Consider the following 288,358-nt stretch of genomic DNA (forward strand, 5'->3'; position numbering starts at 1 on the left):
AGGCGGAGCCCTGTGCATCCCCCAGCCGCTCACCAGCGTCACCCTCCTTCCTGCAGCCTCTGCTGGCGCCACAGCCCACAGGTGTCGCCTTGACCACAGAGGAAGAAGCACTTTGCTGCCCATCTGTCTCTGAGGCGGCGAGTTAACGTTGGATCCAGCCTCCAAAGTGGCCACTGGCTGCTTTATAGGACATCAGCGCCTTGAGTATAGTGTCCCAAATTTCATTAAAAAAAAAAAAAAAAGTGTCACTCGGTTCTGGCTCCTCCCCTAAGTGGGTCAGGGTAAATTTAGATAAGATCTTTAGTGGCTCTGAGAATTCAATTCAATTTGAACTTGACCTTTGAGGACACAGTGTTCTCAGCGGGAAGATGTTCCTGCCTTGTTATTTTGGGGTTTTGCTTTTAACCAGCGCGGCCTGGGAATGGCTTCCTTCAGAATGGAGGTGTAGCCAACAAGGCAAGAGGTGACTGGAGAGATCCCCTTTTGTGGTGGAGACAAAGGTGGCTTTTCATACCCAGAAATCCTTTCCGCTTTCTCAGGGCAACAGAATTGCCAGGACAAATGGCCCTACAGCCCTGCAGCCCCATAGCCCATAGGGGGGAATTCTGCTTTCGCAAAACTGTAGAGAAGCGACTTTGGGGCTTCGTTCGAGCAGAATGGGACTAGGTAGATTCTTGAAACTGTTTTCCTGCCGCACAGCAATGAAAAGTCAAGTGTTCGTATCTAAATAAAGGGGCATGGGGATAATAGAGATGAGAGGAGGTGGGCTAAACACCCCTATCTCCCCCTCCCAGGCACACCCCCCAACCACCCTGGTGCTGACCTGACCCAAGTCATGGTTTTGGCTCTTGCTCCCACGGCAGGTGTGAGGTGGGAGGGCACGTGGGGCAGTGCACTGGTCCCTCCCTAGGGATGAACACATTTTAAGTAAACAAAGTAAACCCGTGGTCATATCTGAGGGTCCTGGGTGCCCCGTCTGGTTCGCGGTTCTATACTTTCCCTTCAAAGTATTACATTCCAAGATGTGGAATTGCCCTGGGCAATTTCCCTGCCTTCTCCATAATCCATGAAGCGAATATAATAACTAATGTGTCCTCAGTGCCCGAGTTCATCCTCCTGTGTAAGGAGTTATGTGAGGGTTTAACAGGCCATGATCCCTGTAGAAAGGGTACCATATTAATAAAAGAAACAGTGGTGAGTAACTAACCATTACTTTTTGTGATCACACTGAGAAAAAGATTCTGGCCAAATGGGTCAACTGAGGCTCTGTTGCAATCTTTTTAAATTTTATTTTACCTGTTCACTTTTAAAGTTTTATTTGAGAGAGACAGAGATAGTGCCAGTGGAGGAGGGGCAGAGAGAGGGAGGGAGAGACTCCCAAGCAGGCTCTGAGCTGCCAGAGCAGCTACAGAGCAGAATGTGGGGCTCGAATTCACGAAACCATGAGATCATGACCTGAGCCGAAACCAAGAGTTGGACGCTCAACTGACTGAGCCTCCAGGCGCCCCTGTGTTACAATCTTGAAAAGAGATGAAGTCAATGAAATTCAAGATATGATTTAGTCTCTTAAGCTCCAGGGCAGAAGCAGGTGAGCTGGGCCCAGGTCCGCTGGACAACCTAAGTGTGTTGCATAGCAGGGCCGCTTCAACATGGCAGCCTGCCAGGTGCTCGGCCAGGGCCGGGTGGTGAACGGAGTGGCCTGAGGCAGCTGCGAGCAGCTGGACACTAAAGCCTTGGGGTGAGTCAGGCTTTGCCAATTATTACTGTGTGATCTTGAGGCAACCAGTGACTTTCTGATCCTTGGTGTCCTTCAGCTATCAGATTAGGACGATAACCTGACTTACAGGATTATCGAGAGAATTAAATGAGACAATACTCACTTGCACTCCTCAAGCAGGTACTGTAGGACAGACACAGTGCCAACTCACTGTCTCGATCCTCACAGTCACTTTATGAGGTAACTGTGGTTATTCCCGCTTTACCGAATGGAAACACGGGACTCCAGAGAGGGTAAGGATCATGCCCCATAGCTGCACGGTGGGGTAGAGACAGGACTTATGCCACATCTGGCTGACTACACCTCAGACTCTTAAATTTGGTTAATACCGTGGCTCCCAAACTGTGCAGTAAAATAGAATTAATTCTGATGGGGATTAATGCTTTAAAATCCTAGACTACGTCAGAAAGTAATCAGAAAGTCTCGGGTGAGAAGGCGGTGTTGTTTTGCTTTTTGTTTGTTTTTAAGCCCCAGAGGATTCTAGTGTGCAATAACTTTTGGGAGCCACTAGGTTAAGAAATTCTCTACTGGTCGTTCTCAATCCTGGCTGCACAGAACCACGAGGGAAATATCTAAAATACTGACGGACACACCCACGGGAGTCTGATTTATTTGGTCTGGACAAGGGCTGTAAGTTACTCTGGGTGATTCTCAAAGGCAGCTGGGTAGAGATTGTATGCTAAGGTATAGGGAAAGCACCCTCAGAAAATGGTTGCGTTCTTCAATGATCACGTGAAGGTTTCCTAAGGATGCTCTTAAGTTCTCTTCCAACCTGTACTTGTAATTCCCTAGGAAAATCACTATTCACCTCTGTCTCAGCCTGCTGGCTCAAGGGACGAACTCCAACTCTACTTCTCCAACAGCAAGTCCAGCGAGGAAGGAGCCAAGGAGCAGGAAAAGGCATCACTGGACTATTTAGCCCTTCATACATGTACTCAATTCACTCAGTAATAAGCACAGTTCTGCCTTTATCTACCCTCTCAGCTAAAGGCACGGGACATAGCTTTCATTCTCAAGTCCAAGAATTCAAGAAGAAAAACAATAACTGTCGGGGCGCCTGGGTGGCTCAGTCGGTTAAGCGTCTGACGTCGGCTCGGGTCATGATCTTACAGTTCGTGCGTTCGCGCCCCGCGTCGGGCTCTGTGCTCGCAGCTCAGAGCCTGGAGCCTGCTTTGGATTCTGTGTCTCCCTCTCTCTCTGTCCCTCCCCTGCGTGCACTCTCTCTCAAAAATAAATAAACATTAAAAAAGAAAAAGAACCGTTTCCATGACTTTAAATTCTCTTATGTCTTTCTTAACATGGAAGTAGCCCTTCTATACGCTGTGAAAATTTCATCTTCTGCTTGGATTGCTTCGTATTATTTGTACACGCATTTACGTTTTCTCGGACAGTTATTCCAGCCAGGAAGGGCTAAGGTATGCTGCATCAACGAACAACTCCCAAATCTCAGTGGCTTAACACCACGAGGACTTAGTTGTCCCTCATGCTACATATTAAAGGTGGGCCTGTGTGTGACTCAGGGGCCCAGATGGATGATCACGTGCTTTCGCAACTGCCAAGGACCAAAGTGAGTGGTGTACTGGCTCTTCAAACTCCCAGCAGGAAGTGACCCCTATTGCTTTTTATTCACAGTTCACTGGCAGAGACCACACCCAACTTTGACGGGGGTGGGAACAGTGATTTTTATTATGTGCTCAGGAGGACACGGAATATTCATGAAGAGCTCTCATGACTAACACAACCACACTCACATCTACCTCAGTTTTTATTAGCAATACCTTGTGGGCACTGCCTGGGCGTCTAGCTCACAAGTCGACAGGCACGGACCCAAGACAAGACAGAGTAGATGAGGCTGCTGCCATCGCTCGGATGCCCTGAGAGTCTTCTAGTGAACCGGAGTTAAAGTGACTCCTTCTACAAGACGCCATAGAAGATGGAAGGCTGGGGGAGCCCTTATTCTGAGAGCACCACATGGGGTGGACGGCCGTGTCCTGAGGGTCGGGATGGATGAATTCCTTTTCTCCCTTTGGTTTTCTTTCCAGTAAAGTTTAGCATGGTATCGCATTAGATAAAAACACCAGTTCAATACGCAAGAGTCATTGAAAATAATTTTGAATCTATCTTGGAAAACCCCAAAGGAACATGCACGCATAACCTGGACAGTACTTAAAGTTCTTCTCACTCTCTTCCCTTTCCTCACCTTTTCTACCTGGAGAAACCTTATGGATATTTGAAGACTCTTACTGAAGGGATGGGGAGGTGGTCCTCCTAGGCCATCCCCCCCCCCCCCCCACCAAACAGAATTAATTCCTTTTAGGTGCTCATTCTACACTTACACATGCTATTACAACCCTTATACTGTGTTAGAATGTGACGTTTATACAGTCATCTTATTTCACAAAACCTAGTGCCAGGCACTATTCTAAGTGCTGAACAAGCATTATCTTGTTTACTCCTCATAACTTACCTAGTAGGTGATTACTACTATTCTTTTTTTTTCTCATAGGAAAAAACAGGCTCAGAGGGCACAGGTAACTTTCCCGAGGGTGTCTGGTTAGAAGGTAACGGAGGAGGATTTGAGCCAAGGAAACTGGATGCCCTTGACCTGGTCATGATCCTCTTGGGAGTATGTATGTCACATTTATGCTTGTATTCCAGCAGGCCTAGCCCAGTCCTGGGTCATTAAGACTGTTGTTGTATTTTTTTAATGTTTACTTTATTTTTGAGAGAGTGTGCGAGCAGGCAGCAGAGAGATGGGGGGCAGAGGATCTGAAGCAGGCTCTGTGCTGACAGCAGCGAGCCTGATGCAGGGCTTGAACTCACCAACTGTGAGATCATGACCTGTGCCAAAATTGGATGCTAAACCGACTGAGCCCCCAGGCACCCCCCTTAAGACTGTTTTTTATTATTACTTTTTAACTTTTAAAAAATGTTTTTATTTTTGAGACAGAGAGAGACAGAGCATGAGTGGGAGAGGGGCAGAGAGAGAGGGAGACATTGAATCTGAAGCAGGCTCCAGGCTCTGAGCTGTCAGCACAGAGCCCAACGCGGGGCTCGACCTCACGGACCGTGAGATCATGACCTGAGCTGAAGTCGGATGCTTAACCGACTGAGCCACCCAAGCGCCCCAAGACTGTTTTTTTTTTTTTTTTAAATTTTTTTTTCAACATGTATTTATTTATTTTTTTTTTTGGGACAGAGAGAGACAGAGCATGAACGGGGGAGGGGCAGAGAGAGAGGGAGACACAGAATCGGAAACAGGCTCCAGGCTCTGAGCCATCAGCCCAGAGCCCGACGCGGGGTTCGAACTCACGGACCGCGAGATCGTGACCTGGCTGAAGTCGGACGCTTAACCGACTGCGCCACCCAGGGGCCCCCCCAAGACTGTTTTTTAAATGAACGAGCATAATATTCAAACTCGTTGATGGACCATAACTTATTAGCCTGTTTCCAAATTTCACTGTATAATTTGTGCTGCCATGAAATGTATTTTACAAATTACATTGATTTCATTGAGGTTATCTGGGGGGGTAAATGCACCGAGGTGAAATGACTCAGGAAGTATAAACAGTTTTATAGGTAATTGTTTATTGCTTAATCATTCTCCAGAAATTCGGAAACTAGAATTTATAATTCCACCAGCTGTTTTTAGGTGCGCCTATTTCATCGGCGTATCGGATGAAATCAGACCTTTGTTTTTATTTTAATCGTTTCAAAGTGTATTTATAGGGGACCAATGTGGGCCGTGGTTGATGAGTGATGAATTGTTCCAGGATTACCATAGGGATTATGAAGCTTGGACTCCTGGAGCCATGCTGAAGTGTATTAGCTCTCTGGGAAGTTACAGAAGCTTCTGTCATTGGAATGGAGTGGCTTCTTTCAATCTAATGGATGGAATATGGCCTAGGAAAAACAAAGTTGGCTCGCTTTGTGTTCCTATCCCATCCTTGTATTTTAGAAAGAGAGTGTGTAAGTAGGAGAGAGGGGTGGAGGGAGGGAGAGAGAGAATCTTAAGCAGGATCCATGCTCAGTGTAGAGCCCGAAGCAGGGCTCAATCCCACTGCCCTGGGATCATGACCTGAACCAAAATCCAAAGTCGGAGGCTCAACAGACTGAGCCACCCAGCCACCCTCTAGCCCATTCTCTTAGATTAGGTTGTTCAGCACCTGTAACTGCCTCCCCAGCCCTCCCCTCCCATCCCCATGTCTGGGGTCCTCAGTTGTCTCTCTACAGAGCCGAGCCACTTTTATTAATTGACAAATGATCGATAATAGCTCAGAAGTGCCAACTTCCTTCTGAAGGATCAGAACTTAAAAACAAAACGCAATGCAACCAAATGGGAATATGAACCTTGCTGTGTGATTCTGTGCCCTGAAGGGATGGGAACCAAGAGGGAAGACCGGTTCTTCTGGTTCTCCCTGGCCCAAGGCCATTGGCAGGCCTGCTGGCCCAGCCTGAGAGGCAGCAGAATACACATGGGCCTCCTTCGGTTTTTATCTGAACAACTGGGGTATATCCTGGAGTCTGGCAGTGGGGCCCTGCAGAATCCTCAGCAGCAGATTCTAAAGCCCAGTTCTTGACGAGCAGCATATGGTGGTGGAATCGCTAATAATAACAGAAGCAGAATAACTGGCCAAACCACTATCGAGGCTTCTCTGGGTCAACACAACTGCCTTTTACCAGGAAGCCTTCCAGCCTTGCCCTGTTTTTATCCTTATGTCACAGTAACCTTCTAAAAAGTAACTCTTCTGCTTTAATATCTTCCAATGGATTTTTCCCCCACCTAGTGGAAAATCTTAACCCTTTCCGGCGGACCACAGGGCCTCTCCCAGGCTCCCTGGTCTCTCCCTCTTGTTTTGGCCACAATGGCCGCCTTTCGCTTCCTGAAACACACCGGGTCCATGCCCACTCCTCATCCCCACTTTGCACCGGCCCCTCTGCCCGGCCGACAGCCCGACAGCTGCTTCTTGCTAGGGCCTCTGCTCAAACGGTATCACCCCAGAGAAGCCTTTCCATTACGTTCCATCACACTCACACCTGCGGGTTCACATCACTGGAACAGCAGCTCTGCACAAGGAGACACCTGTCTTCTTCTGCTCACATCTGGTGTTCGCAACTCCGAGCAGAATATCTTGCACACGGAGCACCTTGATCCTTATAGGCCTGGGAAGTAGGTATTATTGTTGCTCTTTTCCAAATGAGTCTTCGAGAGACGGCCCAAGGTTGCACTGCTTTAAGTGTTCAAACCAAAATTCAAATCCAGACTTTTTCCACTCCCGGGGCCATCCTGATTCTAGTGACCCAGGATGTAGCAAAGACTCAGTGCCCTCAGATTCACTCAAACAGCCAACCGGCTCGCTTATGACACTCAGCCTGACTTCTTGCTAAACTGGTTTCCAGTGCCCATGGCATTCAAGGAAAGACGTGGAAAGGACTGAATGCAAATGGAAGGAAAGCAAGATGAGCAGAATGTGTACTGGTGGCCTCGTGCAACAACTACGCTTGAAAGTTAAAGGCGCCCACGTGCCTCCATTAGGTAAGTTGACTGATTCGAGTCTTAATTATTCACGGACTCTGTCCTTTTGGCAACCGGGGAATGCTTCAGGTTGCTTCGAATGACCAAACCATTTCCTTTTAGAAATAGGCATGTTAGCATCAGCTGATAGGAGTGAATAAACAACATGTGGTCCATCCATACAATGTGCAATACAATGGAACAGTGTCCAAGTGTAAAATGAATGAAGGCCTGATAACACCCTACAGTGTGTATGCAGCTCAGGAACACTATGCGGAGTGAAAGGAGCAGGACAGAAAGGGCCACATGTTGCGTGACTCCATTTACATGAAAGATCCTCAACAGGCAAATCCAGAGAGACTGAGAACAGATTCGTGGGTGCCAAGGGCTGGGGGCCCTGCCTGCCAAATGCCTATTTCCTTTCTGGGGGGCTCCAAATGTTCTGGGATTAGACCATGCAGGTGGCTGCACAACACTGTGAATGTACTGAATGTCACCGAACCGTATGCTCCAGAACGGTTAAAATGGTAGATTTTGTGTTAGGTGTATTTTACAATTTAAAAATAATCCATGAGTTAGAAAGTGATAAGCTGTACTTCCCAACTACTTTTTGAGCAAAAGAAATATGCTGAACTCTGGCAAGTTTAATTCAAAAGAGGCCGAAACACAAACGTACTCAATAAAAATCAGAATTGTGGAAAGCACAGGTCTTCTTGTTAAAAGCCCAGGTCGAGGGCAACTTGATGAGAAGTAGCCAGGCTGGTCGTGACCCCGCGGGCAGGGCATGCTCAGTGTGTGAGGGCTGCTAGCTGGGCTCCAGGAATCTGCTTCTGGCTCTTTCCTCAGGACATAAAAGCAAATGGCACATTGAGGATGGCTCCTGGAGACATAAACGGACACTTCCTGCGGGCCGGCCCCTGATGCTGCCTGCTCTCCTTTCAGAGCCCAGCATTACCCACTTAGCTGCCTCCACGTTCATTTGGACAGGAGCATAGAACAGGGATTTCATCTGCTTACTGTCTCGCCCTCGCAGGAGCTGGCGTGGTTCCACAACAAACGGACTCAAGAATCCATACGCGCAACTATTAGAGAATCGGATGGTCGGAGAAGTTCCAAAGTGGCTTTCAAGGCACTGGCACCTCAAGGCTCTGGATTGTGACTGCACTTGACGCCTTGTTTATTCCGGGGTCGGCCTCCAGCCCCTTAAGCGTGTCATTGCCCTAGTCAGATGTAGTTATGACACCACTTCACAGCTCTGCTCCCACTGTTCTTCCACCCGGCAACCTCTCCTGCCTTCACGCTGAAATCCTGCCCTTCCTCGAGGTCCCACTCAAGCCCTACTTTATTTAGGATTTACACCATAGCATTTAAATTTTTTTCTTTTTTTATGTTTATTTATTTTTGGGAAAAAGAGAGAGAGAGAGTAAGGGAGGGGTAGAAAGAGAAGCGGATAGAGGATCTCAAGTGGGCTCTACACTGACAGCAGAGAGCCCGATGCGGATCTCGAACTCATGAACTGTGAGATCATGACTTGGGTCGAAGTCGGAAGCTCAACCAACTGAGCCACCCAGGCGCCCCTATACCACAACATTTTAGCATTTTGGTGCAATGCTTTGAAATTTTATCTCTTCCAACCAGATAGCACGTTCTGTGTGATGACCAGACCTCTCCTTTTAACTCCGGGCTGCCCCGCGGTCGTATACAACCTTCACTGTCTGCCAGGCACCTTCCCCTCTATCCTGCTAACCCCCTGGCTCTCCTTTGCTGGGTAAATGTGTCACCGATTGGCTTAGGGCAACATGTGTGAATTTCAGGAGACATAGATTTATCACTCCTGGGGCTTTTTGCTGGAGCTACCGGAAAGAGATCTTTCTCCAGGAGTTGGGAAACTCTTCCGGGGGAGTCGCCGGGGACCCTTGCAGCTGGCTCTTGGGGTAAAGCCGTACAGAGGGGAGCAGAGCCAGGAGACAGAGCAGACCCCTGATGGCACCGTTGGAGGCTCTGGCTTGTGACTGCACCCGATGCTAGCTAGCACTTTCCCAGTTATGAGTACCAACAACTCCCCCTCTTCCTGCTGGGTGGTTGCTTCCAACTGGAGAAAACGCTACTGCACCTTCCAGCATTTACTGTGGGCACACGGTAGGCACGAAAGTAATGTTTGTTTGCAGCGGAGTATTTTTTGCATTGAAATGGTTATTGTGGTAAAATACACATAACATTCGCCATTTTGATCCCTTGAAGTGTAGAGCTCAGTGGCACTAAGTACATTCATATTGTTGTGCAACCATCACCACGATCTGTTTCTGGAACTTCATCTTCCCAAACAGAAACTGTACCCATGAAACACTAAGTCCCTTTTCTTTCCTATCCCCAACCCCTGGTAACCTTTATTTTACTTTTGGTAATGTTACTATGTAATGTGATTACTCCAGGTATTTCGTATAAGGGGAGTCATACACTACTTATTACTTTTGTGACTGGCTTATTTCACTTCACGGCCTTGAGATTCGCGCATGTGGCAGGAGGCATGTGCCACAGTTTCCTTCCTTTCTAAGGCTGAACAGTAGCCCGGTGTATGTGCAGACCACATCTTGTTTACCATTCATTCACCGATTTGGCATCCCGGCTGTTTTCCACCGTTTGGCTTTGTGGATAATGCTGCTATGAACAGGGGAGGACAGATATCCGTTCAGGTCCCAGCTTTCAGTTCTTCTGGGCCTATGGCCACAACCGCGGGATCGTAGATCATCTTGCTGAACTTCAGGAACCGCCGTTTTCCACAGTGGCTGCGCCATTCTGTATCCCCAGCAAAACTGCACCAGGGTTCCAGCGTCCCCACGTCCTCATCGACAGTTGGTATTTTCCATTCGGGGGGAAAATATTTAGCTTAAAGATGGAATTTTGGTCACATGGGAACACAACTTACTCTGTTGGCCAGTCTAGAGAACAGCACTGTCGGGTCAACGGAATACCGAGGCCAGAAGCTTCGGCCTGACGTAGTTCTTACCCTCTTTGGGAGCATCACATCACCACCTTGCAGACCCCTAGTGGGTCGCACACTGACAGGCTGGGCTACATCTCATGAGGCAACAACATCCTGGTGATTCGCCACCCCCGCTTTCTCAAGTTGGGGAGAGGCAGAGAGGCCGGGCACCTTCCGGCTCGTGGGTAAGTTTCCTCACACCCGCCACCACATTTTCAATAAGAACGAAGGTGCCTTTCATCAACCTCAGGGCACTCTTACGGGGAACAGGGAAGATGCGGCGTATGACGCACGTGCCGTGTGTCCCCAGGGAGATGTGCTGGCCGCTGTTGCCTTTTTTACATGACCTCCCCTCCCCCTCCTTCCCCTGGCTCCGGAAAACCGTCAGCTTGAGCCCTTAGGAAGGGATGGAGGGCATGTGAAACACGAGGTCCCGGAACAGGCTGCCATCTTGTAAAGGCTTTATTTGCACTTCATCATGGTCTCACACAGACTCCGAGGCACGATCCTTTGATCCAGTTTGGTACCCTTTTCGTAGTGCTTTTCCTTAAACAAGAAAATTTGGGGCAAACACCGTATACTGCCAGTTCATCTTTAACAATAATTTAAAAATGCCACTGCCGTTGTGTCTCAATGCAAGAGGACAACGATAAAAGTACAGTACGAGGGATTCACAACGTGTTACGGTGGGACAGAGGACTCACACTTACGCGATGGTGGAGACCACACAGCAGTGTATGTACATGCACCCCAGTGCTTCGAACCCGAAGACGTGCAAGTCGAGTAGAGTATGTGGATTATACAGCGAATTCGGTAAGCCCAGCTGAGGACTCTGTACCTTTGCAAAAATGCTGACGTGTACCCCCTCCTGTAGAGAGGATATCTGTCTCGTCGACTGGCTTCATGGCTTTTTCACTACAAAAAGTTCACTGAATCACGCAGTCTGAAGCATTTCAAAAATTCTTAAAAAACAAGAACACTGACAAAACAATATTAACTTAAAACACTCGAATTCAACGTGGAAAGAAACCAAACCGAAATGTAACAGTGCAAATTTAACAGAGAGGCAGTCAGTATTGAGAGCAAGGGTGTTCAGAATCTCTTCAAATGTACACCTTTAAAACTTTTATTTTTTTAAATTTATTTATATCTCACCTAGCTTTGTTTGTTTGTTTAATATACTGTGTGTAAAAAAGATGCAGACAAAAATAGTTTTCTGAGCTATGAAAAAAATTAAGTTATTACAGGCACGTTTACGGTTTCGTTCTAGAAACATCTCAGGTTCACAGGTTGGACATTCAGCAGCTGTGTGCGTTTTAAGAAACATTCTTTGACCTTGGGAAAGCTGGATCTCTCCTTGTGGGCGGAGCTTGGTTGATGACGCCGGTGTGGTTACGCAAATCGCGGGGAATCGGTCCCCGATGACCCATGCAAACTGGCGCTCTTGTCACAGGTGTGTCTTCTCCCCGGGCGGCTCCTCTTCTCCGAGCTCCTCCAAGGAGGCTGGGTCTCCGGGTGACTGAGCCGCTGAGGCAGTGGGGGAATGTGAGGCCCAACGGGACGGAGGGCGACGGTTTGCTGGTCTCTCGGGCCTGGAGAAGCAGGCTTCTAGGGATGGAGCTAGTGCGGAACAAGGTAGTTCCTTCAAAGCCGAGAAAGAAAAAGACACCGTTACTCAGGCTGACAACGCCTTGCTGGGACGACTCTCCCCACACACTTCTCAACAGGCTCGGGTTAAATGCAACGGACCGGGGGTAACTTCAAAATGTTCTAGTGTGCCGGGAGAGAATAACTTTAAATGGCAAGTGACAAGTTCAACACGGATGATCAATGACACGGTAATGGGCGCATACCAAATTATGATCAAAATATGGCGACGCCATGAGATGGGTATGTTTACGCAGCATCTTCAGAATTGGGCTGGAGCCTCTGGATGGTGGGGAAAGCCACAGGCCACCTGGTCATAGCCTGACCCAGCTGACCCCACCCTTTTGGACCCCCCCCCCCCCCCCCCACCGAATGATCTATTAGCCACAGTGACCTGGCCCTAAGAGGCCAGCCTCCCTGTGCTTTGGTCTGTTGGAGGCCCATGAAGAGACAGATGATTTATCCAGCTATGTTAACAACGAGACTCACCTCGACGTGAACTCTGCTAGTGTTTATTCCCAATAGACTGGCAGTGGGTTCAACAAACCCCCATGGAAAAAAAGGCTGCGGGCAGAAATTTTAACTTCGGTCTGGTTTTCTCTAATGGCTGTTCCTTGCGGCAGCACTTAAAAAAGTGGCAGCAGGGCGTGCTTGTGCTTCTGTCACAGGCATCCTATGCCCTCGGAGAACAGTTCCCACAGGACACGCCCAACCATGGTGCGAACCCCCTATACCACTTCTTCTCCAGGACTGCTCTTCCTTTTCCGGTGTTAACGGACGTGGAGCTACTTGTCCCCAGTCTGCAGGACAGGAGACATGGGTGCCCAAACTTGGAACATGCTGGCGCACGGAAAGGCGGTGGCGGTGTGCAGAGACAGTGAGTCCCACAGGGCGGAACCCGTCCGCCCCCGTGACACTCACACAAGAAAAAGCTGAGATGGCAAACCACTGCGATGAAGAATGACAGAGAACACAGACTCTCAGAGCCGGTCAGGAAAGGCGTCGGAGGGGTGACAGAGATGCGACAAGCAAGGGCAGAGGCCAGGATGAGGAAGGTTAATCCGTGGAGCAGGGGAGTGACAGTGGGGAAGAGACTGGTGGGCAATGTGAATGGGCGACGTGAGGAGGAGGGGGAGCACCGGCCTGGTGCTCCTGCAAGAGCGATGGAGTGAGGTGGTCCCTGCCTCCCTGTGGGCTCTGCAGAAAATGGCGTTAACCTTGGCGACTACTCCTAGACGTTTCCTGCCTCTTTGTGACCGCGAGTGTTATAGGACAGGATGGGGAAGCCTTGATTAACAAAGCACTGTGCTGATGGGAGCCATGACAACCAGAAAGACCTCGCCCACGAAACGGCCTGAAATAGCTGAAATGCAAACTAGGCAGGGTGAGCTGTCCTCACCTCACCTCAGCCTTGTGCATGGGGGTGGGGTGGGGGGATGCATGGCTTGGGAGATCTGCCACTGATTTGTCTTTTGGTGTCTCTGCTCCCCACATTGTAAGAGTTGTGTGTGGGAGTGTGTGTTGCGTACTGTTTGCACTGTGTGTGTTGTTTAGCGTCTAAGTGTATTGGGTATGTATGCTGTATGTGCGGCATCGTGTTGTGTAGGCCTGTTGTGTTGTACTGCTGTATATGCGTGCACATTGTGTATGTGTGTGTGTTGTACGTGTATGGACGTATGCTGTGTATATGTGTGTCGTGTGGCATCTTGTATACAGGAGCGTCGTGTGCCGTGTATGGGTAGGAGTGTGTTGGGTGTGTTACACGTGGGGGCAGCGTTGGGTGTGTTACACGTGTTGAATCCTGGTGTGGCTGCTGCTATAGGGTTCTTCCAACACCCCTGCAGCCTGGAGGGCTTTTTATTAGACGGCGTGACACGACTTTTTCACTAGCATCTGGTTGCAAGCCCCTACAGGAAGAAACGTGTGACCATGAGTTCAGGGGAATGAACTTTGTCTTTTGTAACACGCCAGCACATGCAAGCAAACGATCCTGTCCTTCTCAGGGAGGCCCCTGCAACGGGCGATGTGACCTTTTATCTTTGGAGCATGCTTTTAGTCTTTGAGGGGGCCAGCTGCACTTTTGGATTTAGCAGTCCGAGCACTCGAGTGGCCCTGAAGGCAACTCTGTGAGACTGTTCTTTGGAGCAAGCGATGGCTTTGTTGTTGAGTCATCCGACAAATATTAATTGAGCGCTTGCTATGTCACCTACGGTGACCACCTGGAAGGACAAGATACGTTTGGATTTATTCCTTCTGAGGTGGTTGTAGAAAAACAGGGAAACGCCTCATCGCGTTATGGTCACCCCTCGTTTTGGCATCTGGTGGTATATGTGTTCCTGCAAAATACCAGCGAGCAGATGCAGGCCGAGTGGGAAAATACGTGGCTCACAGACCCCCGCAGGCTAGGCCTCTGTGACGGAGACAGTGCCCTCTCCAGCCAGGATCCCTGTACCCCTGGAAGCATACTGGCTGCAAACTGCACAGGACAGCGGAAATCTCAGCAGCACCCCTGTAACCGTCCTGCACAGTGAGCAGTCGGCACTCCGTGAGCAAAAGGGAAGGTCTACGCCTGCCAGTCTGTCCCTGAAGATGAGCGCCAGGCTGGCGCAGGCGGTGGGCTCTACGGACAGGGAAGATCTACCTGGCGTGATCTGGCCTTGCTTCTGAGTGTCAGATACCAACCCCGAGTTACACAAGTGACCTTTCCAGACGGTGTGCAGCGAAGGTAGAAAGCACTTACGGCGTGAGGCAGGCAGGGCTAGAGTCCCCAGGGGGCAGTTAGTAAGACAGTTTGGTTCTGGACGGAACAGACAGAGAAAAGAAAAGAAAAGGAAGTAGGTTGGAAAGTATTTTTAAAAAAAAGAAGAACAGCAAAGGTTTCAAGTCAACAAGCCCAGTGGCAGTTCCAGGGACGGCTACGAGGAGACACGGGAGGGCTGCGGAAGCGGACAGGTGCACGCCCGGTTACGCACGTCTCTCTCTGCGTGGGTCTAGTCGGTCCAGAGCGCAGAGGGACCCTCACCATGGGACAGCAACAGACCTCTCCCTCCTTTCTGCTCTTCCCTGATTTGCCCTTCAGCACTTCAGACACCCGTCGGTGTGCCGAGAGAGAGAAATCACACGACTGCTGTATTTGAAACAGAGCATTAACGGCTGTTTGTTTTAGTCACAATGATCACGTGACCACTGCTCACACTGAAGATTTCCTCTGGTATGTTCCACTAGACACGGGAGGGAAGAACAGCACTGCATTTCCAGATTATTCTTTTCCTTCACAGAGAATGCTTCTCTGCAAGGTAGAACTGGAGCCATGGCTTCAAGGGAAAGAGAGGACAAATAGAGGTGCCTGGGTGGCCCAGTCGGTTGGGCGTCCGACTTCGGCTCAGGTCATGATCTAACAGCTCTAACGTCAGACTCTGTGCTGACAGCTTAAAGCCTGGAGCCTGCTTTGGATTCTGCGTCTCCCTCTCTCTTTGCCCCTCCCCTGCTCACGCTCTGTCTGTCTCTCCTTCTCTCCCAAAAGATAAATCAACATTAAAAAAACTGTTTAAAAAATCAATAAAAAAAAAGAGGGAAAACGGAGACATGGGGTGGAAGCAAGAAAAGACAGGGAGATTTCCCATCATGCCTCCGGCCGGGGATGCCCACATCCTCCCCGTCCCTTGTGCAGGCGTCTGAGAGAACATTCAGGGAAGGGTCCACAGAGCGGGGCGCTCAGGGCAGGCTGGCAATCAGCATTAGTCCTGGTGATTTGGAAATGAACGCCCGGAACTACTTACTACATAAAGGGGTTTCCAATGGGCCGAATACAGTAAGTCAATTCAGACAAGGACTAATTCCACTGGAATCTAGAACACGCAAAATTCCAACCGAAAAGGGAAAAGAGCCTGCAAACATTTAATCTCTGCCAGTGAGTGTTCCCCACAGGTTCCGAATCCCCGAAAATGTGCTGGGCTCCCTACCAATTGGCCAATCACCTGTTTGCAGCAAGTTCAGCCAGGGAGAAGAAAATCTAAATGGGAACTTTAGACACGACCAGAGGGGCAAGGGGCGGGCATAGCTCTGTGCTGATAAAACCATTTTCATGCCTTAGAACTGTGATTTACCCATGAAGCAGTTGTCCTTCTATTATCATACACGGCTTGGAGCATTCACTGCAACTCAGAGCCCTTTTTGGTTCTTAAAAATTAATTTCTAGTTACTAATATTACTGGGCACTGCAGACATATCCAGTTAATACTCTGGGACAGAGCCTAATTTCAACTGATTCCTCCAGAGCCCTAAGAAGGTAGGACATTCCCACAAATAAACTCTCTGCAGTAGTGAGTCAGAGTCACTTACCTGAGGGCCCTGGAGGGATGGGGGTTAACAGAAGCCCAAAGCAGACACAATTTGTCACCCAAGAACACTCAACCATGGTATTTGTTCTTGTCAATACTATCAACTATCAATACAACAACTATCACAGAGCCTCCTATGTTTGAAACATGGCCGATATGCTAGCAATATTGAGTTGAATGAACGACATTGCCATTTCTGTAGGTCGCTGGCAATTTGACATGGTTTGACCTACCTCAGATTTAAACTCTGCGTTCTGGGTTGAATACTCCTTGGTGGGTTAGACTGGGAACCATCCTTCTCCCCCAGAGGGAAGTGGGGGGCTGTAAGTGATACAGGAGATACACCTGCCCCTTCTCCTCGCCTGGGAAGCCAGGGCTGCCTGGGCTGTGGCAGCAGAGCAGTGGGGTAGCCCAGGGAGCGTATTTCTCTCCCCTCGGACCCATGCCGTCTGCAGGGGCTGCCTTGCTTGGAGAATGGGTATGGGTATCTGGATTCCACGCCATGGAGTCCGTCCATCCGGGCTGGTGGTGAGTGAGCCTCACCCTCAAGTCTACACGTGGGCTCACTGGCCGAACAGTGTCTCACTGAGGGTGGAGAGCACGTGCTTCCTCACGGCATGAGGCTGGCACCCTCACCCTTCCAGTCCCAACATCACCGTCAGGTTTTGTTTTGTTTTGCTCATTCTTGAAGTGGAAACGAGGATTGTTTTTTTTTAACGTGGTTTGGTATGGACATACTATATGTGGACACGCATCGGAACCAAATTCAGGGGTGCCTGGGTGGCTCAGTAAGTGTCTGACTCTTGATTTTGGCTCAGGTCATGATCTCACAATTCAGGAGTTTGAGCCCCACATCGGGCTCTGCGCTGAGCGTGAAGCCTGCTTGGGATTCTCTCTCCCTCCGCCCCTCTCCCGCCGTCTCTCCCTACACACTTTGTCTCTCAAAATAAATAAAATAAACGTAAGTAAAAAAGAACAAAACTCAGGGGCATCTGGGTGGCTCAGTCGGATAAGTATTCAGCTTCAGCTCAGGTCATGATCTCGTGGTTTGTGGGTTCAAGCCCTGCGTCGGGCTCTGTGCCGACAGCGGAGTCTGGAGCCTACTTTGGATTCTGTGTCTCCCCCTCTCTCTGCCCCTCCCCTGCTTGTGCTCTGTCTCTGTCTCTCTCAAAAATAAATAAACATTAAAAAAATGTTTTAAAAAAGAACAAAATTTGGGGCGCCTGGGTGGCGCAGTCGGTTAAGCGTCCGACTTCAGCCAGGTCACGATCTCGCGGTCCGTGAGTTTGAGCCCCGCGTCGGGCTCTGGGCTGATGGCTCAGAGCCTGGAGCCTGTTTCCGATTCTGTGTCTCCCTCTCTCTCTGCCCCTCCCCCGTTCATGCTCTGTCTCTCTCTGTCCCAAAAATAAATAAACGTTGAAAAAAAAAAAATTAAAAAAAAAAAAAAAGAACAAAATTCAAGGTCGACTGATTGGTGAGTGTTAAGGGAGATGTAATAATAATCGCGTAATAGTAACAGCTGACAATATGTGTGGTCATATATAACATGATGATAATAAGTGAGGCAAAGGGGAATAGTAACAATCACATTGTCTGAAGACAGGATTTTGATCATATCTGTCTGTCTCACCTGGTTACTGCTAGGGAGATTCATGGTTGCAGAGGGTACGGAATTTGGGGGGGCACAGAGGACTGCTATTCTGTACTGAAGCCAGCACTGGAACCCAGACATTCTCATACGTTCCTGCTGAAGGACGTTCTAGCATCCACGCCACCACACCCTCTCTGGCACACCTCTTGTGTTACCGTGGCTAAAGATCTGGATGGAGCACACACTTTACACACACACATTTCTAGGACACAAATTCACAGAGAAAGAGGGAGAATTATAACCCCCCTGCTCCACCCTGTGAAAAGCCCAGATGGACAGATGAGCATCCATCACTTAGACCAGGCGAGAGAATCTGAATCAAACCCTGAGCTATGTCTTTAAGAGAAGTTCATTTTACTGTCCTCAGAAGATCGCTGAGGACAATAATACGAACTTTTCTTTAGAAGGGGCTCAGGGCCTGTGTTTCTGCCTATTCCAGTGTCCCATAAACTCTGCATCTTGCGAGCTCACAAGAGCCTGTTATGGACAAAGATTCTTGAAGTCAGATGACCTAGCACAATCCCCGGGTTACATGTGTTTTCCTGACATTTAAACAGAAGAGCTACTAGGGTGAGGGTTGGAATACTCAGCCTCATTACCTCGATGGACCCTGGTTCAGCTTTGACCGTGTCTCCCATGTGGCTGTCACTGTTAAGACCTGGGGGCCCGTGGGGGGCCTGTCTCCTCTCCTCCTTTAAGGCATGCTCCAACAGCTTCTTGTGGAGGATCCGGGCTACGTTCTCGGTGAGTGTGTAGCCAGGGGGAGCGGATAAGTCCTGCCTCAAGGGCGTGCCCTCTCCCCCGTCCTCCCTCCACGTCTCTGAGCCAGCCCCGATGGGGCTCGGGGACCGTCCCCGGGAATCGGGGCCGGTGTCCTGGCCTGGGCCCAGCTCTGGCCGAGGTTCTGCTGAGCGAGACCGACTGCCGGCCCGCGTCCCCTTCTGGAAGGGGTCCTGCACCACGGGGCTGTGGTCGATGATGTTGAAGAGGCTGGAGAGGCCATCGTTGATGGCGGTGTGCACGGGGCTCTCCCTTGTGGTGGTGGAGCGGGCCCAGGCTGACCCGCTGCACCCTTTCTGGGCCAGCCCCAGGGAGGTCCTGCTATTTGGCTGCTCAGCTTTGGGGAGGGGCTTCCTCTGCAGCTTGGGAGACCCGTACTTGGGGGAACAGCATGTGCGTTCGAACTTGGCCTGCACCTTCTCGATGGCGGGGGCCACCTGCCTGCTCCTAAGGGCGCGGGAAGGAGACGACGCGGGCGTGGCACCACCCCCCGCCTTTGGCGTGAGACACTTGTGGGGGCTGCTGGTGATGGCGCTGCCACGCAGGGCTTCGGTCTGCAGGCCGATGTTGATGGTCTGGACGGTCTGTGTCCCTGTCGTCCGGGACCCGTTGGTCTGGCAGGCCATGTCCTTGAGAGGAGGCTTGGGAGGACCAGAGCATATGGCGTTCCTGACGGAGAAGGCCACCTCCTTCATGTCATCACTCATGTTCTTGGACATCTGTAGGCCGTGCAGGGGGGACGCAAAACCCAGGGGGGCGCAGAGGGCACTCTCGAGGGGGCGCAGCCCTCCCTCCACGTAGTCTCGGGGGTGTCTGGAGGGGGCGCAAGGCCACCTGCTAAGCACATGTTCTGAGGGGCCCCCCTTTGAGTCTCCAGTGCCCCCCCTGGCTCTGCTTGTGGGAAACGGGCACTCGGGCTCCGAGTGGCCCTTGCCCTCGCCGCCTGCCACCGCGATGCTGTCCATCCTCCGGACCGCGGGTGGGCTATGCAGCACCCGCAGCCCGGCCTGCTCGGTGCACACGTGGCTCCTCAGAGGCTGCTTCCGGCAGTGCTCGGGGCTGGTCATGGTGTCCGTGGTCATGGTGACGCTTGTGGTGAGGTACCAGGAGGAGTCGGGGAAAGACTCGGCGCCGGCCTCGTCCCCTGCCCGCCCCCCCTCGGTCCTGTCTGCCCAGGGCTCCGGGGGCCTCTCGTCCCAGCTCTTGCTGTTGAACTCCTCGATGTACTTCAGGTCGTCAGGAGACAGGGGCGGGGTGACGTCCTCCTTGCTGCCAGCAGCCGGCAGGCCCTTCTCCGGCAGGAAGGGAGAGACGTCCATCAGACGCTGGAATTCGGACATGGAGGACACGGACACAGCCCTGGGAAAAGGGGGAGAGAAGAGGGCATCAGCTGACCCGCCACCCCCTGGCCCCGCGCGACAGGCGACCACACGCGCGTCCTGTCCACCAGACAGGTGCCTGTTGTGCGTCAGTCTCCAGCACCGAACGACTGGGACACCTTCTAGCTGCTCTCCTGAGCTGCCCCCTGCGGATGTTTAACGGACTCTTCGTGGCTCTGGAGTTGTTCCGGAAGCCTTGTGTTAGTCAGAATTTAATACAGGCGACCCTCAAATACTATGGGAACAAGTGGGAGGCTGGGCTCCAGGGAAGTCAGAGCTAAGCTCCAAACCCACTTTGGAATGGTTTCATTTTGGCCTGTGGATGCTCCACAGGAAGAGGGAAACCTGGCTGATGAGTGCCTTCAATTCCTAACCTACCAGGAGTTTCCAGAATTCTAGGCATTGTGGCAGGTGCTCGTGGTAGGACAGGAACACAGCCCCGTCCTGATCCCACACCAGCTAATGGCATACGGGCAGGGGGTGGACACCACAACATCAGAGCTATAATCCCAAGTCCTGCTCACCCACCGGCCTCATCCTCTACTGGATGTGCTTCTCGGGAAGCACGGGGGACCCTGCAACGACACGGAGGTTAGGGGATCCGGCCCTCACGCAGTCAACATCCCACATATAACTTTGGACTTTCCCCAAACCTAAGTACTGATAGCCTACTGTCGAACGGAAGCCTTCTCGGTAAACAGTCGATTAACACATATTTTGTGTATGTATTAAAGGCTGTATTCTTATAATAAAGGAAACTAGAGAAGGGAAGATGGTATTAAGAAAACCATGAGGGGGCGCCTGGGTGGCTCAGTCGGTTAAGCGTCTGACTTCAGCTCAGGTCACGATCTCGCCATCTGTGAGTTCAAGCCCGCATCGGGCTCTGTGCTGGCAGCTCGGAGCCTGGAGCTTCAGATTCTGTGTTTCCCTCTCTCTGCCCCACCCCCGCTCACGCCTCTGTCTCTTTCTCTTTCTCTCAAAAGTAAATAAACTTAAAAAAAAGAAAAGAAAACCATGAGGAAGAGAAAATACATTTACAGTAGTATACTATCTTTACTGGAAAAAATCCACAACTAAATGGAGCCGTGTAGTTCCATCCGTGTTGTTCAAGGCTCAACTGTACCAAGCGTAATCTGCAGAGGCCAAACGGAAGATGTGGAAGGAAGCAGGGAAGTGGAAGGTGGGATAGATGTGCACATAATTTGCAAATACCGCTTCAAACAGAAATCCCATCTGGTCCTGTCCAAATCCACCAACAGGGTTCAGTTGTCCCTTCCCTGTCTGCTCCCTCCGTTAGGGCCAAGTCCACTTTTTGTTCTTGCTCCCTCCTGTATTCCTGGACAAGAGGAAGACTCCCTCAGACACACAGACACACGCCAGGAGGGTAAAGACAGGTGAGTTAAAGGAACAGCCAGTTTGGGATAAGTGCGGCCTGATCGATGTGGATTTGGATGTAGATGCCTCAATATATCAGCGCTTTAATTCTGTATATTTCTATTCGGTATGAATTTACCGACCGCCACCTGTATGCCCGGGCAGGCCCTGTATGAGGTGCTGGGGATTCCAAAATGCTAAGACAGGAGGTTGCTAGAGTGCTCAGGCAGCTTGTCAACACCCCCCAGGGCAAAGAAGTGGTGGCCAGGAAGGAGGCTTGGGACTGGCTGTGCCTGCCAGCTCAGGCCTGGACCCCCTGGTCGGAAATCCCTCCTGATGGGGTAGAGGGGAGGGAAGAAGTCTGCAGACTCACTGCCTCTGCAGCTAGACCACTTTCTCATGGGACATACTCCTATCTGCACACCACGAACGGAAGTTTAAATCCCTGGGGTTCTAGACCAGCACAAGTGCTGCCCAACGGGTCCCAGGTGGAGAGTACGTGGGCCACCCCACTGCAAAATCCATGCATGATGGGGAGGCCAGAGTTGGGGTCTATGTACCACAAGGACTGGCCCACAGAACATGTAAAGCTCTGGGTGGCTTTGCCCTCACCCTGGGGTCACACGCTCTTGGGGTCGCCACCCTGGGGTAAAAGAGCAGGCTACAAATGATAGCAGTAGGTCTTCTACCTTGTTATTTCTCACTAGCCACAAAAGTGGGTGGTATTTTTTGTGTGTGTGAGAAATAATCTATAAACTCTCCCATGGCCCTGTGAATAACAGAAAGCTGGCTATAACTAGCATTGAAACTAAAAAGAAACAAGAGGGGATGGGTTGATTTATCACTAGGGGTATTAAGCTTTCCGGTAAGTGTGACTTCCCTCTTCTTGCCTCCGGTCAAGTCAAGGAGCTGCTGAATTAATAATGAGCTTTAGAACGCTTCTCACTGCCGGCCGGAAGTACTCTATAGGCACTGAGACCCCAATCCTTTCTGCGTTTCTCGGACACGGCTTGTCTAGCCCCCAATTTCTGCCCATAAAGGAACTACTCTCAGAGTTAAGTCAGTGGCATCTGTGTGGGGACTTTTTGCCTCAAGGGTTTGGATGGATATCGTGGAACAGAGGTGATGTGGCTGGAGAAAGGGGCCGCACCAGCCTCAGCAGGGGGCAAGGTGAAACAGATATAAAACGAGAACACATCTGGAATACACGCCAGTGTGTGAAGGCACACAGAACAAAGTATGGAGGGAAGACACGAAACCGCTAGAAGCAAGAGGGAAAAGGGGAGGATGGGGAGGACACATGGGCTTTCTTACCTCGGACATTTTGATGTGTAAGTTTTAATAATATCTCTGGTGTTGTGCTATTTAAGTTTTAATTTAAGGTTAACTTTTTCAAGTATGCATGACTTTTGAAATTAACAACAGCGGGGCGCCTGGGTGGCGCAGTCGGTTAAGCGTCCGACTTCAGCCAGGTCACGATCTCGCGGTCCGTGAGTTCGAGCCCCGCGTCGGGCTCTGGGCTGATGGCTCGGAGCCTGGAGCCTGTTTCCGATTCTGTGTCTCCCTCTCTCTCTGCCCCTCCCCCGTTCATGCTCTGTCTCTCTCTGTCCCAAAAATAAAAATAAACGTTGAAAAAAAAAAAAAAGAAATTAACAACAGCAATTAAGCTAAAAAAATAAGAGGGGAGCCTGGCTGGCTCAGTAGGAAGAGCATGCGACTCTTGATCTCGGGGTCACGAGTTCAAGCCCCCTGCTGGGTGTAGAGATGACTAAAAAAAAAATAAAGTTTTAGGGACACCTATGTGGCTCAGTCGGTTAAGCATCTGACTTCAGCTCGGGTCACGATCTCACGGTCTGTGAGTTCAAGCCCTGTGTCGGGCTCTGTGCTGACAGCTCGGAGCCTGGAGCCTGCTTGGGATTCCGTGTCTCCTTCTCTCTCTGCGCCCCGTCCCTACCCCCCCCCACATGCTCTCTCCCTCTCTGAAAAATGAATAAACCTTAAAAATTTTTTTAAAAAAACACTTAAAAAATAAGATAAAATCTAAGAGCTCCTGGGCAGGGAGGAGCTCTGTGAAGGTAGCTGAACTCTGTTGACTCTTAAGTCTGTGCCAGGCATTGCTTTCCGTGTAGTAACACATTTAAGCTGTAAAGAAATTGAAACACCTCCTGTTTACAGATGAGGAAACTGAGGCACAAGGCAGTTACCTAACGCACCCCAGGGCACAGAGCCAGTGAGAGGCAGGAGTGCATGTGAAACCAGGCTCTCACTCTCAAATGTGGCCCTGGACTGTCCGAGAATGGCCGGATGAGACAGAGCCTGAAGGACAGAAAGGCACCTCCGCGGTTTTGGATGGTTTGGGATAAACTGATACAGGGCAAAATGCGAAGGAGGCAGTAATTCATGGACTCGAAGTTTACAGGAAAATCAGGGATGAGGATATCTGGAAACTGCGAACTGCCCTGGGGAGAAGTTTCCTGTGGTGGAAATAGCATGTATTCATCTATAAAGAAAAAGCGTGTGTGTGGGGCTGGGGGCGGGGGCTGTGTACGGGAAATCTTTGTACTTTCCGCACAGTTGTGTATTTTAAATGTTTAAAAATAAACAAATTTTGCTTGGATGTGTTGTTTCAGATACATCCTATCACCTGTATGACCTAAAATATATCATAACTAACGTCACCAACATCACTTACTTTGTATTTACTTCAAAGTTCACTGTTGGGAAATCTCTTTTTTCTTTTTTTAAGTAGGCTCCACCCCCAGCAAAGAGCCCAATAATGAGGGGCTTGAACTCATGACCCTGAGATCAAGACCTGAGCTGAGATCAAGTGTCGGACACTTAACCAACTGAGCCACCCAGGCGCCCCAACGGCCAGGAAGTATCTTAATAAATCCTCCTGGGAGAGCTTTAAATGCACGGTATATAAAATATCTCACAGCACATCAAGAGGGAGTCTTTACAGACTAAATGAGAAGAGAGGGGTTTCTGTGGACTTTTCCGAACCCACTGAACATTCCTTTCCATACACAACGCACACCTGTAACCGTTCTCACCATGACACTAACGCCCACACAAGTACAGCATGTCTCTGGCTTTTCCGTGGTGAATGATAGAAAAGAACCATATTGATGAAATCAATAATAATAAAGCCACTACTTGTTCGGAAGTCTTACTTTAAGTCATTTTGAAGACCGTGTTATCACGACTGCAGTGACAAGAGAGAGTTTTAAGACCAAGAGGTTTTCATTCCAGTAGCCCAACTACTGTTTTCATCAAGCTTACTTACCTTTGAAGATTTCCCTTGTGATTTTCTTCTTCCTATAAAGAAGAAATAAGGTCGTCTGAATCAGTTAATACTGGCTGCCTAGGCACCTTCGATGTGCTAAATTTCGGTCAGGAGAGCTACTGCCCCCTAGCCCTTCGAGGTACGACAATAAAACCAGAACCCACAGGGTGATGAGGGATTGGAGCTCCTGCAGTTCAGGGAGGAGCCCGTGTGTGTGAGAAAAACTGGCTTTAAACTTCACCGTGAAGGAAGTGGCTCTTCCGCGCTTCCTCAAAGGACTTCTAACTACGTAAATTTCAAAGCTGGCTTTTGTAATGACCTGAATACATCTGAATGTGTGGTGTGTGTGTGTGTGTGAGAGAGAGAGAGAGAGAGAGAGAGAGAGAGAGAGAGAGAGGAGGAGGTGGGCGAAGGGAAGATCGGGCCCCAAGAGAGGAAGTTAGGAGACTGATGTCCCTTGGGCTAAGCCTCACTGTAGAAGTTGATGCAACCTCCTTAGGCGTGAGCACTTTCTTGATTGTGAGCGTGGCCATTCGGAATGAGAGGTGAACTTACAACAACTCCCACTTTGTACCCATCAATGTGGGGCCGCGGTCACTCTGGAGCTGGGACAGGGCAGACTCCCGACCCTGGTCTGCTTTCTCTCTGCTGTGTGGCTGCACTGTGGGGGTTGCTGATAGATCAAACAGGGTGGCATATTGGTGATGTCATGCCACCTGGCTACATACCGCTGAGAAGGTACTTGACCTCACAGACACCTGACTCAAGTGTAACTGACCCACATTTCAACACTACTTGACGAGAACTCTTTGAAGTCTGTTAAGTGTTTGGGACAGGTTCAATGACAGGTACAGCAACTCTTAAACTGACCCACGCGTACTAATTCCTAAAATGAAACCCGGTTTTAAAACCTAGGTTTTGAAAAGGGGTAACCAGAAAAACCTGATGCTGCACCAGGGAAATTTCAGCCCAGTGCTTACCTCATAGATTTGCTGATCTAATTGACGCATGGCTTCTAAGTGTTGGATTTTTCTTCCCCTTTGCACAGAGCAAGAATTTATAGTATGTCATTGTTTAGTGATACTCACTAGTTCCCAATGTGAGTGCTTTCTTTAGAACAGATTTTACTGTTACCAGCAAGTTTAGAATCAGAAGGCTGCTATGATTTAAAGAGAGGCTGAAGACCTTAGTTCCCAGATTGAACTGTCTCCTCCTGTGTTTCACTGGACCTGCTCACGTGGGACACCTTTCATTCACAGAGGACACAGTCCTGCACATTCAAACCCGAGACGCGGTGGCAGAGTGCACGTGACCACAGCACATGCTAGGAGCCTGGGGTCAGGATCACCAAGCCAAGCTCTCGGTATTGTGAACGTTTCCTGTGTACTCAACCCAGAGGCTGTGATGTGCAAAGCCCTGGAGCCTGCAGACCCCACGGCCAGGTTTCCTGACAACCCCGGGGTCCTGCAGCAGTTAACCGGACCCCAAATCCCAAGCCGACCTGGGGGAGGCAGTTCCTGAACTCCCGCTGGGGCCCGCGGGCCGGAGGCTCCTCTGGCTCGTCATCCAGGGACAAGGCGTCCAAGTAGAGATTTTCCCGTGCTGAACACCTGTCCGATTCCTTCAGCTTGGACAGCGGCCGGTCTTCAAATGGGGTAGAGTCTGTGTCTGCGCAGGGCCACATCCCCAAGGGGCGGGGCATACGGGGGCTTCCCGGGTGGGCAAAGGGGCGGATGTTGCCTTCTTTTGGATCACAGAGGAAGCTGCCACTTCTCCGGGGGCTGTTTTCTTTCTGCAACTTGAGCGTTTTAAAAATGAAAGCAGTTAGCCTCACCTTTCCCTCTGTTACTCTCCCTAAGACCACTGCTTCTCCCCAGTTTGGAATTACATTTGGGGCCTCTAGAAAGACTATGAGAAGTATATGTTCTTAAAGGTCTGACCTTAATTCCAAAAGTAACACGACATTACAGATGCTTTTATTTAAAACAAAAATCACAATTTTATCCGGACTGGAAAATCTGCATTAACTATACACACAAGCCAACTCCTTCTGACGAGAATATATATATTCCTATGTGTAACTTGGAGTACTGGATATAACTTGGCGAACTGCTCACAGGAAATTATACATTTATTTAAAAAATTGAACATTGTTAAGTGACATATTTAGAACTCCCTTTATACCTTCAGAACTTAAGGCACACTCAATGGAAAACCATCAGTGGCAGCAAATTTCTGAGGGTGAATTTGATTTTCCTAACCAGCAGGTTTCCTAATTATAATACTGTCATTTAGGATGGGTCCCCTATGTCACCTAAGTGATTGAACTGGGTTGTAACCACTGGGTGTCAAAAGCAACTTCCACTTTGCTTGAGAGGGTTAAAGCTTAGCTATAAAGTCGATTAAAGATCGGATCTGACTGAAAACAAGAAAAATATGTCACATACTTTAGAGCCATACTTTTTTTTTTTTTTGCCTGACTTGAGAAACTCGGGAACCCCTGGAGTTAGGGAGGTCTGAGTTGGAGCCATTGTCCTGTGCCTTGCTGGTTTCCTCAGCTCAGTGTCGTCATCTGTGAAATGGGGACAGCACGGCTTCCTGCTGTGGAGGGGCCACAAGAAAGGCGAGCCCACCAGGGGCCAGGCCCATTGGACAGCTCAATGCTTGTCAGCAAGATGACCACCACTGACCTCGCTCGGGCCTGGGCGCACTGATACACGTCTTGCCTGTTTACGGCATTAGAACGAACAACCGGGAGCCATTTAGGAAGGGTGTCAATGTGAATTCACAGCGACAGGCAGAGAAATGGTGTGCAGGGCAGAGGCTCACTCCCTGGAGAAGCCCTAACGGACGGCTCCCCCCTGGACTCTCTGGAGCTTTCCTCACCGCCTTCCTTCCAAAACAGGCGCAGAAAGCATAACTGAGGCCTGAGGATATTTCCACCCACGTGTCTCCACCGGGGTCTTTGCTGGGTGGCCTGCTCACACGTTGGCTGCTGTTCTGAACAAGAAAACTATCTGAAGGGTGAAAGTGACATTTGGATTTTCCAAAGAAGAAAGATTTCCAGTCCTCAAGTAGGGTGCCAGGAAGTTCCAAAACTCCCTTGGAAGCATTAATTTTTTTTTTTTTTAACAGCCCATTTCACCAGCTACACCTCTGGGTCCTCACTGAAGCCTTCATCCATGAGCAGGAGCTATGTGTGGCTTCTGCATCGTCAGGAACAAAGTCACGTGCGAGAATGGGGACAAGGGGACTCTTCCTCATTTTTAGTAATTTCTGAGGCGGTGGATTATGTTCAGTTTCTGAGAAAGATGGAGATGAAAGTAGCCAGAGCTTAAATGTCAAGAGTCTGAGGCCGGGTCACAGCTGAATTAGCGAACAAGCCAATCGCTCTGGGTTTCAGCTACGCCCCTGTGCTCTCAACCCCAAGACACAATTCTTCTCAGTTCTCTTAAAGATGCTAGCGTTTTCTTTAAAAACAAAAAACAAAAACAAAAAAACCCCAAAACCCAAAATAAAAAAAAAACAACCCCAAAACCAAAAAACAAACAAACAAACAAAACAACAAAAAAAGGAAAGCTTTTTTTTTATTCATCTAACGCATGTCAGCGCAATTGAGTTTCAACACGTGATCATCCCTAAGCTATTCTGGGTGAGAATTAAAACACAAGAATCACATTCGAAGCTGTAAATGTGCTCCGCGGGTGTGTGTGAAGGGGAGGAAAGAATGACTAAGGAGGAGAGCTCTGAACCAGCACATTCTAACTCAGCAAAGTGGGAATTCAAAAATAAACCCAGGCGGCCAGAAGCAATGTATACTAAAGCTGGGAAGTGTTAGGTTTCCTAAAAATGAACTGGAATGGGTTTAGCGGGAGGTATCTGCTGTAAGATGCCTCTGGGGTGTTGTAATAGAATAATGGGTCCTTAAAAGGATCGGGTTTCCTAGGAGAGTCATTTCAAACCAGCCATCAGCACCTACTGTACTTAGAATCCTGCAGCAGGACAGCTTTTAGTGCAAATAGAAAACGGAAAAGCTTTGCATTTCAAGTAATACAGGAAACAATAAACCTTCAAAGGTGTCACCTTACCCAAACGGTCAAAGGAAAAAAAGGTCACTTTGTGAGCAGGTTTTAAAAGAATGGCCTTTCAGGGTGTAGAAGCAGCTGATTTAAGGAAGTTACTGGAAGGAGAACGGAACGACACAGGGTCCTTCCTTTAGGTCTTTAGTACAGCGGCGGGTCCTATGTCATCTGCGTGTTAACTGGGAACTTAATTCTAAGGAGAAATGTAGTGTGACTCCATAAAAGTTAACTATCACCCAGTCAAATCTGGACTGGGACAAGAGACGTTGATAAGATAGACGATATGTGTTATATGACCTTAACCACATTCCCACAGTCATCCATCATATAAAATGCCTCATGTGGCACAGAAATTATGTCGGAATTTAATGACACCGGACGAGTATGAAGCATGTGTTCTGAAAGTGGAAAATGGATTTAGTGTCACTTCCTTCACCAACTGTGTTAGGGTGATCACAGTCAAGGTTACGTGGCTCACCAAGTAGTCAAATGTCAAGAGCATACGTTATGAAGAATGTTCACTTCTATTTCTTGTTTATCTATGGAATGCGGGGCTAAACATTCAATGAATGATAAACAAAACTTCCACACATACACACACCTCAGTCACTTTCCTCTTTTACGGAGAACGCCCATAACTGCTTTATCTAATTTTCAGGATTGGGCACCAAGGTATAAAATTGTCTTTTAAAATGCTGACTATTTGTGGGAAAAGGCCAGATTTATTTTTGAAAGCCACAACCGCATATCTGAAGCATCATTCACTGGCAACAAATCCTCTTCTAAAAACAGCAGTGAGATCATTGTACAAAGCCGGTGGGAGCCACCACACAGATTTCAGGAACAGATGACTGCCTGGAACCCATGTGTCTTGCATCCATTACGTTCAGAGACGTTAACCTTGAGGACTGAAGTTCTGAGGCTGTCGGCTTGGTAGGACTGCTGCGGTCCTCACACGGAATACGGACATGAGTCGGAAATGGGGTTCAGCAAGCACATGCCCGCTTTTATCTTTCAAAATACAGTTTCTTAAAATGGGGCACCTGCACTTCTCTGGTCACGAACTCTTCAAAAGCTCAATATCATCAGATGTCTTACTATATTTTCCCTCACTAGGAATTCTTCCTTCCCCCAAGTAAAACCCTAACAGCTTGTTTAAATGATAGCCAGGGTGTGACTTCTAAAAAGCAGCAATGCCAAGACCAAGGAGCCCATAGCTCACAGCCAAAGGGGACCCCAGAGGGGCCATGGCAGGGATCGTGACGGCCTTACTGTGGTACAGGTGGGACACAGTGAGTGCTCCTGGAGGGAAGGCCAAGAGGGAACCTCTCCGGTAACAAGGTGCCTGGAGTTACGGAGATCCTGGTTAGCTGAAGCTGGATGTGATAAATCAATGACCATTTTGCAAGAATACATGCTATTTTTGCTCTTGCCATTTCCACCTAACAGCTGATCCATTCAGCAGAGCACAGGCGCACAGGGGATTTAATGCAGAAGATTCTTCTCAAATGATGCATTTCTAGGCCAAACAGGAAGTGGTCACCTTTCCTTTGATAGAATTTGGGGAATTTTGAAAGGAGCCACATCAGATATCAGTATGGTGGCTCAGTTGTGTGCGTAATCAGATCTGGGAGGAACTGTTGCTCCTTTGTATCTGCACTGTGCTTTCTTCTAAACGCTTTTTTAAAATTTTTTAAAAAATATTTTTATTTATTTTTGAGATAGAGAGAGACAGAGTGCAAGCGGGGGAGGGACAGAGAGAGAGGGAGACACAGAATCCGTAGCAGGCTCCAGGCCCTGAGCTATCAGCACAGAGCCCGACGCGGGGGCTGAACCCACAAACCATGAGATAATGACCTGAGCCGAAGTCAGGTGCTCAACCGACTGAGCCACCAAGGTGCCCCTCTTCTCAACGCTTTCTGAGCCAAGGGCTCCTGGTTTGTTTGTTTTTTTTTTTTTTAGCTCGTTCACCTTCTCTCCCTCCCGGACAGTATACAGAAACTAACCCTGGCCATTACACCTGCATAACACAGGTACCACATCTCAGAATGATAGAGCACAGTTTTCAAAAGGCTGCCACATAAATGCCAGCAGTATGGGTATTTGTAATAGAGTAATGTTATTTTTCCTGAACTTGGTTTCCTATTGATTAATACGTTTCCTTGAGGCTTCATAAATTTATAAGTGTGCCTGGCTGGAATAAATAAAAAAATACACATATGCTATGTAAAACTCCATCCAGGGAAGAATTCCAAGCCTTCATCAGTTTAATGAGAAAATTTAATTTGTGCATCACTCAGGCATGACCCCAACTATGCAAACCGTCCTAAGTCTGACGCAATGTAGACTTATTTTCTATTATCTGGAAGGTAGAAAAACAACTCCCCATCCCCCGCTGAATTCATCTGGGTGTTGGAATCATTTGTTTAGCTGAAGGCAATGAACTACCAGCTCCCTCTCCGACTACGGTCCTACCTAATCACAGCTCAGCAAGATCCACAGCAGGTGCAAACAGCCTGATTTCCAACTTAATTCAGCAATTTCTTTCCTAATGGGCAGCAATTCCATTCAAGTTGGAGCAGTGACTGTGACCACATCTTTAGTGGCCAACTTCAAAGGTAGTTTGCATCTTGCAGGAATCACCTAATAAGACCTGAAATAACCTTATCTTTCAAGTTTAGTCTTTAACTTCTTTTAAAATGCCACCCCCTTCCCCCCAGCCCTGACCACAGACCTCCCACACGTATACACACAAGGAAGTTACCCACAAGCTTTGCAATGAGATCTGTGTACTAGCAGGGCCCAGTCTGGATCTCCCACACTAGAAACTCTGCTATTTTTTCCTCTTCCTTTGGAAGCCCGTGGAACATCCTGATGTAGTAAGGACCTCGCAATAGGCTGATCTATTTTTTTCCCCCAAGTGCTCCGATTTCCAGGTCAGTTTAGTTGTCTGTACCCTCTTCCCTGTTCGCGCTCCCTTACCTGTTCTATTCTCCACAAGAGCTCCTTCTTCTGCCGCTCCCACTCCTGCCGGTCTCGGTCTAGACGGTCGAGAAGCTCCACCTTCTCCCGGTTCCAGTTCTTCTCGCTGTGATGGATCTGCCAGCGCAGGTCCATAACCAGGCCGTGACTGTCGGCGAGGAGCTTCTGGTGCGTCTCCCTCTCCTTCTTGAAGGCCCCTTTGCTGTCGGCGGAAGAGCCTGGTTCTCCCAAGTTCTTCTCCGTCTTCTCTTCCAGCTGGGAAGGAGAAAAGACTTAGACCTTAGTCCCTGGCCAGTCTTGTATTAACAGGTGAAGAACATCTCAGCACGTTTGCATATTATCCTTGGAGACATGTTTCAGCCCAGATCTGACCAGTCTCATGGAAAAAACAATTTTCAGTTTTAAAGTCCTAGTTAGGAACATTTGACAGAGTCACACGGAATGTAAAGCAGTGAGTCCGCTTAGCTTCCTCTCATCTGCTTCTCAGCTCCACTTCCTGACTCGGTTACCACCCTATCTTGTCTTCCTTCTGCAGAGTTCCTGGAGGGCAGGTACGTGTCCCTAAGTCCTCAGCCCCTGTATGGACACTGGTGATGGAGTAGCAGTGGGACCTACCAGTTCACAATAAATATCTGTTAAACAGCCATGAGATTAAATACCAAAAACAAACAGTCAAAGAAACTTCCATCTAGGGGCGCCTGGGTGGCTCAGTCGGTTGAGCGTCCAGCTTCGGCTCAGGTCATGATCTCGCGGTTCGTGGGTTAGAGCCCCGCATCAGGCTCTGTGCTGACAGCTTGGAGCCTGGAGCCTGTTTTGGATTCTGTGTCTCTCTCCCTCTCTGCCCCTCCCCCTGCTCGCACTATCTCACTCCCTCAAAATAAATGAACATTAAAAACAAAAACAAAAAACAAAAAAAACAAACTTCCATCTAGACGTATCATATTCAGACTGCTCAACACCAAACAGGAAACCTTGGAGGCAGGCAGAAAAACATACCACACCCAGAGGTACACAGACACGAATGACAGCTGACCTCTCCTCTGAAACTATTTGAGTCAGAGGATGATGGAACAACATCTTTAAAGGACTGAAGGGGGAAAGGGTCAACCTCGACAGACTTCAATGCTCAGCAACAATATCTTTCAAAACTAAAGCAAAGATGATTTTTAAACAAATTAAAATAAAAAAAAATCATTGCCAGCAGACCTGTATTTCAAGAAATGATGGAGGAAGTTTTCAGGCAGAAGGATTACGATACTAAGAGACACTCTTACTTATACACACAAAAAATGAAGAACACTGGAAATGACAGAAGTACAAATAAAAACTCATGTTTCCCCTATTTAAAAACATTTTTAAATGTTTATTTTTGAGAGAGAGAGACAGAGAGAGAGAGAGAGAGCACGAGTGGAGGAGGGGCAGAAAGAGAGGGAGACAGAATCTGAAGCAGGCTCCATGCTGTCAGTGCAAAGCCCGCGAACCGTGAGATCATGACCCAAGCCGAAGTCGGATGCCCAACCGACTGAGCCGCCCAGGTGCTCCCAAACTCATGTTCCCCTTTTTAAAAATTTATTTATTTATTTATTTATTTATTTATTTATTTATTTATTTTTGAGAGACAGAGAGAGAGAGACAGAGCACAAGTGGGGTAGGGGCAGAGAGAGAATGAGACACAGAATTCCAAGCAGGCTCCAGGCTCCGAGCTGTCAGCACAGAGCCCGACGCGGGGCTCGAACTCACAAACTGTGAGATCATGACCTGAGCTGAAGTCGGACGCTTAACCGACTGAGCCACCCAGCTGAGTGCCTAAAGCAAAAACAGTTGCAACGTGATGTGTGTTTACAGACCGTGTAGAAGTAAACTGGGGCCACAACAGCAGAGGACAGGACGAAGGAACTGGAAGTTTACTGTTGCTGCAGAACATGATACATTTTAGCAAAAGATTAGTGAACATACAGATGCACGTTTTCCCCATTCCGGTTCGGCAGACCCCCGGATTTTATGGATGGAACCATGTTACTCTATTCAATTCTACTGGGCTTCTAATCCATCCTCCTCCTTGAAGTCAGGACAATCTTTGGCAGAGGTAAATCCAAAATGCTTTACTTCCGTGATACAGTCGGGATTTCTGTTTCAATCTTTTGCACATTCTTCCTCTCCCTCATAACCTGACTAGGTGCGGCTCCTCAGATGTACTATGCTCCTTTCTTCGTTGTGCCTTTTTTTGTCTGAAACATCCTTTCTCTCTTTTCCCATGTACCCACTCTTATTCATCTCCAGGACTCATGCTAAGCAGCAGCACTTTCATGAACACCCCCTCCCTGAAACCTCAGGCTGAGGTGTGGGCTCTGCATCCCCCTCCCCCCGCCCCCCACGGCAACACCGTGTATAGGCCTCGTGGGACACTTATCACACTATTACAAATTGCCGCCCTTGTCTGGGTCTCCCACTGCACTGACAGCCCCTTCAAGAAACATCTTATTTGATGGCATCTAGAACAAGGTCTGAGTTGGGAGTTAAGTGAAGCAATCACAGACTTGGGCATTGACACCACATGGCCTTCACGGAGATAAAATACTTAACTTCTGATAGAATTCACTTGTTTTGCTTTTAAGTAGAAGAGAGTAAAGACGGGGGGGGGGGCGGATTATAAGTGAACCATCCTCGGCCTGCATTCACTGCTTCCTGGGTTGCAATTGTGTCAGAAACTTCTTCAACGATTTGGGCGGAAGATGAATCTTTACCTAGTGCCACCTTGCTTCTAGGTTTGAAGTCCTATTTTTATTTCTCAGTGTTATTGACTTTTCCCGAGGCTTTATGTGTAGCACACGTGTGGGTGGATGCCAGGTTTCTCTAAAACAAAGATGAAATATTTTGAAATCGGCTCATCTCAAAGATTAGGCCTCCTTTCTTTAGCTACACCTACACTTACATCTTTGAAAATATTTAGCTTTCTCCCCCACAAACATATTTTAAAATAGGCTTAAAGAGCATCCTTACTCATTTTTCCTCCACTGTGGACGCTTCAGGCTGTGCACGAAGATAAACAGAGCATCTAGTAAGAATCTCCTACCGGGCAAGTAGACACGGTTCATAACTGGGTCAGCAGCTCCGCCAGCCTGGCCTGGTGCTTTGGTTTTGCTATGCTTTGCTGCTTCCTCTGCAGAGAAGGCTGTGTCTCTGCTCTACCTAGGGCTATGAACCTGATAGCGATGCTCCCTTGGGCCAGCTGGCAATGCAGTTGAACTTGTGGGTACCAGGGAAGCTGTTTGCTTTTGACATGACAGGCCCTTTCACCTCTTATCAAGGCCATTTGGAAGATGTCTCCATTCTGGGAAAATTTCTTTGTCTTTCATGACCTGGCCAATTCATATAAAATTTTAATTAGTTTAAGATCTGCCTCAAAACAGGGCCTAGAAAGTAGATTATCAACGATGCACAGATTTCCTCCCATGATGATCAAGGGGCTGGAAGAGATCTGGAGAAACAACCTGAGCGAGCAGACTCTGGGCAGGAGGTGACATTGCTTTTAAGGATTTCCAAGGAGGAAACACTTAAGAAAAGAACGTTTCTGGAGAAGTCTGACCTTAACAACCATGGCCCTGGTCTAAAATCTCCAAAGAGTCTCTGCTCTGTTGGGAGGGTGCAGGCAGGACCCTGTTCTCTCCACTCACGCACTGAAGGCTCCATGATCTGAGACCCACACTTCCTCTGGGCCTCCATTTCCTCCAGGGGAGATAAGGACACGGAAACTGATCAGACCTCCAGGGCACGTAGTGGAAGGTCTACAAGCTCTTTTCAGTATTTGGAGAAATCTAAAGGAATGCACATGTTTTCCTTTTCCAGAGATAACTAAGCCACAATCTGCATTTTCTTTGTTCCTGTCTGAACTGTGTCAGCGTGTTCTGATCACCACTTCACGCTGGGCCATCCTTCGATGGGGCTAAGTACCGCCTCGTTCAGTGCAGAATGGGAAAATAAATGCTACTGGCCAAAGGCGTTCAGTGGAGACTGTGTTTCCTTCTTGGTAGAGGGACTGGGAAGGGGGACGAAGGTGTCTCGGAAAGGCTGGGAATTAAAAAAAAATTTTTTTTTTATGTTTATTTTTTTTTTTAATTTTAAAAAAAAATTTTTTTTTTTCAACGTTTATTCATTTTGGGGACAGAGAGAGACAGAGCATGAACGGGGGAGGGGCAGAGAGAGAGGGAGACACAGAATCGGAAACAGGCTCCAGGCTCTGAGCCATCAGCCCAGAGCCCGACGCGGGGCTCAAACTCACGGACCACGAGATCGTGACCTGGCTGAAGTCGGACGCCTAACCGACTGCGCCACCCAGGCGCCCCTTTAATGTCTATTTTTGAGAGACAGAGAGAGACAGAGCGTGAATGGGGAAGGGCAGCGAGACGGGGAGACACAGAATCTGAAGCAGGCTCCAGGCTACCAGCTGTCAGCACAGAACCCACAAACTGCAAGACCATGACCTGAGTCGAAGTTGGACGCTTAACGGATTGAACCACCCAGGCGCCCCAAGGCTGGGAATTTTAAGGAGAGAGAGAGCGAAAAGAGCGAGCTGGCAGCTGTTCCAGGCTTTCACCTCGGAGTCGATGATCTCTTTGGACAAGGATCACCCTGGATCCGAGGTACTGTGCCTTCTCCCCACCGGGCCCAGACAACGGAGGCCCCAGAGTTGGGGCAGGGGAGACCCCGCGGGCAGGTACCTGTTCCAGGCGGCACTTGAGCGCCGCCCACTGCACGTCCCAGGCGGCCTTGTCGCTGGCGTACTGCTGCTGCAGCCGTCGCCGCGCATGCTCGTCCTCCCGCAGCTCCGCGTGCAGGTCCTCCAGCAGGGTCTTGAGCGCACCAAACAGCTGCTGGTTTTCCACCACCTGCAGGGGGGAACATGGAGTCGGGTCTGCCAGTTCGTGCCAAGGTTTTCTTTAGGTCCGAAGAGGAGGGGAGCCTAGCATCAACGGGGTGCCGGGCTGTGTCCAAGGGGCTGTTGCGGTGGGTGTATGTAGAGCAGGTGCGAAGTCTGCACGGTTAGTGGGACGCAGCCAGGGGGTCCCCCTGCTGCCGGCTGTCAGGCTCCTGGGGCTAAGACTCCTAAGGGCCTGTCGGAATAGGAGGGAGGCTGGCACTCAGGCTGGTCCTCCAGGCCCAGAAGCAGAAGGGAGGAAGCTGCAGGAGGCCACGGGGAACCCGGAAGCCGGGGCTGCGAGGACGCTACATGTGACTTCAGACGTCCAAAGCTGTGACTGGGGATGCAGATCTTGCAAGATCTGAACACTCACCGACATATTCTGTCATTTTAATACCAGCCACTGAACCAGAAGGGAATAAAAAATAGGCTCTGTGTCTCTTATAAGCACAGCGTGGTCATACTGTGTGGCTTGTATGGATCAGTATGGCCATGTGGGGAAGGGCATGCTGAGCTTTCATAAACAAAGCCAAAAGTGAACGCTTAACTTGTTCGTGAAGGCTTCCTCATGGTCCTCTGAGATAGAATCACTGTGCCCCTCCTTTCTGCTGCACCAACAGCATGAATAACCATGGCACCTACTTGTTTTCTCGTGCCGCCCCTGATCACTCCACCACCACGGTAAAGTACACGGGTGGCGGGCGGGAGACAAAACCTTACCCACTCCTGATTTCCAGTGTTTCACACAGTGCTCAGCCTGTGGGAAGTACGCAAACAGGTCTCATAAATGAAAATGGGATTTTTTATCCCTAATCTGCTTACACCTAACTTAGAGATTTTATATTTTCTAAAATCCACCCTGCCCTTTGAAGGCACATTTCAAAACCATGCTGGCTATCTTAGTACATTTTGGCACGGACACTATACCAGAAAGGTTTGTCTAAGTGCATTAAATCCTGAATCAATTATGGTACCTGGATGATAAAAGCCCCATGAGCTCATCTCTTCCAGTTGGGCAGAAAACACTTAGTGCATCATGAGCTTCCAGACTGTCTCCGGGCAATCTTGTTTGGTGCATTTATGAGGCAGGTAGAATTAAAGCTCTCTCAGTTCTGTCTGGATGCAGATCATCTCGACTTTGGGAACACAGGACCCCTTATTCTCAGAGCAAATCCCCCCCTGCTTGATAAACCTCTCATGCCAAGGGCAGCAGGACACTCACTACTCCCAGCTCTCCTGCATCACGTGGAGAGTCTGTCGTGATTCTAAAACTAGTTAATCCCCTAAACACATGTGCACATAGATAAAAATGGTCAGCCACATTTGGGAAGAATTTAAGATACTTTGGCTGTATGTTTGGATTTAAATGAAGTTGAGTTAGAAAAGAGAAACTCCTGGGGTTCCTGGGTGGCTCAGTCGGTTATGTCTCTGACTTGGGCTCAGGTCATGATCTCGCGGGTTGTGAGTTTGAGCCCCGCATCGGGCTCTGTGCTGACAGCTCAGAGCCTGGAGCCTTCTTTGGATTGTCTCCCTCTCTGCCCCTCCCCCCCCCTCTCTCTCTCTCAAAAATAAAATAAAAACATTTAAAAAAAAGGAAAGAGAAACTCCTTAACATTAGCAAATTTATTACTGAAAACTCCCCAGTTCTCCCTGTAAGTTGTCTGAAGTTATATGTGGTAGACTTTCAATTGGGTAGAAGGGCCTATTTGTTACCGTTTATTGCTCTTTGATTCTTCTCTCTTTGAACACCAGTTTTTACTTTAGTAGCCCTGAGACTGAAGCCATGAAGGGTACAGTTCAGTTAACATTTTCAGGATTCAGCAACTAGAGAACCTTCTAAAAATCCTACACATTCCTTCCAACCACCTGAATGTAAGAAAATTACCACTATACTCAGCGAGCTGCTCAGGATATATGTACAACTATAATAAATAACTATAATAAATCAACTTGACACCAAAAGTACTTAAAAATTATGTAAGCACAGGTGAGTGAGAAGAGGTATTGCAATTTTTTTTTCCCAGAAATACACATCCCTCTGAGTACAGAATTTGTTTGAAAAAATTTATTTATATTTTATGGTAGATTCGTTTGGGATTTTCATCTTTGGCATTTAAGTTTAAAAAATATATACATTACTACTTTTGGGCTCCTGGGTGGCTCAGTCAGTTGAGTGTCTGACTCTTGATTTTAGCTCAGGTCATGATTCCAGGGTCATGGGATGGAGCTCCACATGGAACTCCACACTCAGCGTGGAGCCTGCTTGGGATTCTCTCTCTGTCTCTTTCTCACTTTCCTTCTGCCCCTCTCCTCTACTCATGGCTTGCTCGCTCTCTCTCAAAAAAACCAACAATCACTACTTTTTAAGTCTAAGCATTTTAAGCATAAACTAATGGTAAGAGGTTTGATCCAGTCTGAGTAGTCATCTCATGCTCGTGGAAGAAAAAGCAGAAAACTACGTAATCAATTCTTGTATGTAATGGATAGCTCCCTACAAACCCCACTTTGTGAATGTAGCCAGCCTGTAGGGTTCTTAGCCCCGCACTAAATGCCTCTGACAACATTAGGACCGGAACTTTGTGGTCCTCGAAAGCAGGAGGTCACATTAATAGTCCTTTTGCAGACTGAAATTTTGGTTCCTCTAGAAATAAGTACTTGCTGCCATTAGCAAATATCAGATTAAATAAAATTAAGCCTTAATGTTTTCATGCACATTTGGGTCAGAGTGATCAACATAATGTGCTGTTATACCAGTATAATATTAATCATCATGGCAGGAGTTCAAAAACTGCTTTGGGATGAAGGTGGCCAAAGGGAGCAGGAGAGTCCACAGAATCACTGTCATTGATACTCGCTATTATAATCACCCAGGAGCAGCATGTGATATGGCAAGAAGCCAGACTAGCTCTCGGCCATTGGTACACAACACCAATGATTGATGTCCAAGAAAAAACTTCTGAAGACCCAGATGGGCCCGATGCTTATCAACTTTTCACAACAAAAACAAACAAACAAAAACCCCAAACCCCAAACCCAGTAATGAAGGGTAATTCTAATTGCTTCTAATGGGTCAGAGGGTGTGCTAAGATCAGGTATGCTGATCATTCACCTGCATGATGTTATTACCTGCTTCTTGCATCAGTGCTGGGTGCATACCGTCACGTTCCCTGTTACAGAGGAGGAACCAGAACACGCAGCTACTAAGGAACTGCCAGGCTCTCTCTGCTAGGAAGTGCAGAACACAGACTGCAATCCAGGTCTGTCCCACCCAAGGCTGGACAAACCGAGCCAAGATACTTAAATTCTGACATTATATTCTACCCAGGTTTTTGTTGTTGTTTTGTTTTGTTTTTTTGAAACGTTGCCTAAGAGAGCCACTTAATCTCTAGGAGCGATTTCCATCCTCCATATCAAAGGTAATAATATTAGTGAGCCATCCTGAAAGAATGCTTCAAAGTTACGTGTGTTACTTTTTCTCTCCGCGGTGGCCCTTGCTGGGCAATGTTTTGGGTAAAAAGATGATCCTAATCAGGTTAAGAATGGAATCAAGATTCTCTGGTCCGTTTAGAGGTCTTTGGGTGAAAGTCTTCCTGGATACAGACTTTTCGGAAACTTCTGTGCCAGGGGCCCAATTATGCAACCTTTTAGCTTATATATCTGTTAAGCATAGGCCAATTTCAATGAAAAAGGCCAATTTTTCAATCTCTTCAAGATCAGCTTGTTGGCTTTCTTACAAAAAAGCAGGAATAAAATGGCTCCACCATTTCCTTTTCCTTAGGCTAAGGGCATTTGAGCCCTTGCAAGTTCATCTCTTTTGGGCAAGCCTTACCACAATTCCAAAACTGGGATCAGGAGCTGGACTGTGCTATAAAGTGTTAAACTTTATACCAGGTTCAAGGTTGGGCTTCAGCTAATTAAGGCTGCCACCCAAATATACAATAAGCATTAATGGAAAGCAAAGAGGAAGTTTCTGAGAAAGGTAACACACCAAGATATTTGTGATGCAATGCCAGCTATTCGATAAAATCGTTCCTGCGTAAGATTTCTAAGGTATGTGTTTCATAATTCTGTGAAAGAGCTACGCTACCATCAACCACTTTGCCTGTATCAGAGCCATTAATGCTGGAGATGAGTGTAATCTAACACTGGAACAGATACATTGTTCTGTTCTGTTGACCTGCTGCTAAGGGCCCACCCACAGAATGCCAGATGGCCTCCACTTCCTATTCATTTAGGCTCGTAGACATAGGCAGGGAGTTCTAGAATGCTGTGGTAGCTGCCCTTGACCCCCAACACAGGGAGGCATAGGTCCTATTTCATAATTACAAAGAGGGACACCTCATACACTATTCAATAAAGTAACCCCTCTACCGGCAAGAGTCCCAAGACAAGTCCTGTGCCGTGCGATCAGACAGAAAGGATACATTTACACATCCAACAACATTTTACTATTAATAAGCCATTTGTCGTCCTTACTTCCATTGTTCCATTCGGATTATTTTTAAGATTCTTTTCTAAAACTACCATCCTCCCACAGATGAAAGAGAAGGCGTCACTGAAGACTGGCCACGAAAACATAATCTCTGGCGGAGGGTTACAGAGATGAGAAATTCACGTTTGTACAAAAAAGTCGTCTGTCCTTTGGCTGAGAATATGCAGGTGATCTGGGCCACGTGGGCTCTGTGCTGCAGGTGACTGTCATTTTCAGAGAGGTTCCCAAGAATAAACGTGGGTTTGTGAAGGAGTTGATGGACATGTATTCAGTAAGTTATAAACCCAGAGTTGTCAGCCAAAGGCTTCAAAGAAACCGGGGCAGGTCTGATGAACCTCAAGTGGCCAGATGGGAAGAAATCACTTCGTAGCGAGGTTTAGGGTTTGTTGCACACGTAGAAAAGTATGTCATAAACTGCTGACCATGGCTAACACTGGGGGGGGGGGGGGGATGGGGACTGAGAGAGTCCTTTCCTGAGTATCCTTCAGCATTTGTGGCTCTTCCCCTCCTGCATCTGTACTATTTGCACAGTAACAGAAACAAACAAAAACACACAGCAAACATGAATTATGTTTCATAATTATAAGCTCTGGTCTGGTTCTTTTTTTTTTTTTTTTTTTTTAATTTATTTACTCTTAGAGAGAGCAAGCAAGTAGGGGGAGGGGCAGAGAGAGAGGGGGACAGAGGATCCGAAGCAGGCCCTGCACAGACAGCAGAGAGCCCAACATGGGGCTCGAACCCACGAACCATGAGATCATGACCTGAGCTGAAGGCAGATGTTTAACTGACGGAGCCACCCAGGCGCCCCTAGTCTGGTTCTTTTTATAGAGTTGCTTATCTCCTAGGTGAGGTTATACAGTTGCAAAGTCCACAGAATAAACCATGGTACAACATACAAAACTGAAAGGTAAACGTGATTTAGGCTCAAGAGGAGAGCTTCCTTATTAAAAAAAAAAAAGGCGGGGGGGGGGGGGGGCGTCTGGGTGGCTCAATTGGTGTGTGTCCGACTTCGGCTCAGATCATGATCTTGCAGTTTGTGAGTTCAAGTCCCGCATTGGGCTCTGTGCTGACAGCTTGGAGCCTGGAGCCTGCTTCAGATTCTGTGTCTCCCTCTCTCTCTGCCCCTCCCCTGCTTGTGCTCTCTCTCTATATCTCAAAAATGAATAAATGTAAAAAAAAAAAAAAAAAAAAAAGAGCAGATCACAGTCTGACATACAGGCCCTGTCTGGCACAGGTGCTCTTTTGGGAAGTTTCTGCATCTTGGGCAAAACAGAAAAGTGGGGACCCAGGTGAGTCGAAGTCTGGGAGGCCCAGGGAGCCAAAGGCACTGACTTTTACTTAGGATGGCTCTTGAAGGCCCTAGGTTCCAAATGAGTCCTGGCCCAGTGAGTGACAAAGGTCCAGGGAAACAGATTCTACTTGGTCCTAAAGCTGGGTCCCAAGGGAGGCTCTTTAGTGACCAGCTGTCGTTGGAGACTAACATGAAACATAATTTCATCAGATCTTGCTCTGAGTTTTAAATCAGGTTCTCTATATTTATACTTAGATGTCTTTTTTTAAGTTTGTTTATTTTGAGAGAGAGAGAGAGAGAGACAGAGAGAGAGAGAGGCAAGGAAGGGCAGAGAGAGAGAATCCCAAGCAGGCTCTGCACTGTCAGCACATGAACTCGTGAACGGCAAGATCGTGACCCGAGCCGAAATCAAGAGTCGGATGCTCAACCAACTGAGCTACCCAGACGCCCCTATACTTAGATGTTTTAATAAAGAATATTATGCCACATCCCTGGAAGAAAAAGTGACTTCTCTTTGAATAAATTAATCCAATTCACAGGCGATTACCTATTAGAACCACATAATTCTGGCACTGTTAATCCCCTTGCATTAAAAATCTTGATTTTGGGAATTACTAGTAGATATACAACACATATGAAGCCTTAGGTCTCTAAAGCTTAACATAGTGGCAAGCTTCCTGGAACTAGGTGAGAGCTATCTAATAAGCTCTTGCATGGTTTCCAGTTCTTCCAGAAGGCCTGGCGAGCTAAAAGTGCTTTCTGTTCTCAAGGACAATCGGGTTCCTGCCACTAGATCACTAGTCGTGTGACTAAAGATCAGTTAACAGGGAACATTCACACAGCTGAGTATTTTCCAACATGATAATTAAAAACATTTTTTTTAACGTTTATTTATTTTATTTCTGAGAGACAGACACAGAGTGCGAGAGGGAGATGGGCACAGAGAGAGGGAGACACAGAATCTGAAGCAGGCTCCAGGCTCTAAGCTGTCAGCACAGAGCCTGACACGGGGCTCAAACTCATGAACACTGAGATCACGACCCGAGCTGAAGTCAGCCGCTTAACCGACTGAGCCACCCAGGCGCCCCAACCTGGTAATTTTTTATGAACTATTCTGAAAGTTGACTCGATACATTTTACCTCTTTGGACATGATGCATTTTGCCATTTACTGCGTGCAACTGTGAGAATGTTCACTACGACCCAGAGCGAAGACCGAGGCCTGGGAAATTGCCTTCCTTGGGAATATAGCCTTGGGAAAGGAGTCAGGCCACGTTCCCCGTTCTGATTATCACCTTGGCAGGATCTCAGGGTTTCTGCAAAGGGCGCGGCTCTCTGAGACACGTGTTCTTTTTCTTGCAGGCAGGCTGTCCAGCTAATACCCATGCCACGAAAGGGAGGCAGACCCGCTAACTGAGAATGTTCACTCCCAGGCAATCAGCTGTCGTACAGTAGAGCTCATTAATCTTCTGTCCTCGGATGGACGGCATCGTGCACTTAACTGCTATGGACAGACGGGTCCATTAAAGGCAGTCCTGTTTCTGCCCGTCGGCACCCTACCCCGCAGGCCCCCCGTGTGCTTCTAGCGCAAACTGTACAAAGTGATTAGTCTTGCAAGGGGAAGAGCTAGGAAATCAGCTTGGGAAGGACGAGGCAAAGTGGGATGACACTGGAGTACACTGAACGTGAGGTTCCAGCTGAGTGACTCTGCATTATTTTCCACCCAAGGGTAAAATTTTCCATGAGAATTGTTTCGAAAACCAGATGTGTTACATTTTTTTCCCTTTTCCTAAGCATTTGGATGCACGCGTGGGAAACACCCAACGCGAGATCTCAGATGCGGCAGGTTTATGGCTAAGTAGTAATCAACAGATGTATTTGGGCTAATCACAGATACTTTGTAGAACGGACTGACAACATCTCTTTTAAAAATAATACAAGTGGTAGGTTTTAAAGGATTATTCGCAAAGGAGTATTTTATTTTCTAACCAAATCAATTGCTGGAAAAACTCACTCCATGAGCTAAAATCTCTCCAGGGACACTGGCATAACGACAAACTTCCTAATAATTGTAATTAAACGTTCATCTGAAAGTATAATCTCTTTCTCGAGTCATAGTGTTCAGGGAAAATGAAGGACGGATGGGTGTGCATAGAAAACAGCTCTTCAGTTGTGAAAATCTGATTTGACTGTGGAGAGAAAGCCGACGCAGGGAAACACACATATCCCTCAGGACTGTGTTCAGACATCACTACTTTTCCTCATTTGGATTTGAGCCAAAGAGCTGATGCCAGCCCTCTCCCACTTGACCCCTCTGTGGCTCTGGGCTGAGGGAGGAGCCGCAGCTGTGGAGTCCAGTGCACAGGGAGTGCCCACAAATGTCAGCGGCTGAGTGGTGACAGCCACACCCGGGGTAACTGCTGTGCTCTGGGTCCACCCGTCCCTGCCCCTCACCCCAGAGCCAGGGGTCTAGGGCGTGGGGCTTTGGGTTCTGCCCTGCAGAACTGTCAAAGAAGCAACACGGGGTCAGAAAGGACTCAGTCCAGAGAGCCTGGGGGCGAAAAACCTTTAACGCTGGATGCCCTCTAGGGTCTCAACACTCTAAACCCAACACACGTGCTGTTTTGTACAGAAGCGTGAAAAATCTGGGTGGCAGGAACAGTACCTTTCGGTTTATTAAGCAGGGGCTATCTGCTTAATGATTAACAGACGTGGCATTTGGCAATATTTAATAATTATTTCACATTATACACTGAAATCCCACTTCACTTTAATGTGCTTTCATTTTTTTTTTAATTCATTTATTTATTTTGACAGAGAGAAAGAGAAAGCATGAGCAGGGGAGGGCAGAGAGAGAGGGAAAGAGAGAGAAAAAATCCCAAGCAGGCCCCCCATTGTCAGTGCAGAGCCTGATGCGGGGCTTTATCTCACAAACTGCGAGATCATGACCTGAGCTGAAATCAAGAGTCAGATGCTTCAACTACTGAGCCACCCAGGCGTCCGTCCCCATGCTTTCATTTTTTTAAGTCTCATCAAATATTTTTATTTCAAGTGGCCCAAAAGGAACTTAAAACACTTTATACATGTTTAGGAGTAAAAAAAAAAAAAAAAAACAACAACAAAACTTTCTCTTTCCTCCTTATGCATCATGTTGCCACGTGAGTGATGTTTCTGATGCCTATTCAGCTAAACCTCAACAAAAAAAGCCCTGTACCTTCTGGCCACGAGGAGGGCGCTGCACTCAGTACTGTCTCTTCCTGGGAAGAATGGTCAACCTCTGTAAAGCCACAGATCACTCTACACACAGCTCAACATTTCCCCCTTTCTCCTTCTCAGGGACGTTTGCTGACCTCTCCAACTGATCTGATCCTACTATGCTCCTTGTGTATGCATGTAAGCCTAACAAACGAATGGGCTGACCCTGAAATAAAAGACTTAATGATAAAATTTCTAGCACGAATGCAGCTACCAGGCAATCACAGGCAGCCAGAGGAGTTTCCTGCTCCCTGGAACACCAGCACATAAAAAAAGATGACACAGACATAGACTGGCAGTCTCCTCTCCCACGTGTGGGTAGAATGAGGGGCTGGGACCTCGGCACCCACCTGCTTGTGGAGCTGCCCCCCATGCGCAGGCTGCAGCCGCGATCCGTGGTCACCAATCTGCACAGGGGAGTGTGGAGAATGCTCTCCCATCGAAAAGCCGCAGCCTGGACCATTGTCATCCCGGTCTGGGCTGTCCCCCTTCGGGTCCCCCTGCTCTCCAAGCTCACCGAGCCTGGGGAGGGTCTCTGGATGCTCACTCTGAAAACAGCAGGAGACAATAATCACAGCTCCACCCAAATCCTTTGCTGTGCAGCCTGGTTTTTATTGTTTGAGGATAATTCTCCACTTTATGGCTTATCAAGTCTTGACTTCTTAGCCTTTTCCCAAATGTGCTCATTTAGCCCATTTCATGAACTCACTGGCCACCTTCTTCATTTATTTATTTATTTTTTAAATGTTTATGTATTTATTTTTGAGGGGGGGCGGGGCAGAGAGAGAGGGAGACAGAGAATCCCTAATGGGCTGTCAGCACAGAGCCGGATGCAGGGCTCAAACCCACAAACCATGAAATCATGACCTGGGCTGGATGCTCAACTGAGCCACCCGGGTGCCCCAACCCTCTTCCTTTGAACAGCACATAACGGGTGCCCAATTGGTCGGCAAAGATTGGAAATTTTACTGTAAGTTATTTTGGCAATGACAAATTCTATCATTTATAAATGATTATTCATTAAAGTTATGGTTTTACAAACTAGAGGAGGAACTCCAAAGGACTGATCAGAAGGAGACTTTACAACTACTTCTAGGTTTTGCTTAACGATGGTTTTCTCGGTCATGGCTCTTTGGAAGCAGGTTGAATTGATTTTGGAAGACTTTCTTCCCTCCTGGAGGAGAGAGAATCCAAGTATCTTCCCCTTCCTAGGATGACTGCAAGCTATATACACTGCTCACTAAAGTAAAAGCAGACAAAAAGTTCCTGGGAGTCTAAAGGAAACCGACACTTATGATGCCTTGAAGCCCCTGACACGGGAGTCATGGGTGCGCACGCTCAGAACCTCAGTGGTCCCAGCCCTGCACGCATCAGAAGGCAAGGCTGGAAGGAGCCTGCAGAGCTCGAGGTCACACTGGCTTAATCAATAAGATCAATCAGAAAGGAAGTGGCTCTGTCCTTGTCCTGGGATGAATCTGGGAATATGGAGGCACAGGAGGGAACAGGCACGTGCCCAGATTCTGAGGGCAGCAAAAATCTGGCCCATCTGGAGCTTATAAAATGGCATTGGCAGGACGGGCTCTAGCATTTAGGAACAAAAACCAAAATGGAAAGAAGAGAAAAAGATTTAGAGCTAGGTTGGACAAACCAGCAAGGCGGAACGAGAGATGGGAAGGGACTCCAGGTGACAATGTCCATGAATCCATAGATGAGTGGCAAAAGAAATGGCAGCAAAACCGTGCTGCACGATGGAGTCATAGACCAGGACTCTGAAAACAAGGTCAAGGGGCGCCTGGGTGGCTCACTTGGTTAAGCGTCCGACTTCCGCTCAGGTCATGATCTCACGGTTTGTGAGTTTGAGCCCCGCATCAGGCTTTATGCTGACAGCTCAGAGCCTGGAGCCGCCTTCGGATTCTGTGTCTCCCTCTCTCTGCCTTTCCCCACTCATGCTGTCTCTATTTTATTAAAAAAACAAAAAAAACAAAAACGAGGTCAAAGGACAGCACGGGATTCTTGGTCTAATGTATAACTCGACAACCTGTTGCATTTCCATGGCCTGCGTTGGACCTGATAAAATAACGTGAAATGGCAGAGTGTGGCTCTGTATGTAGAAGGCAGAGGGACAGCAGTGCCTGGGGGGCAAGAACAAAACGGACGCAAATAAAACGAACGCTCTGGGCAGAGGTACCTCTGTGAAATCCTCGCCTTCCTCCTCCATCTGTTTCCCTTGCCGCCAGAGCTTCAGCAGCCACCTGAGTCTGACGTAGAAAAGGAAAATGTTCTGCTTCAAGGAACGGAGCTCCTGCTGCATCAGATTTCTCTCATCACTCCAGGTTCGCTCATGGAGGGTGTTTTGCAAAGCCAGGCTGTGCATTTCTAGCTCTTTCCACCTCAAGGCGTAGAGGTGCTCCTCCTCCATCTTGAATGGAAAAAAGGAGAGAGTGTGACAGTGGCTCTTCCCACCTGCCACCCGAGCCAAACCAAAAGTCTTTGCAAACTGCCGTTCAATCCTTACCATGTTGCACCTGGGACGTGAAACACGGAAACTCCTTGAGACGTGTACTAGTTATAAAAACCTCAAGGGTTTTCCGATTCAGAAGCAAACCCTATTTCAAAGTAAGGGGTTATAATCAATTTTCATTGTCAAGTCTCTCGGGGTGTTTTTAGTGCTCTCTAAACTTCAGGAAAATGGTTTTTCGGATGTACTACCTGCAGCTGATTTCCATGCAGATTCCATGTGCGCTCTGGATGTGGGCTTGCACACAAAGGCACGCTGGGATTGTAAAGGGGGAGTAGGTGGAGATCCTTCCCCTTGGCTTCCTGAGCCTTCTGGCGTGCACACCCCCAGCAGAAGGTGGAGACCGCCAAGCTGACGGAAAGGCCCGCAGAGAGCAGGTGGGCGAGGCAGGTCGGGGAGCAGGGATTTCTCTAGATGTGAGGTCCTCTGCTGCATACAGTGGTGGGCAAACAAGAATCTGACAACCTGCTGCCACAGTTAGGACTTCACGTTCCTATCAGTTATGAGTGACCCTTAGGGAAAGAAAGCATTGCTGAAAAGGAAGTGTTTCCCTTTGCTATGCTAAGTTCCTGCTTTTCAGCATGGGTACAGGCACGTTACAAGCAATAAACCATCATTATGTCGATAATGACTAAGCCAAGGGGTGTTAAGCCAAGGGGTGTGAATAAAATCTTATTGCACAGATTGGGGCACAAGAATAATATCAATAGTAGCTAAAGTGACAGACGGGATGAAAGCTTTCTGTTCCACAGTCCGAAAAACAAGCGTTAGGATGCCAGCCTTGTTTTGAGCTGTCCTCTCCCGCTTTAACACGCCCCCTGGGCCAAAGATCAAGGCAGTGAGTTTTGTTTTGTCTCACTTTCCTAAAGTGCTAGATTCGTGCGCAGAAACCATGGGGATGCGACAATGGCTGCCTGAGGTCCACGCCTATGTGTCCCATGTGCTTAAAGCCACTGAAGAGAAGCAGCTCTGGGAAGGTCCTGGGTCTGCGCACAGACATGCGTGGCCAGTCGTTGTACCAGATCGTTTTTGCACTTCAAGCTGCGATAACACAAAATAGTGGTGATTTAATTCACCACCTTGGCAGCCTCAGAGTCCTCCCAAGGGTTCTCTGCCCCGTGGGCACAAGAGCAGGACAGAGAGGGGAAAGGGGCAGCCTCCCACACTGGACATTCACCGTTTGCAGTGTTATCTCACGCCATCGACCGACTGGGGAGGCTTCAGCACCCTGGGCCGCAAAGCGAAGCTAACTCGGGATGTGCAGAGCACCTAGCTCAGGGCAGGTACGCCAGAGGTTCTAGAGTGTTAGTCAATGGAGGCCGGGGAGGGCGGGGGGTGGGCGGCTGGGGGTGGGGCTGTTCTGTCCACTATTCTGCAGCCTCCTGCCAACGTTCCTTCCCAGACTCTGACTTCCCCAAACGTCCTGGCTGCCTCCACCTGTCCCATGACGCCAAGCACTTCTCAAGTCTCAGGGTCGGTCTTCTGCCCTCGGGACATGTTAGGGAAAACTGTCCCTTTCCCTCTGAACAAGCCTGGATGACCTCTCACCCCCTCCAAGCTGCAACACACTCCTCTACCCTGAATCCAAGTACGAGGCACACCCGGGGCCCTGCCATTTTGCTATTAGCATCTCCAGGATGGACTCACTTCTCAAACATGATTTTTGGTGCAGTTAAAAAAAAAAAGGGGAAAGTAAGTTATTTAGGAAATAAGTGCCCGTGTCTGCTAATCCTTTCTCTTAGCAACTCTGGTAACGGATTTAACAGATAAAGGATGATTAGCCAGGTTATTCTAAAATAGTTAGAAGAGTTAATGAGGCCGCAGCTCAATTAATGGCAGGTGTTTGAAGACAACCGTTTAGGGTGAGCTGCTGAAGTTACTACCAGAAAGCTTACCACATCGAGAAAGCTTACAAATCTGCGGGGCAACAAAAGTTATGGACACACTTTTCATGTCCAGATGCATGAAGGCCCTTATTTGATTTTCCTTTGCTGGCCGTGGCTGCAGGAAAAGGTAGATTCGATATTTGGAAGAACTTGCCGCAGACCACAGCGTAAATACAGTCAAAGCACGTTCTAGAAGAGAAAGGCAGACAGTTCTCTTTATGAGACGTCTGAGGGGCCGCTCAGTGGAGGATCCCCCAGCCCCGTGAGTCCAGGAGCCTGTGCATGACAGCTTTCTCTCAAATACATCCTGCCATCTGCCTCCAGGGGCTGCGCAGTCAGAGACCTGGTTGTGCTGAAATCGCGTTACATATTTACCTTACGAATCCTGTCTGTAAATTTCTCTGTCTCCTCTTGATGCAGTCTGGCCGCCTGTGCAAGCTGACCCTGCAGCTCTTCTAGCGATACACTCTGTTCAGGTAAAACAGGGGGGCCCCTGAGCTGATCGGTGGGATAAAGGAAGGGGTTTAGTGGACGCGAGGACTCTGCCTGACGTGAAGACGCAGGACAGACATCTGCACAAACCGGGGACACACACGGAGCGACACAGCACGTGCGGGCGCTGCAGCAGGGGAGTGAGTCTGGGGCAGCTCCCACAAGATCCTGCCCTGGGCTCTTGTGTCCTCTGTGACGGAAGCCGGGACGCCCTCATCTCTCTCCTGGGAGACAGGTGCGTCGCGGTGCCTGTGACCCGAACTTCGACCACCATGGTACCCACCAACCAGGCTGAGACCCAATTAGTCTCTGCTACCACAGCGGCTTTTCAAAATGCCGGGGCGGTCAGAGCTGGCAACTCTGATGAAGTCAAATGTGACCACCTCACATGAGTCGGTCTCTGAGATTCACGGCCCGGGTTCGTTCTAAGCTGCATAATTAATTTGCTCATACGCTTTCTTAGTAGAGATTTTCGTGCTCAGTCCAGAATGCCTTTTTCTTTCCTGGGCAGCGGTAGGCTGGATGCTCAGGATAACTGGGGTGGGGGTGCCCAGAAACACTGTCTCAGCCTTTTCAGTTGCACACAGTGCCTACAAGGAACTGCACAAAGTTCTGCTTATTACATTTTAGGTTAAAAATAGTCAAAGGAATCTTTTTTTTTTCATGCTTCTCATTGGTAATGTCTACCTACTGGTACAGCCTATCTTTTGTGTCCAAATGGCAACGATAGAGAAATCAAAGCTACTATTTTTGAAAGAAACTGTATTTTTTTTTTTTTTTTAGAGATGGAAACAGTTACATTAAAATCAGTGGGGGGGTTAGCTATGATCTTGTATTAACCTGGGTTGACCATGTGCCTCCAGATGGTGTGTGTGTGTGTGTGTGGAAGCCAGCAACAGAACATAAACTTTCCTTTCCTTGGGGATTCCTAGGCCACCGGGTGACAATCAGTTCAAAGCCTAATCTTGGTGAGGCTGGCTCTCATTATGGTTATGTGAGGGAGACTTCATGCTGGTCGATAAGCTTCCCTCTACCAGCAGGCAGATGTCTCTCCAATTGAGCCTTACACAATGTGCAGCCCTTTGGAGCCCTGGTTCATTGCTTTCTCTGCCTGTGTTGGACCCAAGGCCCTGTGTCCTGTCCCCATGCAGCTATTAAAACCCAAGGCTCTGGCTTACCAATCAATTCTGGCAACTATCCCCCTAACAAACTCACCCAAAAGCCAGAGACTGCTCTAATGTTCTCTTCTGAAATCAGTTCCACCCCTTGAAGATTTCCCCAAATTTCTTGGGAATTCAGCTACATACTTAAAACGGCATTTTATTCTTTATGCAGCACTTAAAAAAATTTTTTTTAATGTTTATTTAAAACTCTCTTGAGAGAGAAAGAGAGAGAGGCAGAGCACGAGTGAGTGAGAAGCAGAGAGAGAGGGAGACACGGAATCCGAGCAGGCTCCAGGCTCTGAGCTGTCAGCACAGAGCCTGACGTGGGGCTCAAACTCACAAACCGTGAGACCATGACCTGAGCCGAAGTTGGACGCTTAACTGACGGAGCCACCCAGGCGCCCCTACTTTATGCAGCACTTTATTCAACAAATATTTACTGAGCACCTATAGTTCTTGGCAGTGTACTGGGGATTTAGGAGTAAATAAAGCTGCCCCAAATCTCTGCCCTCATGGGGTATCCCTTCTGACAGTTTAGGTATTTTGCACAGGAGTGCTTTCAGGTGACCCAGGCTACTCTCCTCCCAGCTTTACTTTTCAGTTAGTCATTAGTCTATACATTTAAAATGTAAAAATCTTCCATGTTTTCATACATCTAATACTAGCCCGAAGCTCAATATTATTAGATGTTGAAATAGGCATCCTAATCAACCCTTTTAAGAAAATCAAGTATCTGTTAATTTAGTTTCTATGGTATTAAACCAAACTAGTTAGTTTGGTTGTAATCTTAATAAGTCATGTACAGGGGCGCCTGGGTGGCTCAGTTGGTTAAGCGTCCGACTTGAGCTCAAGTCATGATCTCACCATTCCCGAGTTTGAGCCCTGCGTTGGTCTCTGTGCTGAACGCTCAGAGACTGGAGCCTGTTTTGGATTCTGTGTCTCCCTCTCTGTCTCTGCCCCTCCCCACTCATGCTCTGTCTCTCTCTCTCTCAAAAATAAATAAACATTAAAAAAAATTTTAATAATGTACGTAAACCTTTTTTTGTTTATTTATTTATTTTTGAGAGAGAGAGAGGGAGTAGGGGAGGGGCAGAGAGAGAATCCCAAGCAAGTTCTACGCTGTCAGCACAGAGTCCGATGTGGGGTTCGAACTCATGAACTGTGCACTTATGACCTGAGCCGAAATCAAGAGTCAGACGCTTAACCAACTGAGCCACCCAGTTGCCCCTACACTGTTTTTATTTCAAACAAATATATGAGCCTCATACTTCAGCATCGTTTGATTAAAAATGTGTCCCTCTGTTGGAGCCACATCTTTGAAGCGTCACAGAAAAGGACGCGTGATATCCTATGACATTGTTTCTCTGGGGCATCTGACTTACCTACAGTGGCTCTGTGTCATCTGTGGGGTATGGTCAACAACGGAAACTCAGTCTTCTTTGTCTATTAGTTTTATTTTTCTTTACTGTCCGTTTTTGCTAATGGAATCTTAAAACTCCTACTGACAGCTAACTGTTCCTAGCTGGGATGCTGTCACTCCAAATTACAAAAAACAAAGTACAAACATGCTCTGGTCAAAGTTTCAGTCCAGAATTATTCTACCGTCACACGACTGCATCCAGCCACATGCATTTGGACGAAGTGTTCACATAACCCCTAGATCTCTAGAAAATAAATACTTCATCACCCAGTTCCCAAAGTGTTCATTCTAAAACCTATCCTTTGCCCACTTACCTAAGGTCCTGATTATACATCCACCAAATTTGTCTGGAGCTCTCTGTGAAGGCAGTCTTTGGAAACAAATACCATCCTCGCTTGGTGCCAAGGCTATGGAGACATATCAACCTTGACATCACAGCTACCTTCCCTGACAGTGTTCTGAAACCCACCGCCCACGCTTTCCCCCATATGGCTGAGTCCACACGAACGTATACTGCTCATCTCCTGGACGTCTTTAGAGAAAGTGGCTTATAAATCACTTTCCACACTTAAGAAGATACTTGCATTAGCTCGAAGCAAAAAAAATAAATAAATAAATAAAAAGTAGGAATGCTTCTCATTATAGAGACTTTAATACTAGCAATGCTACTTAAATATTAGGACTCTATTCCACCTCTACCACGAGGACTTCATTTTCTGGTGAGTTCCGTTTTGTTCTGGCCAGTTTTGTTACTGCTTCTTCCAAAAGCCATAGATGAAGTCAGCACATGTGTGCATATACTTGGCATAAGACCCCATGTCATTTTATCCATTGTGGCTGGTATTTCACAGCTGGGGCATAAGGGGTCACAAATGCTTCATGTGTATCGTTGACTAAGGGATCAAAGGAGGAGTTGGGGAAGAGAGCCCTTTGAGATTCCTGCTCTAGAAACTCAATCCTCTGGGCCACGGGCTTGGTTTCATTTATATCTGAAATGTGACCAGTGCCCATGCTCGGCCACTTCTCATTCAGAACTATTTTTAAGGCGCCCCACACATTCCGAGCTGCATATTCTATACGTTGTTCTCTCTTAACAAGTGGGACTCTCTCAGCAGGTTTGTCGGGAGCCACAGGGAGCAAAGTCAGGGGACAAATCTGGTGCGCAGTGGGAGAACCGAGCTAACATGTACTGAGATGAATAGGTACGAGGAATATCTGTCCTTCTGAGCTGTGAATTTTGGCGTGCCTGCATGAATGGGTTAGTGGGTATTAGTGGGTTCTGGCTTCAGCTTTCTCTGCCTGTGATCATTTTAAGAGTGCTGGGTGTGGATGTTCCCGTCCCCTCCTAAGATTAGAGTGTGCACCATCTGCGAGGCAGGCCTTCTATTTGTTGTCACCTAGTGACAGACTTGTCATGTCCCAAAATGCAACAGTGTGAGAATATAGCTTTTCTCTTTCTCCTCCTTGGGGTTACTGCTGCTGCCAGTGGTAGTTCTGGTAGTAGGTGGTTCAACCCGGCCCAAATACCCACATCTGCCAAAATAAGAATGCGTCTTCTCTTCTCTAACCCCAAATATGAAAATCTACAACGCAAATAACATGGAAGGCATTTCACAAATGGAGCTTGAGGGACGGATCCATTTTTTTAAAAACTTCAGCTTAAACACAGAAAGTTTCTGCCCCCCACCCCCTGCCTTTTTTAAGCTATTGATAGCAGGTATCCGATCAGCTCCCCACCCCCAAAGAGCTAAAGGAAATTCATGCAAGTATAGTAGTAATCGGCTTGCACAGACGGTAAGTTCAAAGACGACGTAAGAGGAAGTGAGACAACTCCTCGAGGCACGCCGGCCTCAGTCTTGGCCTCGTTCTAGACAGAAGTGTCTGGGTTCGCCTTTTCTGCACTTATGGGGGCACTGTGCACTGTCACACTGACGGCCTGCATGAGTCTTCACCGGGAGATGCTTCTGGGTGGGTCGGGCTGCCCTGCTCATGGACAGGAGCTCTGTGTACCGTTTCATGACAGCCTCACGGGAAAGAGGTTGCGGGCCACGGATTGGGGGATGTTTTCATTAGAAGGCTTTTAAGAGTTCTACGTCTAGCATTGTCCACTGTATAATTCTTTAGCCCAGTGTCATATTCGAAGACCAAACTAAGCAGTCTGTTAGGGTGACATCCACCCCAGGGACACAGCAGCTCTCTCAAGACCCCGACTCTATAGACAGTCTATGTTGGGTTCCTCTCATAAAAGGAAAAATGACAGAGCTATCAAAGTGGTCATAGAATAGGTTTTATCTTTTAAAAAAATACTTTAAAATATAATGTGTTTGCACATATATAACTGAATCTTCCGTCTGAAATGCCTTAGTGAATAGTTAGAACAAAGGATGCTCAAGTCCCGATTAATACTATTCCCCCTTGTAGGAAATGATGCTGCCTGGGCCTTGCCTTTCACGATGAGCTTTTTCATCAAAATTTATAAAATGAAAGGAAACTGAACAGATGTGTAAAGGAGGCAACATACCATGCATGGCAAGAGAACTAGGTGTGCCGTCACTCACCCCAGCGATCTGGGTTTCAGAACATCCTCCACAGGAGATGGAGCTCTTCTGAGCAGTGCCCCCCCCCCCCATGTCAGGGTGGGGAGAGGGCTGAACCAGGCCTGAGGAGTCCCTTCGGGACCCGCCCCGCCTTGAGCACCAAATACCCGGGGACTTCCTGGCAAGCCACCTCACTCTCAGACCTCGATTTTCTCACGCTCAGAATGAGGCCCTTAGCCTGAAGATCCGACATTCCCTCCTGAGCTCTATCGTGCAGGGATCCTAAGTCACCACGTGGCACCAGCTAACTCTGCTAATCTGTCTCTCACGGAGGTTTATTTTCGCACAACACTCAGTTTGATTCAACACAGTATTTTCCTCTCCCCGAAGTTGCTGGTTTCCAAAGCTACACAATGCCGTGTGTGTGTATGGCAGGCAATGGGGAAGCTTCTCGACGCCCCGGCATTAAGCAACATTTCCTCAGAGTTTAACTAAGCAAGGCAGCGCGTGACGTGCCTTGAATGTTAAACGAGGAGGAAGCTGCAGTTATCCTCAAACAGCGATCAGAGAGCGCGGGGCTGCCTTGTTCAGCCGGAGCTATGCTGGTGCAGCATCAGGAAGCAGCCAGTAAAAAATCTGCGCTCCGGGGGTGGGGGGGTGGGCTGAGGACACTGGAACCACAACTAGGGCAGCTGTGACACCCCTTCCCACCTGGCCATCTTCAGTGGCAGGGCATATTTCCCTCTTTATCCATAGCCACACTTTACATTTACAGAGCGTCCAGCGCTTTTCAGGGTACTTTCTCAATAGTTCATTGGCTCTGAGAATCTACGAGTAATCACGTGAGTCAGGGGGAACAGTATTTCTCCTCCCATTTCACAGATGAGAAAACAAGAGGCTGAGACTTGCTTGAGAAAGAGCTAGTAACGGACAAAGCTGGGCTTGAGCCCAGGGATCCTGATGCCCGTGCCAGACTGGATTCCAGCACAGCGTGACCTCCCTGCTAGAAAGAGCTAGTGGTACAGTATTAACTGCGGACTAGGAAATGTGTCTTCCTGAGGGTTCCATCCTGGAGAGGAATCATTCAGTTCTTTTGAAATGTACACAATTGTGAGGTTGCTACTGCCCAAGCAAAGCAGCATTCTCAGATAAAGACCCTGTGTGGGGCACAGGCCGATCAAAGGGGCTTACCGTGAAAGTTGCAGAGTTATAAGACACAACAATCACTAAATCTGTATTTGGGGAAACCCCCAAATAGGTGTTGTTTGCTTTCACTTTTGGTATAAAACCTAGGGACATCTTACCTGCATTTTGGAATGAAACACACTAGAAATGATATGCTGTGATATATGCCCAACTCCAGGCCCAAAGACAGTGTCCAGAAAACGTTTCCTAAATTACAGATGCTCGTTCTTCCAGCCGGGAAGGCCCGGGGGGGGGGGGGTACCTGTGATCGTCTGTGGAGGCTCCGCACAGCACACTGGGCTCCTGCTTGCTTTCTGGGAGCTTGGCCCTGACGTGTGCTCGGCCCTCAGCATGCGGGCTGCCTCCTTGTCACAGCTCTGTGTGACTCATAGTTACATTCTTCCCTCTGGGGCAAGGACCTGGATGCTACCTTCTCGGACAAGCTGGGCCTCTGCCAAATAATATAAGGATGGTGGGACTACACAGGATATTTCCGAAAACTGTTTTCGTTTTCATGGAAGCCTTTCAAGGGCAGTTTAAATGTGTTACCGTACGCCCAAATCAATGAGGGTAGGGATGTGACTTACTCTTACAGGACAGGGGAAAAGCCCAGACCAGAGATACGTGAGCTCAGCTCTGGGTAAGCCAGCAGCCCCGTGCGCCGACCTGTGATGTCAGGACCCGCAGCTACCCAAGGCGCTGGCTGCAAGCTGGGCTCAAGGGCACAGGTGCTGCTCTACCCCAAGTGCCTCTGTGAGCATCCCTTTGTAGTCAAATGCCTGACTCTTTTGCCGAGTGAGCTTCAGTGTGCTTCCAGGAGTGAGTCCCCTGTCTTTGTCACCTCTGCTGTTTGGGAGCCACCGGGATGTCTTAGAGCTGAGCAGTAACATCCCTGCTGGGGCTGGGAAATGAAGCCTCTTCAGCTAGACCTTTCCTAACGTGGAGCAGGATGCTCTATTCCTGCAATCACCCACCCTGACCAGCAGTACCGGAGCCAGCCGAGTCATTCCTCGGGGACACCTGTCTCTCTGTCCTGGGTGGAATTACTTGGCAGGAAGAGCTTTCACCAACAGGACGGCTGACAACTGTTTCGCGCGATGGAGCATCTAGGGTGTCTGGGAGCTTTGTTGACAAGAGGTTACCATGGCAACAGAGGCTGCTGAAGAGCCCCCAGGCCGGGAGCACACTCCCTGCTTCTGCTCACCGGCTGGAGCACTGTCACCAGAAACTACAGGACAGGCCACATGAGACACAGGGAAGGACAGTTTCCTCCACACCAGCAAACACAGTGCTTGGTTTTCATGCCTGCTTTTTCTACTGTTTGACACAAAGCTACGGAACACTCACCAATCAGTCTCCTATGTTTTGCTAAAGCTCCCGGCACCCGTGGGCGGGACGATGGCCATCGGACCCGGGTGCTGGCAGTCCGCTGGCATTCACCCTGTGCAGACCCTTGTCTTCCATTTGCATGCAATGGTTTGAGTACCCGGGAGTCCTGCCTCGTTCCATCTCAGCCCACCACATCCCCTAAGGGCCTTGGACCCAGGGAGGAAACATCACACAGCCAGCCACACAGCAAAAGGAGGGGCGGGAGGGCAGGGTGTGCTGACCTCTAGACTGAAGTAGCTCTGGCCTGCCTGCTGGCAGCTCCCAGCGTCCCCATCAGCCCGGCGGTGCAGCTGTTCCGGCTCTTCCCCGCGTTCCTGACCCGGCTGCCACTCCGGCTGACCTCTCAGTTTGGACTGTTAGGTGCATGGGAGGGATTTGGTTTGCTTTGGTTTGGTTTTGAATTTTAAATAAACAACAAAGGGGAAGGGTGTGGTGGTGGGGGGGCAGGGAGTGGGGCTCGAGAAAACAAAAGTGGGCAAGGCAGACAACTGAAACCACCACCAGACGAGGAAAAGCATGAACAGACACAGCGCCGTACAAGAGTGACGAGGACAGAGCCAAAATGGGGATGCGCAAGACGATGGGCGAGAGATCTGGAAAGCAAAAAGAGAAACAGAGGGGGGAAGAAGGCAGAACACTGGTTATGAGGCGCATGCAATGGGGATGCGTGAATCAGACTGAACTGCAAGCACACACCCACGAAGGATACGGAAACAAGGCTCCTCCTTCCTCGCTTGTGGTCGAGCAGCAAAAGCCATAATCCAGGAGGCAGCTGGGTCATGCACCCAAGGGCGATGCATAGGAAAGCAGTCCTTGGAAGGCCACTCCACTCCGCCATACCCTCGGCTCACGGAGGGCAGCGACTTTCTCCATCAGAGCCATCCTTCTCCCGGGGGCCGGCTCCTCTCCCCACTCTGGCTCATCTTCCAGCAGGAGCCGCTGGGCCTGGCTGCCTAGGGCTTTGCAGAACTGTACTGTGTCCCTCCAGCAATCAACCCAAGCAGGGATGCAAACGCTCCTGAGCGAGTCTGCTAAGTATCCTGACTGTGAAATGAGTTTGTACTTTGTTTTTAAACTCCTCTGCTTCTTCATCGGGACAGCCGGTCGTTTGAGACACCAAAAAAAAGGAGAAAGGACGGACTGCGTCGATCCCTATCGCTTCCATTGGGGTGAGCCTTGTGTCATGAGGGAGGGCCTCTAAGCCAAGAGCAGCGGCGCAGTTTAAAAAAGAAAAAAAAAAAAAAAAAGAGCGGAAAAAGGAAAAAAAAACAAGGAAATCAAAGAAAACTCAAAAAAAAAAAAAAAAAAAAAAAAAAAAAAAAAAAAAGAAAAGAAACCCAGCCAATAGAAAGGATTTGGTTGACACTTGAGGCTTTAGTACAATGCAGGTTTGAAATCATAACCAAGCAGCCGTGAGCAGAATGAGTTCAAGTGCAGCAATGCCAGCGAGAAGGAGGAAGAGCAAAACGGAGCAGGGAGGCAGAGCCAGGAGCCCCCTTACCTGCAGGTCCGGGACCAGCTCCTTGCCCAGGTTCCCGACGGGGGAGTCCCGGGATACAGAGGTCACAGTGGAGAGAAAGCTGGAAGACTCCGTGAGGTGGGGCAGGGGGGACAGGCCCTCCAGGCGCTCCCTCAGGCCGTCCCCGATCCGGTTCACCTGCTCCAGGAAGGCCTGCAGCTCCTTCCTGAAAGCCTTCATCCTCGAGTTGATGGTCCCCAGCAGCGGGGGCTCCTTCTTGCCCCCCTCGCCCGTCTCCCCTGCCCCCTGGACGCCAGACCCCGGCGAGGCCTCGCCACCGCCCTGCGGCCCCACGTCGTCCCCGAAGCTGGCGGTGTCTGTGATGAGGCGCTCCACGGTCCGCTCGAGGCGCTCGGCCTCGTGCTTTATGCTCGCCAGGCACTCGGTGTCCTCCCTGGCCCTCAGGAGCTCGGCTGGACACGGATCGCTCGCCTCCGACGGCTTCCCGCTGCCAAAGCCCGACGTCTTCTCGCACATGTCCTCTGAGTCGCTCTCGCCGCCGATAGGGCCTTCCCGTTTGGGCTGGGGCTGGCGGCCTTCCTCCCCATCGCTCTCCTTCTTGCCCTGGTCGCTGTCCGCGTCACTGTCCCGGGGGCTTGGGGCACGCAGGCCCAGGTGGGCGGCCAGGTCGTAGCGCTGCACGTTGGACAGGAGCACCCGGTTCTCATACTGCAGTTTCAGCACCTTCCCGCTCAGCTCGTTGATCTGCAGCCGGGCTGACTTCAGCTCCTCCTGCAGAGGTGCCCCGCTGCCCACGCCCTTGCCCGCGCCGTCCGCCAGCCACCCGGGCTCCGGCCGGGGCTCAAACTTGACCTTGCTCAGCTCATGGGTCAGCTGCCGGTTGTGGTCTTCGATCTCGGATATGGACCTCCGGAGCAGCTCCGCTTCCTCCTGCACAAACTGCAGGTGCCTGCGGAGCTCCGTCGAGGACTCCAGGGAGTCGCCGAAGGGTGAGGTAGGAATGCTTGGGGCGTGGTCCCGGCCCGCACCCTCTCGCTCATACTGGACCCGCAGGTCCTCCATTTCTGCTTTGAGGCCTCGGTTCTCCACCTCCAGCTCCACGATCTTGCGGCCTAAGATGTTGGCTTCTTCCTCAACCAACTTGAGTCGCAGCTTCAGCTCGGCCTCCCTGGTGCTGGGCGGCCCGCCCGCTTCCCCCGTGGGGAGAGGGCTGTCCACGTCACCGTAGACGGCCTTGTACTTCTGGAGCTCCTGTTCCAGCTCGTCCTTCTCCCTCCCCAGCTTGGCCATCTTTTTACGCATCAGGGAGCCTTCCTCTTTGGCAAACTGAAGCTGGCACTTCAAATCGGCACTGTCATCCTGCCAGGAGAGAACAGCCCGAGAGAAGGGTTATTTGAAAATACCAAATGTTCGTGTTTTTGATGATTTCCCTTGCACCTCGCCCCCGACGCGCACACAAACACAAAACAACCATCTTTCTGTCAGTGCGTCGAGTTACAGGTAGAAGGAGCCGACAAAGCCGAGGTGAGCCCAGGCCTTCACGTAGGGGACACCGCAAAGGCCTTCGGTCTGTTGCTTTCTCACAGAAACCAAAGAAACCAAACGATTCATTTGGGGGGAAACATGCACATGGAATCCATCACACAGGTGACGAGTGAAGAGGGCAGAAAATGGAATGAAACCCAGTGTCTGTTAGCAGCACAAAGGTTCGTCCTTATTTTGTGGGTCCAATCCGACTAATCGCGAGCACCGGTGAGAGAGGCCAGAACCCCTCACCAAGCCCGGTGTAGCAGACAGGCTTTGGTAGCTATTTCCACGTGTCGCCACTCACTTCCTCCACAGTGTGGACCTCCCTCATCTACAGTGGCCAGCAATCCACAGGTATTACCAGGACAGAGAGGTCCTAGTCAGAGCCCCGCATTCTATGGATTTGCTGAGACCCTGAGATGTGGCAATTCAGCTCTACTCCTGCCCTCGTCTCCCCACCCCCATCATATCACAAGGATGACAGAAGGATGACAACACAGGATGACAGGCAGGAGGCGGTTTTGGAAGTCGAGGTGTGGACCAAGTACCACGTGGTTAGGATGAACTGTGGTTGCAGACCTAACACCTGGGTTACTCACAACCTTTCACCAGGCAAGGGCAACGTCAGAACTTTTGTTCTGTTCCGCTCCCTTCACTTGCTGTAACACAGCAGGAAATTAAACTCAGAAACCCAGTGGAGTTAAGTGTTCCAAAACTGGAGAAGTGGTTCTCACTGGTAGAAGATTCTGGAGGGTCCCTGAAGCAGACTCTCTGCTGCTGAAAGCCCTCACTGTGTGGTTGAGGTCCAGAAGGCACGTTTTGAACCATTTGGAAAGTTGATTGTGCCTTCTCAGTGCAGATCTCAATGCCTCGGAACTACATGAGCTCTGATACAGGCCTGCACAAATGTTTTACTAGGCACGTCCAGCGAATGGGAAAAATGACCAGTTTCATGAATCATTCCCGTTTGGCTACCAGAAGTTTCAAAAGACTGCCGTGGGGGCAAAGACTTCAGCAAAGGCTTCCCCATCACCCTGAGAGTCTCAACAACATGGTCCATGGTAGCCGTATTCCATCCGCCCCAGGGGAGGGAGAGTCATCAAACCAATCTCTAGAATACGTCAACCCTCTTGGGGAGAATGAACTTTTAGATCATTGTTTTGTGCTTAAATCGTCTAGTGGAGTTAGATGCAACTTTCACACTCCTTCTCTGCCATGTTCTTGCCACACGTTCACCCTTGGGCAGTAAGATACACAAATAGCCACATTGGTGCCTCCTGTCTTCCTTTTACCCTGCCTAGATCCCTCCTCCTGCACCCCAAGATCATGGAAGGAAAAAAAAAAACCCTGATGCGACAGGGAAGACTCAGGAAAAGTCTAAGGCCAATCTGTGAGCCAGTGCCATATGGAGAGCAGGCCCTGGTGCTACCTGGGTGCCTTTGGAGGGACAGGCTCTCACTGCCACCCTTTGATCAAACGGTAAATCAGTCCTGCCAAAAGTGGGTTCCACTTCTGCCCCTTCTGTCCATGACACCGTGGGCTGATCACAGAGCCCTGGTGAATCTGTCTCCTTATGCCTAAAGCAAGATCCTCACTCAATGACAAGGTCATTGTGAAGGTCAAACGGGATAACGTACTGCACAAATTGTACATGGTAAATCTCCACAGTAGCACCCTGAAATTACCTTTCCTCTTTGTCTGAAGAGTAATTAATATTGGAAAAAGGGGTCAGTAACTCTGGCTTTTGTCTTCTTTGTGCATTAGGAGAATAATACAAATGTCACTGACAGGAGAGTATGGTATTTGTGCTCTAAGAACCCAATACACTAAGGATTTGGTTTGGTTTTGGTCAAGCAGACATAAAAAGGGTTTTTGTGACCAACTGGTAATAAAGCTGTCTGCCCACTCATACTGAGCAAAATGGATTATCATCACTGCTGGGGTAACAAGAGATCTATTTTAAAGGGCCTGCATAGAACACATAGGCTGTAAAAGACATTGTTTTTAATTCTAATACTAAGGATAAAAGCATGCTTATTTGTGGATTCATTCATTCTTTCAGTGAATATTGAGAATCTACTCTGCACCAGAAACGGGCATGTTACTTTTAAATGACCCCAGCTTCTTAAAACTTTTGAAAGCAGATCAAAAGCACCCTTTCAATTATTTGATAAACATAGATTTGCAAGAAATCTATGCATCCAAATACACAGAGAGGTCTCTGCTGTTCACATGAAGGAATGGAGTTTTAATACGCAAACACACATACCAGTGGAGACAGATGGTCAACGCTTTGTAAATGGTTTAGTTTGGGAGTGAAAGCCTAGGATAGGAAGGTATCGCAGTGCCCTCAGCCCCAGCATTAACTTGGTAGCCAGTGTGTGTCCTTTGTCCTTAAATGATCCCGTCTCCACCCTGAACCAGAGAAATTCACCTTTTGTGCCTGAAAACGGCAGCTGATATCATGGAAGAGAGTGTCACCAGCCTCAAGGGAACCCCACCATCTGCCCACCTTGAGCCTGGGCAGACCCAAGGAGGGGCAAGACCCCCTGCTGTGACCCATGCCCTGACACCACTTCCCTGGAAACCTACAGCTGGTGAGGCCTCGGTACGGTGGAGGCCAGGCCTGAAACGTGGGGATAAGGGGCAAGGTGACCTGCACAGCTCAGAAAGTTTTTGTCTCAGACCAAAATCTGAAAGTCTCACGTGATCTTCCATGAGGGTCTTCCCCCAAAAGTTGAACTGAGAAACTGAAGAAAAGGGTAGGATCTCTGAGAGGCGCACGCAACCCGGGTCTTCCCCAAGGGTTCGGAAATGCTCAACTCTAAATGCTTAGTGTAGAAAGTCCCAAAGAGCCTTCACATCACCTCGATTTCTGGAATCCTTAAACCTCACACCCCCTTTCCCCTGCCCACCATGACCCACAAATCTGACTGAAACCAAAACCATTCCCCTCCTTCTTCTTGAACCTAGACCCCAGTCAGTTAAAGAAGAAGATTCTATGACATACCCTAAGGAGGGTCTGATTGGTAGATTACCTGATTGATAAAGTATCCAAAAAAAATCTTCTTGTTCCTTAAAGACAGAAACTACACACACACACACACACACACACACACACACACACACAGACACACACACCCCAGGAATTCTAACACGATTAAAGCATGCTGCCATTTCTACCCAACGCCCATGCACTACCAGGCCTGCGACCGATGCCAAAGCAGTTTTCCAAAGAAAGACAATCTCTGAAGCCAAGGGAGTGTGTGTATTTAGCAAAAGGGTCAGACTTGCTCCCTCGGGTCCAGGCGGCTGGAGCTAGGCTCTGCGCCTGCTGGCTCCCATTGAGCGGGGGAGGGGAGAGCAGGGAGCCGGGCTTCACCTCTTCTGGGGGCACGGAGCCACTCCTTCTCATAAGATGGGGAATCACAGCCTCAGCTAGAGCAGCAGGAGGCTGGTCCCCCCATCTTATCTCGTAACCATACACTTTCTAAGACTCTGCCAGCATTCTGGGGGAGGGGTCTAGGCTGAATCCTAAGCTGAAGGATATCAAGCTCTGGTTTCAAGAGATCATCAGATAGCTCCAGGAACGCAGTATGAGAGCAGAAGGTCCAGTCACGCTTTCCACACGACACAGGTCCTGTGGCAGGCAGAGAAGGCAAGCACGGGACGGAGGGGAAGACACACACGGGACCACCACCACCACCAGCAGCAGCAGCAGCTGGAAAGGCCTTGTCAAGCAATAAAAATATATCGCTCTGGGTATATATTCTTTGGCTTGCAAGTCTGACGTCTAGCCAGCACCCCAAGCGCTGACTACTCACGTTCCTACCTTGCGCCGGGGTGCCGGTTTCCTTTGAGTTTTGGCTGCAGACCTGCAGTTTCCAAGGCGCTCGGTTCCACCGCTCTGCTGGACAGAAACTCCTTTCTCAATGGTACCGCGGGCGGAGGGGGAACGTAACGCATTCCCGGTGCCCGGAATATTTCTCAGACACTCCTGAGAGGCAGTGATGGCCGTTCACAGCCTGGGCTACCCACAGGTGAAGGCAGTGCTATGTTCCGTAGCAGGGAAGCTGTTACCCTTTGAAGGGAGATCTTCCCTGCTCAAGAGCCAGGGAGCTGAAGCACACTCAAGGCCCGGGACACTCCAAGCCCCCAGCACAGGGACTGCAGATTTTACTTTCCCTGTTACCAGTGGATGCCAAAGTGAGGTCAGGGGAGGAGAGAGGGCAGGAGAGAAAGGTTAATCTTTGGCATTCCTGCTGTTCACACGGCCCAGTCCTCTGTGAAGGGCATTCTGGGCATCAGTGAGTTTGGATAATGGCAAAACCAAAGGGGATCAAGAGTGGAGTTCACGGGGCAAGTCAACGGAGCTCTCAGTTACCCGGACTTCTTGAGTCTCTCTAATTACTACTTGCTTCGATCACTCGGGGAGCTGATGCCCCACGAATGCCTTTGTTCTCTCCAACACCTCATACTAGAGGCATTTCTTTTTTTTAAAAAAAGAAGGGAGGAATCCAGTAAAGCCTGTGTTGAGAAGCGCTCAGAAAATTCTGCAGGACACAAACCGTGTACAAAGAAAGGGCTACGTTTTTACCATCTTCTGGCGAGAACATCTCACTTTCAGTAAGGACAGTTTAAGATACTGTTCAGCTTACCCGTTAAACAACAACAACAAACAAAAAAGCCAATGTTCAAAACAATGCCTTATGAATGAACGAGCCAACACCTCACTAGCTGACCTATTTTACTGTGTGAATGACTGACGGCCAAAATACGTTTTACCAGTTGTGGATGCTGCCAGAGAGCCCTGAATTACACAAAATTATGTTTTGCACAGAGCCAGTCTGTTCTTGTCTTTCTTGAAGAAGTCACCAGCTTATCAGCGTGAGAAACAAAAAAGGAGGAGTTGGTGGTTTAGAAAGAACATTTTCACCCCATGGAGGCTTTGAGCAAGTCCAAATTTGTTGGCAGGTAACGTTTCTTTGAATATTTTAAAGGCAATGTTCTCACGCTTTTGAGACCATTCAAAATGAGGTGGCAGCCCCTCGAGGAGGTGTAACATTAGAATGATACTCCTGCTTACCTGGTTCAAGGTTTTCTTTTCTTTGTACGTTTCCCGGCTGCCTCTTCTTTTCAGGGAACTCTGAAATAGATCCAAGGGACATTCTGTTACGGGGAGGTCACGTGCAGGAGCTGGAGTAGGCACACGCCGTCCCCACTGGTAGGGGACACACACAATGGATGGAGGTCCTTCTTTTCCCACGGGAATCAAGGAACCACTCAGAGTCAATGTTTATTTACTTGTTTTTTAAATCTTTATTTATTTTTGAGAGAAAGAGTGCAAGCAGGGGAGGGGCAGAGAGAGAGGGAGACAGAATCCGAAGCAGGCTTCAGGCTTTATTTATTTCTGTAAATCTTTATTTTTGAGAGACAGAGAGAGAGAGAGAGAGAGAGAGTGCGAGGCAAGGAGAAAGTGCAAGCAGGGAAGGGGCAGAGAGCGAGGGAGACAGAATCCAAAGCAGGCTCCAGGCTCGGAGCTGACAGCACAGAGCCCTACGTGGGGCTGGAACTCACAGACAGTGAACTCAAGACCTGAGCCGAAGTCGGAGGCTTAACTGACGGATCCGCCCAGGCGCCCCTCAGCGTCACTGTTTAAATGCTGTAGAAGAAGCCTGGCAAGGTCTCTGAACCCTAATGATTGTGTTTGGAATATTCTTCAATTATTCAGTTTAATGAAAAGGAAGGGTGGTTTGGACGATTTGTAACAGTGGGAGGAAGAGAGGAGAGAGGTAGGTAGTTTGGGAAATAGACACATGGTATTTCTGGGGCTGCCCTGCCTTCCCAATTAGGCTTTGTTGGGGCTAATATCAAAGTTAAACGCTGTTTCCTGAGTGCCTAAGGGTAAATGGCCAGATAACAAAGTGGTAGGAAGGAAGAGAAGGGTGGTGCAGGTTTATGGAGAACACCTAATCTAGGATGCAACAGTCTTCAGGCACAGCTCCCTCCAATTCATGACTAACCCTACATCTTTAAGGTCTTGTAAGGCCATAACTTATTCATGTGAAGTGGCCTTGGCCGTGTCCTTCAGTGGGCTGGGTCCCTGCCTAGTTTCACATACAATGCAGTACACCTATGCCTGCTTTCGGCATGATATGTGTCTGAAATACTAAAATAAAGTATGCTAAAATAAAGTATGAATACCGCAAGGACTGGCGGGAAGAGCCAGAAACATCCTAGGGGGAGATAGAGGGATGTGAAACCTGAAAAGATTAATGGAATCCTGAGACAAGCCAGGAGAAGGCAGTTTGGAAAGCTAAAGACTTGGGGGCTTTCATTCAGACCCTGGTAAGCCTGCGACTGGGAAGGAGCCTCCCTGCCCTCCTTGAGGCGTGGACCTGGATGCTTGGATCATCTGGGAGTTCATCTCAAGGGTGCTCAGAGCCTCTTTGCTTCATTCCTTTGCTGCAACCCATCTGCCAAAATAGCCTAGGAAGGAGGCTCTCACACAAGTCACTTACATCACAGTCAGACCTACGGTAATGAACTCAGTTCTGTTTGCATTCAAAGTGCCCTCACTCACAGAAGGCCAGGCAGTGCCCTTCACTGGATGAAATTCATCAAACAATTAAAATTCCAGCCCCTTAGCCTCTTAGGAGGCCGGAGGCCAGAGGCCTAAAGGGGGAAAAAAAAAAGGTAATTGAGAGAGGGGTGAGAAAGTTACAGAATCAGCAGGGAGTGTGGGCACTCCCTGGTCAACCAAGGCGGATGTATGGAAGCTTATTTCTAAATCCCAGCTGCAGAAGCAGCTTTACTTCCTTTAGCCTTTTTGGTAAAGGCAGGGTCAAACTACAAAGAGAACCAGCTTTCTCCAACAGGTTATGTGAAGCCTGTCTTAGGAAGGGCTTGAGATTTACCACCCATAGTATGTAGGCTTTCCAAGATTCTTCATGCTGAAGTGAAGAGTTTCTTTGATTTGAATGAGCCGAGCGAGATGAACACTTCTGGCGATTTACTACAGAGAAGAGTTCCAATAAAGAAGCAGGGAGAGAAACCATTCCCAAGGCTTCAATTTCTGGGATCTAATTCCAGGACCGAGGTCAGCGCGGTGAGCCAGTGGCTCTTCGAGTCACCCTGTACCACATCACCTTCTCCCTATGAGTGCAAAGCACATTCTGCACACAATGAAAGAAAAGTATCTGTAGGTGAGATGAAAGCTAGAAGTGGAGACAGAATAATTATGGTGTTGCATTTCGGTGGGGGAAGAAGGAGCACCTTCTGTGTGAGCCCTCCCGCTGGGAGGCAGCCAGTGGGGAGTCTGGACACAGATTCCTCCCACCAGCCTGATGGGTCTTTCCCCTCGCTGAGCCCTGAGTACAACTACCGGAGTCCCGTGATCCTTCTAGAGAATCGTGGAACAGATGGGGGGCCATGGGATCCCCAACACAGATCCCAGTTAAAGGGAGAACTACAATGAAAAACAATGCAAAGATTAAAATTAACCAGAAATTGGCAGGACCTAGATGAAAGAACCATACAATTTTGGTGACAGATGTAAAAGAATGCTTGATGCTGATGAGAAGACCCTATTTTATAGAGAGGTCACATTTCTCCCACATCATTGTTTAGTACGATGGCAATTTAACCAAATTCCTCTCTTTCCATATATATACTGTAATGTGTATGAAAATATAATATACAAACATATATACACGAAAAGTATGTGTGCGTATATACACACACGCATATGTACACACACACATATTCACACACACAAACACTACTGTGTATACGTGAAGGAGGTAAGAGTGGGAAAAGACTTGACAAAATGACTCAAAAATTCATCCAGAACAGGGGTTGGCAATCTAAAGCCCTCGGGATAAATCAACCCACAGTGTGTTTTGTAAATGAGTTTCACTGGAGCACAGCCTTGCTTATTACCTCTTCTCCTGCTTTGCGCTACAAAAGCAGAGCTGAGTAGCAGTGACAAACCATATGGCCTGCAGAACCTGCAACATTTACTATCTGGCCCTTTTCAGAGAGTTTGCTGACCTCTGACCTAGAAAAATACATGGGTAAAAACAGCCAAGAACACTGAAAAGGAAGAATAACGACAGTAAGTTTGCACCCTCAGATGTAGAAATACAATATAACGGTTTGGAGCTGGTACCAAAAGTCAGATGAACAAAACAAAACAGCTCAGAGCAAAACAGCTCAGAAATAAAGTTGAGAGTATATGAGATTTTGGAAGTTGATACAAGTAGCATTTTATTAATGTTTATTTTATCTTTTGAGAGAGAGAGACAGGGCACAAGTGGGGGAGGAGCAGAGGGAGAGGGAGACACAGAACCTGAAGCAGGCTCCAGGCTGTGAGCTGTCAGCACAGAGCCCCACGCGGGCCTTGAACCCATGAACCGTGTGATCGTGACCTGAGCTAAAGTCAGATGCTCAACGGCTCAACCGACTGAGCCACCCAGGCGCCCAGATACGGGTAGCGTTTTAAAAGTGGGAGAAAGAACAGGCTATTTAGTATATGTTGGAGGAACAACTGGCTAACACAGGGGGAAAAATCAACACCATGTATCAAAAAAAAAAAAAATTCCAGATGAGTTAAATATCTAGATGTACGAATTCATAAAGGAACTAGGAAGAAAAGAGATGAATTTCTGTTTGTTTTGGGAGTATATCCTTTATACACAAAAGCCAAAACATCCAAGGGAAACACTGAGTGGATTGGTAAGATATAAAATGTTTATATATCAAAAAAAAACCATTTACAGTATTAAAAAGCAAGTGGCAAAATGGGGGGAAAAAGATGTTTCTAGCACAAGGCAGACAAAAGACAATATTTTGTAAGAATGGAAAACCACTTTAATTAAAAAATAAGTGGCCAACAAACACATGATTACTAGCAATTGAAATAAAGTACCATTTTTTTCCCGTAGAGGCTTACAGATCAAAAGACGTATGACCCCCCCAGTGTTAGCAAGGGTCCACAGAGAAAGGCACTTCATCCAGATCGGTGAGAGTGGGGACTCGCCAGCATGTCAGGTGGGCAACTCAGCCTGGTAAATGGACACACTGTGACCCAGGGATTCCACCTCTGAAAGTGACTAAGTGACGAAGTCCTGATGACTAAGTCCCTCACTCACCCAGCATGAATCCAGTATCTACTATGTTGCCTTGTCTGGGCAGCAGGGTAACAAGACTTTTTTTTTTTTTTTCCTTAAGTTTATTTATTTTGAGAGAGGGAGAGAGACAGGGAGAGAGCTCGAGGGAGGAGCAGAGAGTGAGAGAATCCCAAGCAGGCTCTGCACAAACAGTGCAGAGCCTGACGCAGGGCTTGAACCCACAAACCATGAGATCATGACCTGAGCCTAAATCAAGAGTTGGACGCTTAACCGACTGAGCCACCCAGGTGCCCCACAAGTGTTTGTTTTTAAGGAGCTTACATGAGAGTGTGAGGAGTCAGATGATAAGAAAGTAAACAAGAACAAAACAATTTCTAAGGAAATTGGTCTAAGGAAACATGCAGAGATACGTGGGAAGGTTTATGGGTAAGAATGCTTATCGCACTCCCTTTGAAAACAGCAAATGAATGCTGCGGAGGGTATTAAAATGATGTTTTTGAAGAAAAAGAGGAAACACGATACATTAAAAGAAAAAATGCAGGTTACAAACAGCATGTATTTTGTGATTTCAATTTACATCTAATAAAATATAAATATACGTATGTATTACATATGTATGTTAGAAAAGCAGACTGGAGAAGCATATATCTCATGTTAACAGCATTCATCGTCAGGTGACAGAATTCTGAGGGATACTAATTTTCTTTTCTTGTGGCTTTTTATAGTCTCCAAATTACTTATGGTGAGTATTATTTCCTTCATAATTAACAAGAAAAACCCAGGAAATTATTAAAGAGGTCAGAGAAAAGGGGCTGTCACCGATCTCCTATGTAGGATTACAGTGGTGCCTCATCAGAAGTCATTTGCCAGCTTCCTGGATCTCTCTTTGTATGCTGACATTTTTTTTTATTAGCCTGATGTTTCAGGTATAACATACACACACACACACACACACACACACACACACACACACACACGTGTGTATAACCTGTATGTACATTGGCTAAAAAGACCAGGAAACCTCCTGAGGAGTTAGGGAACTGGTCAGGCACCCCATTGCACTGCAGGTTACTGGCATATGGCTCCCTCACAAGCTGTCATGCAGTCACCAGGCCCCCGGCCTGGGGTACAGTGTCCTCCTGGGCTCACTGCTGTGAGTCTCAACCAGGGCTGAGAGCTAAGTGCTTTGTATATTGGCCAAGAGACCCTAGGTATAGAATGATATCTGTGGACATTATTCATGGCCAGTGCATTCCTCTAGATGACTCAGAGATCCAGTGGAGAATCTCTTCCAAGAAACCATAAGGAAAAGAGGAAAATGTTGCCCATCAAATAAACTGAGCCCAGAATGGGGGACTTGCCTGCTGATTCATTCTACTCTTTCTTTTTAGTCTGGTCAACTGCCAGCAAATCAACTCTCAATTCCTACTGAAAAGGAAAAAAATCTGAGTTTCTAACTCCAAATTGAAATCCATCTAAGCCTGATGCATTTGCTGAGTATTGAAAATGATTAAATAAAATATGAAGTTAGGCAACTGCTTAATGCTTCCTATTTTAAGTTAGCCAGTTTCTTCCAGGCAATTTTGGAAAAAAAGAACAAGCTCTCAATTGCTAAAATGTTTCAGAGACAGACTTTGGGCTTAAAATTTAGATTGGTAACAAAAGGAGACAAAAATTCGGATGCTGTGAATTTTGACCGAGGATGGGAAAGAGGGGACAGATGAAGGCAGCTGACTTTCAGAATTCTTACAGATCCTTCATTATTTAGAAAGTTGTCTGGGTTTTTTGGGCTGATTTACAGCACACATGGTTTTAAAATCAGAATAAGATGGGGCGTCTGGGTGGCTCAGTCGGTTGAGCGGCCGACTTCAGCTCAGGTCATGATCTCGTGGTCAGTGAGTTCGAGCCCCGCATCGGGCTCTGTGCTGACAGCTCAGAGCCTGGAGCCTGTTTCAGATTCTGTGTCTCCCTCTCTCTGACCCTCCCCCGTTCATGCTCTGTCTCTCTCTGTCTCAAAAATAAATAAACGTTAAAAAAATTTTTTTAAAAATCAGAATAAGAAAATGAAGATGCCTACACCTTATTTCTTTTCAGGAGGAAGTTACCAGGATTCTTTCACCCACATTAAAGTCCTCATTTAAGTGTTAGGAGATGGGAAAGATGAGTTACTAGCTTCTCCTTTGGCCAGAAGCACCAGGTCCGCACTGGTGGATACTTTTTTACTTCTCCTACTCCCCACTTGCCCCTTAGACGGCCCCCCACCCCGCGACTCCCACCTCAGGGAGACTGGCTCCTGTCACACCACGGAACCACGGTACTCAGCCAAAGTCTGTGGCACCACCCTTACACTGCAGGGCCCTGGAAACACAGCTCCCCTGCCTTCACACCCCCCTTGGCCACAACTGGAAGGAAACCCTTCCTCCTTGGCTCTCTTTGGAAGAATAATGGTGATATTAACAATTACCATTTGTTAGGCATACGCTCATGTCAAAGGCAATGCTAAACTCTTTCTTTCAGCATCTGATGTGAGCTCATCCTCACGAAAGCCTTGAGAGGATACACGGTTATCACTGATTAACAGATGAGAAAACACAGTCAGAAGTTAGGTGACGTTTCAAGGTCCCCCAAACTCAGAGATGGGGCTCCAACCTGGCCCTGAGTCCACCCCCCTCATTCACAGTCACAGCACTGAGACCCTAGGAGCTGCCTTCTGGGCCTCTGACAGCTCAATCTCCCAATTTGTGCTGCTTTCGTCTCTGTTTTCTTGAGATTTTTGAGCCCCAAACTGCTGACTCTTCTCGCACAAAGAGTCTCTCCCTTTTTAGCAAAAGAGCACAAAGAACTATTACCGGAATGGTTGCAAATTGCTATGCTCACGAGGTACTTCATGGCCATGAAATATGTGTTGGCACTGGTAATTTCTGAGGATCTGAGGCTGCAGACGGCACGGGTCCTTATATGGAAAAGGCAGAAACTATTATCAGAGGACAAAATACCACAAAGTAAATGAGGAGAAGAGGAAAATATATTGAGATGCTTTGGCCGAAGAGAAATCCAGCCATTAAAGTCAGAGCTGGTTGGGATCCCCGCACCCAAGGGGAAGAGGAGGAAGGCCAAGGGGACAACAGCCCAGCCACAGGCCACCCCGTCCAGGCTACGAGGCCCACCTGGGAGGGACAGAGACCGCCCGCACACCCAGGCTACCAAACGCACTTTCTCCTGGGAAGAGAATGTGGCAACACAAATGACAGGCTGCTGCTGTTGCACATTTGGGACACATGACACGCATTTGCTTTGCAAATACGATGCATTTTAAACCTTAGAGACATTTATCTTGAGTCCTGGTAATTGGAAAATGGTGGCTAAAACATACAACACAGTAGTCTCAGCCAAACACCACAAAATAAAAAGGGAAGAAGATAATGCAACAGTGTACATTATCATTAACATGTAAACTGAAAAATGGAAAATCACGGCCAGCATAAGACCAAGATTGACGCCTGCACAAGAAATAAAGTATCCTTCCCCCAAATTATAGGAATCCTGACTTACAGTGTGCACATACACCCAGGCACTCAGCAACAACCAAACAGGACATGAAATACCGAATTGGAGTCTACATTTCAGAAGCTTCTACCGACTCACTTAGTAGGTGACAAATAAATGGCTCTTGGGCACTCATAACAGTTGAAAATCTATAAAAATGTATGTTGTTTGCCAATCAGAACCGAAGATAAAGTTTGCGTCTTATAAATACTAATCTGTTCCTGGCTCCCACTGGTCTGGAAAAAATATACTTAGTCCACTGAGAGAGGCAAATTATTTCCCAGTTTAACAAAAGAATACAAAAAAGTGAGAAGTACTTTGAAAAACAAAACAAAGCCAGGGTGCCTGGCTGGTTTGGCCTGTAGAGCATGTGACTCTTGATCTTGGGGTCCTAAGTGTGAGCCCCACACTGAGGCTCATAAAGCTTTCATAGAGCTTACTTAATAAAAAAGGCCAAAAAATAAATACATATATACAAATAAATGATAATGTTACCCCTTTTTGGAGAAAATTAATCACTCACTTTTTTTCAGGAGCATGTAACATAAGAAAGTATTTAGGACTTTATCTTTCAAACAAAAGAGCACATGAATAAAGTTCTGAGTTACTTGTGATACTATTTCCTAATCATCAGCCATAAAACCCTTTGGATCTTCTAAATGGACTCTGAGTATTGTTCTAATAATAAAGTGTGCGATTATACTATTAAAATTTAGGCACACATTTGTCAAAACTCAGTGACTATATGGGGCGCCTGGGTGGCTCAGTCGGTTGAGCGTCCGACTTCGGCTCAGGTCACGATCTCGCAGTCCGTGAGTTCGAGCCCCGCGTCGGGCTCTGGGCTGATGGCTCAGAGCCTGGAGCCTGCTTCCGATTCTGTGCCTCCCTCTCTCTCTGCCCCTCCCCCGTTCATGTTCTGTCTCTCTCTGCCTCAAAAATAAATAAAACGTTAAAAAAAAAATTAAAAAAAAAAAAACTCAGTGACTATAAACTTAAGATCTGTGCATTTCAATACACATAAATTACTGCAAAGTATAAGTAAAAATTAAGTTCTAGTTAACAATGTACATTTAAGGAAAGTGAATTGGTGCCTCCATTTTCAAATATGTAAAGAAAAATAAGAGGGGTTAACAGATTAAATCGATGGGTAAACAGATATAGGATAAATCAAATATAGTAAAATGTTAATACAGAATTTACATGGTGAGTATACAGGCGTTCACTATAAAATTGTTGAAGCTTTACTGTATGTTTGAAAATTTTCATAGTGTTGGAAAGAAAAAAACATTCTGCGCATAAATTTCCAATTTCACTGAAAACAAGTTAATATGATATTGGCTAGCCATGAAAATTTATGGTCTCTAAAAATTTTTCATGATGTGAGAAATGTTTCATAAAATGCCAATTGAGCTGCAGGATAAAAAAAAACAAATTTAATATCTCACCACGATTACTTTTGTCTTTGACATATTTAGAAGCAAATACACTAAAATGCTAATAGGTCTTAGCAATGGGCAGCAGCATCATGGGTGACTTTGTGTTTTTCCTTACAGGTTTTTTTTATTTCCCTGTAACATTCAAAATTCATATATATTATGTTTTTCAAATCAGAAAAGTTATATTTTAAGCATAAGAGAACTGACCCATAATACAAACACAAATCGGAAAAGTTATATTTTAAGGATAAGAGAATTGACCCCTAATACAAACACACCCACTAAACCTGTGTTGATTTGGCTGGGCTCCCCCTTCGGATGTACCTTTGGCCCTCAAGTGAGAAAGAAAAGAAATTAAGCTAAGGGATTAGCTCCCAGGCAGGATTAGCTGTGTCCTGCTGGAGATCATCAAATAGATTTTCACACAGAGGACAAAGGAGGGCCTAATGGACATCTGGGGACAGCAAATGGATCTGAGATTCTAATCACCTTCCCCAGCTGAAGGCTTCCTCTTGGAGAGGCTCCCCGACCAGGCGGAGGCTGACCTGCTGACCCACGTCTGTCCTGGAGCCCTGTTATCTGAGGAGCTCGGCTCCATTAATCATCCGCCAAAGGCTCTGAAATCTCAAAAGCATCCCTGGGCTGGCATTCTGCACGAAGCCAATCCTGTCCCATTGGTTAAATCATCTGCAATTCTCATCTCCAAACCAGAGCAATTTGGATTTCCACCTCTAACACCAAGGCACGGTCTTGAGTGACTTAAGGGGAGAGTGGAGATGCCTGCCCCACAATTTCATGACTTCTATGGAGCCGAAGCTCTCTCCGTTCCCTGTTAGCCTGCACCACCATTCAGGGGACTGCAGAAGATTCAGTCAGGCGACAGTAAGTGAGCTGCAGGGTGGGGGCAGGATGCCACTTGCTTTTGCAGCAGGAGAAATCCCTAGGGCCCCAGGAGCTGTGGGGACACTGTTGGAAGGGGCAGGCCAGCCCTGCTTTCTGAGGTGGGCCAGCCAGTGAGCACACGGAAAGAAACACGCTTCCAACAGGATGTAATCTGGGAGGAACGTCACAGCAGGAATACTGGCCCTGGGCTAAGGACTGGCACAGAGCAGAGCAGAGGGCAGGCCCTGGGCAGCACAGCCCTGGGTTCAGGTGAGTCACGCTTTCATCATCTGTGGTGCTGTCATCTGTAAACACACGGGAAAGAAGCTTGCCGCCCAAACCATGGGTATTTCTGCTAGCATATCACGTGGATGAGACAGAACACCTGCAAAGGCCCCGCTTCAGTCCACCGGGCCCCAGGCTCTGACAGGGATGGTGGCCGTGTCACAGAGCCCGAGGACAGAAGTGTCCTTTATGTGGACTCGTAACAGCATTTTGTTCAGATGGCTCCTCCCGGGGCCATATATAAATCCATTTGCACAGTCAAGCCAGATCCTAATGGCTTCTGAGTCGACAGAGGACAAGAGGGTTACTCAGGAAGCACCGTCTGCCTGCAAGCTTGTCCTGCCTCCTGCTCTGATGCAGCTGCAGGGCCACTGCCCGCTGGGGACATCACTCGTCTCTGACAAGCCTGAGGGCCTGCTCCTGACCCCCGCCTGTCCTGGGATAAGAGCAGATCTCCCTGGTCTCTCCAACCTTCAGATCCTCTGATTTCTCCTGTTCAGCAAAATCACTCCCACCGACAGCAGCCTGGGCTGGGAAGAGCGTGGAGGAGGAAGGGACACCACATGTGCCCACAGCACATGCCCACAGCACATGCCCACCTTACTGCTCACACGCTCCAGGATGGACAGCAGGAATGGTGGTACCTCACTTCCCAGAGGAAAGTGATGCTGGCAAAGGCTACCTGATGCGCCCAAGGCCGTAGGGCAAGGAGGCTACGCCTCACTTTGGGGTGTTCTCTCTGAAGCGCACGGATGAGGCCACTGACGGCTCAGGGACTTGGGGCTTTGCCCAAAAGCCATCTGTTGAGATGTCTCTGGCCCTCTGGGGGCACCACAGCAAGTTCGTGCACTTGGTGTCGCAGCACCAAGTTTCCATCCACCTTACGCCTCCAAACCTTCTGCAGGTTTCCAGAAGGAAAGCCGCGGTGAAGCGCGGGCCCCTCTACTCCCGCCTTCTGTGCTCCTGCCTTGGCTCAGGGACACATGCTTGGCCAATGCTGCACATCTACCTGGGGCGCCACAGCGCTTCAGAAAACCAGCTGGCATCCACAGAAAGACCAAGTAGCCTGCAAATGGGAAAATGCTGGTGGAAAGGCCTTTTCTCATCCCAGCGGACGTCCGCTAACTTTTTCTGCGTGCCACACAGCTCACGCTTCTGCAGGGCTTTGGTCACACGTCTCTCTACTCCACCATTTCACCCTGACTCTCCTTGTAGAGATTTTATGTCTTCCTTTTATCGCCTGGAGTACTCGCACCTGAGAGATCTCAGAGTTGAGTGTGCAATTTCAATTGGTTTTAAAGAGCTTTCATAGTTTGGCTTTAAGAGACACTTCGAGGGGTGCCCGGGAAGCTCAGTCGGTTAAGCGACAGACTTTGGCTCAGGTCATGATCTCACAGCTTATGGGTTTGAGCCTCTCATCGGGTTCTGTGCTGGCAGCTCAGAGCCTGGAGCCTGCTTCAGATTCTGTGTCTCCCTCTCTCTCTGCCCCTCCCCTGCTTGGGTCTCTCTCTCTCTCTCTCTCTCAAAAATGAATAAACATTAAAACATTTAAAAAAAATAAGAGAAACTTTGAAAATTCGAATAATACTTTTGTGTTCCAAAACTGGTCCACACCTTCGTGAATTTTTAGATGTGAAAACACATATGTTATGTGTGTAAAAGGAAAGGTGAGTTAAGCATGGGCATTCATGGACAAATCTAGGTGCATCACTCATAGACTGTGACCCTATACTCGTTTCTTGAGCTCTTGGTACCTCAACTTCCCTACTGAAAAGCGGTAATAATATTAATACCTATTTTATATAAAGGTTTCTCGTAAGGACTACGTGAAACAACATGCTTAATAAGTGACAACCGTGAAAAACAAACATTAGCTAAACCCCTATGATTCTTTTCTTTTTTTTTTTTTTTTTTTTTTTTTAATTTTTTTTTTTTCAACGTTTTTATTTATTTTTGGGACAGAGAGAGACAGAGCATGAACGGGGGAGGGGCAGAGAGAGAGGGAGACACAGAATCGGAAACAGGCTCCAGGCTCTGAGCCATCAGCCCAGAGCCCGACGCGGGGCTCGAACTCACGGACCGCGAGATCGTGACCTGGCTGAAGTCGGACGCTTAACCGACTGCGCCACCCAGGCGCCCCCTATGATTCTTTTCTTGACCAATATTTTCAATTGCTAATCATCTTTTTTTTTCCCCCAGACTAGAGAGTAAAAGCCATTATTACTCACTCCAGCTTTCTTCTGTCTGCAGGAGCAAGCCAATGTTCGCAAAACCGTCTTTTTCACTTTACGTGAGAAATGTGCTTGAAGTGTGAACTTTTTCAACTGTGTGCTTTCTGTATATTCTTTTTTTGCATGTGTAATGGAAATTGGATATCTCAGAACTTTAAATTCTATCACAGGTCACATAAAATCTGTTGTGAAATATCTTGCTATTGTCTGTTACCAAGTCACAGAGGAAATTTTAACTGAAAAGGAAATTCTCTCTGGGGGCGCCTGGGTGGCTCAGGTGGTTCAGCATCCAACTCTTGATTTAGGCTCAGGTGATGATCCCAGGGGTGTGGGATCGAGCCCCATGTCAGGCTCCGTGCTGAACTGAGTATGGTGCCTGCTTAAGATTCTCTCTCTCTCTCTAAAGTAGAAGAAGGAGAAGAAGGAGAGGAAGAGGAAGAAGAAGAAGAAGGGAAGAAATTCTCTCTCCCACGGAGTGGACGTTACTTCTATCATTTCAGGGAGGTGAGTAGGTCAGATTTTCCACAATGCACTTACGCACACCAAGAGACACTGGCAAAGGTACATAGGATGAGTCAAACCACGAGGAGAAAAATGAGGACACCTGCTCTCCCTCACCGTCAGATCCTATCAGAGACTCCGTCTCAAAGGGAGGCCTCCTTTTTGTTGACTGACAAGGTTTTTCACTGACGTATTAACACAAAGTGAATAATAAGGTTGAGGGAGATCAGCTGAGCCGAGGGACAAGTGACAGCACGAAGCAGGGGACAGGGAAGTAAAGAGAAAAAGGATTATGAAAGCTCTACCACACGACAGCTTCTGTCTTTGGTTTCAGACGGAAACCGAGAAGCACCTAGAGTGTGAAATAATATGTTCTGGAAAGACCTCCTTGTTGGTCATGGCATCAGCCAGATAGATGCGCAAATACAGAAATCTCATCTGGATATAAACAGACATCCAGTTGGGAAAAAATGAGACGAGAGATTATGCACTTTCCAGGCCCTTAGGGCAGGTCGGACCCCCGTGTCCTGCTCTGGCCCCATGTGGGAGTCCTGCTGGCCTGCCGCCTGTCTGTGCTGTGAGGGGCCCTCCCCCTGCTGTGGTTCTTTTCTTGGACGCTGTCTCCCTCCTTCTTATTTCTAACCCCCCGATAATGTCTGGGTTTCGGTTCTCTGTTTTCTTCCACAAAACTGAAAACGGACACAAGGCCTGGTCACAAGATCTCCTTCACTCTGGGCAGATATTGTACATGTTGTTAAAAATTGGGACGTTTTGAATAGGCTTAATTGTGAACTCACATTCTAGGGTAGAGATGTTCTTCGTGCAGTTAGCAGGTTATTTCAGGCTACATAGAATGTAGAAGGCCCTAGCTACAAAAAAATAATTAAGAATAACACTGATAAGGAGGAGAAAGTATACACGGAGACTGAATTCTAAGGGAGCACAGGAGCAGTGACAGCGGTGACAGGCGGGCGTAGACACAGCCTGTAAAGCCCCGCGGTGGGACAGGCTTTCCGTGCACATCCCGCTTAACCTCCTGTGTCATCTGTTTTATGCACGGTCATCTCCACTTTTCACCTGTCTTGAGAGCCTCAGACCTTGTGTCTGTTACTCACGCATAAGTGGTGATACCAAGTGGTATCCTTCTCCCACACCCTATACCCCATCTGCTGATACCTTCTCATTCCTCCATCTTGGCTGCCAGTATTGCTCTAGTCTTCGTCCCTGCGGGGGGTTCGGGCAGCCCCCTTATCTGTCAAGAACAGAAGCCGCGCGTTTTCATCCACCCCTCTTCTCTCCTTACCCCACAACTGTAACATCCCATCCATTGCACGTAATCTCTGATATTTGTCCTTCTCTCCTGCAGCTAAGAGAAGACTAGATCACCTTGGCCATTCTGTAGGCAGTCTCCTTGGTGGTGATGCCCCCCTCTCAAGCCATGCTCAACTAGTTAGAAATGTTTTCTTGGGCTGGGGGGGCACGGCAGTATTTCCATCTTGTTTACACTTGTGCATTTGCCAGGTGGCTGCCTCGGGGGAGGGGACCACATGCTTTGTGTCTGCAGCCGCCACAGGCACGAGGGCAGATCTAACTACCAACATTACACAACACAGCACCAGAGATGCTGTTCAGGCAGCAAATGGGCGTCATTCACTGATGTGGCCTTACCCTTTCTCTTTGAACATCTCAGCCTACAGACAGGTACCTTTTAAAAACACTAATTATCACAGATGCAAACGGATGTTTGCACAGTAATGTTTACTGCATCATTATTCCTAAAGGCCAAGAGATGCAAACGATCCAGGAGCTGAATGGATAAACAAAATATGCTATGATTCCACCATGGAATATTAATCAGCCACAAAAAGGAAGGACATTTGTGTGATACATGGATGAGTCTTGGAAACAGGGTCGGTGAAATAAGCCAGATGAAAGAAAAAGGAAAAATATTGCGTGAATGATTCCACTTATATGGGATCCCTAGATTATAGGCAAATTCGTAGACAGAAAGTAGAATAAAGGTTACCAGGGGCTCGGTGAGGAGGGAACGAGGAGTTACGGCTTAATGGATGCAGAGTTTCCGTTTGGGATGATGGAAAGTTCTGGAAATAATGGTGACAGTTGTATAACCTTGTGAATGTCTCTAATGGCACAATTATACATTTAATAAGAATAAAAATGATAAATTTTACATTATGTACATTTCAGCACAGTAAACATACATGTATCTGTACCTAATATGGTCTAAGAGCCATTAACAAAGCACTCCAAATAAACCTCTATGGATTGTTATAGCTTATACTTCGGATGTCACTATAAGATCCCATGATTTATCTCACTTTCCATGTGTACAATACTATAGATTCTCCCTCTCCTTTTATGGCCAAGAAGCTAAGATTCACTAGTACTGTGTTTAATCTGTAAAATACACATTCAGATGGATTCAAACTGTTTATAAATGTTTTGAAGGCAGCTTTTAAACAGTGACCAAAGCTTTAGCAAGTTGTTTTCTCAAGAGGCCTTGCTTTTTTTTTTTTTTTTTAGCAATGGCACATTTAAAAACTTTATTATATCACCAAAGGTAATTTTTCCTCTATTGGCATTTTAAGTCCATACGTTTCAACCAACTACTACATGAATGTTCACTTCATAAGAAATACAGGACTTAATTTCTCTGCAATCACAACTTATTTGTGGGGGAAAAAATCTAAAATTTACCAGAATATTTGGATTTTTTTTTTTCATAGAGATAGAAAATCTTAAAACTTGTTGGAAGCGATGCAGGAGTACCTTCCACAATACTTTATGTCTGTTTTCTGCATATACACTCAGAAAAACATTGCCTCTTGTGGAAACGTGGGAGGAAAAAGGAACGGAAGGAGAAAGCCGTTGGAAAGACTGGAGGTAAGACCGAGGGATGAGACCAGGGAAAAGGGCAAGCATTATGTTCTGTTCCTAGATAAGAGTTCTAGCTGAACGGTTTCCTCATCAGCCCCTGTGTCAACCGAGAGGTCAGGACCCTGACACTTGCTCTCTGGTGGGTCAGCAGGGCGACAAAACACCCCGCAAAGGATTGCCAACCACCGCGTCAGGTAGGTTAGCAGACATGCTGCTTGATTCTGTATCTAACAACTTGTTCCAAGATAGCCAAACACCTTATATTTGAGATCTGTCCTCCTCACAACACCTCAGTGGGGTCGGTGGTCTTATGTGCATTTTGTAGGTGAGGGAGAGAAAGTAATTCACCTGCCCCCACAGGTGGGACTTGAACCCAGTCTCTCCACAGAGCTGAGCTGCCTCTCTGCTGAGGGGGCTCGGGAGGGGAGGGGTCGGAGCCCCTGGCAGGCAGCTCCCCTCCCTGCTGACTGTGCTCACATTCCAGGTGGACTTGTGAGGTTGGCCCACGTCCCAGAAGAGAATGTGACAAAAAATAGTGCTGTGCCTGTGATAGTTTGGGGGCCCCAAAGGGGGCGAGGTGGGGACTAAGCACCCCTTGCCCCACCAGAGTCGCTTCATGTTTATCTGTTCTTCATCATGGGAGCCGAGCTGGCCTCTGAGGACTCAGGGCCCCTACAAGCTCAAGCCCTTCAGGGCCCCCTACAGAAGCTGGAACCCCAAAGACCTTCCTGTCAATCGGGACACCCACAGCTCCCCACTGTGTCTCCCACTGCGCCCTCCTCATGCCAGGGCACCCCGCAAGACCCGACTCTAGTGTTCTCTGGGTTACTGATGGGCACAGAAAACCTATTAGAATAACAGTTTGTCATTTATGGACACTACTCTCCTCTAGAAATTTATGCCAGTTACCAGCTTCTCTAAACACCCTGGGTTTGAGAGGACAGTCTTCTTTTAAGGATCTCACCACGGTGTTCTGCTTTTTAAACCTCCTGCCTTTCCAGGAAACCGCTTTCACATTGTGACAGATGAGAACCTCTCAAACTGCCCCCCCCCATCAGAAGGGTCGCAGAGGGTCCTGGGGGTGGGGGAAGCGGTCTCATATGCACTAAGGGCACAGAAAGAACCCATCCTCCTGTGCGTTCTTGGCTGCATGGAAGAAATCATAAGCGACTCGTGAACCTCAGGGAGTGTGTGTTCCAGCAATCCGTGGGGTCAACAGTATTCTTTCAGAATTCCTCCTCTGTGCCGCCAGAGACCAGAGAGGGCCTGTGGATGGGGACAAGTACCGAGCTCCAGGAAGAATCCTGAAAACATCACAATTTTTTTTCTGCCTGGAGGAGAAGCAGCATTGTCTTTTAGCCCTTTTACCACACAGATGAGCTTTACAGAGCGGGTGCTCAGCAGCCTGTCAGGAGGAGTTTAAAAGCACTCGATGTAATATGTGTGTGTGATCTACTTAAGTCTTTCCACTCAAAGGCAATTCTCCTCCCAGACGGATCACAAATGCAGAATTACAAAACAGTAACAGCGCCCCTTAATACACTCTCCAGACCTCGCGACCTTTTATTCTTCTGTTCCTCCGTTATTACTATCCTGGACTGGTATTCTGGAGGAGGCATTTCAACTGTATTTCACTGCCTGCAGTAAGTGGAGAAAAAGAGGAATCTACAATGTTGGTATATTCAGCCCTCTTCATCTCCGTTTTGAAAACCCTGCATCTGGTTCCCCGGGCTATCAGCACAATCTGCAATAATTGTTTTGTCTCTTTGCGTCACTTAAGATTGTCTACCTGTTATGTGATCACAAACACCTAATAACCAAGAATTTACAATTCATGCAGGTCCCTGGCTCCCGAGAGATGAAAGCGTGCCCAATACAAAATAGGCATCAACAATTTGCAGAAAAACTTCCACTGCGCAAAGTAACCCAATCGTACCTCAAGTAAGACCGGACTTCTACAGATTTAGCAAGTCTTAGGAGTTTAACTAGCATCTTAAGGCAGAGTGCCAAGCTCATCACAGATGAGATTAATCAACCTGAAAAACGTATCCACTGTCTTTAGCCCAAATCCTACAGATGAAGAAAAACCCAGGTGATGGGCACCGATGTAATCTACAGAAAAAAGAAAACGTCATGTGAAATTATCTTCACCTAGAAAATGTGAAGTGAGCCACGGTTAGGTAACTGGGAAAATCTCTCTGGTGTTTTCTGGCATCACTCTTGAGGGAAGGCTTAGCAGAGTGGGTGCCACCATGCAAATTATGAGTCACCATTGAAAAGACTTCCTTTTACCTTTCTTGGATGAAAAGCTGACGAACCAGTCTTTACACCCTTGTTTAGCCAATTCCATAGTTATAAAACCAGTTCAAAAAAGAACATCTCTATCAAATGAACAGGTGCATTTTATTAATAACACTAAAACCATAAAAGTAGAAAATGACAGTATTTAATACAACAAAAACACATTCCTTTTTTTTTTTTTTTTAATTTTTTTTTTAACGTTTATTTTATTTTTGGGACAGAGAGAGACAGAGCATGAACGGGGGAGGGGCAGAGAGAGAGGGAGACACAGAATCGGAAACAGGCTCCAGGCTCTGAGCCATCAGCCCAGAGCCCGACGCGGGGCTCGAACTCACGGACCGCGAGATCGTGACCTGGCTGAAGTCGGACGCTTAACCGACTGCGCCACCCAGGCGCCCCAAAAACACATTCCTTTTAAAGAACTATGGCACTTTATCAGACTGCCTGTATTAGAAGACAGTATTCCACTGAGCTATTGTGATATATAAGAAGTCTATATTTGATCTTCATTGGTATTTGGTCTTTCTTGGAATTTCCTAAACGATTAGAGCAATAAAGATGGTCTTGACATTCATAATAAACCCCTGTCAACCTGAGTTGGTGTTAATGAGGTGACTTTTGGAAAGCTCCTAGATCACCTAAGGATGGGGGCCGATCACTAGAAGAACCACCTAGATAATCGGAGAACTTTCGGTCCCATCCCCAGCCCTCCAAGAAGGAGAGAGGGCTGGAGACGGCCAGTGATGGAATCAACCATGCCTACATAATGAAGCCTCTGTAAAAACCCAAAAGGATGGGGTTTGGAAGGCTTCCACGTGGGTGAACATGCGGACAGAGCATGGATGCTCCTTGTCCCCCACCATGTACCTCGCCATTCATAAAGTATGTGTGATCTAGTAAGTAAGAGATTTCCCTGAGTTCTGTGAGCCGCTCTGGCAAACTAATCACACCTAAGGAGGTCGTCGGTGGAAGCTCTGCTCTATTGAGGGATGGTCACAAGCACAAGTGGCAACTTTGACTTGCAACTGGCATCTAAAGGGGGCAGAGGGCAGTCTCGTGGGACCGTAGGACTGGATGTGTTCTCCAGGTAGACAGTCGGAGCTGAGTCAGTTGCTTGGTGGTATGGGAAAAAAAAAACCTACATGTCCGAACTGGTATCAGAATCAGAGCCTCACAAACCGCTTCAAAAATGCCAACAACCTCTTTTTACTCGATGTGTGTCTCCAAACATACCTCTGTGTTCTGCAATGTTTCCTGGGTTGGAACCTGAAGGCCTAACTGTTTCCTGTCACACGCCCTCGGGACTTCCAAGATCCTCCATGGGCAGTACCGCACTTCACCTGTTCCCAGGTGTCCCTGTTCCCTGGCCTTCTCTAGGTTTGTTACTGACCTGGATTTCCTGTGAATCACTTGCTACAAAGTCTACTGGGGGTTTTACTGGTCACTGGGACACACATCTTTACTCTTACGGTGCCCGTTGGCTATTGGGGCATCCTCAGGGAGAGAGTCCTGGGGGCATGAAAGGTTTCCAGGGACATAAAACTTTCCCTGTAGAAGGGAAAACTTCAAACAATAAGTAAGTGGAGTTAACCATTATGGGTGATCATAGACTCCCGGAAGTTTGGAGTCTAGTAGGAGAGCATGGAGATGGCCCACAGGCCTCAGGAGTGGGAAAGCTAGCATTTCTAATTCACAGTTACTCTTTTAGAAAACATATCGTACTTGTCCTGCCTTCTTAAATGAAACTTACAGAATACAGGTCAACTTTGTCCTCCTATCTGGGGCTCCATTACCAACTTTTGTGGGGACCCCGCCGTGGGTTCTCTGGCTGACTATACCCTAAGGCCAACACCATCCCCTCAATTATTAGGGTGTCAGTGGAGCCTTTCCTTCACCCTGCTCCGGCCCGTCCCTGCGGGTGTCAAATCAGCTGGGGGCTGGGGTACTGACCTCGGCCATTACAAGCAGTGGGAAATCCAGCTAATATCAGGACGAAGGGCTCCAAGAGGAGAGCTTGCCCACTAAATGTATCCCTTGGCATTCCAACAGCTCCTCTGGGGCTTCAGGGCCTTTCCTTTTCTTTTTTTTTTTTAAAGCACTCTGGGATTTGTGACCATGTTCCAGATGTGTAAAGCTGACAGCATCTGAATTTCAGATAAAGAAATTCTCATCATTCACAGTTTATCTTTTCTCCCTCTCCTGTTGTCTCTGAATGTTTCTTTTCTCCAAAAAGTTTGCCTGTGTCCTTCTGTATTGCTGACACGCTACAGAATGAGAACCTCAATCTCTTGCCGTGGATATATACAATTCTTTTTCATGGCGAGTTACAGCTGAAATCTCAGTGTTCCCTAATGGAAGTGTGACAAGGGCCAGAAGTCACCAAACTGCCTTACGACCTCCCGAAAGCCTGGTGACCCTACAAAAGGGACCACAGCACTCAGGTGCTAAAGCCTGAGCATCCCACCCCTGGGACAGAGCTGTCTGCTCTCGCTCCTTGCCTGCTCATTTCTAATTCTGAATACAAGTCTAACAGAACAGATGAAAAGAGTCATATTTGTGTGAGGTTTTATGAGTTGCTGTATGACCTCTACCTCAAGCCCTGTTCCACGCACAACTCCCTGTGAGCGTACTTTCTGTGGACTTTAGAGGACTGTCTTCTCTGCAGAAGTGGTAGTGTGTCTTTCAAAGGTGTCTTAGGCATTAAAAATAGTCATGACCCATCACAAAATAGGTCAGGTCATCCTGGGGGCCCCAGAGAGATGTCCTGGAATTCTAAGCAGCCATGTTGGCGTCAGGAGGATTTTCTGGGACAGAGCTGGTCCCAGGAAAAGTGAGGAGAAGGGCAGGACGTGCCCATCAAACGTCCTTGGTGGAAACGAAGCCTTGCTCAGCTGCAACTCTTCCATCAAGGGTAACAATTGCACGCGCTGCAAACATCAGGGCTGCAGAAATTTCTTGGCCACCACCCACCGCTTCCTAAATTTGAGCTTGAGAAGCAAGGTAATCAAGGACTGTAGACCAGTTTTTCTGGCCCATGTGATACTTTTCATCTCAAATAAATCCTGGTTTACAAAACAACAATAAAAACCAAAGCCTCAGGAGCACTTGCAATCCTGGGTTGGGGTCAGAAGGGTCAGAGGCCTGAGTCCTGGACCTTGTTGTGTGACGTCAGGCAAGTCCCTTGGCATTCCCGAGCCACGCCCTCCCGCGGGTAGACCAGTTAGCTTTAAGACAGCACGAAGGTGAGTGAGGAGTGGCCTATGGTGTGGGAGCATCTAGTGTTGCTCAAATGTGCTGTATCCTTCTCCAGCAACCTCCACATAAAGCTACCTAGGGCCTCTAAAGTAATGCTTTCAGTGACTTTCAACTGAAGTGCTTCCCTCCCCAGTAGGAGCAAACGGTGAACTGGTTACTCAACGCCAAGGGAGGGAGATTTTTTGATACTGTCATGTGGAAAGGACCAAAGAGCTGGGGCAGAATTAGGGAGAGTTGGGTTTTTATTTTTCACATGAGCTCCCCCTGCAAGCTTTTTTCTTCCCACCAAAAAAGCCCGAAAAACGAAACCCCGTTTCCATAAATACTCCTACGCTTGGCACATCAGAGGGACGGAAGCAGGGAGAAGTGAAGAAAAAGAGAGCATGGAAGATATAGAGACCCGGCGGGGAGGGGGGGGCAATCTCCAGTAGCGGGCATCTTGCAGAACTACACGCACCTGTGTTATAGCAGTTGGCAAGGGTAGCGGCTGCGGCTACAGGAATACATACCAAGGAAGGAATATGTAACCATTCTCGATTAAAAATGTTACAAAATGATTTGGTTTACTTTTCCCTCTGACATCATTGGCATTTTATTATTGAGCACTTGAGAGATTTACTTCGATTGTTCCAGGTAAGCCTGTCTCATTATTCTAGTAGGTTGCGAAGCCAAGGGCAAGGCCTGAGTCATCTACTGCCTCCATATTCCCAACAGCACCTGGTGGAATGCTACACACGCAGGAGACATTTTATAGGTGACTGTTTAAAAATAAGAGAGAAAGGAAGTGGGGGAGACTTTTTTTTTTTTTCCAAATAGTTGCTTCTCGTGGTCTGTAGGAAAAGCAATAGAATTTTCAGACAGTTTGAAAGAAGAATTCCTGTATCTTTTAAGTTTTAAAAATATATAGGCAAATTAAAGGCTGTGAAATGGTTCTTTCTTAAACAGATGCAGATTTTAAAACTCCTCTCAGGGGCGCCTGGGTGGCGCAGTCGGTTAAGCGTCCGACTTCAGCCAGGTCACGATCTCGAGGTCCGTGAGTTCGAGCCCCGCGTCAGGCTCTGGGCTGATGGCTCGGGGCCTGGAGCCTGTTTCCGATTCTGTGTCTCCCTCTCTCTCTGCCCCTCCCCCGTTCATGCTCTGTCTCTCTCTGTCCCAAAAATGAATAAACGTTGAAAAAAAAATTTTTTTTTAAATTTAAAACTCCTCTCAGATTTCGCCTGTAACAAACATCGTGATGTTTAGGTGTTTATATCATTAGGAGACCGTCTCCACGGGTCTCTCGCATTTCCACACGTCTTGCTGGATGTACCAAGGACGCAAGGCTTGGACCAGTCCTTACCGGGACCGTTTCCCAGGAATGTGCTTGTAGGAAGCAACCTCGAAGGATGAAGTTGCATCTTTCTCTGCAACAAAGAGGTGTGCTTACCGCTGCTATGAAAGTGCCCCCCGCACCCCGCTCAGTGTTCCCCAGCTGCAACACAAGCCCACTGTGTGCACAGCATCTATCTGGGCCCTCTGGGTCCTGCCCCTTGCACTTGAGGGCAAGGGGGGGCCGTGCCGCTGATGCTGCCTGATGCAGCCTGACTAAGAAAGTCCTCTCTGACACAGGAGTCTCGTGTCTTCCATCAGTATCCCTGGAACAGGAACAGGCCAGCGTAGCTACTTGTAACTTTGGTAAAAGCAAAATGCAGATCTGTCAGTATCTTATTTCAAATAATGTTGGAGTGTCTCCAGTTGACTTTACAGTTGAATAAAGGAAAACTGGGTTAGAAGGCCACATGTTTATAACGATGGAATTTAGCATCTGATACATATACAGATATTTAGTATGTGATACATATACACATAGGTATTTTTTTTTTAATGTTTACTTATTTTTGAGAAAGAGAGAGAGAGAGAGAGAGAGAGAGAGAGCTTGAGTGGGGGGAGAGCATAAAGAGAGGGAGACACACAATCCGAGGCAGGCTCCAGGCTCTGAGCTGTTAGCACAGAGCCCGACACCGGGCTCGAACCCACGGACTGTGAGATCGTGACCCGAGCTGAAGTCAGGCGCTAAACGGACTGCGCCACCCAGGCGCCCCTAGTATCCTATATTTTTTAAAGTGATTTTAACATTTTGTAGAAACTGTCCGGCTTACCTTGGGTTCTGCTACATCCGGTTCTGTGTGTGCACAGAAACTCCTGTCTGGGACATGCACATCTACCCAGCGAGGCATCCTTGCCTGACCAGGTGCATCTGGCTTATCTGACTCGACTTTCATCTCTTCTTGAGCACCCCCCCGCCCCCGCCGCCCCCACGGCAATGCTGAAGGCAAACGGTTTTGTAGCCTAGGAGTCAACAGTAAAAACCGAAGTGCAACCAGCCTCTGCCTCTGGCCTGGGACCACCCTTCCTCCCCGTAGCAGTAGGTCAGGATGGCCATGTTGGGTATGGCGATGCTACATACCTTTGGCCGCTTGCCATCTGTGTTCTAAGACCTCCCACATCCTGGTCGTCTTATCTTATGGCCCAGCTTATCCCTCACTCACGGTTTACTGAGCACTGCACGAAGCCCAGCGCCTCCTCACCTCCTCCCTCTAGCGTCAGGGGCTGTGTGCTTCCTCAAATAGCCTACATGCCCAGCAAGAGGGTGCCTGCACCCCAGCAGCACTCTCACAACACTTGATCGGTGAGTGGATCAACTTGTCATCCTTTCTACATCTCTACATTGGCGACACTGTTCTTCAATATGCCGTTGGGTTTAAAAAGTGGGAAAGCAGCAAGTAAGATTTTTAAACAGCCCAAGAAACTCAGAAGTGCACTGTGTGTGTGACATAAAAACGACAGCACATCTGAGACTGGAAACATCCCCACTCTTTGCTCAATTTGCTATTCTGGGTGCTTTCCTCGGAGACAGAGAGCCAGATCTGAAAATTTCCTCCAAATCAAAGGTGGGAAAATAAGTACCAGTTGCTAAAGTAAGCCATAAAACTTAAAAACTGATTCTCTATTTCAAAGCTATCAACTATCAGCTCTCTTTCAGTTATTATGCAACTAGAACATGAAAGCTTAAATGTTAGAAAAGTTTAACCAACTCTACAAAGCTACCATTCAGTACTTCTCATATGCAAGTGATCTTTATGAAGCCATGATATTTACACATCTTGCTCAGAATAAAAGTACAGACAGTCCCCGACTTATGATGGCTTGACATAACGACTTTTCAACTTTATGATGGTGAGAAAGCGCTATGCCTTTGGTAGGAACTGTACTTTGAATTTGCAATGTGTGCCTTTTCCTGGGCTAGCGATGTGGGATGATCCTCTCCTGTGTGCTGGGCGGTGGCAGTAACACAGTGCTTGGTCAGCCACGCGGTCATGAGAGTGAATGGCCAGCACGCAGCCATTGTTGGTCACTTCCAGCATAGTATTCAATCAATTACATGGCATGCTCAATACTTGTTATAAAATTGGCTTTGTGTTAGATGATTTTGCCCAATGGTAGACTAGTATAAGTGTCCTGAGCCCATACAAGGTGGGCTGGGCTACATTGTGACATTTAGTAGGTTGGGTGTATTAAATGCATTCGCAATTTATGATATTTTCACCTTATGATGGGTTTATTAGGACACAGCACATCGTACGTGTAGAAAATACTGGAGGATGTTTAATTTTATCTCGCTCTCCAACTCAACCCTGACCTCGGCGTCTTTTCCCAAAGCAGCCCCCTCCTCTCTGTCGACAAGATGTCCCAGAGATTCAAAGCACTGGAATCCTCTCAAGCTCTCCCCTTCCCTTCCTTTTTGTCTTACAGGTTCATTCACAAGCCTCCTGTGAAGATACCTCCACTTTTATCATTCCTCCTCATCTTCAGCTTCACCACCCTCACAGCCAATGGACCCAGGTCAATGAAACGATTTTCCAAAGAGAATCCCACTGACTCCGTCTGTCCCAACTCAAAGCATTTCTAATCTAATACAGTCTCAATACAACAACGACCAAAAAAAAAAAAAAAAAAAAAAAAGGATATTTTTCATTGTGATGTCTCCCTCTTCTAAAAAAGCTGACGGCTCTCTTGAGCCAGCAGCCAACCTCACTTGTGCTGCGCCTCCCCTGTATCTCACCCCAACACCTACCCCAGCCTGCTGTGGATCTATGGGATTCAGAACAATGAGAAACTTTGTCCTTGACTGCTTAGGGGCATGTAGCAAAACCCCCAAGAACAAAAAGCAATTGTTTTTTACTGTTCATTTATCGGAAGGAAGCATCAAAAACAGCATCGCGGTGAGAAAACATGATGCAAAATTTAAGCTACCTCGCTACAAACCAACATCAACCTATTCTGGAAGGACTGGGATGGCCAACTTTTGAGACAGCCCAGAACAGCAGCAACAGCATTACCAGTATCCCCAGAAGCACAGATAAAATATCACGTGACACTCTTGGGTGGCCACTGAAAGAGGCATGTTTAACGTCTCTGCACACAAAACTCAAAACAGAGAAGCAAGCAGCTGGTAGAACACCCCTCTGGAGCCTCCTTTTGACAAAACACACACAAGCTACGGCCAAACATGTCAAAAATTCCTTACAAACATTCAAGTCCAAGTGCAGAGTCAGCAGCAGCTTGAGCCTTACAACCTTTTTGTTGCACAAATATGTTCTTCTCCAGAGAATCCAGACACACACAACCCATGAGCTGAGAAACATGCACTTGGAGCATGAAAACACTCAATCACAAGTCCACACCCACTTGACCTGCTCTGGGTCTGATGCATGGAGCATCCGCATAGCCAGCCCTCCCAGAGCCCGGAGGGACGGCGTGGGGACCCTCAGGGCAGACCTGGTCAAGGGGCCCGCTGTGTAGTGATGTGGCACCCCCGTCCCCCCCCCCACCCCAACAGCTGTTTCCCACGACTTTCTCCCGCTCCACGTCTCATATGTCAACATACAAAGAGAAGGTTGCAGGCCTCAACCCCAGCAAAGCCACAGGTGACTACCTTGTGGCTCCCCAAAATAAGTGAAGTTTTACAGGCAAGTCGCTTCACTGTAATGAAGATAAAGTACTTTAATTAGCCAAGAACCTCTCAAGTCAGACGGGTAATCTGATTATAGCTGCAATGCATTCCGAAGGCATGTTAATAATATCTTACCGACTCCTCCCACGCCTAGAAAAAATATTCTCAAACCTTTCGCAGAGCAGTGTCCTCTGGATTCATTCATTTGGGGTCCAAGTTCGTAACCCCATGGAAGAGCTGGTGGCACTGTAGAGCTCCCCCCTGTCCTCCATGTGATTAGAGGACAGACACTCCCCTCCTCACCCAGCCAGCCAGCTGGAAGATGAGTACATGCAGCCCCCGGCACTGGGTGCCCAGCCCCTCGCCAGGGCCACAAAGAGCGGCAGGTGGGACCCTGCCTGGGAGGAGGGCATGCTCTAGGTCTGGGCTCGCTCCAGGCCGGTCTGGCTTTGGCAGTCAGATGCACAGCCAAACAGCTGACAACAGCTTTAATATTCCCTATAGATTACCAGAAACAGATTCAAAATATATTTTTGTGTCAGCAAATCTTTACTTCAAACATCAGAACAGGCTGAAGAGGTAGGGACCATTGTGTCTATTTTATAGCTGCCAACGCTGAATTTCAAACAGTCAAGTCAAGCAACCTGCCCAAGTCACATAGTTATGAAGTGACGGAGGAGGATCCGATGTCTGAATGGCGCTCGACTCGGGCTCCACAGCACCACATGCTGAGTTCTAGCGGAAGACATCGTTCCCATGGGTATTTAGCAGGTGGCAAAAGCCTTTACTGGCTCACAGACCTGTCGCCATGGCACCTGCCTTGGCCCAGGCTGCTCTGCCCATTTAGATCACTGCAAACAGTGTCCGGACCACCCTCTCTCTTCCTGTGTCACTCCGCTGCCAGTTATCTTCCAAAGATATGGTTCTGATAGTATCACGCCCCTTAGGAAGTCCTCCTGTGGCGCCCCACTGCCTTCAGAATAACATCCTACAGTCTGAGCCCAGACAATAGATTCATGTGGTCTGTCCTTGGCCAGCTTGTCCTGTCCAGTCTCACCTCTGGCCACTCTGTATGCCACACCCCTTGTGGTCTCACATGGTCTGACTCTCCACTTCTCCTTCCAGTGCTTCCTTACTGTGATGTGACTTAATTACTGGTAGGGGCTGCAGCCTGGACCACTGCATTTGGCACATCAGCTATTTGTGCTATGGCACATCAGCTATCTTCTCATGGCTCTTCAATGCCTTTATGAAACAAGTTTGGAGATGCTGCACGGGAAAGAATGTCCCAGAAATGGAAAACGCCGCTGGATGATCAAAAGCTCCACCTTTTGCTGCTGCCAAATAAATAAGGTAAGTGGCCAAATATCTCAGAAGGTCATCTGAGGCAAGTCCAGGGTCGCCATTTATAACAGGACTAAAAGTAGAGATGAAGCATGACATTGTGAGGGTGGCATCACATGCTACTGGGGCTAACAGAGGACACTTTGCTTGTCCTTGCGCGTGAGAAAGTGCTTTGAAAGAACTAAACAGCCCCTGAGAAGGAGCTATGATCACCTATGACGTCTGGCGGTAAGATGCAAGGATCTATGTCGATCCCAGTTTACGAACCATTTGGCTTCCCTCGTCACCAAAAGTCTTGCAATGAGTACAGTGATTCCATCCCAAAGACAGAAGTGACTGACCCTGAACTGATGTAAAAAGAATAAAATTCTGGAGGTTCCTGGGGGGCTCAGTCAGTTAAGCGTCCGACTCTTGGTTTCAGCTGATCGTGATCTCATGGTTCAGGGAATCAAGCCCCACATCAGGCTCCATGCTGACAGTGTGGAGCCTGCTTGGGATTCTCTGTCTCCCTCTCCCTGTGCCCAACCCCTCCTCGTGCTCTCTCTCAAAATAAATTAAAAAAAAATTTTTTTTAAATCTGAAGAATCTATACCAGTATATCAGTAAACTTCCCTAGTTTTAACAGAAATATATGTTATATATATTATATATTTTTATATATCTTATATGTTTATCAAAACACATGTATGAAAGGCATAGATCTCATGCGTTAGCATCTGAAAATGTAAACTAGCTCTATCGTTCTGTAGCTCTGAATTTTTATTCATCCTCAGTTATAAAATAAGTTTCCATCAGCGATCTTCGTCTTCTTTCTCTTGCTTATGTTTGGTTTCATCAAGCTTGTTAAGATTTTTGCTTAATATTTTCTCCATTTGGGGGTTTAGTTTATTCATTATACGTATTGTACCCAAGTCATAAAATATGTCACTAATTGTCAATAAAAAGCAACCGGAAACCATGGGGAATCTTAAGGGACTTGAGTAGAAATGTTTATAGTTCCAAAAAAATTATGTTCTATCAACTTACTGTGTCTGAGCCAACAGCTAATCTGCTGGTGATGCCAAGAAGGTCCTGCGCTCTCAGCTGGGAGGAAGAGGAGCTGTGACCTGCCTGCTTGGGGGTGCCATGCCAAGGGACCTCGCCCTCCACAGGTCCTCACCCTCGACTGGCTGGTCTCGGCCGCTCTGCTTTCATTTGCACGCAGCTAGGAATTCATGCATGCGTGCACAGCAAATACTCATTAGAGTTTCACTATGTGTTAAATAACACCCAGTGTGATAGAGGCAAAAATGAATAAGACAGCACCTGCCTTCAAGGAGCTTAGGGTCCAGCAGAGATGTTGAGACCAATGCCCAAAGAAGAACAAAACAGGGCAGAATGTGATGAGTGCTCACGTTCTGAGAGTACTCGCTTCCAGCTGGGATCCAGGAGCCTCCTCCGGTAGGGACTGGAGGGGAGAAGGCCCCACAGAGGTAGCCAAATACACAAGCTGCAGTCCTGGAGGAGACGCGTGCAGGGGGTGTGTGACACATGTGATGGAGTGTGGTCACAAGGGCTCTTGGGAAGAGGGTGGGAGACAAGGGTGGAAAAATCTTGGGCCAAGGGGGCCTAATGCCAGGCTAAGAAGTTTACTTCACTTGCCAGAAAGCAAGTCCTCAGTGACTTGGGAGCTTGGAGGTGACTACTGTGGGAACCGTTTAGGAAGACCCACACAGCAGCTTTGTGCAGAGCTGAGTAGAGGGGTGGGAGGAAGGCAGGGCCCATCACGGGACAATTTAACAGTTTGGGCGTGAGGTTCAGACAATGGAGCAAAAGGGGCAGAACCAGGGATTCTGGGGTTCTGAGGGTTTTGCTTTGGGAACTGTAGACCAGGGGTACCACCGGCACGATATGGAAGTGAGGAAGGGGGGCTGGCGTGTGGATGATGTCCAACCGGCTCTCCCGGCAACCTGAGGGAGGCCCCTCTCTCTCTCTCAGCAGAACCTTGGGAGAGGAACATGAGGGAGAGGCGGTGAGGAGCAGAGGCCCAGGACAGTGCTGCTCTCTCCAGGAGCAATTTATGGGAAAAACACAATAAAATGAATTATTAAAAAAAAAAGAAACAGAAAATGCAAGCCCTGTGGTTCCGTGCCTAGATGTCATGGCAGTGTGGAATTCCTACAAGGATTTCTAAGGGCTTGCTCTCAATTTCTGTGCCTGTTCCAGTGTTGTGAATTGAATGGTGTCTCCCAAGAAGATATGTTGAAGCCCTAATCCCTACTGCTGGTGAGTGTGTCCTTATTTAGAAATAGGGTCTTTATAGGTACCATCAAGCTAAGATGTATTCATCTGGAATAGGGTGGGCCTTAGTACAACACTGCTGTCCTCGTCAGAAGGAAGAGACAGAGACAGACGCACAGAGGGAAGGGGCCCTGGTAATGTCAGAGGCAGAGATGGCGGTGTGGTAGCCGTAAGCCCAGAAATGCCCAGGAACACGAGAAGTGAAGAGGGAGAGAGGGAATGGATTCTCCTCTAGAGCCTGAAGAGAGAGTGTGGTCCTGCCACCACCTTGATGTAATGCTTCTAGACTCCAGGTCTGTGAGAGAATCCATTTCTGGTTTTGAAGCTGTCCAATTTATGGCGCTTGGTGATGGCAGCCCAGGGAAACCCGGAAGTACCTGGGTGGACTGGCCAGCACCGGAGACCTGCTGGGGAAGGTGTGGGGCTCTGGACCTCGTCACTCCAGAAGGCTGGCCGTCCTTCCAGACTCCCACTGGAAAGAGCCAGGCCATTATGGATGCTAGGGAACAATGGGCTTCGTGATTGCAAATGCGCCCCGAGTCACAAGGCCCAGTGTTAGTGGAAAGAAAGAAACAAGCAAGTCCACATCCCAAAGCTAAATCTTAAACAGCCTCCCCTGTTCATTCAGCTTTTGTCTCCTTTCTCTGAAAGCAGAAAAATATCCTTGTTTGCATTTACAGTAAGTCTCATTAGGACAGACTTTTCCCATGGGAAGCCCAAAGAAGTCAGCCCAATTAAAAAAAAAAAAAAATCCCATTGAAGGTACACTGCATTCTCAGGTCTTTATTCATTACTATTGGATACAATGAGATAATTATCTATGTACTCATCCCACGGCAATAACCTGCACTTATCACTTCAGGGGCTCTGGGTTTGGCCACAGGGAAGATTCCACTCTTCGGCGAGTGAGCAAGTTCAGGGAACCTTCCCACTGGGTCTGTAGATCCCTAAGGTGTGGACACCTTGAGAAAAAGCTTCTTTCGTGAGAAGGAAAACCAACGAATTTATTCCCAACCTTATTTTCCCTCCAATCAGGACAAGGAATCGTGTGGGAAGGCACCTGCTTTAACATGTCCAGGTTTTTCTGGATTGAAATTGCGTGTGATCCCCCTTCCCGCCCCCCACCCCCGAATAACAACTCCGTGTATATATCCAAGGCAGTCCACACATGTCACCTCTAGTCCTCACCATAACCTGGCTAGGTAGGCGTGAATGACCCCAATTAGAGAAGAAAATGTCAACCTCCCAGAAAAACATCATCTCCACTGGGGACATGGGGAGGAAGAGGTCAAGAAAACACCTGCCAATGCGTGAAATAGATAAAAGGGAGAGTAGACCGATCATGAAGAGTATTGAGTAACGTGTAGAAATGCTGAATCACTATATTGTACATTCGGAACTAATAAAATACCCTATGTTAATTACACCTCAATTTAAAAGAAAAAAAACACCTGTCAGGCGGGAAAACCAATGCTGTGACCCCCTAAGTTCCACACAGTGTGTTGTTCCATTACTTGTGACACACTTGCTGACCCCCTGTCTTTATTTCTTCAGAACACAGACACGTAGAAGTATTTAATACAAGACAGTGCTGCCAGATCTGATCCTGAGAGGGCTACCGGTTTCCTCCAGACAGAACTCTTCTGACTAACAGGGCCATCGGGGACACTAGTCTTTTGCAACCTGTAAATGTGTGAAATGCGCCCCCCACCATGGCAGCGGTTCTCAGGGAGGAGCAGAAAAGTCCGAGCCTGCCGAACTGTTTGTTCACAAGCATCCACACGCATCCACACCTGTTCAGGATTCATTGATCAGAATGGGAATGTGTGCAGTTTGCTAAACTCCCTGATGATTCTGGGACACGTCCCACTCTAAGTTGAGACTGACTACCCTAAGAAACAACCCAACAAAAGATGCTGGAACAACGTGTTACCCATGAGGGGTAAGGGGCGGCGGGGCGGGGGGTGTGTGGGGAGGACGAAAAAGGCTCCCTCATTCACACCCTACCATACAAGATAAATCCCATTTGGGTCAAGAGCTTAACTGCGAACGTTGGCAAACCTATAAAATCATACGAAAATATGTTCATGACCATGACCTACCCGGTACCATGAACAAAAAGGCTGATAAGTTTAGCCACATTAAAATGTAAACGTCTGTTCAAGAGACATTAACTACACCATGTGGTGAGCATTGTGTAATGTATAGAATTGTTGAATTGACAAGTTGTATGCCTAAAACGAATATAATGTTGTATAATGTAGCTATATATACTTCAATTTAAAAAAAAGATGAAAAAAAAATTGAAAAAGATACACCACAAACCAGAAGAAGACATCTTGCAGCATCTGCAAACTAAAGCCCCAAGAATTTATCACCTCATTCAGAAGACTGACAAAAATTTTAAGTCTGACCATAAAAGAGTTGGCACGGATATAGAACAAACAAAATTCTCGTAAGCTGCTAGTTACACATAAGTTGTTACAATCACTTTGCTAAACCATCTGGCATAACCTGGTAAAACTCAACTCAGGCAGAGGACCTGAACAGACATTTGTCCCAAGAAGAGATGCAAATGGCCAAAAGGCACATGGGAAGATGCTCAACATCACCCGCCACTAGGGAAATGCAAGTCAAAACCACAAGGAGACACCTCTTCACACCCGTTAGGATGGACACTATACAAAAATTACACAATAAGAAGTGTTGGTAAGGATGCCTAGAAATTGGAACTCTTGTGCATTGCTGATGGGTAAAATGGTGCAGCCACTGTGGAGAAAAGAACAGTAGATCCTCAAAACATTAAAAATAGAATTGCCATGTGATCCAGAAATCCACAGAAGTGAAAGTGGGCCTTGAATAGACACCTGTACACCCATGGTCACAGCATTATTCACAACAGCCAAGAAGTGGAAGCAATCCGAGTGTCTGATGGATGAACGGATAAACAGAATGCAATATACACATACAGTGGGATGTTTTTCAGCCTTAACAAGGAATAAAATTCTGATACATGATAGAACATGGATGAACCTTGAGGACATCATGCTAAGTGAAATAAGCCAGGTATGAAAGGACAAATTCCGTATGATCCCACATGTATGAGAGACCTAGAGTAGTCAAATTCATAAAGATAGACAGAAGAATGGTGGTTACCAGGGGCTGGGGGGAGGCAAAATGGGGAGTCACCGTTTGACGGACACAGAGTTTCAGTTTCGCAAGGTGAAAAATGTTTTGAAGACGGATGGTGGTGATGGCTGTGCAATGTGAGTGAATTTAATGTCACTGAACTGTACACCTAAAAACAGTTTCAGTGATAAATTTTGTGTATATGTTACCAAAAGTTTTAAAAATGAAAAAATCAAATTGGGGGCGCCTGGGTAGCTCAGTCAGTTAAGCGCAGACTTCGGCTCAGGTCATGATCTCGCCGTTCACGAGTTCGAGCCCGGAGTCAGGCTCTGTGCTGACAGCTCGGAGCCTGGATCCTGCTTCAGATTCTGTATCTCTTTCTCTCTGCCCCTCCCCGCTCACGCTCTGTCTCTCTCTGTCTCTCAAAAACCAATAAATGTTAAAAAATTAAAAAACAGCAAATTGAACATGTGCACACCTTATAGCCCAGCACACCTACTCCTAAGAATACTTAGTAGAGAAGTTACAGTGTGTGGGAACCAGGGCACAGAGAGGCATGTGCACAGAAACATGGCTTTGTAATAAAAACAACCTGGAAGCAACCAAACAACCAAAAAGGCAAAGAGAAGAGATCCTTACAATGGAATGACGGAAAGCAGTAACAATGCGTGCACTCCAGCTACACACATGAGCACAGCTGACTATCAAAAGAGTATGTCAAGTGACATCGTATGTCACAGAAGAAGACCTACGGGGCTACTTCACTCCTTTGCTTATTCAAAATAAGCAAAATTACATGACACACATGTTTGGGACACATACACAGTCGGCAAAATACAAAAAGCAAGGAAAAAATCAACACAATTCATGATGATGTTGAGGCGACGGTGGGAGATAGTTATACGTGGATTTTCAAACCCACTGGTAATGTTCTATTGCCTAAGATGGGCATTCTGCTTGCCATTCTGCTTCAAATTGGACATATGTTTCAAATGTACATATAAAAATGTTAGAACGTATAAATACACGTATGTACATATCCATAAAAATACATTGTGTTTATATATAATGTACATGCTTCAAATACGTTATGTTTATATATAACGTAGTTCATAATTGTTTCAAAAATCATCTAAAAAATTAAGATCAATGTTTATAACCGAGAGGCTCCAAGTCTCAAACCCTCTCAAATATTAGGAGGCAGGAAGGAGTCATTCCTCTTATCCTTCCTGTGCAGCCCGGGCTGGTGCCCACGGGTCACAATATCAGCAGAGACCCCCAGAGACAACTGCTGGGCAATCTCAGTGCCTCCAGACTTCCCATGCACGGGCTTCTCATTGCCATCAGAACAAGAAATCATGGGGCTGGGCTGGGGGATGAGGAACTCTTACCGATGGATCCTCGCAACAGATGGAAGGAACAGAAAACAACACGGGGGTGCCCCGGCCTTTAACAAAGGGGGCCTGGAGCTATTCACAAAACCTGACAGATATCACGCCATGGTTCAAATGGGACATAGACATATTAGAATTCATACACTCCAACCAAAGTATCCAGACTTGTTAAAGGAAAAAATAAAACAGAAAAAAGGAATGTGTCAAAGACTAAAAGATACAGAAATATGGGATTCAGCCCGAAGCAGCGAGCGGCAGGAGCCAGAACAAGGAATGGAAACCAGGAGAACTATTTATCTCAGAATTTCCACATAAATCTTCTGGTGTGTTTGAACTGGGTTAATTCGCAATAAAAATCAGGCTCTAAGAGGATGAAAAAATATATATGTGTAGTGTCCCTGAGAGAAGGAAATCAGGAGCTACCAAAGTTAAAAGGGCTTGCAAATACCAACGATACTTCAATCAAAAAGGAACTTCTGGAAAAAGTATTATTGCTTGTGTCACTGGAGGAAAATGTGAGCTAGCAGAATGGTATAATGGAAAAAGAATCCCAGACAGGAAACCGGAGATCTGATAGGCAACTACCCACACCCAGCACATGGCAGAAAAAGTACTAATCTAACAACTCTGGGTATGAGTCCCAGCTCTGCCACTTGCTAGCTATGTGGTGTAGGGCAGGTCTGGTAGCCACTCTGAGCTTCAGTTTTCTTATTATAGTGGGAACACAAAAATGCCCACTTCAATGCCTATGTCATCTAAGATTAGACAAGAACTTGGGAGCACTTAATACCCAGGGGTACAGAATAAATGCTATGCCCCAGGCCTCAGTTTCCCAAGTATGCAACTACAAGAAGGAATAAATGAGCTCTAATGTCATCGGCTCTGTAATTTTGTTTCTCTACTGTGGTAGGCAGAATAATTCTCCTCCTCCCCCCCAAACGTCCACTTCCTTACTCCAGGGGATCTGTGACTGTCTGATGCCATTTGGCAGAAGGTAATTAAGGTTGCTAATCAGCTGACTTTAAAATAGGAAGATTATCCTGAATTATCCAGGTAGGCCCAGTGTAATCAGAGGGACCTTAAAAATGGAAAAGGGAGGGGCGCCTGGGTGGCGCAGTCGGTTAAGCGTCCGACTTCAGCCAGGTCACGATCTCGCGGTCTGTGAGTTCGAGCCCCGCGTCGGGCTCTGGGCTGATGGCTCAGAGCCTGGAGCCTGTTTCCGATTCTGTGTCTCCCTCTCTCTCTGCCCCTCCCCCGTTCATGCTCTGTCTCTCTCTGTCCCAAAAATAAAATGAACGTTGAAAAAAAAAATAAAAAAAAAAAAAATGGAAAAGGGAGGCAGGAGAGAGAATCAGAGATGATCTCATCCCGCCATTGCTGGATTTGAAGATGGAAGACGAGGGTTTAGGCCAAGCGAGGCGGATGCGCCCAGAAGCTAAGAAAGGCAAGGAAACGGATTCTCTCTTCAAGCCTCCAGGAAGCAATGTAGCCCTGTAAAATCTTCACTTTTAGCCAGCCAGGCTAAACTTCTGACTTGTGAACTACAGTGCTGGGAGGTAATGAATTTGCATTGTTTTTAAGTCACTCAGTTTGGGGTAATTTGCTACCTCAGCCATAGGAAACTGATAACACCTGTCTGTGATACTGTCTGACCTGTGCTTGGGACTGGACCTATATGGTGCTGAGCAGGAGAGAACCATGCAGGAAAAGGAAAAGGAAAGCACTCTAAAACACTAACACACCAGTAATGCAATACGTGATTACATTTATCAACCCATTTATATGCGTTATAAAATTTGCATGTGAATATATACATATATGTGGAGATTTATTTATTTATTTATTTATTGACAGAAAAATGCGAGCAGGGAGAAGGGGGAAGGGGGCAGAGAGAGACAGAGACAGAGACAGAGAATCTTAGGCAGGCTCTACACTCAGCATAGAGCCCGACGCGGGGCTCAATCCCACAACCCTGGGACCATGACCTGAGCCGAAATCAAGAGTCGGATGCTCAACCGACTGAGCCACCCGGGCACCCCTGGATATATTTTAAAAAATCTGTTTAAATTTTACTAAACTGCTAGAATGGTGTTCTGTCCTGAAAAACAGGAAGATATCACTGCATCAAGGTTAGAGGATCTCCTCCAGCTTCTCCACCCAGGGCTTTTCCAGCTCCAGGCTCCACCCAAAGCAGTTCAAAGTAACTCATTCAAATCTCCCAGGTGGTTTTAAGTTCATAAGATGATGTGCTCTTGATTGTGATAAGTACAAAAATAATGCGAATAATTTTTATTACCAACCACAAAGGAAATGTCTGAGGCATACAGGGGAATGAGTTGCATATGCATCTTGAAAATCCACAGCGTTATCACTGCTATACTTGCTCCCTGCAAAGTCAAGGTTTTGTGAGCTTTGCTAAGGGAAACTGCATAAATTACGGGCTCCTTGAGTGTGTTATTATATGCTCCACGTTTTCTGTTTGAAAAATAAGGAATTCAGAAATACTAAATGTGAGTATGTGTAGATATTCAGAATTTGCTTTAAAATACTCACTATAAAGGGGGCGCCTGGGTGGCTCAGTTGGTCAAGCATCCGACTTCAGCTCAGGTCATGATCCCGTGGTTTGTGGGCTTGAGCCCCTCGTTGGGCTCTGTGCTGACAGCTCAGAGCCTGGAGCCTGCTTCGGATTCTGTGTCTCCCTCTTTCTCTGCCCCTCCCCCGCTCACACTCTGTCTCTCTATGTCAAAAATAAACAAACACTTAAAAAATTAAAAAAAGTAAACTACTCAATATAAAGGAAGGGAGGATAAAACAAAAGGAGGAATAGATAAAATAAGGCAACATGTTGATAATGGTTGAAACTGGGTGAGGTTTCACCCAGTGAACTGGTGGAGGTTTCACCCAGTAAACTGAGGAGGTTCGTTACACCTTTCTCTCAAATGCTGTCTATGTTTGAAACTCTCCATAATTAAAGACAATTTATTTATTTATTTTTTAATTTTTTTTTTCAACATTTATTTATTTTTGGGACAGAGAGAGACAGAGCATGAACGGGGGAGGGGCAGAGAGAGAGGGAGACACAGAATCGGAAACAGGCTCCAGGCTCTGAGCCATCAGCCCAGAGCCTGACGCGGGGCTCGAACTCACGGACCGCGAGATCGTGACCTGGCTGAAGTCGGACGCTTAACCGACTGCGCCACCCAGGCGCCCCAATTAAAGACAATTTAAATCAGGTATGCTTCCTACCTGCCAACATACTCCCACAAAACTGGGGCTGTGTGTCTCATGAGAAGTGGCTTTTTGCTGCTCTAGCAGCCCAGGTGTGGTCCCGTAACAGGGCACTTTCCTGCTAGGAGAGCCCCTGAGAAGACAGGCTGCAGCTCTGGGGGGCCAGGCTGAACTGGGAGAAATGAAAGCAGCTGGAATGGGGACAAGGGTCAAGGGAAGGAGCCCCTTCTTAAAGACACAGCTTTACTGGTGTCCACCAGCTTTCACTGAGACCTAAGCCTTCCCGACACGGTGTGGCTGGGCCACGGGAACTTGGGCCCAGGCTTCCAGCTGCCTCAAGTCAGCTTGTTCCAAGGGCCATTTAACTCTCCATTAACTTGATTTGATGAGCTCCTGGAAGGCCACCAAGTGCACTGAGAAATAAACTCCCGAACAGCAAGCACATCAAAATTTACCGCATCCATTAACTGATATGTGAGTCTGTACTGCTTGGCACGAAAGCAAATCATTGCTCTTTTCTGATTTCCCCTCACGTCCACCCTGCTTTGTGTGTGCATTTCTATTTAGCTGTTATTCTATTTATTTTTCCCATCCCCTGGTTTTTTTTCCATAATCTTTTTTTAGTTATGCCTGTTGCTATCACGTCCATATACTGGTCGCAGCCCTGATCAACACTTCAAGGCAAAAATCCTCCGACCCACAAACCATCCACTCGTCCCACTTCAAAAGGTTCACAAAACCAAGTATCTTCATGCATAAAGCCAGAGCAGTTGACTGGGACTCAAGAAAAGTCCTGACCATGTCACTTAATCATTCTGGGCCTTGGCACTGTCCTGTGCAGAAGGAGATAATCTAGGGTGCTTAGTGAAGAGAACACTGCATCTGTGGGGAGAAGACACAGAGGCACAAGATCCGTCTTGATGCTCAGGTTTTAACTCCGCTCACCAACTATAAGGGAAACAACTGTCCCAGGTGTCACCCTGGTCCTATGGATACAACAACGAAGACCACAGTCCCTGCCTGATGAAGCTTAGAGCCCAGCAGCTATGTGGCTTTTTAAATAAATGATCTAAAATGAAGTTCTTTAATCTCCTTGGGCTTGGGGGCATCTGTCCAACGGGGTATAAAACAATCGAACAGCTTGCTGCAAGAGCTATCAAGTGCAAATAAAACCAAAGCATGAAGGGCGCCTGGGTGGCTCAGTTGGTTGAGTGTCCGACTTCGACTCAGGTCATTATCTCGAGGTCCGTGAGTTCCAGCCCCGCGTCAGGCTCTGTGCTGACAGCTCGGAGCCTGGAGCCTGCTTCGGATTCTCTGTCTCCCTCTCTCTCTGCCCCTCCCCCACTCATGCTCTGTCTCTCTCACTTTCAAAAATGAATAAATGTTTAAAAAAAAAGTTAAATAAATAAATAAAACGAAAGTATGAATGAAGTACTAGCCCGAAATGGCCGTTACCTTATTTCTCAAGGATTTCTCATACCTGAGCCAGTTCCTGCTTCCTAGAATGCAGATGCATAAGAGAACTCTAAAGATTGGGCTGTGGTTTGTGGAAGAACCACCTCCATGAAGAGAAGTGAGTAAAAAGAGCAACGTACAACTATTTCTTTCCTAACCAACTGCTAAGACAGTTTTACTTCCAAACTCACTCAGCAGAATGGGCTCTAGGAGACATTAACATGTTTCCCAAGTTGTTTCCAACGGTTTTACAACTCGGAGAAAGGAAATGTTACGCTCATCTCTTTACAATCATAGATATTTGCAGCAACCCTATGTATGGCCCTTGAACGTGCACACAGACCTCCCTCCCTCTGACGGGAGACTTGGGGTCAGACGGTGCTGTGATGCTCTCCCTGACCTGGTCAGTTCCTGAATTACTCTGACCTCTCTGAATAGAAGACAGATGCTGATGTTGGTCTCTGGAAAATGTATCTTAATAACATGGAGAAAACATCCCGTCTAGGATAAGATGTCTTATAATCACCATAGATACACACAGGGATTTCTAAGGGAAAGTCATTCACGACTCTCTGGCTCAACACCTTTCTGCCGCCGCCTCTCCCCCGCCACGCACAAGTGCATGCACACACCCCAATCTTGCTGGAGGACGTGCTTCCTGCTGGAGCAGACCCCGCTTGCCCCTTACTGTTGTCCCAACGCTTTAGCTCCCACATTTCAGTACTTTTTTTTAATGTTTATTTATTTCTGAAAGAGCACGCGTGAGCAGGGGAGGGGCGGGGGGGGGGCGGGGACAGAGGATCCGAAATGAGCTCTGCGCTGATAGCGGTGAGCTGGACGCGGGGCTTGAACGCACCAGCCATGAGACCGTGACCGGAGCCAAGCCGGGCACTCAACCGACTGAGCCACCCAGGTGCTCCCAGGGTATGTTTTTTGGATGAACACATAACATACACTGAAACACACCATTCCAGACTTCAAGGATGTATTCTTGGAGCTGAGTAGGCTCTCACTTTAATATAGCATCTGCTGCTAAAGGTTCTATGTGTGGTTTCTCATTCCATCGGGCGTGGTTTGCTGATGTGTTATAGAGCCATTCCGGGCAGAAGTTAGCCCAAAAGGACTCTGCGAGTCCCCCTTCCGACTGCCAAAGCATTGTGTTTCTACCTTGTACACGGAACAGGTCAGTCTAACCAGACTTTAAAAGGCAGTTCTTGGGCAAAACTGTGTAGTGTGTGGAAGGATAGGAGGGCAATCTCAAAAGAAAGAGCTCTGCTTCCTATTCTGAAAGCAAAAGAAATGCCATGTCTTTGTTCTCTGCAAATCCTATGAGGTCAACTAGACCTTCACAATCTTCCCCAACGTCGTTTTCTAATTATTTGTGTTCATTGGCCAACATTTCTCAAAATATTAAAGACCACCACCTCAAAAAAATCATGCTATAAACCCAAAAGGATCCACATTAAGAGTACAAAAAGACTACAAAAAATAATTTTGCAGGAGAAGACAAAATATTGCCTTCCTTGCTCTTTCTGTGAGTTTCCTACTACATGTAAATGGGGACAAAAACACATCCGTGATACCTATAACTTAACTAGAATAACTTAACTAGAGTGACAATACTGCCTTACAGCAGGTAGTGCATAAAACTATCTTTTAGAACCTGAACCAGGGGTGCCTGGGTGGCTCAGTTAGTTAACGGTCCAACTTCGGCTCAGGTCATGATCTCGTGGTTTGTGAGTTCGAGCCCTACATCAGGCTCTGTGCTGACAGCTCAGAGCCTGGAGCCTGTTTCCGATTCTGTGTCTCCCTCTCTCTCTCCTCCTGGCTCGCGCTCTGTCTCTCTCTCAAAAATAAACATTAAAAAAAAAAAGAAAGAAAGAAACTAATCAACTCAGAGCAGAGGCAAAATATGGGTCCCAAGCTTCTCAATCAGCTGGCTGCCAGAGAGAAAGGAGTCCTCTAGTATGGAAATGAGAGACCAGGCAAGACATATTTGGAGGGAAATGCCATTAAGCCATGACATCATTGACTAAACTGTTACTTCTTGAACAATACTGAGAGGGAAATGAGAAAAGTGAGAAATGTGTTTTTTAGACTGGATGCACTCCAGTAAGAGTTACATGATGGCTGTCTCAGAGAGCCTATGTTTAGTGGATACAGATTTTAACTTCTAAAAGCTCTGACTGAAGTCTTTTGCTATAGGTCTGTGCACCATCATAGGGGCCGGACAGACAATGCCAAGCTACTGGACCCGGACATCAGGCAAATACACCCTGAACCAGGCAGGCTGTGCCATTACACTCGAGTGATCCTAACCATAAGAAATGAGGAAAGTGCACTAATGTCCCAAGAGGGATTTACATTGAGACTTCTCATAGTAACACTGCAGCAGTAACAAGAAAATCTTAAAAGAAACCAGAGGGAGAAGTCATATTACTGACAGGGAATAACAACAGGCTAACAGCTATCAATAGACACCCAAAAATAGATACCAAAAAATAATGGAATTTTACCTATAGAAGTACTGAGACAAGATCAACTGTTAACCTAAGACTCTCTACCAAAATAAATTATTATTTCAGAATAGAGGCAAAATAACGCTATTTAAAAAAAATTTTTTTTAACGTTTATTTATTTTTGAGAGAGCAAGACAGAGCGCGAACGGGGGAGGGGCAGAGAGAGAGGGAGACACAGAATCCGAAGCAGGCTCCAGGCTCTGAGCTGTCAGCACGGAGCCCGATGCGGGGCTTGAACTCACGAACCATGAGGTCATGACCTGAGCTGACATCGGACGCTTAACCAGCTGAGCCACCCAGGCACCCCCCCCTTTTTTTTTTGGAATACAAAGGTTTCTCTTAGAAATTATCTACTTATGCTTGATGAAATAACACTAAAAGATGCATTCTAGCAAGAGGGAAACAGAATCCAGAAAGCAACTCAAGTTGGTAAATGTAGATCTAAATGGTGAATCAGTATCAGTACTTAAAAGAAAAACAAATGGAAAGTTAAGACTGGGGGTGGGAGGGTGGGGAGAGTGACCCTAAATGTCAGCAAGTCACAATGTCAGAAGGAACTTTTCTCCTTTAGGAGAACGGTAAATACACTTTAAGAATGTTTAGGGGTGCCTGGGTGGCTCAGTCAGTTGAGCGTCCAACTTCAGCTCAAGTCACGATCTCACAGTTCGTGAGTTCAAGCCCCGCGTCGGGTTCTGTGCTGATAGCTCGGAGCCTAGAGCCTGCTTCAGATTCTGTGTCTCCCTCTCTCTCTGCCCCTCTACCACTCATGCTCTGTCTCTCTGTCTCAAAAATAAATAAACATTAACAAATTAAAAACGTTCATTGCAATTTCCAAGGCAATCAGTAAAGGAACAGAGAAAAGATGTAACTTCCAAACCCACAGAGGGAATGAAAAACAAGTCCAAGGTTTTTGACAGAAGGCAGGAAGGTGTTAAAAAAAAAAAAAAAAAAAGAAGCAAAAACATGGTAGCAGAAAATGTAAAACAGGAACAGTAGAATTAAGTCCAGCTATAAGTACAATCACAATACTCTAAATGGAATAAATGCACCTCATTAAAAGAAACTCAGATTATCACACACACACACACACACACACACACACACTCACACACAGACACAGTTGTTGAAAACATGACTTGGAAAAGCTGAAAACGAGAGAAAATTACACCAGCGAAAAATACCTAAAAGAAAGCTGATGTAGCAATACTGATATCACACAAATTGGAATATAAAGCAAAGGCATGAGCAGGGATGAATAATATATTTCATAATAGGAAAAGAACAATCTACCAAGTCATAATAGTCATGAATTTTTATGCATCGAATAATAAAGCAGAGACCACTTCCCCCAAACAAAGTCACCTTCTTTATTTTACTTAAATGGCACCAAAAAGCAACAGACAAGAAAGCCAGCCCACTGGCCAGAGGGCCCCCACTGGTGGGATGGGCCATGTCCCGGATTTAGCAGCAGTTTCTAACCTGCAGGTGGTGATGGAGCCCTGAGTGGTCCCGATTCTCGGGCAGTTCTCAAGGCATCAAGGGCCGTTTTCCTCCTCAGTGTGTTACGGGACTCAAATCCAATCAATTTCTTCAGAGTTTAGAGGATGACGAAGGGGATTCAAATTCAGGGAGACCCCCCCCCAAGGCCAGCTGCCCTGAGTTAGGCACCTGGGTGGTGTCTTCAATGACTTCTGCTCAATTCACCTGCTGTCAATTAAGTTCTGAAGACAGCTCCCCTGTCAGCCAGCTCAGGCCACCAGGGCCATGGCGTCTGCCTCACGCTGCCGGGCACCTTTCTTTGTCCATGCTCCAGAAGCCGTCTAAATCAGCCGCAGTCTTTTTTTTTTTTTTTTTTTTTTAAGTTTATTTATTTATTTTGAGGGGGGAGGGGCAGAGAGAGAGAGAGAGAGAGAGAGAGAATCCCAAGCAGGCTTCTTGCTGTCAGTGCAGAGCCTGACATGGGGCTCAAACCCATGAACCGTGAGATCATGACCTGAGCCAAAGTCAGATGCTTAACCAACCAAGCCACCCAGGTGCCCCTAAACCTGCCGCAGTCTTTAAATACAGGCAGAAATGACATTACTATAGGCCACTTCTTACTGCTTTCTTGAAACATAACCTTAAAACTCATTAACTTTAAACTTCCCTGTCTGTTTAAACTCTTTACTACTGAATGTCAAAACAGAGCCTAGTGCAAGAACTAAACAAAACTCTTTATAATGAATGCCAACGACCTTACTAAGTTTAGTTTCGTCTCTTTGTTGTTTTTAAGAAAGCAAAGAAGAAACTTTTGTGTGAACGTCCGGCCTCCCAAGACTTTCCTGCCTTGCCGGAGAGAATATGAAGGGCAGTATTCAGTACAGGTCATAGGACTATTCTAAAAAGGTGCTAAAAGAAAGTCTTCCTTGGGGCACCTGGGTGGCTCAGTCAGTTAAGCGTCCGACTTTGGCTCAGGTCATGATCTCACCGTTCGTGGGTTCAAGCCCCGCATTGGGCTCTCTGCTGACAGCTTAGAGCCTGGAGCCTACTTCAAATTCTATGTCTCCCTCTCTGTCTGCTCCTCCCCCGCTCATCCTCTATCTCTCTCTCTGTCCTTCAAAAAAAAAAGAAAAAAAATTTTTTTAAGGAAAGAAAGTCTTCCTTAGTCTTATAGGAATGTTTTAAAATCCCCCTTCATGTTTCCTTAGGTACCTAACTCAAGTGGAAAGTAATTTGGGCATGAGACATAATACTGCTTATCCAAGGGAATTAAAAAATATATATGTGGGGGCGCCTGGGTGCCTCAGTTGGTTAAGTGTCTGACTTCAGCTCAGGTCATGAACTCGCGGTTCGTGAGTTCAAGCCCCGCGTCAGGCTCTGTGCTGACAGCTCAGAGCCTGGAGCCTGCTTCGGATTCTGTGTCTCTCTCTCTCTGTTCCTCTCCTACTTGCACTCTCTTCCTCTCTCAAAAATAAATAAAGATAAAAAAATTTTAAAAAATATGTACCTGCCATATTCCACTGATTTTAAGATACACATTTTAGCATTTTAACATCTCTGAACTCAGGTTGCATGCTTTGATCTATGGCATGCAATGTCTTAATTTAAGTGGCAGCATGTTTTATTTGCTTTTAATGTTACACGTTTTCATCGATGACGGTGGCATGTGGTTTGTCAATAGAAATGGCTATTCCCAGACTGATTCTGTGACACAGGGTTAAAAAGTGAGGTGGATTCCATCCTTTATCTTCTTTATTTCTTTATTTTGCATGTACAGAGCCTTAATATGTAACAGTGGGTATGTTTCTGCGTTTCCCACACAAGCCCCCACTTCTCTTCCGGAAAGGGAAAGGCGTTTTGATTAAAAAAAAGTATTTGCTCTGTCCCTTATAAAGTCAATGCTACCCTTTGATGTGAGGTCGGGTCTGCCATTTACAAGTTGTGTGACCTTGTAAATTACTTAACAAGTAATTTAACATCACTGAGGCTCCATTTTCCCCAGTGAAAATGGGTCTGCCCCGCCCACGCACAGTTCACACAGTTCACCGGTTAAGGTCAGAAGGAGGTAAGGTTCTCGGGGCACCCAGTGCTCTGTCTGGCACCCAGGCAACCCAGGGCTGGGAGAGGTCCTCTCTATCTGTCCTGTTCCAGAAGCTCTATACACCAGCTTCTCCCCACTGCCTGAAGCAGAGTGAGCCCCCCGGGGCTAGCAAACCCCCCCTTCACCTCTTCCTGCCATCTCCTGCCAACATGTTCTAACACCTGCCAGGGCAGGTGAATAAAACAAAATCCCAGCACTGAAGTGGCTTGGTTTCAGAGGCCCAGGCGAGGCTCAGAGGCTGACGGGAGGCCGGCAAGAGGAAGGGAGAGAGAAACTGAGACAGGAACACAGCCGCATTCTAATGAGGGCTGCAGTCCCAGCGCTGCCCTGGAGTAACAGAGCCACACGCAATCGGCACAACCTGAGGCACTCGAAAGGGGTGCTCTCTGGGTGAGTGAAAGGGGAACACGATAGAAGAGGGGAAAAAGCCACACCGGGGGTGGCAAGAGGGGCAGGTTAAAACAAACCGCAGACAGACTAAGGCCACGGTCACGCACGCGCTAGAATCTGGCCTCCGACCTGTTTTAGGAAAACTGTAATTAATGGACAGGAAGCCACACGGTCACTGCCCTTTACAACTTCTGCGGTCACGAACATACAGCGTGAGGCTGTGAGTTGGCTACCTCACTAGAGCAATTACATGCTGCAGCTCAACTGTCCGCGGCCCCAGGTTTGATGGAAAGAGGTCGCTTCAAGGCCTCATCTTCTCAAAATGCCTCTTCTGGGAAGCTCTTACTTTACCCTTCTTAACCTTCCAACCCGCAGCACCTCTCCTCTGTGGGAAATAATTAGCCGTGATTATGGAGATGCTTCAGACACACCATGGTAATGACCACGGCGGATCTCAAAATCACCCGGGAAATTTTAAAAAACACGGATGCCTGGGTCTCACTCCCAGAGGTGGTGATGTAACTGGCCTGGGTGTCGCCTGGGCATCAGGATTCTTAAAAGCTCCCCAGGGATTCTGCTGTGCAGCCAGGGTGGGGCGTTACGGGGATAAAGAGTTCGGCCTCTGCACACACTGGTGAAAGGGACCTTTCACTACCTAATAAAAGCAGTGGTGCAAGACGTACCTTGTCAGAACCTGCCCTGAGCACTGATGCTCTCTAATCCTCCTGCAAAGAAAAGACCCACATGTCTACATGATCATTTCAAAGGGCACCTCTGAAGAGGTCTTGCGGGCAGTAGAGAGCAAAGGCAGATATGTAATGCCCACCTCCGACCCTTCTCTTCACAGAGTTAGAAAACACAGGCCAGCCCGCCCTCCAGAAAACAGAGGAGTTAACCGAGCTCTGGACTTCTAGGACTTGAAGCCAGATAGAGTAAGAAGAGAGACAAGACAGCTTTCCTAAGGTGCTAGAACAAAACTTGTACAGCGCCCTCCCAATCCTGTCAAACAAATCCTTCTTTTAGGGGAAAGCACCTGGTAGTGTGGTAATGGCCAAATGTATCCACATCATGATTACTCACCGGGGTCAATCACGACTCTTCCTCTGAAGCTCCCGGGGAGGAGGCGGGAGGGGGGAGTTGGAGGGAGAGGTGTCCTGCTTAGTTTTTCATTTGCTTATCTCTCTAGGTAGTGCTCCACTGGGGGAGATTTTGGCCCCCCTCCTAAGGGCATTTGGCAATGCCCGTAGACATTGTCACAAATGGGGGAGGGGCTGTTCCTTGCATCTAGTAGAGAGAGGCCAGGAATGCTGTGAATCATCTTGCAATGCACAGGCCAGTGCCCCACTACAAAGAATTACCCGACCCAGAATGTCCATAGTACTGAGGCTTAAGGAACCCAAGTGATTTCAATGTGTGGGCCTTCTACGATGGTTGTATGACATCTGGGTCGCATCACTTAGGTGACCCCATGAGTAATCTCGCTTAAAAATAAATCCAAACCCAAACCAAAAATCTTAACACAAGGAAACCCTGGGAAACAAACATAAAACTCCCAGCGTTGCTTCAAAATTGAAAAGCAAAAGAGTGGCCTGGCCCAGCCCCTACATGGGATGGGTTAGCCAGTGGGAAAACTGTCTTCAGTTGACAAAAGAGAACCTTCCGCAATTAGGAGTATTTAAAGCTCTTGATCATCAAAAGTGTTTTAAACACACACATTAGACCAAAACAGAAAGGCAACTGTTGCATACAATGACATCATCTTTAAATCCTACTTTTCTTATGATTTACAAATATAATAAATGGAAGATTCACAGAAATTATTTTGTTTCACTCATTTGTGAGAAAAGTTGTTATTAAGGCCCATGAATAAACACAGGCCATCAAGCATTTGGGAGCCTCTTCACATCCCTACTGTGTGGTCACTGAACCAACCACAGAGAAATGCCCGGTGCCCTGACGCCCCACCACTGGCTTCCCCAAACTGCCCTCCTGCTCACTCCACACCTCTGGCCAGAGAGACGAATCCATGTGTGATGGGACAAGGGTCTACTCCAATTCTTCAAATCAAGTACATGGGGGCGCCTGGGTGGCTCAGTCTGTTAACGTCTCTGACTCTTGATTTCGGCTCAGGTCATGATCTCACGGTCATGGGATCGAGCCACACATCAGGCCACTCACTGGGCATGAAGCCTGCTGAGGATTTTCTCTCTCTCTCCCTCTGTCCCTGTCCCCCAGTCGTTCTCTCTCAGAGAGAAAGAGAGAAAAGGAATAAACACAAATATGCTTGATATAAATAAACATTGCTTTGCCTGGGCAATCAGCTCACATCAGCATCCAAAAGTGAACAGCAACCAAACTCGACTGCCAACCACCTGATGAACGCACCCCCGTCTTCTCCATTCCTCCTTCTAGTACAATTACTGTGGGTCATGGGAAAGAGCACCTGCGACGTTGGGGAAAAAATGAGAACCCAACCATCCCAAATGAATGTTCTTTCAGTAAAAGGATGAACCAACCTGCACAAATAAACCATGAGGAAAAGTGCCCTGGGAATGGTTAGGGTCTCTCCTTTCTCTGAGGCTCATCAGAGGTCAGATGATGAGGTCAGAAATTCAAACACCGCTTGATCAATTGCTCAATAGCAAGACATCCGGTATGCTTGTGTAACGATACAGAAGTATACCTTGGTGTCTTTTCAATGCTGAGTAATTTTTGATTCCTAGGGGGAAGAATGAAAACTGCTTATCTGGCTCATAATCACAGCACTCGACATATGATGACTCTCACTTGAGTCAGAGAAACACCCAGAAAGTACACTCAGGAAATAGATAATACCATGCAGGATTTCTAAGCACTCCTATTTCTCTGACTTTGACTCTGCATTTGAAGACAAGTTACCTAAATTGTATCGCATCAGCGACATGGCTTCTAGCATATAAGTCTGACAGACTGAAGTATCAAATGTAAATTTTGAAAAGAGAAGTATTTTTTTATTTACTCCCAAAGCACACTTGATGCATTTAACATTCTAGTGAAGTCTAAAACAGAAATATGTGCTCTGTCTATATTTTGATTACTTTTGAAGACAAGCAATGTGAACACACTGTCTATTTCACTGCAATTCACAAGTTCCAGCCTACTGTTCACACAGCAGCGGGCAGCATGTTTCAGCGGCACACCCCGCATTATAAAAGATTCCTGTATGCCAAGAAAGGTTCTATTGAGGGTAGGGGAGAAATAGCTGGGTCTCAGATCTCTGGGAGAAGTGACTGTGGCCTGCAGACCAAAGGCTGCTCACGCAGACAGCATCGCTGCTTCTGATACGGCCATCCCAAAGGGGCCATCCTCTGCCTGAAAGACCATCTGAGCATTGCCCACAGTGCCTGTGGGTGACAATGCTGCAGTAACAGCTACAGAAGAGCCCCCCCAGCTCACAGGGGACAGCTGGGTGTGGCAGGACCCCAGTGGTGGACACCCTGAGCCTGTCTGAATACACAGGAAGCTAACCAACAGAAGCTTTCCTCATCACTAACCAGACAGGGTGATATCATGACCCACACACAGTCACTGTCAAAATACTTGACCTAGAGTGCAATTACTGGTTTGTATTAACTGTCCTGAAGTAATCATTTACAGACTCAGAAATTCCTTACCAGGAGATCTGCAAATATGGTGTGGCTCTTTCTCAAGGAGAAATAGAGATGATGAAACTTTCACTCATTCAACAAATATTTACTGAATGCTTGATAAGGGTCGGGATGTGCAGACACACATATGTATCCCATAAGGCAGAGATGTAGGTGTTCTGAAATGCCACTGAGGGACCCAACGAGACTCTCAAACTGCTAGCTGGGGCAGACATTGTACAGGGAAAGCACTTTCAAGATCTATACCGCTATGTAATCAAGGCTTTATTAGCAGAGATCAGTGGGACAGAACAGAGAACCCAGAAACAGACCTACACAGATATGTCCAACTGAGTTTTGACAAGGTGCAAAGTAATTCAGTGGAGGAAAAATAACCTTTTCAACAAATGGTGCTGGGCAATTAGACATCGTAGGCACAAAAATGAACTTCACCTAAGTCTCATGCCATATCCCAAGTGAATTCAAAATGGGGCTATGGATTTAAATTTAAATGTAAAACATAAAACCATAAAACATTCCAAAAGCTAGGAGAAAATATTCAAAACCTAGGGCTAGGCAAAGAGCACTTAGAATTGATACCATAAAAGGAAATATTTATAAATTGAACTTCATCAAAATTAAAAACGTATGCCAGGAGGGAGAAAGACCCCACTGAATGGATAAAAGGCTCGGAGTGAGAGAATATTTGCAGACCATATCTAAAATACAGAACAAACTCTGAAAACTCAACACCAGTCTAAAAAAAGAACAGTAAAATAAACAAGCAATCCAATTAGAAAATGGGCAAAAAAACATAAAGAGACTTTTCAGCAAAGAGGAAATACAGATGGCAAAGGTCATGTAAAACTATGTCCAACATCATCAGCCATTAGGGAAATGCACATTAAAACCACAACGAGGGGCGCACCTGGCAGGCTCAGTCGGAAGACTGTGGGAATCTTGATCTCGGGATTCTAAGTTTGAGCCCCACATTGGGTGTAGAGAAGACTTAAAAATAAAATCTTAAAAATAATAATAATAAAATAAAACCACCATGAGAGATCACCTATCAGAATGACTAAAAAACAGTGACAACACCAAACGCGGGTGGGGATGCCAAGAAACTGGAGAGCTCATTCATTGCTGGTGGCAATGTTAGATGGGACAGCCCCTCCGGAAAACAGTTTGGCCCTTTCTTAAGAAAACAAAATATGCGGGGCACCTGGGGGGCTCAGTCAATTAAGCCTCTGACTTCTCAGCTCATGATCTCACGGTTCATGTGTTCGAGCCCTGAAATCAAGTTCTCTGCTGTCAGCACAGAACCCACTTCAGATCCTCTGCCTCCCTCCTCTCTGCCCCTCTCCCACTCTTACACGCTCTCTCTCTGAAAAATAAACATTAAAAAAAAAAGCAAAGGAAATATGCAAATACTGTACAGCCCAGGAAATGAGCCCCCTCAGGCAATTATTCCAGAGAAATGAAGACTTATGTTCCCACAAAAACCTGCACACAAATGTTCACGATAATTTTATTCACAAAAGCCCCGAACGAGAAACAACCTGGGTGTCCTGCATCTAGCAAACGGGTAAATGCCAGAACACCTTCATATACTACCAGGCAGTGAAAGGGCACCAACAAAGGCCACGCGCGCAACAACCTGGATGAACCTTTGGAGAACACTGCAGAGTGAGAAAAGCCAGTCCCAGGAGGTTAATCACCGAACGATTCCATGTATGTAACAGTCTTGAAATGACAAAATTTTGGAGAGGGAGAACACAGCAGCTGCTAGGGATGACAGATGGGGGTGGGGACAGGAGAGAAGTGGGCGTGGCCCTAAATGGTCAAGGTGAGGGATCCTTGTGATGGAACTGTTCCACAGCTTGACTGAATCAGGATCGCCATCCTGGTTATGATACCAGACTAGACTTTACCACTGGAGAAAACTGGGTAAAGGATACACGGGATCCCTCTGCATTATTTCTTAAAACTGCATGCGAACGTACAAGTCTCCAAACTAAAAGTTCAATTAAAAAAAGTACTATACTAGGGGAGCCTGGGTGGCTGAGTCAGTTAAGCATCCGACTTCAGCTCAGGTCATGATCTCACGGTTCATGAGTTCGAGCCCCGCGATGGGCTCTGTGCTGACAGCTTGGAGTCTGGAGCCTGCTTCAGATTCTGTGTCTCCCTCTCTCTCTGCCCCTCCCCCACTCATGCTCTGTCTGTCTCTCTCTCTCAAAAATAAATAAACATTAAAAAAAATACCATACTGGGGGTGCCTGAGTGGCTCAGTTGGTTAAGCATCCAACTTTGGCTCACGTCATGGTCTCACCATGTGGTTTCAAGCCCCATGGCGGGTTATGTACTGACAGCTCAGAGCCTTCGAGCCTGATTCGGATTCTGTCTCTCCTTCACTCTCTGCCTCTCCCCCGCTCACACTCTGTCTGTCTGTCTGTCTCTCCCTCTCTCTCAAAAATAAACAAGTATTAAAAATTTTTTTAAATACTATACTAAGACCTATATGGACTATGTTTCCAATTCCATATGAAAAATGAGCTCTACCTCTGGGAGTTAGCATGACAGAAACTTTCTCCCTCTGCTTTTCAAACTTTCTCTAGCAACCATGTGATGGTTTGATCATATGAGAATGTTCAGAGGTCAGAAGTGTTGCAGGAGGCTTCAAGGAGGAGATGGCATTTCTGGGAGACTCTTAAAGACCGGGCAGTATTTCAACAGGGAGAAGAGGCATCCTGGCACAGTCCTGGGGGAAGAATGGCAGGCACTTGGGGCGCCTGGGTGGCGCAGTCGGTTAAGCGTCCGACTTCAGCCAGGTCACGATCTCGCGGTCCGTGAGTTCGAGCCCCGCGTCGGGCTCTGGGCTGATGGCTCAAAGCCTGGAGCCTGTTTCCGATTCCGTGTCTCCCTCTCTCTCTGCCCCTCCCCCGTTCATGCTCTGTCTCTCTCTGTCCCAAAAATAAACGTTGAAAAAAAAAAAAAAAAAAAAAAAAGACTGGCAGGCACCTCCAAGCTGGATGGGAGGGGGAGGGGCCTGGGGGGCTCCCATGGGAGCAAGTGGTGGGGCACGCTGGGAGGCCTGCGCTCACTCTCTTCAAAGACAAGTTCTGCTCTCCTTCTTCCTATAATTTTCTCAGCAGAGATGAAAGAAGCAGCTTCATAAATACTTCTAAAAGTAGAAATTAATTTTATACAGAAGCCTTAATGGGTCAAAGAAAGACACGGGTGCCCTTCCTCACCAACCCACCAGAGCGGCTTTCCTCCAGCAGCTTCCCCTGAAGACCCCGGTCAAGCTGGCCCCACAAGCGCTCGCCTCCTACTCTGACCTGGGAAGCCGCCTCTTCCTTCTGGGCCTATAGAGAAGGGAGGAGGCGGGTCTAGAGCTGAGGAAAGAGGGAGCGGAAAAGAGTTGCTGGGAGTCGGGGAGACCTGGGGTAGCCGCCATTGATAACCCACCCAGACCTCGGTTTCCTCGTGTAGGTGATAGGAAGGCTGGCCCACTCATCTCCGGGATTCTTCTGGCTCCGACATTCAGTAGGCCTGAGGTCCCCAGGCCTGGCTCTGGCCACACGTGCCTTCACGCCTGATCACAAGAGAGCCGTCAAATTCAGTCACTCCTTCCACCGCCCTTCCTTTGTCGTCGCCACCATTTTCTTTTCCTCCGACGTAACAGCCACACCATGTGGAAGTAACACAGTCCTCTGCCATAAAACTTAACAAAGTAACTTAACCTAAGAAATGAAAGCATTTCGAAAACTCGAACCTGGGCAAGCCCCACCTCCCCGCCAGCCCCTCCAGCACAGCACACCAGCAAGCAGCAGCAAACGAGCCTGCCCTGTGCACGTCCTGAGGCCTGCCAAGGCCCAAACGAGACCACGCCCAAGGAAGAGAGCATAAGGACCGCTGTCAAGTGGGTCCTTCTAGAAGATCTTAAGATGAGCCCTTCTTGATTTGGACAAGAAATGGCTCCAAGTGACCGTGAGTGGCCAGAAGAGACTGTAACGGGCTCTCCCTCTGCCTTTCCAGCAAGTGTGTGAAATCAGCCATTAGTACGATTTGTGGTTGTTGAACGGAACACACACACCCTCTTTCTTCCCAGACACCAAAACTGTTCCATTTACAGCTTAAGCACTCACAATTATTTATGCCAAATCTTCCTGCAGCTGCTGCCCTGTTCCTAATCCTCCCCAGCCTCTGAACTCTGGATTTCCCGGCCCGGTGTTTACTCCCGTGGTTGACATGGCTCTATTCTAATCCCATCCCTGCCTCCTGGTCTCATCAGAACGTGCAAAAGACCATTTCCCTCCAGACTCCTGTGCAGACATTGCATGTATGTGTACACACACACACACGGGTACATACATTTGCACATGTGCATATGCACACACACACACACACACACACACACACACACACACACCAGACTCTACTCATGCTTTAGTGTTTGGGAAGAAGACTTAACCAGACACCCTGATTCTTCCCACTCCCGCCATCATCCCATCTCACCTCATTATTAACTTAACAGGCCAGCTAACTGGGATATCATTCAGGGCACTGCAGTTCTCCCCGCCTCCTATTCTCCAGTTAGAGTCACCCTGCCCCCCTTAACTCATGAAACCAGCAAATGGAACCAGATGCTACTTTTTTCCTTCTGAGGTGTCTTGGAGAGCCTGCCAAGCTAACACACAGAATGCCTGCCTGTATCCCACGCCCTGCCGGCCCTGCCGTCCACTGCTGACGGGGCCGGGAGCGAGGCCCTGACTGACTGCACAGCAGCTGCCAACAACTTGGTCAGTGTCCAAGGAGAGGCCCTGGCATGGGGACTCTGCCCAAAGATGCTTTACACTGGCTCACTTAAGCATATCTTTTTCTTATAAGGAGGACCATAAAGTCTGGAAACACAGATAATGTTTTATTAAACTATAGTGTAATAGCAATAAACCATTTATTATGTTTGTACACCAATGTTTCCAGACTTTTCAGCTGCCTGATAGTTTGAATGTGATGACACACAGAGAAAACTCCTCGCCCACTGGTTGAGAAAAAAGCAGAAAGACTGACTGAGTCTTTTCAGGCTGCTGTAACACAAATATTACGGACTGGGTGGCTTAAAGAACAAATCCTTATCTCTGATCCAATTCTGATGGCTGGGTAACCTAAGACCATGGTGCTGGTATGATAGGAAAGGAAAGGATAAAATAGTCAGAGAGGGAAAGGTTAGGATCCGAGGTCCCTGGGTGGGGAAAAACACGTATTTTGGAACAACGCTGGGAACTTCTGACCACAGCAAAGTCCCTTGGGTGTAAGGTTACTCTTAAGACTGTAATCACCTACCTCCCTCCCCTCAGGTTCCCCTCAGTAATTTGACTAAAGACCTAACTAAAAATAAGAAGTAGACCATAAAGTGTATGACCCACAAGGAAAGGCAGGCATGGCCATAGACCACCCTTCCTACAATGGAAATGAGCCAATCAGGAATGGATAACCCAGCACCTGGAGCCATCAAGCCAAAAAGGGTAGAACTTGAGAAGGAACAAGGGGGAAGCTGGGTGGGGACCAGAACCTTATAAAACAAAGTCCTTTGCCTGTAGTCTGCCGGCATTCACTTTCGAATGTCCCCTCTCTGTAAAGAGAGCTTTCCTACTATTCTTCCTCTCTAATCTTATACTCTAATAAACTTTTGCCTGCTGCTCATTTTGTGTCCACCTCTTCATTCTTCGAAGTGGTGAGACAACGAACCCTAGGTATTGAGGTAAAAAATCCTACAACGCCGGCAGATTGCGGTCTAGTGAGAACCCACTTCCTGGTTCACAGACCACCATCTTCTCACTGTGTCCTCATGTGTAGAAGAGGCAAGGGAACTCTGGGATATCTTAGATAAGGGTACTGATCTCATTTACAAGGGCTCCAACCTTCATGAATCAATCACCTCCCAAAGGATTCACCTCCTCATTCCATCTTATTGGGAATTAGGATTTAACATATAAATTGGCAGGGGGGTGGGGACAAAAACATTCAGTCCCTGTCAGATACCTACAGAGAAGGAATACAGTAAGTAGAAGCCATGATGTAGCTGAATCCATGAGAAAAAGAAAAAAGAAAACCAGGGCAAATGGGAACTGATGAGTAGCAAGGTGGAAGGAAATGAACCAAGAGGCGGGGACAAAAGTGCTGAGTCATTGAGTCATGAACTGGAAGACCACTGAGGCTACTTGTGGCACTTGAGAGCTGCTCCTGGAAAGCTTCCGCTGAACCCTGAAGGATCACATCCTGTTTTGGCAACATAGCACACTGAACTATCACGAGCCCTCCCCCCCACCACCCAAAACAGCTAGAAATGCTAAAGAAAACATAAAAAGCAGAAATTTATAGACAGTTGACTCACATATACACAAAAGGAAAATTCCCTAGTGTCAGAAATGCATAAGGGATTAGGGGTGGAGGGCAGGAGGGACTGATGGAAGTTATCACACCCAGAAATAAGCCCTCAAAGCCAAGGGTATAAGAAGATTCTTCAATTAATGCGCCCAGACAACCCACTGAAGTAAACTAAAAATCACTCAGTGAGGGTGAGAGCAATAAGCTTCTGCTTAGGACACTGGGTGGTGAAAAAAATAATCTCCTTTTAAGTATAAAAATCTTTAGATGTATGCCACATACAAGTCTGATATCCATTTGACACAACGCATTTGGCACACAAGTCCACAAGTCCCAAATTAACAATTATATTTGGACCAATAATACTACTGAGGCATCTGGAAAAGACTAATGCAAAATCTCATTGGAAAGCATGTCAACAAACTTCAGGGAATTCCCACTAAGAAGAGCTCATAAAAAAAAAAAAATCCACTTTAGGGATGCCTGGGTGGCTCAGTTGGTTAAGCCTCTGACTTCAGTGTAGGTCATGATCTCACAGTTTGTGGGTTTGAGCCCTGCGTTGGGCTCTGTGCTGACAGCTCAGAGCCTGGAGCCTGCTTCTGATTCTGTGTCTCCCTCTCTCTCTGCTCCTCCCACGCTCATGCTCTGTCTCTCTCTCTCTGTCTCTCAATAACAAAATAAAACGTTAAAAAAAAAAAATCCGCTTTAAAGAGAGAAGTAGATCTGACAAACACAGGGATTATTAGTAACATCAAGAATTTAAGACAATGGAACAAACTGAAAGAGGCTATGACTTTAAGATGTTTCAAAATTTAAAGACGAAATAACAGAAGATGAGGAAAAAAGAAATTTATGAAACAGAACAAGCTAAATTTTAAAAATACTAATAATGAAAAGTAGACTCACTGAAATGAAAACTTAGTAGATGATGGGGCACCTGGGTGGCTCAGTCGGTTAAGCATCTGACTTTGGCTCAAGTCATGATTTCACTGTTGGTGAGTTCCAGCCCAGCGTTGGGCTCTGTGGTGACAGCTTGGAGCCTGGAGCCTGCTTCAGATTCTGTGTCTCCCTCTCTCTCTGCCCCTTCCCCACTCGTGCTCTGTCTCTGTCTCTCGTAAATGAATAAAAAACATTAAAAAAAATTTAAAAACTTAGTGGATTAATAAAACAAATTATTCTGTAAAGAAGATAATTTGTAACTTAACAAGAAATGAAAAAATTATTCAAAATATAGCACAGAGAAGTAAGAAGATCTTAAAAAACAAACAAGGACAGTTAGGCAAGATGGAATATAGAATAAGAATGATCAACAGAAGTTCCCACATGAGACTAACAGGAATTCTGGAAGTAATATAGAGAACAGAGAAGAAACATTATTGAAAATTATTCAAAGACAGAACTTTCCAGATTTCATTAAAGACATAAACAGATTGATAATGAGTATTTCATGAAATATAAAAATAAATCTAGATACATCTGATTGAAACTACAGAACACCAAACATAAAAAGAAAAGCATAAAAGTAACCAGGAAGTAAAGACAGACCATCTACAAAAATGAGAATTATCTGACAGCAGCCCTCTTGATAGCAAAATAAAGCCAGAAGATAATGAAAATACTATCTTCAAAGTGTTAAAATCCTATGCCTGACTAAATATCTTTCAAGGCTGGGGATGACATAAAAAAATTTTTAGAAGATACCATTAACCGAAAGAAAACTACTCAAGGATATGTTAATAGACCAATAAGAAGAAAAGTGAACTCAGAAGGAAGGAAGGAAGGAAGGAAGGAAGGAAGGAAGGAAGGAAGGAAGGAAGGAGTAACACTCAAAAAGCAATGATGACACAGTGGAAAATGTGTAAATAAATCTAAATAAGGATTAACTATTACATTAGCCAACTTATGGGGAAATGGTTTCAAAAAGATGAAACTATAATGATACTATGTAATAACAGTATGAAATATAGGAGTTGATTGAGTTGAAGCTTTTCTTTTATTTAAAAAAAAATTTTTTTTTAACGTTTTATTTATTTTTGAGACAGAGAGAGACAGAGCATGAATGGAGGAGGGGCAGAGAGAGAGGGAGACACAGAATCGAAAGCAGGCTCCAGGCTCTGAGCCATCAGCCCAGAGCCCGATGTGGGGCTCGAACTCATGGACCGCGAGATCGTGACCTGAGCTGAAGTCGGACGCTTAGCCGACTGAGCCACCCAGGTGCCCCAAGTTGAAGCTTTTCTAAGATGCTTACATTATTCAGGAGAAGAATGGAGGTAATGATTAGTTTTAGATGTTAAGTCAAACATGCATGTTAAATATGTAAGAGTAATTATTCAAATAATACAATGTACAAATTCTTAAGCAAGAGACATGAGAATTAAAAAAAAAATCAATCAATCAAAATCAACATTAAAAAAAACAGAAAAAAGAAACAAAAAGAGGCATGGAGTTTAAGAGCATAAGATACAGTGATAAAAATAAATTCAAACACATCAGTGACCACAATAAATGTAAATGGATTAAATTCACATTTTTAAAGAAGATATTATCAGATTACATTTTTAAAAAGACAGCTATAGACCATTCACAAGAAATACATCTAAATCATAATGCCATAGAAAAACAGAAACTAATGGAAATCACCAAAAAGCTGTACTAGGCAAATACTGACCAAAGAAAATATGGTATACATGATAAAAGCAAAGTAGTCTTTATAATAAAAAAATAAAGGAATACATTAGAATAAAGAGATCATTATCAAACAATAAAGGGAACAATTCATCATCAAAAACAGTTCTAAACTTATGCATTTATATTCAAAATATGCAAGCAAAATTTGACAGATTACAAGAAGAAAACTTAAATACAAAATTATAACAGGTGATTTTAACATACTTTTATCCTAAATAGATATATTTAGCAGACAAAACTATACAGGATATAAAATTTTTGAACAACGCAATTAACAAACCATCTAATAAAATTTTTCCAAATTGCAGCAATCCACTAATGGACTGTAAATTAAACTTGTAACCACCATTTAAAAAACAGAACTGAATAGAATTGAAAGTATCAAAATGGATCCCATATGGCAAAGATAAGCATTATTTTGTGAAACCTTTATGTTTGTGTTTTTGAATGATGATACAAAATGTACTACTTGCTGTGAGTTATAAAGTTTGAGTCTTCAAGCTAATGGATTTAAAGTCTTTGCCCCAAAATTGGAGCTTACCCTTTCCTCTCAAGCACTCGAGACCTATTCACAAAATCTGAACCGTTTACTAGGCACAAAAGAAATCTCAACCAAACCCAGAGAATCAATATCATATCCTGAATGGTCCTGAAAGACGTCCCATGAGAGCAATCTGACTGCTAGTTAGTTCTCTGTGGCTTCATTCAACAATCCCTAGGGTGGATGAGTAAAAGAGGCAAAGGCAGTCCAAAGATACAAACTTCCAGTTATAAAATAAATAAGTTATGGGATGTATTGTACTGCAGAATGACCATAGTTAACAATACTGCATATTTGAAAATTGCTAAAAGAGTAGATCTTGGAAGTTCTCATCACATGAAAAAAATTTTATACCTGTGTTTAGTAATGAATGTTATCACCAGTTATTTTGGCGATCATTTTGTAATATATACAAACATTGAACCATCATGTTATATACCTGAAACTAATGTCATGTTTTAGGTCAATAAACCTATACCTTATACCTCAGGTATACCTTATACCTTATACCTTATACCTTGGGTATACCTTATACCTTATACCCAATAAACTTATACCTCAATAAGAAAAAAAAAAAATCCTCATTGCCTGGAACGATCTAGAACATGCCCCTGTCCCTTGCAAGTGCCAACTAACTTGGCCAGTTATTACTGTGTCTAACATATAATAACATATAACAAGTATTCAAAAATTTTTGGTAGAATAAAATACTGTTCAGAGGAAGCACTTGGGCAATCTTTAAGAAGCTGAAACCAAGCTAAGATTAACTACTTTCAGCCTGTTGAGATGTTCCACCATAGAGTTGAGTACTAGAAGAAATATACTCTCCAAAAAGGCAAAAATGTTTCGGGCCTGCACAAGTGGAGGAGTATATGGGTGTTGGGTGCACAGACCATGATGTGAATAGGCACAAGGAAGCAGGAGAGCAAACTAGCTAACCAGAAGGGGTAATTCCTCATGGTTTCATATTGCCAACCCTCTTTTTTTTTTCAATATATGAAATTTATTGTCAAATTGGTTTCCATACAACACCCAGTGCTCATCCCAAAAGGTGCCCTCCTCAATACCCATCACCCACCTTCCCCTCCCTCCCAACCCCCATCAACCCTGTTTGTTCTCAGTTTTGCCAACCCTCTTTAATCATCTTATCTATCAATGGAGAGAGTGACTTTTCTAGGACCCACTCTGTTAGTTCAAAAGGGACCAAAGGGCACAGATTCTTCTCACCATGCTCTGCTGCCTTTTATTTCACTCCAGGTGTTTACAGCAGTGGAGTGGGAAAACCAGCTGGGAGACAGAAATGGTCCCCAGCAGGAAGGGTCCTCTGTGTCACGCTAAAGAGTCACACTGTCAGATTTAAGGGAATGTAGAAGATAAAACAGAGAAGGGAGAAACTGAAGTACCTGCCTTTAACGTGTTGATTGCATAGGGTCAGCCCTCGAACAGTCACTTGAGAGAAGACCAAAGCATGGATAGAACAGAGGGTCTAAAAATTTCCCTAAGACAGCAAAAGCAGAAGAGCAGAGCCTGAAGCACAGAACAGGTGATCTCAATGTGCACAATAAGAGAGGTTTAAGGAGCAGTGCCATCGCTTAAGCCCGAGTGACTAACAGGACGGTGGCACCGTTAGTACAAATGGGAAAGATGGAGGAGATTCACGTGGGGATGAGGGTGGCAAGTCTGTTTCTGGATACTCTGAGTTTGAAGTGCGAGGAGAAATCCATCATGGGGAAGTCCCCCAGGCAGCTGAAAAGGCAGTCTGAAGCTTTAGAGAGAAGCCTCAGCAGCAGCCCCAGAGCAGAAGGGGCACAGAGATGAGCTATTTCATTGTTCTCTGAGGTTGAGGGAGGCGGGGGCGGGGGGAGGACACAGTCCTCTGCAACTACTTCTGTCACATAGAGATGCGTGAAACGCACGAACTCTCCTTGCTTTTTCCAGAATGTGATTTATCCATTTACGAAATTTCGGAGGTGAAATTTACTACCGAGCAAAACTCAAGATGGAGAAAATAGTATCCTCGCCTGGAAGCAAAGCTCATGGCGTATTCTTTTCTGGCATCGGTAAAAGGAACCCATTCCTGGAGACCACAGCTGGCACTTTGCAGTAAATACCTCCTCTACCACCTCTGAACCTTGGATCGCCTGGTCCCATCGTTTGCTGCCTCCAGTACAAGTCTTCCGCACCTACCCTCCTCAGACTCCTGTCAGTTCTTACAGTTCATTTAGAAGCCTGGTGGAAATATGCAGTCGTACCAGGCTGACTGCACCTTGGAGGTAAAATACCGATGGCATTCCAATCGAGCAATCTCTGTGAGTAATTTTTTTTTTTTAATTTTTTTTTTCTTCAACGTTTATTTATTTTTGGGACAGAGAGAGACAGAGCATGAACGGGGGAGGGTCAGAGAGAGAGAGGGAGATACAGAATCGGAAACAGGCTCCAGGCTCTGAGCCATCAGCCCAGAGCCTGACGCAGGGCTCGAACTCACGGACCGTGAGATCGTGACCTGGCTGAAGTCGGACGCTTAACCGACTGCGCCACCCAGGCGCCCCTCTCTGTGAGTAATTTTAACCCACAGTGGAAGGGACAGGCTGGCCCTGTCACCTCCTCTGCATACATCCAGCCTGAGCCAACATCACGGTCTCTGAAGATCCTTGCCTCACCCTTGCCTCGCTTTGAACGTCAGCGATCATTTCTTCTCCCTCAGGAGCTATTTGTGACCTGATGCCAAGTCCTAGGCAAATCCACTGACGTGTGCAAGAGCAGCTTTGTTTGCTTTAAAGATATTTATTTCCTCATTTATGTGTATATGTAACGTATATACTTATAGGTAAGCATACACACATGTAAAATTTATAAAATATATTCCTAAGATATTTTCTATACCCTCAAGGTAAGGTTCAAACTGGAAATTTTGGGAAAAGAAACTATTATGGCAAACCTTCTGGCAAACTTAGGTCAAAGGAGAAAAAAAGGGGGTGCCCGGGTGACTGTCAGCTGAGCATCTGCCACTTGGACTCTCGATTTCAGCTCAGGTCATTATCTCATGGTTTGTGGGATCAAGTCCGTCATCGGGCTCTGCACCGACAGCGTGGAGTTTGCTTGGGATTCTCTCTCTCTCTCTCTCTCTCCTTCTACCCCTCCGCTGCTCACATGTGCGCTCTCTCTCAAAAATAAATAAACTTGAAAAAAAAGAAAAAGTAGAAAGAAAGAAGTAAATTACTAGTAGAGGTAAAAAGACCCACAAGGAGAGGAGAAATTCCCCCAGTCACAGGGGTAAGTGTATGTGAAAGTTAAGGAGCAAGGGTTACCCATGAAGAAAGAACATTCTCAGACTCTACCCCCTCCACTGGGAAGCTCACTGTGTCCCTAGGCAAGCTGTGGTCACCACAGCTCCACGTTCTTGCCCTTCATTCACTCCCCCACCCTGTGATTCCCTGATGCCACCACCGCCTAAGTTCCAGGCACTGTTCTAGGCACAGGGACCCCACAGTGAACTACCCAGACAAATCACCCTCCCACATAGCTCAAGTTCTGGAGGCACATTAGTAAAGGCAACAAAGAAATAAAACCCGTGGCATTTTCAGACAAGTGCTGACAACATACAAGTAATTGACCAAAATCCATAATGTGTCAGATGGGAAGACGGATCAAGACGGCCAGGGTAGAGGCAGGGGCAACCTGAATATGCAAGTGTGGAGGGGAAGGTGGCTGAGGTGAGATGTTAGCAGAGACCTCAAGGTGAGGGACTGAGTCCCAGGGGTATGGATTCCTGGAAAAAGAATGTTGGCTACCATCCCTCACTCCCAGACTCAAGGAACAGCAGGGCACCTGACTGGCTGTGAGGGGATGGGGGTGGGGAAGTAGAAATATCCACATGTCAAGTTGAACCGTAAACATCTCAGTAACAGAGGCTGTGCTGCCATATTCCTAGCTGCATCCCCAGGGCCTGGTACAGAGACTGAATTAAGTGTGGGCAGATGCATGGCTGGATGGATGAGGAATGATTTTGTGGACTTCCTTATAATGGAAGCCAACAACAAAACAGAATTTGCAGTACTGTATGCAAAGGAAATACACACACACACACACACACACACACACACACACTCATTTTCTAGATCGCTGTGCTAGAATACATTCACTCCCTAAAATAAAAAGAAAAGAAAAACCTATATTTAAACCATATTGGCAGGGCACCTGGGTGGCTTGGTCGGTTAAGCATCCGACTTCGGCTCAAGTCATGATCTCACGGTCCGTGAGTTCGAGCCCCGCGTCAGGCTCTGTGCTGACAGCTCAGAGCCTTGAGCCTGTTTCAGATTCTGTGTCTCCCTCTCTCTCTGCCCCTCCCCTGTTCATGCTCTGTCTCTCTCTGTCTCAAAAATCAATAAACATTAAAAAAAATAATAATAAACCATATTGGCTGAATAATAGCTATAGGGGGCATACGCCTATTATCTGTTTACACAGGTTTAGTAGATAACCATAACATTTTTTCCAGCTCATTGGAAAAGAAGACTCAAGAAAAAAGCTTACTGCTTAATTTTGTATTCTAGTAATAATATACTCCATTTGGGCCCATAAGAGGAATTAATGGCCAGCTCATCTGAATGGAAATTATATTAAAAAAAAATAGCTTTAGACCACGGTTCACCAAGCCTTTTCTGTAGCGGGCCAGACAGCAAATATTTCAGGCTTTGCAAACAACATACTGTCTTTGTCACAGTCTTCCCTGCTTTGTTGGGTTTATTTTTGTGTGGTTGTTGTTGTTTCATAAGGCTATGAAAAATGTAAAAACCATTCTTGGTTTCTGGGCCATACTAATAAACCATAGTTCACCAAATGGGACACCTGGAGTCCCAAAACCCCCAACAGTTAAACCCAAGAAAGAAATCCCCATACATTTTGGGATTACCTCTTTCAGTCTCTCCAGCTCATTTTGGAGGGCCTGCTTGGATATTTCCACTTCAATCATCTGCTGTCGGAGACTTTCGTTTTCATCTTCAGCTTTAGCACGCTTTTCCTCCACGGTTTCAAGTTCGTGGTGCAATCTAACAGATACATCTTTGGCTACCTGTATCAACCAACAGAGATAGTCATCAGAACAGGAAGCTTTCTGCGTGCTAAAGGCACATTCGAACAACTTTTGAGGCAGAATCATTAAGTGATATGATATCACAGTAAAGGGCAAAGACCCTGGCAATATTAACAAGCCTCTCTTTAAAGGAGGAGGTATTAGTTTCAAACATGAAATCCACATTATGAGCAAGGATACAACCTTTTTATCTGGATTAAAAGGCTACTGTGAATAGCCCTACCTCCTTACAGAGTATCACCAAGAATGCCAGTTCTGCCCAGGCACGCATGCTTTAATGATAAATTAGAAATAATAATAACAATAACAATAATCAACCAACCAACCAACCAATCAATCAATAGTTCTATTCCCTAAGATAATACTAAACCCACCTGCTTTAAAAAAAAAATCAAAATAATCCTGTAAAATGATACGGTCAAGTTTTAAACTGTCTACAGTAGTAAAATATCTGAATGTTAAAAGCAGTTAAACATTTTTAACCTTCTAAAAGGAAACAAGGAAAGATTTTGCAAAAGAAATATAAATCACCCTTACATCCCACTGAATGACATTTTGCTAGGGGTTTATAGATTTGATAGAATTACAAAGATTCTTTTCCTGTTATCATAATGAAAGGCGAAATGAGATTTCATAAGTGCTCCCATAATGAGGAGGACATTATGCATTATTCACCTCTTGATAAATGATTTGATAATCACGGCACAGGAGAAGCCACGCTACCCATGGAGAGAGCAAATGGTAGAAAGTCTGGAATTTCTTCACCTCATTCCCACTTCTGCCAGTGCTTCTCAAAAACACCTTAGACAATTAGCTTTAGACGATTAGTTATGATCCTCTCTCTCCTTCGGTTAAATCAAACCTCTACACCTGGGTAATGGTCATTTCAGGTTTCTGCATTCTAGAAACTTAAGTAACAATAAAAATGTTAAGTGATTATAGTCAACCTTTATGAGTAGCCTTTGACCATCACTGAATTGATAATCAATAGATTTTTTAAATATTCCAAATTTTAAGAAGGCGTTTCTGTATAATTCTACACAACTGTCAGGCTAAGTGGCGGATATCAATTCTTTCATTTTTTTTTTTTTTTAATTGTAGATCCCTTACTATGACTTCTTTCCCTTACGTTTTGAGATTCCAGTTCATACGGCAGGTTTAAATCTTGGCCTGTCAAAGCCATATGACTACACATACCCTATAAGCCCTAAGGGGAAGGACGAACGTTTATGCTGGAATCTGTTGAGAGAGCAACACCACCGGAACATCAGGACCCTGTGTGAGTGGGGCTGAGGGCTGCCGTCTCAGATCTGTGATCCCGCCCCTCCCCTACCCCTGCAGCCCTTTCTGGGAATGAGCCGCCCTTCAACCCTGATCAGCTCACTCACCTTTAAAAATTTTTTTTTTTTTAACGTTTATTTATTTTTGGGACAGAGAGAGACAGAGCATGAACCGGGGAGGGGCAGAGAGAGAGGGAGACACAGAATCGGAAACAGGCTCCAGGCTCTGAGCCATCAGCCCAGAGCCCGACGCGGGGCTCGAACTCACGGACCGCGAGATCGTGACCTGAGCTGAAGTCGGACGCTTAACCGACTGAGCCACCCAGGCGCCCCAGCTCACTCACCTTTAAATCCTGCTCCAGACTCCGGATGAGCTCGCCATCCACCTGACCAGTCTCAGCCACTTTCAGACTCTTCTGCTCTGCTTTCCTGAGGCGGTACTGCAGGATTCGGCAGTTCTTATTAGCACGGTCCAGCTCTCGCCGAAGCTCCTGCAGCTGGTAAACGTCTTCCTCTAGGTAACTGTCTCTCATCTCTTCCATCTCAGCACGGAGTTCGTCCAACTCATCCTACACAAGCCAGATGGAGTGGACTCATAAGCCACCAGAAAAAGGATGGTGTCTCCTGTGTCCCCCTGCTCAGCAATACTAAATATTAACCACCTGTACACTCACCCACCGGCTTATGGCCACACCTGTGTGACAGGACCTCTGGAAATGGTCACACAAGACAAGATGCTCAGATGTCTATTCAAATCTCATGGATCCAGAAGCTAAAAACCAGGATGGATTATTCACTGCAGCCTGCCAGCCTTATTCCCCTCCTCATATTTTGTTACATAATCAGAATCATAAATGAAATGGGCTCTGCAGAGAACTAAACCTTTAGATTCACACCAAACGTTGACCTAAACTTGTATCTCTAAGACACAATCTAGGCGTCAAGAGGAGTTGGACAGAGCCCGCCTTCAAAGGACATAAACTTTAGTGGGGTCGTAAAACGGAAATGCCCTGGAATTATAACATACCTGCAAATGTCTCTAAAAACTCTGTACCACCATACAAATCTCAGCACTATGTGACTCAATTTCAAAGATACAACCTTTTGCATGATGTCAAATACACACTGGGGTGGCGTTTTTCCATCCACCTGGGCTTTATTTCCTATCTCCACTTGATTCTGGCACCAGCATGAAGACGCCAGGAGGTTCAGGACCTTCAGCATGAAGGTTCAGGAGAAACCCAGGAGTGGTTTCTGGCCCTCCTCTTTCCCTCCCATTCCACAGTCATTCCAGTGCTCTCAGTCCAACACAGCCACAAACCTGCAGGGCGCTCTCTTACCTGTGATGGCTGCACACCACTGTTATTCCCTGCCTTCATCCCTCCCAAGGGAGCAGCTGCACACACAGACAAGTTGTGTGGGGCTCCCTGCCTCCCCTTTAGCCCATTCTCCACCCGGAGTTATCCTCTACTACGGAACTCAGACCATACCCCTCAAAGCCCCCAGGGGGATTCCCACTGCGCTGAGAAATGTCCTCCCCAAGGCCTCTGAGCTGCCTCCTTCTTCCCTGCCACACTGCTGGTCTCATAGGGCCAGGACTCCTGGTCCTCTCTGTTCCTCCCCAGCTTTTACAGAGCTCATTATCACATAAGCCAGAAGGTGCACACAGAGTGCCTTCCCTGACCACCCATCCCCACCAGGCCTCTAATCCCTTGCCTTCCCTATTTTCTCTCCATCCCTTACCACCACTGGCTAAAAGTTATTTGTGCTTCTTCCTATTCCTGTCTGTCGCCCATACTGAAATGTAAGCTCTGGGAGGGCAGACCCCTTGTGTGTCTGTTCCTCTGCATTCACAACGCCCAGAGTAGTGTGAGCCACGCAGCAGGCCTTCAGTAAGTATTTGTGGGAAGAACACACATAAACATCGGCCAATACCTACAAAGACCAAATCGTAAAGATGACCAAAATCTAACTTAAATGCACCCTTGCGTCGTTCCAGTCTTGTAACTGAATCACGAAAAATTTTTCCCAGACCCACAGATGTAGCTGCAATATGTGAGACAGAAATTCTATTGAAATATTACAAAAGATTTTAACGAGGAGTAATTTGGAGCGTGGGAGATTAAGAAAAACATTCTGGAATTTTCTTGATTAGTTCAGTAACTGATGGTTTAAATGCCTCCAGACTAGGATACACTGAGTCTTTCCCATTTGTTTTGTTCAATTAACACTGAGGGTCAAGGAAAAAAACTCTCCGTGACACGGACACCTTAAGTTGTCAGGTCTTGTCCTACTATTCAGTTTGTTTCTGGATTCTCTCTACCCTCGCTAATCCTGCATTTGTTCTTAAAAGCAGAGATTTACTTATAATAAAGAACAAGAGTTTCCTAACATCAAAGCCTCAGGTTGACAAGAAATTGACCAGAAGGGAATCTCCTGAAGAGTAATTTATCCTGGAAAAGATTAAGTGTAAGTGTAACAAATAAATTGAGAATCTGTATGGAAAAACACAAATTGGCACAGACAGGGTAAAGACAGCTGTCCAGGCAACCTCGATCATACGAAGCCGTCTACTGGAAGGAGTACAGGTGTGGTATCCCATACCCACAAACCTCAGTCTGTAGATTCTCCCTAATCTGCCCACACTACCCTAACTAAGACAATGACTTACTCAACTGACTATGACTCCAAATGGAGCTTGTCTGAATGGGCTACCAAGAAGAACGGATGTTAAAGAAGAAAGCTTTGCCACTTCCCAGTGGTCACATGAATAAAATGTCTTTTCTTCTCTGCTTCTGAGTGTTCTTACAAAATTTCTATAGCAACAGTCACAACCCCACTAAAAACACAGGATGCTGTAGTGTGCCTTAAAAAAGGTAAATATTAACATTGAAAATGTTGTGAAGTATAAGCAAGTTTTTTTTTTTTTTATGTTCTTTTTTCCTTCATGGAGATCTCTTCCCGTAAGTCTCGTTCCTCGTCAGAAAATTTGCTGGGACTAGGAGCTCATGGACCAAGCACGGAAGCCAGTCAGTTGACCTACATATATGAACGGGATGGACAGGCTGGGCTCCTCGGGGAACTGGAGAACACAGGTCTTTCGGGAAGGTCCTTGCCAACCTCTAGCAAAGAAGAAGTTGGCAGGCTGACGCCCAATCCCTACGCTGAGGCTGTGATGCCGCTGTGTGGGAGCCTTGCCCTTGACCCGACCCATGCTAGGGGAGACCAACTGCAGACTGCAAGCTTTAAAACAGGCCTTATGGATGTCAATCTTCTGGTAAAGATTAGGTGACTGGTCCTGAATCTTCAAAATCAAGGTCAAGTTTTCCTCAGGTTCCACCATGTATATGATAAATCTGACTTTCAGAAAGAGCCTATTCTCCACACTTGTGTCTGAATACAGTTAAAAGGAAATTGTTTCATTGGGTAACTAGTAAAAAAACAGTTCAATATAAGCAATAATCACAACATGTATATGCATGCATACAAATATTCAGTAACTGTGGCCATTCTGTTCATGGAAGGAAGTGTCTGTGATCATGTTTCCTTCTAGAAAGCTTATCTATAAAAGCCAAAGTCATTAATGCCTAGAATTACCTGTTACTCAAACAAAAGTATTTAAAGTGTGATACAGCCATAAGAAAACATAAGATACAACTTCCAGGGATAAAAATGTTCTCTAGTTTTCAAATTTTGTACCAGGGGGGACCCTCATCAACCCTAATATCAAATGCTGGATGTCATATAGATGTGTAAACAACCACTACGAGCTAAAACAAACAAACAAACAAACAGTATTTAGGGGCTAGATGAACCCACACCTCCAAATCATTCATTACTCCAGATGTAAACAGCTAGCATTTTTTTGGCATAAATAATCACCAACATTAGTTGCACTGAAAAGAAAATTAGGGAGAGACTATAATTGCATGTATTTGAATCATTGCTTTTATAACTCATATGTTATCTAAATAAATATTTGTAGAACATAAGACATCCTTTTTTCAGTATTTTCCCTTCATTACTAAACCTGCCAGGAACATATTACCCCATTTCATAGACAAGGAGAGCAAACTCATGCTGGTAAATCTGCCCAAAGCCTCATAGCTAACAAATAGAAGCTAGACTGCAAGCCCACATGCTCTTTCCAGTAAATACTATAAATTATTTGCAACAACCGGGACAAATGGAACAATAATACGCTTTAAGTCATACTTTAAAAAACCTGCCATAGATGTGAAATAATAAAGCAAGCTAACATTTTTAGATCTTGACAATTGTCGATGTGTGAGTATATCCATTATCTCAATTGGTCCTCAAAAAAAAAAAAAAAAAACAGAAAAAAAAAAGAAAAAAGAAAAAAACACTGCAATGTGCAGCAAAGACATTAATACTCCCATTTTAAAAATGAGGAAATTGAGATTCTAAACATTTAAATGGCTTTTCAACACTAGTCTATTGCAGAGATGGGACCAAGGCCAGTGTTTCGACTCTTTTCATAGCGCCTTGAAAAAAAAGCAGTTTTCAGGTTCAGTGAAAAGAAGTTACAAGAAAAGCAAATTATAAACCATGTAAGCTGGCAGCAGACATTTGAAAAGCAAAAACTGTGATTATTCAGATTAGGGTCATGATGGATAGTGATTTTCAAGCTACCATTACATTAATTTTCTGACAGCATGCCCTAATTTAGAATACATTGTATTACAGAACCTTAAAAATGTCTGCCATTTAAATGTTTAAGAAAACCAAATCAAGCAGAACATATAATGTTTCTGGCAAATATAATTTAGACAGAGTAAGTAAAAGTAGAAAATTGCTGTTGTTTTTTTATACACAGAAACTAAGAAAAAACTTGCCCTTAATCAAGTTTTATATTGAATTAACATCAGGTCTGTTGCATACCTCACTAAAAAGCTAATTTAGTTTTAATTAAATCTATTTTTCAAATTTCATATATAAAATGGAATCTTGAAGTCATGCAAAGCTCCCCAACTACTCCCCTTTGCCTGCAGATAACAGATCGAGCCTTATTATATACATCAAATTAGAGAAATAATGAAGCACCATGTGCGCACTAGAGTAAACCAAGATTAAATGACACACATTTCAATGAAAACAGTTTTACCCACAAATAAAAACTAAAAACACAGTGGATACTGAATGCACCGTATCTGAACTTAAGGGATGCAAACTCTTGATCATACTGATAGTTTTATTCAAATAATAGCCTCCTTTAAGCAACCCGAAATCAATAACTAGTTCTACATTAATATTTTAATAACGTTTCTTTAAACAGACCCAATTTGGAGAGGGGGAGCAGTCGTCTGGCTACTGTTGAAATAATTCCATCTTCTGGGAGTTGCAGACAGAAACTATTGTCTGTTGTGATATACAAATAATCCACCTCATTTCCCTCTGGACAATGAAAATGTTCTCTGCACAGTCCCAGCTGTAGCTAAGAAGGCACAGGGGCCGCTACCATTGTTTACCAAGTGACAGTTCACCCAGCAGCTGATGGGCTCTGTTTGTCCTGGTCTACATTATCTTGCCACCTAAGATTATTACAGCCGCTCTTTTGCAGGCTGAATAAAGAATGGGCGTGGAAAGGGGAATGTCAGGAAAGAATAGGAACACTGTCCACTTTAACCCTTCCAAAAGAAAGGGAGAGGAGGAGCTCAACACTTTAGCTGTTCAGAACTGTGTTATTCTTGCCTGTGAGTGTCTCCCTTCTGGGCCATGCTGAGCACCTGGAATCCAAGCAGCCCAATTTAACAAAACCATTTCAGAGCTTGAAACTCAAAAGACTACTTCCGGTAAGAAACAGGCTGGTAAGGCTGGATCAGGGGTGATACACTGCAACCTATAAAATAAAAAATGACCTTACCAATCATCTCCTTTAGGGAATCACTCCTTTCAAAGGATTGGAATTTGCTTGCCCTGGTAGCTAGCAGTGACTTTTGTTTTAACCAGAAACAATTCTTAGGGAATAACAGAGAAAGCAGAGCAAAAATAAGCAACCCTTCCCCCCAGCCCCACCTGCATCCATCCTGCAGGGCACTGGCACTTTTGGAGAACACTATTTGGGCACATGCGGAGGGGACATTGTGAGCCCATCACCAGTAATTCCAAAAGCGTTTTGGGGGGCACCTGGGTGGCTCAGTCGGTTAAGTGTCCAACTCTGGCTCAGGTCCTGATCTCACGGTTCCTGGGTTCAAGTCCTAGAGCCTGTTTCAGATTCTGTGTCTCCCTTTCTCTCTGCCCCTCCCCTGCTCGCAGTCTGTCTCTCTCTCTCTCTCTCTCTCAAAAATAAATAAACTTTTAAAAAATTTTTAGGGCGCCTGGGTGGCGCAGTCGGTTGAGCGTCCGACTTCAGCCAGGTCACGATCTCACGGTCCGTGAGTTCGAGCCCCGCATCGGGCTCTGGGCTGATGGCTCAGAGCCTGGAGCCTGTTTCCGATTCTGTGTCTCCCTCTCTCTCTGCCCCTCCCCCGTTCATGCTCTGTCTCTCTCTGTCCCAAAAATAAACGTTGAAAAAAAAAAATTTTTTTTAAAAAAAAGAAAAACATTTTCAAAATAGGTCAATAAATTCAACTGATTAAATTCTCCTGAAAACCCTGTGGAAACAGAGAACATAATTAGTATGTTCACAATGAGCACTAAGGCTGGTCCGATTATCTCAGAGCACTTGGGCAAAACACGGCGGTGGCAGGCAGGTGGGCAGGCAGAAACACACCAGCCGCGTTTTGTGGATGCTCTCAGCACCGAGAAACATGCCTGGGTTCAGTTTGAAAAAGGAGCAAAGGCCTTTGGACAACCGAATTCAACTGCTCACCTGAATTTCTGAAGACTTCCAAATATATCTAAGTTCATCGGGAGTAAAGGGACAAGACTGCTTTCCTGCCTGTGTTTTCACGCAAAAAGCCAGCCACCTGGATTGAGTAGTTGTGCATTTTTCATTTAGTCAACTTGGTGCCCTCTGATGAAGAAGAGATAGCAGGGCCAGGGACGCCCCAAGCAGCTCCACACTGCACAACCGAAGGTATGTACTTCTCTGTTGACATCTATTTAAAAAAATACAGCAGAGTGGCTAAAAACCAAGAGAATTCCACTTGAAGGTCTCCATCAGTAAGACATCTGCCTATGGTTTCGCAGGCCTGATGATTCTGCTTGATTACCCTTTGGTCATGCTAGCTCAGGAAGCGTGACAGTCTTGTGCAGTAATGGTGACAGAACTGACTTGGGAAAGAATGTGGCACTTATCATGGTCACAGTCCTCCAGGATATACCAACGTAAAGTGCCCGGGCCAAGTCTCTTCTTGGTAGGTAACATTTGAATAGAAGAATGCTCTGGCTAATCATAAGAGTTCTGTACCACATTCTCTAAGAAAGCAGATCAAGGATGCACATTGATCTACTGTGAGAAAAAAAGCAACCAAAGCAACCAAAGGTAAGTTTCAATTTAGAAACTTGCCCTGTGCCAAGGCAAGCCTCCTGCCTCTGACTCCTGAGGTCACTTGTGCTCACAGCCCCATTGTGCACAAGTGGGCGTGCTCACTGACCTCTAGAGAAGTCTGCCAGGATTGCTGTGTTTTCTCCCAAATTGAACTATTGTAACTTAGCTTCTGGATAACGAAACACGTAACTCACACGTATATGTGTGAGCATACTTCTGGTTTCCCAGCCTCTTTCAGAGCTCCTCTACCTCCCGCTCTCTCCTGCTGACAGGGGAAAGGCTGGGAGATGCACTCAGGCAGAGTAAACGGTTGGCCGTGACACTTTCTCCACAGGAAACAGCAACTGAACATTTCCCACAAATTAAACACTGTCAGTGGGATTTATATGACCATCTGTACACTGGCTAGTGGAGAGGGGTTCATTATGGCCCTTTCGCCTAAAATGAAAAGAGGCCCCCTAGGAAAGCTAAACATTGGGAACATTTCAAGCTAATAAAACAACTCAAAAGCAAGCAGTATACGCTGAGAAAAGCAGGCTTGCTGGGAACAGGGATGCAGCCTGGCGCAGTGAAAACAGCAAAGGCTCCGGGGGCGGGGAAAATAGAAGCTGTACCTCCTAGCTGGATGGCCTTGGGCTGGTCATTTAAGTTTTCCGGGTTCTCAGCATCCTTGTCTGTGAAACTGGGGTTCTGACAAATATAACAACAATTATACCCTATGTTGTTGTGAAGAATCACTGAAATGTCAAATATACCACATCAGACTCCAGGGTCAGACACCTATTTCATTCACAGAGGCTCTACCCACGTGAAAAGATAAAGCAAATAAACAGTCACCTCAGAATGAACTCTAAAATGACTGCTGCCTACCTGAAGATCAAAGGTGCGATGAGAAACATGTTTTACGAAACCCTCAATTTTCTGTCGCTTAGCAGGTCGTGATTTGGATAAACACCATTTAATCAGAAACACTGGGGGTCTGGGATCATGCTGAGAGCTGGAGCTATAACCGAACAAGGTAATCTTTCTCGCCCTTAGGGAGTTTACATTTGCTGAAGATTTACAAAAGCGGCGATTTCAAAATGGAGTCACATATGCTATCACTGCCCTTTCTCTTCAGCACCTTTGAAAACCGTTCTGTTGTCTATTACGTAAGAGTGGGTGACACAGACAAATGTACCACTTGAAACATCTTACTCCCAACTCCCAATCTGGTCTCACCTCTCCTCTGCCTCACTGCCACATCTTTGCAGACAAAACAACGACTGGGCTCATTTGGGGAGAGCAGCTCCTGATAAGAAGTTTAGGTTCAGAATACTATTCTGTCAGCAGTCTGAACTTCACACTTAACCACCTTAAAAGGGCATGCCCTTGGTCCCACTGGCCAAAGCCTGGGCCTCATCTGGATACATTCAGTGTTAGTATGTACTAACTGAGAAAAAGTACAAGTCACATCACCCAGATGAAGGAGGGACATCCACTGGTTTGGGAGATATATGTTATCATCTTAACAGAAACGTGAAAAGATTGGTACCGCTGTATTTACTAACTAGAGCACTACAATAAATTAAAACGGTTGCCCCCCGTACTACCCCCCCTTATTTTCTCTCAAGTCACTTCAACTGTCTTGAACCCCCTTCCCCCAACACTGTAAGTCCTCTGTTCTGCAGGACCAACCTGACCTCCTCTTGGGAGAAAAGATGGAAGTCAGATCGAGTGCCCCAAAGCTAACAAGACCAAAAGGCCATTGCTAGCTAGCAGGCCCTTAGGAAAAATCCTCAGAGGTAGGGGGGCAGAGGTTTGCAATTCTTCAAAAGTGCTGCAGTGCTGGGGGAAATCAAGCGGTCTCTCCTGACACAAAACACCAGCTTGTGGACGCCTACAAAGGACAGGCAGGCCAAACCTGCCAACTCCTTGTCCCTCAACACAGGCCACCCTCATGGGGCCCCTGAACTTAAGGTGTATCACCGAAACACTGGGAGCACACCCCTAGAGAAAATAGAGGGGGTCTCACGTTCTGTAAACGCAGGAAAAGCATCTGGCACATCCGCAGCCTGGCCCACTGCAGGCTCCAGAACCTACAGGCACCTGCCCTAGGCCGGGACCAGAGCTCCTTGGCTAGGGGTAGCCAGATCCCACAGGTGAGGGTGTGCATGTTTTGGCCCCACGGAAGGTCGGCTGTGTATCCAAAATGTGATTCTGGCCACCTCTCTCCCGGCACATCAACAGAGGCAAAGACGTCAGCAGGAAGAAGCAAGACTTCAAGAAACAAGAAAAGCTAAGTGGGGTGGGAACCCGCCCGGACCCACAGGTCTTGCTGCTCCTTCCAGAAGTTTTAGCTTAAGTTCCCAATGCCCAGTGTGTGCGGGGGCGGGAAAGTGAAGGGCAGAAGAGAGAACGGGCTTGTCAGGACCGGGCAGGCAGGGTTCGCGGGTCCCCGCCCGCACCCAGACCTTTTGGGGTGGCCTCCGGGACACCCGCGGCGGAGCCGGCTGCTCACCTTGAGATAGTCGTTCTCCGAGCGCAGCTCCTCGATCTCCCGCAGCAGCTCCTCCTCCACCGCGGCCGCCGGGATCAGTCGGGTCTGCTCGCCAAGACCGGGGTCCTTGGGGATCCCGGGGACCGTTCGCTCGAACGGCGCGCGTCCCCCGGCATCCTCCGCCACACCAGTTCCCAGGGACCCCGCGGGGACCCCGCCCGGGCTGCTCCGACCCCCGAGGCAGGCGCCGGCGGCGGGAGGCGCGGCAAGGAGCGCGGGGGGCTCGGGGCTGCCGGGAGGCGCCCCCCGAGCCGCGGGGCTCGTCGTAGGGGCTCCTCGCAGCGGTTCCCGGTCGCTGGAGCCCGTGCCAGACTCGGCGTCGCTGCTGGCGGCGGGGAGCAGGCGCTGCTCGTCGGACAGGGGTTCGGAGGGGCAGTCGGAGAGGTCTGAGCTGCTGTCCGTGTGGCTGATGCGCGAGCCTGGAGCCGGGGAGCCGGCCGCGGAGGTCACGGCGAGGATCACGGCGGGGATTGGGGCGGCGGGGACAGGCGGCCCGGCGGCACGGGCGGGGGGCGCCCCGGAGCCGCGTTTGGCTTTGCGGCCCTTGGCAGCGGCGGACAGCGGCTCGGTCCCGGGCGGCGGCGGCGGCCTCCCTGCCCGGGGCAGCAGCTCCCCGGGCGCCGTGCGCGCCACCCTCCTGGGGCCCGGAGCGGCCTTGGCGCCGCCCGCTGCCCTGGCCCCGGCTCCCGGCGGCGGCTTGTCCTTCGCGCCAGGGGCGCCGCCGCTGCGCCGAGAGAGGCGGCCGGGCGCGGCCAGGGTTCCTGGCGAGGGCGGCGCTTTGCCCGCGAGGCTGGGCGAGCGTGGGGCGGCGGGCGCCTGGGCTCGGCCCGAGGAGGGGGCGGCCAGGGCCGGGCCGGACGCCGGGGTCCGGCCGTGCAGATCCTTGAGGAAGGGTCTGGCGGGCGAGGGCGCGCGGTGCAACCGCCTACGCTCGGCCAGCGGGTGGAGGTGATGGTGGCGGTGGTGCTGGCCGGGCGGCAGCGGCTTCGCCTCCGGGGTGCCGCCGCCCGCGAGGCCGTTCAGCGTCTCCATGGCCGGGTCCCGGGCCGCGAGCAGCAGCTCGGGCGGCAAATGCTCCGGGCGGCGGCGGCGGCGTGCAGCCTCCCCGCGCGCCCGCTCATCACTGTCCCCAGCCCCGCCCGGTCTGCGCCCCGCGCTCTCGCGCCGCCGCCGTTCCCCGCGCACCCCTGGCCCCCAGGATCCCAGCGGGGCTGGCGGCCGCCGTCGTCCCGCTCTCCCCTCGCTGAGGTCACTGCCGCTCGAGTTCACCCGGCACAACGGCGCGGCGGCTCCCTGCCGCTCGCATCCCTAGACGCTGCGCTCCGGGCTCGCGGGTCCGCACACCCGCACTCGTCCGCTGGCGGCGCGCTCCCCGCTCCCGCGTCGGGTTCCCCGCCCACGGCCGCCCAGCTCCCCGCAGCGCCCGCCAGCTCGGGTGGGGAGGAACTGCACGCGCGCTCCCCCGCCTCCCGGCGCCCTGCGCCCAGCCACCGCGTGCGCATGTCCCTCCTCCCGCCAGCCGGCGGCGGGGGTGGGGGCTGGAGGGCAGGGGGGCGGGGCCTGAGCTCCGCGGGCTCGCGCGCCCGACGCGGCCCCCAGCGTTCTTCGCCTTGGGACCCTCCTTGCTTTTTGAGGCTCTAAGGACAGTGCCGAGAGCTGGGGAGGGAAGGAAGTAGCAAGGGTGAAGTGGGGTGGCAGAGAGGCGGACACTGGCCACTTGCGGGAGACTGGATGTCCGGGAGACGTGAGTGGCCCGCTGGGTGGTGTGTGCAGTGGGGTCCCAGCCCCCCCTCTGTTGTTGACCAACGGCCCCCACGGGCCCCTCCATCCAACCCTTGCCTCCTAGGTTCTCCTAGTTCCGTCCCCGCTGTCTTCTCACAGCTGTGCGCGTAGTCCCCACACTCCTCTAAGGACTGCTGGTACCCCATGCAGCTATCGCGTCAAAGCGGGCACCGTGCTCTACAGTTGGCACCCCCTGTGGCCTCCGGAGCTCGGAGAAGGAGGAGCTGCCGTAGAAATAGGAGAAGCAGCTCGCCAAGCTTGGGGTCAGAAAGGGAACTCACATTTATAGTTCCGGCCGCGAGCCAGGCGCTGTTAGACACTCCATAGGCATTGTTTTATTTAATCCTCACAGCAAGCCCGAATTGGAATTACTGTCTTCTTTAAGGATGAGGTCACGGGAGCAGGGAGGTGAAGTCGGTGCTTTAGCCAGTCCATGGCCGGGTCGGGATTCACACAAAGTCTGTAGAATTCTCAGCCCTACCACGGGTTGAGTACCGCTTCTGCCCCTTGGGAGTCTAACGTGGGCCACCGACCTTTTCGAGCCTCAGTCCCCTTGCCTGTATAATTAGAAAATACCGCTACATGAGCGTGGTGAGGATTAAATCAGCAGATGTGAGAAACGCTGTGCAAACTGTAAAGTGCTTTTCAAATATCCTTGAGTCCCGTTTTTGTCCCAGGCGTTGGGTGTTGAGTGCTACTCAAAGGAGTAAGGCCCAGCCCCCTGTCTAGACTTGGCTTTGCCAGGAGGCAAAGGAATAGTCAAGAATTACAAGTTGCTGCGGAGAGCATTTGCCCCCCACCCCTTCCACCCGAACCCTGCCTGGGAAGATTGGAGTTTTCCCACAAGGATGGGCTGTCGTTGGGTGGTTGTCGGGGATTTGCAGAGCAGGGGCTGTGGGTGAGATATCCCTGGAGGGCTGGTGGGACCATATACCCTGTGGATAATATCCTAAAGGCTGGGGCAGCCTTTGGAGGATGGTGAATATGGCTGATCTTATTTGCCTGGAAAGATCCCAGCGGTGGCAGCAGGGAGGAGACGGAGAGCCGTGAGCGGAACAGTCAGTGGCTGTGGCAACACAGTAGTGGTAGGGGTAGAGAAACGGGGATAGACTTATGAGGATACAAGGAAAACTAGGCTCCAAAGTCTATGATCTTAACCACAAATTACCCTACTTAGCCGCCTCCTTCAAAAAAGGCCGGAGAAAGTGCTTTTTTAAAAAATCACTGTAAGTCAGGAGAGTCATACGCCCAGAAGACAGCCCGTCGGCTTCTCCTTAGATGCCGGCAGTGATGCTGGGCCACGTTCTGTGGCCGAGCTCTGAGGGCACCGAAATGCTGACCTCTCTGCTGCTGTTCATGTTTTTTGAGCCATTTACCTGGCAAGTCCTCTGAATGTGTGACAGCACACACAGAGTATAATCTGTACTGAATCTCCTTTGACGCAATGTCTGCTAAGACCACAGCCGTATTTCATGGAGTATTTGAAGAAAAAAAGAGACTGCAGAAAGCCTCGGGAGGTGCCCAGGCCCGGCACCCAGGGATAGCCAGCTCTCCCCTAGAGGGCGCTCCAACTCTCCCCTTCGGGGGACCGGCCGTTCATCAGAAACTGGCTGTCAGTCCGGGAGCACAACCTACTGTGAAATTCAGCGGCCAGGACCTTCACTTAGAACTTCCTCCAGAGACCCAGAAGTCTCCAATACCCTACATTTCTGAAGAATTGTGCCCAGGACTCCTAGCCCAAGCTCCTCATACCGTATGTAATCACGCAAAAGGCCACCGTAAAATGTTCCAGTAAGTTAGTGTTCCAAAAGTTTTAGCCAGATGACCGTACTATTTGTACCAGCTTCCCTTTGCCTCAGATAAGAAGTCAAGCAAAATTCATACCCTGAATTATTAGCCTGGCAATTGTTTCTGCTGGCCCTTGGCAAGAAGGCATTCAATAATGCTTTCTTTTGCCAATATTCAGTACGTTACAGGTACAAAAAAGATATCCTCTTGCATGAATAGATGTTTTTAAAGTCATGTGATTTAAAAAGAAAATTTTTTTGTTCCATCAAGTAAGTCTAAAGGTGTTAGGGGGTTACTATTTAAAGAAGCCATAAGGTGCTGTATTCTGGAAAACAACAACAGAATCCCACGTGGGGATGTCTGTTTGGATCCGTCAGCTCTCAGACCCAGTCCTTGCCCTTCCCTGCCTGCTCTGTACAGGGGAGGGAACAACTGATGAGGTTGGTTTTCCAGGTTCCTGGGGTTGCCGACTGGGCGCGGCCCGCAGAGACTGGAGTGTAACAGCAAGGGAGAAACCAGGGTTATCACCTTCTCTCTCTGCCTCCAGTGGCTTCTTCAGAGTGGTCTGGTCTCCTTCGTGCACTGGCTGACTGGGTTTCTCTCAGCTTTCACTGGATGCCCCATGGCTTCTGGTAACTTCGCCACCGCCTGTTGCCTCTCAGTCAAGGGTGCTGGTGGTTTCCTGTGGTTGCAGATCTCTGGGTTCCTTCACTGTTCCCGGTTGGGCTCTCGACTCCTCCCCCTTTCTGTAATCAGTTCCCTGCATTATAAACCCTGTGTTATAAATACTTGCACTCTCTACCAAGGTTCTGATTTTCTCATTCTTTTGCAGAGGCCTACTGCATGCAGCATCGTTGGTGTGGTACGTAATTTGGTATGACTGTATCCATTGTCAAGGAGCAGTGTGGGAAAGTGACAAGAGCTGAAGCTTCCACACCAGGGAAATCTGGGTCCAGATGCTGCCTAAGGCATTAGCACTCTCTGTGCCCTTGGGTAAGGAAGGTATTATTATCACTCTCATCATCACCATTATCATTTAATACCAGTGGAATAATCAATACTCTTTAAAATGTGAGCAAACCAAACTTGGAGCAAAACTTAGAAAATCTAGTATCGCCACAGTTATATAAAGAGATACGAATATTTTTAAACCTTGTTTGACTCATAGTGGGAATAATATGACGTGGGACTACGCTTCCTTTACTGCTCTGGATGCACAGGCAGAATTATATGCAGAATTTCTGTACCCTCAAAACCTTGTCCAAACCTAGGGACATCCTTTTCCAGTGTTTTCCCTTATTTTAATACAAAAGTGCATTTAGAATATGAAATCATTCTTTGCTTAAATCATCAGAAACAATCCTCTTTGAAAACAGTGGAAAAGCCGACTCTTGATTTCAGCTCAGGTCATGATCTCGCACTTTGTGAGTTCGAGCCCTATGTCAGCCTCTGACAGCACAGACACAGCTTGGGATTCTCTCTCTCCCTCTCTCTCTCTCTCTCTCTGCCCCTCTCTCATTCATGTGTGAGCTCTCTCTCTCTCTCTCTCTCTCTCAAAATAAATAAATAGACATTTTTAAAAATGTAGATTCTATGGCCACATGCTCCGGAGATGTGATTTCAAAGGTGTGGAATGGAGCCCTGGAATCTGTATGTTTAACAAATACATTTGATGCAGTTAACTGTCTGACCACATCCTAGAAACCCTGTGTTGGTATTTCTAGCACAGCTCTGGGTGTCATATGCTCATCATTTGCATTTCCTCCTGTTCCTTTTTGAAACTCCTTCCAATGCTGAGTGTGAAGTTCCAGATGACAGACGTGGAAAGACCAAGATAGAGATGTACTCTAAATCTGAACTGGAGACAACGTCCCACCAAAGTGCTGTCCAGGGTCCAGTCTTGTGGGGAAGGAGGCAAATCTCCCTCTCCTCTGAGAGCTAGAGGAAGGACACACATGAGGGTAGAAGGGAGGGCCTTTTGCCCTTGACCAGTGGTTCTCAATGAGTGTAGAAGCACTTTTAGGGGCATTCTGGCGTACTTTTTCTTATCTTGACAGTTGGGTTGCGGGGCACTTGTGGAATTTAGGGGAGGGGTCAGTGATGCTGAATGTCACAGTATGCCCTTGAGAAGAATTGTTCCACATACTGTCCAACTTCCAAAAGCCCTTCTGAAACATTCATATCGGTTAAAAAAACAAAAAACAAACCCGTCACTATCTGAGCCTAGAATGTGACTGTCCTAGTCCATTTGGGCAGCTATCACAGAATACCATTGATTGGGTGGCTTGTAAACAACAGAAATTTATTTCTCACAGTCCTGGAGGCTGGAAGACTGAGCTCAGGGTGCCTGTGTGGCCAAGTTCGGGTGAAAGCTCTCCCTGACTGCAGACGGCCATCTTCTCGTGTCCTCACATGGGGTCACGTGTCTGGTGTTCTCACAAGGCCAACCCGTCTGGGGTCTCTTTTGTAATAGTACTAATTCCATTCATGAAGCCTCTACCGAACCGAGCTAATCACTCCTGAATGTCCCACCTCCTGAGACCTTCACATGAATTTGGGGCTGAGAGAGACACAAACATTGGTCGATAGCACAGTTTTACACATAAATGCAACGCTTCTACATATAAAGCAGAATTTTTAGCGTTCCCATATGTACTGGATTTTTAAAAAAAATTTTAAATGTTTATTATTTATTTTTGAGAGAGAGACAGAGCACAAGCAGGGGAGGGTTAGAGAAAGAGAGGGAGACACAGAATCAGAAGCAGGCTCCAGGCTCCAAGCTCTCAGCACAGAGCCCAACGCAAGGCTCGAACTCACAAACCGGGAGATCGTGACCTGAGCCAAAGTCGGATGCCCAACCAACTGAGCCACCCAGGCACCCCTATACTGGATTTTTAAAAAAGGAATGAAGCTACAATAGAAGTCATGACTGACAACTTTTAGATTTACAATGACTTCTTCGTCTTCAGTCATTCTGTCATTGATGGCAGCACCACTCAAAGTACATGAGTCATTACCATAACCCACCTGTATTTGTATTTTAGCAAATTGCTTCTATGTGTAGAATCTAACTACCTCATTATATGTATTTTCTAGTATTTGTACCTAAGCCTTATATATATGTTGAAATACATATTATTTTGTGGAGCCTGCTTGGAGTTCTGTCTCCCTCTCTCTGCCTCTCTCTCTCAAAAAAAAAAAAATAAACATTTAAAATGAAAATATGTTTAGTGGAGTGATACGCATATAATGATTCTCATTTGGGGAGCGGGGTGGGGGGGGGGGGCGCTGTGCACTGACCGACTTGAGATCCACTGTTTCTGTACCGAAACAGGTAAGATGTGTTGGGGGGGTGCCCCCTAGTGGTCGGTGTTGTGACGGCATCCCTCCCCTAGCAAGGAGAAAATGAGAGTCTGGAAACGTCGGTAATTCTGAGACTTCTTTTCATTAAATGAGGCAGTGTTCCCTTATAAAAACTTTTGAATGTTTGCTAACCTTACAATTAGAAATTTGGGCTTCCTTTTTCTGGCAACATAACTGCTAAAATATTTTTAAAAAATTTTTTTAATGTTTATTTATTTTTGAGACAGAGAGAGAGAGAGAGAGAGAGAGAGAGATGCTAGTGGGGGTGGGGCAGAGAGAGGCAGAGACACAGAATCTGAAGCAGGCTCCAGGCTCTGAGCTGTCAACACAGAGCCTGACGCGGGACTCGAACTCACAAGCAGTGAGATCATGACCTGAGCCGAAGTCGGATGCTCAACCGACTGAGCCACCCAAGCGCCCCCCAAAATATTTTTAATTATTGTTTAAAATTATTTTGAGATTCTAAGCTTCATGCACATAGAAAATACACTGTTAAATAAGGGAAACTAATCAAAATTCTCTACCTCTCCTCATTAGCAGCATGTATACTCTGAAAAACTCAGGGAAATTAATATGTTATGTTTGTCTCCCTTGATTTAGAACATTCCAGATTTCACTGTGCAGCTTCTGAAATGTACAGCATGTGTGTGTTTGCTTTTATAGTAATTCACTATTATTTACATCTCTACTTACACAGTTACTACCTTTCAAAACAGAAATGGGGATGTGAAATAGAAGATGCCAGAAACCACTTTATCTCACTGATTGGCTTTCCCAACCACAGTGCTCTTCTTTCCATATAAAATAAGAGTTGTTTACATGGAAAGCAAAAATAGCACAATGGATTTATAGAGGGCTCCATAGCACATCGTACTTAGAAGTTTCCTGATTAATTCAGGAAATACAACACTACAAAAGTTCACACGTATGAATACATTTTGATTACTATTTCTATGTAAACTTACTGGCAAGAGAATTTTACCCATGAGGCGATATAACAATGTAAGCTCTGTACCTGATCACAATGATTTGTTCTTTTACCTTGGACAAAATAGTTCAGTCTTCCTGGACCTTTGAGGCCTTATCTGTAAAATTAGAGAGTTGAACTTAAATAAGCTTTAATGAATGTCCCAGCTTCATGAATCTGGAGGTTGAGGTGAATTTGCCCATGCTATTTTAATTATCAACATGGGATTATCTATAGCAAATTGTAGGCCACCTCTGTTCATTCTCAGACAAAATATACCACCCAATATAAACCAATTTTAATAGGAGAACAGTATAATGAAAAAGGTTCATATGATGAAATAAATATGACAAATGTTAGTCATGCATATTCTTGATTACCCTATGGGGCAGACTATTGAGAGTTAATCAGGTTTTTTAAGTGGCCTTCGGCATTGCTTAGAGTAAGTCCGTTTCACACTTGCCTGCCATCCTGTCCTTTTGTTAGTCCCTAGTTAGGAACCCCCAGGACAGGGACCACTGGTTGTTATTCTAAAGCAGTCCTCCAGCCCATAGTTAGGAAGATCGTAATCAAACCATAGAATATTTGAGAAAGAAGGGGCACCATTAATAATTACATGAGACAACAAGCATGCACTGGACCTGAACAGGCGGCTCAGGCCATAAGGTCACTCTATGACTAATGCACATTCCTCAAGGTAAAAATGTCTCCTGATTGGAGCAGACTGACTCATTCATGTTCACCTACGCTAAGAAGACATGAACTCTTTTTGTTTTGTTTAACTCTTTTAAATATAATCGTCTAGAAGACTGTTGAAGAATCTCCATAGCCTGCTCATACACTCAGTCATTTATACACACATCCATTCAAAGATTATTCATTGAACACCTTCGAACATGCCAGGCTATATATAGGTATTGGAAATAGTGATGAAAAGAATGGCATCTGCCATGATGGGGCTCATAATCTCATATGGAGATTATTATAAGAGGAAAGCTGTCCCTGACATCTGGACCTGGCTTCCACTATCACCCAGGCCTGCCTGTTCCCTGGGATCTGGCCCAGATCTCAAAACCACGCCATGGTATTCTCCCATTAAACATAAACAGTATCACAGAGGCTCAGCATCAGACAAGGCCACTCTGGGATCATATGCGTCAAGACCAAAACAAGAGCACTCCCCCGGTAGTCCCGTGTGAACAAAGACAAAACACGACCACTTTCTAAACCACTCAAATGCTCAAATATCCCTCTCTGATCCCTAATTTGAATGACTGCTGCTTCTTACCAATTGTAGCTTCAGCCTTGCTCCATCGTCCCTCCTTCTATAAGATGCATTAAGATACCCATTCAGAATTAGCCCACTTCCTGACATCATCCAATCAACAGCAAAGTCCCACTTCACTACACCCTTCCCCAAATCACCCGAGACCAAATCTGGGTTTTCTTTCACACCCTCCTACTGAAGGCTCCTGGGTTGTCCTTTCTCCCTCACTGCCATGAGCAATAAACCGGACTTACTCAGCCACAGGGTGTTGCCCCTGGTGAACGGATAATTATGATGGCCAGCATAAGGCAAAGAATCAAGCTGAAATGGTATATAGTATTCACTCTGTGTTTCACAAATCTATGACTATGTGAAACATAACCTTCGTGCTTTAATGTGTCTTGTTTGTCCTTGAAAAGGACTATATAAATATTGAAAAATCATTATCTATTTAAAGACGACAAGTCTCTGAGCACCTCAACCTCCTTAATAGCTGCCCAGATCAAAACCTACGGTGGAGATGATGCTGAATAGACAATCTTTAACTCCAAAAATTGCTTTTGTTCTTTTTTTTTTTTTAATGTGTATTTATTTTGAGAGAGACAGAAAGAGTGCAAGCAGAGGTGGGGCAGAGAGAGAGGGAGACACAGAGTCCGAAGCAGGATTCAGGCTCTGAACTGTCAGCACAGAGCCTGATGCGGGGCTCGAACCCACATGCCATGATATCATGACCTGGGCTGAAGCTGGATGCTTAACCAACTGAACCACCCAGGGAACCCCCCACCTTTTTTTTTTTTGAAAGAGAGAGAGGACGCAAGTGAGCAAGGCGCAGAGACAGAGACAGAGAGAGAGAAAGAAGCAGGGCTTACCAGAAACGGGGCTCGAGCTCACCTGATGTGGGACTCAAATTCACAAACTGTGAGATCATGACCTGAGCCAAAGTCAGAGGCTGAACAACTGAGCCACCCAGGCACCCAAATTGCTTTTGTTCTACAGTGACATGAGTATCTTAATTTTTCCACCAACATAATGCCATTTCATAATCTACGATGCAGCATTCAGTGATTTCATGAACCCGCAATTCTTTTCTGCCATGCAGCTTAATTTGTTTACTTATTTCTGTTTTCTCTGTGGGGTGCTTCTCAAGTATAATCAAGGAGTTTGGAAATTTACCAAGTAATGAAAAATGAAATAATCATAGAAGCATAGAATGAAGAGATAAATAAAATAAAAATTCATTGCCTAGTCAGTATTTCAAAAGAAGGAAACACAGTATTTGAAGGTTTTCATTGTCTTCGTCCTGAAAAAGATAAGCGAGATAGAATGGAATGGGCTATCTTTAAAAGTACAACGGCAAGTTCTCTGGGAGAGCATTGCCTATGCTGAAGGCCGTGCATCCAAAAATGCCACAGAACAGATTCTGATCTGGGCAAAGGGTTCTCTTTCAGCTCTATAGATGCATTCTTGGCTGTCGTCCACGGAGTGTAACCTTCTCAAGTACAGAGCCATAGGGCAATACAGAAATCCACACACAGTGGGCAGGTAGTGTATCTCTGCCTATTACCTAATAGAACTCACCACTGGAGCAAGTAGGTATCAAGACCGTGGGTGTCAAGACAGCAAGTAGGAAGACAGCTAAGAACTTACAGAACTGGAGAAGTTCAGGAGCTCCCATCATTACTATGGCTTTCCTTCTGGTCTTTATTCTTCAAAAAGACAAAAATAGCATCTTTGTTGTTGTCTGGTATCTTGAATATTCCACATGCTGAGAAACATTCTGCACGGATCATGATTTTATTTAATCATAAAAGTTGCCTTTCTTTTTCTTTCCTTGCTCCCACTCTTCAAAGGCTCTACAGATGCATCATCAAGGTCAAGGGAGTTGCTACTTTTAACTTACAAGTAGCAACATAGCATTGTCGTCTGTTTAAATCCCTCTTCAGGGATGATACCCTCCCATCTATTCATTCTGCAAGATTCTAGAATCTTAGACAACATTCTATCAAGTAGAACCTTCTGGATTTCATTTTGGCCTTATTCACTGAAAATTATGGAGTCCAAAGCTTTCGTTTATACTGCTTCTATGTATACCTCCAGGGCAAGAAAATGGATGAGAAGAGTGGTTATCTTATAGCTTTTCAAACAGAAACTCATTACAATCTCAGTTAATGAAGCATGGAGAAATCAAAATCAAAGCATCAGCATTTACTACCTCCTAGATGCCTGGAACTTTTCAAAGTGAATTACAGAGCAGATTCACACCCTTTAAAGAATTTGTAAATTCAGAAACGGCTGGGAGCAGGTGAGTATTTCTGCAAAATTTGAGAGGTGTGGATCTATGACCAAGGAAGCAAGGACTGTGGCATCCCCAGAAGCTTTCCTTTTGAATCAGGAGCTGCTTTGACCAGGACTTGCATGGTATAGTGTTCGCAGAAGCACGGACGGCCAAGGACCTCTATCCTATTATTTACCCTTACTATTTCCTGGTGTTGGCACTTCCACAGAAAATGTTGAGCGTGACATCAAAGGCAAAGAGGAGATCCGCAATCCCTAGTTCCTTCCCTGCTCCTCCTAAGCTGAGGGAAGCGAGCGTGGGGAAAACGTGCAAATATCAAGGAGCAAAATCAAAACAGCCAAGTTCATTTGGGGCGGCGTACGTGATTCAAAGCGCGGTGAACATCCGCGGCGAGGTCTTACCGAATTACTTCTATAAGAAGGCACGATGCAGTAGCTGGGAGCTGGGGCTCTGGTGCTAGACCCCAGCGTGGCCAACTTGTATCCTTGGGTAAGTTACCCGTTCTCTCCATGCCCCTGTTTTCTTATAAAATGGTGGTAATAATGGTGCCCAACTCATAGGGCTGTTGGGAGGATTACAACCAGTAACAAAACAAGCAGTACCGCGAGTATTAAATACTGTTAATACATACAGACAGAATCATATTATTCAGCACCCCCGCAAGACCTGAATCAAGATTAGCTATTGCTAGGGGGGAGGGGGGGGATGAAGGTTTGAAGCAATGTATCATGAATTCAAGATACCAGCACCTCTGAGTGCATGCCCTCCAACCAGCTTTGTGTTGGTAATTTAGCTTCCTGTATAAATCCGCTAAGAATGTGCTTGAAAAATATAAACAGGTATTCCAGTTTGCAAATTAAAATATATATATATATATATATATATATATATATATATATATATATATACAAGAAAGAAAACATGCAGAGGGAAGTAATTACGTCTGGCAAGGCTTGATGGTGGAGGTAGAAAATGAGGCTTCTCGCATGGATCAATGGGCCCTAGGTATGCGTGTTCTCTTGGTTTTACAGATGGAGAAACCGAGCGGCAAGGGAAAGGGGTACTTCAGCAAATGCCACCACACTGTTTAGGGGCGGAGGCAGGCTTTGCACTCAGAAGTGCTCTGTCAGGGCACAGCCACGGCCACGCCTTGAGCTCCCTCGCAGCATAAACAGCTGCCTTCCCTGCAGGTGGGGTGACCCGGGCGTGTCAGGCACCCATCGGAGCTGCTGTGGACCTTTCCGAGGGGTGACAGGGAGCTGACTTTGCAAGATGCACAGAGGACAGATCTGCTAGAGAGACAGCTGGAAGGGAAGAACTAAAGGTCGTCAGGCCGATGATATAATATCGCGTCTGCTTTCTGGGTTTAGAAAGCCAGGAGCATTTCTGGAATTTCCATTCATGAGTGAGATGATGGTGGAGGGAGAGTTTTATATGTAGCAGGAATCAGAGGCCTTTGGGAGTGCATGGAGTGCATACAGGAAAGATGAGTTCTGCTCAAATGAATTCTATAGAAGTTAGAAATTGAAAAGGTGGGGAAACAGCCTGTCCCTGTATGGTGATCTAAGGAAGGGCTGATCTTAAGAACCTGAAAAAAATTGGCTCTTTTTCTTCTTTTATGTTGATTTACTTTCGAGACAGAGAGAGAGAGAGAGAGAGAGAGGGAGAGGGGGAGGAGAAGAGAGAGAGGGAGACACAGAATCCAAAGCAGGCTGCAGCCTCCAGGCTCTGAGCTATCAGCAAAGAGCCCAACGCGGGGCTTGAACCCATGAACCACAAGATCATGACCTGAGCCGAGGTCGGACGCTTAACCCACTGAGCCAATGAGGCGCCCCCACCCCCAAATTGGCTGTCTTTAGGTCCCTTCAGAAACTTAAATGTGGCCCCGTGAGAATGTCATTTGAGAGGAGCAAAGGAAGAAGCAATTAGATTCTTTGAGACTTGGGCAAACAGAGCCCATTAAGGCACAAGGGAAACGACTTGTGATTTTCCAGTGTCCATTTGACAGCACTGCTGGGTTTGGAGTTGTTTCCCGTCGTGCTACACGGTGAAAGAAACAACGGACAAGTGCCAGCCCACCAAGAATGCTCTTGGGTTGCATGTGCTTGCTATAGGATGAATAAGAAGCATGCATTTGGTCCATGCCTTCAAAACCTGTAAATATCTCAGTCTCAAATGTTTATTTGAGCACAGAGACAATGTGGTCAGATCCAATCCTGACTTAACAAAATGCCTTGCGAGAGCCCTTAATACTAGTAATAGCATCCGAGATGTGAAAATCACATCTTCGGGGTGCATGAGGTTTTCAATGATTTTCCATGCGTGTGTGGAATTGACTTAGCTTCTTGGGTCACAGATTTGGATGTTTTTAGCTCCTTGTCTCCCATAGCATTTTTCCTACATTAATGACTAGGGAGACAGTTGCCACAATCCCATCCCCCTGTTTGTCTGCTTTGGAGGACATTGATTTTCACTGGAAAATAAAATGAATGAAAAAGAATGGCCAGGAGCGTGTCCCTGAAACTCTGCTTGGAAGGCACCTTCAGAGGACAGAGGAGCGAGCAGATGCTTGCAAGAGGAGAAGCCCCTCGTCCGTGCCGTTTTCCTGATCCTTTAAATTGGTTCTGGGCTCCAGAATGTTTGTCTTCTTCTCTCTCTGCTTCCCCAAAGATCCATAAGCCAATCAATTCAGAGTATGTGCTCCTTGAACAAGTTCAATATGCCAGGCACAGCCGCCACCCATCTCCTTCATGGTGCCACTAGCTCAGCCCTGACCTCCACCCTGCACACTGTCCAAGCTGTCTGAGGTCCTCTAGGTCATGATGATCCCCATTTCCTGTCATTGCAGGCTCGGCCGGCTTCAGGACACAGCACAGGAGCGGAATGCTGAACCAGGGCTTATGGCATATGAATTGCAACATTTCCATATTTTTCCTGCACGAACAGCCGGGACCAGATTGTATACACATTTCAGGGTAAGTCTGAGAGATGCCCTGCTAATCACTAAGAAATTTCTTGAATAAAGGAGGAATGAATCTATTCATTCATTCATTCATTCATTCATTCATCCAATACTTTTGCTGTACTAAAGTATAAGTACTCCTCTCCAAACATGTAAATGTGAATGTTTCCTTTTTTGATTTTAGAAAAGTAAGGACAGAGAATATCCCACATCAATTGCTGCTAGATACGCTGCAAATCTCCCATGGGGGGGAACATGGAAAAGAAAATCGTAAAAATATTTGCTCCTGATTCACAATGTTAATAAAAGCTTTGTTGCTATTTAGACAGCCTGGGAATGGAATGAAATATAAAAATCTTGATAAGAGTGAATTTGGTTGGGAATGAAATAGAAGACTTTATCTATCTATCTATCTATCTATCTATCTATCTATTTATTTATTCCTTTATTCAGTAGGCTAAACACCCAATGCTGGGCTTGAACTTACAACCCTCAGATTAAGAGTCACATGTACCAGTGACTGAGCCAGCCAGGCGCCCTGGAGGCTAATTTAAATTGTAGAGAACTTAACAGTTATTTTTACTGAAAGAATCGGGACACCCAACCTTGCTCTGCCCCTGGTAAGCAAAGAATGACCTGCAAATGTCCTGCTTTGGGACCAGACTGACCTCGGGGCTGAGATCTCAGCAGACCACAGGGGATCTTGCTAGCTGAGCGAATCCGGGCAAATTGTGACTGAACTTCTCTCTATGTAGCTTCCATTGTCCGCCAACAGCAGGACAATCATAGCGATAAAATTCTCCCCCCAGGGCTGTTGGGAGGGTTAAATGAGATATCGTACGCCAAACCTTTTGTACATTCCAAACACACAGACAAGTTCCAATTAATTAGCCGTGTGACCTTCTGGGAAGTCACTTAACCTCACCGGTTTCAATTCTCTCCAATTCTAAATTCTCTTTCCAAACAGCCTCCTTGGATTGTAGAGAATTGTAATTAGCATATCCGGCACCCGCCTAATTTGTGCCAGCTCCCGCTATCACTGCAATTATACTGTTTATATGTAAATGGCACCTCAAGTCCCTGAATGGTGCCAGTGCACTTAGCTAAGAAAACAGTGTCTAATCTTATTGACACGCCTCCTTTCCTTAGCAAATCTTTGTTCGCTGGGAACTCAAAGGTACACTTCTGAGCAGCCCCAAGGAACTGACAAGGTTGAAAAAACTGCAGTATGAATTCTCAAGATTTTTCTTTGGTTGAGTGATGGGAACAGAAATGACCCTACACATGCATAGTACCCACCTTCCTTTAAAAGTGTTATCTCGACGCTAATTCTGTTACGATGGACTGTTGCAATTAGCTCTGACAGCCACTTGAAGCATTTTTTTTTTTAATTTTTTAATTTTTTTTTAAATTTTTTTTTGAAGCATTTTTAAACTGAGAGGAAATTTTAACTGCCCGAAATCACATCAAGATGTGTGTTTATGTGTGTGGGGGGTGGGGCGGGGGGGTAGGATGGAGAACACGAACATGCGTCCAACAGAAATCTGTATAGTCGGGAGGTTTGACTGAATGAGTCTTAGAATCTGCTGGTTGACTCCATTTCCCACCCAAACATCTGAGTCAGCCCTAGTTAAGGCTCATTCATTTAGCACATAAATTTTGCCAAACACAGAGAACACAAAAATGACTAATCATTGCTTTGGGCCTCAAAGAGTCTCATTAAGGAGCCAATATACAAGCAAGGATGATGTATTAGGATGTGTTAGGGAAGATGGGTGCTGCCATGGGCCGCAAAGGAAAGAATAAACAACTTCCCACTGATGAAGGTGGGAGGGGGCTGGTGAGGAATAGTCTAGAGCGGAGGCGACCATTTTTGTCTTTTCCAACTTTGTGTTCCCCCAATTATTAAGGTTTCTTCTCTGCTCCTCATTCTAGCTCTTGCCATCTGTCAAGTCTAAGGCCTCCTGTTTGGGGACGTGACATTGTCCCCAAACTAAATGTGTCAGTGGGAGAGCCGCATGGCTAATAACTGCAAGCAAAGCAGAGTTTTGCTGACTTGTTTGGGCATGTTCCCTGGAAGGGGAGACTCAGCAGGGCCTACTTGTCAACCTCCTCCTGAGTGGGGAAGCCAGGGCTCACCAGCAGCTTGGGGTTCCTATGGGTCATATTCCCGAAGCCCCCCCCCCCCAGTTTATGGTATAAACAGTGGGTGGACTTTTCACGGGGTCCACCCAGTAAAATTTCAAAGCCCTTGTCTTTAGGATAATTTATTCATTGGAATGAGGCCACTGTGTGCCAAGAAGAATATGGAAAGGTGGTTTCTGCTTAGAGTCTCTCCACTCCCATACAACCCAACCCAGAGGTGGTTCTTGAAAGTATCCAACAACCATCTTTATGAGCTTCAGAGTCCCCGGAGCAGTCGTTCTTCAATTTCCCATGTGTCAGCATCACCTGGCCCCCACCCCCAAGAGTTTCCTATTCAGTAGGAAGAGTTTCCTATTCCTATTCCTATTCACCCCCAAGACTTCCTATTCAAGTCCTATTGAACTTGAGAACTTGAATTTCTAGCAAGTTCCCAGGTGAGACCACATTTTGACCACCACTGCCTCAGAACAATAATTGATTGCTTCCTGCTAAAGCAAGCTTTTCAGACAATTTAAGTATAAGATTTAGTGCAGTCTTGCATGGTTAGATGATTAGACCAGATGTCATAAGAAAAGGGTGTTTGTTGAGGCGCCTGGGTGGCTCAGTCAGTTGAGCATTTGACTTCGGCTCAGGTCATGATCTCACAGTTTGTGGGTTTGAGCCCCGCATCAGGCTCTGTGCTGACAGCTCAGAGCCTGGAGCCTGCTTTGGATTCTGTGTCCCCCTCTCTCTCTGCCTTTCCCCTGCTTACGTTCTGTCTCACTCCCAAAAATAAATAAACATTTTTAAAGATTCAAAAAAAAAAGAAAAAGATGTTTGATTAAAGATCACCTTTGTCTTGGGGCGTCTGGGTGGCCCAGTCAGTTAAGCAACCGTCTTTGGTTCTGGTCATGAGCTCGTGGTTCGTGAGTTCAAGCCCGGAATCAGGCTCTGCTCTGACAGTGTAGAGCCTGCTTGGGCTTCTCTGTCTGCCTCTCCCCTCCTCTCTCTCTCTCTCTCTCTCTCTCAAAATAAATAACTAAACTTAAAAAAAAGAAAAAAGATCACCTTTGTCTCACTTGGCTGAGTGGGTGGGTGACAGGTTTCCCAGAAGCATTCTTCATTAAAGTTTATCATGAAATTGTTTTATTTTTTTAAATGTTTATTTATTTATTTTGAGACAAAGAGTGCACAAGCAGGAAAGGGACAGAGAGAGAGGGAGAGAGAGAATCCCAAGTAGGCTCCATGCTGTCGGCACAGAGCCAATGTAGGGCTTGATCCCCTGGACCATGAGATCATGACCTTAGCCTAAATCAAGGGTCGGATGCTTAGCCAGCTAAACCACCCAGGGGCCCTTAATTTTTTTTTTTTAATCAAGAATGCCAATTTCTTTCCAGAAGGAGATTGGGAATTATATCATACAGACTTAGATTCCCAGACTGGGTTAAGCCCATATATTCTTTTACACCAGGAACACAAGGCAAAACCTCCTTACATAAATAGAAGGTAGCTTTACTGAGGATTCAGTCTCCTCCCTCAGGTCTCTAAGAAAGGAAATGGCATCACACCACATTGCACTAGAAAATCAGAGTTCCTGCCATCTACACAGCAGTAGAGTTCCTTGTCTGCCCTTCTCTCTGCAAGCCATCTGTCTTGGCTCACTTGTAGTTTTCTCTGCGTCTGGCTTTAGTCTGTCATAGCTTGAACTACGACCACATATGGCATTGCAGCTCTGTTCCCATAGCTAACCGACTCCTTTTGCTCCTCCTTGTGTTCCAGAACTCCCCTGAGAGAGAGAACTGACTAACCCAGCTTGAGCCAGGGATCTGACCAGACCCAGTGGGGGTTGGGGAAATGCTGCCAGCTCCAGGGCCAATGGCCCAGCGTCCTTGACGGGAAGGGGAGTCTGGGTAGGGAGGCAACGATGGGTGCGTGCAAGTGAACCATATACATCCTACCTCGAAGCTTTGCATACGTGGCACTCCACGCATAAAGCATCCGGCTAGACACTCAGTAGAGATTAGTTTCTTTTCTACCTCATTGTTCTTCTGGAAAATTCATCAGGAATTCAGGGAATGAGGTAGAAGATTCTGGTTAGCTGTACCATGTCTAGCAGGAAAGCATAGGGGGATGGTCTTCTGAACCCTTGCTCCCACCACCCCCCACCCCCTTACTGGCTGCACAACTAGTGTTATCTCAGGGCTCAGTCATGTTCTCAGTCCCGGGGCTCCACAGGAGAGGCAAAATCTTCAGGTCTGCTAGCTCAGGACACCAGGGAATAGTCACACACCTCTCTTTCTTCACACTTCAGGAAAGTGTGACCATTTGTCAGAGGCTTTCTTTTTGCAGCAAAGGTGACAGAAAAATTATGGGCGTTGCTAAAAAACAAAATTCAACTGAGTAAATGTGAGGATATAGTTTGCTTTATTCGATGATTCACGAATCGGCAGCATCCCATCTTCGCAAGTAGGAAGGAATGCTGAGGAGTTAAACAAAATGGAACCTTTTAGAGGCAGGAGGGGGCAGGGACAAGCAAGTCATAAGCAAAGGAAAGGATTGTTTCAGGCCAGGTCTCCTTCCTTTAAGGTCTATCGGGCAGATGACCTCACTAGTACTGGTCAGGTAATTCCAGGCTTATTGGTTTAAATTCCACTCCTGGGAGAGGCTGAAAATGCAATTAGGATAGGTGTTATGTCTGGCTTCACTGGCATGGGGCTCAGCACAAGTGACTCCATTTTGGACCTCTTGTTTCTTTTCTTAACAATGTGTGAGATTGTACCTTAATCTGAAGTGTCTAAACCATATGCTTAACCATAATCCAAAGGTTTGAATAAATATGTGGATTTAATAGCATGTATATTATTTTTTGCCAATTTATGGTGGGGGAACCCTTTCATAATCCCAACAGAGACCATGGCTCTTAATATTAGCATTAAGGGTTTATAAAAAATGTAACATTTAATTCAAGTCCCTGTTTGGGCATGTTCAATTCAAGGAGATTTCTTACCTTTTCTCTAGTCCCCTCCGCTCCTTCTTTCTTTTGTTATTTATTTATTTATTATTTGAGAAAGAGAAAGAGTGAGAGAGCACAAGTGGGGGGAGAGGGCAGAGAGAGAGAGAAAGAGAGAATCCCAAGTAGGCTTCATGCTCAATGAGGAACCTGACACGGGGCTTGATCCCATGGCCCTGGTATCATGACTTGAGCTGAAATCAAGAGTCGGACAGTCAACTGAGTCACCCAGGCTCCCCTTTTGTTTTATTTTAAATTTAATTTTTACCAGTATTTCTAGGACTTCCTGTTGGTAGAAGCCGTGTTTTTATTGGTAGAGTTTTGACCCATCACGACCTTAACACCAAAAGGCAAGATGGCAATCCAGTGCCACGGTAAAAGGTCCCTCGGGACATTCTTGTCCCACTGTGGTGCTTGCAGCCCTCACTGCCGTAAGACAGAGGCCAGGGGCACGGACAGCATCCTGGGAGCTCCTGTGTTCACAGTGCACCTCTGGTCTGTTCACCAAGGCAGGGGGCAGGCTCTGTGGGAAGAGTCACCCAGGTCTATTTTTTTTTTTTTTTTTTAATTTTTCAACGTTTATTTATTTTTGGGACAGAGAGAGACAGAGCATGAACGGGGGAGGGGCAGAGAGAGAGGGAGACACAGAATCGGAAACAGGCTCCAGGCTCTGAGCCATCAGCCCAGAGCCCGACGCGGGGCTCGAACTCACGGACCCCGAGATTGTGACCTGGCTGAAGTCGGACGCTTAACTGACTGCGCCACCCAGGCGCCCCACCCAGGTCTATTTTAATGTCAAAGTAGTTGCATTTCTTTCTGTATTGCAGTAAACTGTATATCAGTTTAGCAAGGATCATTTCCTGAAGGTACAAAAAATTCTTTTTTCTCAGATTTTGTCACTTACAAGCAAACTACTCTTCCTTGCCACATGTCAAATCGACCATTGACTAACTAGGCACCATAAGAACATATTGACATTATTTCCTTTGGGAATTCTGTCGTTTTTAATCATTTTCATGTTGGTGGGAAAGAAAATATTGAAAGCATATTTCATTGTATTTACCCTTATTAGAGGGCTTCCCATATTCACAACCAGTAATTCCTCAAAGAACTTAGACACAGAAACCACCAAATGAAAAGTTCAAAATAAAAAGTAGCCCTTTCTTCTTCAGGTTGGCTATAATTTTTCAGATTGCTCAGCCAAATTATGGAAAATCATATTTTATCCAGTAGTTATAATGAATCTCTGTGCTCCCGCAGCAACCTCTCCATTTATCTTCTCATATGTTTTAGGAAGAAAAGCTTTTATCCAGCATTCTTCCCTTCCGTGTTTTGTTTGGTTTTCCTGCTTTGCTGGATCTGAAAACGTCTTCTTAATTTGAAAATAATCTTTTCTTTGGAACTACACAGTCGAGGTTCTTAAAGCTTAATGTGCATCAGAATCACCCAGAGGGCTTGGGGGCGCCTGGGTGGCTCAGTCAGTAGAGTATCCGACTTGGACTCAGGTCATGATCTTGCAGTCCGTGAGTTCGAGCCCTGTGTCAGACTCTGTGCTGACAGCTCAGAGCCTGGAGCCTGCTTCAGATTCTGTGTCTCCTTCTCTCTCTGCCCCTCCCCCACTCATGCTCTGTCTCTCTCTATCCAAAAGTGAATAAACATAAAAAAATTTTTTTTTAAATAATAAAAATTAGGGAAGTCAATATTATATTCAAAATCTTTGTCACTTTTTTTTCTACAGTTCAACAAGAGTGTTTGTACACTATTGAAAGGTGGATTTATATATAAGACTTATTTCCCATTGAAGACATCAGATTGGAGTCTTCTGATGAAGACATCAGATTCGAACTGACAGCGCAGAGCCCGACACGGGGCTCGAACTCACGGACCGCAAGATCATGACCTGAGCCGAGGTCGGACACCCAACCTACTGAGCCACTCAGGCGCCCCGACCTCCCTACCTTTTAAAGATGAAAGAGAGGTTTAATTACCCCTAAACCTTTCTACAAGGCCCCTCATCCCTATGCAATTTACTTTTCATGTCTTGCTGTATTCCACTTATTTATTTTTTATTTATTTATTTAAGTGTTTATTTATTTTGAGAGACAGAGAGAGTGCGCGAGCAGGGAGAGGGACAGAGAGAGAGGAGAGAGAAACGCAAGTCGGCTCCACGCTATCAGCACAGAGCCTGCTGTGGGGCTCGATCCCACCAACTGCGAGATCATGACCTGAGCTGAAACCGAGAGTCAGACGCTTAACCAAATGAGCCACCTAGGCACCCCCACCCCCCCACTTACTTATAAATACAAGTTCAGCCTCCAGGTAAGGAGTCCTCTTTTCCAAACATAGAAATTCCTGAAGAAAAGGGGAAGAATTAGCTTCTGTGTCCCACTGACTTTGCCATTTAGGGCCATGTAACTCTGGGTGCAAATTTCAAGGGATAATGAAAACTATACCTTTGGCCTCCAGAATTGAAATACTTTTTGTAATTGAAATACTTTTGTACTGGGAAAATGGCAATTGTACAAATGAAGGATAAACAAAATCTCCTAAGTGAAATATTTTCTTCACCAAATGAAGTTTAGTTAACTACTAATTTAAGGCAACATTTCACATCTTCTTGTATATCAGCAAGAAAAACTGATAGCACCCATAATTTTCATTTATAAGTGCAAAAATGCAGCCCTGTTTTCTCAAACTTATTAAAGTTGATAACTTTATCACTAACACCTTCTGGATTAAAACTGTAACCATCCAGGGGCGCCTGGATGGCTCAGTCGGTTGAGCGTCCGACTTCGGCTCAGGTCATGATCTCACAGCTCGTGAGTTCGAGACCCACGTCGGGCTCTGTGCTGACAGCTCAGAGCCTGGAGCCTGCTTCGGATTCTGTGTCTGCCTCTCTCTCTCTGCCCCTAACCCCCTCGCATTCTGTCTCTGTCTCTCTCAAAAATAAATAAACATTAAAAAAAAAAAAAACTGTAACCATCCAAACACAGGACAATTAAGTAACCAGAGAATATTTAGACCAGAAATAGGAGACAACAGTGTGAACAAGGTAATCTTTTTCTACCATGAATTACAAACATACAGAATGAAAGTTGAAGAATATGTAAGGAAAATGGCTTTATTTAGTTTGATTAGACAAAAAAAAAGTCTTAATTTGTTTTTAAATTAAAAACGGAGAACACCAATTCTCCACAGAGATTTGTTTCCATTTCAGCATAACAAAGAAAATGTCTCTTTCTCTAGAGGGAAGAATGGCCGTTTGCCAACAGCTACTGACACTGGGGTCCAGCTAAGGTCGCGGTTCTTCAGCTGTGATGTGGGTGCCCTATGTGTTCTGCATCCCGGACCCCCACCTGTAGCCCTCATGGGACTTGGGGGGTGAGGGAACCGATTCCAACAAGAAGCTCCCGCTGTATGCTGGGTCTGGAGAAATACACTAAGTCCACGAAATGGGTGCCGTCTTTTTGGCCAAGATGACAGAAGGGTGACAAGTCCCCACACCCCTTCTGTGCCACTGTTTAGGAACTGTATGCCTGCTCATGACTCCATTGTGAAGCCCCTTTTGATTTATTTCGCCAACTTTCTATATTTTATGTTTGTAGCAATTCTTTATACACTGTGTATACAAGACCTCTGCCATTTAAATGTGATGCCATATGGTCGTGTTTGGAGATACACAAGCAGAAATATTGTTTTAGAGTATGGTATTTAGAGACAAAAGGACACAGATCATAAGTGTACATCTTTTTTTTTTTTAAGTTTATTTATTTTCAGAGAGAGAGAGAGAATCCCAAGCAGGCTCCCTGCTGCTGGCACAGAGCCAACTGTGGGGCTTGAACCCACAAACTGTGAGATCATGACCTGAGCCGAAATCAAGAGTTGGACCCTTAACCAACTGAGCCACCCAAACACCCCCTTAAGTGTACATCTTGACAAATATCACAAAGTGAATATGTCCAAGTACTGTCCAAGAAATAGACCATTAGTAGCGCCTCAGAGGCCTGCTCAAGCCCCTACAACCTACAGGCGGCCCCTCTCCTGACTCCTAATGCCACAGGTTAGGTGGACCTGTTTTGAACTTTATATATTTAGAGCCATTCAGTGTGTTTCCTTTTGTATGTTGTTCATTTTGTTCATGTTGTTGTTTGTAAGTTTCCTATAACACACTGTTCTATGCGGTTCTATTTCATTCACTCTCATTGCTACATACATGGAATTCCATTTTAGGACTGCCACCACTTAATTATTTATTCCACTGTTTGTGGTCACTTCCATTGTTTACATTTGGGACTATAAAGAACAACACTGCTGTGAATGTTCTTTGATGCACATGTTACATGCAGTTCTGTTGGCTGTAATTTTAAGAGATAATGCAGAATAGGTTCTACAATGGCTGTACCAGATTATATTCCTACCAGAGCGTATGAGTGTTTCTGTCCCTCCCACACACAGCACGGTTCTTCCATTTCAACTTTCAAACCAGCCTAAGTTCCAATAATCACACACAGGTCCACATAGAATACACGCATCATTTAAAATTTGCATGGAACTTAACTGCTCTCTGTCTCCATCTCTGTAGGATCAGTGTAATCAGTATTTGTTTTAAAATACTTAAATTCTGGGGCACCTGGGTGGCTCAGTTGATTGAGCTTCTGACTTCGATTCAGGTCATGGTCTCTCAGTTCATGGGTTTGAGCCCCACAACCGGCTCTGTGCTGACAGCTCGCAGCCAGGAGCCTGCTTCAGAGAGCCTCGCTCTCGTTCTGTCTCTCCCCCGTTTGTGCTCTGTCTCTGTCTCTCAAAAGTAAATAAACGTCTAAAAATATTTAAATTCCTAGGTTTGGAAGGATAGATGTCATTGACATGTCCCATTCTATAGGGTTGTTGTTTCAAATTATTAGGTCGTGGACTCCTTTGAGAATAAACCTTAAGTCCTTCTCCTCTCTAAAATGTATTTATGCACAAATGCCCAGAAACTTCTACCTGAACTTCTGAAGAGACTCACACCCTCAGAAGCCCTTCAGTTCCTGACCTCCAGATCAAGGATTCCCTTATAAAGCACTGACATTAGCCGAGTACCTGCTCTCAAGAGATCTTCCGCTTCTTACTTCCTGCCTTTTCATTTCCCTCCTTTTCTTCCAGTGGAGCAAAGTTCCAACTTCCTACTTTGAAGGCGTCACACCTCATTTCAAAGAGACCAGGGACCGCCTCATGCATGCTCACTGGCCTGGGGAGTGGGAAGGCCTCTTGCCAACAATCTCTTTATTATTCTCTCCTCTTCACCAACCTGCTGCCTGTGGCTCCCTCGGGTGGCGTCAACTCACACACATCCACCGTGCCCCAGTCCGACTCCACACCCTGCTGCTGGCTGTCTCTCCTTCTCATCTCCAGTCTCCAAGAAGGAAACATTCTTCCCCAATTTCCACATTTCCGGGGGGAAAATAGATCCAATCTGTCAAATGGTGCCAAGCCCCATGCATCCCTGATCATTAGAACCACCCGGAACTCTGATGCCTGGCCCCATCCCAGTCAAGTTATATCAAGGTCGTGGGACAGAGGCCAGGCATCGGTGTATCTTCCAGGTTTCTTTGGGTAATCCTGATGTTCAGAGAAGGTTGAGAACCAGTTGTAGAGGCTAAGGACTGTGGACAAATGATATAAGAAATGTTTCATCCAAATGTATAGAAGAACCATTTTGATGTGCAAAGTATGAGGGAATGAAAATGCTCCTGAGAAACCTAGAGAAGATTTGTCTGCAGCAGTCCATTAAATTCAGAACACTTGGAGCGATGAGCTCTCCACATGCTGTCCAGGCTCCCCTTTAGCCAAGAACAGAGACAAAAACTGAAGTCTTCACCCTCCCACTGGTTTACTGTTTTTTTTTTTTTTTTAATTATTATTTTTTTCATGTTTATCTTTGAGAGAGAGACAGACAGACAGAGCACCAGCAGGGGCGGGGCAGAGAGAGAGCAAGACACAGAGTCCAAAGCAGGCTCCAGGCTCTGAGCTGTCAGCACAGAGCCCGATGTGGGGCTCGAACTCACAAACTGCGAGATCATGACCTGAACTGAAGTTGGACACTTAGGCACCCCTATTGTTTTGTCTTTTCAAAAATTAAATTCTTAGCGTTACGTTTTTGTTGTTAAAATAACGCATACTCAACAAAGAGCAACTTTTTGAGTATGCATTACTCACATAATTTAAAATAGGGGGGTGCCCAGGGCAGCTCAGTCAGTTGAGCCACGGACTCTTGATCTCAGCTTAGGTCTTCATCTCGGGGTCTTGAATTCAAGCCCCGTATTGGAGTGAAGCCTACTTAAATAAATTGATAATAACAAATTAAAAGAGTTGCTGAAAGAAATGCTATTGTTAAATGTAGTCCCTTCGACTTTTTCTCTGTTCATGTGATTCCTGCATTTTTGGTCAAGCGTCGTCATTATTACACTATATTAACTGAATTTTCTGCCTTTTTCCTTAAATTCTAACGTAAGTGGCTTTTCTGGCTATTATATAATGTAACTTGAAAATATATAATCTCACATTTATTTTTTAGCATTATTTAAAAATATTCTTTCAAAAAACCCAAAATTAAAAAGAAACCCATACAATAAAATAAAACACATTTTTTAAAAAAAATTTTTCAACATTTATTCATGTTTGAGAGACAGAACACAAGCAGGGGAGGGGCAGAGAGAGAGGGAGACACAGATCTGAAGCAGGCTCCAGGCTCCGAGCTGTCAGCACAGAGCCCGACGTGGGGCTCGAACCCACCAAAACATTCTTTCTTTACTAGGAAGCCACAGAGGAGACCCTTTCCCTCCATGTATGAAGTCTCTGTTCGGAACCACAGATAGCAAGACTATGGGGTTGATTTGAATCTGAAAAGCTTTTGCTCTCTTACTTTCTCAGTATCTCACTTTTTTATTTTCTTTCTTTTCCCCCATTTTCTTAAGTTATAGGACTGGGCTGCAGTAGGGCACCTGCTTCTCATTGGCTTGTACCTTTGGACAACGTACTAACCCTGTCGGTGCCATCATACCCGGGGCACCCGGGTGGCTCAGTCAGTTCAGTGACTCTTGATCGTGGCTCAGGTCACAATCGCACAGTTCGTGAGTTCGAGCCCTGTTTTGGGCTCTGCACTGACAGCTCGGAGCCTACTTGGAATTCTCCCTCTCTCCCTCTTTCTCTGCTCCTACCCCCCGTATGCTCTCTCTCTCTCAAAGTAAGTAAATAAACTTAACAAAGTAAATGAGGATAACAGCGGTACTTACCTCTTTGCCATTTATGTGTTTCTTTGCTTTAACAAGCAAGTATTTCGCATGCAGGATAAGCCAGATACTGTTGTAGACACTTTACAAATACTAACACATTAAATAACAGGGTTGTGAAGATTATACGAATAAAGTCACAGCGTAGCACATGCAGCCAAGAGCATCAGTATCCTCTGTCTGCTCATCTATTTCTTTCCTCTGGATTTTCGTTCATTTTAGAAGTATCACTGCTAGAGGGGCGGCTGGGTGGCTCAGTCGGTTAAGCGTCCGACTTCGGCTCAGGTCATGATCTCATGGCTCGTGAGTTCGAGCCCCGCATCGGGCTCTGTGCTGACAGCTCAGGGCCTAGAGCCTGCTTCGGATTCTGTGTCTCCCTCCCCTTGGCTCCTCCCTTGCTCACACTCTGTCTCTCTTTCAAAATAAATAAAGACTTAAAAAAAAAAAAAGAAAGAAGAAGTATCCCTGCTAGGGGAAAGCAGAGGGAGACCAGCCAGCCTCCTGGTTGAGCAGAAGTTTTGAAGGATGTGGAGGAGTTTTCCATCTAAGGGAACAGGAAGAGAAGGCAGGATTGCAGGAGGCGGCATGGCCCCAAGTTTCAGGAGTGGTGAGGAAGCCAGTGTGATGGAGAGTCCAGGAGATGAGATCAGAGATGAGCGTACTTGTGGGAATGGGAAAGTTTACAGAGACTGGAAGCTGGCCTCTGATGGCCAAGGAGAATCTCGGGTTCCAATCAAGCTTCCTTTCTCTAGGACATTTCTTTTTAAAAACAAAAAACAGGGGCGCCCGGGTGGCTCAGTCGGTTAAGCGGCCGGCTTCGGCTCAGGTCACGATCTCGCGGTCCGTGAGTTCGAGCCCCGCGTCGGGCTCTGTGCTGACAGCTCAGAGCCTGGAGCCTGTTTTGGATTCTGTGTCTCCCTCTCTCTGACCCTCCCCCGTTCATGCTCTGTCTCTCTCTGTCTCAAAAATAAATAAACGTTAAAAAATAGAAATAAAAAAATAAAAACAAAAAACAAAAACAAAAACAAAAGAGCTTTGTAGAAATATAACCCACATGCGAAGAATTCAGCCATCTAAAGTATATCATTTAAGCGTCTTCAAGCACATTACAGAGTTGTGCACCCAATGCCACAACCTTACACTGAGAACACTTTCATCGCCCCCAAAGGGAGCCTCATACTATCCGCACTATTTCCCTAGTCTCCACCCTCCCTCCCAGCCTCCGGGAGCCACTAATCTACCTTCTGTCTCTACGGATTTGCCTACTGTGGACGTTTCCTATGAAAGGGATCACACAGCATATAGGTCTTTTGTGGCTGGCTTCTTTCTTCTTTCACTTGGTGGAATGTTTTCAAGGCTTATCCATGGATACCGCCTGTATTTCTTTTATGGCCGAATAATATTCCTTTGTAAGAGTAGATAATATTTTGTTTATCTCTTCCTCAGTTGATGGACATTTGGGTTGTTTCCGGTTGGGGGCTGTTATGAATAACGCTGCTGTGAACATCTTTTTATGTGGACGTGTTTTCATTTCTCTTGGGTATGTATCCAAGAGAGTAGGATCGCTGGGTCAAAGGGTAACTCTGTGTTTAACCCTTTGAGGAGCAGCCCAACTTTTTTCCAAGCCACAGCACCATTTAACTACCATTTAACTCACAGCTACTATCCTTTTGTGAGGGTTCCAATCTCTCCACATCCTTGTTAACACTTGGGTATTGTGTGTCTTTTTGATAACAGCCATCCATAACGGTGTGAAGTGGCTTTTCATTGTGGTTTTCCTTTGCATTTCCTTCATGACTAATGATGCTGAGCACTTTTTCATCTGTTTGTTGGTCATTTGTATGTTTTCTTTGGATAAATGTCTATTCAACTCCTCCGCCCATTATAAATTGGGCTATTTGTCTTTTCATTGTTGAATTCTAAGGGTTCTTTACATGTACTGGATATAAATATTTTTTCAGATATGATTTGCAAATATTTTGATACAGACAGACTTCATTTTATGGATTTTTTCACTTCCCTGATGGCATTGTTTTTTTTATATTAATACAATTAATACAATTTATTGTCAGATTGGTTTCCATACAACACCTAGTGCTCATCCCAACAGGTACCCTCCTCAATGCCTTGATGGCATTATTTATAGCACAATTTCTTAAATTTTGATGATGTCTAAAACTACCTATGTTTTTTTTTATCTTGTTGTTTATGCTTTTGGTGTCACATCTGAAGCCATTACTAAAGGTCATGAAAATTTTACTCCTAAGTCCTATCCTAAGAGTTTGTGGTTTTAGCTCTTAGATTTAGGTCTGTGGTCCATTCTGAGTTAATTTTTTGCCTGGTGTAAGGTAGGGGGTCCGGAAAATTCAGGATATCCCATCAAAAATCAAGGACTTGAGTATTTATTGCTAAATGAAAAATGCTGGAGCGCCTGGGTGGCTCAGTCAGTTAAGCATCTGACTTTGGCTCAGGTCATGAACTCACGAGTCATGATGTCACGGTTCGTGAGTTTGAGCCCCACATCAGGCTCTGGGCTGACAACTCAGAGCCTGGAATTCTGTGTCTTCCCCTCTCTCTGCTCCTCCCCTGCTCACGCTCTCTCTCTCTCAAAAGTAAAATTAAAAAAAATTTTTAATGAAAAATGCTGTAGATTTTTGACCACTGTGCTTAGATTTCAGTGTGAGAACTCGGGCTCATTATCTTTGAGACAGGTAATAAAAAATAAATTACTGCTGTTCATAGGAAAAACAAAATAAAACCCTCATCTCTCCATTTACTAATTATTTTCTATTTTTCCATCTTTAGTTCTCTCTTTCTCTCTCCAAATCCTTTCCTTTTCTTTTTCCCCTTTCTTTCCCACTCCTTTATTGTGTTGTAATATTATAAGCACGTTCAAATATTAAGGAACACACACACACACACACACACACACACACACACATCCTTTGTATAAAAGGGAGAACTGCATAAGATCCATCACATAGATAAGAATGAGTTTATAAGTTCAGTGCAGATTCAAATATTGTACTCTCCAAATCACTCATGTTTGCTTTATTCCCCTCAGCAATGCCTGGCCCTTGAGGAAGAGTTGATCTCAATGACCTCACAGTGGCACCCACTGAAGCAGCAAGAGTGGGGTAGGAAAGACCACTGACTACTGGGTGGGCATGGGTCAGGTCCCATCTCTGAGCTACGTACACGAGGGGGCACAGTGGGGTGACGAAGATAAGATCTTGACCCACAGGAAGCTCCGTTTTCTCATTTACTGCTTTGTGTCAGCAAACGTATATGCATAATCTCACCTCATCTGTGACACAGACTGCACCATGGACCTTTCACCACCCCGGCCACCTTCCTGACTCTTAGATGAACAGGTGCAGTTAGAATGAAGGCAGGTCCCCCTCCGAGGCTTGTGGGGCCTCACGTGGCCATTTGCGTAGCCCCTAGCCTCTGTCCTCTGCTTGCCCAGCACACCTGGTTCATTCCTGCTCCAAAGTGCATCCCAGAATCTGTCCCTAGAGGCGTTCTCGGAGCACGCTACCTGAGACACCTCCTTCACTTTGCCCTCACTGTTTTTCCTATGCCCAACCACCTTGGCTTTTCCTCATGCTTCTTGGTACCTCTTGGGTTTGCTCTCGCTTCCGGAAGCTCAGCCCATGAGGCATGGACCCCCGGCTGCCTCCACAGAGCACCACCCACATCGGAGCTCAGTTGGGCACTGGGCTCTTACAATCCTTAACTCGTTAGTTGTTGTCCTGGGTATGAGACATACATATTAGCCTCCCTTTGGACCAGTATGAAACATCTTCTCCCTGGGGCGCCTGGGTGGCGCAGTCGGTTAAGCGTCCGACTTCGGCCAGGTCACGATCTCGCGGTCTGTGAGTTCGAGCCCCGCGTCGGGCTCTGGGCTGATGGCTCAGAGCCTGGAGCCTGTTTCCGATTCTGTGTCTCCCTCTCTCTCTGCCCCTCCCCCGTTCATGCTCTGTCTCTCTCTGTCCCCAAAATAAATAAACGTTGGAAAAAAAAAACAAACAAAACATCTTCTCCCTTGGATTCTAACTGTCCCACAGGGAGCACTATGCATTCGTGCTGCCCTTGGCCTTGAAACCAGGCTGTGCTCACGAGGGGACATTCAGAGGTGGAAGGGGGCAGCAGTTGTTCCTCCGGGGACAGAGTGGGAACTGGTGTTGGGTCAGGGCCAGACTGGCAGACCAAGCCTGGCATCCAGCACCTGCCGTCCAGAGTTTTGTGCCTTGCACGCCCCCAGTGTTCTGGGCAGAACCTCTCACACCGGCGACAAGTGCATGGAGTCTGGTGGCAGGGCGCTGAGGGTCTTGGAGCCAGGCCCCACCCTCGCCCAGTAACCACTGGCTTTGGGGCCGAACAAACCACAAGACCTGTGTGTCTGTGGGTCCCCATGTCTAAAATCAGAATACAAAAAAAAAAGTGCCCGTCTCTCAGGCTGTTGCAAGAATTAAGTCATTTCATACACAGGATGTGCTTAGCATAGCACCTAGTAGCTAAAGGTGTTAGTTAGCTGTTGTTATCACACAAAGCCAAGCGGGAGGAAGGCTGGGCGGGGAACTAGGGGTAGAGAGAGAATGCGTGCAGCTTCCCTGCTCTGCTGCGCCCACCCTGGGACCCCGCACTTTGCATACAGCTGGCGCACAGACTCTCTCCACAGAAGCCCCGGAGCCAACTGGCACACAACAGGGCAGAGAAAGGAGCCGCTGTTGCCAAAGCCACAGAATAAAGACTTAGCCTGCTGTCAAGTGCCGAGGGATTCCTTTTGTCCAGGCACACTCTCCCCCGCCCCCTTTCAAATGAACATGAATAAACGGGGTATCCGAGGCCTTTGTCCTCCTCTCAATCCCTCCCGAGCTCAATGCTAACCTGCAGACTCTTGGGGACCTTGGTGCAAAGAAAGGTGGTCGAAGTTAGAAACCACCGGGCCCTGCACGGTTACAATTCAGAGCACATTATTATTACTTTTAAATCGTTTTCAAAACAAAAATGCTTTACCTTTTTTTTTTTTTTAAAGAAATGGGCACGCGTTTACACAGCTTAACCAGGCTCCCCACAGAGGCAGCAGGGGCAGATCTGTCGGCTCCCGTGGGCTCCGTGGGCTCCGTGGGCTCCGTCCTCGGGATGTCGGGTGGGCGGTACAGGGCCCCAGCATCTCCTCGTTCACCCCCATTGGATTAACTCTCTGTCCCCAGGGGCGAGGTCACCCGGAGCCCAGCTGCAAATGCAAATGTGTAATGAGAAAGGGTGCAGTCTTCAGTCTCCATCAGCCCGTGTGTGCCAGTTTCCTAGGTGACAGGCGCTGCTGTTTTCCAGGGTAAGTTCTCAGGGAGGGGAAGGAAGTAAAAATTGGTAAAAATGAACTTGACCAAGGAATTAACCCTTTTAACTAAGAAAGCCTGACCTCCAGCAATCACTAGGAATTGTGGACCCTATTTTAACACTTTCTACCTCCCTTGATCCTTCTTCCAGTCAATATCATCCATTGCAGTGATGGTTGTTCACCGATTTATTATTCGCTTTGTATTAACAGGTTAAAAAAAAAAAGCATGACTGCAATTTGTGTTTTCACAAATGAGTTACATTCGCTTTCTGTGTAGTGATTAATGCTAAACGGTCAAGTTACAATAGGACGGTGAGGCTGGTATGAGCGTCAAGACTTCTCTTTCTCGGGGCACCTGGGTGGCGCAGTCGGTTAAGCGTCCGACTTCAGCCAGGTCACGATCTCGCGGTCCGTGAGTTCGAGCCCCGCGTCGGGCTCTGGGCTGATGGCTCAGAGCCTGGAGCCTGTTTCTGATTCTGTGTCTCCCTCTCTCTGCCCCTCCCCCGTTCATGCTCTGTCTCTCTCTGTCCCAAAAATAAATAAACGTTGAAAAAAAAAAATTAAAAAAAAAAAAAAAAAAAGACTTCTCTTTCTCTGTCTCAGAATTATAAAGAAGTAACAATTCTTCCATAGCCCTGGAAGGTTCTGGCTTAAATGCATCTATGTATCCATCCGTGCACCTACACAGAAATACCACAGCCAAATACAATTATATGGCTTGCCTGCTTTCCTTCCTTCCTTCCTCCCTTCCTTCTTTCCTCCTTCCTACCTGCCTTCCTTCCTTCTTTCCCTTTCTTCCTCCTCTCTCCCACTTTCCCTGTCTCTCTTTCTTGCCAGATATATTTATCATCAGCAAACATTCATTGAATGTTTGCTGTGCGTCAGACACGCATTTTGCAAAGAATAGATGTGCCCTGCCCTCAAGTACTCAACAGTCCAGCTGGGGACACAGGCACCAGAAGTCATTATGACCCATGTCAAGCAGCTTTCACCAGCCTGTGGAGTCAAGAAAATCACAATTCCCAATTCCTGTTCTTGCCCCCACCTCCACCCAGAGCCCAGCTGGGGCTCCCCATGGTGTTTCCTCCCCTCCGCTCCCGTGTGGCTGACAGCTGAAGCAGGCTAAAGGAACAAATAAACGAATGAATGAAAACATAAATATGGTCCAGCCGCATAGGTCTTGCTATAAGCGTGAAGGTGCTCCTGAAAACTCGCTCGATTCATTTGAGATCACATGTTTTAAAATACAGAGAGGGAGCTTACTATTTAAAGCAATCTGATAGTGAACCATTTTGCAAAGCAAGGAAATTACCATCATTTTGTAATGACCCCGATTAACCAACTTTATTTCGTTCGGATGTTCACATACGCCTTTTTCTTTGAGTACACTGTTCGCATGGTACCCACCAGAATCCCCCAGGAAGCCATGTAGACTCTGAGCCAGGCAAGAGCCAAGGTCAGAGAGCCCCACTTGGGTGTGCCACAGATCCCTGTCAAGGCTCCTCTTTCCAGAAGCTGGTCCAGCCTGTGTAGCACAGGGGGTAGGAGGGACGCTTAGGAGTATTCACAGCCCAGCTTGGGGCTCTTGTTCCAGCCCCGGCAAAATCACTGTTATTCCTCTTTTCATGTTTTACAGTTATCTTTGAAGAGCCTCCAAATGGCCAATAATAAATCCTTGGAAGCCAAGGACCTACCCCGGGCTCCTGTGAGGAGAGGCTGCTGGGCCTGCAAGGTGGGGGGGCAGATGCAGAGGAAGGTGAAGGGGAGCCAAGGAGGATTTGTGAGGGCAGCGGGACGGCAAGAACGGATTCAGCCTGTTCTCCAGGCTTGGCTGCCTCTCAGGGCACCGGCCCTTCCCTGTGGCACCAAATGGGGGAAGTGTGAACAGTCCCAGCCAGGATTCATCTCAGGACCTCTACACAGACGCTTTACCCTCCTCACAGTCTTACAGATGGGAGGAGATAGAGGCGGCAAGAAGCCCACTGACTTTTCCAGATTCATGGTTAGTCAGGCGGGCAAGCTTAAAGCTAAAATCAAAATCTGTTCGAGTTCAGGCAAGGCCTTTTCTTAGTTACAGTCAGTAGACGTTGTGAGCTGAGCTGGCTTTTTGGTCCCCAGACAGGCAAGCTACGTCACCGGCCATCCTGTCTCCAGCCGCTACTTGTTTCATTTACAGCCTGTGAGGAAACGGCATCTCTGTCTAAGCATGGTTATTAATATCGGCATCATTCGTAGCTAAGTCACAGGAGGCGAAGAATAAGCCCTTTTTTGCTTCGAGATCTGTAAGTGCCCAGACAACCCGTCGGATCAATAGGGATTTTTATCTTAAGGTCAGACTGGCGGCTGCTGGCGGCTGAGGCCACACAGGACCAGCCCAGTGTGGCCGCCTCCTCCCCCAGCTCCCTGTCCCTGGGCGTTGTCGGGCCTGGTGATATTGACATCTTTTGTTACAAAGTGGTTTATAAATGATTGTGGATCCGTCCCTGCTGTGTTCCAGCTAGTTTACAAAGAAGCATTTGAGAGAGAAATTCCACGGGGCTGCTAGGAACCCTTCCCTATGTCTACAGTGTCAGGGCGGCAAGATGTTGAACACTCAGTAAAAACTGTCTCTGTAAATGAGACAACATCTGACCAGATTTCACCCCTCCAGTGTCTCAGAGTGCTTCTCCTCTCCCTGCCCCCCTGCAACCCCCCAACCACCCCCCTGCCTGCCAAATCCCGTAAGAAGACACCAAGGCCAAGTGGACACCGTCATTTCAGCTTCTGTTCCGGACTTTTGAATGTATCTACTCTGAGGACAGAGAGAAGGCTGGTTTCCCTGCGGGGGAAATGCCTAGAACGTTCGGGGAGTGGGGGGGTGGGGGGGAGCTCACCCGGGCAGGAGCTTCACCCTCACAAGTAACCGCCAGGACAAGCGAGCACAGAGAGCGGGCAGGATCCTGCCGGGACTTGTAGGGACCGAATGGGGTTGTTTCCCCGTAGTGCTGAGCGAGGGTCTGCTGGCTGGGCCTGCGCGCACGGCCTCGGCGGAGCGCACCCCGAACTAGCTGACTCGGCAGGTTGCTAGTTGCCATGGCAACCCGACAGCCTCCCGGAGACCGGCAGGGTGGGGTTCTGCCCGGCAGCTGCTAAACTCGCGCAGGGCGGGGTGGGGGTGGCGCCCTGGGCTCCGCCGTTCCAGAAAGAGCTTCAAGTGTATGTGGGACTGACGGCATGTTTTCCCCCTCATGAACAGAAAAAATCATAAAACGGTGGCGAAGGAGATCCTACAAATGGCAGAGAGAAGCACCAGGACACCTGTAAGGGGCCAGCTGCTGGGCATTAAAAGCGAAGGCGTGGAAGAGTGAGAAAACAGTATCAGGGTGGAGATTAAAATCCTACCCAAGGAGAATAGGCCAAGAAAAAAAGCAACAACCTGCATCTTTTGAACCAAGGGAGAAAGTACAGGAAAGAGGCTGAGGCAGCTCCCTCAGCCCGCGGCCTGGGGCAGTGAGGGACAGGGAGGGGCTGGGAGCGACCTTGGCAATGACAAAGCACGGCTTGTGTTAGAGACGGAATAGCGGCCACCGCCCTCAGCCGGGAGCACACCGAGTTTTATATCAGCGCTGGCAGATGGCTAGAGATTTTGCACTGCCTTGAATTTTAAAGTATTTCTTCATATGAAATCAGACCTCCCTTGTAATGCGAAAATGGATTTAATTTAAGTGGCAGTTTCAAGCAGTCATCACAAATTATACCAGGCACACAATGCAAAAAGAGTGTCAGGATGGTTTTGAGCAGGAACGCTCTATTGTTAGGTTAGCCAAACCAGCAGATGCTCGTGGCTTTTGTCAAATCTGATCTCCCGGTGACCACTCTTATCCACTGGTGAGACCTAAACTATTCCGGGACAGGGGGTGGGGGGCAGTGGGGGTGAGTAGTTGGCTCTCAGTGTTGAAGTAAGAGGACTCAAAGAACAGCCTGCCAGGAGTTGCAGACATGGGATTAAAGCCTGAATCGGGGTCACCCCTGAGATAGTCTTCCTGACTATCTCAACAGGCTAACCTGGAAAAGTCCTAACTCTTGGTCAACAATGGCCAGTATTTGCTTTATAAATTCGTCTGGGGCGCCTGGGTGTCTCAGTCCGTTAAGCATCTGACTTCGGCTCAGGTCATGATCTCAAGGTTCGTAAGTTTGAGCCCCACATTAGGCTCTGTGCTGGTGGTGTGGAGCCTGTTTGGGATTCTACCCCGCACCCCCCCCCCCCATGCCCCTTTCTCACTTGTGGTCTCTCTCAAAATAAATAAACTTAAAAATATTAAAAAATATAAATTCATCTGAATGAACCTAAGTGTTATTGTTTCCAAAACAGTGAAACAATGCTAAGACTCTATTTAGTACTGGTTGGGCTCACTTATTTTTTTTAAAGTTTATTTATTTTTGAGAGAGAGAGAGAGAGAGAGAGAGGTAGAAGGAGGGAGACAGAGAATCCCAAGCAGGCTCTGAGCTGTCAGCGTAGAGCCTGACACGGGGCTCAAACTCATGAACCGTGAGATCATGACCTGAGCTGAAATCGAGAGTCAGACATTTAAACGACTGAGCCATCCAGGCGCCTGGACAGGCGTCCAGGCGTCCAGGCGTCCCCCAACTTCTAAGAGGCCAGGAGAGAACTACCTTTCTCTCCTCACCTCCTGTTTCCTCTTTCTCTTGTTTACCTCGCAATGGCCTCGCCAAGCACTGTCGCTGCCTGACCCCAATTGCCAAGAAAAAAGCCAGAGGAGAGTTACTATCCTCACATCCTAAACCTAATTATTACCTAGCGCCATCACATAGCAAGAGAAATCATGCTGTATTTCCAAATGGCCTAAGTTAGAGCATATCTCTCCAAGGTATTCTTGCCAAGGTTACATACTCAAAATCTCCCTCTTTTTTTTTCTTCTTCTCGGAAAAGTTTATATACTTCCAGCCTCTTCGTTACTCATGCTGTACCTGACATTGTTGTGTCCTCTTTAAAATCCTTTCCCCGTCTGCAGGGGCTATGCCACCTTGTGGAAACCGGCCCCCTGGCTATCCCTTGCATGCTTCTTGAATTCCTTACCCATCACCCCCTTGCTGTAACCCTCCCTTTTCCTCCACTGCTCCTGCAATATATGCCCACAGCCAGGAGTCACAGTCTGAGTGTGGTCTGGGGCCACAATTTACAAAGCAAACGCCAAGTCAGTTTGGAGAATAAAATCGTGTTTTTTTGTTTTGTCTTCCTTAAATGACCTAGATAAAAAGAATACAAGAAAGTTTACCGAAAGAATTACCTTTAAAACTATATTATACTCTATCTCTAACACCTCTTTATGCATAAAAATGTTCAGCTTTGGATTTAGGAAAATTCCCCTGAATTCAAATTGAATTCATTAGGTCTGTTCAAATTACTGTTAAAATGTAGGGCATAATTTTAAAGATATACTTTCCCTTTCTAAATTATTCCATATATTCACATTATGTCTTTTATATATGGTAGAAAGCATCAAAGTAACAAAGACTGTAATTTAGAAATAATGGTACTATTTGGAAATGTTAACCAGCAGGGTGTTTTTTTGTTTTGTTTTGTTTTTTATCATTAGTCCTCTGGCTCCTCCTAATGGACAGTTTTCATTATTGCAGAAGCACTTCAGAGATTATCCAGGACCCCTAAGATATTTCATTGTTTTATAGGGCAAGTAGTTTCCCTAGGGGTTTGAGGTGGCTTAATTAATTGCACACTATAATACAGTAAAAACAAAAAAAAAAAAGAGAAATTCTGGCTTACAATGTATTCAACAACATCCCTTCACTAAAGGTAATAATGGATTCCACAAGAGATTTCCTAACGTTGTTCCAACGTTAGTTGAAGACGTGACTCAAGTAGAAGGAAGATAGCTCTGGGAGTCAAGACAATGGGTTTCTTTACGCAGCTCTCCTATGAGCTGTTTTTTGACCTGGGGAGTAATACGAAAGAAAGGAATAGAGAGGGTGACTTTAGAACTATAGATTTTTGATAAAGTTGAGCAGCAGATATTTGAGGCTTGTGTTCAATTTCAGCAGCTTGGAGTGTGGGTAATTTGTGGAGCTGGTTAAGAGCAATCCATATGTTTTAAAAGCACCAACAGATGGTAGGGCTGCCTTCATTTTTTGGTGCAAAATAAAAAGCCTAATGAAAACGCTAGACTGAATGGATGGCCATCCAACATCATTCTTGGTATTCAATTTATGCGCAATCACTAAATACTTCTGTTGACTTTTCTGAATAGGCCGTGGTAAGGTATTTTCGGATCAGTCATGGGGGAGATGGGGAAGGAAGTGACTTTTCCTCTTATGTTTTCTTCTAGAACAGTTGTAGTTTCAAATGTCACATTTAGGGCCGGGATCTATTTTGAGTTAATTTTTGTATAGGGCGAGAGGAATAGATTGAGGTTCATTTTTTGCATGTGGATATCTAATTGTTCCAGCACCATTAATTAAAAATGCCCTAGCCTTTCCATTGAATTGCCTCTACATTTGTTGAGAATCAGTTCACCGTATATGTGGGTCTGTTTCTTGACTTAATTCTGTTCCATTCATCTCTACGCCTATCCTTTCCTCTCGGCCATGTCTTGATTACTGTAAATGTATAGTTAAGTCTTGAAATCAGAGTGTGCGTTTTCTAACTTTGTTTTTCTCCAAAATCATTTTGATTAGTCCAGTTCATTTGATTTTACCTATGAAGTTTAGAATTAGCTTGTTGATTTCTAAAAAAAAACAAAAAACAAAAAACAAAACAAAACAAAACAAAAACTCCTGTAAGGATTTTAATTAGATTGGTGTCCAATCTATAGATAAGTTTGCGGAGAGTGGACATGACATCTTAACAGTATTGAGACTTCTAATCCATAAAAACAGTAATGTCCCCATTTATTTAGATCTTTTTTCTTCAGTCAAGATTTTGCAGTTTTCAGTTTACAGATCTTGTACATATTTTGTTAGAATTGTGCCTACGAATTTCTCGGCTTTTTTTCAGGAGGGGTGCTCTGTAAGTGGTATTATAAAATTCAATCTCAAAATGTTTATTGCTAGCATATAAAAATGCAGGTGATTTTTATATATTGACCTTGTATCTTGTGACCTAGCTAAAGTCTATTATTAGTTCTAAAAACTTTGTTGTAGATTCTCTCTGCATTTTTATGTAAACAACCATGCCATCTGTGACTAGAGACAATTTTATTTCCTTTTGTTACTTTTTCTTGCTTTATTGAAGGCTAGTACCTCAAATATGATACTCATTAAAGAACAAACATCCTTGCCTTGTCCCTAATTTTAGAGGAAAAGCAGTCAATGCTTCACCGTGAAGTATGATGAATAAAACCAAACTCTGTTGGTTTTTTATACGTGACCTTTAGCAAGTTGAGAAAGTTCCCTATTTCCTCTGAATGAGATTTGGCAGTTTGTGTTTTCAAGAGATTTGTTCATTTTATTTGTTACATTTATAGGCATAGAATAGTTTATGGTGTTTCATTATTCTTCTTTTAATGACTTTAGTGTCTGTAATGATGTCTCCTTTTTCAGTATGGATAACTTGTTTCTTCTCTCTGTATTTCTTGATGAGTTTGGCTGGAGGTTTATCAATTTTGTTGATCTTTTCAAAGATAGGTCCCCCCCTCCCATTTCTTTAAAGTTTTTACCATGATAAAATATATATAAATTTACCTTTTTAACCACTTTTAAGTGTACAGTTCGCTGGCCTCAAGTACATTCACATTGCTCGGCAGTCATAACCACCATCCAATTCCGGAACATTTTCATCCTCCCCAACTGAAACCCTGTACCCATTAAACACTAACTCTCCCCTTACCCCAGAACCTGGTAGCTGTCATTCTAATTTCTGTCTCTATGAATTTGACTACTCTAGGTACTTCCTATAAATGGAATCATATAATATTTGTCCCTTGTTACTAGCTTATTTCACTTGGCACAACGTTTTCAAAGTTCATCTATGTTGTAACACATGTCAGAATTTCCTTCCTTTTTAAGGTTGAATTAACATTCCATTTTATATATGTACTACAGACCATGTTTTGATTATTCATTCCTCCATCAGTGGGCACTGGGTGGGTTACTTCTATCTTTTGACTATTTTCTATAATACTGCTAGAAACATGGATGTGCAAATATCTGCTTTCGCCTCTTTGGGCATAAATCCAGAAATAAAATTGTTGGATCGTATGGTAATTCCATATTTCACATTTTGAGGAATCACCATACCACTTCCCAGAGGCTGCACCAATTTACATTCTCACTAGCAGTGTGTAAAACTGGCAGTTTCTCCACATCCTTGCCAACATTTGTTATTTGGGTTTTTTGATGATCGCCATTTTAGTGGGTGGAAGTGATATCTGATTGTGGGTTTGTGTTGCATTTGCTTAATAACTTTTTTTTGGTCCATTTTTAACTTGGATTATTTATTTTTTGATGTTGAGTTGTATGGATACAGTTTTTGGTTGATTGACCTTTTTCCTATTATTTTTATGATTGTGATTTCATTGATTTATGCTTCATCTTTATTATTTGCTTCTTCTTCTTGCCTTGAGTTTAATTTGCTTTCCCCCTCACTCCTAGTTTCTTAAAAACTTAGATCAGCTGTCCAAGACCTTTTCTTTTCTAATATAAGCCCTTAATGATTTAAATTTTCTTCTGTGTACTACCTTAGCTACCTTCTGCGAATTTTGATACGTTGTATTTGCATTTTCGTTCAATTTAAAATGTTTTTAAACTTCCTTTTTGACTCCTTTGTGACACGTGAGTTGTTTAAAAGTGTATTGTTCTAACTAGAGATTTTACAGATATTTTCTGTTATTGTTCTAGTTTAATTCAGTTATGGTCAGAGAACATATTGCATATGATTTCCTTTATTTTATTTTTTTAATGTTTTTTTTTTAAATTTATTCTTGAGAGAGAGACAGGAGACAGAACATGAGCAGGGGTGGGACAGAGCAAGAAAGGGACACAGAATCCAAAGCAGGCTCCAGGCTCTGAGCTGTCAGCACAGAGCCCGACGCGGGGCTCGAACTCACAAACGTGAGATCATGACCTGAGCCAAAGTTGAAAACTTCACTGAGTGAGACATCCAATAGCCCCAGTATATGTTTTCCTTTAAAAAACATTTTTTAAGTTTATTTATTCGATTATTTAAGTAATCTCTACACCCAATGTGGGGCTTGAACTCACGACCTCAAGAGATCAGGAGTTGCATTCTCTTCTGACAGCCAGCCAGGCATCCCTGATTTCCTTTCTTTTAAACTTGCTAAAGTTTGTTTTATTTGAATGATGTGTATTTGAAAAGAATATATATTCTGTTCTTGGATGGAGTTCAAGTAGGTCAAGTTGTTGTTGAGGTCTTTGGTAGCCTCCCTGATTTTCTGTCTGCTTGTTCTGTTGATTACAGAGAAAGGAGCTTTGACATCTCCAACTACAGTTGTGGATCTGTTTTTGTTTTTGTTTTTTCTCCTTTCAGTTTCCAATTTTCCACTTTCTCTCCAGCTGCTTTTGGGGAGGGGTGCTTTTCCTATATTCTCCCCTACCCCCATTCTCTCTCCACATGCAAAAGCGGCTCCCTGCCCTCCATGGCTTCTCTCTCCCCAGGTTCACCTCTCCATGCCAGGTACCTGCTGAATTCTGTGGTTCAGGCTGTGCAGATTGTTGCGTTAATCCTCAGATCAGTTTTCTAGGTGTGCAGGATGGTTTAGTGTTGGTCTGGCTGTATGTCATGGACACAAGACACACAAAAAACTTCCATGCTGTTCCGCCATATTGGCTCCTCCCCCCTTTCTCCTTTCAGTTTGATCAATTTTGGGGTCATGTATTTTGAAGCTCTGTTGGGTGCATACAGATTGAAGGTTGTTGTCTTCTGGTGAATTAACTCCTTTATCATTACATAATGCTCCTCTTTTTTCCTGGTGATATTTCTTGTTCTGAAATCTACTTTTTCTGATATTAATATAACCAGTCCAGCTTTCTTTTGATTAGTGTTTTCATGACACACCTTTTTTTTTTCTTACCATCTTGACTTCTGAATTATTTAAAGTGGATTTGCCGTAGATAGCATATAGTTAGATCTTGCTTTTTTATATAACAACTTTTATCTTTTAGTGGGTAGGTTTAAACTGTTTGTAGTTAATGCAACTATGAATATGGTTGGAATAAATTCACAATCTTGCTAGTTGTGTTCTGTTTATGTTTGCTTTTTAAAATTTTTATTTATTTATTTTTTGGGGGGGAGGGGCAGAAAGCGAGGGAGACAGAATCCTAAGCAGACTCTGAGCCACCAGCACAGAGCCAGACGTGGAGCTCAAATGCAAAGACCATGAGGTCATGACCTGAGCCAAAATCAAGAGTTGGAAGCTTAACCAATTGGGCCACACAGGTGCCCCTATGTTTGCTTTTAAAAGATATTTAGGGGTGCCTGGATGGCTCAGTCGGTTGAGCGTCCAACTTTGGCTCAGGTCATGATCTCAAGGTTTATGAGCTTGAGCCCCGCATTGGGCTCTGTGTTGACAGCTCAGAGCCTGGAGCCTGCTTCGGATTCTGTGTCTCCCTCTCTCTCTGCCCCTCCCCTGCTCGTTCTCTTCTCTGTTTCTCAAAACTAAATAAATGTTAAAACAAGTTTTTAAAAAATAAAAAATTAAAAGATATTTAAAAGCCGTGCTTGTGATGTAATCACACTAGTGATTTTTAGGAAACTATAAGAACACAAGCTTTTTGGGCCATCTTCCCCTTGGAAGGAAGTCAGTTGCTCATTGAATAGTTAATACAAATAGATAAGGAACATGTTACTATATATTTAACCCAAAGGGTTACTAAATCTTTTCAAAGACTGTGAGAGAAGACAGCAAGGAGTCTAAAGACTTAGGGCTTGGTCTCAGCTCTACCCCCTTGTTAGTTCTGCAGGTCTGGACAAGTTCCTCATCTCCTCGATGCTCAAATGGATGAAATAATACTACCAGCGATCAGAGCTTTCTCTGAATCCTGGGTAGAGTTGGGAAAAACAAATCTCTCTACCTGGGGGAAATACTCAGATGGGATTTCTGAATGTGTTTGGATGATGAAAGGGAATTTAATAAATAATCGTAGTCAAGTTGAGAATACATTTTTTAAGACCGAGAATAATTAGAATATACACACAAATCAGTGACTGTTATAGGAATGCAAATGAGAAACTATGAGGCTTCAAATAATGCAGGCTGGAGAGAAGAGTCAGTTCAATGGGACTTGAATATCAATTGGATACAGAGGATGGAAAAGGGAGAGGTCTAGGGTCACTTTCAAGTTTCAGATTCGAGAAATTCGGGAGACAGTGGTTCTTTCACTGACATACAGAATACAGGAGGACAGGTTAGAGGTGCTGGCTCGCAAATAGAAGGTGATACCAGTTTTAAATTAGCATCAGTTGAATTCGAGGGGTCTGTGGCAGACCAGGGTGGAGATGTCAGTAGGTAGCCTGGTTCACGCATCTGCGGCTGGTCTAGCCCAGACCTACAGACTTGGAAGCCATTAGCATCCACGTGGGGGTTGGAGCCATTGGCACGGGTGAGCGTATACACTGAAAAGCGGGCTGAGGATGGAACCCTGGGATATTTGTGCGGATGCTTTCAGCTGTTAGTAAAATCCCAATTCAAAGTGGTATAAACCGCTATCATCTTACATGGCAAGATGACACAGTTAACTCAGTGGCTCTAAAACATGGATTCTCGGGGCGCCTGGGTGGCTCAGTCGGTTAAGCGTCCGACTTCGGCTCAGGTCATGATCTCGCTGTCCGTGAGTTCCAGCCCTGCGTCGGGCTCCGTGCTGACCGCTCAGAGCCTGGAGCCTGTTTCAGATTCTGTGTCTCCCTCTCTCTCTGACCCTCCCCCGTTCATGTTCTGTCTCTCTCTGTCTCAAAAATAAATAAACGTTAAAAAAAATATATATATATATAAAAATAAAAAATTAAAAAATCATGGATTCTTTCCATCTGTCTCATCTGCCTTCTTTCTCCGATATCTTGACTGGCCTTTAGGGAGAATTTCGTTATGGGTCCAAGATGGCCACCACCAGTTCCCAGCATCCCTGAGGACGACCAATTGCAGAGGCACCAGAAAATCGGTGTATGGGTCTCTTTTTAAGAATAAAAGCCTTTCTAGACTTGAACTTCATGGATTTGAACTCGTTTGTTGGCCTTAGTCCCATGCCCATCCCACTCACTAGGCAAAGGGATGGAGTTACGGTGGGTGTGCACCAGTTAAGATTCACCCCCATGGCTGCTCCTGGAAGCACGTGGTCATTTGATGCCTGGACAAAATGAAAGAAGTGAAGAAATGACTGTTGGATAGAGGCCCCAAACCTGCCACTCCCTGGGAGTAGAATACCTTTAGCTGAGGAATATGCTCAGAAGTATTCTGAGGACACTGATGTTAAGGGCCACAGAAGCCAAGAAAGAATTCTGGAAAGGTAACAGGATAATAATAATAATTAAAAATTAACCGGCGAAATTGGAATACGATGTGTAGTTTAGTTAATGGTGTCGTGCTAATGTCAAAGTCCCGGTTTTGATAATTGTGCTATAGTTACAGAAGATGCTATCATCAGGGGAAACCAGGGAAAGGGTACGTAATGACTCAGTGCTATTTTCACAATTTTCTGTCAGTCTAAAATTATTAAAAAATAAAGGCTTTATTTTTATTTTTTTTAAAGTTTATCGATTTGTTTTGAGACAGGCAGAGACAGTGTGAGTGGGGGCAGGACAGAGAGAGAGCGAGACAGAGAATCCCAAGCAGAGAATTCCCAGAGAATCCCAAGAGTTCGATGCCAGGCTCGAACTCACGAAACTGGGAGCTCATGACCTGAGCCAAAACTACGAGTCTGACGCTCAACCCACTGAGTCACCCAGGTGGCCCCAAAATAAAAGGTTTTAAAAAGCTGCAACAGGGGTTCGGATTCTGTGTCTCCCTCTCTCTCTGCCCCTCCCCCGCTCATGCTCGGTCTCTCTTGCTCTCAAAAATAAATAAAACACTAAAAAAAATTTTTTTTTTTTTTTAAATAAAGCTACCACAGGGGTGCCTGGGTGGCTCAGTCTTGTTAAGTACCCTACGCTTGGTTTTGGCTCAGGTCATGATCTCACAGTTTTGTGAGTTCGAGCCTTGTGTCGGGATTCTCTGTCTCCCTCTCTTTCCGCCCTATCCCCACTAGCACTGTCTCTGCCTCTCTCAAAATAAATAAACTCAAAAAAAAAAAAAGTTACAACAGTAATACTAGTTGCAGGGCCAGGAAATTTACGGATACGCACTCACGTACTCCTCATAACAACCCTCTGAGGTCGCTAGTACCTCATAAATCCCCATTTCTCAGATGAGGAAACTGAGGCACACAGAAGCTAAGCGATCTGCTAAAAGATTGCCAGCTGGCAGGCAAGGCAGTCTGGCCAAAATTCAAACCCACCCAACCCAGTTTTGGAGACACGTTCCTCACCACCATGCCACACTGTTGCTCGGGAGGCGGTCCCACTGTCAGAGCGACCTAGAAACTGTGTTACATCACGGGGTCCCAACCCAAGAGGCTCTCAGTGCTCAGTGCTATAGAGACATCCGCCATGTTGAGGGCTGTCCACCGGGTTTAGTACAAGCGGGTTGTTGGTGACGTTTGGTGGAGAGCTGTGTGGTAGTGACCTGTGAGGTGAACCCGAGACGTCAGAGCAGAGAGAGCGAAGGTGACGGGGTCCCACAAGAGGAGCTGGAGAGGTGAGGGCTCTGGCTGGGGCCAGGGGAGCGCTGCCCCAACAGGCAGATCTGAACTGACTTAGGTCCAGGGGACACACTAGCCGCAAGGGAAGGCTGGAACCCACAGGAAAAGAGGACACTGGGTGGTGGACGGGACTCGCCTTCTGTGCACACCCAGGAAACACACCTCCCTAGAGCCTGGGGTTCTGTGTGGAAGGAGGAAGCCCTCCGAGGGGAGGACTGCCCGACGTGGCCGAGAGGCACCTCTGTCGCAGCCTGGCTGAAGTCAGACAGCCCAGTGCCAACTGGGCCCGGGTTGTCTCTGCTCTCGTTTTCTTTCTAAACCTTTTCCGGCCTTACTTTCACGACGCCCCTCCAGATAGCTAAGTGCCTTCCCGCTCGCAGCTTAGTTCAAGGCAAGATCTAATACCCAGTTCTTTGCACTTGTCGAATGCAGACTACACGAGTTTGGATGGAAATCCAAACTAGCAAGTTTCGTGTATTAAAACTGTGCTTTGAATTATGGAATGAACAGCTGTTTCTCGGGAGTTAAAGGGCATCCCAACAATTTAGGGTAGAGATCCTTAATGGGTTGAGGGCCCCTGACCTAACAGTGGGCTTAACGAGCTGACCGGAAGGGGAAAACTGAGGAGGCTGGAGGGCTGAGACGCGCGGAGACCAGTCTTCCCAGGGGAGCTTCAGAACTAGCATCCTTATCGGTCTTCAAAAACCAAAACCAAAACCAAAACCCACATTCTCCTCTGATACAATGAAATGTACTTGAGTCATAAGCATTTATTGAACTGTTTTTGGACCAGCATCAGAAAGATGTGATTTTTTTTTTTTTTTTTCCTTAAAGAAATCTGGTCAGGGGTGCCTGGGTGGCTTAGTCGGTTAAGCGTCCGACTTCAGTTCAGGTCACGATCTCGCGGTCCGTGAGTTCGAGCCCGGTGTCGGGCTCTGGGCTGATGGCTCAGAGCCTGGAGCCTGCTTCCGGTTCTGTGTCTCCCTCTCTCTCTGCCCCTCCCCCGTTCATGCTCTGTCTCTGTCTCAAAAATAAATAAACGTTAAAAAAAAAAATCTTTAAATAAAAAAAATTAAAAAAAAAAAAAAGAAATCTGGTCAAATCTAGGGATTCTACTACTAACTCTTGCCCACTAAGATTTAAACACCCAGGCCCTGCACTCCGTCAGGGGAGGGATGCAGCTCTCACGGCTTTTGGGAGCACCTGCTGTCTTTGCTGGGTGTGCACCGTGAGGAACCTTCCACCCCCCTGGACATGGGCGTTGAGTGGTTTTCGCCAATGGCAGATGAACCGGGGCCGTCTACCCTCTCGGTTTGTCCAACGGTTGATTTAAGCCAAAGGAACAGAGCTGGCTGCTCTACAAATGGATCCGAGTCATCAGCTTACCCTCGCTAAAAACACGAAGGCAGCTTTTCAGAACTCTTGTCAGTAGCAATTGTAAACTTACTGGAATGAGATATGCTTTATATGCGTGCAGACAGTTCAACTACATTTCCAGTAATTACCTTCTATCATGAGAACAGGCTTGATCAAACATTTACAAGGAGCGGCCAAGGAGCTATTGGAATCGCCAGCAGGGCTATGTCATCTTTTTCCAGAACTTCCCCTGGGTTTCCGAATATACTGCCTGGCCACCAGGCCACAGTCGGCTCATTCTTGAGGGCCGGGGAGGAATACGCCCTTACCTCCCCACACCTTCCTCCACACTGACCCCGGCTTCTCTCTCCTCTGCTTCCCTAGGAGTCTGTTCGTTGTTTAACGGTGGAGGCTCTGCCCTGAACTCCAGCTAGTCGTCTGTCTCTTGAACTCAAGGGTGAGGACTGTCCCATCCCCCAGACCACCCAAGCACAGGGCCACACATGTGGCAACCACGCAATGCATTTCAACTCTGCTGGTGACACCATTGCAACTAAGTAACAGGCCACGTATCATATCCTGACCACCCTGCACTGCAATTTGTGGGTCCAGTTACAACACTCAGATGATAAATAATCCATTCAAGTACTTTTGCTTTCTCTCTCCCCCATAATGCAAGTCACTCTTGGGGGAAAAAAAACCCAAACAAACTAACGTGAGGTATTCTGTTTTATAGCTAGAGGCAAGCTGGGCTAGCTCTTGTTAAGTCATCAACTAATACTACCCCTCAATTTTAATATTCAAATTTAAACCATTAAACAAAACCACCTGCCAGTGTGAAAGCAGCACGAGGGAGGAGGCAGAAAAAAGGAAGTGATGAGGATTTTCACACACAGAATAACCGCGTCGTTCCCCTGCTGCATTCGAAGTAATTCACTCACTGTCAATTCTCCACGAAGCAGGCAAAATCCGACCCTGTTTAATACCTAGTCCGCAGACTAGAAGGAGGATTTCGTGGCCTTACCAAAATCTACAGATCTTGGGGCTGTAGGTGATTTTTATTTGGCCTTTTGTGACTTTATTCTTTTCCGTCTACATGGACCACTGAAAATTCATTTTACACCAGTCTCTCTATTCATCTCGGGTTCTGAGACTCGAAGGAGCGCTCACCTAGGACAATGAGCTATAAAAACATAATGCATTATTTATAGATGTCTTTTAAAAGGAAAGTTCCCTTTAAAAATCACGAAAGGGGTGCCTGGGTGGCTCAGTCGGTTAAGCGTCTGACTTTGGCTGAGGTCATGATGTCGCGGTTCGTGGGTTCGAGCCCCATGTCAGGCTCTGTGCTAACAGCTCGGAGCCTGGAGCCTGCTTCATATTCTGTGTCTCCCTCCCTCTCTGCCCCTCTCCCACTCACACTCTGTCTCTCTCTCAAAAATAAATAAACATTAAAAAAAAAAATAGAAAAAAACATCAAGAGATACTGAGTTTCAGTTTCTCACATGATGGACCATCATGTGGGCAAGACTGGCCCCTAGTTAAGAGATCTGCTCACAAAATTGACATTGAATAACCAACCCTTAAAAAATTGTGGAGCATTATAGTATAGGACACTTCTAGAAGTCCTAGTCTAAAATCCTTCTTATTAGAGAAAAGCCTTAAAAGCATACTGAAAAACGAGAGAAAATTTAATGAAAGGCAAGAGCTACCAACCACACTGAGACACCTTGCGAAGTCCTGCCTTTAACCTCCAAACTATCTTAGTGAACAAGAAGGGCGCTTTTGTGGGTATGTAACAGCAGACAGGCACGGATGCGGGAGCTAAGATTTAGTTGTAAACATAATAGGCCACAGATCACTGAAGAAGCCACAAATGCCCGTGGCAAACACATTTTTTTTCTCTTAAACTCATCTTTGAGCACGTTTCCTGAGACCCCTCCCAAGTACTGTGTCCTCCTCTAGTGGCCAGGAAAACATGGGAACCAGGCATTTTTTTTTTTTTATTTTTTTTTTTAATGTTTATTTATTTTTGAGACAGAGAGAGACAGAGCATGAACGGGGAAGGGACAGAGAGAGAGGGAGACACAGAATCAGAAGCAGGCTCCAGGCTCTGGGCCATCAGCCCAGAGCCCGACGCGGGGCTCGAACTCACGGACCGCGAGATCGTGACCTGAGCCGAAGTCGGACGCTCAACCGACTGAGCCACCCAGGTGCCCCGGAACCAGGCATTTTTAAACCGAGGGATTCAATACAGGGAACTAGCCACGTGGTTGTTAAGATGCTAATTCGGCAAAGGAGCTCTCCGGTAACCCCGTGACACACGACTGAAGGAAGCAGCCACTGCTGCCAGGGATGGGGGCAGCGGGAAGGAAGAGGGGATGTCACTTAAACTTTGAAGGTCAGAGGAAGGGTCCCCACAAGCCTGGCCTGAGCTTCTGAGGAGGGCGCTGCCTGCCCAGCAGGTGCGGACGCAGAACTGGGGCAGGACCCGCTGGCCAGACATCTGAGGAGGGAGTGAGCAGGTGCTGGGATGGTCGGGACTGGGGCTCCGCAAACAAGATGCCAGAAAGCTGCCGTGTGGTACAGGGAGCAGGCAGCCAGAAGGCGCAGCGTGGGCTATGCTAGCCGGGGGCTGACGGGATGGGAAAACGGCAAGCAAATCCCTCTTTTCTCCTCCCAGTCCCCTCAGGTCTCTCCCATCAGCCGGTGGGACACAGGAGAGCTTTCCCAATGGGGAGATCGGAGCTAATTTAGGTCCAGGGGACACGCTAGTCGCAAGGGACAGCTGGAACTCACAGGAGAGGGGACACTGGAGGAAGAGGAGGGTCTGGCGAACGGTCCTTTAGAGCCCCAGCCCCACATCACGGAGCAGAGACACAGGGAAGGCGGTGCAGTAACAGGTAACTAATCTGCACAATCCAGGACTGACTGTTGGATGGTAAAAGGTACAAACGTTAACAAGAGTATTTTCTTGAGGGAAGTATATAATATACATATACATAAGTATATACATATACGTAATATAATACATATAATATATATGTATATATACATATATATACATATATATATATATATATATATATATGTTTTAAAGGGTACAGTTCAATGGCATTAAGCACATTCATATTGTATATAACCACTACCACTATCACCAGAAACTTTTCATCTTCCCAAACTAAAACCGTCCCCATTAAACACTACTCCTCATTCCCCCCCCTCCCCCGGCAACAACCATTCTACTTTATTGGGGGCAGAGGGAGAAAGAAATCTTAAGCAGGCTTCACGGTCAGCACGGAGCCCAATGTGGGGCTCTATCCCACGACCCTGGGATTGTGACCTGAGCCAAAATCCGGAGTCAGACGCTCAACCAACTGGGACACCCAGGAGCCCTACCATTCTACCTTCTCTATGAATAGGGCTACTCTAGGTTTCTCATATAGATGGAATCCGGTCCTTTTGTGCCTGGCTTATTGCACTTGGCAGAATGTCAAGGTTCGCCCATATTGGGGGTCAGAATGTCCTTAGTTTTTAAGACTGAATAATATTCCGTTCTACATACAGACGACTTAGGTTTATCCATTCATCTGTTGATGGACGTCTGGTGAACAGTGTTCCCCCCGCTTTGGCTACTATGAATAATATTATGAACGCTGGTGTTTAAGTATCTGTTTGGGTCCTTGCTTTCAATTGTTATTTTGGCACGTACCTAGAGGTAGGGTCAAACTGTAGATCTATGTTTTAACTTTTTGAGAAGCTGCCTAGCCATTTTCCACAGCAGAGGGTCCCATATTTTTCTCATCTAAAACCCTCAAAAGATTAAGATGTGGAGTTTTTTAAAAACACTGTCAGATGCACAATTTGTAATTACACCAATAAATGTGGCAACTCACCTCTCATTCATAAATACAAAATTTTATTTGCACTTCATTAGTGTAGAAAGACCACAATGCTTTTCATATCACAACACTCAAGACACGCCAAGTTATTCAAATACATAATTACTTATTTACCTTGACTAAACAAAACAGTGCAGTTTAATAAAAGATATACCAAAGGTAGAGTTCACAAATCCATTATCAGACCAAAAAAAAAAAAAAAAAAAAAAAAAAAAAGGAAAAAAGAAAAAAGAAACACAGTCTAGGCTTAATGGGAATAAGCTTCACCATAAAGGGGAGAAGTTTTACCATTACAAAGGTATAGAATGTTCAGGTAAATACATGTATGTTCTTTGATATAGTAAAATGTATCTCTTTAAAATTCCTTTAAACAGGATTTGTTTAGGACAGCAGCGTTGTTTTAAAATCTTCTTCTATAGTTTCAAAAACACTTCTTTCTTTATTGAATCTTTGTAGTTCTTAAAAGCACAGGGTATGTCCGTTAGGATACCATGAGAGGGATTCTGCAGCTGCAGGACCAAGTCGACCCCTACCCTCTAACCAGCGACACTCTACCGTGACATAACATCAATAAATAACCCTCGATGACGGCTAGGAACGCAACTTTGCCTGCGGCAGAAATACTCCCATACTTCAGAGATGCTACGGCTGGGGGGAAATCTTGTGCATAAAGAAAAAGCACTTATGATAGCTTTTTTTTTTTTCCCAAAAAGTCTTTAGTTTTACAAATTTTCTTTAAAACAGTAAGCGAAGCACCACTTTCTTTCTTCTTATCAGAATATCTTCTGTCCTCCTAATATAATTAACGAGGACAATTATATTATTTATTTCAAGAAACATTATACCTTTCATTTCTCCCATTCTTCATATTAGAAGTACTATGCTTCCCAGTATATGTACACTAGAGGCTGGGATAATGGATGAAATGTAATAATTTGGAGGGAAATGTGGAATCGATAACCAAAACTTACCCAGGATTGCATATTTGCATATTTACAAGTTAGTGTGTAGCTCTGACTTGGATTACAAAGTGCGAAAGGAAATTGTCAAGATGATTGTAGTGCAGAAGAGAACATTTTCCCCTTTCCAGGAATCACTTCCACTTTGTCTCCAAAGTAGCAAATCAACAGCATCGAACGTGTGGTCGAGGTGGAGGCAGTTCTGGTGGAATCTCGGGTTCTGGTTGTAATGAGAGGATACTATTGGACAACTCGTTCCTTAAAATATCCAGAGGCATCTTAAGGATAAAGAAAAAAGACAAATGTATTTAACCATGCAGTGTGTATGTAAGTGCTCTGCAAATTATATAAGAAAACAAAGTATTTTTATTTGTATTTTTTTGAAGTTTATTTATGTATTTTGAGAGAGAGAGAGAGAGAGAGTGAGAGAGAGAGCGCGCACGTACAAATGAGCTGGGAATGGGCAGAGCCTGATGTGGGGCTCGATCTCCGGAACTGTGAGATCATGACCTGAGCCAAAATCAAGAAGCAGATGCTCAACCGACCGAGCCATCCAGGTGCCCCAGAACAAAGTATCTTTATATAAAGATCTCCAATCATCAAAGTTTAATTAGATGTTCAAATATAAAGGCAAAAAGTGAAAACCAGGTTCAGGATACTTCGTGTCACGGCACTAACACTCCCCAGCTTACATCATACCCTATGGTAAAAGAAACCAGATGGATCTCATAAACATATTTTCCCAGAACCTAGTAATAATGGAAACTTAATGCATTAATACAGAAAAAAAAAATGGTTCTGCATTTGACTATGGTTTCTTTCACTAAAGAAATAACTTCTCTTGGCAATTATATAAACAATGATTTTATTTATTTAATTAATTAAAATGGTTATATTTATTTTTGAGACGGAGAGAGACAGAGCATGAGCGGGGGATGGGCAGAGAGAGAGAGACACACACACACAGAATCCGAAGTAGGCTCCAGGCTCCGAGCTGTCAGCACAGAGCCCGACGCGGAGCCCAAATCGTCAACGGCAAGATCGTGACCTGAGCCAAAGTCGGACGCTCAACCGAGCCACCTAGGCGCCCCTAAACAATCATTTTATTAGAAGCTTCTGAATTATGCTTGAACTAGCAGATTGTATGTAGTAATAGCATATACACTTAATACTAAACAAATCTTTGAACGTAAGCCTACAAATGCTTGAAGAAATTGGTGTTCAATGAAGCTAGCTAGCAATTTTTCTGCAACTGAGCATCACGGAAGGCTGATTAATGGAATCATTATGCTGGGGAGCATAGCACTGAGGGGGAGGCAGGGCCCAGGGCTTTCTCCTCCCCGAGACACCCACAAGCTCCAGGAGGTCCCCACTGTCTTTATCTAATTCTTGTGGGAAAATGGGAAAAAAAGGAAAGCAAATGTCACATAAACATGGCACACCGTCACACCTGCTCCAGTCACTTCACCAAACCACGTTTAGGGTTCAGCCAACCTGGGCACCACACTGGACACGGAGAGGCCCTGGGCAGGACACGGCTGTCACCACAGCTGGATGCCTCCAGCCCAGTTAACCACCTCACCTGGTTCTTCAGCCTCCAAATAACTACCCTAACTGCCCTCTCTAAAACATCACAGAGGGAACAAAGAATTTCAGATGAAATATTTTCCGGATATTTTACCTTTTTCAGAATGTCATCAACCAGCTTCAGAAATATTTCGTCCACGTTGAAGTTGTCCTTGGCACTTGCTTCACAGAACCGCATCCCAGTTATCTGCTGTGCGAACTAAGAATACAGATTCATTTTTTCCTGTGTGGGGTGCAGTGTGGTCTCGTGTGTGACCAGGTGGCCTGGGACTGGGGGAATCCCAGCTTTTTGGGTTCCCTCTTTCAGGGAGGGGCGGGCCAGAAGGTTTGTGAAGCCCCATTTAAGCTCAGAGTTCACTGTGCCCCAAACCCCTACATGATAAGTTAACAACACGAAACAAAATCCCTGACGTGATGACGTGATCACGTGATGCTGGGACCTTCAAGTCGAATTACTTGCCCAAGTTTCTAAAACTGCAATGCATCTGACATTCAAAATGTGAGTATCACCGATTCCGTAAGGAAGGTTATATAATACATGAGAGTAAATCATGAAAGCAATTTTACGGCTTAGGAAACGTTTCTCTGTAGCAAATGTCAGAACAGACAATAATGCAGTGTATACTGATGCGGACAATCCTCTCCCCACTTCGAAATGCTTTCTAAAGCCTCCTGCTCCTTCCAATCCAAACAACTGAGAAGAATGTGACTGTGTTGTCTCATAATTTAAAGAAATTATTTAAAGACAAAAAGTCTATCCACTGCTAAATGCAGCGTGGACAGTGACGTCCCTTCTGCTCCCCACATCTCTCACCTTCTCTCCCTGCTGCCTGGTGATTTCTCGGTCAGTTTCACAGTCCAGCTTATTTCCAACTAGGAGAAGTTCTGCATCCTCTGAGGCATACTGTGGAATTTTAAAAGAAGCTCCATTTCAACGATGGGCGGTCATACACTGATAGGAAACGTAAGCCAACCTGCTCTGTTGCCACCATTACCTGTTCATCCCCTCCCCAAATCTCTGAGCAGCTACCCTGTCCTAGGCAGGACTGGTTCAGGTGGGGTCTAAGACGTCCTCACAGGGCTCAGGGCTTTAGAAAGCGATGGGGTAACAGGCATTAGGAACCACAACCTTCTGAGCCTTTGACCAGTGATTTCTAAGAATCTCTTCTAAGGAAATGGCTCACAAAACAGGCACAGCTCTATGCTTAAGATGGTCATCAACTGAAGAGAATCCGACAAAACAGATGGGGAATGAAATAAGTCAAGGTACATAAAAAGAATGCAGCCATTAAAAAAACAAAACAAAACTACCCATGCTTCAGAAGAACATTAATAGGACAGGAAGGCTGGCCTGACAGAATATTCAGGGAAATAAGCAGGCTGTAAAACTACATGGAATATGGATTCAATTTGGTTTTTCAGAATGGTGAAACTTTTTTTTTTTTTTTTTTTTTTTTTAAGAGAGAGGGAGTAAGCAGGGGAGAGGAGCAGAGGGGGAGAGAGAACCTTAAGCAGGCTCCATGCTCAGTGTGGAGCCCAACGTGGGGCTCATGACCTGGGATCACGGCCTGAGCCGAAATCAAGAGCCAGATGCTCAACTGACTGAGCCACCCAGGCGCCCCCAAACTATACATTTTTAAATTTACTTTCATGTTTGATTTCCCGAATTTTCTATTGTGACAGGTATCATTAATCCCACAATCAGGAAAAAAAAAAGTTAAGCTACAGTTCTAAGTTTTCAAAAAATATAGGTACGGTAGGACCTCTCTTCAAAAAAGACTAAAGTCTCTTGAACAACTCATTTAATTTTGCATATTCTACACAATTACTTGAGACAGGTTTGCAGCAAAGGCACCCGAATGGTGCGACGTTGGCCTAGTTACTCCAGGGTCTCCATCTCCTTATCAGACAGTGATGTATGGGTAGGGGAACAGTGCCCACCTGACGAGGCTGGTGCGGAGTGAGCGTGGGAAATACTCAAGAAACAACAGCACTTACTCATAAAGAGGTACGCAGGAAGAGTCAAGTATGAAAGAGGGGAGAGCATTAGATCTCAAGACCCCAGCAGATTCACAAACTGAGTACCTAATGGGGCCCTGAGGCTTGAGGTCATTGCCTTTCAGTCTACGGGATTCACCTAGGTTCTCAGAGGAAAACAAAACACCTACCTTATCAATCATCTTCATCCATTTTGGCAAATCGTCAAAAGTCTCCTTCTTAGTGATATCATATACTAGTATGATCCCCTTGGCACTTCTGTAGTAAGCTGAGGTAATGCTGTTGAATCTCTCCTGCCCTGCTGTGTCCCTAAGAAACAGCAAAAATCAGCTCCCAAACAATAACCAGAGGGAGCAACTCCACCTTCCAAAGCAAAAGGGAGGCTCTTCCCCACCCCTCTGCAGGCTGATTCTAGTCCCATCCATGCACATGCATCATTATTAGTGGTGAGGAGAGGAAGTTTTTCTGAGTTAGTTACATTCAGACAAAAACATAAGTCCCAACTTCTCTCAAACCGAGGTTTTAAAAATAAGAAAAACAATGTGTAAAATGACAGAAGAGCTACATCCTCTTCAAACCCTCTTGCTTTTTAAAAGTGATCTCTGTGCCCTGTGTGGGGCTCGAACTCACAACCCTAAGATCAAGAGTTGCGTGCTTTACCAACTGAGCCAACCAGGTGCCCCTGCAAACTCTTCTAACCGGCATCAATGGTTGTATCTGATTTTGTAGAGAAGGTGACCGAGAGTCCATCACTAGTGAAAAATATCATAAACTCAGGGTATTTTCTTAATCCTTCTAAAACAGAACAAGGGGTCAAAGGGGAAGGGAGGAGACATCAAATAGGTTTGTAATACAATAAAGCTCATTATTGCCTGCTACTAAAGCTAAAAGTTGTATTTATTCTCCAGGCTGAAGTCGATCATTTCAACATAAAGGATGATGTAAGCTTACTAATAGCGTATAGCAGCTGGCTGAGACATATTTTCTCCATCTAATAAGCCAAGAAACTGCTAAAAACCATCATGTATTTATGAATGAGCCCGACACAGCAGGGCTTCTGATGGGGAGACGAATGTCTTTAAAGACAATCCATAATTTAGCTTTTCCCAAAGAACCTGAACTCACAGCATACTCCTGGGGGTCACGTGAGACAGGTGGGTCATGGTGTACTAAGACGGGGGCAATGCAGCGAACAAACAAGGCTCTTCACTGCAGGGCCATTCAAGGCCCCCACGTGACTTTGAGAGGTGGTGAGAACGTGCAGATTTTCCCAAATGCAACTGATCAAAGACTACTTCCCTTCAGGTGCGCTTTGTGGGGCTGTATCCCTAAAATACTCTTTGGCAACGGGGTTGTAATTTATGGCTTTGTTCAGACTGGCTTTACCACCAAATTAGTTCCCATTAGCGATGGCGTTATCATGCCAAATAAACAAAAGAGCTTGTTGGCAAATTCATTTTCGCATGAAGCAAAGCCGTTTGCTTTGTTCCAGAGGATATAAGAATCCCCTGCTGCTTCTGACTGGAAGGCCCAAGAGGGCCAAGGCTGGTCTGTTTCTGTCCAGCAGGGTCCGGCAGAATGCCTGGTCCACAGCGGGCCATCAGTAAGCCTATGCTGAACAAAAGGTTACCGATTTAAAGTGTCGACGCTGACGCCACTTCAAGGCAAAATAAACTTTATTTTTTGACCGAGAAATGCCAAACAAAACTGGAAAATTGAATAGGATAGATGGGGACTGAATTCTTCAAGATTCCTAAGAAACCCTGAAGACCACACTAATAGGCACTGCACCTTGAAGGGAAGTGAGAAGGAATGGGTTCAGATACCATTTCATTTACATGAGGAATCAACGAATACAATTCTTTCTGGAATCCTACGTATATAGGGGTATAATTAATACTTATGAACCAACAAAGAGTTCAGTCTTTCACGGCATGGTTTTCCCGGTCTATCACAGTTATGACTTGATCAAATTAGGCCTTTTTGTGTTTTAAAAAACACATTTTTTCTACTTTGAAAAGTAGAATTGTTAAAACAATATAGCTACACCACAAATTTAGCAATTAGATTTAAGACCTTCAAGGAACATTTTGGGAATTATGTAGTTTAATAAGCCTTTACTCTAAGCAACTTTAATCTGGCTATTGAGTGTAACTCAGCTGACATTAATTTCTATGGACATTCAATGAATTAGAGTCTAGACAGTGGGGGCTCAAAACCAGTGAAATTAGAGATAACAGACAACAAAAAATTACTTTTATTTAAGGTGGTAAGAAGACTTGGCATGAAATCTACCCTCTTTTTTTTAAAGAGTTTTGGGTATAAAATATAGTATTGTTATCTACAGGCACAATGTTGTACAGAAGTTTCTAGAGGTTTTAATAAAAAAACTAACAGTTGAAGAATAGGAAGAGTAAAGGGCATTTTTGTTTTTCACCTTTTGAGAGAGAGAGAGAGAGAGAGACAGAGGGAGGGAAGGAGCGAGGGAGAGAGAGAAGATGCACACATGTGGGGGAGAGGGAGGAAGAGGGAGGGAAGGAGAGGGAGGGGAAGCAAGAATCCTAAGCAGGCTCCAAGCCCAGTGTGGGCCCAACATGGGGCTCCATCTCACAATGGTGAGATCATGACCTGAGATAAAACTAAGAGTTGGACGCTTAACCAACAGAGCCACTTGGCCGCCCCTAAAGGGCATTTTTCATAGTTAAAAACACCTGTTGCCTGAGCACAGTGAGCAATGTTCAAAACATTAAGAAATTAGCAGTCTCTGCTGGCTTTAAGTCAGACACAAAAAAGAGGGCAGACCTCAAAATGCAAAATCTGAGGCAATCATTCCAACACAAGTAAACGAACCAGTAAGTTCATTTACAAAAACCCCAATGAGGAAACATTCATCAGTTCACCACTCCCATTTAATGTCATTCCTTAAATTCCATCTTTTGCCTGGCTCTGAATGCTTGAGGTAGAAAAGCACCTTCCTTTGACAGACTGTTCCGAATTTCCAAAATATGTGGCTTGTACAAATTTGTTTTCTTTTCCTCTCAAGCTCCTTTGCTTATTTCCCCTGCTAAATTATCTGTACCACATATGGTCACAGAATAGGGAAATGAAATGCCAATGCAGTTCAACAAGAATTTATTACATACCCACTCTGTACCAGTACCAAAATAATCCCACACAAGCTCCTGCTTCTCAAAACCGCACATGCTAATAAGACACCAATGCACTGATCGTGCTTTTATCTTTCTGTGAAGATGCAGAATCCTACTATTTCCCCTCTTTATCCCCATAAACCCGAGTTTTCATTACAATGATAAAGAGCTGATTTCTCGACATTTACAGTGTATTATTGCAGGGAAAATTGTCACCTGCTGCAGCGGGAATATGAGGTGATCATTTCCCTCTCTGCTTTTGGTGCAAACTGAAAGATTCCTGCAATTCTGTTTCCCCAGTTTCGTAATACAACTGTGCTTTGAAAATTCAAAGATTCTTACTTGTTGTATTTAATATATCCACTTAAAGATGTAATTAGGAATTTGCAGGGCAAGGTCCTGCAATGTGCATGAAATGTCCCATCTCTTCCAAGCAGAGGATGAAAAACGAGCCTGATGTTGACATAAGAATGCTGGCAAGATAGACAGGGATGATTCATTTTAATTCTGCTTGCCTAAAGGTAGGAGACAAACGTCATAGTTCCAAAGTCCATTTCGACACAAGAACTCTAAGTCCCTGTGTATGATCTTCAGGATGGCATTCGGCATTCGAATGTAAATTCATGAACCTATATTCTAGTCGACACATTTTATTTTAGCTACACTTACATAAAGGTCTTTTACACACACATGAAGAAACATTTTAGATGCAGAGATGAGAAAATGGTCCTTTTTCTGACCACGGATAATCAAGGAACTGAAAAATGTGGCCATGACATAAAAACGTGGCATGAAAGTGTGACGATGCCGTCCGTAGATTTTGGTAACTTACACTTTTAGGAACCTACGGTTAATATTTTCTCAGATGGAAATCGTCACGAAAAAATGCACTTCTTCCAATCAGACCTCTATGAGGGGATTTAGATTTCCCCTCTAAATCGACTGGGAATGTCCATGGACTGACATTCTAGAAAATCAGAGCACAGCTATTATTAGCAGAGCACAGGCTACTGAGGCTCTTTGAAGAGCCCTCTCCAACTACACTGGCTCCTCCTGGGCCCGCAACTGTGACGGTAAAGTGGTGACAGCATGCCCGCGACAAAGCAGACATGACAGCAAGAGTACAAGCACCGCTTCTAACTCTGCAGTAACTCGTGTTATTACTTTAAATCGTGAACCATGACTCCAAATACTTCCTTTCTATCTACTGCCTAACAACGAAGAAAATGTTTAATCCTTTATGTAAAAAGCTTCAGAAGACAACAATCTTACTTTGAGTGTTGTGTGATTAACAAGTGGTAGGCATTTTGTGGATACGTTATTCACTGTTGAAAACCCCTTTGGGAAAAGAGAAGTCCTTCCTTCCTCACGGACTCATTGGGATATTCCCTGTGTGAAACCTGTAATCAACCTTTAAATACACTCACTGAACCTCATTTTCCTCCCTCAGTTAATAATCTTCGAAAGAGTCAAGGAGAAGCAGAGGAGTGGCTCTGGGAAACGTGGTCACATCCAAAAGAAACGTGGTTCCTGGGTGTCCTGTACATTTCCCAAACTGCACCCTCTCGCTTTTCCCCGCAGGGTGGGGCGAGTTAGGTGAAGCCCTCTCAGATCAGATTCAAAGGCGCCGTGGTGAAATTCCAGAAGTACCCAATGTCAGCAAGCACAGAGTCTTAGTGGGCTGAGTTCCAGGGAGGCACAGGACATCTGGACATACTTTTCACAGGTCAGATTACTACTGCCTGAGATGAAAACTGAAATATTAATACAGTAATTAAGGTATGTCTTTTTAGATAGGCCCTGAGGTCATCCCTTAGACACTGCTGTCATTCAGTAAGCAAGCTTCAGACATTCTAATATTAGCCACATAAGCCTTTATTCAGGATAAAGTATCCTTCAAAAAGTATCTCCCCCACACGTGCTAGGTACAGAGGTAAACATACTCTGGATGATTTTTTTGTTTTTTTTAAACTAGGCTTCATGCCCAGCACCGGCTTGAACTCACCACCCTGAGATCAAGACCTGAACTGAAGTTAAGATTCGGAGCTTAACAGACTTAGCCACCCAGGCGCCCCCTGGATGATCCTTTTAATAACAGTCTTTTACCTTGAGAAACTTAACAGAAGACCATGGGGGAGGGGAAGGAAAAAAAGTTAGAGAGGGAGAGAGCCAAACCATAAGAGACTCTTAAAAACTGAAAATAAACTGAGGTTGATGGGGGGTGGGAGGGAGAGGAGGGTAGGTGATGGGCATTGAGGAGGGCACCTGTTGGGATGAGCACTGGGTGCTGTATGGAAACCAATTTGACAATAAATTTTGTATTAAAAAAATAGGGATTGCAAAAAAAAAAAAAACCAAAAAAACAAAAAAAAAAAAAGGTCTTTACCTTACAGAGCTTACAATCAGAAACAACAGCACATGTGAAAGATCCTCTGTTAGCTCCAGAGTTCAAAAAATGGGCAGCAACGTACAAAGTTTGCGGACTTTCCAATCAAGGGCTAATAAAATATATCCACGTTTTTTGTCATCAAGTATTTAGACAAGACTATTCATGTTTCGAAATCAAGACAATAACCCCCAAACCCAAACCGGCCTTCAAGTGGGGGAGAGTCGCAGGAGACCAAACGAAGACATTACCTGGGACGCCTCCAGGAGGCGGCAGTGCGCTCGGCTGCAGCCGGGCCCCACCCAGGGCACGGGTGAAGGATGAAGGCATGGCACTAACACTCAAGCATTAGGTGACCGATGATGCCACAGATGAGGCAGCAAGTAACGCGGATGAAAAGCAAACACACACATGGTGGACAAACACTCAGAGCTGAGCGGACCTGCAGAGGAGTTAGTAGGCTGAGTACACAGCAGCTGTGATGTTAAACACAAGAGAGCGGTCTCGAACCCCTCAGCGGTGCCACGTTTAAACCGCCACCAGATCCGCGCTGCACCCCGCAGGTCGGTCTCCCGGGGGAAGGGGGGGGGGGCCGGACAGCTCCTGGCGCCGCACAGCTGCGACACGGCTGGCTCGGTCGCCCAGGCGTGGTGCCGCGACAAAGGGGCTTCTCTCCAGAAAGTGGCCGCGGATTCACACCCAGCTGGCACCCGTGGGGCTTACGTCACGTGCCGCCAGCCACGCGTCCAGCGGGAGCATGCGTGTCGCACGGCGGTGCTCACGCTCTGCCTGCCCTGGGCAGCCCCCCAGCCGTCTACGGGGGATCTGCCTTGAAACTGCGCGCACCCGGTTAGGGGCGTGCTGGACTTTCCTTAAGGGCGATCAAATAGTAACTGGAAAAATGTGAAAACGCGCATTTGAGCAATCATCTGAGCGATGACAGTTTTGCTATTATGTCAAATGCTTTGAAAAGAGGCATCGAGGCTCCAATCATTAAAGTTAACAGTGTTCTTTCACCGCTCCCCATGTGCAAATGAAATATGAAATGGGCAGACATTTCTAAATTTCCTCATTGTTCATTTTATTTAAAGATGAGCAAAGGAGAGGAAAAGTAGGAGAGGCAAGCCAGCTTGAACAGTTAATTGTATTAGACAGGCGAACAGACTGTGAACACACATGGTGTTACTGGGTGCACATCCCCACTTACCAGATCTGTAATCTGATTTTCTTTCCTCTTAGCTCTACGGTTTTGATTTTAAAGTCAACACCTGTAAATATAAAGAAAGAAAAAAGAAAAGAAAAGAAAAGAAAAGAAAAGAAAAGAAAAGAAAAGAAAAGAAAGAAAATGCAGTTTGCCATAAAAAAGAATCGTATATTTTGTATCACTATCAGTAAGACAAAAGACCTGGTGTTACTAAATCCCAAAAGGAAAAGCAGAAGTCCACCAATGTCTATGATGCTCAGTCTATATTTCCACATACAAGTGTACAAAGTCAACTTGTGTTTTACAACGAAGTACCTACATAGCATTTGCTGATCGTAATATGATTTATTGCTACCACAGTTTAGCATAAAAGCCATTTAGAAATTAGCAATTACGTTAACAACTGAATGGCTTTAAAGAATGATATATTGGGGAGAATTCTCACAGGAAGTGCTGGAAACTTAATCTTGATTTCGAATAGCCTTAGTCTGGATTTAGAATTCACTGCACTGAACTCTGTAGCATTCACAAAGAAGTCAGTTAATATGTAAACATTACTTCTTTATCACATTGTGAACAGCATGGAACAGGAATTATTTTTAAAAAACTTACTCACAAAGGTTAACATTCTCAATTGTAATTTTGATTCATTTTAATTCTGAGCAAACCGTCATGTATCACTCACTATCCTTTCCTAATTCAGCCCTTAAAGCTTCAGCTGATTTTTTTAAACCAAATTTTCATTTGTATATGTAACCTTATACAGGTCTCAGTTATAGAAAACTTGTACATTTCCAAACAATATTTTTTTTACACACTTTTTGTAACTGAAAAAACAAATCAAAGGGACGCTCACTAAATTGGAGAGTCAGAATTACTCCCTACGGGAACCACTTCCTGCCTGTCTCAGGATCCGGCATCACAGTGCTGTCAGGCCTCTAATGGGCAGGGGCCCATGTCCTCCAGTGAGTGCTACAGGACAGCATGGGGGTAAGGACCCTACTCCAGGCTCTCCAGCTCAGGGATTTGATGCAACACTGCAAAGTCAGATGATGTTCTCAAGGTGAAGTGAAAGACATGTGACTGCGTTTTATAATTAGCAACACACTGCAGACACCAGTGAAAGACATGTTTACAACCTGGGGAGGGGGGCGGGGCACCAGCCCTTGGTCTGTACAACAAAGAGAAGTTGCAGGAATATAAACAGTCACAAGAGAACAAAGCTAGAGAAATACTCTGCATTTCAATTCTTAATCTCTTATACCAGACATAATTTCAAATGTCACTGAGAAAAAGCTGGTTAATTCAATTTCACTTTCAGTTCTGGAACCGATTTGCTCTTCAAAGTCAAATGACACTCTAAACCAGCCTAGAAACAGAAAGCATGTTTGTGCATTACCAATATCTTCGGAGTTCCTGAATGACGCAACCACAGGGAAGAATGTAACTTAAAGTGATACCCTACAAGGCACAAAAAACAGCCTGGAGATATTTGCTAATAAATTCTGATTTTAAACAGGCACAGCTTAAAGACAAAACACTGGTCCTCCTGATATTAGCTAAAGTTAGGGCCTCCCCACGTTGCTCTGTGATGGCAAACTACAAATCAAATTCATATTTTTGTCATGACTAGTATTCTACTTTACTTGTTTCCAGTTTGAGGTTTTGTTGTTGTTTTTTTTGTAAGTTTCAGCTAAGGGGACTGTAACTTTTGTAAAACGTGTCATAGTGGCTGCTACTTTATTAAAAAGAATTGGCAGATGAAACTTCTTTTGTGAGCTCTGCTTCACATCAACTAAAAGAATCCCTTGAAACAGCCAGAGTCAATAATTTTTGTTTTGATTAGGCTGTTTTTGCTTAAGGATTATTCTGAACCCGAACATGTCAGACACTTTCTACCTACTTGAACGATTTATACAACTTTCACAATCCTACACCAGGACTCTTTTGTAACCACCAAGTCTAATGAATAAGAGTAAAAGCTAAGGCTGTTAGTGTTCAAAATCAGGAAATAAGTGGTAATGTTATCATCACGTGATTATAAACAGGTTACTAATTTTAATAGGACAACAAAACAAAGATGAACCCACAGCGAACAGGATTAAGAGTCTGTTGAGCCAAGAAGACATCTATCTAGTTTCGGGCACATGGGTGGATTGGCTGGTTGAGCATCCAACTTCAGTTCAGCTCATGATCTCATGGTTAGTGGGTGCCAGCCCTGCGTCAGGCTCTGTGCTGACAGCTCGGAGCCTGGAGCCTGCTTCGGATTCTGTCTCCCTCACTCTCTGCCCCTCCCTTGCTCATGCTCTGTCTCTCAAAAATAAAAATAATGTAAAAAACAAAACACACAAAAAAAAGACTATCTAGTTCTAGTGAGTTGCTTAATGACAACTTCACTAACAACGGAAAAATAGTCTAAATCTAAAATCCCATTAAAATACCCCTCTCTCTTAAATGCAATATCCTTTACCACATTTAACAGCCATTCAGTAGCTTGTAACAACTGGAAACTTACTCTAACTTATGGCTTGGAAACACATACTTGTATCAGAGTATACAACCATTTCTAAGAACATTACATCAAGTCAAAAATCTCTTAAGGTTGTCTATCTTAAAAATTTGCATGCCACAGAAATTATAATGATCCTTAATAGAAGATATTAGGTCATCCGTAGCCTCAGATATTCAGTGATTCATTTTAGGAAAAGTCAGCACAGAGCTGGCCTTGAGAAGGAGCTCCAGGGACCGAGGTTTATGAACAGGTAAGGGACAAAAAGAATGGCACGCCCATTTCCAGCCCTTGCTGAAAACCCAGTTTCCTACAGGTAACTTGACTACCAGGGGAAGCAATCAGCCCTACCATTGGTTGATGGGGACAGTCTCTGCTCTCAAAGGGCTTAGTCATACTGGCCTAAATCGACACCCCATGCAGCTGGCAAAGAAGTGCCTTTCTCTGCTGTTCTCTCTTCTTAGAGAACCTCCTTGTCTGCCCAGAAACCTCTGACAGCCCAGTTGATTCCCAATCTGAACCCGGCTGCCTGCCCCACAGTCCCATCTGTGTACGGTGTTCTTGGACCTGAACTTTCTCCTGGCCCTTATCACAACATTCCTTCTTTGCTGTTTGGTGTCTCCCTGAGGGCACAGTCATGCCTGACTCCCTACAGCCTAGGACACTGCCTGGCACACAACAGCAACTGGGTAAATCTGATGAATGAAAGCCACCCTCTCTTCTCCATCAAATACTAGATACGTAAGAAGAAATGCTGACTATTTTTGGGAAAAATTAAGGAAATTTATGACTGTTTAGCAAAAACAAAACAATAAAACTCACACAAAACACTTCAGAAGAAAGGAGAGGCAGATGTTCCGAGTGTCTGGTGCCCAGTACCCATAGGTCATTCCAGAATCAGAGTATTTCATTTCTCCTACAATTCTTATTGTTGACGGTAAATCCTTAAAAGACGGGCAGTCTTTTTTTAAAAAAAAATTTTTTTTAACATTTATTCATTTTTGAGAGACAGAGACAGAGCATGAGTGGGGAAGGCGCAGAGAGAGAAGGAGACAGAGAATTGGAAGCAGGCTCCAGGCTCCGAGTTGTGAGCACAGAGCCCAACACGGGGCTCGAACTCACAAACCCCGAGATCATGACCTGAGCGAAGTCAGACGCTCAACCGACTGAGCCACCCAGGCGCCCCGGGGCAGTCTTAACATGCTTATAACTTCTCCCTCCATACACCCACCCCAGGGGATTATTATGGTAATACTGGATTCAGTCACTTAGACAGGAAGTGGTCCACTAAGTGAATTACTCTAGCAAAAGCAGCTTACTTTTCTTGAAGCTTGCTAATGCTATGAGAGTCTTTCAAAAAATATTTTAATCAGGGGTGCCTGGGTGGCTCAGTTGGTGAAGCATCCGAGTTTGGCTCAGGTCATGATCTCGAAGTTCATGGGTTCAAGTCCTGTGTCGGGCTCTGTGCTGACAGCCCAGTGCTGGGAGCCTGCTTCGGATTCTGGGTCTCCCTCTCTCTCTCTGCCCTGCCCCTGCTCATGCTCTGTCTCTCTCGCTCTCAAAAATAAATAAACATTAAAAAAAATTTTTTTTAGTTTTTTAATCATAAAGAACACAGGTTATAGAGGCTATAATTCCTATAACAATGGGCACAGATGGCTCTATTTGAGTCACCACGTCTCCTTGATCTTGTTTTCTTTTTTCATTTTTTTTAACGTTTATTTTTGAGAGAGAGAGAGAGAGAGAGCGCGCGCACGCAAGTAGGGGAGGGAGAGAAAGAGAGGAACCGAATCTGAAGCAGGTTCCAGGCTCTGAGCTATCTGCACAGATCCCCATGCGGGGCTTGAACTCACGAGCCACGGGATCATGACCTGAGCTGAAGTCGTATGCTCAACCGGCTGAGCCACCCAGGCGCCCCTTGAGTCTTGTTTTCCTTTAATAACAATGATAGTGGACGTCTGTCAAACGCTCTGTGCTGACATGGGATCCTACAGCAGCCCAGTGAAGTGAGCACTAGTGTCCTCCTTTTACAGAAGGAGACACCAGAGTGGAGACAGGATAAGGTATTTGGCTGTTAAGGTCATATCCCATGCTAGCTAGCCGAGTGGCAGCCCTTAGATTCAAATTTGTAACATTACCCTTGTTATGCTAAGAGTCAGATGCATGAAAACAAAAGGAAAGGCGTGAAATGTTCTGTGAATGACCCAGAACCACACTGATGGAGATGTTTAAAGAACAAAGCCTAACTTTACACTTGGGTCTTCTCTGCATTTGCTTCCCATAAATCTTAGCAAATAGCATAAAGGACTGGCATAGGTACTGCTGATGCGACTTCTAAGATCCCCTTAAGGTAAAACACTTCTAAAACGTGACCGTATTTCTTCCTGCTGGGCCACAAGAGGTTACAAAAGTGAAAATGGCAAAAATAAACAGAAGATTCTTTCTTCACATTCCTTTCCAGAAAAAAAGCTAAATAAATAAAAGCAAAAATAACACCGTGGTCCACACCTGTGATTACAGCCGAATGGACTGCTCTTTTTCTTCTCTGCCCTGCTTCCCTCCCCCTCCTCAAAGATCTGATTTTTCTTTACCTAACACTTTTAGGACGTTGAAAGATTTCACAGACTTTGGAATAAGTCTCAGTTCAAACGGTGGCTGTCATGTTACGGACACTTCATAATAACTATCTTAAGTTCATACAGTGGCGTTTCTTCCAAGGACATAGATTGTATACAGGGTCATCCAATTTGGGACATGGTCTTTCTACTAAGGGGGAGGATTTCCAGTGTTTTCATGGCGCTGAGTGAGAAAGTAAATTAAGAAAGGAGTCAAAGTCACACAGAGGGAGGTACATTTAACGCTGGAAAACAAGTCACTTGAATGCATGTGGGGCCAGTCTTCTGCCTAAACACCACCGGCCAGGGAAGAGTACAACCTAAGTCCCCACAGGAAAGCACCACATATAGAAAAGGATTCAAGAACATAGAGACTGAGTGTTATGACTATAAAACACTCTGATCGGCTCAGCAGTAGGTACTGTTAGGAACACAGGAAAGTGATGGTAGGACATGAAAAAAATGCTTATCAGGCCTGAGGACATCAAGCATCCATCCTAGGAGTAAGATCTGCTTCTTCCTCCCGCAAAGAAAGACCACACTGCATCTCGCCATCCCTGACACACGCAGCATGAAGAGATGGCACTTGACTGGACACCTGCACCACGAACTCCACGAGGCAGGGAGGAGTCCGAGGCGATCGCTTCAAAGGAGAGGCAGGAGGGAACAGAGCGTGTGCCCCACAGAGGCCGTCAGAACCGGCAGGCGGCTGCATTTTCACGAAGTATATACATTTAGGAAAGCACTTCACAGAAAGGGTCTGTTCCCTTCGTAATAAAAAGATGAAGAACCCTTCTATGCTGCTTCCTACGCCTCAGGTACTATTCTAAGGGCTTTATGTCCATTAATTCACTGCAGTGTTTGCACTTGCCAGTTTTATGAGGCAGATATTATTGTCCCCATTCTACAGATGAAAACACTGAAGTCAGAGGGGCTAGGAGCTGCCCAGGGCCACTGAGCAGATGAGTATTAGAGCACCGATTTGAACCCTGCGGGTGGCTCCAGGCTACACTCTTACCTCACCGGGGCAGCCTCATCTGATAAGCAAAGGAGGGAAAGGCTGCAAGATATAAAGCTATCTTTCATGGTAAAAAAGTTCTGCATTGCTGAGGAAATATTTTTAAAAACGAAGTGAGGTCTGCTGGTGGCCTTGGACATGCAGTTCCTGCACCAGGGAGCCTTCCTGTGCTCCCTGGTTACAGACACACATTCCCCTCTCTCAAAAGGTGGGGACAACGTGCCTTGAGTCACGACAGGAAGAGAATACTGAGGGAGGGGAGGAGAATCTGAAAACAAACAAACAAACAAACAAACAAAAAATAACCAAAACCTTAGATGATAAAAAGTGGATCAGTAGTATTTTCTTCACATGCAAAAAAACATTAACTTGACTACTATTCAGATTGGGTCCATAAAAATGCAGGCACTGTCAGATGCATTTTGCCCTTTAGCCAGGTCATGTGTTTACATTTTGATTTTCATATTCACCTGTATACTTTTCGGTATGTATCTCTAAAGGATAAAGATTCTTTCTTGGGACTGTTTCATCTATGAGACACTTTTTTTTTGCATCTATGGTATAGATTAGGAGGAGATGGGAACATAACTGACATTTATAATTGTCCCTTCCAAGCCAGGTACCTAAGATATTTCATCTCCATTTATTCCCGCACGTGAGACGAGAAAAGCATGTAAGTCCTTCTTATTTCTTTTCATGAGTGCGGAGACGGAGATTCAGTAGCTCACTAAAGACACACAGACAGCTTGTGGTAGAGGCAGGACTCACATCCGGGACCCTGTATCCACCTTTGAAATCACACCATTGGGGTGGGAGGCAGAGAACATTGTCTAGAAGGAGGAGTGGCCATGGAGAAGGTGGAGTGCTTTCCTTTAGAAGTGAAAATTAAAAGCGAAAATTTGATTGTAGGTGTGATGGGTTAGCAGTCAGCCAGGAGGGGGGCTCTGGGTGCGGCACGCCTCAAGAGGGAGAGGAAGCACGTGAATGACAGAGCTCCTGGTTTACAGAGGCCTGTTCCATCACCGGGTCTCCGCTTAGAGGGTCCTGGATCCTAAATTAAGGTGGGCAAACCAGGAGAATTTGATTCATCAGCTACTTCCGCCAGAAGCCCGCTTGAGGTGGAAATAGAATCTGTTTGGTTTTAAAACGAAGAAGGCATTACATAAGCACCACAAACCAAACATTGGAGGCTGTCAGATTTGGAGGGGAAAAGGTTTTCAATGGGATCGAGTGTTCTATTCAGCCGGTGTGTTTTCTGGTTTTAAAGGATAAGGGGTTTTTGACAAACATAATCACATTCAATTAAGGGCACTATCTGAGGTCCGTAGTTTGGTTTTCCAAATGTCAAAGACGTGCGATAAAAGGACAAAAGGAGCATAATCAATTTCTTCCTCTGTTGAAGTACAACAGCATATAGCACTTTACCTCTTCTCTGAGGTTTCATTGTGGCTCTTTCCATGACTCACCTGCCCTTCTGAAAAAGGACAAGCCAGGTAAGGAGGTGTTAGCTTTGTGCCTTTAGAATAGCTAGCAGAATGGTGTCTTACAGAAAAACAAACAGCCTCCTGGATAACACCTACTGAGTGACTAGGCTATACGAAGCTACATTTTCTTTATAAATTCCAACAAATGCTTCATTAGAACAATGTATCTGGCACCCAAGGCTGGAGAATAATTTGGACTTAGCAGTTCTCAAAGGAACCTACTCTGCCTTCTGAAGCCAGTTCTAAGATCTGCTAACAGATTGCTCCTGGCAGATTCCACGCGGCTGGAGGGAGAGAGGCAATCTCTAAGAATCTGGATCTCTATCATGCATAATAAAACCTTTCTTCTTCAGTGCAGAACAGTGAAAGAAAGGCTGAACGCACTTAAGCCAGGTCTCTAAATAGATTTTTATTCAACCTGAACAACCAGACAACAACTAAATTTCCATATTTTCTTTGAAAGCTAACTATTCCACAAAAAGGGACGTACGTGCTCTGCACAAGCCTCTCCGTTTGCACTGAGTTCATTAAATAAATCAAGCTAATGACAATGCATAGCATCTGCTGGTATAAAAACGAAATGTTAACCATTCGCATCTGTTCCTCTCACACTGACATCTCCCTGAGTCATCGTGTTACATCATTTTGGCAGAGGAGTGAGACAGCACTGGAGAGGCTCGGTGTTGGGCTCTTGGGGTGGGAATTCTGGACAACTCTCCTAATTCTCTTCTAAGTGAAGCAATTAGGCAGATCAGCCATGGCATGGAAGACTGCATATGAGCACACAAGAGCAAAATAAAATACACCATTTGGAATTTTAATCCAGTATTAGATGCTCATTCTGGGATTTCCAGCAAAAATGTCTGACCTGTTTCCAGAATGAAGTACAAGCAGCTTCCAAGCAATGGAAGCAGCCGTTCCACTGCTTCCAGGTAAAGCCGACCAGACCCCTGTGGGCTGCATTTCCTCCATCATGTCCCCTAACATTCAAGGCCAGACCCACAAGAGCCGCTTCTGCAGGGGACTTATGCCCACCTGTTTCCTGATAAAACGCAGCCACCTACCTGTACCACTAAGCTTCCCTGCCCATGGAACAAGCATCCTCAGTGCACCTTCATCTTAACTCTGGACAAAAGGGAGGAGTCTGGCAAAGAGAACACAGGGACCATGGCCAGTAACTGAGGGAAAACAGGCTTCAGTAAAGCGCCATCATCTATGACCAGTCACTCTCAGGGGCCAGCCTGTGAAGTCTGATGTGTTGATGCGCAATGAGAAAAATGAAGAGTGGTGAGGTTCTCGGAACTAAATTCAAAGAACTTTTTAATCCTGATAGTCTGTTTTTCCGTCTTTTCTTTTTTCTTTTCTTGCTTTCTTGCTTTCTTTCTTTTCTACTGAAAAGCTGCTGACAGCAATTTAAAAAAATGTCTTTACCTGGCAAAGTAAAAGAACTGGCAATCCTAGGTTGGCTTCCAGCACTCTAGGGGAAATTTTACTGCCCAGGAAAATCAGAATTCTGTTCGAGACTGCCTTACTCCTACTTCTCCTCCTATATTCATATATTCAGATGTATGAATGTATTTGAATATATATGAATATATTTTATACATATATATACGTATAAAATGTTGGAACATTTTAATAGATATGCAAAAGGCTGAGGATGCTCGAATGATCGAATATGTAGGTAAGAAATACAATTCTTAGAGCATATGTTAAAATCCAGAAGGCAAGTGACAAGTGATGATAGTGGCATAGTTTCAGAAAAGTCAATTTCATTGATACCACAGATCAATGACAGCACTATCTTCACAGGCCTGTAGGGGGCCTCGATTAAGTTGTGAAGGACTTCATGGTGTTTGATTTGGAGTCACAGAATTTTCACAAAGCAAAGTAACTTTAAATTTCCAAATAAGCTAAGGAACGGTTAGAAAGAACTCACTTGTAGTAGCAACCCTGGCCCTGATCACTTGCTGACCAGCTGTGACATGTGGGTAAGTTGCTTACCTCTCTGGGCCTTTGCCTCCTTATCTGTAAAATGGGGATACATTTCAGGATTGCTGTGAGGATTAGACAGTGTCCCTTTTGCTGGCACATAGTAAGTGCTGAACAAATAGTAGCTACTAATAATAGAATGTTACATTTTATAAGCACAGACAACTAAATTACTTATCCAAAGTCACAAGCTAGTTACTGACAGCCTAACTCAAAAGCCCAGGTTCCTCATTCATATGCCAGTGTTTTCTCTAGAATCCACTGTTGCCGGTGTGGGGGTGAAGGTGGGTGAAATCATTTCAATTCAAAGTTAACAGTTTCCAACAGTTATACAGAAATAAAACAAGTGCTGAGATATATAAAATTTAATTGATTTGTTTCCTATATGTCAGATAGTTATAAATTTCTATAGCAGAACTAACTTGTTTCTATTTCCTTAAACGTCAAAAAAACTCTACTGCACTTTTGAAAGGACCTGTCAAATTATGCTAGTTATATCAGATTAATTCAATTCCATGAGTACAAAATCCCACTTGAAAATAATACTCCATCCTAGACAATTTGCATTAAATAAGTCAATTAGTAAATAGTCTTTCTAGCTTTTTATACCCTGGTGAACTTTGTGTTTTTCAAACCAGAACAAAAAAATCAACATTTGCTCATTTATAATTTTATGAAATCCCTTGGGATTTCAGCTACAATCTTATTTATTTCTTTAAAATTTTTTTCTTTAGAGAGAGAGAGAGAGAGAGAGGAGAGGAGACGGGCAGAGGGAGAGAGAGAACCTTGAGCTCACACCCCGACACAAGGTTTGATCCCACGACTTCAGCATCATGACATGAGCTGAAAGCAAGAGTTGGATGCTCAACCAACTGAGCCACACAGGCACCCCTCCACTACAATCTTTTATAAAAAGTTCAAGTGAACCTGATTCTCTGTAAAAAGGCACGCATGGAGCCACTCCTGTAGGTTCTGAATTACGTGAGTCCTTCACTTTAGTGACCCACCTGGGCTGGCGCATGCTCAGAGACTCTTCCCTGCCATGCTGTGGGGTACGGAGTCATGAGGAGCACACATCTGCAAGCCCAGACAGGGTAAGGGAAAGTCCTCGGTGGAAGAGGCTCTTTCTCTACGTGGATCCAATGCTACTACTGAAACTCGGAAAACTGGCCTCAGAAGCACAATTAGCTATGAGCTCACCGCTCAGACGTAGGCCTTCCACACCACACCCAACACGACATTTAAACATCACTTTTCTTTGTGTGTGTTTCTGTTTTAAGTTTATTTATTTACTTTGGGAGAGAAAGAGACAGAGAGAGAAAGTGAGAGTGAGAGAGAGAGAGAGAGACAGCGCACTAGTGGAGGAGGGGGCAGAGAGAGAATCCCAAGCAGGCTCCTTCCTTTGTGTCAGTGCAGAACCCGATGTGGGGCTCGACCCCACTAACTATGAGATCATGACCTGAACCAAATTCCCAAGCCAGATGCTTAATGGACTGAGCCATCCAGGAACCCCAAAATACCATTTTTCTAAGGCAACTTGCAGAATGAAGCATTCCGATTAGGAGGAAGCCTCCCAGACACAGCCCTCTTCTTAGGTTCCCCCACTGGAGGGGCTTCCACTGTGCTCCTTGAGTATTTCATACACATTTCCACCACTGCTCTTACTAACAGGGGCATCTTGCTCCCCACAGGCTCTGAGCCACTTCTGGACAGAGACGGTGTCCTGCTTACCACTGGGTAGCACAGTACCTCACACCCAGTAGGAGCTCAGTAAATGATCTGATAGCTGGAAGGAAAAAAAAAAAACACAGGCAGGGATTGCAGGGGGAGGGGGCAGCTAGTTAGCATTCTTCAGCTGTCTTCATACTCTGGATCAGACCACAGGTTATCAACTTTCTGTGAACTTCCCACAATTATTAAAAACTTATCGAGTCAAGTACTATAGGCTATGTTTGGAAGAAACAAAAACCCAACTGCACAAGGAACCCTGTGGTGGTGGCAGCGTGGGAGACATGTGAAGTGTGTATATTTGTTTGTTAAGGGGACACAGAACCAAACTGCCTGGTTTCCTTGCCTCCTGTTTCTTCATCATTCCCCAATAAATATCCTATGTAATCCTGCCAAATTAGTTTCACTGTCTCCATGCCAATGCTGTATTCAGAGGCCTTTCCAGCTCTAGTTGCTATGGGATAAGGCCCATGCTCTTTAGCATGGCAGTCAAGGTCTGGAATCTTCAAGCATTATTCCCAGGGTCCACTAATGAGTCTTTTCCAGAATGTGTCTGTGAGATGATGATTTATACTAAGAAATATATATTTGGTCTTTGTCCCCATTCCAGTCACAGAGCTCCTAGAACCCTTGGGATTTTCTAAGGAGAAAATTATAAAAGTATCTTTTGGTATGTTAATGAGGTGACTTCTAGAACGCTCCCAGAGGTGACTTTTAGAATGCTCCTCACCAAAAGATGGGGGCTGGTCAACAGAAGAACTAAGTGATTAGAAGGCTGGAATTTTTGTCCCCCACCCCAAGGAGGGAAAAGGGGCTGGAGACTGAGCCCAATCACCACTGGCCACTGATTTAACCATGCCTACATAATGAAGTCTCCATAAAACCCAAAAGCGCAGGTTCCAGCTTGGGGCTGGTGAACACGTGGATATTTGGGGAGAGTGTCATGCTCCGAGACCACATAAACACCGGGTCCCTTTCTGAATCACGTACTTTTATGACTCACTGGTAATCTAGCACACAGAAAGTTTCTCTGAGTTCTGTGAGCTGCTCTAGCAAATTAATCAAACCTAAGAAGGTGGTTGTGGGAGTCTCTGATCCACAGCTGGTCAGTCAGAAACACAAGTGAAAACCTGCACTTGTGACTGGCTGTGAAGAAGGGGGCAGTTCTGCACAACTGATCTCTCAACCTGTGGGAGTGGGGGTGATGTTCCACTGTGGCCCCTGCTTAGAAAACCCTTCTTCACCCCTTCTCTTTCCCACTCTAAAGTACACCTTTGTCCATTTCCTAAACACCCCCTCCACCCACGCAAGCCGTCGTCTCACCACCTATAATGCCTGTGATTTCTCTTTATCACACGGTACAACCCTATCATCCCTCATTTTTATATATTTTGAAGTGTGCAGCCATAAAACACTGATACTTCTGAATTGCTTTTAACTCTATTGACATCAGATACTAAAATAACAATGTGAAACCTCATTCGATTGTTCAATTCTTCTACATGATCCAAGACTGGATATTTAAAACGGGTATAGTTATGTTACTGAATTTTAATATCATGGTCCCAAGGGCGTCATTTTAAAAACAAACGGTACAGAGAGCACAAATATTTCTCAAATAATCTATTCCAAAAAAGCAGTAAGGGAAACACTTCTCAAAGGCAGAACAAAAAAGACAACATGAAATTTGGGGGGTTAATTGTCCAATAAGACACTGAAAATGTAGTAATGTCTTGTTATAGGACATTTAAAAAATCAATTCATCCCCAAATTCTACCGTGGTGGCTACCACTAGTTACAAAGCTAAATACGTGTATAAGTATGTGGGAAGATACTTTTAATTCTGTATTTCACATTTTAACACCTGTCAATGTTTCTTGGACCTCTGGACCTCCTTGGGGAAATCCTGTATTGCCTATCACTGAAGATGACTGCCCTTTACTTTGAAGAATTACCTCATCTATGGGGTTCCCTAGCTTTGACAGCTTTAAGGGGTTTGCCACAGGAACAACTTCTACCCACACCAACCTGACCAACCTCAATGCCAACTCCTGTAAATCCAACTTCGTTTAAAAAAAAAAAAAAAAAAAAAAACTCCCCTGCAGTTTCGATTTTAGATCCCGAGGACAAAATACTTTCTGACCTGGAGAGTTACTGTATTTACATCACCGTTGTACTTCACCCACCGGGAGGACCCTGGCACACTCCTCCCCATTTCTTCAAGACCTAGGGTTATGCGAGGTCATGAATAAGTACAGCTGAAGTCCCTCTGTCCCGCATTCACAGTTACTACAAGAAATTTAGTGTAGTTTTAGTCTTAATATTCTCCCCAGATCCTCCACAGGGAATTTCAAGCTTCATTATTTCAGCGCATCAGAAAATGGGAGTTCAAAATTAGAAAATAAGCCCTGGTTCTCACAAGGCACTGCTAAGGCACCAGAATTGGCTATAGATGACCCACTTTGGCTATCTGGCCAGGGGCACAGCTTCTGCACTGCCTGCCTGCTTCCCACATCGCACTACCTTTTTTCTCGGGTGAGTAATGTAAGGGGCAGGAGTTTCCGTGGAGAGATTCTCACAGTCCCTGAGAGCGGAACAGGACCAATGCATCACCCTGGTCTCATGACCGGCTCTTGGGGGGTGCGAGAGGGGACGCTGGTTCAATAACCAGCTCGGATCAGGGACGTGGGAGGGGCGTGAGGGGTCTGTGCCGGGCGAGGATGGAGGGCCTCGAGGCCCCAAGGGCAAGTGTGCGTGGAGACTACACGAAAATCTCGGCCTGGCTTTGGGAACAGGATGGAGGGGCTTCCACTGGGACCGCCCCTCCCCCTAGATTTCACCGAGAAGCCCATCCTCCGAATGCAAGGCCACCCAGCTGGAGAGGGAAAGGCTCACGGACGCGAAGAGAAATGAGGCCGGCAGGGCGCAGGGCACTAGCCCTGGGGACCGCGGGAGGGCAGAGTCTGCGGCGGAGGGGCCCAGCTGGGGTCTGGCCCAGCCCCGGCGCCCTTACCCACGGTGGACTTGCAGGCTTCGCAGAAGGTGTCGTCGGTGAAGCGCTCCATCAGGCTGGTCTTGCCCACGCCACGGGAGCCGATGATGATGACCTGCAGCTTGAAGTCGGCCGGCCTGGGGGGCTGCTTCCTCCGGCGAGCCTGGCCGCCCGACAGCGCCGGGGAGCCCGCGCCCAGGCCGCCGCCGCCCCCGGCCCGCCTCTGCAGCGCGGCGGCCGGATCCATGCACGCATACGGCTCCCGCTCGGCCCGCCGCCCGCCGCCGCCCGCTCCCGGGCCGCGCGCCCCGGGCCCCGGCGCCCCCTCGGCCTCCGCCGCGCGCCGGGGGTCGGCCCCGGGCTCGACGTCCGCCCGCTCTAGCGGCCCCGGCAGCCCGCGGATTCCGCGCTGCAGCTGTGCCTCCGGCCGGTCCCCTGCGCCCGCGTCCAAGCCGCCGCCGCTGCCGCCGCCGCTGCCGCCGCCGGGAGAGGAGGAAGGGAAGCAGCTACTCCGCAGCAGCGGCAGCAGCATCCCGGACGAGGAGGGGCAGGAAGCGCAGGCGCGGGGCGGGGCGGGGCGGGGCGTGGGGCCTGCGAGGGGCGGGCGGTCCGGCGCTCGCTCGCCTCCTGTCGGCGGGAGGACCGCGCGCCCTGCGAGCCGGGTCTGCCGTTGCCGGTTTCTCCTTGTATGCACCTGTCTTTGCTGTCTTGTATCCCTGCTGTTCTGTTTTCACTGCTCTCCTCCCCCTTTTCTTTCCGTCGACTCTGTTTTCTTCTCTTACTTCTTCGTCCTCCCTTCTTTCCCTTTATCACTCCTCCTTTTTCTTCTTTCACTAAATCCAGCCCCCAAACACCATGGCTGTTTATTAGCCATCTCTCCCCCAAACCTGTTACATTCTCAGTATAACGTCTCCCAAATTACTGCTGCAAACTCAAATGTTGCGGGGACTCTCGCAAGTCCCCCGAGCCAGGCCTTGTCCGTCACACCTTGCCACCTGGAGGCTCCTGGGCCTGGGCCCAATCACAAGCCAACCCCCCTTTCTCCCCATGGTAGGTAAACTTCTTCATCTTTCCTTGTCATGTCTGTCTTTCATAGGAAGAAATGTCGTGTCTTTTCCATAGAAGACACACGAAATCAGGTATTTTTAGCCCAGCTTTGCTGCCTCACTCAGAGTCCGGAAGTTTTTATTCCATTTAACTTTTGATATAAATAAAGGGCATGCTTCTTTGGGGGAGAGGGTGAGACCTCAAACAGTAGTCAGAAACTCCAAGATTGACACTACAAAACTTCAGGAATTATGGACTCAGGCAGGGTGTTTTGCCATTTCTATTTGAAAGGATTTAAGGATCCAGAAAATCGCTGCGAGGGATCCCTTGCCAGGGATTTGTTTAGTAAATTCCTTAGCGTGAACTTGAGCGCCTCAGAACACAGGGTTCTAAATATGATAGGACCTGGCGCATTTGCTGAGAATGATCAGGTAACCCACCGAATTTCAGCTTTATTTAGAACTGGGTTTGGTAATGCGTAGTACGTGTGGATGTTACCCTATAAACCTGATTTGTAAAAATCTTACATTGCCCACAAATTAATTGGAAGTTTACATTTATACAAGAGTCCTTAGCTTTCCAAAAGCAATCACTATTTTTTCTTTCTTTTTTTTTTTTTTTACTAGTTCTTAGGACACTTAAAATATGATTGTATCTCTATAATTTTATTTTTTATTCTTTAAAAACTTTATTTATTTAAAAATTTTTTTTTCAACATTTATTTACTTTTGAGAGACGGAGAGAGACAGAGCATGAGCGGGGGGAGGGTCAGAGAGAGGGAGACAGAATCTGAAGCAGGCTCCAGGCTCTGAGCTGTCAGCACAGAGCCTGATGTGGGGCTCGAACCCACAAACTGTGAGATCACGACCTGAGCTGAAGTCAGACACTTAACTGACTGAGCTACCCAAGCACCCCTATTTTCTATTTATTTCTGAGAGAGAGAGAGTCGGGAGGGACAGAGAGAGAGAGAGAGAGAGGGGATCTGAAGCAGACTCAGTGCTGACAGCAACCAGCCCAACGTGGGCTCAAACTCATGAACCATGAGATCATAACCTGAGCCGAAACTGGATGCTTAACCAACTGAGCCACCCAAGGACCCTGCAAAGAGAGTACTGTCTATACCAGAAAGCATTCATTATAAAGAGGGTGGGAATCAGATTGCGTTATTCTTCTCTGCTAGCGGAGCTCTGTGTTTTGTCCAGACACTCACACTGCTCTGTGAAATCATGGGCTTCAGGTAAAGCTTGCCCAAGCATCAGGAACAGGGGGAGAATGTTGTTTTATCTCAGTCAATCACTCATATTCAACCCTCCTTGCCAGTAAGTGGCTTGGGAAAGGGCATATGACCAAAGGCTGGTCAATGAGAAATTCACAGAAATCTTTGGGAGGAAAAGGGCTTCTGGTGAAAGGTTTGTAGCTCTTCAAAAAAAGACCCAAGGAAGGGATCGTTCCTCTTCTGCCTTAGACCCTTTGTGCGAAAGCTATAATCCTTACAGGAGTTTCTGCCATCTTGCTGTCTTGAAGACAGCTGGCTGACAGGTTGTAGATGGCCGAGTGGAGCGACGTGGTTGGGAAGGCACCGAATTAACCAACCACGGAGACAACCTGCCCCCACCCCATCTAGGAACATCTTACCCCACAATGCAATGAATCCCGTTGCTGCTTAAGACTTTTGAGTTAGGTTTTTTCATATTTGGGAGCTGAAGGAATCTTAACAAATATAGGAATGCATGCTTACAAATATGACATTATAGAGGTAAGCTTGAATCAGCCCTAATCTTTTTAAAAGAACGTACTTTATCCATAACAAATTACCTGTAATGTGCCTGGCAACTGCTCATGACATACAAGTATTTCATGTTCCTGCTGTTCAGAATTGGGCTGTGTGAGGGAAGCTATGAAGGGAAGGCAATGGGCACACTAGCTAGAGAAGATTACCAAATGCAATGTATTTCCCCAAATTGGAAGCCAAAGTAACATTCTGTTGGACATGGAGACTGATACAAAACAAGCATCATCTAAAAACTGAGAGTAGACCCAGGTTTTGTGGGGCTTGACAATTTTAGGGTCCCTTTTTAAGTTTTATGGATGCTGGCAGAAGACAGGAGGTTCATGGGTCAAAGTCATGGACACGTAGAGAAGCAAGCAGGTCTCAGTCTTGTTCCTGCCAAGACACAGTTTTCCCCCCTCCATTTCTGTTGAGATATAATTGATATATAACCTTGCTTTAGTCCAAGGTGTGAAACATAATGCTTGGCTACTTGTATGTATTGTGAAATGATCACAACAAATTTACTTAACATCTATCACCTCACATGGTTATAATATTTTTTCTTGTGATAGTTTTTTAACTCTTCCAGCAACTTTCAAATATACAACACATTATTGTTTTATTTTATTTTTTTGATTTATATCCAAATTAGTTAGCATATAGTGCAACAATGATTTCAGGAGTAGATTCCTTAGGGCCCCTTACCCATTTAGCCCATCCCCCCCCTCCCACAACCCCTCCGGGAACCCTCTGTTTGTTCTCCGTATTTAAGAGTCTCTTATGTACAACACAGTATTGTTAACTACAATCTCCATGCTGTACATTACATCCCATGACTTACTTGTTTTATAATTGGAACTTTGTACCCTTTGACCCCCTTCACCTATTTCACCTTAAGTCCCACCTCTGGCAACCACCAATCTATTTCTTGTGTCTTTGACTTTCGTTTTTTTAGATTCCACATATAAATGAGATCATGCAGTATTTATCTTTCTCTGACTTATTTCACTTAGCCTGATACCCTCAAGGTCCATCTTTGTTATTGCAAATGTCAGGATTTCCTTCTTTTTTTTTTTTTTTCCAACGTTTATTTATTTTTGGGACAGAGAGAGACAGAGCATGAACGGCGGAGGGGCAGAGAGAGAGGGAGACACAGACTCAGAAACAGGCTCCAGGCTCTGAGCCATCAGCCCAAAGCCTGACGCGGGGCTCGAACTCACGGACCGCGAGATCGTGACCTGGCTGAAGTCGGACGCTTAACCGACTGTGCCACCCAGGCTCCCCAGGATTTCCCACCAACTGCGGAACGCATTTTATTCCCCTTATCACTTTATTATTCCCAGCACAGTGGGCAGCATGAATGTTGTATTCACATCAGTTTCTTCTGTCCCAAGCCCCACAGGCGCTGTGGGGCTGGGTCCAGGTGGATGCTGTGCCGAATCGGGTTTGCACCGCAGCGGGAATCCCAGACGTTAATGGGGCTGCGAGCAAGCCTGCCAGGAGGGAGTCGTTGTGTCGATTACACTGGTCAGCAGACAGGTCCTCCTTCTGTCCTGAAGGGAGCCAGGATCTCATTCTTCCAAGGTCATCTGCTCTACAAACATCCCTGAAAAGATGGTCAGGAACAAAAGTCAGTGCCCCTGCTTCCAAGATCTGCAGAAGCACAAGAGACCCATGGAAAATGACCTTCCAACAAAAATTAGGTAAAAAGTAAACGTTTTTTTCTGGATGATAAAATAAATGATAATTCACAAATTTAAAAGAGCTGACAAATGCTCTGAACAAAATTTCAAAACTTGGTATTTTCATTCATTAATTGCCTGAATCACGTCTGTAATTTTTTTACATTTATTGACTGCATACATCTGATTATATTATAATACTTTTGTAATATCGCTTACAGAGAGAATCGAAAGGCAGTCTTTCCTCTGGCATGGTTGATTGGAATTTTTAAATTTTTGTTATTGGTAGCTGGAATGCGTAAAAAACATGTGACTTCATATCCAGAAATATTCTCTTTGTGGTTCTGCTGTAGGCTTATGTCCTGCAAACCCAGGAATCCTAATCGACACCAGTTTCATTAAAAAAGGAAACAAAATGTATCGTGTGTTTATAACTGTCTACGCTTCACTATTAAGTGCATCCCTTACTGGAGAGGATTCCACTTTGCTCGGGCACTGACGAGGACTGAATTTTCTCCTTATGGTTTTGTGTTTCTGATTATTGGAAGAATGCTCCTCAGGTGAGCTTCTGACTGCACCTGTCACTTCCCCTCCATTGTCTTATATATTGGTTTTTTTTTTTAATGTTTTTATTTATGTTTGAGAGAGCGTGAGCAGGGGAGGGGCAGAGACACAGGAGAGAGGGCACAGAGGATCTGAAGCTCTGTGCTGTCAGCTCAGAACCCAATGTGAGGTTTGAACTCACAAACCCATGAGGTCATGACATGACTGAAATGGCTGAGCTACCCAGGCACCCCTGTCCACATATTTTTGGTGCCAGCTTGCAGGACATGTTCTCATTGCAATATGACTGACACATGGGGAAGTGTGATGGAAGCAGAGAAGGCATAGGAAGAGGCAACAGCCTTAACCAATTACAGTAAAGTTATTCTCCTCCAAACGTTATAGACGCTTGCTTATGAGAACACAGTGCTGGGATCCTTCCCAGGCCTCTGCAAATGAAGGGTGCTGAAGCTTAAGCTTCATTACTTAACGATAAGTCTGCAGCTGCATAAATCCCAAGTCCACACTTATATACTAACCCAAGTCGAAATAATCTTTTCCTTGTCATCACTCAATTAAGATGAATAAATGTCTCAAATATGAACGTGTAAAATATATTTACACTTAAAAAAGGAAACTCTTTCATATCTGAGGATTCTGTATAAGAGTTTGTTGACAAGAAAGAGGTTGAAATTTACTGAAGGAATAATCAATAGAGCCAAACCCTGGAAGAAATGGGAGACTGAGCCCTGTTCCTTTCCTCAGGGAAGGGGGGTACTGGGTGATGATCAACGCGTTTACAAGGAAGAGAGAAGAAAAGCATCTCAAGGATGCCCAGGACCTCTTAACCATCACCATGGTTAAATCCAAGTCCAGATCGGGGCGCCTGGGTGGCGCAGTCGGTTAAGCGTCCGACTTCAGCCAGGTCGCGATCTCGCGGTCCGTGAGTTCGAGCCCCGCGTCGGACTCTGGGCTGATGGCTCAGAGCCTGGAGCCTGTTTCCGATTCTGTGTCTCCCTCTCTCTCTGCCCCTCCCCCGTTCATGCTCTGTCTCTCTCTGTCCCAAAAATAAATAAACGTTGAAAAAAAAAAATTAAAAAAAAAAAATCCAAGTCCAGATCAAGACCTTTGGAAGCCCTAAGCTCGGGAGAGTATGTCGTCTTCCAGTGCCTTCTCTGTATGTAACGCAAAAGACAAAGCAGAGGAAACTGAATACAAATTTAAGAAAGGTGTTAGGGGTTGAAATGTGTGTTCCAAAAACTTATGTTGAAATTCTAACCCCTGCACCTTGGAATGTGACCTCATTTGAAAATAGGGTCGTTGCAGATGTAATTAGTTAAATTAAGATGAGGTCATACTGGAGTCGGGTGGGCTCAGATCCAGCATGACTTCATGTGAAGAAGAGAAGAGGCACAGACACATGAAGGGGGGAAGGTCGTGTGATGACGGAGGCGGAGATTGATGTGCTAAAGCTGTAAGTCAAGGGAAAGAAAAGATTGCTGGCAGGACACCTGCTGGAAGAGGCAGGGAAGGGTTCACCCCTGCAGGTTTCAGAGCCAGCATGGCCCTGCCTGATTTCCCACTTCTGACTCTCCCAGAACTGGGAGAGAATCAATTTCTGTTGTTCTAAACCGCCCAGCCCAGGGTCCTTTGCTGCAGGTGCCCTAGCAAACTATAGTTGATCCTTGAACAGTGTGGGGGTTAGAGGTGCTGATGCTCCCCCCTTCCCACACAGTTGAAAATCTGTGTATGACTTTTGACCCTCCCAAATCTTAGCTACAAATAGCCCACTGTTGACTGGAAGCCTTAGTGATAACATGAACAGCCAACTAACACATATCTTGCATGTTATATGTATCTACGGCATTCTTACAATAAAATAGGCTGGAGAAAAGAAAACGTTAAAAGAAAATCATAAGGAAGAGAAAATATATTTATACTACTGTACTGTCTTTATTGGAAAAAAACCCATGTTATACATGTATATATATGTATATGTATATGTATATGTATATGTATACGTATATGTATATATACATATATATACATGCACACACACACCTGCTCAGTTCAAACTTATGTTGTTCAAGGATCAACTGTGATGTAAAGGACCAAGGGATTCTGATTTTTTGTCATGATTAATTATTTCAATGCCTGTTTTGTTTCTTTCAGAAGATATGAAATTCTTCCCTAAAACTCTGCCCCTTGTCCATCTTTTTGGGTGCCTCTGATTTCCTGATGCTCTAGGTACAACCTTGGTATGCCCTTGTATTTGTCAGAACTGAAGTTCTTTTCTCTCTGATCCCGTAAGATTTTCAGTGATGGACTGTTGTCACCAAGATACTAGTCCATGTTCTACCTTTAGGACTCAGTTCTGGGGTAAAGCCAGTTACTGCCTTGGAATCCCAAAAACCAATCTGGCTGAACCCGTGTTGCCCCTAGATGATAGAAGTGCCCTCAACACCAGGAAGCCTTCACTGCTGGACATAGTAGGTCCGGGGAAAGTGACCAACAATAGAGCTAAAGGCACGGTCAAGGTGACTTGTGAGGATCGGTGTCTACCCCACCCCATACTCTATTGCCTATCACCTCTGTACAGTTTTGACAAATAGTTATTTGACATTTTCTCAATGTTATGTCAAGTGCTATGCAAAAGCAGCTGAGAGACAAGTCCTCTAGTGGCCTCTTCTAATTCATGGCCTTTCCATGTCAAAATCCTGCATTTCCTCTAGAAAGAACTTTTAGAATTTTGGAAGATCGTCTGGCCAGAATGAGGTCACATGCTTTGAAACCAATTGCCAGCAAAGGAAATAGGTCCATCATCAAAGGTTACCTCTTGTCCTGGGTATATCGTCAGTCTCCATGAATTACTGGGGGAGAGCTGGACACCCGAGTGAAATCAGGGCTTGGGTAGCAAGGAAGAAGGTGGGAATGGATGTTGGGTAGGCATCCAACAGTTCCTACTGTCAGTGCCAGCCTCAAACATGGCAGCATATTGGCTGCTCTCCTTCTATGCTTGTGAACCCACCTGTCTGTGACTTCACCCCAGCCATCCGGTCCTAGCAAGAAGGTCCTGCCTGCATGACTGTCCTGTCTTCCTTCTGCTCTGGCATCCACTCTCCCAGTCCTAGGTTTCTGGCTGACACAGCCCTACTTGTAAGGTAAGGAAAGGCAAATAACAGCCTGAGCTGGATAATAGGACCCAGACAAAGATAGAGAGATAACAAATGCTTACCACATGTTTTGGGACCAGTAGGGGTCAGGAATTTTGGAAGAAGAGACACACAATCAGAGAAGATTAAATAACTCATTTATTCAACATGCTTAAATCGATCACCTCTTAAGTGCTTGGGCCTGGGGGCATAATCCTGGACAAAAGGACACAGTCTCTGTGATGGACATTCCCAGGGTCACTCTCCGACCTTTCCCAGTCTGTTCTGAGCCCAGGAGGTGACCTGTCCGGGATGCCAGGACAGGCCTCTCACCCTCCGGCTTCCAGGTGGGGTTTGGCCCTTTTGAGGCAACAGGAGGAGATCAGAAGTGGGGAGAGGGCGAGGGTGAGTTCTTATTCTTCAAGTTCCAACCCTGTTGGATTACTACGGGTCACCTACGTGTCTCTTAATGACATGCCATCTACTCCTTTGATTTTGCCTTATCACTATGTTAGTTTTTCCCACACGAAAATATTTCCAGTTGAAATTTTTAGATACTGCCTTTCATTTGACCTGAATATTTTTCCCTGCTTGAAATGGCTCAACTGGAATAATACGCTTGTCTCCATTTTATTATTTAATAACATAACATACTATTGCAGTTTATGCTGCCTAATAAAGTGATCCTTAGAATATGTGTGTGGGGGGATGTGGTGTCAAAAATAGGGAATCTGAACATTCTGGTAGTCACATACAATGGAGTCTACATTAACATCTTGCACTCTGGATTGTGACAGAAAGTTACACACACACATATACACAGTGCTTCAAAAAACGCAAGTGGGTACTTTCAAAGGCAACCACCTTTTGGTCAAGATGTTTTATTATTTATTTGTTTGTTTGTTTGTTTTAAGTAGGCTTCACACCCAGTGTGGAGCCCAGGTAGGGGCTTGAACTAGCAACCATGAGATCAAGATCTGAGCTGAGCTCAAGAGTCTGACACTTAACCGACTGAGTCACCCAGGTCCCCATCAAGATATTTTATTTTATTTTATTTTATTTTATTTTATTTTATTTTATTTTATTTTTTAAGCTTATTTATTTATTTTGAGAGAGAGTGCAGAGAAGGGGAAGAGAAAGGGGGGAAGAGAGAGAGAGAGAGAGAGAGGGAGAGAGAGAGAGAATCCCAAGCAGGCTCCTCACTGTCAGTGCAGAGCCCAATGAGAGTCTCCATCTCACAAACCCTGAGATCATGACCTGAGCCGAAATGAAGAGGCAGATGCTTAACCGACTGAGCCACCCAGGTGCCCTGTCAAGATGTTTTAGATGTGAGCTTTTTTCTTCAAAGGAAACAAATACGGATGATATGCTCATTCTCCCTAGAGAGTTTACTGAATCGGAATCATTCCATTATTTTATGTTTTTTAATTTGTTATTTTACCACAATTCTTATATTTTTAATGTTTTTATTATTTATTTTTGAGAGAGACAGAGTATAAGTGGAGGAGGGGCAGAGAGAGAGGGAGGCACAGAATCCGAAGCAGGCTTCAGGCTCTGAGCTGTCAGCACACAGCCCGACGCGGGGCTCAAACTCACAAACTGCGAGATCATGACCGGAACTGAAGTCGGAGGCTTAACCAACTGAGCCACCCGGGCACCCCTGAATCGTTCCATTATTAATCAGAAGTTCTGCAACAGTCTATTGTTTTCCATCAATTAGTGGCTTTTCTTTTTGACAGAATGAGATGCGTGTGATGGACCCTTCTTTTCTTTCTTCTTTCCAACCTCTCCTGCCTCCTTGTATGTAAATGGGCCGAAGGTGGCCGTGGTACTATGGTCCATCGGTTGTGTATGTGTTCACATCAGCAGAGACCCATTAGCTCAAAAGCCTGAAGGTGCCAAATAAACTCTTCTATATCCAGCTGTTTTAACCATAGCCTCAATGAGTAGATTTTTAGCCATTTAGATCCTGCTTGCTTTGTATAGCCCAAGAAAATGTGCCTAATTTCTGCTAGCCATGGATCAGGTAAACCAGGACTATGAAGACCCCAAGCTGCTCTTTGGAGCTCTCTGATCCAGGGACTCTGTCCAGAGACTCTGTCTAGCCATGGAAGACCCCTTTCTGATCCTCTTATTGCCCAGGAGCTCCCTTGCTGAGCTGGGGTCTCTGGAGAGTCTCCTGCCATCAGACACTTCCTCACATGCAATACAAAAGCCCGATGACGCTTGCATGTGCTACTGTCACCTGGTGGTCATGTCTTTTTCCTTGATCACCTCTGAAATTCCTTGAATCCCCTACACTTCTATCCAAAAACGGTCCTCTGTTTTTTCTTGAGAATGTCAAGTATCTAATCAGGACAGTACACCTAACATCACAAAACTCAGAAAGGGGGAACTACAGGGTGGCTCCCAAATGTCTGTGTAGATGGCTTTAGTGATGGCAGGAAAGCTAATGACTGCATTTTGATCTTGGCATAATATGTGGAAGCCTGAATGTAGATTTCAGTTGGAAGAAGAAGAAGAAACTGAAAAAAGGCGGAGCTCAGATGAAAACCTGGATAGTTACCTAGACATTGTTTCTTGTTTAAAATTCATGCATAGGGGCATCTGGGTGGCTTAGTTGGTTGGGTGTTCCACCCTAGGTTTCGGCTCGGGTCACAATCTCCTGGTTCATGGGATCAAGCCCCACGTCGGCCTCCGGGCTGACAGCGTGGAACATGCTTGGGATTCTCTCTCTGCCCCTTTCCTGTTCATGTTCTCTCTCTCTCTCTCTCTCTCTCTCTCAAAATAAATAAATAAACATTAAAAAATTCCTACATAAAGGCAGTAGAAATATTTCTGGCCCTCACAATCTGGAAAATCACAGAGCAAGTTTTGCTTTAGAAGAGTAATTACCTTTGTCAGGAATTATTTGATGTAGAAATCTACTCAAATTATCACAAGTCAAAAGTAGAATTTGTTGTCTTATACCCCAAAATGGGAGGTACAAACAGGCCCCATGATGAGATACATTTAGGAATTGGAAAATCAGAAACAGAGTGTCATGGGCTGATTTGTGTCCCTCTCTAGATCCCACCAATACAGAGGTTGAAGTCCTGCCCCCCAGTATCTCAGAATGTGACTGTGTTTGGAGATGAGGCCTTTAAGGAGGTGATTAAGGTAAAATAGGGTTATATGGGTAGGCTCTAATTCAATATGACTGCTGTCCTCATCAGAAGAGGTTAGGACACAGACACACAGAGGTAAGATCATGTAAGGACACGAGGAAGAGGCAGCCATCTACATTATAGGCCAGGGAGAGAGGTCTCAGGAGGAACCAACCCCACCGACACCTTGCTCTTGAACTTGTAGCCTCCAGAGTGGTGAGAAATATATTTCTGTTGTTTAAGCACCACCCCCCCCGCCCCCCCAGTCCCTGGGACTTTGCTATGGCAACCCTAGCAAACTCACATACACAGGTCACTAGATTATGAGTCCCACATCTGTGGTATCCATAACCTCTCTTTAAATTTTTTTTTTTCAACGTTTATTTATTTTTGGGACAGAGAGAGACAGAGCATGAACGGGGAAGGGGCAGAGAGAGAGGGAGACACAGAATCGGAAACAGGCTCCAGGCTCTGAGCCATCAGCCCAGAGCCCGACGCGGGGCTCGAACTCACGGACCGCGAGATCGTGACCTGGCTGAAGTCGGACGCTTAACCGACTGTGCCACCCAGGCGCCCCTTTTTTTTCTTTTTTTTTTTTTAATTTTTTTTTTCAACGTTTATTTATTTTTGGGTTTTTTAAATTTTTTTTTTCAATGTTTATTTATTTTTGGGTATAACCTCTCTTATATGCTCACCTCAGTTCCGTTGCCCCGTTTATCTGCATCTACAGACGTCTTTCTTGGATGTAGTGCACATATGACAAAGATGGTCTTGCCACCCTTGGTTCCAGATGATTACTCTCAGCTCCAGCCTCAAACCATTTTCAGTCTCCCAAAGAGAGAACCTGACTAACCCCATTGGGTCAAATGTCCATCCAGGTATGACAAGAGCTATGGCTGTTGGGGTAGAAGGGTGGAAACCTGGCCGTCCCAATCTGCTTGAGATGTCCGCAATGAGTAACCCTCAGGTACAGGGGCTGGGCTGAGGCAGGTGTCCTAAGGAGTGAGCTACTGTAGTTGTTCTAAGCAAATCTTAGAGATGAAAGTGTAATCGTCAGACAAAGCCAGCACAATATGGTCCATTGGAGTGGCCCAAACTTCTTTTTAAAAAAAAATTTTTTTTAATGTTTATTTATTTTTGAGAGAGACAGAGACAGAATGCAAGTGGGTTGGGGCAGAGAGAGAGGGAGGCACCGAATCTGAAGCAGGCTTCAGGCTCTGAGCTGTCAGCACAGAGCCCAACATGGGGCTCAAACTCACGAGCTGTGAGATCATGACCTGAGCCGAAGTCGGACGCTCAACCGACTGAGCCACCCAGGCGGCCCTGGCCCAAACTTCTTATATCCTCTTCGTCTAAACTGGTATATGGACAATGGAACGTAATGGTGGAAAGACATGACTCCAACAGCTTATTCCAAAAAGCCTGGATGCCATCGGACATATAAGTCTGTGAGGACTTTAATCATGAGCAGGGAAAGAGCAGGACTGAGCTTCTCTCTCTCATTCACGCACACACACACACACACACACACGCACCTACATCTGCATACACACGCACACGCACACAGTCCTCAGCTGTCATTTCGTGATGTTTCTCTGCTTTAATACTGTCCTTGCGTTTCAAACACAGTCAAATGCACACACATGGGGGCAGAATGGAAAGGAAACATCCAGTGTGCTTTTGTGTGTGTCTTGTAAGGGTAGATGAAGATCCTACCTCTAAATAAGGATGGTCTCATGTCCCTGGAACATTTTACCTAAGCAAGTATACATGCTTCTTCTCAAAAAAAAAAAAAAAAAAAAAAGGAAATTTAGAAAATGTAAAGATACCAATTGATGTATTTGGTTTCAGGTTCCAGAAATTGAACAGGGACAAGCTTTAGCAAGAAAGGGAAGTTGAGTTTTAGGCTCTGGGCACGGCTCATGGAAACCACAGAGTAACTCAAGTGGAGCCCGGGACTGAACGGGAGCCAGACTCCAGCACCATCAGGATTTTCTCTCACCTCTCATCCAATGCCTCCGTCGGGTGTCAGTTCCATGGGATCTCTCTTGTTACCTGTCTCTGCTTCCCAGTTCCAAGAAGAGGAAAAGGCTATCTGCAGCTCCCAGAAAGAAAACATATAAACTCTCATCTCTTTTTCCATTTCCAAAGTCATAGGGAAAGCCTCTGGTGGTCCTGGCTTGGGTCTGTGCTCCACCTTTAGACCAGCAAAGAGCAGCAAAGAAGGCGGCCCTCGCCCAAGAACAGGACAGCTTGATGTAAACAGATTCATGGGCAGGGGAGGCCAATTCCAGAAAAGTGCAGAGGGATGGTGGAGATGATGTGGTCTGTGAGCTGGGGAGACAAAATTACAGCCGTCTGCTTCCACAAACAGGCAGAAATGGGGAGAAGACTTATAATCATACCATGTAGAGATAACAGTTGGAACATTTGAATACTTTTTTCTTCTTTTCACTGAGAAAGGACATTTTCTATCCACACTTTAAGATAGAAACAGTGGTAGGATCGTGTGGGTGTTTCTAAGTTTTCTTTTCTTTTTTTTTAAATTTTTAATGTTTATTTATTTTTGAGACAGAGCATGAGCAGGGGAGGGGCAGAGAGAGAGGGAGACACAGAATCCGAAACAGGCTCCAGGCTCTGAGTTGTCAGCACAGAGCCTGATGCGGGGCTCGAACCCACAGACCTCGAGATCATGACCTGAGCCGAAGTCGGACGCTCAACCGACTGAGCCACCCAGGCGCCCCTCTAGGTTTTCTTTTAATATTTTTGTGTATTTTCTAAGTTCTCATGTGAGTCCACTTTTATCATTTGTCAAAAATCACTATATTTAAAAAGTAATAAGAGGAGTATTTCAGGAGACATCACACTTTTTGAAGTTTTATTTCTGTCTTCTGAACACTTTATCACCTGTGCAGTGAACAGACTTGATTCATGGGGTGCCATCATGAAATAATTTTATCTTATCTGTCCCTGTTCTTTAAAATTTGTTCAGTGGGACTAGTTTTTCTCCATCCCTGGATAAAAACGCAGGCAGCCTGATGGCTTTGGGTTCACTCCTAAGTAATACAAATTGTCTCAGTACAGAAATGAGGATTTCCAGTCGCTGGCAGTTTTCATAACTCAAACTTGATTCGATTGAGGTGTCTGTCCCTTACCAGGTAGGAAGCCTACAGCTGAGAGACCTCCAATGTTCTGTTCTATTTTTTTTTTTTTTTTCCAAACCTCGTCCCTTTGCTAGCCATGGTTTCTGACACCTGCAGGATTGGGGGTTACCTGGGGATAATGGGGAGACAAGAGAAGAAATGGTCTGTATTAAGCTGATACTGTCATGAGCTGGCTGCTTGCTCTCTGATGCTGGCAGATTCTGTCTCATGAGCCGTCGTATGAGTACCTCAGGCGTCTTCCTCCAGCCACCCACCCAAGGGGGCACCTCCCGTTTGCAGTTCCCTAGTTGGGGGTGATGATTTTCTTCTGGTTCATTGTTTGTGTTTTGCCCAGAGCTATACCTGCCACTCTTTGCCCCTGCGGGGGGCTCTCTTGGACAAGACCTGACCAGCAATGGCTTTCTCATAGGTAGGAGGCGTTCATGCCCATTTGCTACAGCATCTTGGAGTGCAGCACCCCCCCCACCCCCACACAGCCACTGTCCCTCCCCTGGGCCATTGGTGGAGCACAGCATCCCTCATTCTTCTATATTTCCAAGTGGCAATCAGACACCGGTCTCCGGGGTCGCCACTGCACGGGACACAAACTAGGCTCTCCCATAATGCCTTTCTCAGCAATCGAGTTGAGGTCAAGTGTCCCCTACCACTCCCCCAGGGGCTGGGACTTAAAGCACATCAACAGCTCTCTCTAAAAGTCCTCTGGACAAATCCCCCCAATCTCCCCACATTCTGATCTTCAGTGTAGGCCAGGATTACAGTTTCTCACCACTTACCTTAAAAACAGGCATCTTTATCTGGAAGCTCAGTTTGGCCTATGATCTTCCTGATGTCAGGGTCTCAGCTCAAACTTGCATTTTTATATCCTCTAATACACTACAGAATGCCCCCTCGTCTTTAATTTTAAGGGAATGGATGGATAAATGAATGGGTGAATAAATAAATAAATACTGATTCATCCTTGAAAGCCTTTTTTTTTTTTTTTTTTTTTAATTTTAAAATGCAACAATGCTTTGCTCGCCCGGCATCCATTCTTACACATCACACATCTGAGGGGTTATGCGGTACTCTGCTTTAGAATTAACACTGGAAATGATAATACCTTTCATTTATGTAGCACTTTCAAGCTGGAGAAAAAAGAGTGCTTCCAAATTGCTTGTTTCTGTACTCAACTTCTCAGAATTAGGAGACATAAAAGAACCATCAGAAAAAAGACAGAGCCGTGAATAATGTGTCCCTTTGTGTCTACCTCAAGCCTGTAAGTAAGCAAGAAAGTGCACGAAGGATTTTAAAACTTTGGAAGATTTGCACCTCAATCGAGATTACGGTTTTTGTTTTCCTTTCTTTTCTTTTTTTTTTTTTTTTTTTTTTTTGAGAGAGAGAAAGAGCGCGTGAGCTGGGGGAGAGGGGCAGAGGAAGAGGGAGAGAGAGAGAATCCCAAGCAAGCTCCATGCCCAACACGAAGCCCCACTCGGTGCTCAGTTTCATGACTGTGAGATTAAGACCTGAGCTGAAATCAAGAGTTGGACGTTCAATTGAGTGAGCCACCCGGGCACCCCTACAGAGTTTTTATTTTTAAGCAGTTTCTACAATCAGCATGGGGCTTGAACTCACAACCTCAAGATCAAGAGTTGCACACTCTAGGGGCGCCTGGGTGGCTCAGTCGGTTGAACGCCCAACTTCGGTTCAGGTCATGATCTCACAGTTTGCAAGTTCGAGCCCTGCATCAGGCTCTGTGCTGACAGTTCAGAGCCCGGAGCCTGCTTTGGATTCTGTGTCTCCCTCTTTCTCTGCCCCTCCCCCACTCACACTCTGTCTCTCTCTTCTCTCAAAAATAAATAAACATAAAAAAAAAAAAAAAAAGAAGAAGAGTTGCACGCTCCACAGACTAAGCCAGCCAGGTGCCCTGAGATTACAGTTTTTTGTATGGTTCAGAAATTCTTCCAGATTTACTCATTGATGGTCATACAATTAAAAAAAAAAAAAAAAAACTAGATCTTTTCTTGTTTTTCCCTGAAAGGAGGCATTCCAATTTGAAGATTAATCTCAATGATGCTGTATTTTAATAACCGAACACATTCGAAGGTATTAATGGTGTGTCATAGGACTGCTCTCCGGGCGACGCTCTCAAGGAGTGTTTCATACGTGTGGTCATGAGACCAAGTGAGGCTGTCCTATGCAGGGTGTTTGCGAGGAGGTCAGGGGCCAGGCCACTCTGTTTCACAGACAATACATGTTTCTTTCACTGCCACCTTAATTGCACTTCCAAAGTCTGAAGTCACTGCTCCTTACTGGGACTAATCATTTTATTTGGAATAATGTCTTCTTAATGGTGGAGCTGTGGCTTTCTGCCTCAAAAAAAAAAAAAAAGTGCGAATTAAAAAAAAAAAATCTCACCTTCTTCTCTTTTTCCCTTTCTTCCTCCCCCTCTTCCCTCTCCTTCCCCCTGTCTATTTTGTTCTCTGCATAAACCACCCACTCCAACTTTAGTCCAACTGAAGATGTGCATCTTAGCATTTGCTTGGTGACTGAGCCTCTATTTTTCCCCCGCTGGGGAGAGAGGGGCCTAAAAGCACTGGCGGTCAGAAGAGCACTCTTCTTCCTATGGTCCTTCCTCCTGGTGCCTGGACGGGAAGCACAGAAAATCCCCTGCAGCCCCACCCACACGTCCAGCCGTGGTCCTCACCGCAGAAAGCCACCCGGCCTCTTTGAGGAAGTGGGCTAACCTTGGTCTTTTTCTTCTGATGACTTCTTCAATTTCATATCTCTGACTACATAGCTAAGAAATACACTGAGAGAATATGGGTTTCTCTAGCAGTAATATGGCGCCTATAAAAACTCTTAGTCCTGGAGTCAGGGGTCGGGGGGGCGGGGGCTGCGCTGTATTCTTTAGCTCACATCAGGACGGATGCCGCATTGCTATGACCTCCCAGAATCCGCACCCAGGCACGATCCAGCCGGCCGGACATTATGGCAACATTTTTTCCTTTCAGGGCTGCTGCACCTTTGAATGTGACCTGGGTCTTCCCATGCAATGTTGCTTTATCATCTAATGAATGTATCAGTTTATGCAACAAACAAGTGTTACTGAGTAAGTCTACCGGACACTCCTGTGTTAGCTGATTAAAGGAGGTTTAGAAAAGGATCCCCGCCTTTTGAGAATTCACAGTTCAGGAGAAAACCCGGGTCTCCTCTGTATCTGCACCAGATACAGAGGTCTGATACAGGGTCTCTCTGTATCTGCACCAGATACAGGGTCTCCTCTGTATCTCCCAGCACCCAGTGTATTGAATGCCTTGGGAGCCGCTTTGATCCCTCCCAAACACATGGTGTCCCAGCTAGCCCTGCAGCCACCTGTGTGGGACAGGCTCTGGACAGCTTTGTGCAGGAGCGACTGACAGTGTCTTGGGTCTGGCAGGCTCATGTCAACAGTCCCTCACTTCCTACCGCAAGGCTTCTTGGATGCCAGCGTGGGTCCCTCCACGAGCACCTGGTGCCTTCAGGCGTTAACCCCAGTGGGACACCCTTGACCAATGGGTGACAGGAGCTTCTTCCCCTCATTGCTTGGCCAAGGTAGCAGTCCAGAGGCAATACCGTACCTTGGAAGACGCTGCAGCAGTTGGCACAACCACCAAGGGCAAAAGATGTAGGGGTTTGATCTCCATCATATCCTGTTTAATTCCCCGTTTGGTTCCCGTACAATCCAGCGGTATCACGGCAGATGCCAGTGGGTTCCTGCAAATTAAACAAATGGCAGCCAAATGCAGTGGAAATAAATAAATAAATAAATAAATAAAACCTTTATTGGAGCGCATTAGTGCTTTTTTTTTTTTTTTTTTTTTTTTTTTTGCACTTGACATGCAGCTATTGATCTGGCAAATGAACCTTTCTCAAAAGATGAAAAGCAGTTTACTTTTATCAGGAAGCTTACCAAAACTTTGCTGAGCTCTCCTATTCTTTGGCGTAATACAATCTATAGGAACATCGATTATCTTGACCTTCCACAAGCCACCACGCTGGTCCGCTCTACCGATAATATTATGCCAGCTGCACCTGGTGAGTACAAATGGGAAAAATTCTAGCTGCCTTTGTAAAATACGGGTGTCTCTGATTAGAGATGCATGCCGTGAAGGGGCAAGAATCTGCCGCTTTGGTAAAGATTTTAGGGATCTAATGGTTTGGGGAAAGAAGGGAAGTCCCGTCTAAGGAAAAGGGGAAGTGGTTGCCCCTTGCATCGTCTACCAGTTAAAAAAAAACCACCATGGGGCGCCTGGGTGGCTCAGTCGGTTGAGCGCTGACTTCGGCTCAGGTCACGATCTCGAGGTCCGTGAGTTCGAGCCCCGCATCGGGCCCCTGTGCTGACAGCTCAGAGCCCGGAGCCTGTTTCAGATTCTGTGTCTCCCTCTCTCTGCCCCTCCCCCATTCATGCTCTGTCTCTCTCTGTCTCAAAAATAAATAAACGTTAAAAAAAAATTAAAAAAAAATAAAAAAAAAACCCACCAGAAAACCCCCCGAAAGACAGGGCCCACGGTGAGACTTTCTGGATTTTGGATACAGCACATGCCACACTGCTCTGACCTGTTCATTGTATGACTCAGAAGGCTACCAGGTTTTTAAGTTTACTTATCTATTTTGAGAGAGAGAAAGTGAGAGTGGGGGAGGGGCAGAGAGAGAAGAAAGAGTGAGAATCCCAAGCAGGCTCCGCACTGTGGAGCGGGACGGGCAGCTCGAACTCACAAACCGTGAGATCATCACCTGAGCCGTAGTCAGACGCTTAAACGACTGAGCCACTCAGGCGTCCCACAAAGCTACCAGTTTTAAGTGGGGGCTCAGAGCAAGAGAGAGTTCTGGAGAAGGCCCAGGCCAGCCTTCTCCCAGGCCATTTCACCCAGCAGAACTGATGGTATTAGCGGTATCCGTGGCGGATAAGGAGGCTGGAGGGCAAGTTCCCCCACTTCTGAAGTAATGCCATTCCACCTGCCATTTGGAAAACAGACCCTGGTGCGCTCTCGGGTTCTCGTGGAGACTGACTTGCTCGCTAACCAGAGATATACCCAGTGCCTGTGTGACCGGAGCTGACCATCATGAGCTGGTATGTCAGACCCACCATGTCACAAGCTTAGAAGGCAACGCTACATTCGAGATCGGTCCTGGCGGGCTCAGAAGACGCAAGTATTACCTAAACAGGTGGCCCAGAATCTCAAAATAACAGCCTTGCGACGATAATGCCTGCGCCCCAACTGAAACCTGGGGCTTAACAGGGGTGGGGGTAGGAAGAAGGCTTCCCCTCGCTAGCTGGCAGAGGAAGCAAAGATTCAGGTGTGGCTTATGGATGGGTTATCATGACATTTTGGAACTGGGCATGTCGCTACACAACAGCTCTGTTCAGGAGTGGCCTTAAGGATAGTGCTGAAAGAAAATCCGGCCGGGGGCAGAGCTGCAAGTGACATTCTTCTTTGTTCCCTTGTGTGGAGATGCCGTCGGAGGGATGGGTAAACATGGATTTCCGGGCAGTGGCACAGGACTAGTTGACTGGGGGCCAGGGAGGAGCAAGACTTGAACTTCAGGTGAACTAGCAAAATGCAAGGTCTTCAAGGTGTACAGATGGGCTAAAATACAGTAGAGACGCTATTCTCGCATGAACAGGGTGTAAGAACTAGAAGGTCTATGACTTCTCCACTTAGGGATGAGACCCAGAGCGTGATCCGTAAATAGTCCTGTGTCATAACCTCCCGTTAGCAGGAAAAGCAGTTGCCTAAAACCTACTATCAGGGTCATAGTTTCAGACGGCTGAAAAATTGTTGCATCTGCCTTGAGTGAACTTTATTCCTGTAGGGTGGAAATTGACTTGGGATCTCATAGAACTTATAGAAGAGATTTCAAAACTGCTTTGTGCCTTCTTATTTTTAAAAAAAAAATTTTTTTAACGTTTATTTATTTTTGAGACAGAGAGAGGACAGAGCATGAACGGGGGAGGGGCAGAGAGAGAGGGAGACACAGAATCTGAAACAGGCTCCAGGCTCTGAGCGTCAGCACAGAGCCTGACACGGGGCTCGAACTCTCGGACCGCAAGATCATGACCTGAGCCAAAGTCGGACACTTAACCCACCAAGCCACCTAGGCGCCCCGCTTTGTGCCTTCTTACGAAGAAGTATTTGTTTATTCGATATTTACATGTGTTTATTTATATGTCTCTTTTGAGACATGCTTTCTAAATTTTTTTTTTCAACGTTTATTTATTTTTGGGACAGAGAGAGACAGAGCATGAACGGGGGAGGGGCAGAGAGAGAGGGAGACACAGAATCGGAAACAGGCTCCAGGCTCTGAGCCATCAGCCCAGAGCCCGACGCGGGGCTCGAACTCACGGACCGCGAGATCGTGACCTGGCTGAAGTCGGACGCTCAACCGACTGCGCCACCCAGGCGCCCCGAGACATGCTTTCATTATACTCTAGCGGCAATGTTGCGGGTGACCTTCACCCACCTCAACCATGTTGGTGGCTGCCACCATTTACTAACAAGCAGCCGAGGGCCCTGTGTGACCACATTAGCTTAGGAAGTTTCCCACACAAGTAACTGGCAAGGATTAAGGTCCTGGGCTTGAAACGGCCAAAGAGAGAAATGGTGGGGCTGCCAGAGAAACTTGATGAATCCAAAGTAGCCAGTAAAACTGGGGTTCGTTAAAAGTAGTCAACATCTATACAAATACCCAATTTGTTGTTATAAAATAAGAGTAATGAAAACAGTATAGTGCTGGTATAGGGATAGACAAACAACGAGGACAGAACAAAGATCCTGGAAACATGCGTATGGATATTTGATTTATGACACAGGTGCACCATAGGACAGTGTGTTTTCCCACCCCAGACCTAGGACAGTCGGGCATCCACATGGCCACGGAATGAAATTAGACCCTACCTCACACGATCCTTCAAAACAAATTCCAGGTAGATCAGGGACTTAAATGGTAAGAGAAAACTATATGTGGCTTTATAAGTTCACTTGGGAGCAAATCTGCATGACCTTAGAGAGGAGAGATTTCTTGTGCAAAACACAAAGAGCTTTATGCATACAGAAAAAAATTGATACTTTGCATTTGAAAGGAAGGATTTCTGCACATTTGGAGTACCTAAAGAACCATTGTAGGTAAGAAAAAGATGGACTGCTCAACAGAAAAAATGGGTAAAATAGTTAAACATTTTACAAAGAGGTACTGCAAATGTCAATGACCTTTAAAAACCCTTTTTTTTTTTTTTTTTAATGTTTATTTATGTTTGAGAGAGAATGAGCACAGGCAGGGCAGGGGCAGAGAGAGCGGGACAGAGGATCCAAAGCAGGTTCTGCACTGACAGCAGCGAGCCTGATGTGAGGCTTGAACTCGCAAACTGCGAGATCATAACCTGAGCCAAAGTCGGACACTTAACAGACCGAGCCACCCAGGTGCCCTGCAGATGTCAATGATCTTGTGCAAAGATGTTCGACCCTTTTAACAATTGGTGAAATGCAAATTCAAACCACCCAGCAACCAGATGGGCAAAAGTGAACTTGTACCACAATACTCTGTCAAATTCTCTTTCTGGAGACTACCCTATTCCAGAGACCCTCTGTTTTACCTCTGCAGAGAATAAATCTGTCTTCTGTCAGATGGGAGAGGGAGGTTTCCACTGCATAGAATTACAAAAGGGGCTGGGCCTTTTGTTTTTTAATTAAACATACAACCAATTGTCCTCACCTATGCTTTTTTTTTTTTTTTTAACGTTTATTTATTTTTGGGACAGAGAGAGACAGAGCATGAACGGGGGAGGGGCAGAGAGAGAGGGAGACACAGAATCAGAAACAGGCTCCAGGCTCTGAGCCATCAGCCCAGAGCCCGACGCGGGGCTCGAACTCACGGACCGCAAGATTGTGACCTGGCTGAAGTCGGACGCTTAACCGACTGCGCCACCCAGGCGTCCCCTCACCTATGCTTTAATTCCTGAGTCCTTTGCAGGAATCATCGCAGTGTATCATGTTTCTTCTCAGCTCTCCCTGCTGCTGGCTTAAGATCCAATTTCCCTGGGTTTACTGAGTAATTTATCACTCTTTCATCTGCTTCTAGAGACTAAATTTTGTTGTCTCTTTTTCGTCCTTGAGGGATTATTACTTAAAAAACAACAACAAAAAAAAAAAAAAACAAAGAAAAACCTAAATCTTTCTCGTCATTTTAGTGGGATTTTGGGAGGAAAAGAATGTCTAGAATTGGATATAAATTAATTCCCTATCTCTGAATCAATGTTTTAGACAGTTGTTTGTAAAATAAGTTAGGAAAGGGGTGCCTGGGTAGCTCAGTCGATTAAGTGGCTGACTCTTGACTTTGGTTCAGGTCATGATCTCGAGGTCCGTGGGATCGAGCCTGCTTGGGGCTCTGCACTGACAGCATGGAGCCTGCCTGGGACTCGCTCCCTCCCTCTCTCTGTCTCTGCCTCTCCCCCTCTCAAAATAAATAAATAAACTTAAAAAAGTTAAAGAAATAAAATAAGTTAGGAAAGAATCAAAATACGGTACCTCTGACTCAGTTGCTCATGGTCAACAGAAGAATAAAGCACTGCACACGAACAAATGATTTTATCCATTTGTAATCAAATTTTCTGTCATTTCTCTTTTCTTACTTTCTCATTTCAGCCCTCACATGGAGGAAAGCTTTAATGAGGGCCTTGAGCTGCGTGCCGGAAAAACCGCACCAGAATCAGCCAAATCTGAAGTAATGCCATTCCACCTGTCGTTTGGAAAACAACTCCTGGTGTTCAGGGTGGACTCTGGTCAGTCTCAGGAGGACCCTCCCTCTGGAGTGATTCAGAGGAAGGGAAGTTTCTCTTTTTTTGGAAGTATAGGGAGGTCACACACTTGTTTGAACTATAATTTGGATGTTTATAATAAAAATATAGTTTGTTTTTACTGATCTGGCCTTCCCGCATAGGGGACGCAGCCAAAACTTTATTCAGTTTGGCCCAGTCCACTTTGGAAATGTTTGACTGTTTTCTGTAATATGCGCGGTCTCCACGGATCTCCCCAGCCCCTGCTTCCTTTCCTTCTTCTCCGGTGTTTGGGTTAGTGGAAGGGCTTACGGGAGCTTCTTCACAGAACAGGGCCTTGGGGCTCCTGAGGTCTCTGAGGCAGAAATTCATGGCAAAGAACTCTGGCCCATTGATTCTTTTGGCTTGGGTGATTCTTCCAGGAAGCATCAACTACCTCCTTTTGGCTGGCCAGGCCCTATCCTGCCTCTCACTGGTTAATGAAACCTGGTTAATGAAACTCCCAGATCAAAGACAAGGCTGATAAACACGATGTTCAGGCAGCTTTCTGAGTCCAGGACATGCTAACCCACTTGCCCATGGAAAAGATAACCTTTTCCTCAAGGAAAATCTTACTATTTTACATACTTTTCATAAAAATACAACAAGCAGGGTGCCTGGGTGGCTCAGTTGGTTGGGTGTCTGACTCTTGATTCAGCTCATGTCATGATCCCAGGGTTGTGGGACTGAGCCCTGTGAATAGCTCCTTGCTGAACGTGGAGCCTGCTTATGATTCTCTCTCTCTCTCTCTCTCTGCTTCTCTCCCCCACTCATGCTCTCTCTCTCTCAAATAAAAGTTTTTTAATTTAAAAAATACAACAGGCAATGATTTCAAAATCACACAAGTCAAATAAAGGAACATAAAGCACAAAAAATTTAAATGATCTATAACAATAATTAGAAACATCAAATCATTAGGCTATAATGAAGATTTTTATGGATATGAAAATCCCTGTATGAAATTCCAATGCATAATTGTTCCAAGATACTGTTTTCCAGAAAGGACCATTAGATTTTCTAGTGACACTGTAGATCCCGAGTAATTTTTTTTAAAGATTAATTTTGAGAATCTATATTCCCCACAGGCAACTGAAAATGGCAAAGTTAGATATATGTTAGGAGCTTCAGAAATACTCAAATGTGTCTGGTAAATTGATGTTGCAAATACATTGCAATTCTTCAAGAGGGTCACATTAAATATTAGAAAACCATCCAAGTTCTTTAGCTCCTCATGTCAATAGCCCATTAATTTAACATTCCTTACCATCTTCCTCAGCCAATTTCAACTGTAAACTGAACATAGTTATAAGAATGCATGTTTATTGTATTCTTCAAATTACATATGCCTTCCAAACAATGAAAAGGTTATGATATATTTTCGATATTATAAAACTTTCTTTTAAGGCTATTGTTGTATCTAATATGGGAAAAAGAAAAATTACTTTTGAAATTGAGTTTGGGGTCTTAAATGATGGGGTCTGTAGTCTAAATGAGTATTCTTTTTTCTAGAATATTCCATATTTGAGAAGTTGATTTCATGTCAGAAGACTGCAATTTGTTCCACCTAAATAACAGTAAAAGAAGTAAATATTACTGCATTTTTCTTCAAAGAATTTCCTAATCCCTCTGATGCTTTCATGAGCATGAGTGTATTACATTTTTGTTACTGCATCACTTTGCTTATAATGCCAATTTCACTTTAACTATGATTTCAAAGGAATACTGGGTAAATACAGTTGAAAATAGCCATTTAAAATATCATAACTCAGGCTTGCATTCTAAAATGTGTACCTTTCTTTATGTTTTCAACAATTTCTAAGTGGGTTAATCTGAAGCCTGATGGCATCCACCCGCCTTCTCACTGAAGATTTAATGGTTTCAAATTTATGCTTGGCAAATGTGTTCTTAATACATCCAATATTTACTGAAGCAGCAAAGAAGTTGTACAGTTCTCAGATATTAACAAGAATTCAGTGTTGTCAAAAGTTTTTGCTGCAACGTTCACTGACATATTTGAAAATGTGCAAAACAAGGAATATCGAATGCCCTAGAATTTTTGTGTATGACTCTGCTGTTGCCTCCCATTCTATTTTCTAGGCATACTTATGGCCTGCAAATATTTCTCTCTAAATTTGAATTTGGTATTAGAATATGCATAAATCCTCATCAACCATGTCATCTGTTGGGTAAAAGCCCACAAAATCTCTGCACACAGAATATTTGCATCTTGGAAATCCAGAAATCAATAATTATCTGTTCTCCTTATGGGCTTTTATCTAAAACAACTGGGTAATATTTTGCATTTCTTACCTTATTCAAAATGATTTTACTCACCACACCTGTTGTACTCCTATGGGGTTCTGTGTTTTAGTCCCTAAATAATGTGTAATATTTTGCATTGATCCTTGTATTCTGGGTAAATGTTCTGTTATAATGTTTCAATTTTAGTCATGGTTTTTGCCAAATGGAGAAAATTCCCCCATCACATTCATAAATGTTCTTAGATCACCCTTTGAACATTAAAAAAGCTGTATCATATATATTATTCATTCAGTGTGCCCATAATTTTTTTCCATTTTCATATAGTTTCCATCCTGTTGCGTGGACACAGGTACATTTTTTTCCAAATGAGTTTTTATTTTTAAATACTTACTGTGGAAGATGTTGTTGAAGATGTGCATTTCACTTATTTCATGTTTGGCAAGAACCCGTGACAATTGCTGACCACGTTTGCAACCATTATCATTCTTCCGCTGATTGTTTTCATCCCTAAAGAGTTAGCAATATAGACAATATACTGAATTTTTGAGATAGAAAAAGTAACGAGGATACAGTGATTTCTTTCCTCCGATTGGGAAGAATTTGCATGTAATGGGTTTCTAATCTTGCTTCTTGAACTAATTTTAGTTGGGTAAACTCTCTTGAGGTGGCTAATTTTCAACAAGAAGTTCTGGTGTGTAAAGTTCAAATCCTGTGAGCATGTACTTGGATAGGTGGAAAATATATTCGGTTTAGTGCATTTTCTAAAAAAAAAAAAAAACAAAAAAAACCTCTTGCAGTTTTTCTTGAAATGCGTCAGTAATGGTTAATATGGAATTAATATATTTGACCACACCCTGCCTATCAGTGACACAGCTGTGTTATAATTTCCTTTGGAGTTGCTTTATTTTATTCTCGCATTTTTTACTTACTTTCTTAAAGATTTACTTAACAATCAAAATAATTTAATGATTTATGTTTTTGTTTAGTGGTCCTAGTGATGAATAAAAATTTTTCCTGCCATCTCAGAAGGAAACAACATAACAGTTTAGCATTTTATCTTAGAAGTTTTAACTTTTAAGAATAACGTGTATTTAACAAGAGTCTCAATTTTAACAGCAATTAATTTTTTACTGACAAAATTTTTGTAATAGCAAATTACACAACTGCAGTATTAAAACAGATCATTTGTGGATGATTAATGGTAAATAAAAAAGTTTTTCCTTAGACATATATATCCTAGTGGAAGTATTGTAGATTTAAATTGAGAACTCAGTCCTACCATTTTGGAATAGTAAACAATCACCAGATGATTGAAATTGCAACATGAAATGCAAAATTTAGTCACGGCACTATTACCGATACAGGATTTTAAAATATTTTGAAAGATCCTCCCAGATTAGCACATCGGACTGGAACAAAGCTCCTTTTTTAAAAGCACAGGTTTGTTTAGATGGGCTAGATGATCAGGTCTTTGATTATTGACTCATTTCCTCTGTAGAAGTTAATGAAGAATCATATATATTCTACAGTCTACAAGCCACTTTTCTTCTATCAAAAATGATGAGCATATACTGATTTTGTTAAAACAAGACACATTACTGCCATCTCCTGGAAAATTGTCATAATAATTATACAAATTGCCCATCTTTGAAGTGTACAAGATATAATACACACATAAACAATCCACGATAATAAAGATGTTTCTCATGTGAACAGTTCCTTCTTGAACATGGTGTCCTGTGTAGTGCACAGCTTGAACAACTGTCCGCCTCGTTCTTAGTTACCTTCTGGGTCCAGTCACATGGGTTTTTCTGAACGCCTTCTTTGTTAAAAGTGTGACTCTGAGGAAGAAAGGGGGAGTCTCACTTAGGAAGAAATGTGAGCAGGCAGGACACTGCTGACTCTTCTCATTGGAAATGCATCTGTTCATCTGACCTGTCCCCAGCCTCATCCTGGGCTGTTCTACATGTATATTGACTTGTTCATTTTCTGCTGTGGCTTCACAGGTTAATGTCCTTAGTTTTCAAGCCCTTTAGCACTGAGTCCCTACCTACTGCTCAAGCTTCATCTTTCTTCCTTGTACTCTTGCTCCCGAGTCTTCGCACATGCTGATCCCTTTGCTTGGAAAATTCTTTCCCTTTCCCCCTTGCCCCACAACTTCAAGGCCTTTAATTTTTAAAGCACAGACATAAGCTGTCCTAAATCCCTAAATGTTTTTAGTCCTATATTAGAAGTAAGATAAATATATTCTTATCTTATAAATTGTGAACAAACAATTCTCGCATCCAACAATTTCTGTAGTGAATGGGTTTTGGCAACCCAAAAACATTTTGGAAATCCAACGAAGGAAACTTTTGGCAGCATGCATGGCAATTCTGAAATAGAGAAAAATCTATTGAAATTTGTACTGGGGGCACCTGGCTCCGCTTAAGCCACTCAGTTAAGTGTCTCTTGATTTCAGCTCAGGTCAAGATCCCAGGGTCATTGGATCGAGCCCTGCATTGGGCTCTGCACTGAGTGTGGAGTCTGCTTAAGATTCTGTCTCTCTGTCCCCTCTGCCCCTCTCTCCTATTTGTGTGCTCTCTCTCTCTGTCTCAAGAATAATTTTTTTTAATTAAAAAAAAATCTGTATTGAGTGGATAGAATTTCAAAACACGAAATGACATATAGCAGGACAGATTGAAGCACTCTGACATCAAAAGGCCCGAATACAGCCATGATTACCAGGGGGCAGTGGGCTCCAGGCCCAGAGGAAATTAGGCCAGAGGAAGCTGCGCTCTGGGAAAGTAAAAACAATGATTACAATCCAATTATGAACTCCCTCCTGAACCAGAATTCAGGCATTAACTATGCCCCTCCTTTTTGGCTGAAGCCCACGCCGTTCCCCAACCCTTCACCAAGGTCACCGTGGCACTGACCTGGACAGCGCCCCTGAAAACTTTGCAGCTTACTGACAGTGTGATCTGAAGGTTTTATTTTTTAGATTGATTTATAGGCCAGGATGAACTGCTGAAATCTCTAATATTTTCAGAATTGATGCCAGATTCTAAGAGCAATTCTATTTAAAAGAAGATCAGGAGGTTTGTGCTGGTTGATTTAAATCTCTCAGTATCCCGCCCTTTGAGGCAGTCTAACTCTTTGGGGGAGGGAGCCTCATGGTACCTTGGACGCCAGTGCAAGGCCCTTCTGGGTGGGAAGGTTGGAGGTCCCTCATAAATACACGGCTGGCTGGACAACTGTGCTCCTGACCTACACACGTTTACGGACACGTGATTTCAAGACGTGTGGACACAGACCACCCGCAGAGCTGGTGCAGCTCCAAGACTGGAAAGAATGAAATCTCACGAAGACTGGGAACCTGCAGGTCACATAGCAGCCAAAGAGATCCCAGCACCCGGCTTCGGCCAAAGTGTGCCCAGTAAATCAGAAGCAAAGAGGTAAAAGGGAAAGACACACACTTCCTCTAAGGAGCACATATTCAGGCTACATCAATGAGCAAACAAATAGAAAAACGAACCAGCAGCGCCTTTGAAGAGGGGAGGTAAATTTGTTGCACGAATGGCCTCAGGATCAAAGCTGGTCCCCCAGGTCTCGAGGTCTCAGGAAGCTTCATGTGTATGTCAGGCTCTACAGGTGAATGGTTTCCACTCTCCGTTTCTCCCTTCATTTCCTTTCTCACTTAGGTAGCTTTTATTATTTTTAATCAACATAACATACAGTCATTGTAGCAAATACAATATGTTTTTTATTATTCCCCATTAATGGAACAAATATTCAAAGTGACAAATAGAAAGGTAGAAGTGGAGGCAGGGAAGGGGAGGTGAGAGGGGGAGAGAGAGAGAGAAAGAGAGAGATTTATTATTTAGTGTTTCTGGATTTATCTGCCATAGACACGATCTCTTAACTGTCATGGAAACAAGGTTTAGTGTTCCAACACTCTCCCTGCTTTCCTTTCTCTCTCATTATCCTATACCTTCTTGGGTTAAGTTATACTAATCATAACCAAATTTGGTTAAATTATCCTACTGTTTTCGGTATCCCTGCCTCCCCTGGTCCTGTCTTTTCCTTGATCAGCCCTCAAGTCTTCGAACTCTTCACGGTTGGGAGTCTTTTTGTATTTATCTTACTAATATTCAGTGGACTTTCTGGGAACTATTTCTTCATGTACTGTGACACTATTTCGATGGGTAATTTTTGTTTTATTTATTATTACTTTTAAAACAGTTTATGTATTCCTTCTTGAAAGAAAGAGAGTGTGAGTGGGAGAGGGAGACAGAGAATCTGAAGCAGGCTCCACACTGTCCGTGCAGAGCCTGATGCAGGACTCGAACTCACCAACCATGAGATCATGACCTGAGCTGAAGTTAGATGCTTAAGTGACTGAGCCACTCGGGCACCCCTGGATGGGGTTTTTATTTTTTTATTTTTTTTTTTTAATTTTTTTTTTCAACGTTTATTTATTTTTGGGACAGAGAGAGACAGAGCATGAACGGGGGAGGGGCAGAGAGAGAGGGAGACACAGAATCGGAAACAGGCTCCAGGCTCCGAGCCATCAGCCCAGAGCCCGACGCGGGGCTCGAACTCACGGACCGTGAGATCGTGACCTGGCTGAAGTCGGACGCTTAACCGACTGCGCCACCCAGGCGCCCTGGATGGGGTTTTTAAATCCACACAGGCATAAACCTTCAATTATTTCTCCTGCAATCAAAGAACAATGTTATATATCAGCGTATCGACATGGTCTCTGACCAAGTATATAAAGATACTAAACTTTAATCTTAACCTTCTTTTTTACCCTCCACATTAGAAATTGTACTATCCAGCTCTAAAGTGGAAAGTTCAGACTGTTTAAGCTTCAGTCTATATTGCTGAGTTGTATCACCTGAGTAAATTGCTTGAAATCACACACCTGGCCTCGTCGGTATTATCAGTTCATGAAGAAAAATTTTTATTTTTTTTTAATTTTTATTTTTAACGTTTATTTATTTTTGAGACAGAGAGAGACAGAGCACGAACGGGGGAGGGTCAGAGAGAGGGAGACACAGAATCTGAAACAGGCTCCAGGCTCTGAGCGGTCAGCACACAGCCCGACGCGGGGCTCGAACTCACGGACCGGGAGATCATGACCTGAGCTGAAGTCGGCCGCTTAACTGACTGAGCCACCCAGGCGCCCCGAAGAAAAATGTTTAAATACCTCATTCCTTTTGTTCAACAGCCAGGCAACTCAAGGGCATAACATTTGTCATTAACTTTAGTGTTATTTTTCCCCCAGTCTTCTCAGGAATCCCATGGTTCACACCTGCTTTTGCTATGGGGAATGCAACTTTTTTGGTTTTGTTTTGTTTTAATCTTTTTTTTGTGCTAGAGAAACAACAACAACAACAAAAATTTTTTAACCGGAAATCATTATGTTAAGCTTTTTCCAGGAGAACTCATTAAGTTCTACCAAAGGGATCACAGTCTTAAAAATGATGTGACAGCTTCAGGGGTTGCATAGTTTTCTTTGACAAAGTTGATACCAGATGCCCCACTACCCATTGGATGGTCTTGCTAGGACTTAGTGTCCCCATCTGTATGTGACAAACCGTATGTATGTTCATCCTTCCTGACTCCTCTTAGGGATTTTGTGTTTGCACTTCTCTGCCATGGTTATTTATGGTGCTGACTAGGCTCGTCAGTGGAGGGCAACTATCAACAGGGCAGAAGAGAAAAGATACACATACGATCTGGAAGGCGATGGAAAGTGGGAGGTGGGGCAGAGACACAGAGAATTGAAGAGTCAGCATGGGCTGGAATTCTGGCTGTAAGACAGAAACAAGGTTCTGAAGTTTGCCTTGAAGTTTGGGACTTGGGATCTTTGGATGGGTAAGGAATTCTAGAACATGTTGCTGCTGGGTGTTGTGCAATTTCATTTTCTTCTTTGGAAGTGGGATTCACGTTTCTCATAGATATAACATTGTGCTGAAACAGGAAGCATGGCAGGTTGTAAACATTGCCCCAAATTCTTCCCATTTATGTTAAAACCAGTTTACTGCATAATTTTGCAAACACGTTTGTAGGCACAGCCCCCATTGCGTGGAGCAGGGACCAGCTGTCCCAGCTGAGCTTACCTCAAAATGTTAAGCCTCAAAATTGTGAACAAATTAATGATGGTGGTTTTAAGCTACTAAGTTTTGGAATGATTTGTTATGCAGCAGAAGCTAACTGATACAGGCAAGAACAAGAAGGTTCAGCACTTTGTAAGGATGTTTTGAGATGGTGATGTCTGCCTGGTGCATAGATGTGCTTACCAGCTAGTAGCCTGTAATAGTCAGGAATAGCAGGGATAGTCAATTAAAGGGAGAAAACACTGGAGAATTTTAGCAATGTTAGTGCCCCTAGAGCTATCTACTCCAACCTGCCTCTGCCACCAGGCCCAGCTGGTCGTGTTCTGCCTGTTGGCTCCCCGTGGCAGAGATCCCCAGCTCTATTGTAGCCCATTACATTTAGAGAGCTCTGATTAGTGACATGCCCCCTCTTATGTTTAGCTAAAAGCAACAACGGTGAAAATGAGGAACTTATTTTATTTTTAGAGTAATCCTGAGTCCAGAGAAAATGTAAAGTGAAGGAGGGAGGCCCACATTCCTTTGAACTACCTCTTCCTTGTCCTCTGCCCCGAGAACATCTGCTTGGTTCCCAAACTGTGAAAGCATCTTTCCTTGGGATGGCTCAGTTAGCTGGTCTGCAGTGATTCAGCTAGCACCTCGCCAAGGGTGGAAAGTCTGGGAATCTGGGCTGTGTATACAAGATGAGACAAATATGGCATATCGTATATGGTGTGATATGGTATATGGCATGATATGGGGTATGGTATATAGTATGTTATGGTATATATGTGGGCAGAGGAGGGGCCCTCATACCCAGCAAGTCTGTGATATGACATGATTTTCTGTGCTCAGAGGACAAATTGTACAAGGTTTATGGCTACAGGAAGTTAGTTGACCTGGTGTGGAATCAAGTACCGTCCTCAAAATCAAACAGTGGAATGAGTGGGCTTTTTATTCATTCATTCATTCATTCATTCATTCATTCATTCAGCAAACATTTACTGAATTCCAGGTTCTGGGGATTGAGTGACCAAAATATGAGAACTATCTGAACTCTTGGAGCTTCTATTCTGGAAGGGACCATAGCCGATGAAAAAGTTACTATGCAACATGATTTGGGGGCATAAAGCAGAATGAGGAGCTGGAGAGTGTTTGTGATACCTCTTTAGATAAGGTGGGCAGGAAAGGCCTCTCTGAAGAAGTGAAGTTTGAACGGGATCCTGAGTGGAGTTTCCACCCGCAGGGACTTCTGGAGGAGCACTCTGGCCAAGATTGAGGTGCATTGGCCTCAAGCGGGCACCGTGGGCGGGGCTGAAGGGTGGATTGCAGGGATAGGGATGGTCTTGGGCGGGGGCCTGGGGTGGAAGCCAGGCGCCTGTGTATCACATGCAGGGCCTCCCAGCCAGGGAGAGAACTTTGCATTCGATTTAGGGCCAGCAGGATGGGAAAACTCGGCAGATTGAGGGCAGGGGAGTTACTCGATCTGATTTACATCCTTACGGAATCCCCCTGAATGTCGTATGGGAAACAGAAGATTTGGGGGAGCCTTAGAAAGGCAGAGCTGGATCTGGGAACTAGAACAGTGGTGGCTCTACAATCGGATGACCTTGACATGTAGCTTAACCTCTCTGAGTCCTGGAGTTGTATCCCTGATTGGTGCCGATAATGGTACCATTCACCTCGTAGCGCTGTTCTTAACAACTACTTTTTGAGCAGCTGCTCTGTGCCAGCCACACTGTGAGGTGCTGAGCTGTAATGAGGGCTGGATAAGGGATGCACGTGAGAGTCCAGCATGCTCCTAACACAGCAGAGTTCAAGAAATGGTGTCCGTGGCTATTCTCTTAATGATTATTCAGTCAGCATCCCGGTCCGATGGAGGAAGCAGCTCTGGGTCTCATATCAAGGGCAACAAAGACACGTGCTCCTGGACAGGAATCCCTCGGGGTGTCTCTCATTCCTGAAGACTCAGGCCAGGGGCTATGGAAACATTGGCAACATCCCTGCACCCGGTTTCTCCCCTGCCCCTGGCACCCCGCCATTGCACTTTTACAATTCTAAGACTTGCAAAGTGACTTGCATTAATTTGGCTTGTTTTGGTGCATCTTATCCTTTGAACCATTAATCTTTTAGCATGTGATCTTGACTTTTTGTTGTCGCTCTTATATCACTCACCTCATTGAGTCAAAATCGGCTTTTCTGTAGCTTCCAATGTGCAGATATATAGAAAGAGCGGTTGGCTGGCCTTGGTATCCTCAATCTAAGGGTTACGACAACATATTGTGTTGCGTTATTGTTTATTGGATGTATTATTAACACGGCCTTAGATGAAATCATATTAAGAGGCGCTAGTTTAGAAGGAATATATCTTTTTAGACTCTATTTTTAATTGTGATGAAATGCACACAACATAAAAATTATCTGAACTGGGGCGCCTGGGTGGCTCGGTCGGTTAAGCATCCGACTTCGGCTCAGGTCATGATCTCACAGTCTGTGGGTTCGAGCCCCGCGTTGGGCTCTGTGCTGACATCTCAGAACCTGGAGCCTGTTTCAGATTCTGTGTCTCCCTCTCTCTGTGACCCTCCCCCGTTCATGCTCTGTCTCTCTCTGTCTCAAAAATAAATAAACGTTAAAAAAAAAATTACCTGAACTACTTACTATACTATATATACTACTTAATATAGTATATATACTACATATATTTACTCTATAAGCTACAACCATACTTGATTGTATAGTTCAGTGGCATTAAACACATTTGCACTGCTGTGCAGCCACAGCCACCATCCATCTCCAGAACTCTTTCATGTTGCAAAACTGAAACCCTGTCCCCATTAAACAACAACTCCCCATTCCCTCCTCCCCCAGCCCCTGGCATCAGCACTCTGCTTTGTTTCTCTATGACTATGACCAACTCTAGGCCCCTCATATCACTGGAACCATACAGTGTTTGTCCTTTTGCGACTCGCTTATTTCACAGCGAGTCGACTGTGAAATGGACTTCATGGACTTCAGAATGGACTTCAGGTTCATCTGTGTGGTGGCCTGTGTCAGAATGACTTTCCTTTCCATTTTTCATTTTTTAAGACTTTATTGAGGTATAATTGGCAAATAAAATTGTAAGATCTTTCAAGTGTTCAATGGGATGATTTGATAAATGTAGACATTACGAAAAGAGTCCAGTCATTGAGTTAGTGGACACGTCCATCACCTCACATATTTACTTTTTTTTTTTAGGTGAGAACTCTTTTTTTTTTTTTTTTTTTAATTTTTTTTTTTTCAACGTTTATTTATTTTTGGGACAGAGAGAGACAGAGCATGACCGGGGGAGGGGCAGAGAGAGAGGGAGACACAGAATCGGAAACAGGCTCCAGGCTCCGAGCCATCAGCCCAGAGCCCGACGCGGGGCTCGAACTCACGGACCGCGAGATCGTGACCTGGCTGAAGTCGGACGCTTAACCGACTGCGCCACCCAGGCGCCCCTAGGTGAGAACTCTTAAGTTCTACTCTTTTATTAGCAAATCTTACTTATACAATACAGTTTTATCATGTATAGTCATCACGTTATGCACTAGATTCTCAGAGCTTATTCATCTTACAACTGAAAGTTTGTACCTTTTACTACCTCTCCCTATTTCCGCACCTCCTCAGCTCCTGGAAGCCACCATTCTAGTTTTTTTCTAGAGTTTGACTTTTTTTTTTTTTTAAGAGTCCCATATAAGGGATATCACCTAGTATTTGTCTTTCTCTCTCTGGCTGATTTCACTTAACATGATGCCCTTCAGATTCATCCATGTTGCCACAAATGACAGGATTTCCTCCATTTTTTAAGGGAAATAAAAATTTCCTTCTCTTTAAAAAATGTTTATTTTTGAGAGAGAGACAGAGAGAGAGAGAGAGACAGAGAGAGAGAGATCATGAGCAAGGGAGAGGTAGGGGTGGGGTAGAAGGAAACAGAGGATCCAAAGCGGACTCCACACTGACAGCAGAAGCCTGATGTGGGGCTTTAACTCAGGAACCGTAAGCTCATGACAAGCTGAAGTCAGATGCTTAACTGACTGAGCCACCCAGGTGCCCCCTCCCCCCAAATTTCCTTCTTTTTAAATGGAATAATATTCCATTGTATATATACTATATATTTTTTTTTTAACTTTTTTTTTTTTAATTTTTTTTTTTTCAACGTTTATTTATTTTTGGGACAGAGAGAGACAGAGCATGAACGGGGGAGGGGCAGAGAGAGGGAGACACAGAATCGGAAACAGGCTCCAGGCTCTGAGCCATCAGCCCAGAGCCCGACGCGGGGCTCCAACTCACGGACCGCGAGATCGTGACCTGGCTGAAGTCGGACGCTTAACTGACTGCGCCACCGAGGCGCCCCTATATATTTTTTTTTTATTCATTCATCCATTGATGGACACATTGGTTGTTTCCATACTTTGGCTATTGTGAATAATGCTTCAGTGAACACAGGGATACGGATATCTCTTTGAGATAATGATTTCATTTCCTTTGGATACATACCCAGAAGTGGAATGGCTGGATCATATGGTAGTTCTGTTTTTAATTACTTGAGGAAACTCCGTACTGTCCCCTTAATGGCTGCACCGATTTACTTTCCCATCAACAGTGTACAAGATACCCTGTTGTTGAGAATTCTGCCTTTTCCCCATTAAATGGTCTCGGTATCCTTGTCAAAAATCATTTGATCCTATGTGTGACAGTTTATTTCTGGGCTCTCTGTGGTATTCCTTTGGTCTACATATCCACTTTAGTCTAGTACCACACCCTTTTGATTGCTGTAGCTTTGTATTAAGTTTTGAGATCAGAGAGCTTGGGACCTCCGCTTTGTTCTTCCCTTTTTAAAAGATAGTTCTTGGCTATTTGGGATCCTTTGGGATTCCATATGAATTTCAGGATGAATTTTTCTGTGTCTGCCAAGAACATCACTGGGATTTTGATAGGATCGTGGTGGATCTATAGGTCACTTTGCGTAGTATCATCATCCTAACAATATCAAGTCTTCCAACGCATGAGCACAGGCTGTCTTTCCATTTATTTATGTCTTATTCAGTTTCCTTCAGAAATGTTTTGTAGTTTTCAGTGTACAAGTCTTTCGCTTCCTTGGTTAAATTAATTCCTAAGTAGTACGTTATTATTTGATTCTGTTGTAAATGGACTTGTTTTTTAATTTCCTTTTCAGATTGCTCATAGTGTGTAGAGACACAACTGATTTTTGCATGTTGATTTCATATCGTGCAACTTTGATGAATTTAATAGTTCTAACAGAGTGTAGTGTGTGTGTGTGTGCGTGTGTGTGTGTAAAGAATACAACTTCTTGAATGATTTTAAAACCATCTTCTCCCTATCTATTAAAAGGCTGTGCATGAATGCTCTCACATCTAACAAAGACTGAATGCGGATGTGTAGAGAATCCTGACCACTCCATGCCAGTGTCATAGAAAAAGCATATCACACGATTGCCAAGTGTGCTTTGAATCTGTCAGTTACACAAAACCAAGTGTAAATGGCTGGTATTCCAGGTTGAAAATGTTGACAGAAGAGCGGAATATTCGAGAGATCCTTTTAGATGTTTTCAATTTGCTTAGCGTTAAAACGTGATCTCTGAATAAATTTCAATTGTGCTTATCCCAACATGTCAGTAATTTCACAGAAAAGGGTAAATAATGTTTAGCAGAAAATTGCTTTGCTTTGTGGGATCTCCTGCCACACCATAAATGAGGTGTAAATAGTTTTCTAGTTTAGGAAAAACAGTGAAAAGACTTTCCTCCTTGGGAATGGAAGTTTTACCTACTTTCGAAGTAATTGGAACGCCTGCCTGAAAACATGATAGTCCGAGAACACAGAGTTCAGAGAATTTCTGCGGTGTCAAATTAGAGCTACAAATGGAGGCTGCGTGTACTGGGCGATCCATATAGCTGAAAGGAAAAGGATATGATTTAAAGAGGGAAATAGCTTGCAGCTGCTTCCACCGTTTAGGGGGATGGGGCCAACTCCTCTCTGTTGGGCCAGCCCTTAGGGTGGCAGAAAGGAGGGGAACAAGGTAAGCAACGGTTGCCTGTGTTGCTCTGGACCCAGAACAACCTCATCTAGGCCCCAGGAGTGTGCACTTTGGTGTTATCCCCAACTAAGCTTCCCTTGAGATGGTGAGGCCAGGGATTAGAACGGGGTCAGGGGTGGGGGTGGGGGTGGGGGTGGGGGCCGGGGGGTGCGCGGCGGACATATGCATTACACCCTGTAACTCATCAGAGGCTGCAGAAAGCAGATCAGCAGAACCAGTGGCCTCTCAAGCGCACGGTTGCAGTAAATCAAAACCCTCCCCCTTCTTCCTTGGACTAAGGGACAAATTACCACTGAGCTCTTTCCCAGACATCCCCCATGCCCTGCTCGTGGAGCAACCAGACCCCGCGTGGGCCTGCCTATAATTATTGTTTACTTCCATTTCTTTGGCTCTGTCTCCTTTCAGTCCATTAACATAATGAGAGGGTCCCGTAGCCAGGCAACTGGGGATGGAACAGGTTCAGTTTAGACTCTGACTCACTGTGTTTCATTGGCTCAAACTCCAGTTGTGTCTGCCCTTGGTTTACCTCTCTTCTGTAGACTGCAAACCAGTCCCCAGTTCTGCCAGGTGACTCTCCCTGCCTTTGCTCCCACCTGTACCACTTTATCCCCCAAACCCAAACTCAGGTGGATCTGTGTAATCTTCCCTGAGTATACAGACGACCCTTCTGTTTCTGCTCATCACTGCTGAGGACTTTTCCTTTCTCTGTGCAGTAGATGGTCCCTCTGATCAATATTGCCCATTAACATCGACTCCACTTCGTATGTCTTTCTAGATAGTTTTACCCCTATAAAAGGCAACAGGCTTTTAACTTTTCCCTTGTCTGTTCATCTTGTTTCACTTCTTTTGTATAATTGTTTGACTTCCCCTTGTATTATTCCATAGCATAAAAAAATATGATACCAACTATTATAATTCCCCGTTTGAAACGATGTAAAATATTAACTGTCTTGATCCCTTTTTCCAAAAGGAGACACCCTTTTAACCATGCTAAGCATGCATGCATGATGCATCTGGAAAGATTATCTTTTGACCATCATCGATAACTTTAACCACTTTTTTATCCCGTGGTTCTAAAGGGGGGCAGATTCTTATTTTTCCTAATATATTTCTTCCTATATTTTTAAAAATTTAAAACAATTTCAAACTTAGAGGAAAGTTGTAAGTACAGAACTATTTTTTCCTAAGCCATTTGAGAATACTTTGCCCCTATGATGGCCCATCTCACCCAGATGTATTTGCTATAACCAGTATATCTCCTATGTAACTGTGGCCATTCAAATCAGGAAATTAATGTGATGCATCATTACCATCTAATCCTCAAACCTTCTTTACATTTTGCCAGTTATCCTAATAATGTTCTATAAAGCAAAAGGATCCAATCTAAGTCTTGCATTACAGGCAGTTCTTTATCTCTTCAGTTTCCTTCAATCTCGCATAATTTCGGTCTTTCCTTGATTTTATGACCTTGAGGATTATAGGTGAGTTATTTAGTAGAATGTCCTTCAATTTGGATTGGTCTGATGTTCTCTCATGATTAAACTCAGATTGTGCATCTTTGCAGGAATATCATAGAGGTGATGCTCTGGTCTCATTACATCCTTCCATGTGGCTCATTTCAGTTTCTCTCATTACTGGTGGTGTTTACTTGGATCACTTACTATGGTGGTATTTGTCAGTTTCCCGCTCTAAAGTTACTCTTTGTTTCTCGTAGTAAATACCAAGTATTTTGGAGGAAAGTTCTCTGAATCTATGTAAATATCCTATTCCTCATGAAATTTTCAAGTTACTTATTTTGTTATTTATATTGACATGGACCTGTGGATCCCACTTTTACTCAATGGTTTATAATCCGTCATTATTATTATTATTACTATTTTTATGCTCAGAAATGTGCCAGATCTGGTCAGTGGAAACCCCTTGAGGCTGGCATCTGTGTCCATTTGATAGTTCTTCTCATTCTTTGAGTACCGCCATACTTTCTGGCACAAGAAAAGATTTCAGGGTCATCTTGGACTTTTCCTGCTGCGGTGCTAGAATCAGCCACTTCTCCAAGGTGCCCTGATTCTTTTGAGTGGAAAATGGTATTCAGAAACCAAGATGTGGGCACTAAATGTGCTCATTGCTATTGGGATATTTGGTGTTCCCAGCCCTGTCTGCACAGGGCGAAGGCACGTATGTATGTATGTTCACGTGCACCTGCACAAACCCACATGTACACTTACATCTATATTTATTTTGGTACATATCTTTATGTCTTGAAAACCTCTAATTCCAATCAAGAAACAATGCTCCTGCTGGGCTTCTCCCTTTTCACTTCTCCAATGGCAAGAAATCTGGTTCCCATTACCCTCAGCACAGCTGCTTATTTGGTCAGTTTCCCAAGCTGTGCCCAACTTTGCGTTGCTGCTGCCTCTCCCACCTGCATGCCCGTGCAGATACCCTTCTCACCCTACACCAGGCTGGCCCCCCAAGCACAGGGCCTTCTCATTCTACTCCGCTTTGATACCCTGAGCCAGGTCAGCCTCTGTGGGAGACATGTTCGCCCTTCTCGGGACTCTGGCTCTGAGGGAAACACATTTTAGGCACTCCCCCTACCTCGGGCAGACACCCACTTTGCTTGGTTCAACCTAACGTGCTTTGGACTTTACTGTTCAGAGAGAGAAAGAGGAGAAGAGAAAGAGCCCCCGCGTGTATTTAGTTGTAGTGTCCGCCTGCACAAAATGCCAACTTTCTTGACTCTTGGTCACACGGTCTGGAGGACAAACTCCATTGCTTTTATATTATATACACTTTTGCGTTATATACACTCTGGAGGATTAAGGGTAAAATTCTGACCAATTAAAATGGCCTCTGTCACCTGGAAGAAACAGAAGCCACTTGTGGCTCAAAGCATTGTAAATAATTGACTCCTCTTGTTACAACTTTGTCCTGGCAACATTTGTCAGCACTGCCCTCAGCTTCAGGCAGTAGGGCTCCTTCCCTTCCCTGGAGCTTCAGAGTCTCACCCTCACCTCCTCCCAGCCGTCACCTCCATCTCCCTCTGCTGCCACACGGGGTGGGGTCGTGGGGCCAAAGGCAAGTGCCCACTTGGGGCCCTTGCTTCCTTTTCCTCAGCTCTGTTCTGAGTACCTGGGACCCTGGAGTTTCCCACCCACATAGCCTGCTTGTGGGGCCTGTACCGGCTTCTTTTCCAGGCCAAGGTGAATAGCATCTTAACTGCATGCACCCAGGAGTTAGACAGTAGCCAAGGGGTGGCTGTTTGGAAAGGGTGGATAGAAGCTGAGTGTGTGGGCTGAGATCTCTAGACTGGGCATCCACGAGGCCCCTTTTGGTGCAGAGTGAAGCTGAGGGTAGAAAGAGGAAGGACGGAGCATGTGTGGCCATGTTTCAGGGCAAAATTCTGAGAAGCCCGCACACTCTAAATGTGAAACTGGCCTTCCACGTGTTTAGGACGGAATATTTGTCAAGGTAAGGGGATAGGATATATTTTATTTTCCAGCTATTAGGTTTATTTGTAACATTGGCATATTTAGACCATATGGCACATGCGTCTACATTGTTATTCCTGCTCAAGGTCCATCAAATATTACAGATAGTCCTGGCCCTTGCATGGGTGCGTGCGCGCGTGTGCGTGTGTGTATGCGTTTCTTATGTAACCTCCCTGGTACTCCTTCCATCAGGGGCCATTCTAACATGTTCCCAGGCGTCTGCTCTGATGACCTGTTGTCAGATCTGTCAGGGAGACACCTGTTGTTAGGGTCGCTACTCCAATACCGAGAAGCACTCTAAGAGGGTCGTCTCTTTCCTCGAAGGGGCTCCGGTTAAGTGGCAATAACTGATAATAGCACTCAGACCCGACTGCACTTTGTCGCCTCCACTTCTGTGGGGTTCGAAGCAACCTGCTTGCAACCAGATCCTCTATGCACCGTATCAGGGAGGGCTCCCAAAGTGCGGCTATTTGGGTGGCCAAAATATAAGAAGCTATAGTAGCTTATTTATTAGCATGAGTCACTAAGGTGTGCTTAGAGGAAACCCACATTTCTCAGGGCCCTCTCGTTTGTGCCAGACAGGTCGTAGCAGCGCTGGTCATGGGGAGATGGGCCCATTGACAGCAGGCCGCTTTTCGCACGTGTGTGCGTCTTGCTTGGGAAAGGATAGGAGAGTTAAGGGAGAATTCGATTACCCAGCACAATTCAGAACGAGAACATTTCAATTTCCTCCTGGCAGGTGGAGTTTGGGGACCCTGGTATGCGGGGAGAGAAATGAGGAAGGGTCAGGAGAGAGGAAGGGTGGTACTGGGTAGACGTAAGGAAATCAACCAATAGAATTTAAAGACAAGGATGTTCACCAAATAACAACAACCCTTTTAATACCTATATGGTGTAGGTGACGAGTACAAATCGTCAAAATCATCTTTAGAATATCTCCCTTTCGGAGTGTCTGGGTGGCTCAGTCAACTGAGTGTCCGACCTTGGTTCAGGTCATGACCTCACAGTTCGTGGGTTCGGGTCCCGTGTCGGGCTCTGTGCTGACAGCTCGGAACCTGGAGCCTGCTTTGGATTCTGTGTCTCCCTCTCCCTCTGCCTTTTCCCTGCTTGTGCTCTGTCTCTCTTTCAAAAATAAATAAACATTAAAAAATTAAAAATATTAAAAAATGAAATAAATAAAAGATTTGCCTTTCTGCATTCATGAATGTATTATATGCCATTATTACTTAAAAATTCTTATCTCCTGGCTCTTTTTTTTAAAAAGTTGTGATAACAGGGTGGCTCAATTTATTAAGCATCCGACTTTGGCTCAGGTCATGATCTCGTGGTTCAGCGTTTGGGCCCTGTGCTGGGCTCTGTGATGACAGCTCAGAGCCTGGAGCCTGCTTCACATTCTGTCTCTCCCTCTCTCTCTGCCCTCCCCTGCTCACACTCTGTCTCTCCTTCTCAAAAATAAACACTAAAAAAAATTTTTTTAAGTTGTGATAACAGCTTGCACTTATATCTTTATGAAGAGGCTATACGTTTAGTATGCATGGAAAGTCGAATTTCTATATTACCTTTTAAAGTTAAAGCAACCAATCATTTCTTATTTCACTTGCAAAATAATTTTTGGGGGGTTGGAGGGACCACGCATTATATATATCCAGAGTTGAAGACAATGTGCACAATCATTGATGCTTGTATTAATCATAACAAAATCTGTCGCCTACAGGGTGGCGCTAAGGGTACTAAGCATACTCGACTTAATGTAAGCAAAAGCTCGCAACAAACGTAGTTTCCTATAACAAATGCCCATAATCTCAAGGTCATATGTCAATATACCTTGTAACTTTCTTTCACAAATCTTTCAATGAAACAGGAATGCTCTTTGCTCTTTTAGGTAAACTCAACTCTGTGATGAGAAGATACAAAATCCATATAGACTTCATTTAGACTTGATGGTAACTTGCATGTGAATCCTTCCTAACCCTCTCCTCTGTCTTTCAAAATGAGAGACAATGGGTAACGTGGGGCTTTGCCTTCTCAGAATCGCTTGTATCTACAGCTTAAAGTTCCTGCTTAAAACAAAGAAAAAACAAAAAAGCAGACAAAAACTTGGGACCTCTTGGGTCAGCTACCTTTTTAATCCAGATTGAATAAAAAACATTTGGAGGATCTGTTTCGAGTTTCTCCAAGTATCTCAGGTGATACCCACAACAGGGCTGTGTGGCACATGTCAGGGACATACTCTACAAAGATAAAGTCGGGTTTAGTTTCTTTTGGAAAGTGATGAGCCTGAAGATGGGTGGGCACCCATTACCATGAGTGCTGGAATCAGGAACCCAGCTTTAGCTAAAGCCACTGTATTGTGCACTAAGCCGGACTTCCAATTTGATAAGTATGACCATAAACCAGTTACATAATCCTCAATGGACTGCTACTTTATTTTCATTATATGTCGAAAAATTTCTTCAAAAATTTACCTTTATATTAAACTTAACATCTATAGAACTTTTTTTAAATGTTTATTTATTTTTGAGAGGGAGGGAGGGAAGGAGGGGCAGAGGGAGAGGGAGACACAGAATCCGAAGCAGGCTCCAGGCTCTGAGCTGTCAGCACACAGCCTGATGAAGGGCTTGAACTCACGAACTGAGAGATCATGACCTAAACCAAAGTGGGACACTTAACCGACTGAGCCACCCACGCGCCACTTGTATTTCTTTTTTTAATGTTTATTTACTTAATTTGAGAGAGAGAGAGAGAGAGACAGAGACAGAGAGAGATTGCGAACAGGAGAGAGACTGAGAGAGAGGGGGTAAAAGAGAATCCCAAGCAGCTGAGAATCTTCCCACTGAGAGAGCAGAGCCAAGAGGCAGGGCTCGATATCACCAACCATGAGGTCATGACCTGTATATTCATCATATTTCTAACAATATTGTTTAGATATTCATTGCTTTTAAAAGACTTCAGGGCTCAAATAATGATCTACAAGCAGATGGAATGAGTTCTAGAAATAAGTTACAAATATTAATGCAAAATTCTGCCAGAGAAGTAAACAAAAAAGTAGAAAAATAGATGTTTTTTTCTGAACATATAAAATATTTGTCCTCTTCTTTTGAAAAGGACATCTTAATTTATGTCAGCAAATTGTATGATAGTGTTGGGAAGCGGGAGGGTGTGGTGATTCGTGTGGGTTTGCACAAGCTTCGACCTTGGCCCTCTCTTGGAGATAGATTACCCTGCCCTGTGCAAAGGAAGAGAATTGATCTCAATGAAGAAGCTACAAATTAGACAGCATGGTGCTCCCATAGCAAGATACGAAGGGCAGTGGATATTAATTCCATTTAGGAACTGATGCAAATAAACAGTATCTCCAAGACATTTCAGCTGCCTCCAACAGCCACTGAAGCATGGTTAATTGTTTTTGTTATAATAAGCCTTTACTCTGGTATCAGGTGCATAATTTCTTGACATGTTACATTTGAAACACAATATTACAATTCTACTTAGATTGACACAGCTGGATCAACTTCATTTTTCCATTTCATCCAAATAGCCACAAAATTTCATGATTGACCAGAGGATTAAATTAGCCTAATGGACAAGAACAGAAGAGGCATTTCCCTCTTTTATTTCTTTCTCTAATAGAGTTATATCTAATAAAGGCATTAAATACGAATTTTCAAAAACCCCCATCCTGGAATGACACATTGACATAACTTCGTGAACAAGCGTCTGTCTTTGAGGGTGATTTCTGTGATTATTCAGTAGAGAATTTGGCCACTTTTATTTCATAGGACTCATTTTGTAAATTTCAAGGTTATGTATATGGTACCTAACAGCTGGTTGATTGAGCTAATTCAGAAAAAAGAATAAGCCAATTACCTTAGGGACAAATTAAATTTCTTTCACCTTAACCCATTGTTTAAAAATAGGACATTAGAGTCTGTGTTCTGGTCCTAAAATAGCACAGCCTAGAAAATTAGGCAGGAAAAGGGGTTCACATGCATCACTGTTTTTACTCATGTGACAGACATTTCCTTCTTCCCTGGTCTTTTTAAATTGGAGCCTGTCCCTAAATTTGCCTGTCCCTATGACCATCCCTGCATGTCCTGTTTGCTCCCCATGTGGACTCCTGGTTACTGAGAGGAGGAGATTATAAGGCTCAATATCTTAAAAAAATGATTTTAAACTTAATGATGTTTCAGGTTTGGGTTCCCACAAGCAGTCACTGAGATGAGAATGTCTAGCTGTGTGATTTACTGAGGATGTGCTCCGAGGAGACACTGGGACAGGGGTAAAATGGGCAGAAGCGTGGTGGAAACCAAGCAGGGGTATGATTGCAGCAAGTCTCACAGGAAAGCTTTGGCTATGTGTGCAGGGCAAGGGAGCTGGGCGTATGTGCCCTGGGACTTCAGTTATTGGCTAGGAGCCGCCCAGCAGGATGCGAAGTCCCAACACCTCCAACTTGAGTAGTGAGGGGAAGTCCTCTAAGGAAGAGTCATAGGCTTGGGCAATCCTGAAGCCAGTGAAGGGGGGCTCTGAGGAGACATGTCCTGAGGACAGTGCCCACCACAGTCCACCCCTTGTGCTGCCAGGATCCACCTTGTCTCACATTATGTCCTCTGACTTCTCCTGGTTTCTTCATTCTGGCGCTTGGTCATAGTTTCCATAGCTTGGAGCAGAGTATATCCTGCTGCTGCAGGGGTCACAAGAGCATATATCTATGACCATCACCCCTTCCAGCACTTCTGTTAGTTTAGGTGATTATTTGTGGGTCACTGACAATGTTCCCTGCAAATGGAATTAAAGAAACTGGTCACATATTGTTAGATATAAGACATCGGGAACACTTGGCTATTACCTGAACATTAGAGTCATGGGGCGCCTGGGTGGCGCAGTCGGTTAAGCGTCCGACTTCAGCCAGGTCACGATCTCGCGGTCTGTGAGTTCGAGCCCCGCGTCGGGCTCTGGGCTGATGGTTCAGAGCCTGGAGCCTGTTTCCGATTCTGTGTCTCCCTCTCTCTCTGCCCCTCCCCCGTTCATCTCTCTGTCTCAAAAATAAATAAACGTTGAAAAAAAAAATTTAGAGTCAAGATGATGGCATCCAGAGGGAAGAAAACAAGCTATGGGATATGTATCCCTTGTACCACTTAACAAAGCCCATTTCTTTCCCATCTGCCACGACTTATAACAGGCAAATGTTCCAGAGTTTTTGAAATAGTTCAGCTTTAAACCCCACTTCTGAAATGCCAACATTTGAGCTTCTAAATGTTATATTTTAGTTGCCTCTCCCTCACACACCACAAAAATCCTCCCTTTGACTGTTGCAGGTCATTGCTACCAATTATGGCCAAGCAAAGTGGCCATGTGACAGAGCAGCAGGCACAGGAAGCAGGAGCAGAGCAGGTGGGCACGGTTCGGAGAGCTGAAAACCGGCAGAGTTTGCGGAAGTGAGCATAGCAACATCAGCACCAGTCAGGAAGACACTTGCCCGATGCCAGACAGGGTTTCATGGGAGCCATGGCAGGGCCCGATGTCATCAGAAGACTGGGGAGGAGAAAGGAAGCGTAGGGGGCGCTTGCGTGTTCTAATTTTTTTTAACGTTGACAGAGAGAGGGACAGTGTGGGCAGGGGAGGGCAGAGAGAGAGGGAGACACAGGATCTGAAGCAGGCTCCAAGCTCCGAGCTGTCAGCACTGAGCCCCACGCTGGGCTCGAACTCACAAACCATGAGATCATGACCTGAACCGATCAGACGCTCAACTGAGCCACCCAGGCACCCCAAGGGCACACACATCTTCTAAAGACAAAAGCAGACAAGTTCATGGAGCACCGGGAACTCAGATGTTCTCTGAGGGAGACTCCTTTGCAAACCAGTTGCTGGTACACAGCTCTTGCCTCCTGCCCCCACCAGGCCAGGCTTTCTGCTTTGATAGAACTATGATTCAGCATGTCGTCCTGTCTTCATAGGCTGGAACAAGTCACACTCTTCATCTGTGTTACTTGCACTGGCTTTGTATTAACGACACATCTTGTGTCACACCCTGGACTATGAGTCAGTCACAGGGTCTTCTTGGCCTCGCTCTCCTCCATTCACTGAGGTTGGGACCATTTGCCGGCCCATCTGAGGAGGAGGTGTGAAGCAAATTACCGTAAACCATTAAAAAAATATAAAGGGCCAGCACATGAAGCATTACACACTGTGAATTATGAACAACAATGACTATGTCGGGCCAAGTAAATTGTGTCCTATTACAGGGAATCCTTTCAGACAGATGATTTGTTCCTACTTGAAAAATAGGCTGAATATTTTTTTAGAAGCAAAAATCTGCATTATGAACATCTTGAAGTATCTAGAGTTGTGTGAGGTTCAAGGGTTTCTTTTATATTTATCAGGTCACATTAGTATTTCAGTTAACCAATTTTGTTGAGTACTTCCTATGTGCTGGGGATATGGTAACCTGATGCCATCTCCCAGTAGCGCTACAGAAAGTACCAGAACACAGGCAACGTAAATAATGGCTTCAGAGAGCTGATGGGGAAGCTGTGCACCTCCCCCACTATTTTTTTTAAGTTTACTTATTTATTTTAAGAGAGAGAGAGAGAGAGAGAGAGAGCACGAGCACAAGCAGGGGAGGGGCAGAGAGAAGGAGAGAAAGAATCCCAAGCAGGGCACAGAGCTTGATGAGGGGCTCAACCTCACAAACTGTGAGATCATGACCTGTACCGAGATTGAGTCGGATACTTAACTGATGGAGTCACCCGGGCGCCCCCCCCAACTCTTTTTTTAAAGTTTATTTTGAGAGAGAGAGAGAACACCAGCAGGGGAGGGGCACAGAGAGGATCCCAAGCAGGCTCCATGCTGTCAGTGAAGAACCTGATATGGGGCTTGATCTCATGAACTGTGAGATCATGACCTGAGCTGAAATCAAGAATGATACACCAACCAATGGAATCACCGGGGCTCCCCTGAACATCCTCTCTTAACTTTAAGTCTTCCATCATATGCTGAAAAACGCCCTCTCCCCTTTCCCCAATTGCTCTAAGATATCTTTGCCCCAATCCCTAGAACCTGTGAGTTGAACATTACCTTATTTGGAACAGTCTTTGCAGGTGTGATGAAATTAAAGCCCTCGAGATGGGAGATTATCCTGGATTATCCAGGTGGGCCCTAAATGCAGTCACACGTATCCTTATATGAGTGAGGCAGAGGGAGATTTGTTGCTCCCAAATGACAAGAGCAAGTGAAGATGGGGAAGGGTTGGAGCAACACGGCCAGCGACCAAGGACCTGCCCGTAGAAGCTGGATTCCACCAGCAGGTGAAAGAGGCAAGAACCAGATTCTCTCCTAGAGCCCAGAATATCTCCCTTTGATACCCAGAGTATCCTGGATCCTGAAGAAGCAAGCCTAGAAAAGCCAATAAGAGGGGACATTCATATCTTTAAGGACCTGTAGGGACTGTCCAGGTGGAAAAGGCATGGCGAGGCTGTTTAGGCAAGGGGCCCAGTATGGAAAAGTCGAGCAAATGATCACAAGGGCCATTGCCTCTTCTGGGGAGGCCCTCTGTGTCCCCTCTGCCCACCTCACCCCTCCTTTCTGGCTCAGTGGATCTCAAATGGGGCTGAGTTTTGCTCTTTCCTCCAAGGGATGTGTGACAGTCTCTAGAGATGTTTTAGCCATCATGACCTGGGGGCTCCTACTGGTATCTAGCCGGCAGAGGCTGGGGATGCTGCTAAGTATCCCGCAATGCACAAGAAGCCTCACTACAGGCCAAAATGTAGATTGTGTTGCAGTGGACACACCCGCCCTAGCTAATTGCACCTATTGCGAGGTTGCATCTCACTTCTTGCAGCCCTGACGAGGTCAGAGCTCTCGCAGTAGCCTATACTCCTCCTTTACTTGCTCCCTCACAAGAACAGTGAACTGTGCAGACCAGAAGCTCCTGAAAATAGGGCCTGGGATTACGGAGCTCAGGAATTATCCACTGAGTGGTGGTGAACAAGCAGGGCATTTTGGAGACAGCCAGGAGCCCAGTGAGGGAGGCTAGTAAGTTGGGAAGGAGGGAAGGAGTTCCTGAGATGAGACAGCATGGAAGGGTCGGAGGGCCATGGGATGGGCTTACTCGCTAGTTTCCTTCCATGCCCTCAGAGACTCCTGGTGCAATGGGGCTAGATCTCCTCTGTCTTAGAATGGTGGTGTTTGTGGCCCTTGTTAGGGTGCTCTTGCAGGGGTCTAGGTGAGAAATGATGGGGAGCGTCAGGCACAGGCAGAAATGACGGGGCAGATGTGAGGAATGTGTTGGTGGGAGAGTAGGTAGGACAAGAGACGATCCAGTAGTCATCCCCTGGATTTCAGAGAAGAGAGGGAGGAAGAGAGAGGGAGGACATCTCTGAGTGTGTGCAGAGGGGGATGGTATTTGGAGCAGTCTGGTGGGAGAAGGTGGAAGAGGATGGTGAGGTTATCTGCCTACTTCTCTTCTACTTCTGTTTCCAACAGATCAAGATACACTCCATGGGGAGCTGCTTCCCTGAGTTCAGGAAGCATCATCTGTTCCTCACTGCTGATGCAGGACATTAGATCCTTATGGTGTGGCATTTTATTAAAGCCTAGAAGAGGAAAAGGAAGTGAGCTGGGGGGAGGGGCATGTGGGTCATGTGGACCAAGAAGAGAAAGAAGCTGGGAAGGTACACAGGGTGCACGTCCCATATGGCAGGCAGGCCAGTCCTGGCTTAGCTATGAACCAGTCTTGTGACCGTGGCCAAGTCACCTGGCATCTCCATTAGGATCCTCAACCACAAGGGATAGGCGGGGTTAGATCGTCTCATGGGTCCCTTCAGCTGGGATTGTCTGCCTCTGCAGAAATGAGCCTTGTTCTGACTGCCGTGTTTCTGGGGGTGCTTAGAAATGATACTGGAAAGCCAGGCTTTCAGCAGTCAAGCTGCTGGCAGGGAAAGAATTCTCTTGGTTTAAGCAGAGATTTTGAAAAAGGGATGGAGGGAGCATTCATTGCCTTTGTACCCAAGGGGAAGTATTACTTTCACCTGGAAGGAGAGGAAGGGGAACCGGCTTCAATGATTTCTTTGTCCTCTGAGAAATTTGCTACTCACACCCATGCAGCAGCAGTCAGCAGTCACCGTTGGAATGAATCTGAACAAAAGTTACAAAATAAATAATTATAACCGGCTGCAGAAGGAATCTAATATTGTTAAAAATCTCTCAAGCGAGAAAAAAAAAAATTAAAAAAAAAAAAAAGGGGGGGGGGGCGCCTGGGTGGCGCAGTCGGTTAAGCGTCCGACTTCAGCCAGGTCACGATCTCGCGGTCCGTGAGTTCGAGCCCCGCGTCGGGCTCTGGGCTGATGGCTCAGAGCCTGGAGCCTGTTTCTGATTCTGTGTCTCCCTCTCTCTCTGCCCCTCCCCCGTTCATGCTCTGTCTCTCTCTGTCCCCCCAAAAAATAAATAAACGTTGAAAAAAAAAATTAAAAAAAAAATCTCTCAAGCGAAAACACCATCATGTATTTGGATCTAATTGCCAACAACAGATAAGCATTAATTCATGTGGGCATCTGAAACAATGGTGTCTTGGGGTGGAGGAGGGGGAGAATGTGGTACTGGGAAGCACTGGATGATTATGGCTACTTGGGGTGGCTCTTCTTCAAGTCAGATCAGGAGAAAAATATTGAAGCATCTGAACTGCACACAAGGTCTGGAATCACCCCCAGCAATACTGGTGCCTGGAGAACAGATGCAGTCTGCTTTACAGTGAGGGCCAGTGATTTCCTGGCCACGAGTTGCCTTCACCAGCAGGACTGCCTGTAGCAATTCCACTTCCTGTGCTGGGCCCAGGGTGCTACATCGCACGACCCAGGGGACGCGGTAAAAATTAGATTCCACGCAGGAATGTGTGTTTGAAAGGGGCTCTTGTTTTCCTTTTCTGTGTGTGCTCATCCCATCATGTTAAATATTTGACAGCAGATTATTAAAGTGCATATACTTCGTCACTTTCAATTAGGATTACCATATTTAGCAAATATAAATTCAGATTGCCCGGTTGAGTGTGAATTTCAGATGAACAGTAAATAATTGTTTGTCTCAGATGTTGCATGGACATAAAAAATATCCATCGTTTATTTGAAGTCAAAATTTAACTAGGCATCCTGTGATTTTAAATCAGAAAACCCTGTTTCAACTGTAGTATTTTTTTTGCATGTACAAACATTTGTGTGTGTGCAGATATAAATATATTTTTCCACATAAATGGTAGCATATTGCACACTATTCTGTCTTGATTTTATTCTTTAATAATGTATCTAATAGATTACTATTTATCAGTACACATATACCTACCTCATTCTTTTTCATAGCTACTGAATAGATTACCATAGACACTTAGCCATCGATAGATATTTATGTACAACTTACACATTTTTTAAGTCACATGGGGCTCGACCTCATGACCCCAAAACTGAGAGTTACGTGCTCTACTGACTAAGCCAATCAGATGCCCCCCAACTTAGAATTTTATGGTTACCAAATAATGTAAAGCCTTTTTATTTGTGCTACCTTCTCTAGGAAAGATCTAGAGAGGTCTAGGGAAGACAAATATGGCCTTTGTTTTGCTATCCAGTTGCTGATGGAAATGCATCATTCAGTAAACAGTTAGCAGCAGTCATAATCGTCCCCTTAGAGCCCTGCACAGTCCTGCTTTAACATGGACTGGTTGCTCTCAAGGAATATACACAGCATATTCTGGGTTTTGTCTTCACTGCTGTCATAGGTTGGATCCATTGTTTCCTGGGTCTGATGTCTTCATCTTTCTTGGTTTATACTCTCACTTTTTTAGGAGAGCATTCTCTAGGAGTTTTCTTACAAAAACAGCTTATGGAGTAATATTCTAGGTTTTTGCATGTTTGAAAAGATTCGATTTTGTTCTCATATGTTATTGATAGTTTGGCTTGATATAGAACTGTAATTTGCAAATATTTTTCTTTCAGAATTTTAAAGAAAATATTCCACTATCTTCTAAATTCTGTGTTATTATTAAGAGGCCTGAAGCCATTCTGATTCTTTTTTTAATATATCTTGTTTTTTTTCTCTTTCTTCTTTGGAAGCATATAGCATTATTTCTTTCTGGTGATGAGAAATTTCTTGAAGATGTGCCTTAGTGTTGGTCTTTTTTATTAATGGTGCATGGCTGTTGATAGACCCAATAATTCTAGAGACTTCAATTAAAGTTCATATTTTTTTCTATTTCCTGGGTAGATTAGTCCCAATAATTTTCCCTGTTCTCTTATTTTAGAACACGTCTTATTAGGATATTTGACTTTTGGGAGATGAATCTCTAATTTTCTTATCTTGTCTATTTTCCATATTCTTGTCTATTATACTTCCCAGGAGATTTTCTTGATTTTCTCTCTCAAACATTTTAATGAATTTTTAAAATGTTGAATGTTTGTGCTCACTTCGGCAGCACATATACTAAAATGTTGAATGTTTAAAGTGTTGAATATTTTATCAGTTGGGATAGGCTAGCATATCTCAGTGACATCAAATGACAAAGGTTTCTTTCTAGTTCAAGCTACACATCCCTTGAGGGTCAGCATCGCTCTGCTCTGCATTATTATCCCCCTGAGACACAAGCTGATGGCAGGATTCACACCTGGAACATGGCTAGTCTCCTAGCAGAGAGAAAAAAAAGGAGCATATGCAAATCACACATTAACTCGTAAAGCTCTTTCCTCGACAGACACTGCTGCTTATGTTTCAGTGACCAAAGCATGTCCCATGACTAAATCTGCCATTCATAGGGTAGGGAATTATAGTCCTCCTTCAGGAGGGGAAATGAATATTGTGGATAATAACACATTCAATCACACATGATGTTTTTAAAATAGCAAGATTGCATTCTGGTTTTCTGATTCATCCATTACTTGATTTATGGATTTAATATCATCTCAAAGCTCTCTGAGGACATTATTTACATTTTAATTTATATTTTAAAGTTTTTGCCTGAAAAATTATTTCCGCTGATTCTCTTCTTTTTTCCATTTACTTGTTTGTTTTTGCCTCCATACAGTGGGCTTTCCTTGGATGTATCGTGATCCTTGGTTGCCAAATCAGATTTAAGAGTAAGTCACTCGAAAGAAGATTGGAAGTTGACCAGGAGGCTTCTCTTTTGAGTGGGTAGCAGATATCTTGTCGGGGCCAACAGTTAGTCTATGGAGGTTGTACCAGTCCCATCAGGAAATAGGTGGCACTTAAGAAAGGGACCGGGAGAGAATTTAACAATAGAGTTACGGAAAACAATGGATGGTGAAGCACTTGGTGTTTAGGGAGCCATTATCATTTGACACCTGAAGAGACCAGGGAGATTAGAAGTTTCTGAAATCTGATAAAGCTTAAAGCTGTGGGAGAGGGGTTTCTCAACAGGAACTGTTGCTGTTATGCCCAGAATTCGCGATCCCCAAAGACCGCCAGGGAGCCGAGTCCCATGTAAAAGCAGAAGAGCCTTTATTCGAGCTAGCTGGAGCTCAATCCCCTACCTGCACCGATGCAGTGGTGAGATACCGGGGAGAGAGAGCGAGTTTCAAAAGGACAAAGGTTTTATTGGGGCCTAGGGGCAGTTGGTGAGGTAATGGCTGTGGCGTCAGCCGATTGGCTGGGGAAGGGTCAGAGTCCTGTTAGGCAGGTGAGCAGGAGGTTACTCAAGGGGAAGAGGCGTGGTCAAGGTGAAGGACACAGAACAAGATGGAGTCAGCCGGCGTAGGCCCGCCCTTTCATTACTATAGGTGGGGGGATGCAGCATGCCAACTCTAGCCTGGCACGAAGGAAGATAATAAATACTCCACCCATCTCTCCTTTTCAGTGTTCCATGCTCATGCCAGTGCACCCCTCGCCCAGCAGGACCCGCCCAGAAGTCAGCAGAAGAGAGAGCCCACATGACACAGTGGGTCGGGGTTTTCCTCCTGAAACAGAACATAGAAGAGGGAGGAAGAGGACAGATCTGAGGGACCAAGTGGAGAACATCTGGCACAGAGATCTTTTCTCTAGGGGACAACTCAATGTCTCCAGCAGGGAGTCCTCCGGAAGCCTTCTCAGGGTGAGCACCTGGCTTCCAGGCATTTCTGTAAAAAAGGGTGAGACGGGGAGGCTGGGAGGCTGGGAGACCAGTTATTCTGTATGAAGACTCTCCTCTAATCCCGTCCTCTCTTCTCCATGCCTCAGCCCAGCACTCCACTGCATCTTCTGCCCCAGGTAATAGGCTGCTCAGGGGATGAGCCAGTTCCTTTTCTGTTGTGTAAATCCTTAGGATGGGGCTTCCTCCCCTCTGCTGGATCAGTTACCACTTCTCTTCCAGGCTGTTGTTGAAATTCCTTGGTTCTGCTTACATTCCCTTTTTGATTTCTCTATTTTACTGGGAAATAATACTACTTAACATTTTTATATTTATTTTAACATAAGGACGTTCTTTGACATTGTCTATAATGTGCTGTACAAAAAATAAGTAATTAGAGTAACAAATATAATATGCTGATGTATTACGCTGACAATAGATACTGATATACCCCACTCTCAGTGGAATATATTCTAAGGATGAGGGAGAGAAAGAGAGAGAGAAAGCAAAGAAATTATAACCTTGATATTGTATGGGTTCTTTATAAGGGTGTTGGCATTTTAAACCCAAAACTCTTTGGGTGTGAATTATAGACCGGAACACATGAGGAAACATATCCGTGTTTTAGGAACCTTTCAGTTGAAGAAGAAGGGGGGAAGGTGTGGAAGAACACTGTGTTGGTCGATCTGATACTATGGCTTTAGACACCAACAGTATCTGTGTCCCTGTTGTGAAGTAGTGAGAAGTGCATAAATTCACCAAGCAGGATTCTTGCCAGGGATGTTTGACCTAAATGTCATCACAAGGAAAGAGACAAACACAGAGCGTAGGACGTTTTGCAGGGACTCTTCAGAGGACGCGCCATCATGAAGAACAGAGAGCGGTGAGGCGATTGTTCTATATTAGGGGAGAATAACAAGACATAATACCCAATGCAGGCGTGTGAACCTTGACTACGTTCTGAGTTGAAAGAGAACACAAAGGAAGGACGCCATTGGGACAGCTGGGGAGGTGGTGTTAGATTATTTAGTTGAATTACATTGTTTTTTTAGGGGTGGGAGCAGGGTTGTGGTTGAAACCAATTACACTGGTTTTTTAGGGGTGGGAGCAAGGCTGTAGGTAGCCCACACCCTACTTTCCAATGGTTTGGCAAGAGGAAGGCGAGCGTGCAGAGGGAGAAGTGAAGTGGGCTTGACAAGGTGCCAGCAGGTGATGGATTTTAGGTGTGTTCACTGTATCACTATTTTGAAAGTTCAAAATAAAAAGTGAATGAATTGTAAAAACATGCTAAAAAAACGTCTAACTTTAATATTCCAAACAACTGTAGCAAGAGCATAGTTGTCTATCCCATCCCCCTCCCCCCCCCCCCCCCCCCACTTTCTAGTAACCCAAGTGAGCTTTGCTTTGTGAAATCAACAATACGTGACTGAGGCACACTGAAGGAAGAGAGGAAAGGTAGGGAGAATGTCCTAGAGCAATAGCTCTGGTCAAGAAATGCAACTCGCTCTCCCGCTGAGAGAGTTTGTTCAAAAAGATGGCTTCTTGCAGCTTCACCTTACTGCTCCTAGATGTCAAACACCAAAACCCAAGCCACCTTCCAGTCCCCTAGAAAAGGGATTGTCATACACTTCTCTGTGAGAAGAGGCAGGAAGCCCAGGGACACAAGCATCCCTTCCTGGCACAGGACAATCAGAGCTCCCAGTCAGAGAATGCTGACCTAGAATTCAAAACCAGAAACTCTTCCTATGTGTCTGGAAAAAGGGAGAAGCGAAAAATCTTGCTTGACATGGGGCACCTGGGTGGCTCAGTCAGTTGAGCATCTGGCATTGGTTTCAGCTCAGGTCATGATCTCAAGGTCATGAGATCAGGCCCTGCATCGGGCTCCACACACAGCGTGGAGCCTGCTTAAGGTTCTCTCTCTCTCTCTCTCTCTCTCTCTCTCTCTCTCTCTCTCCCCCCCCCCCCCCCCCCCCCGTCTCTCTGCCCCTTCTTGACTGGGGCGCATGCTGTCTCACGCTCTCTTTCTCTCTCTCTGTCTCAAAATAAATAAATAAATAAAAATCTAGACATGGTTTCAACTTCTGCTTATCACTGAGCGGTGGCAAACAGCAAGGCACGAGATCCCTACCTTCATATTCATTTTGTCAGGCTCCCCGAGGGATGAGAAACAAACGTAAGAAAGGATAAGAACGATGGGTGGTTGGGATATCTAGCTGCTGGAGCAGAAAGTGCCGTCTGCCCTCCTGAACTTGTTCCAGCCATTGGGTTTTCTTCTACCTGCCTGTGAGCCTCTCTCATAAGTGGGCGCTCCAACACCTGGAGGTACTAACACCCGACACACACCCTCTAAAGAGCTTACAGCACTGGGTGAAGTCACTGCCTTTACCGAGGGCTCTAGAACACCCAGTGGCAGCTGACCACGATCACTTCCACTTCTGAATAGATCGTGCATACGAAATCACATTTGCCAGAGATAGGACGGCACTGTGCACATATACGTGTTAATTACCAAGCACGCATATACTTTGGCACATTACAACGGGAAAGAAAGCGTTTGGAGTGGTTAATATTGATCAGTCCCCATCCCTGATCTCTCTGAAGTTATGCTTGCAGCTTGTAGACCCGGCCACTTATTTTTTTTAGAAGTGGTTGTGACAGGGCTGGTATAGACACATATGCCAATTTGCAGATACAGATATGATTAAAATGGGCCTATAGACAGGCTATAGACAGACATACAAGTGCAGGTGCACATATGTGTGTCGTTTAGAATAGTAAAGAAAAATGGAAGTTAGCTCCTGGGTATTTGTCTTTTCCCAGTGTATCTGACTCAGTGCTTCCTCTTAGTGAGGGCAACAGTCTTGAAAAACTATCCTGCACAGAAGTTAGAGAGGAAGGAAAGGAAATGGGGACTGATAACCTCTGTCACCCTAAGTGTTCTTCCGGGTGAACTCCCAGGGTGGAATGGTTGGGTTAAAAGGGTGGCTCATTTTAATTGTAGAGCTGCCAAATTATCCTCCGACAATGTCATAAAGATTTTCATTCCCACCAGCAATGATGAGAATATTCTCTCTCCACACCTTCGCCAACCATTAATACTTATAAAATAACAACAACAAAATAATAATTTCTTTACAATGGATGAGAATTGTATTTCATTTTTTAAAGTTTTCATTTCCTTGATTCCTGATGAAGGGATTAAATAGATATTTAATATATCTATTGGCCATTTATACTTCATTTTCTCTGGTTTTTCTTTTTCTTTCCTTGTTCATTTTCCTTCCTACTAGACTGTCTTTTTTTGATTGACTAGAGGGAATTCTTTACATAGTTGCAACATTAATATTTGTCTGTCATAACCGTTACAAATATTTCATCCCAATTGTCACTTGTCTTCAATTTTGTTTTGGTATATATTTTTTAGTCACAGAAGTTTTAATTTTTTTTTTTAACGTTTATTTATTTTTGAGACAGAGAGAGACAGAGCATGAACGGGGGAGGGGCAGAGAGAGGGAGACACAGAATCCGAAACAGGCTCCAGGCTCCGAGCTGTCAGCACAGAGCCCGACGCGGGGCTCGAACCCACGGACCACGAGATCGTGACCCGAGCCGAAGTCGGCCACTCAACCGACTGAGCCACCCAGGCGCCCCGTCACAGAAGTTTTAAAAATGCTTTAAGTGTTAATCTAGGAAAAGCAAATGTTGCTTCTAACCTTTTTGTTCTATAAAACTAGAAAATTCAAATATGATTGACTGAAAAGAGTCATATCTTCCAGTATAAGCACTGGGAACCTAGAAAGCCAGCATATAACTCATGGCACCATCTTGCAAATCTCAAGAGCATCTGACACTTTCATGTTGTCTACATAAGGCTCTTGTCATTAGTTAGCTAATGAGCGACAGGGGCATGCTTGGCTCCTTGGAAACCCCAGGCTTGTAGTCAAGAGCAGAGGGCTTCCTATGAGAGTCTGGTAGGGATGCCAAGGCACTCACAAACACATGGAGAACCATCCAGGTGGCCAAAATCTGCTGTACCATAGGTCATTGGGGTATGCAAGTTCCACTGTTAGAGCCTACTTTGAGCAGAATTAAAGAAGCGTTGTTTTACTCCGTCTTGGCTTAAACAACAGGCATTTATTTCTCACAGCTTTGGAGGCTTGGAAATCTTTTTCTGTTTGTTTGGTTATTTATTTTTGAGAAAGAAAGAGAGAGTGCAAGGGGGGAAGGGGCAAAGAGAGAGAGGGGACAGAGGATCCCAACTGGGCTCAGTGCTGGCAGCACAGACCCTGAAGGGGGGCTTGAACTCATGAACCTGAGCTGAAGTCGGATGCTTAACTGACCCCGAGCCACCCAGGTGCCTCCTGGAGGCTTGGAAATCTTAAATCAAGGTACCAGGTAATTCAGTTTCTCGCGAGGGTTCTCTTCCTGGCTTGCAGATGGCTGCCTTCATGCTGTGTCCTCACATGGTCTTTCATTGGTGTGAGCATGTGGAGAGAGAGCGCTGGTCTCTCTTCCTCTTCATATAAGGGCCTGCTTCCTACTGGATCAGGGCCCCGCCCTTATGATCTCATTTAACAATTACTTCCCTAAAGGTCCTACCTCCAAATACAGTCACGCTGGTAGTTAGAGCTTCCACATATGCGTCTGGGGCAAAGGGAGAGACACAATTCAGTCCACAGCAAGAGTGGATCTCCTAAGCAGCCTCGCTGAAGACCGCCTATTCATGATCCCTGAATCAGAGGGAGTGGAGGTTGGGAGATCAAATATTTTCCACCACTTCCAACATGGCCATAGAGAAGGGGCACCCGATGCACTCTGATACCTCCTTCAGAGAAGAGGTACACAATCCACTTTGCTTCTTTCTAGGGAGTCTTGACCTTAAAGCACCGAAAGGCTTGCACCTGCCCAGAAAATTTTCCTTTCTGTCTCCTTTGTTCACTTTTTCTTGCTCTATTGGATTGTTTCTCTTTTTCTGATTGGCCGAACTCCTGCCTCACTCCCCAAGTCCAAAGTATAATGTTCACGTGTCACCTAAGACACACTACAGAATTGTCAAGTTGGCTAACATGCGGTGTATACAGTGTGCTCTTGGCTTTGGGGTAGATTCCTGTGATTCATCGCTTACATACAACACCCAGTTCTCATCCCAGCAAGTGCCCTCCAAGGCAGGGCAGTCTTAAGAGTGGCCCCAAGATGCTAGCCTCTCTGAGGCTGCCATTCTCATATTTTCTCGCTTGTGCTAAGCTCGCTACTGAGCCTACTGCTTGGGCAGCCCCCCAGCTTCATCTTGTTACCGGCATGGGATACAAGAACATGCTCATCAAAACAGTGCACCAGTTCTCCTCTTCCCTCTGTAGAGAAATTCTAGACATTAATAAGATATTTTATTTACAGATCAATTGTCTTAGGCTATTTATTCCTCCCTATGTCTTTAAATGAGTCTGACTCCTCCATGCATCATGATTGATGCCCAGTAAAAATGGACCTTGAGGATTCCAGCCCCATTTGGTGAAGTTGCCCCTGCAGCAGAAGCTGTCTGTGCCCTTGGCACTCAACTGTTTTCCAAACATGCAACAGCTTCTTACTGAGTCTTTGTGACTCTGCCTGAGAGTTTTCTCAGTCCAGGGATAGGCTAGACCTGCCAGGGAGTTAAAAGCTGTGGGAACAGCTCTCAAGCAATGACAAAGAGGAGCTCCTTGCCCTTTGGACGGGACAGGGCTGAAGCACAGTCTATATCAGGGTTGGCAAACTTTTCCTGTAAAGTCAGGTAATAAGTACTTCAGTCTTTGGGGGCTAAATGGTCTTTTTTTGCAAAGGATCTCCTCTGTTATAGGGTAACAGGCAGCCATAGATGCTCTGTAAATAAAAGGGCATGACTGTATGTCAAGAAAACTTTATTTATGACCACTGAAATTTGAATTTCAATAACGTTCACATCTCATAAAACAGTATTTGTCTTTTCATTATCTTTCCTTTTTTTCAGTAGGTTAGAAGTGTTTTTTTTTATTTATTGTTATTTAAATTCAACTTAGTTAACATACAGTGTAGTCTTGGTTTCAGGAGTAGAACCCAGTGATTCATCTCTTTCATATGACATCCAGTGCTCATCCCTAAAAGTGTCCTCCTCATTATCTTTCAACCATTTAAAAATGTCAAGACCATTCTTAGCTCATGGGCCATACGAAAGCAGTCAAGCTTTAGTGGGCTGGATTCAGCCATAGTTTCTGACCCTAGGTCTAAAGGATCTTCCTGGGGGCTCCAGTGAGATAGAGCCCATTTGCTTCTATTAGCTTCTATTTGCTTCCTTTCCTTCCCTGCGTCTCTGTGCCTAATCCACTGGAATCACTTTTCAAATAAGCAACTTGCGTTCAAATCCCTCTCAGGGTCTGGCCCTGTTCTTAGATGTTGGATTTTCTCCTCTTTCCCCCTCCCCCAAAGTTACAGGCCATAAAACTGCAGAGAAGGGCAACTGTGGCTCCCAGACGCTGTCTGTCCCTGCCTGCCTTCCCCACCCTCTTTTTTTTCTTTTTTCTTTTAGAGAGAGAGAGAGACAGAGAGCGAGAGAGACAGAGAGAGAGAGAGAGAGAGACAGAGAGACAGAGAAACAGAGTAAGCATGAGTGGGCGAGAGGGGCAAAGGGAGAGAGAGAATCTCAAGCAGTCTACATGCATAGTGAAGAGCCCAATGCAGGGCTCAATCCCATGACCCAAGGATCATGACCTGAGTCAAAATCAAGAGTCTGATGCTCAACCAACTGAGCCACCCAGATGCACCCTGCCCCCCTTTCTAGGTCACCCTGTGCTTGTCCTGCTCATCCATCTGGCCAGCTGCCACACCTCTTCGCTCTGTATTCCATTTCCCCAAGCATACTTTAGTGAATAGGATTAAGATGGTCCTTCTCTGATACCACAGTGCTTTCATTCTGCTGGGGAAGGGAGAAGAGCAAATCTACAATTATAACCAGTGAGATCACCAGGATGGGTGGCAGGGCACAGGAGTCAGGGAGGATTTATGAGACCTTTCTTAAGCCTCGTTTCCTCACCTGAAGTGGGGATGATAACAGCTCATCCCTTATGAGGCTCTCAGAGAACAAAATTGATATCAAAAGTCAATCATGCATTATAGCGCAGAGCGCACAGCAGGCACTCAGGAAGTAACTGCTGTCATTAATAGACAAATAATGTTCTAGGAACTCACAATGGGAGGCTCACAAGTGAAGGTCAGCATAGTCATGGGAGAGGTAGAGGTGAGTGGGGCAGGACTGAGGAATGAGCAGTGTTTGGGTTGATGGGATTGGGAAGAGAAGCACTTCACAGTCGGCGTATAGTGTGAACAAAGAGATGAGCCACAAATGCCCAACAGAGGAAGCCCCAATAACTAATCTAGCCCTCATTCCTGGAAACACAGACCAAAGGAGAAAGTGGACCAAGCAGCAGGGACACACTTGTTGAACATGCACTTAACAAGTCTCTACTTCTATCACAGGCAGTATTCTAAGTGCTTACTAGATAATCTCATTTGATTCTTACAACAATAATTAGACCAGGATTAATACCACCCCATTCTACAGGGAGGAAACGTGAGGTTGCAGAGAGGTTAAGCGGCCAGTGTGTCTACCCGCAGCAACTCTATTGCCAACTGCCATGCTATGATGATTCTGTGGCATTCAGGAGAGAGGCTAAGCTAGACTGGGAGCTCATAGATGGCATTCTGAAGGAAGTGATGTCTATGCTGTCGTCTGAAGAAGGAGTGGAAGTTATCCCTGGAAAGGGAGACAGACAACACTCAAGGCCATATCGTATCCTATGATTCAAAGGCATGTTGGAGGCAGCAGAAATAGTTTTGTCTGGCTGGAGCAGAACACTGGAAAAACATACTGGGAATGAGAGAGGAAATCACAGGCTAGAGGTTGGCTCATGAAGAACCCTAGAAACTCGGTTAAGGGATCTGGACTTTATCCTATGAAAATAGAGAGATTTTGAAGGCTTTTGAAGAATAAAGATTTCTTTCAGTTTCATTTATCAGACTTGCTCTTGGTGTGCATGGAGAGTAGACTGGAAAGGGACAGGACTGGAGGTAGGGGTGTTAGGAGACTGTTGTGGCTTTCCAGGCAGGGGAAGATGGTGCTGCGAACACGGGGAATGACAGCAGGGACTGAGAAAGAATGAATGGGGTGAGAAAAAAATACAGAATTGGTAGGACATGGTGATCGATTGGAAGTGGTGAGGGAAACAGAGTTGAGAGTGATACTTCGATTTCTTCCCTGCAGCTGTGGACAATGGTGTCTTTCCCACTAAAGGAAGAGTCAGGAGCAAGTAGGAAGACGGGAAACACTAACATAGGTGCTAGCAAACCAAAGTGTGCATTCTTCCATTCATCCGATAAACGTTTATGAGTGGTTACTGCATGCCACTTACTGTTTAGAGTTAAGGCAGCTGAAGAAGTGTGGTTTCGAACCTGGGGAAATATGAGCTGAAGAATTGTGTGTGGTGACCCAAGAGTCTAGAACAAATAAATCCTTCTGCTTAATCAATGTGATTTAGCTTTAAGTGAAAGGAGAGTACTGTGGCTATGTTGAAAACATTATTGCATCACTGCTTTGCAAGCATATCAAGGACAAAGCAAAACACCTATCGCATCATGATCACCTTTGGCAAATGTACAACAGTGAAGAAAATGATAAGTGATTTTAAACACCTCTGATTTTGATCAAGGACTGCAGCAGCTGTGGGAAACCTGCTGATGGAGGCAAAGGCTCCAGTAAGGCCAACAAGAACAACCATTTGTGAGGTGGGTGTCAAAGGTCAGGCTCAATGTGCAGATGCTATTCCTTAGAGAAAAGGCATGGCTAATGGTCACATTTTCCACTTTAAGACTAACTTCTGGGCTTTGGAGTGTGACTGTTTGCAGTGACAGAGGACAATCATGTGATCACTAAGAGTCAGGGATTCAGCCTTAGTTATATCTTCTATGCTCTGAAAAGTCAGGCTGGGTGTATTCTCGAAGCCTCTCATGCAGAAGCAAGCATTCTTCAACCACTAGCTGGGCTTATCTATTCAATGGGGGATTTCAAATGCATCTTCTGACAAGTCTGAGCATATGTCTTCCGAAAAATCTGAGGACATGCCTTCTGAGAAAGCTATGTCTTTAGCTATAAGGCAATGCTCAATGATGATATTTTCAGCTCTCAGAGCCTCAATTCCACAGAGAGTGTCTTTGGCCATAAAAGGATCTGGATGCATCACTCTGATATGGCAGAAGACAGTTGCGACTTCTCACAGATCCTGTGGTTTCCCTGCTCCGACGTTATCAACGTTCAAGGAAGTCTCCTTCTGCACACAGGGGAAGTTTGACTTTAGCTTTGTTGGCAATATTCTGGCGTTTTAGGGCCTCAACTCTGTGTAGCTCACCTTGAATTTCAGCAGAAACCATAACCTTTATCAGCGTGAGGAAGTGCTCCTTGGCAATGAATGATGCAGATGGCTTCGTGTGGTTAGGCGTAATCTCTCGAGGAGCTGTCCACTTTGCACAGCCACAGCTACATCAAAAACTGAGTTCGAGTCCTGGTCTTTCCTAAGGGACATGCCCTGAAAGGAACATGGGATAAGGAAATGCCACCTTTTCTTTGCTGGGGAGATCTCTGGGATCAAGAACTTGTTACCTCCTCAGTCCTGAGGATTGTTAAGAGTTGCCCACACTTAAGTGGGAGGGGCTTGCTTGTGACTACTTTGTTCTTTGGAAGTACCACGGTCTTTATTTTAATTCTCTATGGGAATTTACTTTTTTCCATACTGTATATTTGTCTCTTTGTCATGGTTTTAAGAGGCTCACTTCCCACGGCTGTGATGTCAGTGAGGTGCATGTCCAAATCAGAAGGGAGGGTAATCTACGTGTTACCTAGGGAAGCAAGAGGGGGGATAATTAGTATGAAGTCTTCAGAAATGGAGTCAACTTGAAAAGAAGAAGCACTGATAAATAAATTAACATTTAATTCATATATTACAGCAAGTAGAAGATAATCGGGAACTGTAAACTATAAGAAAACTTCATGAGACTTCAAAACTTTTAAATAACTTATCAACAGGATTATTTAATCCCTCCTTTGATGTCTCTTCTTTTTAGTGAGTACTGAAAGGTAAAATAAGAGATACTGGGAACAGCATTCTTTCTAAAGGATGTGGGGTTCCAGAATACGCATTCTAGACAGAACAAATGTGCTCAGTTGGACAATAATAATTCCCTTACACTGTAAAGCTTGAGCCCATTACAGCTAATACAACTTTCCCATCTACAGTCTTCAGTGATTCTCCATTACCTCTTGAGGCCATTAGGGGAACTATTACCATCCCCATCTATAGATAGGAAAATCAAGGATCAGGGAGCTCCTGGAGGAATCATATGACACACTCAAAATGGGCAATTTGAAGAAAGTTTAATAAAGGGACTATTTTTCAATGCATGGACAGTGTAGGGGAACAGCAACATCTGGGAGCGGCTACCCTCCCTTCCTCTGAAGATGCAAAGGAAAGCAGTTTACAGAACCCAGAGCATGTAGCTCTGGGAGAGGGCTGTCCAACTGGAGCTTTAGGTAGAAGAACTCAGCCAGCCACAGCAATTTGTTCAGGAGTACATATTCTGTTCTCCCTCTCTTTGGCCTCTGACCTATGGTGACCTCTCCCACGTCCCCTCCACTTTCTTGGCTGACACTAATCAGAAGCCAGACAATAGCAGAGCCTGGTTGATGCTGACCTCCCAGGTCAGCCTCCGGGGCACAGAGCAGGGTAAAGAAGATGTGAGTGGGGCTGGAGACAGTGGAAGACGTCCTGCAGAGATGGTTCAGTGATTTGCTTGAGGCTAAGACAAGAAGGTGCAGACTCATAGTAAAAACTTAGTTCTTTTTTTTTTTTAATTGTTTCTTGAGTGAGAGAGAGAGAGAGAGAGAGAGAGAGAGGAGACAAAGCATGATTGGGGGAGGGGTAGAGCACGTGAGGGACACAGAATCTGAAGCAGGCTCCAGGCTCTGAGTTGTCAGCACAGAGCTCAATGCAGGGCTTGAACTCACAAGCCATGAGACCTGAGCTGAAATCGGACGTTTAACCAACTGAGCCACCCAGGTGCCCTGGTAAAAACTTAGTTCTTAACACTCAGACGCTCTTTCTATTGCATCTTCTGGAGGAGTAAAGGAGAGTTAATCAGAGTGTGAATGTGGCAGCAGAGATTTCTCTTGCTTAAATTTTCTATGAAGATGAAAATTACAATGCATTGCTAAGCCTACGGTTTTAGGAATATCTCGACATGGTCATTTAAGCCTCAAGAATTCTAAATGGAAAATGGCTTTAGGCAAGTGATAAAGAGAATGAACATAAGCAGCACAATGAGCAGCTGGTCCATCATCTTTCACTCTTTCCTTTTCGGTTTCCATTAAAAAATTAAAATTTGAGAATTATTAGCAGGGAGTATAACCATATGTGTCATTTTTATGGCCAATGGAGGCAATAACACTCTCTTAGCTGGTTCACCTGAAGAATATAGACTGACCCACACTCTTACGTTTTCCGGAGCACATAAGGCTGTAACGAGATCAAGTCAGTTGCTGTAATTCAAAGTAGAAGGTTTGGAATCTTACTAAAATTCGATTGATTCCTGATAATCAAAGTTGAAGCCCATTCCTTTTTAAGGGTTTCCTGTCTAAATATTCATGTACTACAGATGACTTTTGGTGCAATTGTTATACCCAGATCAAGACTTCTCACTGCCTCAGATTTTAGGAATATTTTAGCATGGTCATTTAAATTGCTAGAGAAGGCAGGAAGTTGAGAAGTGAGAATTACTTTAATAAAACTCGGAGTGTTAGCTTAGATATAAAATTCACTTGAAAAACATATGAGACACCATGTAATGGATATGGGCTATTTCAGACTGGATGCATTATTTTTGGGAGATGGTTGAGCCACTCGAAGAAACAAAAACACTAATAAATAAACATCAGATTGAAGGGATACAATGGGGAATGAAAACCAATTTGGAGAGACCAAAATCTCTAAGATGAGAAAGTGTACCCCATGAGTTCCAATGATCAGACCTGCCACTTTGTAGCTGTGAAGCCTCCAGAAAGTCATTTAACTAATGAAGGCATTGTTCTTACCTGTTAAATGAGAATAATCACATTTTGGTCTATCTCACTAGCAGTTATTAAGATCAAATGAATTCAGGGATGTGAGAGTATTATGCAAATTATTTTAAGCTTAAAAAACTAAGATATTATTTATGCTCAACTCAAAGCAGTTTCCCCAGAAGGTATAGAAATATACGCTTCAAATCTGGAATCCCTAAATACCCAAGTGTTTACTAGCATGAGTGAAGTTTCAGGGTGCCCTCTAATAAAAGGTTTCCTGTAATCACACGTGGCTGAGGAATGTGTTTTTGGTGTGTAATACAGACTTCTTCTTAAATCTAAAATAAGCAGAGGCACGTTTTCTATTAATGATCAGTATTTGGGTGCCATATTGGGAGCTAGGACAGACACTCAGACTCCAGTTCCAAATAAGAAAGGACTGAGGAACCACAGTATCCTCAGAGAGGTTGTTTGCACTGAGAAGAGGTAAGGTCTAGACCTTTGGAAAGAACCGTAGAGCCATCCAGTTGGGACTAGAGCGAGGATTTGGATGAAGGATGTGGCAGCCTCCACAGTGGATGTGGCCAAGCTGGTTGAGCCCTAGGCCTGGCCCTAGTCTGATGGATCTTGGATACTTGGTCTTTCAGCTGCTTTCCCAGCATCAGTCCTGCTTCCTAGACAAATCCTAGCCCGTTGGTTGCTATATCCCCTGTCAGAGCCCACCTGGAGACTGAGAGACACATTGATCCCTCCCTTACTAGACAGAGTCTTTGCCTGAAGTCCCTATGTTCTCTAGCCTACCTTGATCTTGGCCACCGACAGGGAACCCTTCTCCATTTGTTCTTTCAGCCTCATCTTTAATTTGAGGAAGAGCAACTCTCTCACATAGGAGATGTCCCTGAGATCAGCCCGTGGAAAGGCTCAGTTCCAAACTCTTCCCATCCTTTCTTATATTCTGTCCCCATTTTATTTCCTTATCCAAATCCTCTTAAGCTCCCAGATGCTGACTGGCTCATGCTGCTGATCGATATTTTTTGCTTTGCTTTCACACTCAGAAAACTAAGCGGAAATTGAAGGTTTGAGTTTTTGGAGGGAGTTGGGAGGGGGCTCTGGGGAGGGGAGGGGTGGGCTTTGCAAGCTGCCTCCTCCGTTTCTTCAGGAATGAGATAATATCAGCAACCCCAAAAGGGGAAACGGGATAGGAGGGCTGTCTTTGATGGGAGGAGGTTCAGGTGACACACGGCAAACACACTCTGTGTTTTGTAGTTTTGTAAATTTTAAGGTAGTTTTGTAAAGGTAGTTTTGTAGATTTTAAGGTTTTAGGTGTGCCCTATGGCCCTGTCTCACACCAATCATCCAACCCAAGATATAAAAGACTGGTTCAAATGCACTGGTATGCTTTATCTGTCAATGTCACTAATCTGGCATCCTATTTTTAATATATAAACAGAATTCATCCTTCTTAGTACAAATTATTGCAGCCCATAGGATGGAAGTATCTGAAGCTGGAGAACAAAAGGAAGAGGAATCTGTTCAGCAAGATTATATTAGAAAGAAGAGATGACATTCAATTTGAGATCATGTCCCTGTTCAGAGAGATGTTTCTATAGTCGTCAATGGTGCATATAAAGCAGCTGTCTATAGCCGGTATAGACACTCCTCACCCTGAGGTCTCCTTGCAACTGGGGGGCCATTGGTGAATCCCTTCTACTACATGCATCACTGTTGGCATCATTCCTCAAAAGATGGAGCAGAACAAGCATGGGGAATGGACAAGAGTTATCGAGGCTTGATGGACGAGTATTAGGGGGTACTCGGTATCATAGTCAGTATGAATACAGCCAATAAACAAAATCGTAGCAAATCAAAGCAAGGCTTCCACTGGAAATTCAATGATTGGGAATACTAACACTCTTGTCCTGCCATGAAGCTGAATTAGTCTTTTACAAACGTTGCCTCCTGGAAGAGATCTTCCAGCAAACTAAATGTTTAAGCCTGCTATAAATTTATGCCTAATAGAATATGACATTTCTTTTCTGCAAAGGAGAACAAAATGATCCAGTCCATGAGCAGATAGAAAAGTGAATTGGAGTTTGGCATCCATGTGAAGTACAAATAAAGTCATAAAATTAATGTGTGGTGAGAGACTGGCCTTTATGACAGTGTATAAGAAAATCCACCAATAATAAATTTGCTCAAAGGATAAACTATTTTTTTTCTGCCTGAAGCCCATCAGTCTGTCACCTTGAAATGAATATTTATTAAGGGAATAAAATAAAAGCATTTTAAACCCACTAAAGGAATGTGTCTAAATACACCTGATGACAAAAATACAATAATAAATGATGAGGTGGATTGGAATTTCATTTTTTTATTTTTATTTTTTAAGTTTACTTATTCTGAGAGAGAGAGAGAGAGAGTGCCAGCAGTGGAGAGGCAGAGAGAGGGGGAGAGAGAAAATCCCAAGCAGGATCTCCCTGCTTTGAGTGCAGAGCCTGATGTGGGGCCTGATCCTATGAACCATGAGATCATGACCTGAGCCAAAATCAAGAGTCAGACACCTAACTGACTGAACCACCCTGGTTCCCCTGGATTGGATTTTTAAAATAACTGAATAAATCATATTCTTTAGGACAAATGTGTTAGGAATATTTTCTTAGCATCTAATGCACAATTTTTAAATCAAGATATGAAACCAGAGAAGAAAGAGATGACCAGTTTTTGGAAATGGGATCTCTGCAGCTACTTCTGAAGAACCTTAACCCGTCAAGGAGCAAGATGCTGAGGCTGGTGCCCCAGCTGTATGGTGTGTTAGAGGTTCCTCATGCAGACACCTCTGCACACCTGCTACAGGGCAGCATCCTCTCTCACACTGTCCGTGATATTGCTCCGAGACCCTCACCTGGCAAAAGTGCCATCACTGAAAAATAGGGGTGCAAAATGAGATGGTCACTGAAGTGTTTTGGAAAAAGGGAGCTAAGACTCAATAGGCAATGCCCTGCTGCCACCCTGGTCTTGGCCTTCCTTCTTGCAAGTGGCTTGCACCTCCTGATGGTGTCCATGGCATAGAACTGGTCATCCTGGCATGCCCAGAACTGGCCCCAGCTGTCCATGGGTGGGAGCAGACCCAGTGAGACCTTCTTCCTCAGGACCTCATAGCTTAGGAGTCTCTTCCCATGACTCCCTAAAAGCCAATTCAGGATAATTTTTCTCTTTCCCTGTGCACCATGGGTAACTCTGCTGTGGAGATGGGAACCAATTTCTGGAAGCAAGAAGGGCTTTTATAGATCGTGTGGCCTTGAGCAACTTGGACAGAAAGAACCATGTTGGCCATGATTTCAAATGGAACAG

General features: G+C 45.6%; 2 protein-coding genes and 2 long non-coding RNA genes across 16 annotated transcripts; 2 read left to right on the forward strand and 2 right to left on the reverse strand.

Annotated features, from left to right (window-relative positions):
- Positions 1-10,719: 10,719 nt before the first annotated feature.
- Positions 10,720-143,203, reverse strand: MTCL1 (microtubule crosslinking factor 1). Of its 13 annotated transcripts, XM_045458777.1 has the most exons (17): positions 141,697-143,203; positions 132,088-132,312; positions 130,284-130,442; positions 66,435-66,494; positions 65,181-65,258; positions 59,843-61,180; positions 58,563-58,694; positions 50,531-50,653; positions 47,940-48,170; positions 46,102-46,299; positions 36,515-36,682; positions 31,797-32,051; positions 26,234-26,530; positions 24,733-24,764; positions 18,513-20,052; positions 14,663-14,719; positions 11,805-11,917 (listed from the first exon to the last, which is right to left on the reverse strand). In XM_045458777.1, the coding sequence occupies exons 1-16, from the start codon at positions 142,765-142,767 to the stop codon at positions 14,681-14,683; spliced, it is 5,946 nt and encodes a 1,981-aa protein (XP_045314733.1). In that variant the 5' UTR covers positions 142,768-143,203; the 3' UTR covers positions 11,805-11,917; positions 14,663-14,680. The 13 variants fall into 13 exon arrangements, with proteins under 13 accessions (XP_045314728.1, XP_045314729.1, XP_045314727.1 ...); XM_045458772.1 differs by lacking the exon at positions 14,663-14,719 and having other exon boundaries at positions 10,720-11,917; positions 65,181-65,255; positions 141,697-143,201; XM_045458773.1 differs by lacking the exon at positions 14,663-14,719 and having other exon boundaries at positions 10,720-11,917; positions 50,531-50,623; positions 141,697-143,201.
- A 143-nt stretch (positions 143,204-143,346) lies between these two features.
- LOC123588225 lies at positions 143,347-163,429 on the forward strand. Its single transcript, XR_006707767.1, has 5 exons — positions 143,347-143,479; positions 146,138-146,298; positions 152,753-153,687; positions 156,047-156,173; positions 163,033-163,429. It is a non-coding gene; the product is annotated as an uncharacterized LOC123588225 (long non-coding RNA).
- A 29,496-nt stretch (positions 163,430-192,925) lies between these two features.
- On the reverse strand, positions 192,926-219,104 carry RAB12 (RAB12, member RAS oncogene family). Its single transcript, XM_045456916.1, has 6 exons — positions 218,571-219,104; positions 204,215-204,275; positions 197,643-197,781; positions 196,289-196,378; positions 195,569-195,673; positions 192,926-194,165 (listed from the first exon to the last, which is right to left on the reverse strand). The coding sequence occupies exons 1-6, from the start codon at positions 219,079-219,081 to the stop codon at positions 194,052-194,054; spliced, it is 1,020 nt and encodes a 339-aa protein (XP_045312872.1). The 5' UTR covers positions 219,082-219,104; the 3' UTR covers positions 192,926-194,051.
- Positions 219,105-219,177: 73 nt separating this feature from the next.
- LOC123587925 lies at positions 219,178-223,469 on the forward strand. The gene is made up of 2 exons (XR_006707611.1): positions 219,178-219,599; positions 222,762-223,469. It is a non-coding gene; the product is annotated as an uncharacterized LOC123587925 (long non-coding RNA).
- Positions 223,470-288,358: the final 64,889 nt, after the last annotated feature.

Source organism: Leopardus geoffroyi, chromosome D3 (genome assembly GCF_018350155.1).
Source record: "Leopardus geoffroyi isolate Oge1 chromosome D3, O.geoffroyi_Oge1_pat1.0, whole genome shotgun sequence".
In the NCBI taxonomy this organism is placed as follows: Eukaryota; Metazoa; Chordata; class Mammalia; order Carnivora; family Felidae; genus Leopardus; species Leopardus geoffroyi.

What these genes read in the sequence shown, in the direction of transcription:
- MTCL1 (XM_045458771.1), bottom strand. Translation starts at nt 142,767, where the DNA reads ATGGAGACGCTGAACGGCCTCGCGGGCGGCGGCACCCCGGAGGCGAAG. An exon ending in AAAAGAAAACCTTGAACCAG is followed by an intron (nt 65,259 to 66,434) that starts GTAAGCAGGAGT and finishes GTTTCTGTCCAG; the next exon opens with CAGAGCGGTGGAACCGAGCG. An exon ending in CACAAGGGAAATCTTCAAAG is followed by an intron (nt 20,053 to 24,732) that starts GTAAGTAAGCTT and finishes CCCTTTTCCCAG; the next exon opens with GGCTGTGTCCGTGTCCTCCA.
- RAB12 (XM_045456916.1), bottom strand. Translation starts at nt 219,081, where the DNA reads ATGCTGCTGCCGCTGCTGCGGAGTAGCTGCTTCCCTTCCTCCTCTCCC. An exon ending in AGCCTGCAAGTCCACCGTGG is followed by an intron (nt 204,276 to 218,570) that starts GTAAGGGCGCCG and finishes TTATATTTACAG; the next exon opens with GTGTTGACTTTAAAATCAAA. An exon ending in TTGATGACATTCTGAAAAAG is followed by an intron (nt 194,166 to 195,568) that starts GTAAAATATCCG and finishes TTTATCCTTAAG; the next exon opens with ATGCCTCTGGATATTTTAAG.